The sequence below is a fragment of the Colius striatus genome, chromosome 7 (genome assembly GCF_028858725.1).
Source record: "Colius striatus isolate bColStr4 chromosome 7, bColStr4.1.hap1, whole genome shotgun sequence".
In the NCBI taxonomy this organism is placed as follows: domain Eukaryota; kingdom Metazoa; phylum Chordata; class Aves; order Coliiformes; family Coliidae; genus Colius; species Colius striatus.
The window spans coordinates 39,179,508-39,459,022 of NC_084765.1; the positions used below are offsets into that span (position 1 = coordinate 39,179,508).

Genomic DNA, 279,515 nt, shown 5'->3' on the forward strand with positions numbered 1-279,515 from the left:
CGTTGGTTGTGTAAATATTTCACTGTTGTGTAGACTTGGGCAGTGATCTATGTGAGAATCAAGGTTCCTATTTTCCTGCTTCTTGTACATGCTTACCTACCAAGCAAGCTTTTAAGCCCAGTGCCTTTTTCAGGCTCGATAAAATGAGTCTGTTTCCATCATGTAGCATTGCTTCTTTATAAATCTGAATACAAGTAAAGAAATTCATGTCTATTGCCAAATGTTCTGGCTGAATGCCATCCCTGGTGTTCTGGCTTCATCCAGATGACGAATGGTCCCTGTCAGCCTGCAGCCTAGTGAGAGGGGACAATGGTACAGAAATACTGTAATTATCTAATCAACTTTGCTTAGAATGTTAAGCAAATGCAATTCTTTAATACTCTGGGTTTACTATAGCTGTTAATTAACATGTGCAAATGCAATTTGTACAGCAAAACCAAGTAGAGGAAACATTCACTTTCAAGTTACTTTACTCCCCTCTAGTGGTCTCAGACCATATGTACTTTTATATAACACCATCACAATAGATTTAAGGATGGTGTTAATGTTCTGTAAAAAACAAGTCTACTGGTGACTTCTTCCTTCTGCTTCTATCTGTAGAGAAACCAGTTCAGTGACTGGGGTTCTTGCCAGTGTAACTAAACGAAACTGTTCTTTATATGCTGACTTCAGTTAAAGGCCAAACTGCACCCACAGCTTTAAAATCGGTCCATACAGGAAGATCTTCAAGCCGTGTGCTACGCATTTCTTTTCTGTGCCCTCAAACCTATTCACAAGGGGTGTTAGTGTTAATGTCACGCTGGCTCAAACTGCAGGCAAGGCCGCTGAGACGTGGGCAGGACCCAGGGCCATGTGCAGCGCTGCGCTGCTTGTTCTGAGGGATATGCCAGTTCTGGTGCGTGTCTGACGCTCTTCGGGCCTGTGCGAGCCGTGGGACATATGGAGACTGTTGAATGACTGGGTTCCTCCTTTAAGCTTGCCAGTTGGCCATTTTGTGTAGGATGTGGCTTCTAGCCACTAGCTGGAAAACAGACAAAACCCTACAGGATCAGAATAGAAACTCCTGCTTTTCCAGTTCTTTGCTGGAGCTACTGAGGTTGTAAGGGACGCTGTTACAGGTGTGCAGCCCAGGCTTAATGGAGCAGTAGTTAACGGGTAAGTTCTCAGCTAAACTCTTTGTTTCTTGTGGCTGTATTTTAAAGGTCTTGAAATGACTTGCTAATACACTGTCCTTGGAGAAGATAGCATGGCTCCTAAGATGCTTGTCTCCTTTCTTCTTCTTCTGCTCAGAGAGAGTATATTAAGAATAATGTAGATAGAGGATTCACTTTTCAGAAGCAAGGTGCTCTTTTCAAACTACCCCCTTGGAACTTTTCCATTTCCTTACAGAATGCCTCGGACTAACACTTGGAGGAAAACAAAGGGAACTAAGAGGGGTATAGAGTCAATAAAGAAAATGTTGAGAAATTTCCACTTGAAAATACAGTTCTCTGAAAATAACTTCACTAAATTGTGTTTGCCTTCATATTTACTTAGGGAAGAAAAATGGAAACGTTCCAAGAATCGAAACATTTTAACGCTGTTTGAATGGAACCTTTTGTTTTAAAACGAGTCTGCATTTGTAAACTTCTGTAACTCTAAAAAGTCAAAATTTAAATGAAACAGTTTAGGAGATCCAAGCTTGGCCTTTTTCATGCATGATTTTTCTTTTGTGGAAAACTTAAGTATCTCAGTTTCCTTCCAAGCTGGGAGGAACCCAGATGTGAGAAGTAAAATCCTTCATAAAACGTAACTCCTGTCTTCCTGCAGCACTCTTACAAGAGATGATTTGCCTGTGTCAGCGATGCATGTTATAATAACCAATAGCTGGGGAAACTATTTCCTACGTCTCTCAAGATTGTTCCCTGTAGGTCATTAGCAGATAGTTCTAATAAACATGAGCTGAGCCAGTAGAGGCTTTGACTTTATTTATCATTGCGGATGTCTGAGCAGTCCCTGCGGGAAGTTGTGACCAATTCGTCAGCCAGGGAGTTTAACTTGTTCTTAACTCTTCTCTTGAACAGTCAACAGTCAAATTAAATTGAAATCATTCACAGATACATATGTAGGAAGGAGGTTAAGATATGTAATGTGCTGTAAAAAGCACACAAGCAGGCAGCTGGTGCAGAAGTTTCTTGATTGAAACAAGCTGGCAGGCCCTGTCTTACAGAGTGTATGGGCTTGGGTAGGGAAGGATCCACTGCTGCTTGGGGCAACCTGGCAGTTCTGCAGGTGGTCCTGTCCCAGCTCTGCCACTGGGGTGTGGTAGTTGTAACAGATTTCCTTACTTACTTTTATTCTCTGAGCATTCAGTTTGCTAGCTCTCTGTATAAAATCTGTGCAATTTCAGGCAGCCTTACACTCCAGTACTTTGAAGCAGAGGTGAGGTTATTTAAGAGCTCTGCAACTTAAGATATGAGTCAAAGCAAGACTTCTGGGTTCTTGTGCTTAGGTGAACAGGGAACTTGGCCAATGTGGATTCAGACTCAATGATTCTAGGTCTCCAAAACAGAGAAAATCTATTGAAACTCTGTGACCCAGTAGAAGTATCTGAGAGGAAGTGATTGAGTAGACCTCAATATGAAGCTCATGATCCATGTTACCCTACTTGTCAGAGCAATCATAGAGTGTCTGAGATTCAAAAGGAGCTTTGGAGGTCATCTGGTCCAAACTCTGCTGCTTGAGGGCCACCTAGAGCCAATTGCTCAAGGTTTTGATTATCTCCAAGGACAGAGACTCCACGGTCTTTATGTCGCAATGTGTTCCAGTGCTCATCCTCTTCACAAATCTCTGATAGTTCAGTAAGGTTTCACCTGGGTTAAGAACACACGTGTCAGGTATGTGTGAAGCAAGGCAGGTTCTTTGTTCTTTGTTGGGCCTGCTTATATTTAGTGAATGATTTTGTCCAAGATTTACAGAAGAGCTTATCTCTTATAAGTCAACATACTTCCTACCCCTGAAGTGTATACGAAGCTGTTCTTAAATTTAGGTAGGAAAAGCATGGAGAATGGAGTGGAAACAAATGTAAAACAGGAGGAAGAAATATACAATCCTGTCAAGCAGTTCCTATGAACTGGAACTGTGACATGGTATCACAGAGTCATAGAATGGTAGGGGTTGGAAGGGACCTCTAAAGATCATCTAGTCCAAAGCAGGTCCACCTAGGTCAGGTCACACAGGAACACATCCAGGCAAGTTTTGAAAACCTCCAGAGGAGACTCCACACCCTCCCTGGCAGCCTGTGCCAGGCCTCCCTCACCCTCATAGGAAAGAAGCTTTTCCTTAAGTGGAACTTTCTGTGTTCCAGCTTTTGTTCACTACTCCTTGTCCTATCACTGGACACCACAGAAAAAATTGTTGTCCCATCCTCTTGACATTCACAGTTTAAATGTTTTTAAGTATTAATGAGGTCCCCCTTCAATCTTCTCCAGGCTGAACAGCCCCAGTTCCCACATAAGATCTCTCATAAGATGCTCCAGTCCCCTGATCAGCTTGGTGGCCCTGCACTCGCCTCTCTCCAGAAGTTCCCTGTCCCTCTTGAGCTGAGGAGCCCAGAATTGGATACAGTACTCCAGATGAGGCCTCACCAGGGCAGAGTAGAGGGGGAGAAGAACCTCCCTTGACCTGCTGGCCACACTCTTTTCGATGCATCCCAGGATGCCATTGGCCTTCTTGGCCACGAGGGCACATTGCTGGCTCATGTTTAGTTTGTTATCAACCAGGACTCCCAGGTCTCTCTCTGCAGAGCTGCTCTCCAGCAGGTTACCCCCAGCCTGTACTGGTGCATGGGGTTGTTCCTTCCCAGGTTCAGGACTCTGCACTTGTCCTTGTTGAACCTCATGTTCCTCTCTGCCCAAATCTCAAGCCGGTTGAGATCCTGCTGAATGGCAGCACAGCCTCTGGGGAATCAGCCAGTCCTCCCAGTTTGGTGTTATCAGCGAACTTGCTGAGGGTACCGTCAATCACCTCATCTGGAGGAGATGAATATGTTGAACAAGAATGGCCCCAGAACTGACCCTTGTGGAACCCCACTGGTCACAGGCTTCCAACTTGACTCAGGTCCATTGATAACCACTCTCTGGGCTCTGTCATTCAGCCAGCTCTCGATCCACCTCAGCATCCACTCATCCAAGCCACCCTGTCTGAGCTTTTTGATGAGGATGTTATGGGACACAATGTCAAAGGCCTTGCTGAAATCAAGATAGATAACATCCACTCCTCTCATCTAGCCAGCCAGTTATACTCTTGTAGAAGGCTATCAGGTTGGTCAAGGGGGATTTCCCCTTGGTGAATCCATGTTGAATCTCCTTGATAACCATCTTTTCCTTCATGTGCTTTGCAACGGCATCCAGGATGAGTTGTTGGGTGTTAAGCTTCCTCAACAGGTCTCTAACCTCATCCTTGTCCACCAAGAGAAGGTCTTCCATTTCCCAGACTATTCTACTGTTATCCAGGGACTGGGCTTCCCAAGGGCCAGCCCTAGCAGTGAAGACTGAGGCAAAGGTGGCATTCAGTACTTTTGCCTTCTCTGCATCCTCTGTCGCCAGAACATCCTCTGTGTTCATCAACAGGCTCACATTCTTCCTAATCTTCCTGCTGCTGATGTATTTGAAAAAAACAGGCCCTTTTTCCACCTCTTGAGTAGTTCCAGTAGTTCTTTTTTCAACCATGCAGGCCTCTTGCCTCCTTGATTTTCTACTTGTGAGGATATGCCGATCTGAGGCTTGGAGGAAGTGATGCTTGAAGACCAACCAGCTCTCTTGGGCACTCTTACCATCTAGAATCCTATCCCATGAGATTCCTCCAAGCAGGTCTTTGAAGAGGCCAAAATCAGCTCATGTGAAATCCAGGGTCACAGTCCAGCTTGGTGTCCTGCCTCTTCCACACAGGATCTTGAACTCTATCATGGTCACTGTAGCCAAGGCAGTCTCTAACCTTCACATCCCCAACCAGACCTTTATTTATCAGCACAAGGTCCAGCAGCACACCTCTCCTCATGGTTCCTCAATCACCTGTGACAGGAAGTTGTCATCAGCATTCTGTAGGAACCTCCTCCACTGCATGTGCTTGGCCGAGTGGCTTTGCCAGCAAATATCAGGGTACTTCAAGTGCCCCCTGAGGCCCAGGGATTGTGATCGCAAGGCAGCTCTCTGCTCTTTGCAGAAAGCCTCATCTACTTCTCTTCCTGATCAGGTGGCCAATACTAAACTCCCCCAATAGTATCACTCACACTACCCTGCCCCTTAATTCCCATCCATAACCACTCAACCCACCTCTCATCCCTGCCCAGCTCAATGCACTGTAATTGCTCTTTCACACAGAGAGCAATTCCACCCCCTCACCTCATTGGCCTGTCTTTCCTAAATAGCACATAGCCAGCCATGGCTATGCTTCACTCATGTCACTGTCCCACCATGTCTCAGTAACTGCAATGAGGTCACGACCCTCCATCTGCACCCACATCCCCAGTTCCTCCTGCTTATTCCCCAGGTGGTGCTTAAAAGCACTGCTAGGTGTCAGCTCTTCATTCCTATTGGCAAACTCACCGACCACCAGAAGCAATGATATGACTGATAAGAAATATGTGCTAAAGCCCCTCATAAGGGGACACTCTCCTTTATCATTATTCTCATCCCTTTTTGTATTTTCAGAAGAATGAGACTGTTGACAAGGAAAACAGATTTAAGACATTTAGGATAAGGTCTTAAAAATGACTATGCAAGGGGTCAAATCCAAAAAGGTTAGTTATGGTAAATGAAGATCTGGAGTCATCCCAGAGATGGACTACTTACTGTCTATGTGTTTGCTTTGCTGCTAGGGTGTCTTTCCACCACTGCTACAGTTTGCCCAGGCCTGGTGTCGAATGGCAACTGCTAATTGTCTGGAGCTTTCTTTCTGTGTTATTACTATAGCATAATGGGGCTCCAGTCTCACTTGGGGTTTCTGAGAGCTTCTGGAATATGAACAACCTTATAAATTAAATCACCACACTGTCTGCTGAATGCTTTCTTGCAGAAGTGCTGGCAACCGTGGAACATATTTTGCTGATCATCTGAAGAACAGCAACTTCCACACCTGGCAGCTGTCAGACAGCGTTTTCTGGAAACAAGGCTGTCTGGTGATAGCTCAGGAGTAGGGTTGAACAGTGCAGACTCAGATAGGTTTATAGCTGGGATTTGCAGATTAACACACTGTTGTACTTCCCAGCATCTCCCTGGGCTAAATCCCACCTGCATTCTGCATGAGTAGAAGAAATTCCTCAGATTTTCTTTCAACTTCTGTCCTTCAAATCACAGTCCTAGGAGAGCTCTCTTCTCCAGCATAGAATTTGATTAAGCACAGGGCTGATCTCACCCATGTGATGGGTTTAGCCAGTGGCATAAATGGTCGTATTTTCTTTAAGATATTTTTCCCCCCTTTTTTTTCCTGGCAAGTGGTATTAAACAGTGTTTCACCACAGGATGAGAAAGGACAGCTTGTGAAACAAACCTGTCAAAGCAGGATGAGTAGCTACTAGAGCTGCTTTAAGTGAAGTTACCCTTAAAATGCAGTTTATGCTACCACTGGAAGGGAGAAGTGGAAATGAAATGGAAAAAAAAACCCACAGAAAATGCAAATGGTTTCAAATGCTGAATTGCCTTAAAAAAAGTAACTTTTTCCAGGATTACATGGGGAATGGCTGTTGTCAGCACATCATATCAGTGATCCACTGAACTCATACAATAGTGCGGTTGTTTCTGTAACACATTTGGCTCTGAATTTGTCACTGTTGAGTGTGTGTATTAGAGCATGACATATATGTGAATTCTACTTTTTACAAGTTGGAGTAAATTCAAAAAGCAATACTTTCCTGTTTCAGACAACATTGCCAAGATTTCTCCTTGTATTTTCTATATTATCACTGTGCAAGACTGAATATTTAGTCAGCTAAACTGCACAGACTTACTGCTGTTTTGCTGTTTGTGACAAAGAAGTCAGGTAGGTGAAGAGCCTTGTATGTGGACCAAAGAATGCAGAAGACTGCATATTTTGGAAAGGAGGAAAGATTCTGTAGCCAATTGTATGGAAGGAATTGTTTCCAGCTCTCCATAATGCATTAGAATCCATGTAATATGCTGTTTTCAGACACTTCACTGCTCTAGCTCAGCTTAACTGATGGAATAGCATTCACCACGCTGAAGTCAGGGCACGCTCTGAAGTCCAATGAAATAAGTGGAGGGGGGGAAAAAAATTCTCTCAGGCTTTGGACTCGGCTTGTAGTGCCAAAGGAAGTTTCTCCAGACCATTACAGTGCAGAGAAACTCTGTTTTCCCAACAGTTTATCATAAAACGCGTCCAGACTGGAGCCTCGGAAAGATTTCCTTATCTTGAAAAGGCAGCATGAATCTCTTATTTACATCACCCTCTGTTTCATCCACCAAATTAGATTTCCTTCCTTTTACTGAAGAGCAGGAGTGGGAAAAGTCAGTCTTACTATATATTCATATATCCATAGATAGATAGATATAGATGTCCTTTTTCCCAAGCATCTCCTGCCCATGAGTATTTTTCCTTGGCTCTCCCTTATGGGTGTCAGATGACATTTCCTCTGCTGCCTCTGTGCCTGTTTGACCCCTGTTCTTATTCGTCTGAAGTTGTGTGGGGGGTTATTTGTTGCTATTGAAAAGAGTTCACAAAGCTAAAACCAGTTTTCAGCATTTGTATCCAAAATTTGTAAAGTGTCAAGACCTGTCCCTTTAAAAAGAGAAACGTAGCAGACCATTCTGTTCTGAACTCCACCCCATTCATCACAGTCCTAGCAATTTTGGGTGGATCTGGTGTTGGTAATTTGCAGACCATCAGGGGATGGTTTACAGTCAGGATTATATTTTTTTTAAATGAAAAAGCTTTAATGACTTGTTTCTTAACATTAGAGCTGCTTACCCCATTTCAACTGTATAATCTGGATAATTTGTACTAGAAACACTAAAAATTACTCACAGTTCAAATGTTCTAAGTTATACATTTTAAATTATCCCTTTATCTTTTTTTTTCTCCTTGTAGGAAAGAAAAAAAAAGGAGTTTAAAAAAAACACAGTAAAAAAATGTATAGAGCTTGCTTTCTGTCCTCTCTCAATCCTGCTTTGGAGGGTATTGCAGCTTGCTACTCAGCTTCCTTAACTATATTTAGTTCCTTGTAAAATGAATGCACTTTTTGAATTAACTACAATTATTATTTCCTGTTTCCTCATCAAGAAAGGCAGCTTGATTGTTTATATTATCAGTAAGCTTTATGGCTATTTGTTTTAGGAGACAATCAGCTTGATGCAAGTTGAGCCAATGCATAAATGAGAAAGGGCTAATAATGAGGCAAAATCTTAACGTGAATAGGAAGTTTCCTATCGACTTCTGCAGACTGAATATACCCAAGTAACAATACTGGAAGTGCAAGATGTATAGATTATTAAATGGATTATGTTCTATCCAGCATATTGTATGAAAGTGCATCTGACAGGAGTTTTGAGGCAATGAAGACTCGTTGCTGAAACTTATGAACCCGATCAAACCACACCCCAGTGATTCTCAGTCAGTAAATGTTCATACTTTCAACAGACAGGGCAGTGGAGGGAATCCCCAAATGATTTCACACCCAGTAAGAAATCACAGAGCCTTGATGTAATTTACTGGTATCTAGAAAACCTGAGGAAATGAAGTCAGCCTTTGGAAAGTTACTGAATGAAGGAAAGTGCAGATCAGAGCTGTACTGAACTATTGGCTGCCTGGAGACTCCTCACTGTGATCCGTGAGTCAGCACTGCGCCCTTGCAGCGAAGGTCGCCATCTGCATATCGAGCTGTTATTAGTGGGAGTGCAGCCAAGCAGTGGAGGGAACTGATTCTTCTCCTCCTTTGGTACTTGAGAAACTGCATCTGCAGTACTGTATCCATCCCTGGGCAGCCTGGTATAAAAAAACCCCCAACCTGAACCAAAGAAAATCACCCTGCCTCTAAACTCCGAGACCATTGACAGCTGACTGAGGGCCACCAGGATGGTTAGGCGCTAAAGCAACACTCTCTGAGGAGAAAGCAACGCTCTCTGAGGAGAGGGTTCATTCAAATTTAATCAGCAAAGCTAAAGGACAATGTTATTGCTGCCTGCAGCATATAGAGGAGATAGAGCCTGACTCTGCTGGGTGGTGAGTAGCAGTAGGATGAGAGGCACAGGCCTAAATTCTAACAAGGGAAATTCCTACTAAGTATTAAGAAAAATAATATTCATAATGAAGGCTGTAAAACAGTGGAGAAGGTTACTCCAGAAAAGTGGAGTGTCCATCCTTGGAGGTATTCAGAACCAAGATGAATAGGGCCTGAGCAGCCTACTCTTGTTGGTCCTGCTCTTAGCTGGGGACTGGACCAAATGACCTCCACAGGTCCCTTCCAACATCAATTCATCACTGATTCAATGCCAGCTGTATGCAGTGCTCTCATAGTGGTTTTTTTTCTCAAAGGAAGGGCCTTGCAAATGGAATGTGGTGGGTTCAAAGTCTAATCCCTGGTCTCTTATTACCTATTTTATTATTTCAACTGCATCATGGGGCAACTCCCTATCAACCGAGACATCTCATAGCTAGAGGAACACTGGGATGGAAACCAGAGGCAGAGACACCCAATCCCTTGCTGACACAATGTCTGAAGGAATGTAGGGCCTGATTCAGCTGTCTTTGTTTGAGTCAGTAGGGAGTTCTGCATAAATGAGAGCTACAAGAAGAGGCTCCTAGTTACTGATTTCCACCCACTTGGCATGTATTAGTTCTAATAAAAAGCTATATCCGTTTTGCTCAGTGTCTTAGCCTGAAAATCCGCCCACCAGCAGGCATTTGATGAATGGCAAGCCATGAAATTTGTTTCACTTTGCTTCTGAGCTTACAGGTGGGATTTAAGAGGTCATCTGGGACAAATGTAAGATTGAGGAAACTTGACTTGCAAATGTTACTCTGGCAAAGTTCCCATTAAATTTGACATGGTTAGAGCTGACAGAAAATAGAAGTATCTATATTTCCTTTTCTTGCACTAGTTTAAAATATTTCTTTTTAAATGAAAGAAACGTTTATTGTTAAACTTCAGGTTTTCTAGCTGTAAGCATAGAATGAAATATGTCAATGTATTAGACTGGGATTTTAAATGGAAAAGAAATTCTGCTTGTATTTTAGTTGTATTTCTATTCAATATTAGTCTTTACAAAACTAGGTTGTACTTCCCCTTCCTGGAGCACAGAACAGAAGTCATAGAACTTCTTCTGGTTTAGTTGTCCTTTATGTATAACTCTGTTAATGTGATCTCAGATGTCTTCAGTAAATGGAGATGTATGTTTCACTCTCAATAGGTAAGGATAGATTTTAAAATGAGACCTAGTTTTAGAAAATAAGGTAGCTATGAATGTGGTACAGAACTTACCTCCTCCTCAGTCCTATGTTTAGGAATCTGAATGAAGGCACCCCTTGAGCTTCCTCGTGCTGCCTTTGTCACTGCTACTGAGGAATCCAAGTGTTGTAGAGTCGTAAGAGCAACTATTTCATTCAGATCTTAGTAAGGACAAATCCAATTATTGTTTGACTTCTACAATTTTTAGTGGAGTGATATCAAAATTTGCCCCGTTCTTGTAAATTAAGAAACCTGATTTGCTTAAAACAACGTAAATTCTGTGCTAAAACTATTGTGAATCTGGATAGAATGTAGTAGGTTTATGGTCATCTTAGGATACAACTGAGATGAAAGAGTGGAATTTTCCCAACAGCAGAGATGCCTCATGTTGGAGCCAAGAGAGACCTTTTAATTCTTATAAGATTACGGAATGATTGCCCCAACACTTTGCACAGTATCACAAATTCTGGAGTTACATGGTAATGTAGGTTGAATTTTCTCCTCCAGCCTTATAAACTCAGCTGACAGATGAAAACTTCAACCATTTGTAAAAAAGAAGTAAAACTCTGAAGTGAAATTTGTCCCCCAAAGCTACTGTTAATGGATTTTGTAGCTAGTTATCACAGCTTGCTGACCAAACAGCATTAGAAAAATGGGTGATTTATTTTAAGTTACCTAATTCTTTCATTTCTTTTCTTTTAGATTTAAACCAGTTGATTGGTTGTCTGGATGTAATTACTGTTTGTGCTTGTAATGCATTTAAAAAATACACAGAGCAAAACTTTCCCACACTGTTTGTTTTCATTGGCATAATCAAGGCTTTATTTTAAAAGGCCTATGTAAGATGGACACACTTATTTTTGCTCACTGGGGTTACACTAAATTTATGGATTGAAAAATACAATTACTATAAAAGTTCATAGAAATGTAAGTAAATCCTCATAAATTAAATGAACTCCCAAGTCTGTCACAGGGCTTCCAGTGATAAGACTTTTTTTGTTTGCAACAGTTCAAAACAATTTGTCTAAGATATGAAGATTCTGATAAGCATCCTACAGGAAGAGAGGAACAAATGTTTGTGTATGATGAAATGAAGTGTCTTGGTAAAGGCCAGGAAGGAAGGAGAGCAGTACTGAGTATCAAACAGTAGTGAACACAAGGATCATCAAAACACTGAACTTCAGTGTTTTCATAAGAATCAAATAGCAGGACAAACAGGCATTTCTGACAATCACCTCCATTTTAACTTTTTAGCCAGTATATAAAATGATTTATATACATGATATTGATAAACATAGGGAGGTGCTCTAAGGCGTGGTTAGCTAGGAGCTTGTCTTTTACTAGAGGAATGTATGGACATCCCTGCCCATGTGTTTGTCTGTGTGTACTTTGGTAAGCATTCAGGACCATTGCTTCCCAGCTGACAACTAACTGCAAGAAGTAGTTTGTATCTTCTCTATCATTCCCTGATAGAATCCATCTACCTGTAGTTATCCACCTCTGATTTTGAGCTCTGCCACCACAATCCATGCCATCTATATCCCCCAAGATACAGCTGTAAGATCCTCCAAATCATCTGGAAGAATCAGTAGAGTGGAAAAATAGTTGCTTACATGTTGTGGCAAATTCTGCTATGCATGTAGCAGTTATGTTATATTCCTTGTTCTTGGTGTCTTTTATTTCTGGGTTTGATTTCAGGGTTTGATCAAGGAGCTAAAGTATCACTTGAGTTTCTGGACCTTGGTTAACTCAAGAGTTGTGTCAGGAGATTGGGACATCCCTCTTTTCTGTAGTAGATAGTAACAGGACAAGGGGTGATGGGATGAAGCTGGAACACGTAAAGTTCCACTTGAACATAAGAAAAAACTATTTCCCTGTTGAGGTGAGGGAGCCCTGGCACAGGCTGCCCAGAGGGGTTGTGGAGTCTCCTTCCTTGGAGGTCTTCAAGACCCACCTGGACATGTTCCTATGCGACCTGATCTAGGTGCACCTGCTTCTGCAGGGTGGTTGGACTAGATGATCTCTAAAGGTCCCTTCCAACCCCTACCATTCTATGTTTCTATGAAGAGTTCATCTTTTTGTTTGTTATGGGAAATGGTGACTAACTGGATCATCAAAATTGCTGCTTTGTTTTTTTTTTTTTTTTGAGTGAAACTTCTGAGTGGATGACAAGTGTTTTGGAGGCCACAAGGAATCTGTTTGTCTTGATGTTCTTCAGGGTCCCGATGTTTGCAAAGTCTCAAGTGGCTGTGGGGAAGTGTGCGGATGACCCTTATTAGTAGCTCTAAGAGGAGAAGTTGTTTCAAGTCTTTTGCCTGTGACAGTGGTTTGAGAACCTAGGTGGGCACTATTTTGAAGTTGTCAACAATTTAAGTACTTCTAATGTGTAAACATATTCTTTAAAATGATACACCAGAGGTTGATGATGTGCTACATATTTCACTAGATGAATTAATGGACAGCCCACATATCATGTAACATTACTTCATATAGTGTAATCCACAGTTCTGCTCCCATGCAAGATTCAAAATAATACATCATAAAATGTGCTAGAAGATACGAGAAAATCATCCCATTAACCTGTGACACAGACTAGATATTTTTCTGGTAGCTCATCTGCTTGAAACAGAAAATGTTGAAACCGAAAGAATGTTTGAGTAAATAGTGACCCAGAATTCCTTTCATAACTCACTTTACTGGTAAATTCTATCTTCACGTTGTAAACATAAATAGTAAATATCTTACAACAGGGGTTTTTTTTGCAGTGGTATGATTTAAACATATTTACCTTTTATATTCACTAAATAAATGTTTAGATTTTGCTGTACACATCGAGGAGAGTGAAGGAAGAGAACTGTATATAAGTGTCCTGCATGTCCTGGATTTCTCAATAGCAGGGACAGTTACTACCACCTTTATCCTGGTCTCTTTTCTTTTTCGAGCAATTTTAATTTGCTACTGCAAAAGAAACCCAAAATCCTTTACACAATGCTGTTTTGTCTCTTCAATTAGCACAGTCATTAAAAAAACCAATCTTACCTTAGTCTGCTTATGTGGCAGACAAACTAGCAAAGCTGAAAAATCAAATTACTGTTTATCTATCTGGATTACAGCAGGAAAATGAACAGTTTGCATTTATTGAAACCCTTCTTTTCTATTTCTGTGGTGCAAACTGCACATCAGTAAGGCTTTTCATGCAAAATTGGAGTGAATTCCCTGAATTAATTCTGTACAAGTTACAAAATAGTGCTATAAAGTTGAGGTTGCTACTCTTCTGGGCCTTGTTCAGACACATTGAAGAGCCATACTCTGAACCCCCTTACTTCTTCCTTGTGCCAATATCTGTTGGTATTTCACTGCAGATCTACAGTCTACCTGTGTATGAAGGGTCCATCTGAAACTTTTCATGCTGAACTGTTGAACGGTGATATTAGAATGGTCAAAATGAAATGACTGTTTTGTAATTTGCAGAATCCATTTTTACTCTATGATCCAAATCAGCCAAAAGAACCAGAATGCTGTTATTGTGGTGAACACCCACAAATGCAGCATTTCCTGTACTAGTTTAAATACTTCTATGTATGTTTAGAAGGATAATGCATTTTTATATACACAATATACAAACCACTAGAAACTGTTTCAGATGACGAATTTCAAAGAGCATCTGTCATATTTGGTGTCAGCATTAGAGTTCAGCTGTGAACAGAGATTGGGACTAAGCAACCTTACATGGCACTTCTTTTTTCCTAATACTATGTTAGTGGTACCCTATACACCATGCATTTATCTTTGGGCAGGGTGGTTTGGCAGCTGCTGTGGGTGAGTGGTCATCTGCTTACTTAAAAAATTACACAGCTGAGTTTTTGCAACATCAGCTCAATAAAACAGAACCATTCACCATCAGTACCTGCCTGAAGCTAACAAAAAATGAAAAGACCTTCAAAGTAGGAAATCCTACAAAATATTGGTAAGGAGGGAGCATCAGAATGTATAAATACCATTTACTTTCAGTCTAATAAGTTTGGGTTTTTTTGGTTTTGTATTTTCAGTGTATGTTGAAATGGGATAATCACGGTTCAGAGATACCTGACTGTCCCTCCACTCTGGATTATTTCAGTATTACAGCTTTCTACCTTCCAAGGGCTGGTAATCATAGAATGGTAAGGTTGGAAGGGACCTTTAGAGATCATCTAGTCCAACCCCCCTGCAGAAGCAGGTCAATCTAGATCAGGTCACAGAGGAACATGTCCAGGCGGGTCTTGAAGACCTCCAAGGAAGGAGACTCCACAACCCCTCTGGGCAGCCTGTGCCAGGGCTCCCTCACCTCACAGTGAAATAGTTTTTTCTTATGTTTAAGTGGAACTTTTTGTGTTCGAGCTTCATCCCATCACCCCTTGTCCTATTACTATCTACTATAGAAAAGAGGGATGTCCCAACCTCCTGGCAACCACCCTTTAGATATTTATAAATGTTAATAAGATCAGCCCTCAATCTCCTCCAGACTAAACAGCCCCAGTTCCCTCAGCCTTTCCTCATATGAAAGATATTCCATACCCTTGATCATCTTGGTGGCCCTGCACTGGACTCTCTCAAGGACTTCCCTGTCCCTCTTGAGCTGAGGAGCCCAGAACTGGATACAGTACTCCAGATGAGGCCTCACCAGGGCAGAGTAGAGGGGGAGAAGAACCTCCCTTGACCTGGCCACACTCTTCTTGATGCATCCCAGGATGCCATTGGCCTTCTTGGCCACGAGGGCACATTGCTGGCTCATGGTTAGTTTGTTATCAATTAGGACTCCCAGGTCTCTCTCTGCAGAGCTGCTCTCCAGCAGTTCGACCCGCAGCCTGTACTGGTGCAGGGGGTTGTTCCTTCCCATGGTAAGGGTTTGCTCATATTCAGGATTTCTAAATCGACCCAAAAACTTAAGTAAAAGCTGCTGAATTTGGTGTTTGGGTTTTTTTCTTCTCTTTCCTTGGTAAGGGCTGGACTGGGTATGCATTTGTTCTAGAGCTGGCTGTAGATGTATGAGAATGTACAGGAGAGCTGGGTTTGTAGGTGTCTGTGCCATGCTCGTTCATACTGCAGCAGCCTCTAAGGTAAAGCCATCATTAATGCTGTTTTTCCTTATAAGGGAAATAAGAGACTATTATGTTCATTTTTTTCTTAAGCCACTACATGGCTGCATAATGCTGCACCTCTAGGACATACATATACTTTCAGAGGGAGGCATAGGCGCCCGCTTCCTTCAGCTCTCCGCTCGTTCTGAGTTAGACGCTTGCTCCGCTGCTCAGCATCACGACTAGCCCAGAGGCTAACGCTTCTGCCTGTGTGTAAGCCGGGGACCCGCGGGGTAACCTGAGCTGGCAGCGCTGCCTGCCCGCGGCTTCTCCCGCAGCCGAGGGAGGCGGCAGAGCCCCGTTCTCCCGGGAAGGACCGCGGCTTCCTGCGGCTGCCGGGAGCTCCCGCGGCAGAGCATCCCCCGGCCCCGGCCCGGCGGCTTGCCGCAGGTGACCGCCGCGGGGCTCGCCAGGGCTCCCACGCCGCGACAGCCGCTCGGACGCTGCCGAACGCCCCCGGAGCCCCCCGGGGTGGCGGTTCGGGCGCGGGGGTACATTTTTATTCACCTCTCTCTCGCGAGAAAGTGCTGCGCGGGCGATACTTGAAGAGAAGAGGGGGGAGAGAGGAGGGGAAAAAGGAGGAGGAGGGAGGAGGAGGGAGGGGGCAGCTGGAGCCGCAGCTGGAGCAGCGGTGGGTGCAGCGGCCGCAGCTGGAACAGCAGCGGGAACGGCAGCCGGCGGCGGCGGCGGCTCCAGCGGGTGCGCGCCCCTCGCAGCGGCTTCTCCCGGGGCGGGCGGGCTGAGCGCGGGGCTCCTTGCCCGCGGCGCGCCGCCGTGCCCGGCTCGAGGAGCCGGGGGAGGAGGGTTCGTGCTCGGGAGACGCTTCTAGTCCCGGAGCGGCTCCGGGAGCGGCGGCGGCGGCGGCCGCGGGCTGTCCGCGGCGGGTGCGGGAGCGGGAGCCCCCGCGGATGCCGTTGGAGGGAAGGTAGAGTCCGCGCGGCTCCGGGCAGCCCCTCGCCATCCCCCGCCGCCGGGTTAGCGCCGGGCTGGCCGGGGGCCGACGGCGCCGGGGAGCGGGGGCAGGCGGCGGGATGCGCGGGGCGGCCGCGCCCGCTTTTTCCTCGGTCCCTAACCCCCTCGTTCCTCTTTCTCTCCTTTCACAGCTCGCCTCCGAGAGGCTGGTCGGAGACAGGGCGGCGGGGAGCGGCGGACTTCGGCGGCGGAGAGGAGACGGCGGCCGCTCGCAGCCCGGGGGCTCGTGGGGACGCGATGTGGCGGGGGCGGCTGCTGGGGATCGCCCTGGGAGTTGCCGTGCTGTGGGCGTCCCAGGCGGGCGCCGCCGCCGCCGGGCACGCCGAGGGGGTGAGCGCCAGGGAGAGCCGGGCCAGCCGGGCCAAGAGGAGAGGGCAGGGCGGCGGCGGGCACGACGCACTGAAAGGGTAGGTGCGGGGCTGGCCCGTGCCGCGGTGCGCGGAGCGGCCGTGGAGCTGTCTGTCTGTGTGTGCGCATCCATATCCATTGCCCCTTTGCGGTGGGAGCTGGCGGGGCTGGGAGAGGTCCCCGATTTCCCCCTCGGGGCTACCCCCCGCCGCGGGACGGGTTGGGCCGAGGGCGCCGGGCCCCGGCGGCAGCATCCCCGGGTAAGCGCCCGGCACGGCCCCGCCGTCATCCCGCCCCCCGGCTGCCCGCGGGGCAGGGCGCTGGCTCCCGGGCGTGCCGCAGCCCCGCTTCGCTTTTGGGTGCGTGATGCTTCCAGAGGATGAGCTCGGAGGCTGCTAATTTAGATTCTTGGAGGGACATAGATAAAGGCACACTGCGGGGCTTGTGCGGTCCTCCCGCGTCCCGTACTTCTGCTTTGCATGAGGCAGAATAGCGATGAGGCCCAGAGACCACAGCATGCCCTTTCCATTAGCTGTCCTCTTTCATCTCCACCTTAAACCTTTTGTAATGCACATCCTCTTTTGCGCTCGAGTGGACCGCCTTTGCTTATCTTGCGTTTCTCGGACTGGGGACAGGCAATGGAGAAGAACAGGGACCATTTTTTGGTATCCCAGCTATCTAGTGCTAGTATAAGTAAGCCCAAGCACACAAGAGTTGCAAATCCTTGTGAAACATTGTAGTACATGCTTAGAAGAGTATATTTGAGTCTGTCTGTGTTAGGCAAACTGTTTTTCTGATTTTAGTAGAACACCTTTCTAATGCAAAAATAGTTCTCAGCTGAAAGAAAGGCAACGTGTACATAAGTGTGTGTGCAGTTGAAAACTGAGTTCACTGTAAAGGTGAAAAGCTTGCAGTATTGGAAGAAGAAAACAAAGTTTCCCTTTTCAGGTATTCCAATGCACCTTTTCAGGCCACAGGCAGCTTTTTCACTCATCAGACAGAGAGCAAATGTAGCAAAAATTGCACGGAGATAGTTATGCTTTAGTAAGGGATGTGAGCTGTTTTCTTTCCCTCATTTCCTCAAAAAGAGCTATTTCACTTTACTTTTAGAGGCCTTGATGAAGATGCTTTAATTTCTTGCTGACTTCCTCACACTTGTGTAGTACTTTTCATTTATATTCAGATTTGTGGTCTTTGTTTTGGTGTTTTTTTAATGCCCACATGATTGGAAACTGTTGATGGTTTTAGTTCCCTGTGCTGCAAAAAATGGATGTAAGTTGTTGGGATTGCTTTTCAGTGATTTGTTTGGTGGGATCAGACCCTCTTATTTCGTGTCCTTATGCCTTGTCACAAGAGAGGTAGTTGGACAAAGTAGATCCTTCCTGTGTCAAAAACTACGAGGTGAGGAGGACATATGTATAGTGACATTTGTGGGACTAATTACAAGCAACGCAAGATGATAAGGAGAAATAGTTATCAGAAAGTGCCTTTATTCTGCACGATATTTTAATAAACTTTCTCCTTCTGGAACTCTGAGTTGATATCAAATGGACAAACATGACTTTTCTGATCAGTGGGATAGGGAATGCCATCTAGCACATGTGTGCTGACTTGGTGGGTTTGGTGGGAGTTAGGGGTGTACTGATGAGGATAAAATCTCTTTGGTAAATGTAGCTGTTGCACTAAAACCGTGCTATTGAGACAGTCATGCATCAAGAGATGATATTGCAAGTGTTAATTTATGTTTGGAATCTAAAATGGGTTAGGGTAGGTGTTTTGTATTAGGAGTCGATTCTTATGTTTAACTGAAGCCTTCCATTTTTAATGTACTTTGCAATGATTGTTCCTTTTATTGTGCATTACATATGAGTTACATATCTACTTAGTAATCTGTAAATCTAGAGGTAATGGCAATATCTATTTTAGATATTTTATATCTTGGCCAATTATTTGTAATATTACAAATCTGAATGAGTGCCTTTGGAAGGCAGATTCTTAAGGAGGATATGAAAATTTGCTACATGATCTGAGATACAGTAAAGGCAAAACAAATTATTAGTTTGGTTGCTTGTTAGACCTTTTCCTGTAATTCTTATTTGAGACTGAGTGTAGAGTTCCCAAAGTGCTTGGAGGAGAGTGTTAACATGCAGTCATCTTGATCATTGTTGGGTGAATCCTGCTGGATATTTCCAGTTTAGCACTTCCTTAGGTGTGGTACTGTACTGTACAATAGGAATAAATAGAATTGTCATTTTAACAGACAAGGTTGGAACTAATTCTTTGGAAAGCCAGATGGAAAACATATTTTGAATGTACAGGAACTGTATATACATTAGACAAGGAAAATTCATTGTTATTGAAGGGCTAAAACACTGAAAATATGATTTTGCAAGAAGACATACTATCTTTTTAACTTGTTCATCAGTACAATACATTTGGGAATCTGAGAGTCATAATACAAGTCATAACAGATGCTGGGAAGCTTTATTTTCATGTTATTGTAGTTGACTGAGCCTTTTTTTGGTTTTTGCTCTGATTGTAGGAGCGTGGGGATATGTTTTTACAGAAGATCCTTTACATTTAAACTTTTTGTGTGTTTGATTATAATGACTATTGAAAGTATTTTAGCATGTAAAAGCATTGAGGTTGGTCTCTGTGGGAACACTAGTGTTGTATGTTAAAGTGAAGAAGCTTAAGATCTGTTTCAGTTCTTATGATTTTTCCCACTTAACATTTTTTTATGGCAAGCTGTTGATTGCAGGAGATACTTGCTCTCATCCTCATGACCTTTGCCTCACTGTTTATGCCAGTGAGCTGTCCAAACATATAACATGATTCTACAAGTATATTTTAACTGTAATAATGATAAATTATCTGGAAATGCTTGATATGCACTCATTTTAAGACTCAAAGCTTGCTGCCCGTGTAGTTTAAATTGGTCCAGCTATGAAGGCATTGGCAATGAAGTCCATGTAATACCATCTGTATTTGTTCTAAGGTAATGTGTATTTATGCACTGGTGCCTGGTCTCTTTTAAGTGATCAGAAAGCAATCAGAATAATAGCAGTAATTATTTCAAAATGTAACTAGATTCTCCATTCATGGAAGTGTTGCTGGAATCCATTGTGATTTAGCATTCTATGATTAAGTTAAGCTGTTAAGTAAGCTGTTACTGAGACACTTTTATTCTCTGGATACCTAAAACTTAATACAAGTGCTGAAGTATTGAATTATAAGGCATCAAGCCATTATCCTGCTACACCTTAAACACATAAGAATGTGGTGTCAGCTTCTGAAGGAGTAGCACTTGCAAAACTGGCCACGAATGGGAAGTTTGTTTCCAAAGGAATGTATTCTTGGTCAAGCATTTATATGTGTTTCAAGTGTTTGAATATAAAAAAAAAGTATAATTTACTGGTTATTTCATTGGTACTTGACTAAATACTAGGAGTATTGTGCTTAAAGATCATGGAGTTAATTAGGGTTTCTCATTTTCCGATGATGCTACACATAACTCTAATGAGGATGAGTCAGTTCTTAATATTTTAAGCAATGTTTATCAGACTCTTCTCAGTATAATGGCCAAAGAAAGCAATTAGTTCCCTAACAAATATTCTAAAAGAACAAAAATTTCTTCAAGACAGCTGTATTGTGACATGACTCTATTTAAATGCATTTGTGCAAGAATGATTTGATTTCTTTGTTGTTACTAAGTTGAAATGATAGTGAATATTGTAGAACAGAACAGTTGGCTCCAAAATGATTCCTAAAACTCTTGGAGTAAAGCTATGGAACAGGGGATTGAATATTTTTGGTCAAATTTCTTTTAGTCATCACCAGGTTTACTGATATACTTACTTGAGTCAACTCAGTCGGATTTGACCCTTTTAATGCATCCCTGCTCCCTGAAAGAAGGTAAATCTTATAAATTTATAATGTAATTCCAGTGTTCAGCTATATAATTAAGGCTTCTGGTTTTCTCTGTAAACCCAGATTTGCCACTAAAAGCCTGCTGTAGAAAAGCTGACTTTCCATACTGGTAAATATTGGTTTGCTACTGAAAAACCTCAAACGCTTTTTTATGGCTTTTGGCCTGCACGCCTCTGGCCACTTGCTGGTGCCACACCTTGTCAGGGTCACTCTGACAGCAGCTGGAATATTTGGGAATAAAAACCTTAATTACAATTGTATGCAAGTTGCTCTAATACCTGATGTAGCAGATCACTCACCTGGCTTCTTGGAAGCACGGCTGACCTGCCAGTCCGCTGCGCTTTATGGACTGAAGCCTCTGTGGAGGATGAAGAACTTCTGTGCCAGTGCATCCTAAAAACCTGAAGTCCTTGGCAACTGTGCGTGGTGTTAAGACTCTGCACCTCTCTCAATGTATTTGCCAATGGTTGTGATGCTGGTTTACATGATCCTTGGAAATCTAGTTCTAGAGTGAAATGAGTCCATAGCTTGTGGCACTGTGTCTCATGTCTGTGATTCCTTTCAGTAGGATTGTAAGATGCAATTTGATGTAGGTGTGACTTTTTCTGGGGAGCAGGATCTGTGGATGAGGAGCAGGGAAAGCAGACAGAACCAAGCATGAAACCAGCACAGAATCTATTGTGTGACTAACAGTAGCTGTTCTTAGCACTTGCTAAAAGGCTAATATTTAAACAGGGAAGAACCTATTCCTTACAGTTCTGATCAGTCTTTCCCTGGCTGCCACAATAGGTTTTAATTACCCTTTGAAATATACTAGTTTAAATACTATACAGAGATTTAAAAATGCATTTGATGAGAGATGTCTGACAACAGTTTGCACTGGATTGCTTTATCCAGATCCAATAGCAATGCAGAGCTCCCATGCTAACATTCTTCTTACAGTTCCACGTTGTTGGTCAGATGGAAGAAAAACCAGTGAAAAATAAATTGTCTTCAGGTATGTCTAGTCCTTGTACTCTCCACTTAGATTTCCAAATCCTGTTGTTCAGGCACCATCTCTTTAAAAGGCATGGTCTTAATCCCAGTTCTGGTTTATGATTAACGAGGATAGACCTGAGTGCCTGTGTGTGGGATAGACTTCTCTGCTTAGTGCAGAATTAGGACTCCATTAATTTTGGGCATTGCATTGAAGTACTACCCTATGGTTAAACCTTTTGATGGATACTGTTGCAGTCTCCCTTTCACTGGTGGGTGCCTTAGGCACGTGTGACTCTATTACCAACTGCATAACCCACTCTTCCCCTCCATGACCTTTTCTCACATTGCATTGCAGCTGAATACAAATGGGTTTGAAGTGCCATGTGTTTGTTCTTTGCAGTTTTAATCAGACCAAACAGCCCACTGAAATACATTAGAGAAATGCTTTTTTTTACCATTTGATGTAGTAAGTCACAAATAGAGGAAACAGAGGAAAAAGGCTACAGTAAACAGCCTTCTTGTTTTGGAAATACTGTAGAATTGGCTCAGGGGACTGAGATGAAGCAGGTTTCCTGTCACCAAGCAGCACATCACTGAAGTGACCTGTTGAAGATCAGAGGATGGGATTGGATTAAGTTAATTTCCTTTCTTCCCCTCTGTTTATTTGGTTTATGTAATTGACTTGTTTAGGTCTGCATAGGCTGGCCTGATACGCTGACCCAGGTGCTGCAGGATGGGTCACTGCCTGCCTCTGATGGCTTTGTGCTTCGTGTACAGAGTGAGTGGAGAATTTCCCACTGGGTTTGCCACTTTGTGTCCCACCACAGGAAGGTACCTTCCTGCCCTCTGTTCTGAGGGGTCCTGTGTAAGACGATTGTGGCTATCACTTAGTTGCTTGGCAGGTTAGACATAGATTTATGCTACAGCTCTTACTCAGAAAGCAAGAGATGTCCTGGATTACACATTGTTTCTTTCCTTGTGTTCCAGGTAATGTTCTGTGGATTTGTGATGGAATTGTCTAATCTTCTGAGTGATGTTGTCTTTCTGGATACTTTCTGACCTCAGTTTGTTGGTGTTTAGTTGAACTTTTCTTGAGGGGGCAGGTGATATTCAGTCTTTAGAAACTGGAGGCATAAAGGCATTTAGGGGAGGAGCAACACCTGGAGAGAGTGCATCTGGTTGCAGCAGTGTGCAGTAATTTACAGATTGCAGTGTAGTTTCCCAGTGAGAATTGTTTGGAGGAGGCAGAAGAAGCCTCCAACACATGCCTGGGATTCTAACCACAGCTGCACTTTCCTCAGTCAAGAGCCCACTTAAGGTTTGTAAAAGTAGATTTCTCCCCCTTTTAACCAGCACAGGATACATTCAGTGGTGATTCCACAAGTTTTTCACTGTGATTCAGTTTGATCTGGATATATTTTCCTTGTTGACTGCATAAGCTCCTGCTGTATATGCAGCTTTACATTGTTGTGCCAGAACCTTTGGGGGCTATACTGGGTTTGAGGATGCAGACTTGAAGTAAGCATAGGGCTTTTCTCAAGTTTAATTGATGAGCAATGGGAAGATCAGTGGGTTAGGGTTTGGCAGGGAGAGTCCATCTGTCAGTTTCATTCACAGTGATCCTGATTGAATAAAATTGCTGCTTCTGTTTTCCTATATGCTTGTTTTCCTCTCCTGTATTGTGGTGTTCAGCAGTGCTGCTCACTGAGGACAGTCTTTTTTGTTGTCATTCATCTTCCATCCTGCAAATGTTAATGCTTTATATCTGAACTCCAGGTTTTGGTGAGGGCCACTTTAAATACACTCATGGACTCAGCAGTGTGCTTAGCCACATCCTCTTGGTAGAAGTGTAGCAGACATCGGCTAATAGGAGGTAATCTCTGCTTAAGCAAAACTTTAGGAGCTAGGGATCTTTGTATGTCTACATAAGGAAAGAGAAAGAAATTAAGAAATTCCTTTTTTCACTTTGCAACAAGATCACCTTCTGTCTTGTTCCTCTTCTTCATCTCCCTGCTGAACCCTAATGATCAAGAGGATATAGATGCATTTGTGTCACTTTGGTCTTACTCCCCAGACTCAGTAAATATTTTTGTAGAATGGAACAATTGTGGCCTGGAGTGTTTCTGATTAACCATTGCACTGTGCTGGAAAATATATTCGTAGCTCTTCAGTCTTGTATTGTGGATGTCTCCTGAAGTTGTTTTCTCATCCACTCTGACTTTCTCACTGCAGCTGTCTTTCTTTCTTTCTTTATAAAGTATTACAGACCTACTGAACAGCCTGATTCATGCAAAGGTTGTTGTGCAGATAGAGGCATGTGAAAAACCCTTTGGGGTTTTTTTCCTGACAGTTCAGTAAAGTTGTGCCTATCTTTGGATGATACACTGGAAGGTAAAGTGAGGCCTCAGGTAAAATGAAAACCCATGCCTTCTGGTTTTGCTTATAGATCTTCACTGAGGTATGAAGGGAGTTCTTGTATCTGAAAGAATATTTTGAATGTTGACTTGCTGGAGAATCTGTTGTTTTCCTTTCTACTTCTCATTTTGTGAAATGATTCATGACCATTAAAGCCTCAGAAATACCAAATGAAAGCCGCAGTTCTTTTGTCTACAGTCTTAATCATTTTCATCCTCTTTGTCAAGCTTCTCCCCTCTCTCATGTTTTGCTGGAGGACATCAGAATAACCAGTGATGTTCAACTGAGGTTTCAAACTAAAGTTTGTTTCCTTTTAGGAACATTTTTTCCTGTCTCTTTCCTCTTTTGTTTTTTCCCTCTGATATTTCAACCTTTTCTCTGTATACAGAATAAATTAACAGTGGCTGCTAGGGACAAGGTGAAACTAAAACAGTGGGATCTGTTATCTGTAGAGTTTTCCTGTTGACCTTATGGCAGATGTGCAGGTAGCTGGCCTTTTGAGAACACACTACCACTATCCCAGCAAGGAGAGAGCCAGAGGGTAGGACAGTATGTTTTGAAGGAGAAGAGGAGAAACTCTATCTTACTTAAAATAAATCTTCAGTAGCCTATGGGAGAACAGTTTAAAACACCAGTTAATGACATTGCTTGACACTTAAAGGCATTCATTGGCAAGTATTGATACAAGTGTCAGGTTTATGAGACTCTCTGAGGGCTTGCATTTGTTCCAAGGTGGGATGGTGGGTAGCACTAGCTCATATGGCAGCTTCTGGGAAAGATGTGGTAGGTGGCTGGCTAGCTTTGGGCCTTGGCTGGCCAGTGTGCCCCGCACCAGTCCTTGCTCAGCTCAGTGCTGAGGGTCTGAGCTTGCCTGTGTGCTTTCCCTTGGGAGACTGTTAGAGATCTACTTCCATCAGTAGCCATTCACAGGTACATGATGTGTGTGAGAGGTGTAAACTATAACTGTTTCCCATGGGATGCTATTTAGTGCTACTGGATAGAAAAGACTCTGATTTCTTGTCCTCTGAATGCACCTTTTTCCTTTCTTTTTTTTATCTCCTTCTCCTTCTCCTTTTCCTTTTTCCTTTTCCTTTTCCTTTTCCTTTTCCTTTTCCTTTTCCCTTTTCCCTTTTCCCTTTTCCCTTTCCCTTTCCCTTTCCCTTTCCCTTTCCCTTTCCTTAGTACCTGATGGATTCCTTCTGTTTACCAGCCCTGCCTGCTTATCTGGCCCAGCAGATAGGGTTTTTCTTTTTGTGGTGGCATGTTTGTACTTTACATGTCTTACACAGTCATGTAGTGTGTGTGTTAAACTGGACCCACTGACATTCTCAAGTGGAACAATGAGGGAACATGTGCCAGAAATGTGTCTGTCCCTGGCTATGAATGAGAACAATGCTTGGCTGTCAGGTTAGATGAGTCTGTCCCTGTATAAGACACGGTCAGATTTTCAGAGCAAGTGCGGAAGAATTCACTTAATGTCAGATGCTCTTGTTGGATTGCTGTATTTAGCTGTCACAGTGTGGTGGAAGTTAGGGTTAGAAAAGTGTTCAGTGTTGCTGCAGGAAACTTGCATGTCATTTTGAACTCTTGACTTGCACATAGGCCGGAGCCAAAGATACCAGTAGAGCTGCTCAGCATGTTATTTTTTTAGTTGAACCGAGCCAGGATTCTGGGACAGCGGTATCCTTACTGTCAGAGTGAGAAATAGTTATCATATTAGGCTCTCTGCATGGCACAAACATCCAGGCTCAATTTATTGCATAGTAAAAATGAGTACATCAGATGCAATCTTTTGCATATAAACATATATATTTTGTTTAGAAATGCATACTTACCCTTTATAGGATAATAGAAGCTGAGTTTTGTGTTTGCTCTCAGAGTCTGGCATTGTTTTCCATTTATACAATTGAAATAAACAGCTTCAAGAGTCCTCTTAATAATCTACACTGAATGGTAAAAAAAGGCACAGTGGCTAAAAACATTCTAATATTTAGCTAAACAGCAGGCTATGATTTAAAGTCTTGTTTAAAGTATTTGGAGTACCTAGAATTGCAGCTTTTACAGACCTGTGTCTGTTTTTTTTGTTCTGTCCCATCCACAGAGTTAGGTTTCCCAGTTTGTGGATATGCTCACTGGAAGTGATGAGGTCAAAGGACAATCAGAGGCTTCATCACTGGGCTTACATATGCAGAGTGGTGGGTTGCAGGTGGCTGGGGAAGGCTCTCCATCATGTGCTATGGTTGTTAGCTGCAGCCTCCTGTTGGGAACCTTCCTGCTCCATGGAGGACAATGTAGGTAGCAGTGCAGCAAAAGGAGGTGCTTGTGGTATTGACCTCTAATTTCTGCACCAAATACCTGGCTTCTGTCATTTTGATGGGGAGAGAGCTCGGAAGGCCATGTGGACCAACCCCTGCTCAGGGCAGGGTGTACTGAAATCATGTTGCTTATGGCTGTATCCACTAAGGTTTGGAGTATCTCTAAGGATGGAAATTTGTGATTCATTGTTGAAGCTGCATAAAGCTCGAGTAGAGTCAGCAGACCTGGGCCACTCTGTGTTTTTAGCATTTACTCTGAGATACTGAGAAGTTTAGGAAGGTAAATAAGGCTGTCTGTTTTACAGCAAAAGGTATCGATCTGAATACGTGTCTCTGGAAAACAACTAGTAACAGCTATTGCTCTTCACATTCTGGAGCCTTTTTTACTATTTCTTAGTACATTGGTTATATTCAGACATAGACAACCACATTTTTAAGACCAGTCTACCATTTTTTTGGGGTGCCATCTGTCATTTGTCCCAGTGCAAGCATGGAAGCACCACTCCAATTCTGTGTGGAAATGATCAGCAAATAATTATGGGTACAGTTTTAGCACATACCAGTGTTACCCATGTAAGAAGAAAAATAGGCAAAGGCTTCTCTAAAAATAACTGTTGGCTGATGATGTTACTTTTGTACCTCTTCTGCCAGAAAATTATGTCCCCACATTGTCATGTTAAACATATGCTAGCCACTGCAGCCACATAGTTAATACAAGTCCTTCATTAAACACTTTCTTCCAAGGAAGAATAGCTGTGTGTTTTCCTAGGTAGAAGTGAGTTGAGGGAGTAATTAGAATCCTTTCCAGTATCCCTGCATCTCAGATCAGCTGTAACTGATGATCAGCTGTCTGTTGCACTGTGTCAGCTGCTCTCTGCCCACTCTGTCTGGTCTCTCTGTCTAAGTTATTTGAGTCCCACGCTTTGGGTTTGATTCAGCCTGGGTTACGCCAGCATTGGCCGGTGCATGGCAGTGCTGCTGACAAAATTTCCGCCTGAAGCGTTGCTCACAGCAATGCCAGAAGCTTTTCCTCCCGTGGGAGCTGCAGATGGGCAATGCTTTCTTCAGGAGAGGGCTGTAATTTCCTCGAGGGGTCAGATGCAGGGCAGAGCTGGGATACACAGAATTAGCACACCCCCTGGGCAGGCTACAGCATGGGGCTGTGGTTGTGTCTCTGCCAGAGCCCTGGAGAGGATGCTGGAGGTGCCCCTGCTGTTCCTGGGCTGGGTGGTGTTCCCTGCTGCCAGCTTCCCTCAGGGCTTTTGAACACCTCCCTCACTTCTCTGGCTGTCACACACCCTTTCTGCCCTGATAATAAGGCACTGCCAAGCTCAGCATGATTTTCTGCTCATCCTTCCCTTTGTGTTCCTGCTCCAGAAATCCACCCCAGCTGCTGGGTGGTGGTGTGCAGTTCAGGAGAGCCAGGCAGTCACTCATCCTTGCTAAGATGGGGTATTAGGAGCAGGAGTAGTGAGGGAAGGATGGACCCAGTTGGTTCTTTCTGTGAGATGATGTCGCTGCTGGCCATTGGAGAAGGGAGACTGTTTATTTGAGAGTGCATGATGGACAGAGGCCATGTTGCAGGCACAGCCCAGTGGTGGCTCAATGCTGACCTGGGGCAGGACCATATGTGTCCAGCTGAGGGAGCTGATGCTGCAGTCCTGCCCCTGCCCCATCCCCACATGCATGGAAAGGACAGACAAAGCTTCACTTCATAACGTGGGTGGAGGTTTGCTGCGCTTGTTCCTCAAGAAGAACATCTTCTGGTTTGGTACATGCAGATGCTATCAGCAACACCCGTCACTCAAGCATTAGTTATCAGAATTTCCAGGTGGACTTCTTTTGTCTCTGCTGTTCTAAGACTTCTCTAGTCGATGACTGATGTCATTTTGCTACCAAATTTGTACTTGCATATAATTAAAGACATAATTTCTTGTTTATTTTGGACATCTTTGATGAAACTGGGTATCAGTCACACTGTCTTAGCAGCATGCCATTACAGAAATCCCTTTATGCTCTACAGGTTCATAACTGACTCTAAAGTAAAATGAGAGAGTTGTCTTTTAAACTTTGCAATGGGAACAGCTTTGTTCCTGAGATGCTCTCTTCCTCCCTTGGGCTTTGGAGTGAAAAAGGTGCTGTGTCCACCACAGGTGGTTTGGGCTGTAGAGGTGAATTTTTCCTTCTTACAATTTAGGCTTATATAACTGAACTCTCTTTGTAGTGCTACTCAGGAAAACAGATTTATAAGAATATAAAATGCTTCTTTAGTATTCATAGCCTATAATATCAGCAGGAAAATGTACTCTATTAAACACAACAGTGGGTAACTGTTTAATGTAAATACCACAATAGAGCCTTTACAGTTTGATTGATGGTTTCCATGATTTCACATGAGGTAAATTGTTATTCCCTTGAATGCTTTATTAATTTCTGGGGATTTATTGCTGTACTGTCTGATCAATTCATAAGTATTAGTGAATTTAAACTTCAAAATTCATTCTCTTGAAAGGCATTTTACAAATAGGCACTAGTAAAGAACACTCCCTCCCTCTCGAAGAAGCAGTGTTCAGACTTTAATATAGGTTTCTCTTATAAACTAGACGGCAGCTTTCTGGTGAAAAAGTTTTCCACTGGAAAATGCACTTGTCAGGCTCAAACTTCTACATGAAAGTACAGTTTGATGCTTTTCTTTTTCTTAAGCTAAGCATGCTGCATCTGAGTTGGAGCTTCTCGGGTGTATGGCTTAGCTTGCCCTGAGGACAGCTTCAGGGCTCCCAGGTTCTCTGACTCAATGGTTGCTGGAGCATCTAGGTTTTCCAGAGCCCCATTTTGGAAACAGATTTTAAAAATCAGGTTTCCCCGTGGCACAGAAGTCCTCTCCCAACACTTAACTTGGACCAGATGATCCCCAAAGCCATGTACTTGCTGAGACTGAAATTTGACAGAGTACCTAAAGATTGCTTTATGGTCAGCTCTTTATAGATTCTTACCAACCTGTATCGGAAATGGGTGGTTCATGCCTGTAGGTTGTAACAGGTAGCAACAAAGTCATTCTGTCTGTCTTAATAAGTTCCATTATTTCTTCTGACTCAAGAAGGTGAAAAGCAATCTCACTTGTCTGCTTGCCAGTCTTACTTGGCAGATGATCGTGGAGCAACATTTGGCATTGATGAAGAGGGAACTCTAGGAAAGTTACATGGTTATAGCCCTGCAGGGAAGTAGCTGACATTACTAAAACTGAATATATTGGAATTATATGAATAAGACTTTGAGTCTGTAACACCACTTGCAGGAAGGAAAAAGGGCCCTGCATCAAGTCCAATTGTGTTGCTCACATTCACCTCAGTTACCACTTAGTAATAATCCAGAAGCAGTGGAAGTGAATGGTAGTGTTTGCGTTGACTTGAGTATTTTTTAGCCGAGTGCTTAAGGAAAAGACTAGGTGTCACCGAAGCTGGTGTGATCAGAATACTTGAAATTGCATTAACAATGCAGATCCCTAAATAAACACAGTATAAAACTCTTGTTACTTAGAGAATGTGCATAAATAAATGTTTGTATATATGGACAATGTTTGTCATAAGTTGCCTCACCATATGAGGTAACTGTTGTTTACTTAGACATTGCAATACTAGAGATGAAGAACTTTCTGAAAGACCAAGGACAAAATAATAATAGAAAATCCTTCCTAAGACAATAAACACACTAAATCTGTCTCTAATCTGTACACAGTATTTTAATAAAGCGGTTCCTAGGAAGAACTAGTTTCTAGCTAGCTTTAATTGTGTTAATCTATAGAGTGATTGCTCACAATATTAATAGAGGTTGCAAACTTTTCCTTCAGTAAGATTATTAAACATACAACACAAAGAGGCACATTTCATTTTTGAAGCTATTCTTATGAGCTTTAATTGTATGAATAAACACATTAAATATGTAGGACAAGAGAAATCAAAAAATCTGTTATTATCTGTGAGGAGTATAGAACCATTTAAACTTTTATATTATAACCAATAAAGTCATGATAGGAACAATGTCATGTCCTGTCAGCTTTCATCATAAATGCTAATGGTATTTGAAAGGGTAAACACAGACGAGAGAAATTGGTTGGAGAGAATTCCTATTGATCTGGCATTTAAGAAGGGCAGCATATATTATTCATATATTCAGTATATTCATTTCACAGGACCCTATCTCTCTGTACACACCCACATCTTTGATTGTTTTTTCCTGATAGTAAAACTTTCTTGCTAATGAAGCATTATATTGGCTCATTTATTTGGCTGATGTTATATTTGGTGTGTTATACTCATACATACATAATGCACTTTTGCTCATGGACAAAACAAGGAACAGTAACAGTGCTTTAAAGAAGAGAAAGCAAAATGAAACTTAATAATTATATTTCAAAGAGCACTAGATTCCCCCTGTGTTCTAATGACTGATGATGAGGGGTGTGATCCCTCATTTTGTGTTTAAATGGAAGTTTTCCTCAAAAACCCTGTGTGTACTTTTCCAGGTATGGAGTGATATGAGAGGAGGTTTGCCCATTCTTTTCTTGTTCAGATGTTACTGAATGATTTTATGTCTGTAATGTAATCTTCAGATATTAAAAATGAATGTCACCTACAAAAAAAGCAACCAAAGGCATCCGGTTCTGCTAGAAATATACGAGACTTCTCGATTTAATTATTGAAATGTATATTGCAGTGATTTACTTTTTCCATTTTTATGCCTCTACTTTAAAAATATATTTCTGAGTAAAAATAAGAATTCATTCTTTCTTTTTTTTTCCAGACCAAATGTGTGTGGATCACGTTACAATGCTTACTGTTGCCCTGGATGGAAAACTTTACCTGGTGGAAACCAATGCATAGTCCGTAAGTTAATCCAGTTGTGTGTTATGACTGAGGTTTATCTTTGTCCCTCTATGTCAGGTTATTCTTAATTCTGTACTGGAACTGAAATGTATTTTTATATGGTTTCAATAGCAGCTGTACAGCATTTCTTTACCATTTAAAATATAATAAGCTAATGTACAGAGTTCTGTGTGCTACGACAGTGATGTGATACCAGTATTTAACAAAGGATTAATCTCATCCACATGTTCTGTTAAAGTCTGTGGTAAAGGGGTCCAAGGGGTGTGTGGACTCTAAGGAGTGAGTAGCTGTGGAATATGTTAATCTATTTAAGTAAATGGAAGGAGTCAAGAGCATTGGGCCAGCAAGTAGATTTTCTCTGCTTGTTTGGACCATATCCCTGAAATATATATGTAGGAATAGAAATATATACATGCCTATGTCATAGTGCTGTATGCATATTCATGTGTAATGGTGCAATGTACCAGAAATAACTGTTAAAGGTAATTTGCCTAAGGCAGAGATACTGAGGCGACATTCTATCAGATGGGAATTACTACAATTGTGTGTGTCTGGTGCTGAAATAAAGGGAGCATTGTAATTTCTGCCTCAGTGCCATCCTTCCTCCAAGAGTAAAACCGACCACACTTTCCCAAGGAAATCTGCCTCTGTCTGCTGTGGCCTGTGGCATGTTCCCAGACCTTTTTTGTAACAGATGGTGAAGGTCTAGGTGTCAGCTCTCCCCTAGAGAGATGCAGGTAGACAGGAGGATCCGTTTTGGAGTAATTTGTATGCAATGTAATGAATTTGTAGGTATTTATGTTGTGGTACTGAATGCATATTTTCTATTAGGTATTTTTAGTGTGTTTGGAGTTTTTGAAACATATTTAAAAGGCATTTATGTTTTCTTTATAGCAATCTGCAGACATTCCTGTGGGGATGGATTTTGCTCTAGACCAAACATGTGCACATGCCCAAATGGTCAGATAGCCCCCTCCTGTGGCTCAAAATCAAGTAAGTATTTCTTTGTCTTTGATATTGCTTTTTTGAGTCTGTGAAGCTAGTAAGATGTGTAAGATAGTTCAGTGGTCAATATTTAAGACAAGTAACCTCTGAGTCACCAGACGTACTTTTACCACAGGAAAGAAAGTGTAACCTCCTATGATGAAGCTGAGGAGTGACTCAGGGACTAGCTATTGGGGACACTCTTTTTTTTTACCAAATTAGTTTTATTGGAAGCTATACCAGTTTGCCAATTTGTAACACCAGTTTCAGTCTTCCTTGCTTTCTGGAAAATGCCTTATCTCTATTCAGTGCTGGATGTGCACACATATACAGCACAGAAGTTGTAATGATAAAGAGATGTCTGTTCACAATTGGTTGAATTTGACTTTGTAATTCTACTCTCATTTTGGGTGTTAATAGGCCACACACAGTGCTGTATTTTACATACATAAGCCTAGAAGTATTACAGCATTTTGTTGCCAGGCTCAGTGCTTCTGAATCTAATATTGCTGACCTTGTTTGGAAGATGCTTCTGTAGGTGCTAGAGGTACAGAACTGGTCAAGGTTCTTCAGTGGAACAGCTGTGGAAATGAAACTTTTCAGGGAGATTACTTTTCCTAGAAATATTTGGATTTCAGATTTTCAAGGAAGGTTCCCCAGATCCAGAAAAAACAAGTAAAATGAAATTAACTCAATGAACTGGATGGCTCAATGACTAATCATGGGTAGAGTATCTGATGTGAAGCAAGAATTCGCTTGCCATAGTATCTCAGTTCATATCTGAGATGGCAACTGTGAAGTCCAATGTATTCTCATTTGAGAGTGGTACATGTCTTGGAGTGTAGATTTTGATTTTTATATAAAATGTAAAGTTTCTGGGAAGAATTTTAGGGTAAGCTGGTTCCCACAAATGCCCATAACTATCTGGACAACATAATAACTGAAGTCAAAGGGGCATATGCTCAGCTGAGGTCCATAATATTAAGCATTATGGTCATCCTTTTAGTTCTGAATATCTTCTCAGACTCAATGTGTGGTCTGCTTTGTCCCTGTGTTTTTTACCTTGCCATTTTTTTGCTTTCGTAGTTGATAAGAGTTTTCCCACATAACTGACCACTTTAGCTTGTGGCTTTAGCATCCTTTTCATGCAATAGCAGTGGAAAAACAATAACAACTGTGGAATGTAATGGAATGCCATGTACTAAAATGGTAAATATTGTTCTTTGTAGTTCAGCCCCTTTCTCAGGCTCCTGGGATGTCTGTTAGGGAGAGACTAGCATGAGGACGATATGAAGCTATGGTGTTCCCAGAGAGTACCAAAAGGAGGAAGGGTGCAAAATGCTGCACAAATGTGTGTTGTTGCCTTCTTGCCTTGATCTGCAGCTACTGTTTTACCAGGTGCATATGCCTTAATCTTGTGAGCCAGTAAAGGAAAGTATTACCTTCTCCCAAGCCCCCTTCAGGGTACAGAAGGAGAGATATATTCCTACATCTGTTGCATGTTTTGGCACCTTTGTAAAAGGCAGGAACGAGTGGGCCTTAGTATTACCTCATTTTTTTTCTTAGGCCACACTGAAGTATTTTGTGAGTCAAGACTTAAAAGAAAAATAGAGTATGAGTAAAGTTACAGTTCTTCCTGTGCTTCTTTTTCTGAAGTATTCTACTGCTGATTTGCCCACTTTTAAATGTTGCTTTTTTGTATACGGTGTATTAACACTTCACAGATGGACTGAGTAGTTGGCTTTAAAAAAGCTACTGTTTATATCTTGTTTAATCAGTGCAATAATTTAAGATACATTTTGTGTGTGGTCACATCACAAACCAATTCTAAAAGCGAAAGTGTCTTGCCTTGTTGTAGAGAGAAAAGACTCCACTGCCTCTGTGCACTCCTCTGTAATAATGTTTATGACCCATCAGCTCATTAGGGGTTATAGAACATACACTTTCTTTAATTCATTTGCTCTGTTTGCACCATAGACAAAGATCCATGAGTATCTATTTACACAGCAGACTATAATGACTTAGATCTGCTATTAGGAAACAAAGTAAACATAAACAGGAAACATACTTCTGGACATCAAAAGGTTAATTTCAGCTCCTATTGGTAACAATTTTGTCAGAACACACATTTATGAAAACTTATTTTAATTATATGTTTTAACAAATGACAAAAAATTAAGATAATGAGAAATGAAAATAGGTGATACAAGCTTGTCACATTCAAAATACAAATGTGAGTGAAAGTGCCATGATTTATCAGGATTAAATGTGCAGCTTCTGATACAGGAAACGTGTCTAGGTCATCTTCTGGGTATTTTAAGATACATATGTCTTTGGTACTTAGGGAATCAGTAGTGGGCACAGGTTTTGTACCATGTACAACTGTCATGGTTTAGGCCCATCCAGGGACAAAAAGACCATGATTAGACTTAAGTAAAGTACCACAGACTTAAGAAGTCCCAAAGGATAAGGAGGGCTTAGTTGCCACTTATGGCCCGGACACAACAGATAAGGCTGCTCAGCTTGGGGAAGAGAAGAGAAAATAATTTAATCCACCACCAACCAAAATATAACCATAAACCCCCCAAACACAACAAACAGAAAACAACACAGCATGGTACAATGATGAAGAGCACCACCAAGCCTTTAAGACCACGTTCTCCCCAGCCCTCCCCTCTTCCCAGGCTCAGAGCCCTGATCCCACTGACTATCTCCTCCCCTCCATGAACTTCTCGGGGCAGGGAGGGAATGGGGGTTTCAATCAGTACATTCATCCCGAGGGCTACAGCTTCTCTCTGCCTCCCTGTGTGTGTCTCTGTGGCACACAGGCTCTCCAGCATGGCCTGTGCCATGGCCACCTCCTCACACAGTCTCTCGCCCCTCCGAGTGCACTCACATGGAGCTGCTGGTGGCTCTCAGTCCTGCCATGGCCCTCCATGGGTTGCAGGGGTACAGTCTGCGTTCTCACCATGGGTTGCAGAGAGGTCTCTGGTCTGGTGCTCCTCCTTCCTTCCTCCTTCTCTGACACTGAGGTCCACATGCTCACCTCCATCTTGTACCACCTTCTCTCATGCATGTCAAATTCCCATCTTTAAATAGTGATGGCAGTGGCATGAGTTTGGCCCAGCTGGGCTGGAGGTGGGTCCAAACCTCAGCTGGGAGAAAGACTGAGAACTCTTTACCAGGCCTGGACTGAAGCCCCCTCCCCCTGTTACCAAGCAAAAGCAGTTCCTTGCAAAACCATGACAACAACCATAGGCAGAAACCAAATTCACAGTGGCTCTTTTAGTCTGTATGCTGGATTAAAATAACTAATGCAGATTGGAAAGCATGTGGATTGGAAAGCAAAACAAAGCCTTCAAGTTTGATTCTTGCACAGGTCAGTTGTTGGGAATTTTCTGGTTACGAGTCAGCTTTAAATGCCTGATTCGTGGTTGAAAAGATCAACCAGTGGTTTTCTCAGCAGGGAGTTTTGTGACATCAATGAACTTGCTGGCTGATTAGTGGTTATTTCTGTGTAATTAGTGAATTTTTGAGTGTGCTTACTAATAGGCTTGGAGAGAAGATTGCCACGTGTAGAGGCATCCCCCCGACTGGGTCTGATGTGTGGTGGCTCTGATGTTGCAGGTGCACATATGGGGAGATGTCCTACACCCTGTGCTGCACTCGTTCTGTGGTGTCAGCTCCACTGCTACCTCCTGTACCATCAGCCATGGCAGCCTTGTCTGTGCTGCAGCTGTGCCCCTGTTTTTGCTGCAGACATGTCCTGTGATCCTACCATGTTATTGGAACTGCTGGGAGTGAATGAGGAGGAAGGTCTCTCCTTTGGTGTCAGGCACTCCCCGCTGCCCCTAGGATTATGGGTCAAGTGTCTCTGAGCTCAGCCACTGAGTTCACTTCTAACTTGTTTTGCTCAGGATGGCTTGGGTTGGCCTAAATAGGAAAGCATTTGCTGAGGGGTCTGTCTCTGAAGGAAGGGAGCTGTGGTAGAGGCAAAGAGAGGTGGGTTGGGTGGCAGCTCTGGTGGGGCCAAGTGTGTGTGCCCCTTTGACAGACTGGTTATGCCAGCTGACTGCAAAATGGGATCTGCTTGGTTCCACCTGCTAGCAGCCTCAGAGGCACCAGCCAAAGACTGAGGTCTTGCTCAGAGACCACTTGCTGTGTGGGATGCTGGAGCCTGGGCCCTTGGCTTTATGCCCCAGGATGCCACTCCTCAGGGTGATGAGGGAGATGTCTGTTCAGTGGCAGTAAAAGCTGGAGCCCCTTCCTTTATATACACTGCTATCAGAGGTGGTAAAAGGTCTTGAATTCTAAATGTTTCCAGAGTTTTCAAGGCTGTTGCAGGTTTTCTCAGCACCTCACGCAGGGCTTCAGGCCCGTGCCCTGTCCCGGTGCTGGCTGCCATCTCTCCTGAGTCAGTCACTCAACAGAAAAAGCATGCTGAGCATCTGGGATGCGATGAGACCGTCATTCCTTGTTTACAGCTCCTGGCAGGCAAAGCCCTGCGTCATGCACAGCCAGGATTGGGAGCGTTTCCTCAGCAGTGGCACACAGAGATGAGAGGCAGCCTCTCCTCCTGGTGCCCGCCAGCCAGCCCTGCGCTGTGTACCCTTGCCTCGAGCTGCTGGGTGGGCAGCTCCACTGTTTTTCCCATCTGAGGATTGCAGACCCTCACAACTTATGTTTTTTAGTTTGAGACTGCAGAATAGCCAGCATGCATGCCACCATCCGTCAGGCTGGTGAGCTCCTGAGTGTTTTGTGAGTGGCTGTGGTGGGATGGTGCTCTTGGTGTGCTGAGGGTTTTGCTGACAATATATATATATAAAAAGTCAGGATTGTTATGCTTAAGCGTGCAGCTTGTTGTTTCACTTTGATAAACAGTGCAAACATTGCCCACACACAAAGCATGTGTGGATGCATTTGGTCTCGTTGGCTCTTTTGCAGGTTTATAAAGCTACGTTCCTGCAGTTATTCCTGTTTTGACTTCGGAAGTTTCCAGTGCAGACTGTTTACAAATTGGACCTGAAATAGAACAATAATTGGTTCAAAGCAATGATTTATTCATGTTGTTAACATTTCCTGTGCATTCTGAGTTAAGACAAAGCTATATGAGTTGATAGTTTCTGTGCTTTTTTCTGGAATCTCGGTCAGTGTGATACCTTGGAACAGGTTATTTCATTTACTGGAATATCTCCACTGACATTAATGGAATTGTTGATATAGCTGAGAAAACAGACTCTGGACCTGCATTAATATGCTACTTTTGAAAAATGCAATCTTAAAATCATCATCTGAACTCCAGACAGCCCTCACATGTGTTTCTATAAACTTTTGGAAGGGTAATATTTCAGTGTAGTCTGTAAGGTTTTGGAAGTACTGTTTTCAACTTTCCCTCAAAAGAGGGCAGAAAATAAATAATTAGTTTACTGTCTGTACATCGCTGATTTTCTTGCATGGAGGGAGAAATCTCACTGATTTGAATAAAGATGACATATTAGTAAAGACTGTCCCAGCAGTCCCCCATAATGATTTTAGTTAAAAAGGAGGAAGAAATATTTTACCTTGGAAAAGTTCCGTTAAGAAGCAGTAAGACAAATTATGGAAACTTTGTGTGTGTGTGTTACGTGTAAAACCACTCCTTATCCCAAAATGGGGAAATATACTTTACTTTTACTTGAACAAATAATATGAAAATCATCATATAAGCTACTATTAACCTTTTTATCTTGAATGTAGTTCAAGCTATTTAAATGGCTTTGGTCTTCATGTGGGAATGGAAATTAGCTCTTGGCATAGTTTGCTCTAATTGAAATCAGTTTGTGGTTTTTAAGTTCCTTCCCTGCTTGACAGATGATATCATTTCCTATGCTTTTTGTAATCCCCTCTGTTTTTCTAAGATTGTATGAAGCTAAGCTGAAGTACACATTTTAAAGTAACTATACACCTTTTTCTGACCTACTTAGGACATTGTCCAAAAATCTTCAGCAGATAGTCACTCTGTATTTGCAGACAATTTTACATTTTGTTGAGGAATGTTAGTACATTTTTATTGCCTGAAATACTGAAGTACATCCAAAGTAGAACAAAGATGTATCATAACTACTAGACATAAGGAATGTAAGATACAGTTTTTACTTTTATAATTGAAGAACTAAGAGTACTAGTGTTTTAAATTATAGATAATGTAAAGTCCTTTCTCCAATTGCATGTTCAGCTTCTGTGGATTTATATTGCTAGAGAAGCTAATAAAGATAAAATTACTATTTCTACTTAAAAAAAAAAAATCCATTCACATGCTTTTGAACTGCAAAAAGCCAAATGATGCTAAAGGACTCTATGCAACAAAAAACCATCAGGTTGGCATAGCATCTGTTAGCAGCAGCATCTATTGGGACATGCAATTTCTGTCCTGAGCATTTCAGTCAGCACGATGTAGGTATCCAGTGCTCCATCATGATCTGTTGAAATGCTGACCTGACCTTAATTGTATCTGGGGAGGAGCCTTTCATGTGGTTCCTGTTAAGAGAGAAGCTTTCCCAGCTGCTTACTGCATCACCTGCCATCACAGCTATGTTGTACGGCAGGACCTGTACCTAAAGGGAGTTTTTTAGGAGGCCTGCCTGCTTTGCTGTGCCTGATGAAGAGCCTGAAATACTTTTAAGTTGTTCCCAAGGTCTAGTTAAAAACATATTTGTCCTTATTATTAGAAAAAGGCAGCACAGAGTTTTAGGCTTTACTGGTGTGGGACTTAATCTGCCTGTTAATCGTTATGAATGGTGGGGCTGCAGCTGAGAGTGTCTCTGCTGCTCTGCTGTCTCTGCTCCTTGCAGGGCAAGGTTGTTGGCTCTGGGGAAGTGCTGTCTTTGAGCTCTGCAGCATTCAAGCACAGCAGCCAGCAGCAGCAGGGTAGTGAGCCCATACAGAAGGAAATTGGTCTGTTATTTTTCCTTTTCATGCAAGAGGTCCTACCTGGGCAGACTAGCTTCTAGTATTGTGTGTGTTGGCAGAACTGGGCTGTCTTCAGGAGTGTCCTTATATGCTTCCATTTAATACTTCCCCATTCCTCAGATTATAAGGCTCTCTTGTTGGTGGTATCTGACAGTTTAGTACTTTTTTCTTCTTGACAGCCTTTTCTCATCATTGCAAATTAAGAGAAAAATTCTGTGGATTTATGCTCATGTGAAATGCCTTTGACTTCAGTGAATAAGGGTAGTATTACATTCATGCACCATGCCCTATATTCCTTAGGAACTGTACATCAGTATTGTTTTCTGTACTGTCATCTTAAGTATCTGCCCTAAAGTATGCATCCTTGCTTTCTGATCCTGGCTTCTAGTTCATAGAATCAATCACTAAAAGGAATAAAATCCCTTAGCAGACAGTTAAGTGTTTCTGACTGGTTTGATTTAACTAAGGAAAATCTGTTTTCCTTTCAAGTACAACACTGTAACATTCGGTGCATGAATGGAGGTAGCTGCAGTGATGACCATTGCCTCTGTCAGAAGGGATATACAGGAACCCACTGTGGACAGCGTAAGTACATTTTTGTTAACCTACATACTGTATATAGTGAAGTAATTCTGGAAGTGTGGATTGGGCACCTTTAAGCACTAAATTTCAACTCATGTTGGGCTTGGTTTTGATCAGGTACAGTGGAATTTTACAGGAAAACACGTGACTTTGTAATGAATGCCGAGTGAATTCTTTCTGATCAGGACTGTTAAAATAAACATTGTGTGAGTTCACAATAATTGGATATAACTTGATCCTCTAGTTCTCACACTACCATAATTCCCATTGACCTCCAGGGCTTTCTATTCACCAGAGCAATAGGCCATGCATTTAGAATTTACATGGGATTCAGTTTTCTTATTGTAGACAAAATTAAGCTTTTTAATACAAAGCTGTGTTTTAATTGCAGGGGTTTGATTCAGACTTAGCTGCTATGCTTCATGCATTTTGCTCATTTGGATGTTGTCTTATTAGAGTTGATTGACATATTTTTGATTTCCTCAGTCAATCCTGAGCCAACAGCATTCCTGCATCTGCCACTTGAAATCTCTCCCAAACTGACTCTGGTGGTCTCTTTGCTCTTTCTGGCTGGAATGCTGTGAAGAAACTTGAATAAGGATGTAGACACTGCTTTAAACTGAGGCTGTCATGTTGCTGTCTAGTGAACTATTGGTCTGACAATGTGTTTATCTCATTTAATGTGTTTAGCTCATTTAATGAAAACCTTTTGTGCTCTGTCAAAATCAATAGCACACTTTACGTGAACTTCAGTGGGAATTTGCCCTAATAATCTGGAAGAATTGCATTTCTGTCTTCTCTCTGAAATATCAAGTGGATAAAAGGGAATAAATAAGATCTACTGAAGTGAATGTGAAATGGAACAAAACAACATTACTCAAAGAGCATCAAATTGCATTTTTCATGTGAATGTTATGTTTTCTGATGATTTTTGAGAGCAACTGCTTTTGGAGTTTATTATGAGGAAAACTGGCTTGTGAATCGAGTGACAGCATCATACAGGGGAACAGTGTCTTGGATTAATTCAGTGAAAAGAGATATTGATTACATTTTGCTCTCTTAGTTGATAGCACAAATTATGTAACATCAGCAAACATCCTTTTAATTGCTTTTCTGTTATGATAGAGGAATAAATCCATTTTAAAATTTGCTTCTGAATAGGGAAAAATGAGGATTAAGAGGTGAACTTTTCTTCTGCACCTTGTATCTGCAATCTCTACTGTTTCAGAATTTCTTTGTTGGAAGTTTAAAAAAAAAAGAGTAATTTTGACATTAAAGAATTGTCTAACCATTCCAAAGAGAAAGCCTCTTAGAGATCAGAAAAGCTACGATTGTTACTGTGTTTAAATTGTGCCCCCTTGCAAATGATGAATTCATGATGCTAATGAGGCCAGGAAATAGGAAGAGATCATAGGTAGATTCTGTAAAATTAAGTATCCTATCCTGTTATGTTTACCATTTTTACCAGTTTACCTAAGCTGGTCAAGTACATACCTTCATGTCTTTTTGAAACTAGCTCAATAATACTTTTGCTTTCCCTCTGATACAGCTGTCTGTGAAAATGGATGCCTAAATGGAGGGAGATGTGTGGCTCCAAACCGATGTGCTTGCACATATGGCTTTACTGGACCCCAGTGTGAAAGAGGTATGGGCTCTAAAGTTGTGGAAGTAATGTGATGTTCCAGCTTCCCTAGTAGTAACTTAAAAAATACTTAAATAGTAGTATGAAATAAAGTATTTCGTAGTGATCTTTTATTGTTGTCTACGAATAAGGTAATATAGAATTAAGGCTTTTGTAGAATGCAAAGTAAGGAAGCTTTACTGAAAACTACAGTCTAAGAAAATTGTGGAGATAATAATTATGGAATATCACAAATGGAAACGGTGATAAATGGCATTTTCAATGAGAAGGAAACTTTAGCATGGCTTTAAAAACAAACATTTAATCCCTTTTGTAATTTTTATGTCTCACATGCATTGATTGGTATGATTTTAGTGGTGAGTTCTTCAGTTTACAGTAGATTTACCGAGTAGGTTTACCATTTTTCTTTTCCTGCGGCAAAAAAATCTCCATTTAATTACTTTTAACAATAGAGTTGTTGACATATTATGAACTCAACTATTCTAATCTATAGTTGAGTTGATTTGATTTAGTTTTCACAGAACATTAAGGGAGTTGGAAGGGACCTCGAAAGATCATCTAGTCCAACCCCCCTGCCAGAGCAGGACCACCTAGAGTAGGCAACACAGGAACTCATCCAGGTGGGTTTTGAACATCTCCAGAGAAGGAGACTCCACAACCAAGCTGGGAAGCCCGTTCAGTGCCCCATCACCCTCACTGTGAAGAAGTTCTTCCTTATGTTTCTTTCAAATCTCTTATGTTCCAGTTTGTGTCTGTTGCATCTTGTCCTATCATTGGACATTATTGAGAAGAGCCTGACTCCATCCCCCGACACCCTTTACATATTTATGAGACTGAAAATAACTTTTAAGTAGCATTTTTAGCAATATATGAGCTTCATAAGGGTAGAGGCTGGAACGAAACACACATGTAACCGATTCAGGCCTTTGCAGTTTGCTATGATAACACTTCAATGGAAAAGGTGGCAAATACAAAATACTCATAAGTGTTTTCACTGAAACTTCAGTGTCTAGGTCATCAGAAAAGCTCCTTTCAGGTAGCTCTGATACATTGGCTTACCAATGATAAGCAGCATCTTACTGTTGTTTTTGGAATGTTATACTTTGGCAGAGTTTATTCAATTCTTATCTGCACTTTGTGTGGATTTATTGTTATCAATTTTAGCTTTTATTTCCATATCCATGGTGATAATCATAGCTATTTCCAGATGAAAACATGCTATACCAGCTGTCTTATCTGGTATATGTGGGGTTTTTTTTCAGGGTTATGAAACCAATTTAATGGTTCATTTGAGAGAGAGAGATAGTGAGCTACATTTAGGTATAAGCCTTCTGTCGAATTTTGTAATATTAAAAAGAACAAAAAAATCATTTGTTAGAGCTGTCAATTGACCTGTTGAGTTAGAAATTCATCCATACTATTCATACAGTAGGTTGTATGACATATCTGTGAACTTGGGATATAATAGACATTAACCTGATTCTGGGCTTGTGTGGAGGCGATGTGCTTAGCACATGAAAGTTCTGTCAGTGAGTGTATCAGATGATCAGCACTGTTGGTGGTCAACTGGAGTAATGCTTGGCCTTTTTTACTTGAGCAGCATAGGTGAGTGATGCAGAATAACAAATCTTATTGGGGCAAAGCTTTTAATTCTGTGCTAAAGCAGATGGTAGGATGAAGCAGGTGTTTCCTGTACTCCCTACAGCAGATAAACTCGCTGTGTTGGCACTGTGTGAAGTCTTGCTGTTTGTCTGCTCAGATGTTTTAAAAGCACTTCAAACTAATGGTGGAGTTTTTTCTGAAGATTGAAAAGTGGCTCTGTTCTGAATCTTGGGATCTCACTGTTGGACTGGAATAAGAGGAATGGAAAATTAGGTTAAAAGTCCTAAATTTGAAGAGAGTAAAGGTTTTACAGCTAAAGAATGTCCTGAATATTCCTGCAGAGACTTTGAGTTTCAAGCAATGACTGCTGCTTCTCCATAGGTGAAGGTTTTGAGACTTCAGTCTGGTGAGGTGGTGTAAAGTGCAAGTTCAGAAGACTGTTCAATGCTGCTTTTATGTTGCCTGATCTGGGACTAGTTTAACTCCATCTCATTAGGGCAAGTTTCAAGGCTGTAGCCTGCTAACAGCTTCAGTCCTGTCCTTTGGGGCTCCTGCCTCGTGTTGGATGGAGTGAGAAACCAGTGACACAGAGCCTTTTGAGCCAAATCATGCCGTCATGAAATCCCATGCATCTTACTGAGCACAATTGAGATGGAAATCTGTAGCTGCTGTGCCTTGTCCATAGGCAGTTTTTACTTAGAACATGTATTTGATTCTACAGTCATCAATTTAAGAGAAAATAGACATTAATGAGCTGTAGTATTTCTGGCTAATGCCCATTGCAGTAATGAGGCCAAATGATAGTCAAATCTTTCAAGAAAACCTCTGCAATTTGGCTTCTTTCATAGAGATTTCCTGCAGCCTCTCTACCTAGCTGAGCTAATATGTTCCCCTCCTCTAAAAAGGGTGTGGTGGTTTTTGGTCTCAGAATCACATTGTGCTATCAAAAAAACTTTTAATGAAGATAACTTTTCAAGTATAAGCTAGTGTTGATCTTCCTCAGAATAACTTGCATTGTTCAGCACATGCACCTGTGTGGTCACGAGGGAGTTGTCTGGCTGCGGATGATTTTACACATCTGTCAGCTAAGTAAGAGGTCCATATTTTGAATCTAGCTTTGGCAAGTTATGTGGATTTGTGACACTCCCTGGTGGGCTTCTGATGTATATGTGGATGGATGTTATCCAGTACATTGACAAGATTCATGCCTTGTAGAGTAAAATTCTGTCTTTATTAGGAAAAAGGAGTCAGGGGATGGGGTGAAGAACAAAACAGAACCAAAGCATCTCTATGTGTGAAGGGGGGAACAAAGAGGATGTTGCTCAGGAGAAATAGTCTCTTAAACTATCCCTTTTCTGGGGAAGCAGGAGAATGTTTTGAAAACACCGTTTCTGGACATAAATGTAATGTGAAATGATACATTTTTGTGGCATGCACATTCTCCATCTGTTTGGCTGTGGTTTGACTTCTGGGTTATACCATGCCACAAGCTAACAGTGATGTAAGTAATTTACTGCTTGTATCACGCAGTGCTTTTCTCTACAAGCATCAATTAATAGTAACAGTCACAGAGTGTTTGTGGCACGTATGTCACAGACCAAAGAATATTCCAGCCTTTGCTGCATATGTCATAGCTTATAACTGTCTCGAATGTTGAGGCAACCAGAGTCATGGGGATTATTCCATTAACTCAATATGAAAAACAATTAAAATGTTGCAGGTGGTTGTGTCAAAGTTACCAGCTTCTTACATCCAGAGGCAAGTTGTTTAGTTCTGTGTCTACCATTTTTAAGTATTTTTTCCGTGCATTTGGTCCATATTTATAATATGGATTAGCCTGATTGTTATTAACCTCAGTAAATGGTGGCCATATGATTGTTAATGAAGATCTTTAAGAGTTCTATGTAGGTCAATAGCTTCAAACAAATGCACACTGAAAGGGCTATATCTGGTGAAAGACCCACAGTTCAGCAAAGTCCATCAAATTTGTGGTCTACTTGTATGTATTTATTGAGTCGTTCTTTCAGAGGGTAGCAACTGGCCTTGGATGGTTTTAGCACACAAATTTTGTGTGTCTCAGAAGTGTTAATGATGGTATAAACCGTCAACAATAGGAATTTTTAGATTCATTATTATCAATGGAGTTCCTCTTCATGCTGTGGGAGTGTGTACCACGTTACTGGCGAGATACCCCTTGTCAGAGTGGATTGATAACTGTAGCACGATCAAAAGCAGTACACATGTATCATTAGCTTCTAAGATCTTGTGAATGGTGTTTGGCACCTTTCCAGAGCAGAGGAAGCCTCTGGGTGTACTGTCAAGTATAGGCAGGTGTATCATAAGTACAACAGGCCTGTCTTTTTGTGGGATAATGTTCATAAAAAAGGTGAACTTGACGTAAGGTCCTGCTTTGGCAGAGGGGTTGGACTAGATGATTTTTTGAGGTCCTTTCCAACCCTTAAGATTCTCTGTGTGTGTATGTGTGTAATAAGCTAACCAGTAAAAGTGTAGTGGACTTGAAAATTCTTCCCACAGCACTTTAAGACACATTTAAAATATGTAGTCCAGAAAGGAAAATATTTCATGGATTTCATGGAAGATGCTGAGTTCTCTGGCTGTGATCCAATGATGGGCTTTGACATGCATTTAAACTTAAACCTGAGATGCCAATGTACCTGAAATTATGCAAGTGCTTAAGGATCTTGCTGGATTTTGACCTAAACCTTCAGAGTCAGTTGAGATCTGAGTGGTGCATTCAGCTTTTAGTGTTTCATTTAGTCATATTGTTAAAGAAAAGAAATCACAAGTAACAGAAAACGAACACGGAAGCAAAGCAAAATTTCTTCTACTGGTTAAAAAACTGGATGCCATCTTTATACCATTTGACTTTTAGTGCTGAATAACTTAAGTTACAGATTCTGCAGTTCTTTTTAGAGTTGCTGAATAGATTGAGAGAAGAGACTTATCTTATGTTCCCCTGAGGATGATTCAGAACATTGTCAGCTCTTTTTATTGTCTGTAAAAGAGCCTAGGGGATTTAGCTTGCTATGGAGATGTTCACATTTGGGTCATGTGAAAACATCCCTATGTCGTGCACTTTGTCAAAGTCCAGAGGAAGAAATGGTTAGAAGCTCTGAGAGATCAAATATCCCCTATTGGATTTGTTAGAACTATGTCTTCCAATCTTGTGCATAAAAGCTTGCTTGACTTTTTGAATGTTTCCTTTTGGACATTTGGATGATTATACTTTGAGTGAATTCTGTATGATATAAAATTGTATGCTGTTGTTACCCTTGTATGGCAAATATGCAATGAAAAGTGCTTTTCTCTTTCTGTCTGGATCCATTTAGAGGAATACAGTGGAAGCTTAGAATGTGTTACAGCCCTGTTTGTTTATTTGAATGCTTGTGACAACATCAGGGGCTCAATCCTGCTGCATTTTGGAGTTTTGCCACTCGCTTCTCATAGGAGCAGAATTGGGCCTGATGTAGTACAAATATTAAAACCGTACCACGTGTGTTTTGTTTTTTTCTGGACTCAGAATATGTGCAAATGATTGCTTTTTCTTCAAACAGAGTCGTTTCTGTGCTGCTCTCTTCATGGCAGGATTTTTTGCATAATTTTTAATTATATTTGGCCATTATTAAAAGTTCCCAGAATTAATGCCATATGTAAAAATATCTTTCCCAAAGCCTCTCTATGAAAGGGCAGCTGCTGAAAGTGGTCGATAGCAGTGTAGTGCTGTGTGTATTTTTTTCCTTTCTGAATATTACAACGGGTAGAATGTTTTCACAAAGAGGACACTGCACCCCTTAGTGTGCCCCGTCTCTGGTATTTAGTCTAAATGGAAAGTAAATAACAAAGTGTAGATAGCAGTAAAAGTATGTTCCCAAAGCCTTATGTTGCATTTAAAGTAGTATTGCAGCATATGGTAGCTGGCAAACATTAGAATAAACTTGATTTCTGTAGCTGTCTTCCAAGAAACACATCTGTTGACATAGACATGTAGTTTCTGCAGCCCTGTAACATGAATGCATGTACAGTATTATAGCAGCAAACTAAAGGATGGCTAAGATTGAAGGCCTGGACTAAATATTCTTGCACACCATTTCCATCCTGAAAAATTATGAAAGATGTCTTGAGACTGGAGATAAAATATATTTGGTCACAGAGGGATGTCTTCCTGTCTTTAATTTTAATACATGTTGTCACACTTGATGTCTTTCAGTTTGAAAACAAAAATTCAGTATCAATGTCTGGGTTATCCAGTCCAAAAGACTGAGATAAATGGATGAGGAGTTTTTTAGTCTGTAAAACTGAAGCTGCAGCTTAATGGTGAAGTCAGCCTCTGCAGAATAACAATGTGTGATTTAAGATGGTTTATAATACTTAGAAATATAATCAATAGATCTCTGGATCAGAACTATCTGAGTGCTATTGTCAGTCTGGTATCTAACACAAAAAAAGCATTGTTAGGATCTTGTGTATGTGAAGGTTTTTATCCATTGTTCTGCTCCTTGAAAATCAAGGGTCCTGTGTCGCTTGCTCCATGTTTTGTGCATCTCAAAATATTACATAGCAGGTTTTAAAATACTTCTTCAGACATATGCTTAAAGCTTAGTCAAGATCCATAAATGATTCAATGCATATGGGCTTAGGTCTCTTGTGGGATGCAAAGGCTCCAACTTTTGTACATGAAGCTGAACATTTACATTTTGTTCCAAATTGAGTTTTGATTTCAGTCAAACAAATCCAAATCCAAAGTTTGAATTCAGCTATTTGGCAGCCCTTTGTGTATTTCCATGCCTTTTTCATTGGCTGCTAAGAGCACTAACCTTGAGATGAACAGCAAGGTGGTATATGCACTTTGTTTTGCTTTGATTTTAGTTGTAGCAGTGGAGAGGCATAAAAAATTAGTCACAAACTGAGGACTCCATATGATATATTCATGTTCAAAATTAATATTTTGGCATAAAATATACTGCAAGCATTTTAATAACTGTGTTGTTCTGATCTGTAAGATTTGATTCTAGCACGTGGGACATTGAAGAGACTTGTGAGAATCACTGAGATCATTCTGGTACTGCATACAGCTTTGCTGTTGAACTTGATGCCTACCCCAAGGTGTGCTGGCAGCCTGTGGCACGTGTTTGCCATACAAGAAATTCAGTTCTGCTTTCATTGCAGACAGGGGCTGAACTGAAGCGCTGGCTTTGTTTGTGCCTGGCACGTGTGATCTGCCTTGTAGTGTCCGAAGAAATGAAAAGTGGAGGCCTGTGCTTTCATCAAGAGATTTTGCTGAAGTTATATACACAAGGAGATGTCTGTTTGTTTGGTTGTGGGATGTTATACTAATACAGATATGACTTTTATATACACAGTGCAGGCAAGTGAAAGATATAACTGCCCTGAATAGTCTGCACTGCCAGATCTGTGCTCCAGGGAGAATGGGGAAGAATGTGGCTCGTGTTGTATCATGAGAGTCAGATTTTTTTTGTGTGTGAAAAGGTTGAGTCAGCATTTATTGAGTCAGAGTTTGGTTGTCACTGCAGCATGGTGTTGCATTTGAGGCCTTCAGAATGAGGGTCTTCAAGATGTTCTCTCTCTCTTAGAACCATCATAACGTGCCTATTTTTCTAATTTCAGTCAACTCTCAATTCCTGGTTCAGTATAACATTTGTAGAACACAAAATAGCTGAGCACAGTTAATTGCTCCTGGAGCCCTTCATAGAACAGGTACTTTCAAAATGATGACTCCTGGCTTTGAACGTGATACAGAGAATGAGTAAATGCAGCTGAGAACTTACCTAACAGTGCCTATTTAGCCATTTATGGAGAAAATAGTTCCTCCTTCTCTGGGCTGCAATATGTTTTGATATAAGAAAGCACAACTACCTGAAATCCTTTCATTTGTTACAGTGAAAACAAATGTTTTCCTTGTGAATCACCCTGAAATTTTATCTGAATGTTTTCCATTCATATGTTTTTTTCTTATTGAGCTGGTAAGCTGAAATTTTTTGTTACAGTTGCAACAGAAAGGATCAAATGTCAGTATGGATGTTGCCACAGACAAGTTTGTATTATGGACTTCATTTTCTCATTGTTTTTTAAAGTGATCTACAACTCTCACGGTGATCAGTTCTAACAAAGGAAAAAGAGCCTCTTTTAAAACATCATAGAGTGTACTTAATTCAAGGATAAACTGAGAAGGGCATTTCCAAGTAAAACAATTCTTTTATGTAGGTCAGCTGTAAAATGCAAATGAAAACGCTTCTTAAGCAGAGGTGCTCAAAATAGTCAGTGCAACTGTTTTGTCACATATAAGTTTCCTTGCAACATATTGGTAACAGAGTTGGTGAGATCTCTGTAAAAATGAAAAAATTTCTAAAATAAACTGTGAGATTTACAAAGATACCTGATACCCTGTCTCAGCATAGAAGTTGCAAAAAGTTGTAGGAAACAATTACCTAAGAGCAGCTGTGGAAGGACAGTCACATCCACACTTCCAGTGGCCCTTCAGAATTCACAATGATTGAGTGGTTTCATGTTTTTCTTTTTTGGTGACAGCTTGCACTGTTTGGCACTCTAGAGAAATGCTGCAGGAAAAGAAAAGAGGCCTAAATAAGGTCTGAAAAGAAAGGAGCTCTAAGAAACATCACTCTCCAGATTCTGCTCTGCTGTAAAACAGAGCCTAGCTTTACACTCCTTATCCAGAAGAAGTTCCTTTTGGAAAAAAAGTGGAATTTCTGTGCATAAAGAAACCAAGATTTGAGATTTCTCTTTGTGGGAAGATGTGCAAAGGCTAGGGATAATTTTAAAAAAGAATGAAAGTTAAGAAAGTGCAGGTATATGTGTACACTCATACATACACATATGGTTTTGTATTTTATGAAAAGAAATACAAAACCTTGTAAACACACCATTTTTGATTGTGGTCTTCTCTGTCAACAGACACACATCTACTATTGCAGGTATTATCCAGGCTAAACTAGCACAGGTAGGTTAACTTAACTGCAGTCTGCTGTGCCATAATCTTAATTTCTTTTCATGGTGATGTGATTCAGGTTACAGGTTCCATTCTGAAGAGGTGGCCTCCACACTGTTTTCCTTGGTCCTGAATGTTTAACTTAGTGTGTCACTGGGTTTAAAAAACATTTCATTCAGGTAAACCTGGCTTACCAAATGACCTTAGTCATGTTTTCTAGTGGCCCTGTCCTCCTCATTTATATTTTTTTTGCAAGGTTTATCTAATGCTTGCTGAGAGCTTCAGTGCTCTCCCCATTTCCACCTTACCCCTCGGGATAAATGGTCAGCTGTGACCTTCTGATGCTTTTCGTTCCAATACAGAGGTGCTGACAGTCATAGGGAAACACAAACTCGGCAGAAACCTGTATGCTTGCAGTTCTTGCCTCCTCAGGGAAGTGGTGGCTGGTGGCTGATGCTTTTATCCTGCACTACTATGCTCAGCATGGAACAAAGCCCCCACTCCACTGTGCTGAAGCAGGGGAAGGATTATTGCTGGCATTGCAGCAATGGTAATAAATTCAATGGTATTTTTAGATCTACCATTTTTTGTCCTTGTTTCTGAATAAACAGCACTTTCTTAGTGCTCCTTGGTCTCCAACTTAAGCCATCAGTTTTTGCTGTAAGTCCTTTTACATTGGTCTCACTGCTTACAATGGCTCTGTTCAATCTCTTGATAGATGAGTTTTCAGCAGGGCTGGGGAAATCTGTTTATCTCCATCCAAACCAGACAGCATACTAAAATGCACCTCTGCTATAGGAGGTGACTCCTACCCATCAAGGAATGTCTTTACATTATTTAAAAAATAGAGCCTAAGAATTACAGGGGAGGGAGGATAGTTTCTAACAGTAGTTCAGCTTAGAAAATTGCTTAGGGTGGAAGGGACTTCTTGAGATCATCTAGTCCAATTCCCTTGCCCGAGCAGGCTCAGCTAGAGCAGGTTTCCCGGGGCTATGTCCAGTTACCTTCTGGAAAATGTGTTAAAACATACGTTAGTCTTTGCTTTGTAATCCCTCCAACTGTATCATTCAGACCTGCTAGCCATGTAAAGAAGATCCAGTGCTACCATTGTCAAAGTATTCATAATCCTGGATGTTTTGAGGTTTTTTCTTATTTGTATGTTCTGCTAGCCAGAGAATGTTTGTCCTGTGGCAGCAATTGATTGAGTGCTGTGAAATGAAAGCATATGTTATGCTAATAATTTTTAGTTTACTTGCCTAATAAAATTCTAAAAATGAGTTAGTTTAAAAATATAAAACAAGCTGACAAAATTGCAGTGGTTCATGGGGTGTGGGATAGGGAATGGTTATAACTCCTAGTAACACTGGTAGCTACACTGTGAGGGGAATTCTCACTTGTTTGCACTTGACACTGGCTGTACTTATCTGCTTATCACTTTCACCACAAAGATGGGGAGACCTAATAGGTACTCAACTGATAATTTCACCTGATTTAGGAGAAAATTGAGTCCCTCATTGATGGGAATTTTTGGATCTCTGATGCTCCTGTGTCTGCTCAAGTTTCTGAGAACTACAGTAAGAAATGAAGAAGTAAACATACAGTGGAAAGAACATGCTGTATGCTTTCTTCAAAGTGCAATTAAGACAGATCTTTAACTGAGACACCTTGAACTGCTTCTTCAAGGGCCATTGGACTAGTCTCAGTGCTGGAATAATGTCTCCAAATGTCTTAGTTCAGTTGAGCAGTACAGTGACATACTACTACTTGAGCTTGAAATGTTTATAAGAGGTAATAGTAAAACCAGCAAGCAATGAATTATAATTGTCCTGCTGGGATATGATGAAAGCCTTTATGAGAATCTCTGTGTCCCGATGGGACAGTATGGGTGGTAACTTGGAGAGATTTGTAAAATGGTAGTATGACAGCTTTACAGTTGGATTAATACAGGCTTCAAAAGAAACCACAGGGTCAAAAAATGACTTCCACACTTCAAGTTTTAAAGGCAAAAATGAAATGAGCAGTTAAAAACAAGATAAGTAATACCTAGCTGTGAAAGGAGAATCAATTTTAGATGACGTGGACTCCAATAACCTTTAAGATAAGACATAATTTAATGATGCAGATAACTATGTCTGGAATTTAGTTGCACCACAGGTGTGAATTATTTCAGTTACTTGATTCCTGAAGTGATCAGTAAAGGAGTAAGAGGACAATTTGTGAGCTTTTTGAGGGATTGAGATATGGAAAGGATAATATTTTAATATGCCAGATTGGGTAGAATTATAGGGCTCATGAAGAAAAAGCAAGAGAAGCAGGTGAGGGGGAAAGACAGGTGAGAAGAAGATGGTAGAGGGTGTCTAGCCAAGTAGTTTTCCTACATCTCAGGCAGAGAGCATTGAAGGCAGGTTGAGAAACTTAGACTGCTGCTTGGGCAGGGGAAACCCAGCAGAGATGTACATTCCATTCATCTGAATGGCTCTTGTAGTAAAAACATTGCTAGACACAAGCACAGTCCAGGAATGGCAAATGATGAATGACTTAGCAAGCTATCTTGCTGGGTATTTAATCTGTGTGGTTGTCTAAATAATTTGAAATGCTTCTCTTGGCCTGAGCCAAGCTGGGCAAAGTTAAGTGCCATGCATTAAACCTTGTGCTATTTCAACTCTCAGGACCCAGCAGGAACTCAACAAGATATGGTTCCATGAAAGGTGATACTATATTAAACTAACAGAACAAGTTGTATCAAACTCAGTTCCAAATTCAATAAAAAAACTCATGGTTTTAGAAGGTATTTTAAGTCTAGCACTAGCACTCAGACACTTGCTGATGTCAGTACAAAAAAAATGCTTTGTACAGCTGCTGACTGCAAGGAAGATGAGAGGTTAAATTGGGTAAGTGGAAATGAAAGTTGTATAATAAAAGAAGCATTGGTGTCAAAATGTTCATGGAATTTGACAGTAAATAACAAAAATGTTTAAATTGGAGGGCCAATTTAAAGCATTCCTTTTTATGATTTTTTTTCCCCCTCATTTGTGTGAAACTTAAATTATTTACAGAGACATACAAGGAAACTTTGGTTTCTTCCCTTCTTTAAAAAAAAATAAAGGTAAAGGCAAATCCATCTTAGTCTCTTACTATTTAAGTCTTCTTGAGCTAGGGCCTGAGCCACCAATGTGTATGAGAATAATTCTGCTGTTCTTACTACAGTTGATTACAGTGCTCTGTTATAAAGGGTGGAGGCACTTGGTTATTCTCCAAAGAAAGTGAGTAATAATTGACCTAATGTACAGAGCACATGAATAACATATTCTTTTGGTAAGAAATTTATGTTTTACAGGGTGTGCTAGAGTTCACATCCCTTTTTCACATCTTCCAAAAGGTTTTAAAATGCTCAGCTGCTCTATTAAATTTCTAATTCAACAAATACTCAAATGCAAAGTATGCATTAGATAAAGCTCTTGAGTTGAATCCAAACATTGAAAAATCTTTTAATCTGCCTTGAAAACAGCTGTTTAGAATTTTGAATAGAAATAACAACTTCCTTCAGCCTATGTTGTTGATGTCCAGTTCAGTCTCAAGCTGGGTGGAATTTCTCTTTGTTTCTCTTACGCAAAGTCTTGTTGCTGTTGCAATGATTCGACTCCCCCCAAAACACACCAGGACCAATATCCTGGTCCTGTTTGAAATAAATGGCAGTGCCTCCTTTGAATGCAATATAGTGGGAGGAGAAACTTACTATTGCCAAAACCCTGCAAGGAATGGCTTACATTTATTCTACAAATCTTCATTTTGCTGTGTCCAGAGGGTAGATATACATGTGTTTCGTGTGCACATGCATATTGGTTGTATATTCAAACATTTGTACAGTATTTTAAGCTCAGAGGTAGCGGTCTTATATTGTTCAGAGAAGTGAAATCTGGATGAACCTTCTCAGTAACTATGGAAGTGATCCAAAACCCACTCGTGTCAAAGAAAGGGTTACAAAAAGACTTGGATAGGCTTTGAATCGGAAGTCAGAGTTGACATGATGAGATCTTGTCACACATGTTTCAAGAAGGTGTGTAAAGTTATTGAGAGAGCAATTAGCTTTGTGCTGTGTTACCACACAATACCATCAATCAGTAGTTGTGGATAAAACTAAGAAGTGCTCAAAGGCATAAGCCACAAATATGAAGGTGTTTTAGGAAAGAAGACCGTTATCTGTGGCTATAGAGTATAGAAAATACCATTATATGGAATGATATTTAACAGCTATTTGGGATTTCAAGATGAGGAATAAGAGATATTCTAGTGGAACAAACAGCAAACAAAGTAATACTTCTTTCAGTTTTATAATATAGTGTGATTTTTCTTTCAAGCTGAGGTGCTGCATGTGCAATTTGTCATGTGATATTCTCACTTCTAAGTGTTTCTTGAATGCAGATATTGTAATGTACATTGGTTAATACATAGAAAAGTTTGTATATGTGTCCTTCAATAGCTTCTGATGAAGTCCAAGTAGCCAAATCCAGAGGAGAACTTTGCATTAATTTTAGTTGGATTTATGTTATGCTCAAATTTGAGCAGAGGTATAAGGGTTTTGAGCCTTCCTTTTTTTCCATGAGATTATGTCTTTGTGGCAGTTTTTGGTTGGGTTTTTGTTGTTTGAAGCAGTTTAATATTGATGCTGAGGTGTAGCTGGAGCACCCAGGATGCTAGTAACTCTCTACACCTTTTTCAAAGCAGAGTGAGATTGCAGTCAGGCAGCAGGCTTGCTGCCCTGCAGAGGTGTAGCCTGATGCTCACATGAAAAATAAGCAAGGTCACTTTTGTGAACAGGCCTTTTAGGTGTTTAAAAGTTGCTGATCCAATTTCAAGTTTCTAATGAAGTGAAATGGGGGAAAGAAAGAGATCAGCATGCTGCCAGGAAAAAGTTCCAATGCTGTGGTTATCTCATTTCCAATGTGTGGGCTAAATTACATTATCTTTTTAATTTAGGCTTATAGTATATTCACACACTAATAAAAAGTCTATATGTAAGGGCAGTTTAACCACCACCAGCTTATTTTATTTTATAATACTAAACTATTTGAAGCTTTAAAAGCATTTTTTTCTAATGTGAATGTTATTTATCACAAGTGGAGTTGAAACCTGAAGCTTAGTTATTAAAATAGATATACAGGCACTGACAACAATAGTGTGGATAAAAGACATTATTTTATGGAATCATAGAATACTGCAAGAGACTTTTAGAGATCGTCTGGTCCAGCTCCCCTGCAGAAGCAGGTCCAGCTAGATCAGGTAGCACAGGAATATATCCAGATGGGTCTTGAAGACCTCCAAGGAAGGAGACTCCACCGCCTCCCTGGGCAGCCTGTGCCAGGGCTCCCTCACCTTCACAATAAAATAGTTTTTTCTAATGTTTAAAGGGAACTTTTTGTGTTCCAGCTTCATCCCATTACCCCTTGTCCTGCTGCTAGACACCACTGAAAAAAGGGATGCCCCAGCCTCCTGACACCCACCATTCAGATGTTTGTAAATATTAATAAGATCCCCCCTCAGTCTCCTCTTTTATGGAGAAATCTTACTTATCTTTTGGGTATAGAGCAAAATAATCAGGAGGAAGTTTTCTCTTCCACTGAAATGTCTTAAATTATGAGCTTTCTATTATTTTATGGTTTTCGGTTTTGTTTTTTTTAAAAGCCATCTTCAAGCTTTCCTACAGTGCTGCTTTACAAGTAGCTGAAACTTCAGGCACCGCTCAGAACATTCTGTTGTTCCGCTAACATTGCTGCGACTGATGCACGTGTGTATTTGTGACCACCTAGATTCCTAAATGTACCCATTCTATTGAAAATATTTCCTATATTTTTAAGTACAAGTTTAAATTGCCACTGTAATTGCTAAATTTTGCAGCTTGAACAGATACCAGAGCTCCTACAGAGGTAAACTGCCTTATGCTGTATATGCTTATGCCTTTTAACTCTTCACTGCCCCCCAGCAGTAGATGGAAGCTCCCATCTGCTTCCCTTCCTCACTCCTCTTACCAGTTGTAGGAACCCCAAGGTGCTGCCTATCATTTACTATTCTCTTACTCTCAGTCCCAAGCAGAAGTCGACTTTTAATACCTAAAATATCCTCTGTCTCAGCTGTGAATTTACTTTTGGCTTCAGGGAGCTAGGGGGATTTAATTCAGTTACTAGCTTCCTAACAGCTTAGTACTTCATTCAAAGCCCAGTGCCTTTGAAAGGAAAAATATACCCAAGGTTTTCACTGGTATGGACCAGATCCTATATCCAGAAGGGTAAGATAAGGAAATCAGGACTCTTTCTGAGAGTCCTGATTTCTTGACAGGATCACCTCTTAACTGCAGTACCTGCTTTATGATGCTGAGTTACAGGAGGAAGACTTGCTGTGGAGGTAAAAATGAATTGTTGGGGAGATAACAAGGAACAGGATGCACTTAACAGTCTTGTGACAATGAAATGAAGCTTGTTCCTCTCAGAAATAATTGAATTCTACATCTTTTACTGCTCCTGGATTTTCTTTAATTGAAAGATGACTTTTGAATGTAAAGGTGGGAACACAATTAGGCCTTGCCTTTTTTTGTCTCATATCCTTATTTATCACTGGACTGGTGTTTGTTTTTCCTGATTTAGGATTATGGCATTGAACTATACAAATAATATCAGAGTACATAACTTGTACCTTATCAGCTTGAAAATAAAGTAGAAATAGAATATGAAAATGAATTCTACACGTGGGAGTAAAATACCTTTTGGGCAAGTGGTTGGTTGGTATCTGTGGTTTGTGTAGTCATTGGTTATTCATATTGGGTCACCTGGTGTTAATAGTGGATAATATTTCAGAGTGCATAGCCAGGTGGGATACTGTGGTCTACTGTGTTAGTGGAATGCTCATCACGCTGTTGGACATTCTTGTGCATCTTTTTACTTCTTGGAGAGTGAAGGTGAGCGCTTCTCGTTCCCATTCCCTCTGCAAAGTGCAGTGCTTGCTGCAGTCACCTCGCTCCTGAGTGGAGCTGGGATGGCTTCTGCCCCATTCAACACACGGATTCCTCTCCTGAACAGCTTTGTCTGGCTTGTTTCTCTCTACTAACTGGCTCTCTGGGCCTCCTATTTAACTAGTTAGTTGGCCAGCCTGTCCTGGCAAACCTCCCTCCCCTGGTTGTCTGGCGAAGCTCTCAGGCTGGCCGGCCTTTTCCTTCCCTTCCCCTTCCTTTTCTCCCCTTCTCACACATGGTGTCTGCTGTCTCCCACTGTTTATCTCTCCATGTCTCTCTGCCTCCCACTCATTTGTTAGATTTGCTTTGATCCATCCTGTCTTTGCTGCTTTCCTGTTTTTCTTCTCTCTACTCTTTTGCCGTTTTGCTTCTTTGTATGCTTGTTTCCTTCACACTTGTTCCCTAAAGGCTTTCTGCCCTGGCTTTCCCCTGCCTACAGGCAGTGTGCATCTTTTCCAGAGCTTGCTGTCTCAGTCTTGGCTGTTCATCTGATCTAGCAACCACGTTATTTGAAATACTTATTAACTGTACACCCATTAGTGTTATAGGTTGCAGAAATGGTTATGTTTATCACTTTTTATTTCCAATAAGTGATTTCGTGCATTCCTTTATAAATGTAGCCTGTGCTTATGTAGAAATGCCTGTGATAAAATCCCAGCTGAAGTGCTGTGTTGTGCTTCTGTGTCATCATTCTAATAATTGTGGATTATCAAGTACCTGTGTATTCTCTGCAATTTACTGTCATCTCCCTTAGGACTCTTAGAAATGTCACAACTCACTGCTTTAATCCAGACGTTGCAGTTATTGTAGTCATTATGTTGGTGTGGAATAAGTACTTTTGGGTGATCACAATGATGAGAAAGGAAGTGCAGAGAAAATTCATGGCAGTTGAAAATTTGCTGCTGAAGGCCCTGTGAGAGAAGGCTTAAAATTCTGTGACCATTCTCCTGCTTGTTTCAGTCTTTGTTCCAAAGTCCTTGTTCAGACATGGTTCCTGCTGATGCTAATTGAAGTTTTGTCTGAGTTAGGACTAGAGGAACAGATCTCTGTTGTTAAATGTTACGGTGTACCTCGTGCCATCAGTGGTTAAAAACCCTGTAAATATCTATGCATTTGTCACTGTTTTGTCCAAACCTGTTTTCTAGGCAATTCTTTTGTTTTCTCTCCACATGGCCACTGTTTTCATTGTCCATAATTATGGACTACCTCATGTCATAAATCACTCTAAATGCTGATTAACAAGTCAGTCCCTAATGGCAACTACATGACCATGTCAACTGGAAAATACTCTCATCCACCTGTGTGTGTTTTCTCCTTTAATGACAGAAGTATAAATCCCACCTGAGAGGGCATTATTCCATGTAGCAGCCTGTTCCTTTCAAGTGAATATTATCTATCCTTCTCCTCTAAGATTTTAAAAGTTTTTGGATTACTTTTGCACATGTGTATCCAGTATAGATATATTTCTGCAAAAAAAAAATAGTTAATAGCATCTATTGAGTTGGAAAATTAATTAGACGACCTAATTGATTGTGCATGAGTTCCTCTGTGGAATGTGTTCTGCTGCTGTTGCACTCACCCAACACAGAAGATCTTAGGAGCTAATTCCTCTGGTCTTTCACCAGAAACTGACAATTAATTTGACATAAAAAAATCCCAAACCTAAAAAAACCAAACCAAACATAAAAACCTTGAAGAATCTTAACACAAAAAACATTACATGAAAGATCTTTTCTTGTTTTGTTACAGTAGTGCCAAGAGGCCTGAACTCAGCTTAGGCTCCCTTTATCATTCACAAAACACACAAGTCTGTGTCCCAAAGGCTGTGTAGTCTGAAGAGGAAAAAAACCCAGCAGCATCCAGAAGTGTTGGCAGCCCCATGTTACATGTTATATACAGGGAGATTAAGTCACTTGTGTAAGGACATACGGGGAGTCTGTAGCAAAGTCTGAAACTTAACCCAGGTCATCTCAGTCCCAGCCAAGTGTCTCAACCACAAGACTATCCCTCCTCTTCAGTATGTCAGCATAGAAAGTAGGCCAAAAAGCAGTTTCCATCCTTTCATACACAGCATTTTGTAAGGCTGTGAAGTATTATGTATTAGACAGGCATCTGGATCAACAGCAGTTTCTGCGGATACTTTTATCTGTAAACAGAAGCAAAGCCTGTAAAGGCTTACAAAATTTTACATGAATTATTATTTTATCTATAAATAGCAGAGTTAAATCTATAAATACTAAATTTCAAGACATTTAAATGACTTTTAAGAATGGAAAATGCATTTAAAGGACTTCTGTGTTCTGTGGTGCTCTAATTTTCATGTATTTTAGGTGATAGTACTACTCATATATAATGATGCAGTAGTAGAGGTGTGTAGCTACGCCAGGCTGTGTGGTGTGTTATACCATGGGTGTAAACTGAGAAGGTGGGGCTCAGGTTCCATGACAGCCTACTGCTCCTACATTACTCAAAGGTTAAGTAGTGCTGTGTTGGGAGCTAGTGAGGCTTGCAGTTTGCTGACCTAAACCTGAGTGATTCTCATGTTGGGCATTTATTTATTTTTTGGAGACTATCTGTATAGCCAGAGTGTAACAGAGTTTCTGCTTTAAATCCTTTTACTCCATATGGAAGAGAGAGAAAAAAAAGTGAAAATATGTGTGGATATGTATGCATGTATATTCATCTTCCCACTTCAGCTGGGATCTCCCATTTATGTATAAAATCAGCATTACTCAGTTGAAGTATACGAAGAGCAGAGCTGTTTGTTCCCCTCAGTGCTGCAGTGAGCTATACATAGACACCCGGTTCATTTGCTGAACCTCTGGTTGCTTTCGCCCACATCCTCCAAATAAAAGTTTTGTATCTGTTTCTTACTTACATATGTTCTGGAGCACCACTTTTATGAACTCCATTGATTGAAACCATTAATTCCAGATGTTATGTGCATTTGCACAAATTTTAGTGATTGGCACGGTAAAAAAATTTAAAAATCAGCTTTGAAGGAGCACTGGGATTTATATGGCAAGAAGGTGAGAGAAACCTTGTTTTTCAACCCAGAATCTCTAAAATAAGTAGTGTGAAATATTCCAAAGCTATACAGCAATCAGTGTAATGGACCGTTCTGTAAAAACTATGGTTTCCAAGATTCTGATGCTATTCCCAATGAGCACACAATTAGTAAAATACAATTGGAGTGTGTCATTTTTGGTTGAGTTAGTATGGACCAGTTTTTGGAAGGAGGCCTCTGAAGCTGTCTTCCCCTCACACCTCCAGCACTGACCGTTTTCTATGTGTGAGTGTGTGCAAGCACTGCCACAGCTGATAGGAATCACAGAATGGTAGGAGTTGGAAGAGACCTCTATAGACCATCTAATTCAATCCCTCTGCCAAAGCAGATCCACCTAGATCAGGTCACACAGGAATGTGTCCAGGCGGGTTGTGTAGACCTCCAGAGAAGGAGACTCCACAGCCTCCCTGGGCAGCCTGTGCCAGGGCTCACTCACCTCAACAGTAACATAGATTTTTTTTAATGTTTAAATGGAACTTTTTGTGCTCCAGCTTCATCCCATTATCCCTTGTCCTGTCACTAGATACAATAGTAAAAAGGGATGTCCCAACCTCCTGACACTCACCATTCAGATATTGTAAATATTAATGAGATCCTCCCTCAGTCTCCTCCAGACTAAACAGCCCCAGTTCCTGCAGCCTTTCCTCATAAGGAAGTTGCTCCAGTCCCCTGATCATCTTGATGGCCCTGCACAGGACTCTCTCCAGAAGTTCCTTGTCCTTTTTGTTCTGAGGAGCCCAGAACTGGACACAGGACTCCAGATGAGGCCTCAGCTGGGCAGAGTAGAAGGGGAGGAGAACCTCCCTTGCCCTGCTGGTCACACTCTTCTTGATGCATCCCAGGATGCCATTGGCCATGGGGGCACATTGTTGGCTCATGTTTAGTTTGTTATCAACCAGCACTCCCAGGTCTCTCTCTGCAGAGCTGCTCTCCAGCCTGTACTGGTGCATGGAATTGTTCCTCCCCAGGTTCAGGAGTCTGCACTTGTCCATGTTGAACCTCATGAGGTTCATCCCCACTGAACTGTTATTCTGTCATCAAAGTCAGTGAGTCTAACCTTTCATTTGTAATTGAGACCTGGATTTCATGACAGATGTCCATATCTGGGCACCTACAAAACAAACAAGTCCTATAATAAGGAAGAAATGGAAATCTGTTAAGATTTAATAAGCTTTAATATTCATGTTCAAGAGAATCAAGCTGGTGACTGTTTCCTGGGTTTTAATGATTTGCCCCGTGTGTGGAGGCAGATGATATCTTAGGACCCAACATTCTCATCAACAGAAGAGATACTGGTTTCCAATGCTAAGGTAAAAAGAGATGTCCAACAGCAAGCATGCTGAATAAGAAAAGCCCAAGAGCATCAGCACAGATGCTGTTAAAAAGTTAGGAAATGTTAAACAGTATGCTAAGAATGTGAGACTGCTTGCATTTTGAGTAAAGACACAGAAAGTTTCCCATGTTTGCCAAAAGTAGTCATGGTAATTTGAAGACATTTTTTAAAAGATTTGCAATTGTTCTCAACTAATATCTTAAGTTAAAAAAGACAATAAAATGTGCTCTTCCTTACATCACTAACAAGAGAGTCAGCAAAGACCTTTCGCTCTTCTTGCCTGCAGCATGCAAGAAGAGAACCTGACCTCAAGTTTCATAATTGTCTATGGAGGATTCATCTCTTCTTTATTTTTTCTGTTTCAAGATACTTAATTATAATAGTTCTGCACTCCCTCACTGCTTGGGAAAATCAGACTTTTTGATGTAGTTTTAACAAAGAGTGATTCATTGCCAATTGTCATAAATAGTTTCTGTAATCATTAGATTAAAGATGCGATGGGTGCAGAAAGTCCTCGGTCTCTTGAGGCCAGTGATTCATTGACTGGGGGACAGTACCCATTAGTGCTAAGCAAAGAGAAGACACCTTCCCCCAAGAGGTCAATGAAGACAAGAATGACACTAGACTTTAAAGAAATAATGAGTTTACTTTCTTAAATACTAATATATCAGATGATTGGCACCTTGTTTCAGTAAATGTGGAGTTCTAGAATCTCTGTGTGTATCTTAGATTCTGATCATTCCCAATTAGCAATAGAGCAATTTAATGCTTTAGTAAATACTACAAGAAACTGTTGAAGAGAAAACTGTAGACTTACTGAAAACCTGTAAAATCCAAAGAAGACTAGAAGAGCTGAGAGACAGGGTCCATAGTAATATCTCTAAAATTGTATCTAAAAAATGAAGTAATGAAACACATGAGTGTTGGCATCTCATGTACTTCATATTGGTACATATAATATATATATTTGATAGAATTATACTTGCTTAGTTGAAAACACTTGTGAGTCAAGGTTCAATCATTTGCCTTCTTGGAAAGAGATGTTTTGGATGTCTAACAATAGGTATTGAGATAATTCCAGAATTATGGCATGTATTCTGTAACATTTCAACAGAGATACCATCAGACTTGTTCAGAGTTAAGGAGTGCATGTTATTACTGTGTTTATTTTTGGACCACAGTCTTAATGCAAATACCATATATGTAGTTCTGCAAAATGAGCCAGATTCTGGTCATGATTACTATGTACTACTGGTGTACACATAAGAGCGATGCCACAGTTTTGTTGAGGAAGGAATCTGATCCTGTAACACAGAGGGTTGCATGGTATTTCAATTAAAGTAGTTGATATGTTTTACCCTAGAGTTAGAAGTGAGGTACTAGCATTATTGTGCAATCATGAAATTAAATAATTGTTAAAATATTTCTGTGAAAATCAAAATACTCTCTGCTGTCATTGTTTTTCAGATATTTTTGTGTCCTTTTAGCCAGCTATTTACACCAGAAAACTCTGTGTCACAGCTTTACTCAAAAAGATCAGTGTTAGTTATTCCAAAGTGTTCAGGCTATTAAAAAAAAACCCCAAACATTATTTACATCCTATCTGTCATCGTTAATTGTTTCACTGAAAAAAACATGTCTATGTGAAGTATTCAGAATACAAAAACCTGGGCAAGTGCCTGTCTAAAGAAATTTGGCCAGGGAGCTGTCTGCCGTGTGGATAAGATCTTTATGGGAATGCAATCTGTGTGCCCTGTGCTTTTTTTCAGTGGAGGGTTTCTACCACCATAATTTTGCAGGAGTGCTCGTCGTTTTGGGTTATGGCAAAGAGGTAGTTTGCTGAGGACAAGCCAGATGATTCCTGGCAGTTGTTATAAAGGAGCAAGAAGAAATTGTTGATTGTTTTAATTACCTTGTTAAAGAGCCATCAGGACTTTGGAAATTCTGCTTTCTGTTAGGACCACAAAAGTTATTTGTCCAGGTGTCACTATGATATACTTACCAACACCCAGAATATTGTTATTGCACTTATTACCTTCCCTTTAAGTAATCCACATTGAAAGCAAGTTGAATTGTCTTCTCATCATTCCTGCTGTGTGTTTACTCATTGCATTTCACTTAGCTTGAGCAGTGAAATTGCCTCCCTTCCTTCCCCCTCACCTCCCCCTTTTTATTTATAACCCATTTTCAGTTCTGGACTGAGTTTCATTCTATTGCTCTGCAATTGTATCGTGTTTCATGACACTGCAGAGGAACATTTATATTTTAGGGAAAAAACACACGTTATTTCTAATGTATTGTACCACTCCTTCTCCTTTTAAGATGTGAGCAGTATCTCTTTAAATCCTGTGCGCTGCATTGGCTGAAAGCATTTTCCTTTTCTTTGTATGTTGTTCTATTTAATATACTGTAGGTCATTAGGATTTATTTTTTTTACAGAGTTTGCACTACTTTTGGGTAGTCTCAGTTATTTTACAGTCGGTGTCTTCTGGAGCCAAAGAGAAAAAAGTGTAGAGCTCATCTACTAGCTTTGTCTTTACCTTGCTATTTAGTAGTTAATACGTTGTGGTACGTCAAGAGAGTTTCTATAACGTGGCACTTCTTAAGAACTCTTTTTAAATAGTAGTAAGCCAACTTGTTCTTTTCAAGTGAAGCTTACAGAGTTCTTCGATTGAATCCGTTCTCCTTTATATCATCTGGTCTTGACAATAAAAATGTCACCAAAGTTTGTTACTTTTTTTTTTTTAACAAAAGTAGAGATGGAAATCAACTCAGAATTCGATTCACTGTTGCTAGCCTGTGAAAGAAATTGGAAAAATTACAATCTGCAAGGAAATGTTCCCTTTGTACCTTAAACAGCAAAGCAGGGTAGGTTAGAGTTTGTCAGGTAACTGATTATTCAGAAATGAGAAGTTATTCTGCATTTAGCCACATTGCTTACTGTTTTCTTCATCATGGAAAAGAATAAAATGTGGTAACAATTTTCTGTATTTGGACTGCTGCCTCACATAATTGGGAACAACAGAGCTAAAGCCTTGATTTTGGTGAAATGCTTAGTCTGCGTGTTGGATTAAAATGTGTGCAACAAATCACTCCAATTCTGTAATAATTTTTTGAACATTGTTTTATTTTATTACTGTTATGTTATTACTTTTCAGTTACAGACTTTGAGAACTGGGTCAGTTGTGAGAACAAAATTGGCATGAAAATGGTTGTATATTTGTTCTGGAAAATGGATTGCCAAGTTACTTTAGAAAATAACCAGCTGAATTGTTCTGTGCATCAAATGCAACTGATAATGTTAGTCTCACGCGGTTAGTAAGCTGTTACTTACAAGTCCTGTTCTTTAACTGGTATCCTAGGAAGGTTAGATAATATTTGCTAGATAGACATGTTAAACAGATCATCTGTGCAGAAATGGATTTGTGAAGCAGCTTACGGAATGGAAAATAAATTTAGGCTGAAGTGTGCCAGCAAGTCAATATATGAGAACAATTTGCAGCGAGGAAGAGTAAGGAAGACATGCAGAAATGGGGTCATCAGAATCGTGAACTAGAGGATAGTATTCCTGGGGCTGGATTATATGAGGCAATAACTAACTTTTGTGACCAACTAATACAGAATAAAGAGTTATGATACTAGTGGAAGTTATTTATTGCAAGTGTTAGATATGCTTCCATGGATGTTTTTTACTCTTGTTAAAATAATGAAAGGCAACTTGGAGCCGTGATCTCTTTGCAGCACAGCTGTGGTATTTTGAGACATTGCTGCTGCCAGATTTATACCCCTGCCAGAAACAGTGCCTGAACAGTTGCACTCTGAGCCTCTAGTTCCAGTGACATCTTAGCACTAGCCAGTGTTAAAGCTCAGCAGTTTGAGCTCTGTGCTGCACTGTGTGCTGAAACATTTTGGAAGGGGTCTTGTCAATATGTGAAGCCATCTCTGGCACTGGAAGGGAGCAGACAGAAGTGGTGTGGTGATAATTGCTTCACATACCACAGCTAAACCTACCAGACCTCATTGGTAAGAAGCATTAGACATTGTAGGAAATAAGTTTTAAAATGTTTTTGTTTTCTTTCCTTCTGAACACTCTCTGATATCTTTGCCATGTACTTTCCAGTGATGACACATTGGGATCTGACTGGAGTGAGTAATGGTGTCTGGCTTGGGGGAGGAGAAGACAGGCAGGCTTAACAGTGAGGAATTATTTAAGGAAATGGCCCATGAGGAAAAAAAGAATGTTGTGATTGGATGCATTTATCAACTGGCATTTCAGTGTCACCTGTGGATGGAGAATTATTGTGTCTGAGTTTTTGAATGGTTGGAAGTCAGTACATTGAGCTAACATGGGAATGTTGTGTGTCTGGTCTTGATTCAGTCCATGAGGTGCAACATGTCCCTGTTAGGAAAGACAGAGGTAAATAATAGTTATCCTGTTGGTTCCCGAGCATGGTCATTCATTTTTCTGACCATTAGTTAAAAGGCGCAAAGACTTCTATGCAAAACACGATTTCATGGTAGCCAAAAAGCAACTGAAAGGGCCATTTTGCAAGTGGAAATGGAGCCATAAGTGCATTGCTCTTCCTAATTTCTCTTGTACAATGGCACACAGCTTTGCAGTACTCTTTCAGGAGGGGTATATGTAATAAAGCGTTCTGTTCTCTGTCCTTATCAGGAGATTCTGGTATGCCTGAAAATACCTGTAATCACTTTGAGGACATTTGGATATTGAGCCTGAAATACTAAATCTTTGTGGTCTATAACTCTCTGTATTATGGTGATGGTTACTGCTACAGTTAGTTTGTTTATGCTGTGCTCTTGTGTAAGTTCTAAGACTCTATAATTCTTGGAATTTTACTGCAAAACTTCTCATTTCAGACGCAGCTCATCCTACCTCCTGAAATGAGGCACGTGGTGCTTTCTCTGTCATCTTTAAATGTATTGGTACCCTCTCTGAGGGGAGTGAAATGATTGCATTACAGTGATGTTTTTCCATTAACAGTATAGTTGTTTGTCTAGTGGGAGGCGTCGTATGGTTTCCAGTCATGTCAAGAAACATGCCTGTCTCAAAGAACTAAAATTTTAAGACTTGGAGTTTCTTACCATATCCATGCTGCCATTGTGTCACCATTCTGTGATTCTGGGATTTATTTCAGATTTTAGGTTGGGCTATCTGGTACACAGTTCTTCCATCCCTGGTTTTTAAACTCAGGAAAAGTTCTGTTTGTGCAAGCACACCTGAATCAACTTACGTAAATATGATTATATGTGTGTATTTTTATGATTCATTTAAGATTTTTCATTCATGGCTCAGTGAAAGCTAATTTTTAAACCAACTGTCTTTATCCCCGTTCCAAAAATGTAATTTGCTCTGTGTCATTCTCATATCATTCTTATTTGTGATACTTGAGTTGATACATTCCGAGTTCCCTTCTCCCCCATTAATTTTTCCCATATATAAGTATCCAGCCAGTGGACATTTCTGGAAACTCCTTTGGAAATCCCATCATCTGTTTTTCTAATCCTAATCCTACTTTTTCTAAAAAGTTATACTTAATCCAAATTTCCCCCCTCTATAAGAGGGATGTAATGTCTTTTTGTACATATAGCATCTCCCATTCCAGACCAGGGAAAGATGGAAGCTAGATTTCTTATACTGTACTGCACAGTGCTGCATTTTAATTACCCAGGATTATTTTTTCTGCTTGTATCTGCTTAATTACTAGTTCTCTCACCATGTGAAATTCCTCTTTGTATTTTAAGAGTGACATTGAAAACCAAAATTGCTGTGCATTTTTTTTCCCCCATTAAAAATACACATTTTGGATGCTTGAGAAAAAGTAATTACAATTTGCCTGAAGTGGTGTACTGTGTTTAAAAGAATCTGCTACTTGAAACTCAGGCCACCAGTCTTTTAGCTAGCATTATTATTTGACTGTGTGAGATCAGTTTCCAAAAGAGCATTCTCAGGTCCAACTGCTTGTGATTCTCTTTTCTGATGGCTGGCCAAGCAGTGGCATGGAATATCAAGTGCAGTGGATCACACATGAGCAGCACTGAGTAGGCTTCACAGAGACAAGCCTGAGTTTCTGCTCCTACAGTCTCAATTCCCATACTCCTCTTTTATCCCCAGTGGGTGAAAAATACAAACAACCAACACACCAAACTGCAGAAACAAAATTGCTGCTAGGCAGAAAACAAGTTGTAATAAAGATCAGCTTTAAGGTACTTCACTTGCCTTAGAGCCCTTTCTGACCTTTCATTCATTATTTGTATGAGAGTAGAATATTCCTTTCTTTCCCTTCTCCCCTGTACTAAAGAAAGGGAAAGCTGCCAGTTCGCATTGCTGGGAGGAGTTTCAGTTGCATGGCAGCCTCAGCTGCATTTAGGGATTCATGCAGAATGTACCCATGTGAAGTGCTAACAGCTAGGAGGAAGGCTTTCTCCCTCCAAGCATTGCTTGGTGTTTGCTGCTCAGCTGGCGAGCTGTGTGCTGTGTGCTGAGAGCTGGAAAAACACCTGTTTTACCATTGTCCACTTATTTATGATGTCAGGAGATGGCATGTTGCTGTTTCCAGTAGTGAGATCTTGATCATGATAAATGTTGGCTTGCTAAGGTCCCATTCTTTGACCTTTGCAGCCGTTTCATTCTGTCAACATCTGTAACAGGTGATTATCAATTTGCAAAATCAGGCTATTAATTTGAAACGTTAATAACTCTTTATAGGAAATGTATATGGAATGAATTTTGGAGGAAAGAATGACTGGAATTGCATCCAGTACCCTCGTACTAGCAAAATTGTTTAATCTATTTGAACTGCATTTTTAGATTACAAACTAAATTGTGTTTGAAAATAGACAGAGGTTAACATGAACTGAGGGCTTCAGATATGTATGTGGTGTCAAAAGTCTCGCATTATCCTAATGCTTGAAGTGTCTTTGGTGCTGTCCAGCATGACTTGAAACAATTATCATTATTTATTGCTGTGCATGGTTTTGATCAAAGCCTGCCAATACTGCATTTTTCAGCAGCCTCTCCGGTGCGTTTGGGAACATAAAGGATCTTCTTAGAGATAATGAAAATTATTTGATGATTGTGGCTGGAACAGAAATGAGCTCTAGATCAAAATGCAGCTTGATTCTTTCATGCAGAATTAGTAAGCTGGATTCTTGCATGGTATAAACCTCATCCTATTGCCCTCTTGCTCTTTTTGATGGTGTATGAATTCAGTGGAGTTTTACAGTTTCTGTCATCTTCGCAGTCGTGGAATTATTCCTTATCAAAATAGCTGAGTAGTATGTAAAGAAGCAGATAACACTGTCAGATAAGCGTGACTAATGACTTACTAAAGGCTGCTTGTACATGCTGAAATTTGCCTTGTAAGTGACTTAAACATTTGAATTATCAGTTGCACATCTTTAAAAAACATTTCAATAAAATAATTTGAAGTCTCAAAATTCTTAAGTTAAAATGGAATTACTTTTGGATAAAAAACAAAACAACTTTTGTGGCTCTATTTTGCCCCTTTTTCTCTTTTCAACTCCTGATTGGTCATTTGGAATCTTGTGTTTGAGCTTTACTCAATTAAGTAGTTTGAGTAATCTCAAATGACACAAGCATACAGGGAAACTTTTTTTCATTAGAAAATAAAGATTGAGGTTTTAAGCTTATAACCCAAGTGAATGCCTTGTGACATAAACTCTAGGTTTCCTGCATCTTCCAAAATCAGCATAATTCATAAAAACAAAGACCTTCAAAGAAGGTGACGTAACTCAAGGAAATCACTTTCCTTATGGTATTACTCTCTGTTTGTTTTGTTGTCATGTTAGTGGAATCCTATTTCCTTCTCATAGGTCGTGAAATGTGTCACAAAATGTTAAACTCACTTAAAAATGCTTTAATTTTAGAGCTCTTTTTATTAAACCTGTGTACAAAAAAAGGACTTAAAATGTGAATTTGTCTGTGGCCATAGGTCAGTGTGTACATCTAAATGAACTTTTTCTTATGCACTTTCTGAACGTTGGAATTTTTCATTCAGAATGGAAAAGAAAATCATACTAATGAAAAGATGAAAGACTGTACTTGAGAAAATAGAAGGAAAACTGTAATCAGCAGAAAGCTGAGGGTCGAGAATAAAATTTATCAAGACAAAAGATTAGGTGAAAGTAAAGTCTGCAATTCTTCATGATAAAGTGCTATGAACTTGGATGATAACAAATAGGAGCTGTATTTGCTTGGTTTTGAGTGCATATTTGATCTACTTGTTGTTACTGAAAGCCCGTGGAAAGATTTGCATGATTACAAAGTTGACTTCATTGGGTTGACCAGATTTTTAAGTCATATTAGCCATTGCTAAGTCATTTATAGCTCGAAAGCAAACAATCGTAAATGCTGATCCATTCATATCCTACCATAAAATACAAGATGGGTTATTCACTACTGTCTGGTGCATGCTTCCCACTGCAACAGAGAACAAAATGACTCCTTTTTAAACTGTCGATATATAAATGGCATAATCTACAATGAGGGATTTCATTCTGAGGAGGTACACTGGAGACTTCCTGTTGCTGACACAAAACTGTGGTGTTTCCAAAGAAATTGATGTCTATTATCTTAACATGAGGAGTTTTAATATTGGGAGTTTTGCATACAGTAAAGTGTGCGTTTGGTTTTTGCTCAAGAATGAAGAATTGATCTAGGAATGAAATTTTTTTCATTGATAAGTATAATGGACTTATTTGTCTTCATTTGTGTGTTGAAGGAATAAGGCAAACGTAGTAATGTTTGGTTTTGTACTACATATTTCCAAAACAGCGTTTCTACAATGAGAAATGAGAAAGAAAGCAATGTAAGCTTTGACAAAAGCAAAACAAGCCTGTCTAACTAGGAAAATGAAAGCAGTTAAATGCTTAAAAATGAGAAAAGTCAATAAAAGCTGTAGTGGAGAGAGTTCAGTGCAGGGCCACAAAGATGATAAAGGGAGTGGAGCATCTTCCTTATGATGAAAGGCTGAGGGACCTGGGACTCTTCAGTTTGGAGAAGGCTGATCTCATGTTTACAAACACATAAAGGGTGGGTATTGGGAGGATGGAGCCAGTCTCTTCTCAGTGATGGCCAATGACAGGACAAGGGGCAATGGTTACAAGCTGGAACATAAGAGGTTCCAAAGAAACATAATGAAGAACTTCTTTACTGTGAGGATGATGGAGCACTGGAACAGGCTACCCAGATGGGTTGTGTAGTCTCCTCTAGAGACATTCAAAACCCACCTGGATGAGTTCCTGTGTTGCCTACTCTAGGTGTTTCTGCTCTGGCAGGGGGGTTGGACTAGATGATCTTTTGAGGTCCCTTCCAACACTTAATGTTCCATGATTTTGTGAATGAGGAATGTGAAGGAACACAATGACAAAAACCAAGACAAAAAAGTTAAAGTGATGAAAAGATGTTAAATAACCAAGGTTAAGAGAGATGTTATCAGATATTCCAACCCTTTTCTTCAGACTAACAGAATTGCTGGGTAAGAGGAGGGGGAAGTGTTCAGTATATATAGCTGTACTATTGGGTGGGGATAGGACAGGAATTACATTTTTGCAATGTGATAGCATTTCAGAATGATGTTAAATAATATCTGCATTTACATATGTTTATACAGCTAATCAGCTCCAAGGAAACTAGAGCTAGCTAAAGGGTTCTTAGAGCATGCAGGTTAATTCTCCATAAATCTGGAAATATAGGACAAATTAATGTTGTTATAAATATTTTGAAAGGAAAACAGATGATCTTGGTGATTATAGATCTGTTAAAGAGACACAAGATAGGATAGCAATTATAGCATGCAATACACAGCTAATGACAATTAAATGGTATTTAGTGTCATTCAGTATAAAGTCTTTGAAATTAACTTGATATCCTTTCTGAGAAGATCACGTTTAATGGATGAAGATAACAGTAACAATATAGCACCATCCTATAGCTTACAGGACTTCTGTAAGCAATCTTATTTGTTGTATCAAAGAGTGGCTTGATTAATCATCAGAATTACAGCACACGGACATGGCATCCCTGCATTGGAATGAAAATATGGTAGATTTCAAGGTGCATCTGGTGTGGGGAGATGGGGCAGACAGGAAAGGCCCCATTCTTACTTCTGCCTTATTTAACACTTTTTATCGGTGGTTTACTGGAAACATACTATTGTAAATAAAATTCAGAAGTGGCATGAATGACAGAATTGCTGATTAGAGGAATTTATAACGTCATGACCGTAATGCAGTGTGGATTACTTAGTGACCTTAGCTGAGGCACGTGGTAACTATTGCAGTACAGACAAACATCAAGTTCATAATTTGCTGGCGATGCTTACAGGATGCTGGACTCCATCCTGGTGCACTGTGACAAAAAACCATTTCAGGGTCACTTGTGAAGAATTAGCTGGAGTGTGCACCCTGGATGTACAGCAGACAGCAGGAGTTGGCAGTACCACTGTTTGGTTTTTGCCCATGGAGAATGAAACAAAATAAAGCCTACTAGTATTTTATTAAGATCTTAGTTTAATTCTCTCTGTTTGCTAAGTGACCTGTCCTACCATAAACAAATCAAAGCAGATGTATTCCACATGCCCTGTGTTCAGCTGTAGGCAAAGCTTACCCACATATCTGGTACAGCATATGCCTGAATTACAGGGAAAACTGTCCTCAAGAAACTTCCTGCAGTATGTGGTCTTGGGAGTCTTTTGAAAACACCACTTGTGGAAGTAAACATATCCTAACACTTCTATCAGTAATATTATAATTAACATGCTGAGTATTTAAAACAAACTGTTGAAGTGACTCCCCAGAGAGTGTTACTTAGGGAATAAAACAAGCAGCAAAAGGGACCCACAGAATCTTAACTATGTTATACTCATGGTAAAATAGAGTTGCTTATTTTCAACAGAGTTGAATTAGAAGAAAACTTGAAAAGTTGTTGGGCTGGTGGGCAATTTGTGTGGAGAAGACTTGCCTACATGTGCTGTTGTTTTGCTTTACTGTGAGTTTTGTTGTGCATTTTTATTGTGATGCTGATGAGGTTTTCTGTCTTTGGTGCAGATTACAGGACTGGCCCTTGCTTCACTTTGGTAACCAACCAGATGTGCCAGGGACAGCTCAGTGGAATAGTCTGCACAAAAACTCTTTGCTGTGCAACAGTTGGGAGAGCGTGGGGCCACCCATGTGAAATGTGTCCTGCCCAGCCTCATCCCTGCCGCCGAGGCTTCATTCCAAACATTCGAACTGGGGCCTGTCAAGGTAAGTTAGCAGCAAAGCTTCTCCAAAAGCTGCTGAAATTGTTAGTGTTAATCTTAATTGAGTTACACTGCTGTGAGTAACCTATCCTAAGCCATTCTCGGCTATATGTGTGAAGAATGGAAAAACATTGTCAGATGCATTACTTCACCACGCAGTGAGTGCCCGATGTTCAAGTGAGTACATTAGTAACTTAGGTCATGTGAGAGCAGCCAGCATCCTAATGAATTTCTCCCTGCCAACAGCCCTTTCCCTTGGTTCTGTAATCGTGTTTTTCTGCTTGTACCACTTGATCATCCTGCAGAGAAACGAATTCCGTTTCACTCAAAGCATGCAAAAATCAATCTGTGGCAACACTGCTCCATTTATCTGGTGTGGGGTTTTTTTAGCTAAAATCTGTTGATTTTGGAGTCATCTTGGGTGTCTTATCTCTCAAGCTGCACTGCTTCAACCTGGAGAAAAGGGCCTGTCGTGCCATTTGAAATGCTCTGTTATATATTTTATACAATTTTGGAAATGCATTTGTTTCAAATCGTAAAATCCACCCAGATGTTGCTTACTTCTTTCAGAGCATGCCTTACCATAGAAAGTCCTTACACTGCTTTTGGCTTTTATTCTAATACTTCCAGCTGTATAAATTCTTTTATTGTCTGGATGTCTGGCAGGAAACAGGAGAAAGTTAACAGGGGCAGCTATGTATTAAACTGATGTGGATTATACATTCCCAGGACCATATCTTTGGGGCTAGTTTATTTCAATCTGTCTAACATTTTCTAGTAAGTTACAATATTTTTGAAAATAGGGGAGATAAAGATTATAAATCTGAGAGTAATTTTAATTAATCATGAAATTCCTATGAAAGACTTCAAGGCATTCCATTGCATTAAAACTGTAGATATCTTCTGTCACAGGCCAAGTCCTAGTTGGTGTCTGCAGACAGGCACAATGAACTTTAAGATGGGCATGTTTGTTTATGTCGCATAATGTTCACATATTTTGACCTCAGCCAATTCTGTTCTCCCTCTCACTGTAAGGGTCAGAACTAAATTGTGCAGAAGTCTGTGAATCTAGGTTCTGGACGCTTCTGAAATCTTATGTGCATAAAGATGTAGCTCACATCCCTGAACTTGTGCCACAGCTAGTTATATCCCTCTCGTTGGTGTCATGGAAAAGCTGCAGCGACCTCTCCAATGGGTTTGTGCAGTTTGGAGAAAGGCTACTTCTGCTGCCACTGCACATTGCTTAGCATGCAGCTTACACTTAGGCTAATCTGTATGTGGTGCCAACACAGTTTTGGCCCTGTATGTTTGGCTTGTCCTTTCCAGTTTTCCCTTCTCTTGTAATGTGTTCATAATTTCAACAGATCTGCTATGGAACCACATATAAGCTTTATTTTTCATGCAGTTGTACTAAATCCAGTCCTTTTGAAATCAGATAACATCCATTCAGATTGAAGACATTTCAGGGATTTCACATCCATATTCAATCTAAATAAAGAAAAGCAGGTTAAATAAAATCCAGGTTCTCTGGAGAGAAAAAGGAACGGTTATTGTGTGGAGGAGTCAGAAAAAATGAAACAAGAGGAGAGGGCAAGTTTATTTAAAAACAGTTAAATTAGTGTCACAGCTGAGATTTTTAAAGGTACAAATGAGGAAAATGAAAGCCAAAAGGTGGGATTTTGAAGTGGACATCGTGACTCGGGAGCATGACTTTAAATTTTTTAATCTTTTTTTTTTTAAAGTCGGTACAGTGCCATGAACTCTGTCTGATTGCTGTTGCTAAAGCACAGCACATTGCTGTAGCTTGAGGCCCAGCGGCAGTGTGACTGTGTGGAGGGTGCTGAGGCTGTGCTAGCTCTCTGTGCCTCCCAGCACAGCAGTTAGCCCAGGCACAGCACTGCTTTCGCTGTGTTGCAGTGCACTCCCTGACGCTGTTCAGGCGGCCAGGAGAATCTTTACGTAACACTCTGTGATGTGGTACAGATATGCCCCTTGGCCTTCCTCAAACTTCCTACTTGTGGCTCCCAGGGAAATTGCCTCTTGGCCTTTTGTACAGACATAGTACTTTGCTTTTCAGACTACAAGACACATCACAGCTGGCTCTCTGGAATTTATAAAGGGAGATTTGGAGGTGTCATCTCCTTCAGCTTGTGTCCCTGCGTTGAAACCAATCCTAGTGTCAAGTCCAATAATTCAAGAAACTGGGTTGTACCAGCAGCAGCTGGTACTCCTGGGGGGGATGGGGAAGCACAGGCATTTGAGTCAGAGAGTGGCTATTTACTCCCAAACACAGGGTGCAGTGTGGACACAGCAGCCCCTGGGGACTGTGAGCCAGACCTCCACTGTCTCCTGTTGCAATGCTGCTCCTCCTCTCATCTCTTTTCTCTAGCTGTTGCTAAGCCATAGGAACACTAAGCCGTAGCTGAGTGACAACACACGTTGTTGTGCTAAAAGAGCTGTGAGGCCAGAAAATGGGGCCTCTTGAAAATGTTTGCCATGAGCTTCCTCCCTAGCCTATGATACCATCTTTGGTGTTTAATTTTCTTGAGTGAAAAAATTAAAATCAGAGAGATTTTAATCTCTCTCCCTCCAAAACTATGGATACCTAAGCAAGTCATTAATAGTTCCTCCCAAGTCATTAATTATGGCTAAGAAACTTCTTGAGTCAAATACTAACCACAGCCTAAGGTCACTGGTGCTGATCTTAATGGACTGACGAGTTGATTTCCATCAATAATAACTCTGCAGTTCCCAATTGCCCCTCCATGCATGTTGCACGCTGCTGCTCCATGGCTCCTGCATGTATGTGCTGGTGGGCTATGCAGTGTATGCAGTTGCCAAGATTTTCAGGGACACAAGTGATTTTGGGTGCTCAGCTTCAGACACTTTAAAGGAACATAGGTTTTGGCAGGCTGTGTTCACTGCACACCATTCCCCAGATGTTTTGGAAAAACAAAGCAATAGCAGTTAGATGTTTAAAGTCTGTAACAATAATAACCATGTGATTTCTTGCAGAAAATATTTAGAGTACTGTACTTAATCATACTTTGCATAGAGTAATTACAAAATTAGTGTCTGTCTTTGCAAGCAAGTATCAAAATATTATGATGGGTAAAGAATGGATTTAGGCATATTTACTTTAATATCTATGTAGATAAATGATTATGGCTGTTCTTGAGAAATGAATTAAAAGTGGATGTTTTTTCCTTTTTTATATGATAGATGTGGATGAATGCCAAGCCATCCCTGGGATCTGTCAAGGGGGAAATTGCATTAATACTGTTGGATCTTTTGAGTGCAAATGCCCAGCTGGACACAAGTTTAATGAAGTGACACAAAAATGTGACGGTAAGAACTTTTAGAACTTTCTGCTGAAATAAAGGGGTAGAAGTCTTCTTTTTGGGACCAACTTTGTTTAGAACCTTTCAGTAAACTTTCCAGTCTCTTTGCCTTGAATATGCAAATAGCATTCTTCACAACAAATACAAATAATGGTCCTTTCTCCTTCTAAACCAGAGAATCTTAAATATTAGCCCTGCAGCTTTTTCCAGCTTTTGATTCACATAACATTTTACAGACTTAAAGGTACATCTGAAACAAATTATATGTTAAAACTAAAAATACTTTTTAACCAATATGTTGCTTTAGAAATGCTTGAGGCACATGTCTCTTTGTGGATCTTTTAACCAAAAAGTGTAAATGGCTGAAAGGTTCAACACATTCCCGTCTACTCAGGTAAACTGCATTTAACATTAGTAGGAGTTTGACACTGCTGAGTGAAGACTGCAGGGCTATGCTGTAAATTCATCCTTACAGTTGCACGTGTTAAAGAAGGAGAAACGTGTTACCTTTCCTTATTGGTCATCTTATTTTGTGAGTACAACAGTTGCTGGTTATTAGGGTGGAAATTTGCAGTGTGTGGTTATGATTTCTTGGTAATTTTTAACTGAAATTTGCTAGTATTTTTTTTTCTCTTTAATAAAATAATCAGGCATAGATGTCTCCTTTGCTTTAAGAGAATTTTGGCTACATAAGGAACATAATACTAAAATGTGTCAGTTGCACAGCTTTCATTATTCTTCTTTACAAATAATATTTAAACTCTTCCAACTGATTCTTCCTTCAGTCATTAGACAAAAATAAAATGAATTTGAGCAGACACATTTCACAAGTGGTTAGTGATTTTGGAGTGCCAGTTTTCAATACCGCAAAGGTGTGTAATTCTTGAGTAAGGTGTACATCCACCAACCTTTCTTGCATCAAGTGCCTTTTAAGTAAGCACTTGAAAACTTTTAGTCATTTTGGGAGAATTATGACTTATTCTTTCAAAAGATTAATCGTTATTTCAAGCAAAAGTTTATAATTTAATTACAGGTTAGGGACAGCAGTTTCAGAAGGGTTTGTACACAGCATGGTTTTTGTATTGACTGCCAATGGCTTTGGCAGAAAGTAACCCACATTTAGCGTAGAACAACATTGCAAGTGTTTCCTTCTGTAGACAAAATACCAAGAACATGGTCCATAGGAAATACTGAACATGTGCCTTGTTGAGTATTAGCACTTCAAAAACTGAGAACTGTAGACTTGCATAGGCTGCATGGTATAAACATTCATATGGTATTTTTCAATTGCTGAGTCATGTAAACAAAGAAACCCCAAACAAGGAACAAAAAACCCTAAGCAACCACCACCTTCAGAGCCTGCATTTGGTAATAGTTGAAGGACTGGTCCCAAGAACCTGGGATAGCTTGGTTCATTCCCAAATCTTGCCACAAATTTCCTTCCCCATCTTGTGAAATCCTATTGGAGTGATAGCTTGGCTGGAAATTTAGGATGAAGTTTTCTTTCCTCAGTTCCATAGCTATAGATTTTGTAATCTCAGACAACAGAGACTTACTTCCAGTACGTCTTCATATTGCATGTACCAAACAATTTTAGTCAAAGCTGTGTTTGTAACAGTACGATTCAAAGAAATAAAAGTAGCACCCTTACATCTGCAGCATGAAATGGGACAGTGATTCAACAGTTGAGAATGTAATCATGTAACAACATAAAGTCTATTCTGCTTTTTGAAATTTTCCTTTGAAGTTGAAACCTCCAATGTAAGACAAGCTATTTGCCTTATAGGAATTAATTGTAACTAATTCTGATGTGTAATAATCAACATCTGATCGTGTACTTGATTTAACTTCTTATCCAACAAATAAAACTTCTGGAAGCTGTAATGCGTCCTTAGTCACTGATTAGGAGAACTGGGTGCTACTTGCTGAATTACCTGTACTGTTTTTTCAGTATATCCTCATTAAAATAAGGTCATGATAGAAAGCATCAGGTACAGTGAGACAACGCAATAGGATGGGAAATGAGGTGTGATGGCCAAAGTTCTTTTTATTAGTGTAGCTACTGGAAAACTGTATTTTAAATATTTTGTTATTTTGCTGCTTCATGGAACCATTCCTCTCCTAGTTGCATTAATGCTGAGGTAAATACTTTTTTTTGTAATGACTGGAGAGAGTAGCTTTCCCTGGAGTGACACATCTGCAAGTATGTCAAGTATACTTACCTTTATAAAACTTGCATACTTAGCAACGACAATGTTGCTTATGTGAATGTCAACACTAATATAAATAGTGAAATACTGTTTGGGTTAGGCTCAACCCTAAAATAAAGAGTGATGCTTTTGCTTTTAAAAAGGTCAGACTCTGTGTAAACAGTGGCAACGCTGACTTTAAGATAAACATTGGTGAATTTGAGTCAGAAAATGCTTGAATCTGATCCATTTACGACTGCATTTTTCTCTGTTAATTAAGGGCTTTATTCAGACCAAAATGCAATTTCCACATTTTTTGTCACTGAGAGTTTTGGGACTCCTGTGGAGTATAATCCTGGAACAGGAGCCAGAAGTCTCTTAGCAGTGCTCCCAGGGCACTCGGACTTGAGGCTTTGGCAAAACCCTCCAAGTAGCACAGCATAAAACGTCACACCCCTCTCACACACCCAAGCAAGGAATGTGACCTACATCATGACAGCTAGCAAGATGCTGAGGAAGAATGCGTGCACAGGGGGCCCAAGGCCCCACATCACTTAGGATAGGTCGGTCTGCAAGGTCTGGTCATCTGGATGCCGTCCCATCCCTCTGCTCATTTCCCACAAAGGCAAGAGGCCACATAGGTGTTAGAGCATCCAGTGCTTTAACTATGGGAAAAGAAATTGGTAATTTTTATATGACTGAATTTTTGTAATACTGTCTTCACAGGAGAAGTAGAACAGAGATCTTTTCTACTTGGTAAAATGGTCATTAACTGTCCTGTGGGACTTTGGGTGTTCCCTCATCTGTTCAGGCCAAATTCCAATTTAGGCGTTACATTTAAGGACTATGATATTATTCACTCCTTTCCTTGGCGTGTTGGGTGGTGTTGCAAGTATTTCATCTCAGAAATGTTTGTGGTTGGTGAAATCATTCTAACAGCCATGTGTCTATCTGTAGATCTCTGGAGGAGAGGTTGTACAGGGTCCTGTGATGCCATTATTTCTGGCCGAATTCTCCCTGTTGGGAGAGCAACTGGGTGATTGTAGATGGCTGTGACAGGCAGCTGTTATTGTTTTGATGGTTCTTCTTGTGGGCACCTTGGAAAAAAGCAAGCTGATTTTTAAGCTCAGCTGGACTCCAGGTTCCTAGAAGATGAGAGCACTGCTAAGCAGATACATCTGCACTGTTAAGACAGTCACTGGAAACCAAGGGGAAAGTAACTACACCTCACAGACAGGCTGCTGATGGTAATTAAGGAGCAAGTGGGGCTTGAATAGGTTGTTATTTACATGGCTGTAGCTAACATAAACTCCCAGCTGTGGAAGAAACCCTTTCATGTTCCTTCTGTTCATGTGTGCAGCTATGATCAGGCACAGGAAGGTATTTATTAAGTTTTTTTTTCTGCAGACTTTAATTTTTTTTCTGCATTGAACCAGTACTGATGGTGTAATGTATTAACTGAGATTTGCTAGTGAAGATAGTCATTCTATGGACTTATAAATCTAGGGGGAATTATAGACATTGCCTGACTTCTACAATAGATGGTTCATTTACTGTCTAGAAATCTGCTGAAACTTCACAACACTCATTCTGAAAAGGTAATTTTTATTGCCTAAAGTCATCTTTTGATCTATAATCCTGCTAGACTGCATTAGTTAAACAGTATCTAGCTACTCAGTACTTTTAAATGGGAAATTTCCAAGAAAAACCTAAGTGCAGTAAAAAGCATGGATAGTTCAGTAGGTAGTATACTCCCCTTTGAGTTAACCATTGTTATCAGTGTGGTGCCAGGAGATACTGTAGTGCTGGAGTTGATCTTGTGACATAATGGTTAAGCTCCTGATCACTATGGTCATTACAGAACCCACCACAGACTTCTTGTGTGAAGCACTCAGACTGATGAGGTCATGGTTTACTCACAATTAGTAAATCCCCTCTGCAGTTTAAGATTTTCATCCATTGTTATTAAGCAGTAAAACAAACTGGCTTTTTGCAACTTACAGATACGTTATTTCCTTGGGTGTTTTTTCAGTTTTGTTTATGGGATGCCTAACAAAAGATCCTGATTCAAATCTGCTGGTTATGCCCCTAGTACCTAAGTATGGAGGAGTCTCAGACCACACTGAATTTGATCGTTGATTCTAATTATAAAATACCTATTCTTGTGCCAGAACTAATTTAGCTAACCTACCCCTGCTTCTCTTTTTGCCTTGAAGATATTGATGAATGCAGCACAATTCCTGGAATCTGTGATGGAGGAGAGTGTTCAAACACAGTTAGCAGTTACTTCTGCAAGTGTCCCCCAGGGTTTTATACAGCTCCTGATGGCTTAAAGTGCATAGGTGAGTGGAATTCTATTAATAACAAGCCAATAGGTGTTGTGAACATTGATGAATAACATTCATGCATATCTTTAATGTCAAAGAAGATGTTGTCATTTTGTATTTCACTTGATATAATTAGCAGGATTTTTATTTTTCCCATTTAGAAATTATTTGTGCTTTAAGGATGTTTTTCTAGTCCTCTTAGTTTTTGACTTCTCTAAGGAACATTTTTTATTTGTATTGTTTTGAATTTTTAAAAAAGGTTCCCAATATCTATTGCATTTTTAGTAGTCATCATTTTGGATATACATTTTGGCTTTTCAAGAAATACTTTTAATTCATTTTTATCTCAGCTTGTCTACATTTTCCCTTTGAAAAGTTAAAAATGTATTGCTGTCCCATTTATCTCCTTTGTAAGCTGAGTTGGAGTAATATGAGGCAGCATATGGCATAGTAGTGAACTGTATTCAGAAAAACATGCACAAAATCATAGAATCATAGAATGATAGGGGCTGGAAGGGACCTTTAAAGATCATCTAGTCCAACCCCCCTGCAGAAGCAGGTGCACCTAGATCAGGTCGCAAATAATAAGTAACAGTGTACCAGAAACATATTTCAACTTGTAATCTTGCTGTCTTTTTTTAAAATGGAAATAAATCATGTATCTATAGGTATTCTGAAATGAGTTTTGCATTTGCAGGTTGTGTTTCTTCTTTCCCTCTTTGTTGTGACCTTCCTTTCGATTTTCTTACTGTGGTTTTTCTATTATGCCGTATTTGATGCCTTGAAATAGATAGAACTTCTTTAACACATCTCCTTGATCTTATGTTTGTCTTTGTATTATTCCATGTTACTTTCACTCATTTAGAAAGCAAATATGTTTGAGAAAGAAGGTAATTAACCAAACTGCTTTTTTTCCTTTAAGTGTTACGACCTTAACGCAGATAATTTTCACTAAAGGGAGCAGTGTGATAAGATGGGTGTAGGACATTTGTATCTGCCTTCATTATGTTGATGATTTGGCAGTGCTGTCCTTTCAGGGTTTAACTGTGGCAGAGGAGAACCTGTCTTCTAAAGGCCACATGAGGAGCAAAAGGACTGTGTGAATTAAATGACTGCCAGTGCAGCAGTGCCAAAGCTGTCAAAGAGTAGCATTAGCACTTGCTGCTTCTGAGAAGCATATGGCCTGCTCTGAGGCAGATCAAGTATTCAATTATTTGTGATTAATTTTGAGCAACTATTGTCATTTGAGAATCAAAAATAAAGAGGTTTGTTGCCTCAGTTTTGGCTTGTTAATTTAAAGACTCATACACAGTGCCAGCAATAGGCTCAGGAGAGCTCACCATCTTGCATTTTACTTTTTATAGTTGTTGCTCAGTCTGAACTGCCCACCACCCATGTTATATTTCTGCAGTTTTCCAGCCTTTTTTACCCACTGTATTTGCAGGTTGAAATAGTTCAGCTAAAGAACTGAGTATTTAAATGATGACAGACTGTGTTAAGTAATATGCCAGACTATGAGCCATCATTAACATTTTGGCTTTGTGTCCAAGGCAAAACGTACTTAGTGGGAGGCACTATTCAGATATTTTGGATTCACGTCTAATATGCAGACTGCACACTTGCCATATTAACAAGGACAGAGCCCAAATCTGTATTTGAGATAGGCAAAACGTGTAACCTTGATTTAATAACAACATGCCTGTCTTAAGTGGAAAGTGTCAGCTGAATGTGTCTGTTCTGTTAGAGATGAGGAAGTGCTTCTGAGAAATGTACCCGTTTTGGGACTCAAGCTGAGCAGCCTTGGAGTCAAACATCCAAAGGAAGAACCATTACTACAAACCTTATAAATCAGAACAGATAAAGCAAAAATACTATCTCTTACAGCTGAAGAGCAGAAACAAGAGTAGAACATCTCAACCTAAGCACAAGAAGAGTGCTATGAAGAAAGCTGCTAGCCCATACTTCCAGCTGACATAAATTCATTTACTCATTGTTACCTCTCAATGCTTTTTTTTGCTTTGTTTTTTTTGAAGAGACACGTTTTTCTTGAAAGTTATGTTCACTGTGATTTTTTTCCTTTTCAAAATAAAGTGTTTTTTTAGTGAAAATCTTAAAATACGAGCAACTAAAACAGTAAAAAAGTTGTTTCCTGCTGTTCTTGCCCTTATTTGTGCATTTTACCATTTGGAACAGAAAATGAAACAGCAAAAAAGAAAAAGAAAGGAATTCCTTGTGATTAGGAATATGGAAATAGTTGGCATTTTTCTCACACACTTATTACCTTTTTCTGAAAAGGGGTTTTTTATAAGCTCTTGCACCTGTAGGTGAACCAAGGTGTTTGCTATATATTTACCTTTTCATGGCACACTCTATGCTTGCACAGATTGTGTGTAAATATCGTTTCCAGTTTTACCTATTATTGCTTTAGAATGGTTCAGAACTCGATACTGACAAAAACTAAGAAGGATGAATTACAGAGGATGATGATAGGCTCTGTTAGAGCTTTCCTTACCATCCACCCCACCATCACACCAGGCATCTGAATATCTCTCCATGGATACTGGAGAACAGTTTCCTCTCTGGGTAACTGCATCAGAACTTTATTTGATTTTTAAAGTAGTAGATTAAAGAGTGTATGTGTTTGGCAGTTTAGTTGAGTAGCAGGAGAAAATGGAGGACCAGTAACAGAACTGAGTAGATTATTTCTTTTCTTCATTTCAAATTTCACTTATATGATTATATGAATGAACTAACTAAGGATTGAAAGCAAAGGCCAACTGACTCTTTTAGCTGTATTTCCAGTAATATCCATGTTCAGGGTTCCAGCTAATAAAAGGCAGAACCAACACAGGCTCTCCCAACATATCACTTCATATCAATTTCCTCAAAACAGTAAGAAAATTTTATCCATTAGAATAGATATTAAACTTTGGAAAGCACTGTTATTAGACAGATGAATCAACCATGCCCTGGATAACGAAGATATTGTTTCTTTGGGGAATGGTGTCTCCCGTTGTAAAGTTGTATCAGCAAGTTTCCCTCTACATTTTGACAGTAAAGTTTCTGACAGCAAGTTTTTTAGAAACAGACTTGATCTGGTTTATTGTGCAGCATCAAATCATACCACAGCTTATATTGAGTTTGACATAATGTGACATAGTGCGAAACAATTGCTCAGAGCTTCAGATTGTATCAAAGGATTTTTTATTTTGCTCCCATCCACATTTTCTCTAAACTGGGGGATTTCTTTGCAGTGTTGTTAGAGCTGAGCATATGAAATTTGGGTACAGGCCGTTCTTTGTACAGCACGTGCTTATTTCAGACAGGAAGCCAGCACATCTCCATAAACAATGTGATGGCACTGGTTAAAGCTGTGTTGCTCTTTCTTGCCTGCAAGCCCATATCTTGTCCAATCACTACATACTTCAGCTGGGGAAGCCGTGACTAATGAAAAATGAATTAATGCTTTGAGAGCTGTAATGCTGTGAGTTTATCGCTGTACATCTGTGGTTTTCAAATGAAGGCTTAAACGAAATTGATCTGGTACCATCGTTAATAGAGATGACACTGCAGTTTTTCTTCAGAGGTGCAGAAGCACATTTTATTCTACACTGAATATACGTTTCTATTCTACTTTTGCTTCCATTCATTCCCTGCTGTTCCATATTTCGCTTCAGCTTCCTCACATGTTACACCAGAATACGAGCAGCCCAAATAGTATCTAGATTTTTCTGTTCTTCTGCCTTTTGTTTTCCGATTGTTGTAATGTTGCAAGTGCCATGTCACAATAATGTAATCAACCAAGTAAAACTAGGCCTTTCCATTTGGTGAAAGTTCCATTCTGCATTGGTCTGATGGTTACACATCCGTTTCTTTCTCTCGGTAGATGTGCGTCCTGGATACTGCTTCTCTACTCTGACGAACGGGCGCTGTGGCAGTCAGCTCCCCCAGCCTTTGTCCAAAATGCAGTGTTGCTGTGACAGCGGCCGATGTTGGTCTCCCGGTGCAGCCACCGCTCCTGAGATGTGCCCCATCAGATCCACCGGTAGGAATTCACCTGTATTCTTATCAGGGTGGTCGAACACACAATTAAACAGCAATTTTCTTTTGTCAGTAATTTTTTCAGACAAGAACTGCATGGAATAGTTAAGTCTGGAGGATACCTTGGGAGATGGTTTAGTCCAACCTTCCTGCTCAAAGCAAAGCCTCCTGTGGCAGGTTGCTTAGGACACCCAGGAGGCAAGGGCAAGCAGACATAAGCAAAGGATTTTATCTTCTGCTAATGAATGTTTTGTAACCTGCTTATTCCAACCCTTACCTGATTCAGATTTTGTTTTCAACCTCCTCTTCAGGCTCAATTTGTTCTCTCCAGAGACTTCTAATAGATCTCTATCCCCTCTGCAGTTACATTCTCATTGGAAAATTGAGTTTCATTCCTTTTATGTCTGGCTTTTTGAGGTGCCATTTTTTTTCTTGAAGTTTGACACAGAACATCATTTCTGTCTGCTGCCAAAATTTACTGTACTTTATCACCTCCCTGTGTGTTGAGATCCCCAGATAATGTGAGATTTGAATTTAGAGAAGATGGTGACCAGATTGTGAAACTAAGTGTGAGGGAGTGGAGGAAAGATGTTTTTGTGATTGTTTAGGACCAGGGACTCAGTGAAATGCTTTAGAAAAAAAAGAAGACAGGAAACTTAAGGATTGATGGGAGGAGTGCAAGAGAGGTGCGGAGTATAGGGAAGAATGGGAGTTTGTAACACTATAGCAGTGTAACTGTCAAGAAATTGTCAGAGGTCACGTACAGGAGCATTTAGTATTCTTGATTTGTATTCCTTTGAGTGAAACTGTAATACTGAAGCAGAGATCTGTGATCAAAACTCTTGGAAGACTCTTCCTGGTTCTCTCGCCATCTATGCAGTAATATTTAAACATGGTAAATGTCCAAGACTGGCTAAAATAATGTTAACAAAACAATGTACTCTACTGAAAGAGGAAGACAAGGGGAAAGCTTTCAATCTTAACACGGTCCTTATTTTCTTTACATACTTTCTAATTATTCATATCTAACTGGTGAATAAGCTGGGTGGGAAAGCGAAATCATTTGGCCAAGTCTGCCAAGACATGATGGAGGAGCTAGAACCCAAGACTTCCTGACTTACAAATCCATGCAAGATCTTCCAGATCGTGGTTACATACCACTTTTTTTTTTCTTCTTTTTTTTTTTTCTTTAATTTTTCTTTTCCCCCTCTCTTGGGGTATAAATTTGGGCTATAAATTACTCTCTCCAGAAGGACTTTAAAATTCTTTGAAAGGCCTTACATGCCTGTTAGGTATTGCTATCATTAGTTGATCAAATTCAGTTATTTCTCAATGTGTCCTGAGAAAGCAAGATGAGGAATTTAGAGCTGTCAATGGCCCAAAGTTTCTCGCACTCTGAAATGGAAATGGACTGCAATATAAAGTGGAGCGTTAGCCGCATAATGTAACCAAACAGTTGCATTTTCAACGTGGACAGCAGACCCAGATGTTACTATAAAACAGGCTGTTTATTGCTAGAAATTATGCACGGAGATTAAAGTTGCAATAAAAAAGGCTTTCACTCTATGTCTTTGCATGACGTGGCAGTAATTGTTCATGTGGAAAGACAGGGTTTACCATTGACACTATAAATACTTTAAACGTGATATCTCAGGCATCCAGCTATGTGTATGTTCAGTTCTCACTTCAGCAGTCCCTTCATGGGTGCTAAATCCATTCAACCAGTGGGCAGCCCCAAGGCTGTGACTTGCTTTTGCATGGAAGGCCTGGGCTCCTGGTGGATTGGCTGTGGATAATTTGCTGTTACCAATCTAGAGTGAAAAAGATGTAGAGTATTACTGCTTCTTCAAAGACTGATCAGTGGGGTGTGGAGAACGATTGGAGAGTTGACTGTTAAAACCACCATCATTAGCAAATATTTCCATATTGGAATTTATTTGCAACAGACACTGTCTTCTGAACATCTCTGTTTTATCACTGATAGGCCACTGTGAAGAGGCAAAGTAGAAAGTCAGGAAAAAAATCCTAAATGAACAAATACAATAAAATCTTTTTGGGAATGATTCAAAACTTAAAATCACTCTAAGAAAAAATAAAGGGAAATGCAGTTATGTGTGAGACAAAGTGGTCACCTAAGACCATTAAAATAAATGCAAGGATCATTATCAGGAAAGCAGAACTTCGGGCTACCATGTTTATTTAATAAATCTGTGATTTGGGTGGAGCTTCCAGTATGTTTTACAGGTGGAAATGTAAGTGAGGTGAAAGTGTTGAAGGCTGAAATATCCAGCTTAGTTCTCCCTACACTGAGTTTATTTCTCAGTTCTCTTTTTGTTTTTCTTTTAAATTGTTTCAGGAATTCATGCATCTCTGTAGCATTTTGTTTTCATTATAGAATCCCCCTCCCGTGTTGTACCATAAACTTTACAATGTTGAAGTTCAAAGATACTGGCTGCACAAATAGTTTTTATTGTACACACATTGTGGACATGAATTAGGTCATCTGGAAATGTAAAGATGTTTAATTGTGATACTCTGCATGCATTCTTTGGGGCTCAAGTTCCAAACCTACATTTCACAAAGACAAAAGAGTTGGTGGGCAGGAGGAAAAGTGGGGCAGTAGGGCAGATGCCAGGAACAGAAATAAACAATAGGAGAATGCATAACATTAGCATAGAATGTACTTATAGCAAAATAGATCATTTTCCCATCATTCAGAAAAGGGTGAAGTGTGGATCTGACTCAGTTTCTTTTTGCCTATACTCCTTAGATCGCACCTCATTTGGTTTCTGCTTTTATTGGCAAACTTCGTTTTCACAGGGAAACAGTGTTAGTGTATTCCTTCTCAGTGAGGTTTTGCCTCATTGCTTATATTTATATTTCTTTGTTTTAGGAGGTTGAATTTTAAGAAATCCAGTTGAAACTGGGCTGTTTTCCCTGTTCAGTATTTTTCTAACTCTGTGGCAAGCTTTGTATTAAATTAACTTGGGACCAAATCCAAACGTCCTTCTTTAGGTAAACTTCCCACTGACTTCATCAAGGATATTGCCTAAAAGAAAACTAAATAGATGAAGATCAAGTCCCCGCCTCACTGTTCAATTTTATACCCAGAATGTCAGTTTTGTTATCTTTTTACTAGGAGTCTTCTGGCAAATATTATTGGTATGCTGCTATGGATTAATGACTCAATTCACAGAACAAATCTTGTGAATATGGAGAAAACACATAATCTCAGGTTTTCCTGATTATTTAAGGTTTGTTATTGTTAATCTGAAACACTGCAGAAAGGGTGAAAGATGGATTAAATGAAAAGGCTACAAGAGCCTGAAACAGCCTTTGTGTTTTTGTGTTTCAGATGAGTATCGCAAGTTGTGCACAGTAGCCGCAATGCTGCCAGCGAGACCTGACCTTCCTCCGGGCCGTCCTGACCTTCCTCCAGGCCGTCCTGACATCATCCCTCCACCACTCATCCCTGGTGTTTTCCCTCCTCAACAGCCAGAAATTGTCTACCCATCTCGGGTTCCACCACCTCATGGTATGAAAGAAAGAATCTTTCCCTGCACTGTTTGCATTTAGCTTCTTTAAAACGTGCATTTCTCAAGCAATGTGTTCTCTTCAGCAGTTGGTATCTCTTGCTAACTTTATGTGGATGTATAGTCTCTGGATATCCTTCTAATCGCAGCCTGATTGCCATGTATCTTGCAGCAAGTGTACCTCATTGGTAATATTTTCCCTGTAAAGAGAGGCTTCAAAAATTAAACCCTCACTATTTATTCTGAGGTCCGTATTTTGAGGCTGTTGTGAGTTTTGCTGCATGTCAACATTGAGGATCACGAATAGGTCTTTGACTAGGTTGTGATAGTTTCTTACATTAAAGAGCTTGGCTGGGAGAAAGCAGGTTCTTGCAGGTTGTTTTCCTCACTCTTGCTTGGACAGGTAGGAAAGTCTGCTGGGCACTGAGGCTGACCCAAAATGCAAAAAGAACTTTTTCCAGTGATATGCATGGATAGGTTAAGCTTCTCTAAGGCAAGGAGGAAGCCAGAGCAAAATATTGATATATTCCTGATTCTGTCCCTTGCTCAGGGAGTTTACTAAAAGCCCATGTAGTCTGCAGTATGTCCTACCTGAAGTTGTTTGGCGTAGCTACATACTGTTTTGCAGGAACACACAAGCTCATTTTGCCTATGTTCTGTGCAGATGCAAGCAGGCTCTGCTTGCACTAGCAGCAGCTGAAACTATTCAGTCTTGCTTCAGCACCAAGCTGAGCTAATAAGCCTAAGAGGCAAAGTATGTTAACTCAGGCCTGACACTGCACTGACGTAGCTGCACAGCTTCTGGTCAGCTGGGAGCATGGACAGAGCCAACCGATGTCTGCCTGCCAAAGACTGTACAAGCATGCCTTCCAGGGTTATCCCTGCCCTCCTCTCATTCTGCTGTGTATGAAAGTGGAGATAACAGAACCATCTGCCTGCTGTTTGCCTACTGTAGCCATAGAGTCCCTGCAGTGCCACATACCCACTTTACCACTAGGTAGGTATGAGCAGGCTCAGTTCTCTTTTGTCCTGCAGAATCACAGAATCTTAGAGGAAAACAGGATCAGGCTTGCCACAATGAAATAATCGGTGTTTGTTAGCTGTTTTCAAACAAATGTCTAAGAGACAAAGTGCCCTTTTCTCTCTCCCAGCGCTGACTTTACTATGCAATTCACATTATGATGGAAGGTAAATGTTGACTTTTAATGGAAAATGCTGCACAAGTTGCAGATTGGCTAAAATTGTTATGATGAACTATTAAAAGATTTCCCCAACTTTGTTTTTTCAGTGATCTTGCCGGTGAACCTCACTGACTATTGCCAACTGTTCCGACATCTCTGCCTTAATGGACGCTGTATCCCCACTCCTGGGAGCTACCGCTGCGAGTGCAACAAAGGATTCCAACTGGATGTTAGAGGGGAATGCATTGGTATGTGGTTTTCTACTGTAAATCACAGAGGGGAATTTTGTTTTAAGGAAAAAAACCCACCCACTTTTACACACTATGTATTAACTCTGAGTTCTTAAATGAAACAATTGCCCCTCCAAAAAAACTCAACCCATTAAGTAGACTTGCAAGAACTAATTGCTTTCAACTGGAAACTTATTTTTACAGCAGTTTTGCCTTTAAGACAGTATTTGACAAATCTTGTAACTTGCCACAAAATCATACACAAGTAAAGATTTCTGATTTTACTAACCTGTGATTATAATGTGTCAATTAGTGATTGAAAATGACCTCATTAAAATGCCACCAGCTCTTTGAGTGTACAAATGACCTATTGGTAAAAAGGGCAGTCATGGTCTCGAGCTTAGTAAGATTTAGAAGTCCTTTTTCAGTTCATCAGGAGTATCATGGGCTCTGGAGCCCTTTGATTTTGGAATTCAGACAGAGCTTGATGATAGAAGCAAGAATTAGCTGTCTCTTACATGCAAGATTTTGCTTCTTTCAAATCTGTGTCTCCAGTGGGGCTGTGAATATGGAGGTGTGTGATTAAAGCCTCTATCTCTCACGCATGTAACATCTTTTCTTGTTAAGTACTTCTTTTTCTCAGCTCCTGCTCATCTTGGAGCAAAGCTTCCTTTTACTGGGAATTCTGAGGTGTCTCCTTTCCTTTCAGATTGAAGCACACTATTTCTCCAACTACAAAACAATAAAATACGCCTACAGACCCAAATAACTTCCAAGCAATGTGCTAATAAAAATATATTGTCTGTGTTCTGCAGATGTTGATGAATGTGAAAAGAGTCCATGCATCAGTGGAGACTGTGTGAACACCCAGGGATCCTACATCTGCCAGTGTCGTGTAGGATATCAGAGCACGCCAACTAGAACAGAGTGTCGAGGTAAATTATGGTTTTACAGCCATATCTGTACTCTTGTATACATAGCAGGAGAGAAAATAGTTTTTAAGCAAAATGTAACAGATGTGTTAAATAAGAGGGTGGGTTTTTTTTTCAAGAAAAAATAAATCAAATATGGCAGTAAAAATGATTAACCTGCCTGAGCTGGCTGTTCATAGACTGGATTATGAACAAAGACATTTTGTCTTGTGTTGAAAGCATCTTGGCACCATTCGTGGCTTTCAAGTGGAAGAGACATTCTCTCTTTTTCTTGTTTTAAAAAAAAACTATTTAGACATTTTTCTATTGCTTCTTGAGGATCTTAAAGACAATTAAATATCCTTTCTTTAGAGAAAACCTTTATCTATAAAAGAGTTTAAGAAGACTGAGAGAGTTGAGGGGAAAGATAAGTCTTCCAGAGTGCAAATATGAGTACTGTGCCCGTGTCTTCTCTCTCCCCACTGCCAGAGAACTAACATAAATTACAGCAAAGAAAACTTAAATAAGATATGGAAAAGTGGTAAAGCACTGGGTATGGAAGCTGTAGAATCCCCATTATTGGTGTTTTGAAGACCAGGCTCAAAAGTATCCCTGATGGTCTTCGTCCTGTCTTCCTGTGTGAGGGAAGAACATGTAGCTCCTTACTAGTCAGCCCTCTTGTCAGGGCTGTGTGGCTCCCAAACCGTCCTGAGGTAGGAATTTGGCTGTAAAGATGGATGGAATCCGTTAAAGTCATAATGAGAGACTTCTGGCAGGAGAATGAATGACTACTTTGATATTCCATAAGAAGTGAAGCATCTAAATGAAACAGGATGTTTGAATGCTCAAGAGTCCCAGCTTGTCTTCGTATTTTGCTTTTGGTGCTAAGAGTGTTCTTTGAGCATGCACTCATTCTGAAGCAGAGAGTTACTAAAAAGCCAGAAGAAAGCTACCTGTATTAGTGTGCAATATCATTTCTTTTTTATTCCCTTTGTGAATCAGAAAGGTATATGTGGTACAGGAGCTTACTCCAATCCAGGAAGACATTTAGAGGCAGCACCACTGCTGCATGTTGCTAAGAATATTTGACCTAATTGCTGCCAAACAGCCATGTTGTGGAAGCATCTTCATAGTTCAGCTGACTAGTGGTGAAGGAGTGCTGAAGTGGAGCCTCAGTGATGATGAATTTGCTCATGAGTCATTTTTGTCACACGCTTTTAATTTGACTGATTCATTACACAAACACATGGCCGTCAGAAGCCCAGTAGCTTAATGGCATTAAAGTGTGGTCACTTAGCAGTTCCTTTGCAGTCTGAGAACTGTGCTGGCCTGACAAGCAGTTCAGAAAATGCTACAATGTGCAGAATCTTTGTGTTCGTGAAAAAAAATGTTAGAACTGGTATAGGGAAATTAAACAAAAGGCTAGTGGGGTGTATTTTGGCAAAACAGGCATATAGCACTGGTGCCTGCCAAAACCGGCATTTGCTCTGAAATTACTTTGTGTAATTACTCCCTATCTTGAAGTTGTATTTTTTACTTACAGAAATGGTATTTGTATGTCCAGATATGCTTTTGCAAATGTATTCCTTACATCCATTCTTGAAAAATGAAGACTCCATAATGTCCAATCTATCTATTCCTTACTCTGAGGTTTCAGGGAAGAGGATTTTCTGCATGATGAGCCTGATAGGTGACTGATTAAACATGGCAGTCTGTGTCACAAACTGCTTATTCAACTGTTATTAGGATTCCTTATAATTCCAGTAAGAGTTCAGCTGGATGAATATGCTAATTGGGGGCACGATGACTAAGGTTATGAACATTATGATTAGTGATCAATCCAAAAAATGCCTTTCAATAAGCAGACCAGGGAATGTAAAACAGTCCTCAAAGAAAAGTGAAATGTTATGATGATTAGCTATGGATGTATGGTGAGCTTTAAGAGCTATGTGTTTACTATAATCTCCCTGACATTTCTGAGAGGAGGTCAGAGCTTACATGGAGATGGAAGTAATTACAGACATTTCAGTGAGAGGGAGCTCTGATATTTTTTTGTTTTTGCAAATTTTCTCAGGGTTGGGGGAAATCCACAATGTTGTTTCATAATTTGAACATTATCAATGTAACATAAACTAGTGGTGGGTCTCCAGTCAGCTGTGATTATGTAAAAAATGAGTTCAGTTGTCTGCACAGTGATTTTGATGGCATGTGCATAAAAGTACAAATCATAATGACCTCTAAAAACTAAAAGGCCAGAAAAATCTTGAGGTGCTGTAGCATTTCTGCCTGTCCTAAGGAAGAAAGCTGGTGGAGTAGCTGAAGCCAGGCTCAGCTACAATTGAGTGCCACAGAAGTGGGAGGAAAGGGACTGAGCAGAGAGAAACCTCACTTTTATGCACTGCTGATCAATGATGCTTGTTTATCAAGTGAGGAGAAGTTTATCAAGCCCCTATGCTTTTGCTGGAAGTCAAGAGGGCTGCAAGCTGCCACTGCAGTGAGCTGACACTTGAGCAGCTCTTTCCTCTGCTGGCCTGGTTGCTTCCCTGCAAAACAGCCATTTTTTCAGGGATTTCTTAGTAACTTCCCAGAACTACCTTGCTGCTAAGAAGCCCAATATAGCTTCGCAGTTTTGAGAGGCATCAGTTCCCCTCAGATAGATGTCTGGAGAGCGGGAGCATTTGGGAGGACACTGAGCTCTGCATTTTCCTGAAGCTGACCAATGGACTTCTATGGAGAGGATCTGAGGAAGAAACCCCCCAGGATGGTTGCATGGTAGATAGGTCTGCATGAGCTGAGATCTCTGTGAGCAGAGTCCCCTGTGTGCATGAATCTCTGGGAGATGGTCCAGGCCTTGATGGAGAACACTGAGCAATCTGAAAAATGTCTAGACAGTCTGTCTCAGCATCTCCTCTCCCCTCGTTTGGAGGAGAGGGAGAGCTGCCAGCCTCGTGTGATATCACTGTTCAGGTCCTCCAAAGCACTTGCCAAGCACCTCCTGCAGGGAGAGGGAAATGAGGAGCTGATGTTTCAAACATAAAATAAGCAGAAGAAATATCTTCTGAGGTGGGAAAGTCTCAAACTTTCCTGTTATCTTACAAAGCAGCAGCAAAAGACATGTTTCCCCTGTCTTTCAGTAGTCTGCTATTCTTGTTACACTTCAGTAGCAGTACTTTCATGATGAACAAAAATGCCAAGAAAACCCCAATTGAAAGGGTCTGATTCTTGATTGTGAATGCTGCAGGATAATGTTCACTGAAATTCTTTCCCAACAACTTGAAATTTCAAGATGATGAACATTTTCTACCCCCATAGCACTTGGTTGTGGAAATGGAAAGAAATTGTTTTTCAGGTGAATATAGTTTCCATGTAGGGTTAAAAACCTAGAGGAAGGGGGAGTGGGGAAAAGTCCTCTTCAGTATAAGAAAGAAAAAAAACCAAACCAAATGTTGTTTTTATTTTTGGTTGGCTTTCAGACGTTGATGAATGTTTACAGAATGGTCGTATCTGTAATAATGGACGATGCATAAACACAGATGGCAGTTTTCACTGTGTGTGTAATGCTGGCTTTCAAGTGGCAGCTGATGGGAAAAACTGCGAAGGTAAGACTTTTCTGAAGTTATTGTGCATCAGTAATTGCAGTTGCAAGAGGTTAAAGGACCTCTGGTGGGAGTGGGAAGGGAGAGAACAAGGAAGGAGATTTCTAAATACCTTTTGCTGTGTCTGGGAGGGCAAGTGAACAGTGTTTTGCAGCCTGTTCTGGAGTCTTGGCTTGGCGATCCTCAATGGGATGTCTGTCCAGCAGGAGAAATAGCACATACCACTACCACAAAATGCAGTTTCTTTGGTGGGAATGGTGCATTTTAAAACAGAGCACGAGTCACATGCTGCCTGATTTTTACTGTGTGTTTAACAGCATGCTTTATGGGATCTTACTGGGTGACTAGCAATGTGTTTTATGTAGATGCAGTCTGGTCTGACCCATAAAAACTGTTTTAAGGAAAATTTGTAAACATAATTGATGTGTTCCTACCTCCCAGACCTTTAGTAAAGGGCGGGGGGAAAGAAGAATGTTCTTTATCATGCTTCCCAAGGTCCTTGGGAGGGTTCCCAATGATCTATTCATATGTTAAAGGAATTTCAAGCACTGTTCTTAGAAACATTTTTGGCAGAATATTATCTCAGTGATTCAGCTCAAAGACTAAATGCCAGAATTCCTGGTTGGGATAGATACACGATTTGAAAAAAAAAATCATAAATTATTTTTGTCTGACTTAGCCTGTAAGTAAAAAGAAAACACACCATGTCTAGAAGTGTAATTTCTGTCCAAGACAGCTGCAATATTAAGGAAAATAGCACGATTCTGAATATATTGTAATGTCATTATGATCCAATGATTTTATGTGCTAGTAGTGATTCTGTTAATCCTTGGTAGAGACAGACGTTTTAAGACTCTGTTTTTCCTGACTCCTTTTTAAGATACAGTTTAGAACTATAAGCTGCTTTTAAAATATCTTATTATGGAACTATATTGACTAAATATATTTGGAAATTAATATATTTTGGAAAAAAACTTGAGTTTGATTTCCTCCTTTCCCACCAAATACCGTGTGCTAATAGGAATAAGAACCAGGTCATCGTCAGTCTGGTAAATCATTTTTAATTCCATTGCATATGTTGCCAGAATGTCTGTTGCATCCACTTATGAAACAGTTTTGTTCTTAAGAATACATATGCACACACAGTAATCAGTAAAGACCAAGGCATTGTGCCATACCTTAATGTAACTATGTGAAGTCATTTAGATGAAACTGGTAAATAGTGCTGATTTTTTTTTGATGTAATGACCAAAACTGATTTTAATTTGTGCTAGCACAAAATAAAGACTAAGACAATATACAAATTTACTCAAATAAAGCACAGAATTCTCTGTCCTTGGCTTTTTTAAAAACAAACTTTTGTGTGAGTACCTTTGCAGGGTTTAGAATCTGGGACCTTGTGTCTTTTCCTATTGGAATCTTTCACGCTATGCCATTAGATCATAGGGTGAATAATGTTACTATGAAGCTAAGATTAGTAAGGACCCTCCTGTTATGCTGAATCCAGAGAAGGGATAGTTTTTATTTTAAAGTATCCACAGAATGTATGCTTGAGCACAGTGCTGGCAATTCACTTATACCATAAATCTTAGACTCATCCAACGGAGGTTCAAAAATTTTTGCTCCAGAAACAAATGCTCACTCCTTCCCTTCCAGGTGCTCTTAGTAACAGAAAATTATGTTTAGCGTTCTAAAGAGGAAGCAGCTTCTAGCCTAGCTTCTATTTACATCAAAATTGCAAACCCTCTTCAGTGACATGCTTTTCACACTTTTTTACACTTTTTACCAACTGGCAGCTCTTAAGCTGTCCAGTTTCTCATCTGTTTTTCATTCTCTTTACTCCTTTTGGATGCATACCTTTATATGTTAATGATTCATTATGAAAAAATGGAGTCATTGCTTTGACACATCCTGTAGGACAGTACAGTATGTCCCATCACATGTTTCTGATTATCATATGCAACTAAGAAAGAAATCAAGGTTTATCTTGTGGATATAACTAGAGTTCTTTTAATTAAACATTATGTCTATTATGTACATTTTCAGATATGGATGAATGCAGCATAAGGAACATGTGCCTCAATGGGATGTGCATCAATGAAGATGGCAGTTTTAAATGCATCTGTAAACCAGGGTTCCAGTTAGCATCTGATGGACGCTATTGCAGAGGTGAACACAATAAATTTATGGGTTCCCAAACCTTTTGAGTCATATCCCTTTGGTAGCTTCAAGAATCGCCTGAATTCCTTACAGTGATCCTTGGGGACAAGAAATACTGGCCAAAGTTGTCATCAGATATGCTTTTTTTAATCAGATGGAATGATTTGTCATTGTGCAAGACGGTACTCAGTCTTCTCCACAGTGTTGAGTAACCGCCCTAGCCAGACTGTGGGAAATACTCCTTGATCAAGGACTGTGTAATCTGACCTCGTTAAACTCCAGGTTTTTTTGCCTATGAGGTCTTCTGCAGTTTGGCTCTAGTATACCTTTACTTTTTATGTTTGGGCTTTTAAAGTTTCATCCTTCTGGCCACCCAAATATCCTGGGTGTTCCTAGTTGATGCAGCAACTCTGAGGAGTGCCCAGCATCCCGTGCAACTGAGTTGCAGACTAACAGCACCACAGCAAGATTGACTTTTCCCTTTACTGCATTAGTTCAGCAATACCCCCTGTGAGAGACACAGCAATGTTCTGGTTTTGTCATCAGTTTCCATTCATTCCCATCAAGAACCCGAAGTTTTGTGTGTATAAATTAATCTTCATGTTTCAACAAGTTTTATAGGCATAAAGCAGAAGTAGAAATAAGGAATAAACAAGTGCTGGGGCAAGTTACTTAAGGTTTTTCTTTTGAAAAATTTAAAATCTTTTAATTCTTGGAATGAAGGCAGAAGAAGGGCTTGCTTACACTTTGGCAAAGTTAAAAAACTGTCACACTGAGTCACACAGCAGCATCTTGTGGACCAATAACAAAAGTAAATGTTCGAATAAATGATTTGACTTGGAGAGTCAGTGACATGAAAGGTGACTTAATTTGGATCCTTTGTTTCCTGAACATTGTACCAGTGTTAGATCTGAACTGCATGGTGTCTGGGCTTAGACTTCAGATACAAGCCAGGCCAATAAATCTGGTAAAAAAATCCAGTCAAACAGCCAAAACATTCTCTTGCTTTTGTTAACGTTTGTACTGGGTATGTAGGACAGTACTACCCAGCCTTCAGGTGGAGGAATCGTGTATTTTTAATGAGAGATGACCCCATTCTTGTTTTGTAATAGGGTTGTTCTTCGGTTTCTCAAATGAGCAAAAGTGCAGATCCATACAAGTGTCTCAGCTTAACAGCTACTGGCTGTGTTGGCTGCAGCCTTCACACACTTAAAGTAACCAGCTTTATTTCTGTTCTTACCTGTTTTCCAAGTGGTGTGTTCATCTTTGTGCTTTGCTGAAGTTTATTTTCCAGATGATTTGTGTGTGTGATAGCAGCAAGACTCAGTCTCAGACCTGTCAAGGAGGAACCCGATGCACATCAGGCCTTGACACATCAGCCAGTTGGGGTGCAAAAGACCACTGGTTGCTCTGTGTTGTTAGCAGGGATGTGACTCACTGAAGCAAGCTCACCCCAAATGCTTGTCTTGATTTTTGTCCTCAGCATCTTTTGTTGGTGGATTTATTTTCTTTTCTATTTGTTTTTATATCAGTTTGTGCACTGAAATGCCATCCAAGGAGATGGCATGTAAATTGCTTCAGACTACTTAAAACCTACTGATACTCAACTTCACAGCCTCTGTTACATGCCTCCTGGCTGAACAGAAGCATTGATACAGCCAAAAAGGGGTTTCTGGCCCTAGAGAAATGTTACTTCTGTGCATCAAAGGAAGAATACTTGAAAATTATCCAAGATTGCAGGCAACTCAACTGATTCCTACTGAAAGTTGGAACAGATTTTATAGTAAGATGAAGAATTTCTCCCACTGCTTTTCAACACTTGCAGTAAGCCTTGTTCTCGATGAATGAGCATGCAAACATTCATTACGTGTTAAAATTGCTATTGGGTCAAAATCAAACCAGATTTTGAGGCTTTGACACCCAAACTGCACTTTTTCCCAACTTCATATTTGTCTCCTTTCTTCCACTTGCCCAAAGTATCATGACATAATTCCCGGGAATGTAGTGGCTAGAGAGAGCACATTTCTCTGGTAAATGTCTCCAGTCATGTTAGTAAAAGTTTAAAAGATTAATCTTTAATGATATTTTTTTCCTGTACATTTTAGTGTTTATCCTTATTGAGTCTTCTGTACATGCCATATGTGCAGAGTAATAACTTCTGTCCTATGGTATGGTTAGCCTTTGAAACACTCATTGTTCACACTGCATATCCCGAGTTTGTGAAGTGAATGTATTAAGATCTTAAGCAAGCTTAAACTCTAAGCTCATGCTTACACACACAGCTGGTATTTGGAACTTTTATATATATATACATATATATATATATATAGAGAGAATGTGTGCATGCACAAGCTGACATTTCTGAAGAAAATTGGCTACCTGCCTGAGCAATTTTGATATCGAACTCAACATATGTTTCTGCCAAACTCTTTAGCAGATGAACAAAGGAATATAAGAGTTGCAGGGTGCAACAGATTGCTCCCATAAACATCTTGTTTCATGCACACTAAACTGAATTTTGAACTATTAAGAAGGATTTCTAACCCAAAGTTGGGGATACTGTAGTTGAAACTTAGTTCCATAACGCTGGAATTTAAGTATAAGTACAGGGCATATACTTGGCAGTCTGGTAAAAAATTCCACTCAGTCTTTATGAAGTAACATGCCAAAAAAGAATGTTACACCATAGTCTTGTGTATTCCCTGCAATACAAGACATACTAAACTTATTCACTGTTAGCTTCTTTTGCTGATGATTTTTCAGAAATACTTACATCAGACAGGCAGAAGTTTAAAGCATTACTTCTATTCCATACTTTGTTTCATCTTTAGACTGAACAGGAATTCCCCAAATTGAGAGCTATTGCGAGGCAACTGCAAGTGGCAGTTTAGTATTCTGAGTAAATTTTTCCTGGTTAAAATTAGAGGACTTCATGTACACAGCTGGCACTACCAAGGAAGCTAAGCAGAAAAGGCAAAGATGCATTGGACATGGAGAAATGAGTCCATTAGTTGATTTTCTAGAACCAGGTTGAGGCATTCTGGAAAAAGTCAGGAAAAGGAGTATTTTTTAAGTTGTTCAAATGGTGAATTTACTACAGAAAAGAGTGGAGCCTTGACAAACTTAGAAATTTGGACTTTATGCTGGAGTGTGCAGTTGATTTACTGAGTGGAATCTCAGCCTTGGTAAAAGCAGAGGCTTTTTACCCCATCTTTACTGGAGCCAGATTTTAAGCTAATCTGCACGGCTCTCAGAGACCTTTACTTTTTCACCTTTCTACAAACACATTTGTAAATTGGTGTAGAAATGGATTGCACATTTCACCCCTTAGCAGCTTACAAAACCTTTTTAAAAAATGAACTGCAGGGAAAGGAAGAAAGTAACTTCTCTTTTTGTTTCTATAAGTAAGCTTAAGTTTGGTTTTTTGTTTTTCTTTTAGGAGAACTTGCCTCTGTCAAAAGTGTTCAGTGTTGTCCAACAATATAACTGTCTACACTGTTAAACAGTATGGGCACATACTATTGAAGTCACTGTTCTGTTTTTACTTACACTGAGTAAGGACTAAATTTAAAGTGGGAAAAGCATTTAAGATTTGTCTAAAACAGACCGAAAGATTGCAGGATGAAGTAGAAATGAATTGAGTGCATGTACTTAAATGTAACTTCTATTTTAAAATGCAGTTTGAAAAAGGAATCTTGGATCATACAAGCCACGTTTCATGCCAAACAACACAAACTAAGTAAAACACAGAGGTGTTTCACTCTCAATTTGCCCTTTTAAGGTCAGAAAAAAGGAAATTGTCACACATGCTGTCTCTTGTGTATATTATGGAGAGTTGTTATGAAGTGATTATTTTATAAAGGTTATACATACTTCCAAACAATATATTAAACACTCTTTTTCTTAATCACTTGTAAAATAATTGTGTGCTCTCTATGTCTAGAGAATGACCTTACTACTAACAGGACATGCAGCCTATATAATTTTTTACTGACTTAACCTCCCTTTGTGATAGCCTAATACTATAAAGCTTCATTCTTGTAATTCATTGCTGAGGGCCTTATTATTCAATGTACTATTGTTGGGTAAAGATGGCAGCTTGTCCTCCGCAATTGCTCAGGGCTCAAATCATTAACAAATTCCTTTCAAGACTGTCCATTCAAAGTTTAAAAATGGACTGTAATGAGCATCTGATGAAAACCCAATTGTCATGCAGATCACCAGAGAGATACTATGTGTAGGCAGGGTCTGACTGTGGAGATTCAGATGTTCCAAAAACTGAACCCACAGCAGGAGAATCCTTTGGTGGCCCTGTGAAGGCACTTCATAGAGGGCATGAAAGAATCAATTTGTTATCTAGACTGATAGACAGCATAAACTGTTCATACAGAAAGGGAGTGCCCTGTTGCACACTACAGAAGTCCTTTGTGTTATCAGTCAGGAAGGTTTGCTCCTTCCTTTGATTATGATTTTTGCCTGAGTGACTCTTAAATTGGAACATGTACACTTTGGAACATGTTAGGAAAATGCAGTGTTTTAGCTCTCCTAGGAGGGTGAAATTGTTTTGGTGTGTTTATTTCTCCTGAATTTTGCATCTTCTTCTTCCACCTCAGAGAATTAATCATTATTCCTAATAAAACCTTTTCTTGAGCCAGTTTCCATTTACACGTGATATTTTTCTGTAAGATACATGGAAAATAAGCTGCAGAAATGCAAGTTTCATTCAGGCATTGAACACATGTAATTTAACTTCTAATAAAGCTCATCCTGTTCTCCAACAGACATCGATGAGTGTGAGACAGCTGGAATATGCATGAATGGACGCTGTGTGAACACTGATGGCTCTTTCAGATGTGAATGCTTCCCTGGCCTTGCAGTAGGACTGGACGGTCGCGTGTGTGTTGGTAAGACAAGAGTAACTAGTGACAAGTCACAATTAACCAATGTTAAGGCATTAATGCTAGACTGATGGACAGATCAAGTTTGAATGTAGGGTTTACCATATTTTCATTAAGTGGTTGCTGGTAGTTATAGTAAATACCTATAGCTCTGGGACATTTACGGTAATAACCCATTTTGCTCCTTTTTCTTTTCCTTTGTATTTAAAAAGAAAAAGTGCATAGGCCAAGTCAAAAGGTCAGGTAGACTTTACAGTGCAATGCTGTTGGAGGTGAGGGGTGCTCTACCAATTTTGAGTAGGTTTACCCTGTTTTTGTCAATGTGAAATTTTTCATTCCTCACTAAGCTCAAAGACTTAATTACTCTCACCTGTTTTTCAAGTGTGATACATCAGTTTTTCCCCTTCTGCCTATTTCTCTACAAGCAAAAGATTTTTGAAGTATTTGATTTCAATATTCTAATGAGTCTGACACATTCTGTGGCCAGTTTTTTAAAAGTGAAAAATATCACCTCTGGACCTGAAAAGAGAAATGTCTAAAATAACTGGAAAAGCATTACTGACTTTTCCTTTCTTTTTTTTTGCAAGCAATTTCTTTTTCTTTAACAACAGCACATTTTAGGGTATTTTCTTTATGCAAGTTTTTCTTTTTGTCGCATTCTACCTTTTTTTTTTCCAGGGATAAATGGAAACAAAAGCTTTAGCCTTAGTGAGCTTAGTCCAGGGTGTGGCACCAGTGATGATTTTAGCCTTAATGAATCAGAGACAACTAACAAAGTTAGGGAGAGAATATTTCTCGTTAAAATCAAATCAGCCCTATAAATCTGAGAATAAAATAAACAGTACTGAATGCAAGATGTACTTGGTTCTAACTCTGAGATCCTGCTGCTGGGCCTGTCAAATTACAAGTGAGTAATGTCCCTGTCACATGGCAGAGACTTTGTCCCAGTTCTCTGTGGCTACTTGCTAGTTCAAGGATAAGTATTGATTATTCCCCTAGAAGTTCACCAGTGCATGTTAAGTCATTAAATGCAGTAATTAGTTTGTATGTCTGAACTCTTAGGTACAGGAGGAAGAAGAATTTCCTCTCTTGAGTTGAGTGAGGGTATAGGTGAATGAAAAACTTAGGGAAATGGTGAAAGGTGTTTTGTTTTGACAGCTATTTTACAGTGTTTGACACCACAGTGCTTGTGTTTTATGGCAGTGTAGTTGACTATGGCAAGATTAAGAGAGATTTCTTTCCTCAGATACACATATGCGAAGCACATGCTATGGTGGCTACAAGAGAGGACAATGCGTGAGACCCTTAACCGGTGCAGTTACAAAATCAGAGTGCTGTTGTGCCAGCACCGACTATGCCTTTGGGGAACCTTGTCAGCCCTGCCCAGCCCAAAATTCAGGTATGGCATATTTACAGGCACATATTCTAATCTAAGCTCCGTGTTGATAAACTATTTTTAGAGGGTAAAATACAGTTTTGTATTAATATACCACTCCAAATCAGGAAGGTTGGGTATTTTGAGCAATCTGCTATGTGTTGGAAGAGTACAATTTTTTAGGCAACAATAAATGCCAATATCTGGATCCAGAGTTCTTAGATGCGTTAAAATAGTTTTTTCAGACATCAAACTCAATTTTGATAGATGTGGATAGGAAAAAATATCATTCTGAACTCAAATTATTCATGGAAACGCCGTGAGTAATTCTTGCATTCAAATCCTCATGTACACCTGTCAGTCACACGTTTGCTGCCTGCATCCTTCAAGGGATCTGAAATCGGTTATGCAGTAGCTAGCCTTGGGATAGTCAATGCAGAAACAAACATTGAGAATACTTCAGTCTCTCACTGAAATCCTCACCAAGCAAAGTTGTCTGGAACGTGTCTGTGGCAAGAAAACGGTCCCTGTCATTCTCATGAGCAGGATCTGCTTTCAGGAAAAGGCTTCTTCCAAGAATACTTGTGTTGACACAGCCCTTGTTGTGAGGCCAGTAAATAGGGACACCCTGGTTTCATGGAGGTGACTGACTGCAGGCAGTTAGTTTAAAGCCCCACTTTGTTGAGTGTTTGTTTTCACTCAGACAATATGTTGTTGTTTGTAAACAAAATATGCTATTCTATATATGGCTCAAAAGCATCTCATACTAACACAGTATCTGCTTTGTTAGCAGAATAGGAAGGAGTCTTTCCGTCAGCCTCTGCTGATGTCACTGGCCCTTCCTACTGTGCAGTAGAATTGAAATCTTCTGTAAATGTTGGACTTTGTGAGAACATTTACATACGTGGAAGCCAATTTTCCCGTGTTAAAAAAGCGCCACGTCATGTAGAGTGAAGTGTAGCATTTCTTTGGGCTTTGAGTGGGGGAGGGAAGGAGAACATTTCTTAGAGAGGAGCTTTGTATCTAAGAGACTGAAAAACAATCCTAAAAGGAACATATTCATGTATCTATGCTTCTTAGAAGCTCTTTGCAGAAGTTCCCATCATCCTAGACTAAAAGTTTTGCTGATGCACATCCAGAACAAATCTACTTTCACATAAAGTGGCAGAGATTATGTGATTCTAGGAGGGTACATATTAATCTACTGGTTATGATAATATTGGGGGATGTGTTACATGGGTTACATGTGATTTTCTTTAAAGAGAAGACAGCTAATTCCATAAATATTATAAATATGTATCCATTTTAGCAGTGTAAGTAATTATTTGGGCTGTTATTTAAGTGCAAATATATTGGGAAATGCTGACCTATATGGCAACAATTAATGCTGGTATGGCTGTCAGTTTAGTCTGTTGTTCTGAACTCAAAAGGTTGAACTTGAACCCAGCAGCAATTGAGATATTTGAGATACTTTCATAGATATTTTAATTATTTGTTAAGAGATCCTTGATCTGCAGTGAAGTCCTGAAGAAACCCCTAAATGGATTAAATGTGGACTGGATTTATAAGAAAACATTTTTGTTTGTTTCCTGGTCACTTTGAATGTGTATCTTGAGCAAGGGATTGGTCATATGAGTTCTTGCTGTGAATATATTATGGTTCATTTGTGTAGCAGAGACAGCATGAAGTTTATGTCTTCCTAAATGCCTCAGTTCACTGTGTGAAGCTTTTACCCATCCATCTTCATGAGCAGATGCAGACCTTGATTCTGTTAAATTGTTTCACAGATTCAGAATGCTGTAAGGCTGTTAATGTTTTAAGAATAATTGAAAGGAATATAATTTCATTTGAGTAATTATTTGGCATATTGTAAATTATGATGCTGAAAGCAGTGAGCTAAGAAAGAATATTCCAGTAAGTATTTTAATATTTTCCAGCTGAATATCAGGCTCTGTGCAGCAGTGGAACTGGCATGACTGCAGGAGGGAATGGTAAGATCAACTAATGTAATTCAAACTATAGCAATTCTGACTGAAAGTGTCACCTTGATATCCTTGATTTAATAGACATACTGGTGGGAATGATGGCAGGAAAGAATGGGAGGATGTTTTCAATACGTTAGAATGTTGCAAATGGATGTTTGCAATACATTGGAATAATTTAGGATGAATTGAGTGGAGCATGCCATTTCACCAGTGCACCCTCTCTGTTTTGTGCCATGAAATGTAAGTAAACATTGTTATATAATAATGGCAAATTGTATTATTGCCTATGTGACTTAGAAATTATGTATTTAAGTCATATTTGTACATTTTGGCTGAAATAATTCTGAAGAGTAAAGCTATTTGAACATTAAGCTTCCTCACATGTTTTCATTTGTCAGAAAGATCAGGCTGACAGAGTTTGGTTAATTACAGAGAAGGATCAAACGATTACAATAAAAACTAAGTAGTCCTAGAACTGTGAAACTTCAAACTCGAAGTTAGTCAATGCTTACTAGTAGATTTTCTGGCAGCAGACAGGGAAAAGCATTTGTAAAAGAGGGATGTTCATATTTTGGAGAGTGTTGACATCTGGAAATGGTACTAATTGGGAGATGCAGGGGGATATTAATACCTGTATCTCTGATTGTAAAAGCTTAGTTTAATATCCCAGTTCTTATCTACAGTTTTAAGTCTCTTAAACAACTGTGGTCTAGAGATGATCTTAAATTGATGTGAAAGGGATACATATTTCTCTTGAGTTTGAATATTTAGATGTGAATTCCAAAATCAGGTCTACATGATTATAAATCTGGAGCAGCCAGTGTTAGTGATATTGAAAATACATCTTTTTCTAATTTGGGGAATTAACCCCCACAACCTCTCAACAACTGACTCTGGCTTTTTGGTTTTGATTTTTTTTTCCATTCATGTAGATATAAATGAGTGCTTACTGGATACTGATCTCTGTCCAAATGGAAGGTGTGAGAATCTGCATGGAACATACAAATGTATTTGTGACCCTGGATATGAAGTGGATTCAACTGGGAAAAACTGCATTGGTATGAAATGTCCTATTTTTCATTTTGAAGTTGGATGCTTGTTTTTATCCTCTTCCACCTTATTTTCTCAGTGTTTCATCAGATTCACTAGCTGCTCTTCTGACATTTCTGGATGTTTGTGCTGAATTCTTGTTTTAATTTCAGTCCTTTTCAATGCTCGTAAAATCCTCAACTGTGGGGCTGTAAGGGACCGTTGCCATCAGCGATTCAAATCACTGGCAACCAGGCAATAAACATCCAGTTCAGCTAAGTCCACTCAATATGCATCCTCCAGTACCAGTGTTTCTCAAAATCAAAAGAAGCCAGATCCTGCAATTACAGTGAACCACGGGAGGCATGTGGGATCACTAGTGTGTCAAGTGCCTCCAAGAGCAGGGGATTTAAGTAAAAGTCACAAATGACCATAAGAAGATAAACATCCCATACACTACAGAAGGCTTATGTGGATTCTCCTAGCTCTGACTTTGGGGAAAATTCCCTTTCAACTTTCAGACAGGGCTGTTGGTTTAGCTGTATTAAGCATGCTGGCCAGACACAGGAAAATTTATTGTAATTGGAAGCACCATCAGAATCTAGTGCTAGGGCTGATTTCCTGTGCTGAACAAGTGAAAAAAACTAAATCTGAGTTTTTCATCACAGAAAAGTGAAGCAAGTTGTTCTTGCCTCTTAAGAGGCAACCAGTGGAAGCACTGTGGCTTGTGATTAAAAGAATTCAAATAAGTAGCAGTCCAGTCTCTTACACTATCTGGGATGTGAAAAAGCCCATCAGATGTTTGCAGAACTCCTGTTACAAATTTTCATTCTGGCAATTTTCTTATTTCATTGAAAGCACATAACTTAAAACCCTTTAGATTCCTTTCTTCCACTGATGCCTTGTTTCAGATCTTCTTTGCACAACTGATTAGGAAGTTTTTGTGCTTTCCTGTTGAAATTTATTTGTGACCACTGTATTATCACTGATGTTGTACTAATGTTATCCTTTGACTTAGCACCTTGTCAGCACTTACTCCCAAAGTATCTAGAAAGAATACTGTGAAGAACTGTTGGCTACACTATCCAAATCCACACTTTCAGTCTTTTCATAAAAACAGATGCTGCAGCCCTCTCATGAACATGACTGATCTGACCACTGTTCTGATGAGATTGAACCAGTGTCTTGTACAGTGATGCCAGCAATCTCCATTGCCCCTAGCAATATCCTGCCTAAAATGATTCTAGACTGTATTAGTCTTTTCTCAAATATGTGTTATGCTTTGGGATCAAAGTCAGCCTCTAACTAGGAGTAACATCCAGAGTTTTCTCAATAGCCTTCGACTGATGAGTTCTGGCTTACAGCATGGTATTGTCATTGGTCCCTAATTGCAAGGTTTTGAACGTTGGTGATTATATTTCATCTTCTATCTCATTCACATTGTCAAGATTCATTTAGTGATTCTCTATATTGGTAATAACTTCCAGCTTAGTGTTGACCACAGTTTTTGATCCCATTCTGCATTGCAATGAGTATTGTATAGGACCAGGCCCAAGACTGATCCCTAAAAGGCATTGCTAATATCCTCTCACCATTGTGATTGCTCCCTTTTTTAATATATCCTACTGTAATCTCTCCTCCAGCCAGCTCTGGAACCACCTTAAAACTCTTCCTGTGATCTCCAGCTTACATAATAATTTTGTTTGGGTTATGTATTTTTATTTAACCCTAAATAGCTTAAGTCATGTATATTATCCCAGTCTAAACTATTCACTAATTTTAAAAAAAGACCATAAGAGTTGATCTGTCTTTTATAAAGTCATGCTGTAATTCATCCCATTTTCTCATTTGTTTCTTTGGCTTTAATTATCTATGTCCCATTTCAGTGTTTGCCCATAGCCTATGGTATCCCTTCTCTTCTCCTCATCCATCTGTGACTGTTCCAGCTGCTCCCCAGCCCACCCTGTTGCAGCCCACATCCATGCTCCATCACAGCTGTTTCCCATTCTTCCATAATGTTCCACCTGGCCCTCTCTCAAATTTTCTGAACTCCTGTGAAGCTTCCCACACGGTCTGTTTTATTCTGCAAATCTCCTTGCTTTTTCTAGCACTTTTGCTGTTCCCAGCTGCTGCACTGACCCTCTGAGCCTTCCCAGCTTCTCTCAACACTTTTCTGAGGCCTCTCTGACATAGCCAATTGTTCCTGTCTGCTCTCAGGTCTCTCCTGGTCTTCACTTGCCGTTCATGGCCCATTGCCACCTTCTTGCAACTTCTCTGTAATGGCCCAATCTCTTCCAAAGATTTCCTAAGGCTCTTGAAATTTAGCACCAGCATTTCTATCTAAATTTTTCACCTCTGAAGCAAGTGTAGACTTCCATTGGCCTCGTTAACCATAACAGTTCAGAGCCAGCTTGGAAAAAGAAAAAATGGTGATTTAAAGACTAAGGTGACCTGCAAACCTTTCCAAACCATTCCTCTTCACGTTTCTGTCATGACTATGGGGCCTGCTGTGCAGGAAATCAGAGGCTGCGTAGACCTGCTCCACAATATAGGCAAGATAAAAAGTGTCCTTTTTTGAACCATTGTGTCCTAGCACATTATGAATATGTATAGAAAGAAAGTACAAGCTCTTATAAGCAAAGCAGCTTGTAAAGAGAAAAGCTCAGAAAAAAAGTCAAGACACGTATGTAGAGAAATGTGAGGGTTTTAACAAAAATCCCTATTTATAAACCAAAATGAAAGTGCTCGTTTTTCTCTAGGCAATATTTGTGTGGTTTGAATTCATATACATATTATTGTTTTCATTATTTTAATGATAGTTTTCATGAAGAAAAAAGGAGCAGCAAGTGGGATCTTTAGTGGTAATTTTGTATGGAATGGTCATTTCCATTTGAAATAATTCCAGACCTGTTGTCTACTAAAAAGATCTAGAAATCTTTTTAGTGCCTTTGAGGAAAATAGTGCAAGTCAGGTATGTGAGTATTTCCTCTCTCTCTCCGTTTTGCCTCCTTTCCTCCACATACACAAAATCTACAGAAATGTGGCAGTTGGGAGGGAAGTTCTATCCTGGCTTCTATTCCAGAAATGTTTTCTTTCTTAAAAAGTTCTCGATTTTCATTGTAGACATTGATGAATGTGCACTGAACATGCTGCTTTGTGACAATGGGCAATGCAGAAATACCCCTGGAAGTTTCACCTGCACCTGTCCAAAAGGATTTGTATACGCTCCTGACCTAAAGACATGTGAAGGTAATTGGCAACACTCCATTTCATCCTCATTTGGATTGTATTCATTTCATTTGGATTGTTCTCAGGTGGTGCCAGAAATATTTTGAACTGCAATGAGAATATAATGTGTAGAACTAAAAAAAAAAACCATCAAGAGATTATATGGGGAAGTAGGGGAATGAGAAGAGACAACACCAATATGAAAGCATTATATAACCTCATGGAATAGCCTATACAGGTCTCTACTAGCATTCACTACTACTGGTAGGCCCACACTGTACCAAGGGTGAGAAAATCCTGAGAAGAACCAAGTTTTACAGATCTGTTATCTTGTCTAGAGAACAGAGCCAGACAACTCCTAGTTTGAACCCTTTTTTGAGCTACGTACGGCATGTGTATCAGATCATTTAAACAACACAGTGTATCACTACAAAGAAGGACAATAACTGGGTATCACTGAAAAACGAGATACCACTTCCACATTCAATGTTTTAGTGTTCTAATGTGTTAATGTGTTTTTAGAACACAGGCATTGTTAGTCAATTGTGAAGAGTTTCCTAATAAAAACCAGAATATCATGAAAACTGGTCATGAGGAAAGTTTCTTCTGTTTTTCCCTAAGCTGAAAAAGATCATATGTATTTTTGTTGATGCTTCCTGGCACTAATGCCAATGTGTTTCTCTTCTAGATATTGATGAATGTGAATCTAACCCTTGCGTTAATGGAGTGTGCAAAAACACACCAGGCTCTTTTGCTTGTGAATGCTCTCCTGAAAGCACTTTGGATACAACCAGAACCATTTGCATAGGTACTTATTCTTCTAAAGCTTTATGTTTGCTGTTTGCAGTGGCATGCAACCATTATACACCAAGTCTGGAAAATATTTTTAAATAACTTGTGGGGATAGCTATAGTGAAAAACGTTGTAGGAACAATGTCAAGAAAGTGTTTGTTTTCACCATTACTGTGGGTACAGAAAGTGTGACTAGCACTTTGGAACATGGTGTGCTTCCATGTCAGATTTGAAAGAGAGATGAATTCTTTTTTAACAAATATAAAAATGTTAAGGATTACTTCTTGAGGACTGTTCCCTCCTGCAAGAGGAAGTGGACGTGTTGTCATTTAAGATCTGCTCTCTGGAAAGGCCAGTTTTCTGTTTGAGATGGAGCATGAGTAGGTTGTACACAGACCAGACAAACCCAAGAGCAGACATGGGCAGTGCTGTAACTTAGATACTCTTAGGACTCATAATTTCTTCCTTTACCTGTTCTGGAGGGGACAGTAACTTATAGCTCTTGCCTAGTCAGTGAGGAAAACTGGAGTAAAGTTCTGTCTGGTCCTTGGGTATCTCCTGCCACTTCCTACAGGGGAAAATCAGATATCCAGAAATGGAGATCAAATCTATTAATCAGAGATCTAGAAGGGGTTCATCTCAACTTCATTCTTCTGCATATGCCTCTAATCTGAGACTTCATAAATACAATGACTCGGATCTTGAATAGTGTTGTGATATTCCCTGTCAAGGTCAATAAGCATAAACTCAGATTTGCAAATACTCTCCGCTGGAGTGGTTTCAGGCTATAATCTAGCATGGAGAAGGATAAACTAAGGGCTTTTAAAATAAATTCAGATCTGATGTATTTATAATGGAAGAGCTATTCTTTTTCATGGTTAAAATCAAATGTGCTTGGAAATAGATTACTGTACGCTGCTAAACAAACTGCATGACAATACACTGGGATTTTTTGCACACAGAAACTGTTAAGGGTACCTGTTGGCAGAACATAGTGGATGGAAGATGTGAAATAAATATCAATGGAGCAACTCTGAAGTCCCAGTGCTGTTCCTCACTAGGTGCTGCTTGGGGAAGCCCGTGTACACCGTGTGAACGAGGTAACGCTGTTCATTTTCCCCAGGAACGTAGGATTTTTCCTGTTCTGAGATATGCTCCAGATTATTGTCAAAGAGATGTGAGCACAGGCTAGGCAAATAGCTTTACTTGTTCTGTTATCAAGCATCATTCCTTATTCAGTCTGAAGAAGTAGTGTTAATATTTGAAAGGTAGCCTATAGCTATAGAAGGTTCTAACTGGGTATTATAGAAAATATTTTAGAAGTTTAAACTGTGAAGGGAAGGGACCACACCTACAGTCTGTAACTTACAGCATTACTTTAGCATGATTTGTCATAATTAATGATCTAGAGTTCCTAATGATGTAGCAGTAGATGTATGTTCCCCAGAGCTCCCAAGGAAATTTTTGCAACAAACGAATCTTTGGTGTGGTAATGGGGGGAGGAGAGGGAGTAGCCCTTGTTGTTGTACTCTGTAGATTAACTGATCACTTAGAGAATCATACAGTTGATCAAGAAATGGGTTGAGGTCTGCATATTTTGATAATTAGACTGAACTGTGGGATGAGCTGATGAATGCAGAAATGTGTGCGGGTGGTTGTTTCATAGGCTGGAAGCTGCTAGTTTACCCAAATCTTCAGTTAAATTTATCTAGTATATCTTAACAGAATTCATCCTCATCCATCCATGGTAAAAAGGGCTGTAATGTGCTGTGATCAAGTTAAATTAATTGATTTGAATGAATCAAGAATCATATAACCACTTAGATTAGCTAGTTAAAACACATGGGGAGCAAAAGAGGATAATGTCTGATGCTATGCAGTTGCCTTCTCTCTTTATGATATCAGAAAATACTGTGATACTGTCTAGGCACTCAGACTTCTCATAGCAATAAACTCTAGCTAATAATTCACATGATTAGTTTTGCACAATAACTGAATGGTGAGTTTTGGACTGTAGCATTCTAAAAGTTCACTTTTGTTTGTTTTACAGACCCAATATGTCAAAAAGGATATTCAAGAATAAGAGGAACATTGTGTGAAGGTATTTATTGTTGCCTTAACATTAATCAGAGCTTGAATGAAAAAATGCCAGTGTTTTGATTTAAGTAGTTAATTTAGCATGGAGGAACACTATGCCAAATTCTTACCTCGTGTAGTTTCATTGACTTCATTAGAGTTATGTCAGGGATGAATTTGGTTTCAGTTTGTTTAACATTCCTACATATTCACAGTTTATCTCAAACAGTTACAAATATAGTGTCTACCAGTATACAAAGTTGGTTCTTTCTCTTCAAATACTGTTAACTGGGTATCTTATTTGGGCAAAGTATGCATCTTATGTATGTTATAAAACATGGTATTATTGATACAGTGGTATGACAAGCCATTACTGTGCTTTAGAAAAAGAATGTTTAAGGACTGTATTTCATATGAAAGGGGGTTTTTTGTTTGAGGTTTTTTTTCTTTAACCTCAACTTTCCTCCTATTATATTTCCTATAATGCAATATTATAGGAAAACAGGAACATTCCAAAGCATTGTTTTGTTTGTTTGTTTTAAAGAGTATCAGGACATGGTTAAACTTTGGTTAAAGAAAAGGTTAAAGATTTTTTTTTTTAAATATGTAGCTTTTTGCTTGGTATGAGATGACTCTATACTATTCTGTGAGAATTGAAGGTCCCACCCTATTTCTTCTTCATTTAAATTTATTTGAACCCCTGGAAAAATACTGCATATTTCCATAATGTGCAGAAGCTCAGAGAGTCTCAAACTGCTGTGGGTCATCGTGACTGACAACAACTGACATGACATTGCAGTTAAAATATTTTTCAAAAATTGCTCCCATCTGTAGCTTCCATAAAGAAACATTGTTTTTTCTCTTAACAAAAAAAAAAAACAAACCAAAATTAAAAGTAAAAGAGGAACACCCTCACACATATTCTTTGCTTTCCAAATGATGACTGAATACCTTGGCAAGTCTGTGCTGCAAACCCACTGTACATAACTTATCTGACCTCAGCAACACTTTCTGGAGTGTGTAAGTGAAAGAAAAGTTTTTTAAAAAAAGAGAAAAAAGTGACCCCACCTATCTCTGTTCACAAGGAAAGTCTTAGAACATTTTCAACACTGCTGGGATGGAAAGTTTATCCTTCCAAGATGTAGACATAACTGTTTTCGGCATTTCCTTTACCAGCACTTTGGATTACATCTATTACATGCTTTAATCTTTCTCATTTCAGTGGGACCTGGATAGCCCCAGATTTTTTAGAATAGTTTCCCTTGCTTCTAACATACTGAAGCTGTATTTGGGTTTCAACCAATGTAAGCATTTTTCAAGACAGCGGAAGATCTCTAGGAAATTTACTGGCAAGTGAGAGACAGGACAAGGGAGTAAGTTTAGTTCCCAAAAGGTGATACTCAGTTCTACCATACATAGCCCATGCAAAATGAGTAATGGACCTCGTGGAAGGAAATAAGCAAAGTAAATTGATTGTGTTCCTCTAGATTACGGGTGAGCCATGGAGTTGTTAGCTGGAATATTGCTCACAGGCCATGACCAGTGTTTCAGTGGTTTCTAATAGTCCACTGGCTTTACTTCAATATGGGCCTTTCATTTATAATATATGTTCAAGGGAAAAAGCCACTGATGTCCACCCCATGTTTATCCTCTGCCCTGTTCCATGTGGCTTGAGAGCTTCAGAGTCTGTTTGCACCAGGAGTTTTGTCTAGAGACTGATGGAGTCCAGCCTACTCACTTCTTGGTTACTCTGTACATGAATGTTCAGCTATAGATTATCAGACTGACTCTTTTCTCATTTCTTGTTCTTATCCTCCTGTCTTAAAAATTGTCATGCTTCATCTTCAACCATATTTAACACTGGAGGCTTTTTCCTAAAGGCAGTTATGAAGCATATGCTTTTCACAGAGGCTGCTAGTGGGAGGACTCCACACTTAGATTACTAAACATTTATTTATGCTCAGATCAAGCTGACCCAGTTAATCAAATCATCCTTACCCCAAAGTGCTACTTTTGCCACTTAAATGTAGAAATATTATTTTGAAGACTTAATTTTAATCTAAAGTTACTAATTGCTGACAAAGTCATAGGGCCAGATTTCAAATGGTGTTGTAGTTTCCAGACATGCAGTGGTGTGCCTGATAAGCCATAAACAGTAAAAATACACTTAAAAAAACCAAAATAAAACCATACAGCATGTCTTAACCTCATTGCAATAATGCACGTTCTCATTATACAATTACCTTTGTCTTTCTTTGCCCATTTGCTTCAGAATCTGGCTCACAGTGAGTATGAAAATTTATATGATTTTTAAATGCCCCTTCTTTTTTTGTTACTTTGGAGTTCTGTTTCAATATATGTAGGAATGGCAAAAAGCAGCATGTATTATTTTTAATCATTAGCACTTTTCTATAAGAAGTTGGTTCTGTCTGACTTGCATAGGAAATCCTAAGTATTTGGAATTTTGTCAGGCCATGTGACCTGCAGTGGTTTTGTATTTTGTCCTAAAAACCAAACACTTAAATTTTCATATATTTTGCTGATTTGTTCATGTTTAGCTAGTAATTACTCACATTTTGTTTGGAAACAGATGTAAATGAATGTGAGGTGTTTCCTGGAGTCTGTACAAATGGACAGTGTGTCAATACTTTGGGATCATTTGTTTGCCAGTGCCCCAATGGAATGACTTTAGATGCTTCTGGACGGACATGTCTTGGTAGGTATTAATTCCATTTACAGATCTACTAGAGGGTAGCAAATATCTGTGATGAGTAACATTTCTGCTGCGTGTTTTCTTACCAGTAAGGAAGATGATTTTTTTCCACGTAAGTAATTTTCAAATGGAATCAATCAAGAATATGAACTTAATTCAGCTGGAACAAGAGCAGATTCCAGTGGTAGTAGCCAAAGCTTATCACTGTCTACTAGCTGGAGTTAAAAAATGCAAAAGCATTAATTTAACTCCAGATAATTCATCTGACAAATCTCTCCAGGTCCTCGGTGCTCTTAGCACTCCTCAGAGGCAGCCACCCTGAAATCACTGATGTTGGAAGAAAGTGTGCGTGTCTAGGGGGACACATGTCTGTTGTGGACTGGGACTCAAGCATTTGAGGAGGGATATGGTATTCCTATCCCCACTGTACACCTTCATAGGGAATGCAACAGAATATGCTATCCATCCAAAGCACTTTTGTTCCTTTATGATAGTAAATGCCTAAGATTTGTGTCAGAACATATGTAGCTTGTGGTAATTAAAAGGCTTTATATAGGTATGGTAAGCTTCAATGTTTAAAGTCCTCTTCTGATCCAAAATTTACTTTATGTTGAGCACCATTTTTCAGAATGACACTTTAAACTTACTTCAACTCTTAAGTTTAGTGTTAATACATTGCTGTTGGGAATTACGCAGCATGCTTGGTACACTCTGTGTCCACAAAAACATAGAGCAAGCTGTCCTCTGAAGGGATTCTGGAAAAGGATTCCTCTGCAGTGAACTAAATTTTCTCTTTCTGTCTCAACATATTGTTCAATTACCCAACAGACATTCGCTTGGAGAGTTGCTACCTGAAGCATGAAGATGAGCAGTGCACGTCACAAATACCAGGCCGACACCGAATGGATGCGTGCTGCTGTTCCGTGGGGGCAGCATGGGGCTTTGAGTGTGAGGAGTGCCCTCTGAAGGGATCACCTGAATTTGAAGCTCTTTGTCCTAGAGGACCTGGGTTCTCTACAAAGATAGAGATAACCGGGAAACCTTTCTCTAAAGGTGTGTGATCTGTTTGTGGTTCATTGCCAGCAAATCATACTGGCTTTTCATTTCACCCTTCCCTTGAACTTTTTCACAGAATCATGGAATGGTAGGGATTGGAAGGGACCTTTAGAGATCATCCAGTCCAACTCCCCTGCAGAAACAGGTTCACCTAGATCAGGTCACACAGGAATGTGTCCAGGTGGGTCTTGAAGACCTCCAAGGAAGGAGACTCCACAACCCCCCTGGGCAGCCTGTGCCAGGGTTCCCTCACCCTCACAGCGAAATAGTTTTTTCTGATGTTTAAGTGAAACTTTTGGTGATCTAGCTTCATCCCATCACCCCTAGTCCTGTAGCTACAATAGAAAAAAGGGATGCCCCAACCTCCTGACCTCTTTTTTCATTTCACTCTCCCCTGTGAGTTGGAAGATTTTGGTTGGTAGTTGGGCTCTTCACTCAGCTTAAGGCACAATTGAAAATCCAGTTAGATTCCATGAAGACTGAGACCAGAATGAAACATAAGATAATTTAGTCTATGTCACAGACCATTAAATACCATATTATACTGCAACCTCAAACCACTAAATTTGTGTGTCAGCTGGAGAGGCTGAATTGTACCTGACTTTGCCTGCTGTGTGGCATGTAATAGCACCTCTGGTTGGGGGAATAGCTTTGAAAATGTGGCACCTCATAGTAGAGAAACAAACTGAGCAGTCAGTTTTGAATGTGTTGAAAGAACAATCCTTCTTACTTGTGCAAGGGGCAGGCAGTAACTTTTAATTTTACTGTGGAGCAAGCAAGAGAGGGTCAATAATTCGGGGAATTTCTTGGGAAGCTACTTGGAGAAGTAGAGAGAAGTGTTTCCAGGATGATAGATCAAATCAGCAGAATTTCATTTACTGTAAAACAAGTCTTGTTATGACTGTTGTTGGTAAACTTCCAGTATTAAATGGAAATCACAACGTGACATTCTAGCATCATGTGCTGAAAGATGCCTTTTCAGGGTAACCAGTGGGGTTAAGCTGGGGAAGGTCAGAAGCACGAGTGGATGTGAATATGTTATAAAGCTGGTTACTCCAAAACTAAGCATTCTGAAGTCTAAAAGGAGGAGAACATACATACATATATGAATGACAATTGCTGTTGTTAGTTTTAGCTTTAGTTTTATAAACAGTTACTAAGCCATTAATTATCCATAAAGAAAAGTAACATGTGTTTTTATTTATGCTTGTTGTGTTTTCTGTGACTCATGAAAGTCACATTTTCTTCTCAGAAACCAGAAGACAGTGTAGTTCTTTTGGAAGCTCTCTTTGCCCTTGTACATTTGATCCTCTGTTCACTGAAATCTTAACTGTTCACTTCAGCTGATCAGATCCTGGAGGAGAAAGGAGAGACTAATACAATTTTATGGCAGAAAGTGCTCTCGACACTTCCAGTGCAGTGTTAGTCAAGTGGAAGTCAGTATCAGTTTATGTAGTGTGGTTTACAACTTTCCCAAGAGGAAAGGTCATTATGATGAGAAAGGATGAGTTCTGAAGTTGTCATTGTTATTTTGTGCATTGTTTTTGTATGAAGTGATAACATCATATATCCTTGCTGTTTCATTTTTAGATATCAATGAATGTAAAATGGTCCCCAGTCTGTGTACCCATGGAAAATGCAGAAATACCATTGGCAGTTTTAAGTGTAGATGTGACAGTGGATTTGCCCTTGATTCTGAAGAGAGGAATTGCACAGGTAAACTCCATGGACATAGCTCTCATAATTTTGATTTGAAAAGGAAAAACTGAACTCGTTTGAAAATACTGGGCATGTGGTTTGTGTTACAGATATTGATGAATGCCGCATCTCTCCTGATCTTTGTGGCCAAGGCGTCTGTGTCAATACTCCTGGAGACTTTGAATGTGAATGTTTTGAAGGCTACGAAAGTGGATTTATGATGATGAAAAACTGCATGGGTAAGCTTTTTGTAGCCCATAGAAATGCAATAGTCTGCTATGTGTTGATATGCTAGGCATGGTTTCTTTTTGGTTTGTTTTGGATTTTTTGAAGGTTTCGTTGTGCTTGGATTTTAGGTCCCTCTCATTTTGTGAGTCATTAAAGCTCACTTTAACTTGATTTCCAAGCCAAATATGAATTCATTGCTTCTGCAAGATGGCAAAGCATAAATGAGCACGTATTTATCCCTAGAGCCTCTGTTTTGTGACATGGGTCACCATCCTGAACTTTGAAGACAGAGCAGGTTAAAATCTTAGAAGAAGCTTCTTTTGAATTTATTTTATGTTTTTAACTTCCTTGTTGTGTAAAGGGTAACCCTTAAGGAAGGGTAAGGCTCCAGAGCCAATCTGGGCAGGCAGTGCTGGGATGAGTAGCAGGCTGTGGGGAGGGATGGGCTGCTGCTCTGCCCCTGCAGTGATGTGCCTTCCCTTCTCCCCGCAGACATCGACGAGTGCCAGCGCAACCCCCTCCTCTGCCGAGGTGGCACCTGCATCAACACAGAGGGAAGTTTTCGGTGTGATTGTCCTCCAGGCCATCAGATATCACCAAATGTCTCTGCGTGCATAGGTGAGACGTGCAGGCAAAACCAACATTGTGCACGGCTTTTGACACCGCTGGTGTGCTGCACGGGCATTTGAAATGTTTGCTGTAAGTGTCATTTTCATTCACACTAAAACACATTCCACTCTGTCTTTTTCAACAGACATTAATGAATGTGAGCTAAGCACAAGCCTGTGCCGAAATGGGCGTTGTGTCAACCTGATTGGAAAGTATCAGTGTGCTTGCAACCCTGGGTATCAGTCCACACCTGACAAGTTATACTGTGTTGGTAAGTATGAAGTCTATGTGAGATCTCTAGCGGGTAGGGAAGATAAAACACAAATAATTGTTGCATTTTTAGTAGTTGTATGAAGGCATTTTTAATTGTGATTCAAGATCTAGTACAGTCCATCAAAATAGCATGCAAAAAACCCAAATGTGTGCATCCACTGTTGTAAGGAATGGATGAAACCATGGCAGCACTGCAGTTAACTATGTAATAGCTTATTTCTTCTAGTAAATCAATCATGATGCATAAAATAGCACACTATTTTAAATGACCTGAGACTTCACATTTGATCATTAAGAGGGAATACCTTGGCAAATTCCAAGTTCTATAATCAGTGTTTCTGACAGACCACAGAGTAGAATCATGTGGTTCAATTGAATTTTTCCTGATTTGATGTACAATTGTTTCAAATACAGGGCTTTCCAGTAACCGTTTGGCTTAAATCATGTGTTGTGCACTCTTCTATATGCACACATTTTATTGTGCCATGGAAATAACATGAAAAATCCACTGGCTTTAATTCTGCTTAGTAGATAATTTTTTCCCTTGATCCTTACAAAAACTTTGTTCCCTTCATAACACTGCAGTAACCCGAAAGGAGCATTTTTATATGCATAAAGAGAACTGCAGAGATATTTGTATATGCACTCAGAAAATACCATCTTTTCCTCCCTGGTTTGCCTGACATCCATCACAATGCCTATATGTGGAAACACTTGAGTGTTCAAAGAGTCCAAATATCAAGTGTAGATTCTGGGTTGATGCTGTTCTGGAAAGCTTGTGTCCTTGTGTCAAAGTGAGTCCTTGAAGTGTACTTCAAAGTAAAAAGTATTATGTATTTTAACTGTAAATTCTCTTTTTTAGATATTGATGAGTGCAGTATAATGAATGGTGGCTGTGAGAACTTCTGTACAAACTCGGAAGGCAGCTATGAATGTAGCTGTAAACAAGGCTTTGCACTCATGCCAGACCACAGGACATGCACTGGTAAGGGATATTTTTGGCACTTTTTTGCTGGAAGGGTTTAATTCAATAGTTTTAAAAAGGACCTGCTGTTTAAGATTAAAGCCATTGTAGCAAATATACTGTAAAAAAAAAAGTGTTAATGCATGGAAAGTGGTGTTCTTTTTCTAAAGTAAACACCTCTAAAGTATCAGAATTGGATAGCTGCAGACTGAATTGCTTTGGAGGGAATTGATTCTTCATAATTTCAGAAAGTTTGCAAATTGGTTCTGAGTTTCATAACAACAAGCTGTAATTTCTTTAGTAGGAGACAAGTTTTCTTCTTTAGGGTGTTATATTAGATCCAAATCCAAAATGTGTTGAAGTCAATGGAAAGAACTGGCATAAACAGAAGCCAAAGTGCTCTGCATGTGCACTGTATGGTTACACTGGAGGAAGAACAGGCAGAGATGCTAGAAGAGTTGGTTGCCCTGTTCTGTTGTTATGTGGCATCTACTGCTAAGCAAGCAAGAAAATTCCTATTTTTAATTCTCTGTTTACTGAAATGCAAGTATGCCACATTGCTTCAAAACAGAATGACTTTCAGACAAACTGAAATCTGAATAGTATGAATCTTTCTGAAGAAACAGCTCACTTGCACTCTAAACAGGGTTTGTGAGAACTCTTTCAGATCTCTGCAACAGCAGGGTGTGTTCTCCTTTGGGAGTCTGGGAGTCATAATCCTGGTAAATGATTTGAACTTGATGATTTCCACATAGGTTTCTGGAAAGATAATTCTATCCTACTCTTCTCTTACTTCTTGCTGCACAACCACTGGCCCACTAAGGCATGTGAATATTTGTCATCTGTTTGCCAGGTCCAGCCTAGAGCTCCTTGGAGAGCATGAGAAGTATGACAGGGTTAGTGTCTTGGAATAGAATTGTCTGGAATTAGTTGAACAAATGGAGTTTTCTGCATGGAATTAATAGAGAGAGCTCACGTACAGACCTCTGACTGGGGTCTGAGTGACCCCGAAGCTGCCTACTACTATTCCACAGGATGAAATAGCCTTAAAGCATAGTTAAAGGTAGTTTGTCCCTGCACTGCAGTCTACACTGTCAGAAAGATGTAAAGTGGCCAGTCTTCAGCAAGCATCAGATGGTTGTTCAAAGAAGAAAATCAATTGGAAAAAGTGAAAACTTAACTGGCCCTGATTCTGTGATTTCAAACCTGAAAATATTTAGATTAGAAATAGGTTGCTTCAGGTCAGGTTTCTAGAAAAGGCAAGTTCACTTACATAAACATTGGTATTTGGAGAATAAAACCAGTTGATTCAAATTGTTCCTCAGACAGAATTAGAGGGATGTGAGAGGGAAATGAGGAGGAGGGGAGCCAGGAGTTTCTCAGACGTTTTTCTGTTTTCATCTTTTTGGCTTGACTGGGGATCAAATGACCCAAGTGTATACTTGGACAGCCTTAGGCATCTCAAGTCTACTGGCTGGAAAGAGTTCTGTACACCTGCTTGCTCTTAGTCACCCAAACCATCTCTAAACCCAAAACCAGAGTGGGTCATTAAGTGCACCTTTCTGCATATTAAACTAAAAACTTTGGAATAGAGAACTATCGTCTTTCGTGGATTCTCGGTGCTTTTGTCCACAAATTAACTTGACTATAATTATGTCCATACAAGTCTGTAGTCAGATCTTACCTGGATGAGAAAAAAAAAAAGCACATATGATCTTAGTTGTGAATTTTTGTGTATTTTTGTACAGCCTTGACTCTGACAAATAGAATGTCATTCATAGTCTAGCCAGTAATAGCTATTAGCATTCATTTTCATACTCTTCTTTAATAAATACTTGAATGCACTAGGAATCATGTAAACAGATTTAAATAGCAGAAACAGCAGAGAGCTTTGGATGTCAAGCCAAGCTCTACCTGAGGAAATATCCAGAGATGTGAAGGGTTGACTCTAAAAACCTGGATTTAAAAAGGCTGCTGCCTTCTCTTGAAGAGATGTTAATTGCATATTTAAACATATGCTGCACATTTGAATTTTTCTCTGCCCAAGCTGAGTGAAAAATAAGAAAAAACATGTATTTCATAACATTTTCTACTCATTGCACTGAGTATCTGGTATTACTGCATTAGGTGTTTGTACATGGTACAGGATACAGTAGCACTGTGGCCTGAGTATATTAAACACCTATTTTACATTTTCAGTTTGCTCTCTGTGTGAACATGTCTTTTGTCTTTAACATCAGACAAAGCTGGAAGCCATTACAGAATATGTTTCTTGATAATTGAGCTGGTAAGAATGCTGAGCAGTTCAGTAGTAGGTCAGGTTTGAATTGGTGAGGTTATGCATAAATAATCAGCTCAATTAGGAGAAACAACAAGTTCTTTGTCAGCTGGTTTTCCCCCAACTGTTAAATTAGTACAGTGACAGGTTAGTAAATAAAGTTCTTTATTTCTGTCATTGTTATCATCATTTCTAGAGCTTAATTTTGCATGTTAATTCAAGTTCCATTCCAGATTTGCAGGCTAATGTCCATGCCAGCATTATTTGCTTGTCATGATGAACAGGGACTGGTCAGCCTTCTTCCTTGCAGAAGTTGTGTGTCTATACAAGCACTAGCTGCTAGAAATACAGAATAATGAACGGGATATTTTAAGTTAAAGTGAGTTCATTTTCTGCAGCTGCATAGTTACTGCAATCCACAATAGATGGGTCTGATAATGAGTTACACCCTTTCTCTTGGAGGGGGTTCTTGAATCTTGTCCTTTTTTGTGCTGATTTTTTTCCCATGGAATCACTAGGCAGTTTCAGATTTTTGCTCTTTGCTGGTCTATGTTGGTGCTGACACAGGGAGATTCTAGGGATTTTTACAAGAAATCCTAATATAACCCCAGAGGCTCTGAAAAATTCCAGACCTTAGTATGGCTGCATTAATACAATAAAATGTCTGCTTCTGCAGCTTGGCCCCAATCAGTGAGGGCCAATTTCATGAATTGAGAAAACAACTTACATACAAGAGAATGGAACTATATGGCTGGCCTGGCCAGTCATCTGAAATGCTAAAAAACCCCATAAAATCTCTTAGTGAAATGAATGTGGGTACTCTAATTATTCCCATCACAAGTTTGACTCTTTGTTTCCACTTTGTCACTGCCCTTGAGACCTGTAGAGGTATTCTGCCTGAACGATGGCTTTTTAAAAAAAGCTCTGTGAAGTCCAATATTTTTGTCACTGAATTTGGCTTCAGAGCTTCCATTGACTTCAACAATGATGGGTTGTAGCCAAGAATCTCCAAGTGTATGTGGCCACGTGGTGTGAGAAAGGGTCTGTGTTTTTCTGTCAGTGACTTTTTTGTTACCTACAGAGTCAGTTCTTGTTCCCATTGGAGTCAGAGGGGAACGTTTGCCACTGACTTTAGCTATAGATGAGCAGCTTACTCATCAGAACAATTCTGCAATGTACCATTCAGTTATTTTCAGGGATTCAATCTTCATCATGTTACCAGAGCATTAAAATGTTTGCTTGTTGTGATTATGGTTAGCTGCATTCCATACAGGGAGCTCTTAACCTGATTTTTCCTTGTAGATATTGATGAGTGTGAAGACAACCCTAACATCTGTGATGGAGGCCAGTGTACAAACATCCCAGGAGAGTACAGATGTCTTTGCTATGATGGATTCATGGCATCTGAAGACATGAAGACTTGCATAGGTATGTGAAAGTACATATATTGCGATCTGCAGTAACTAGGGAAAAGTTATTTATTAAGGCACTATTTCCAAGTAGGCAGACAATGATATTTAATAGTATTGCTCTTATGCCCTTATTTTGGCCACCTGACCATAAGAGCAGCCCCATTGTACAGGCTGTATTTATCAAATGCAGATATAATCTCTGTATATAGACTGGGTTGTAAACATATACAGCATTGGACCTTTGGGTCCTCTTCCAGTGAGGTTTTTAAGCAGCTAAGATGAAAGAGTTCTTGCAGAAATGAAGTGCTGGTGGATGACACTATGGAACATCTCTAGCGAGGTGAATCACTGGTGCTGATTGAAACTTATCTCTAAGACAAAATTATGTGCAAATGCTGTGCCTTGGTAGAGCAAAGTCATGGGTGGTGTATCTCCAAAACCAAATTTTCACATTTAAATTAAGAATCTGGAGTGTATTTGAGGAGAAATATTCATGCAAAACTAGACAATGCATGCATGCATATATAAATGTATACACACACATACATGCACGTAGGAAGCATCAATAAATTGTCATAGTGATTCTTTGGATAATATGATGACTCTTAGTCTCTGTTTTTAAGGAAAGTTGGGATTAAAGGTATGTTAATACAAGTATGGTAATACAGCAGTGTTAAACCAGATCTCAAAATGTACTCTAGGTAAGGAATAACTAACCTAAGCAGTTTTCTCATTGCATACGTAGACCTATTTTTGTACCAAAACATCATCTCTCAAGTGATTTTGCCAGTAACTGTTGATGGATTTTATTTAATAATTTATATTTTTTTAGATGTTAATGAGTGTGATCTGCATCCAAACATCTGTCTGAGTGGAACCTGTGAGAACACAAAAGGCTCGTTCATCTGTCACTGTGATATGGGATATTCAGGCAAGAAAGGCACAACTGGATGCACAGGTATGTTTTAAAGTTTAATTATTAACATTTAGTTAAACTCATAAGTCCACATACCCTTTTTTCAGTATTCAAAACTCCTTCTGACTGTACTGCTTTTCCCTTACTTGTGCTGAATGTGTTATCTCTTACCCAAATTTGCTGAGCTTGTGTTCTGCTGAGCTTGAGTGGCAAAGTATTCAGCCTGATGCTGCAAGTGCTGAAATGAGTGACAAAATGTCCACTGGGAGCAAAGTTGGGCTTGTTATTGCATTGCTGTTGGGCTAAGAGAACAGAAATGCCATCACCTGTAACTTGGTAGACTCCTGAAGACCTCAGTGCATTTGGATTAGGTAGTTGTATATTATGCATGCAAATAACAGTTATGTGTTCCAAGCAGTATTTTGGCACACAACAAATGGCTTGAAATATGTGCTAAAATACATTTCTGGTTTTGCAAAGTGACAACAGTATAGCTACTCAACTACATTGTATCAGCAAATCCAGAAATTGCATTATTTCATGTATTGCCAGCAAACAGAAATGAGATTCAAATGTAAAGGCTCAGAGGGCATGGTATGAATAATCCTAGTGCTGATGCCTCAAGCCAAGGTGTTGAGAGTCTTAGGTTTTGCCCAGATACGAATGCAAACATATGTTTAGCATAATTTTTAATGTAGACTTAAGATAAACATGTTTTTGGCAATGTCTTCAAGACAAGCTTTATTCTTAGTCTGCCCTTATTGTGGTGAGTTAATAATATATGTCTCCAAGTGCCCCAAATCTATGAAGCTGGCTTTTTACAGCTCTCAGAACAATCTGAGAGCTGGAGTTATACTTTGCATATTGGACCGTGGTTGAATAATTGTGCATTAGTAACAGCTGCCTTTGACTTACATGTGAACTGATCTAAATCCAAGAAATCCCTAATTGTACCCTGTAGACCAACATTTCAACGTTCTTTGTTTCTGTGCTAAATTGTATGAAGATCTTCAGTGCTCTAGACCTGAAAGCCCTTGTGCTGATCAGTTACACATGGCGCAACTATCACTCCCAGTGTAAGAAGCAGTCAGGGAGTGTGAAGCAACTAGTAGAAGGCAAAAGACAGGAAAAGGTCATGGAGTCGGGGGAGGAATCTGAAGCTTCTGGGGAAGTGCCTAGAAATAGCCACCATTTTGGTATTATGTGACGTACACTCGTGGCAAATGTCCCAAGCAATATTTTTTGTGAAGAGAGACAGGGAAATCCCTCCCTCATGGTCCCAGCCAAGCTCAGCCTTCTGGATGGACAATAACTGCCATGTGGGCCCTTCCCAACACCTCATACATCTTCATCTTTCTCTCAGCCCACCCTCTGCTGCTTTTGTCTGTATGCTGGTGTCCCAGGGAGGGTGGCACTCACTAAGACACCTTAATTAAAACAGACACTGTAGAGGGGCTCAATAAATTGAAAAGGACCAATGGTGTAAGACAGAAAGTTTACATATCAGTTATGGTGGTGCAGCTGAGGTGGGAGCATACTCAGAATAAATCCCCAAAATCTTCTGGTTTTAAATAGGAAAATGGAGGAAGCAGAGCAGGAACTTTCTAGGTTGGTTTTGTGTTGATGAAACTGTGTGGACACAGGTCCCATTGTGACTACAGTGTGTAAATTCTCACGTTTTGGTTTTTAAAAAGTCTGATTTACTGGTGGAGACCTTTGAATCCTCCACCTCATGTTTGCACAGTATAAAAGTGGAGCTGAAGTTGGGTACTGCAGACCATGAGAGCATCCCTCGAGACTTTGTCTGAGGGGACGTTGCCAACAGCACCTTGACCCCAGGATTTAATCCTTGTCTTACAGACTGATCAAAAGCATCTACAGTTTGTAGGAACTCCCAAGGGGAAGAAAAACACAAAAATGTGTACAAGAATGAATGGGAGGTTCTCTGTTTCATGAGAACAACTAAATGTTCTCTCGAGTTCCATTACAGTTTTGTCTAAATATTTCAGCTCCCTTGTCATTACTGATTGTTTCCATTTTAACAAATAAACATGTTTTTTTTCCCCCCAATCATTTAACAGTGTTAAGAATCCACCCACTGACTTACATTCCCATCCCACACAGATGTTAGTTCTCCCCTCCTTGATTCTCAGTAAGAATGTGGGCAGAATTTAGTAACATGAATGTATTTTTTTTAAAAAAAATATGCAAAAATACATTGTAGATGCAGATTTTCTCAGCCAAGTGCTATGAGTGGTTTAATTTCCATTCACAAGCCAAACTAGGACAAGAATGACTTAAAGCCTTTAGATTTTTCTGGGTGGGCAATGGTACATAGCCACTATAGAGATGATTGCAAAGTTTCCCATTATCCTGGTTCCAGAATGCCCATCATTATGGTGAATATCTTGTCTCTGCTTTTTCTGTCAATACAGTACACATCTGCTTGTTCAGAGATTAAATCCTGTATTGGCACTTGCATTTGTATTTTGTGATTCATCACTGCTCTCGAGTATTGCCTGTAAATTTGCAATATTTCATTGTTGATGTAGAGCTTTAGATTTACTTGCTCTGATGTTTTCACAGATGAACAAATTCACCTCTGACTCTCTCCATCCATCTTTGCCAGTTACAGCTCTGTGTGCAGGCCTCCTGTTTGCTCTGGTAGAGCTGTGCTTGCACAGGCTTAGGGCACCCTTCACAAAGTCAAACTGAACAAGGTGAAATTGGGAGCAGATGTTGCCTGAGATTGTCATCAGATCAAAACCAAGAGTGCTTTAAAAATCAGTTGCATTTATCCACAATGAGCTCAGGGAGTTGGAGGGCTTTGACTCTGCAAGTGCTGTGCTGGTGCCATTTAAAGACTGATGTAAGATGTTCAGCTGCAGCCTGGAGAGTGAGGTTAGAGAGTTTAGTTGTGGTTTGCTGTCCAGTAATGATCATGATAAAGGATAAAGGAGGAGTGAGTGCATGTTGCATGCTTGCATGGCTGACAAGGACATAGTTATAAAGAGGACACCTGGCTTGGTGAAAGGAAGTGGTAAGTGCTGTCATTTGCCCTCAGGAAGAGGTCCATAATGTTTTGTGATTTGTATAATGTGCTCACCTCTCTCCTGCCTTCGGCTTCTGGCCATTAATAACACATTGTGTTTCAGTCTTGATGGCACAAGAGAGTTCTGGTATCAGTGAAACAAATACATTTCCCCTTATGAATCTGGGAGCTGGCTGTGTCAGGCCAAATACCAGAACATAACAGTATTAAGATGCTGCCCGCCAACTGAGGGTATTACAGAAGGAGCATATTGTGAGTAGGCGTCTGTCCAGCAATAACAGGCTGCGCCCCCGGCTGATGACGTAAGGGTGGATAGCAGGCAAGAACTGAACTGCCCCATGTGAAACTCCAGAGGTGCTTACAGTGCAGTATGCTGAGTAAAATCCAACAGTGATTCCCAAAGACAAAACAATTTTACAAGTATAGGGATCAGAACAGGGGATTTTTTTCCCCATATATTTTTCTACTTGTTTGAGCACGGAGTGGAAATTCACAGTCGTCTCCCTCTGAAAAGCCTTCCCATTTACCTACCTGATTTACATGGGCAGCAGCCCAGGAGGAGAAAGTGCCTTGTGACTTCTACCAGACGACTGGCCCTACGGGAATCAGGCCCAGGCTTGGAATACCAGTGAAAGCCAGTGCGATAAAATGCACAGATCTGCAGAAAGCGCCAAAGAAATTAAAGAGTCAGAAAATGCTTAAGGGATTTGCATAATTCCTGACAAACAGCACTGATTTATAGGTGGAGTCTGAATTAAATTCATGCTTTGCTAAGAATCTTATAGCCTACTGAAGCTCCAGTGAAACCTAACAGAAAACAGAAACGGTACACTACCTTGAGGATTTCGTGCCCCATGATGAGCGTGTCACTTGTTGTGGGTTAATGTTCCTTTTCATTCTGCTTGAATGCAGAGGAATGACTTGGGTTTTTCAGCGTATAGGTGAGAATACAGTGACTTATCCCCATACTCCTCTCTGGACAAGTTTAATGATCCACTTCCAGACTACAAAGTGGGTGTGCTGTGCAGATATTAGCTAGCCATTTGTTTTCCTTTGGTTGCCACGTTTGCAGGCATGGTGCCAATGTGAGAGATATATATGATCCGTGTTTTTGCTACACATTCACTGCCATAAAAATTCTGTGATTAATGTGAGAGATGCTTTATTAATTTCCAAAGGCTTGAGAAAAAAAATATTTGTCCAGAGGAGAGAACTGAAAGAGCCAATAAAATAGGGTGACTGACAGTTTTTTTCCCCCCAGAGTGCTTGGGATTGTTATGATGTCAGATCTGCATATTATTTATCATGCGTATTCTCATCTGTTGTAGGCAGACAACTCCCTTAGTATTAATGGGAGTTGTGCAATTACAAAGCTGAGAACATGTGTGCAGCAGGACTGGTGCACAATGGGACTGGCTGAGCCTGCAGTGTCAGTTCTGGATTGGAATGTCTTTATTTTCCTTGGCTTGTCACGGCCTCATACTGGAGGCAGAAGAAGGTTGATATAAATCAGTGACTCACTCCTTTACTCGTTAGTGAAAATCCCCCTGAAGTCAATGGGAATAGGCCATCATTGTGTGAAACCTGACTTTAGTGTCCTCCTGTGAGCTTTTGGGGTCTCGATAACTTTAGTCAGACTGAATAATAGCTTTTTATTCAGACAATTATTTGAAAGTGATTGGAGTATTCAAAGAGTGAACTGTTTGTACTGCCATGCAAACAGCCCAATCTGGACCCTTGCTCTTGTTAAAGATGTTTGTATATCTTTAATATCTTCTCCTTTTTGTTTCACTCTGTGAAACTGTAATTCAATACTTACAGCAACATAAATCCATATTAAGCCCCAGCACAAGCAGGCATAAGTTCCATTGATTTCACTGCCCCATTTACATAGGACCATGTTTGGTCTGAGATCCCTTTTGCCTTGGAAATAATAGCAATGCAATAAATTTAGGCTTATAACTCAGCTGTGCAGTGAAAGGAGAGAATAGAAATTATAGCAAAACAACATGAGTTATATGCAGGTAGCTTTAAAAAGAAGTAAAACCTGGGATGAAACCAGTGATGGTATTTTATTTGCCTCAACCAGCTTTCATTTAAGGATCTGAAAACCTTTCAGTACATCAATGAAATAAGCCCTGTAATGTCCCTTTAAAGGTAGATGGTATTAGAATGTATGTTTTCCATCCCTATTTGATCTTTACTCAGGCAAAAGGCATTGAAATATGTTGATTTTTTTTTTTTCTGGGAAAGAAAGCTGAAAGGATTTCAGGATTTTGTTCAAAGCAAGTGGAATGGCATTTCAATGGATGATGTCTGTGAAAGTTGATCCCATTTTAAATACCCATGTTTGGATATAGATTTGTGCTTGCAACTTGCATCCTTCAGAAAATTCCAAGCCTTTTAATGTATGTGTCAAACAGCTGATGGGGGGAACAATTGTTCAGTGCAAGGGCACCAGTGTCACAGTGCTGTTGTTCCACTGAGAGATAGATGTTAATGGGGGCTCTCAGGTGCAAAGTGTTGGTGGTTGAGCACGAGATGGGATGGGATGGAGTCCACAGTCATATGTGGAGCTGAAGATTTTGTTTTTAGACTGCTTTAAATTTGAGCCTGGGCATGACTTCATTGTGGTGTAGCTGTTGCATGCAAGTTTCTCTTTGTGTTTGCTGGTAGTTTGAAAACTTCTTGGCAGAAATCTCTGCACTGATGATGCTTTCTGTGGTGTTTTGTTGTGCTCTGCAGGGTATAAGGAAGCATGTGATTGTATGTTTCAAAGCATCAAATAATTAAATACAGTGCGATCTTAATGGGAGCAATAGTTCAACAGATTGGGGTTTAAAATCATGTAAAGGTTGAAATACAGTGTGTTTGCCGCAGCTTTTTTATGTCAATACATACTGTAGCTGACCTCTCGAAATTCCTTCTAGTCTCTTCCTTCAGTCCAAGCCAAAATGAGTGGTTTTTATTCTGACCACCCCTAAGATTTTTGACAGCCACTAGTTTCCTGTTTAGTGTGATGTTATCTTCATATGAGTTTCTGCACATGCTAAAGGAAGACATGCCCTGAGACTATCTGCTTCTGACCTTTTGTTTTCATGTTTTGAAAAGTAAATGTCACTTTGTGTGTTTTCAGGCTTATTGATGCAGTCAGTATTTGCTAATAGTAGATTCCAGCTGCAAGATCTAGATCTGTATCTAGACATCAGCATTCAGACTGTGGGAATACTCATGTCTGGGGCTTTGATTCAGAGCAATGTCTCATTTAGGAAGAAACCCAGAAAAGTAAGATTGGATGCAATTCCACTGTGAAGACTCAAAAAAAACCTAAGAAAAAATCACAAAACCAACTAAACCACAAACCCCAAACCAGCAGTGGTTTGGGGTAATTCCTGCCTTGAGTATTTAGTTGTAGGATGACAGTCATCTGTTGTGTGCTTCTCAGAATTTCATGTGGTCTTTATGAAAAGACAGAATGTACGACAGGGCATAGAGAAAGGACACAGAGCCCTTTGTCTAAAGAAAAAGGCAGGAAAGGGTTATGAAGGAAATGGTTAAGATGGTACCTGGACACTGTCCTCAACGGCACCACTCACTTGCCTTCTTTAAAGAGAGAGAATTGTGTTTAGGTGCAGTGGTAGAGAAGCTAAAGTCTGTGGTTCTGAGACTAGGAACCCAAAAGGTTCTTAACGTGTGTGATGCCTGATGCCTTTTCTTAGTCATCATCTTGACAGGCATCGGAGCTGGGTTTTTGTGTGTGGAATCGTGGAGTTTGTGAGCTTGTTTCCCCTTCCTATCAGCTGTTGTACATAATGAGATGATTTGGCTTACTGCAACAGCAAAGGCACCTCAGAGGGCTGAAAAAATGTGATTTCTGTATTGTGTGGCTTGATATTTTGCATCCTGTATGGAAGTAAAGCACAGTTAGAGAGAGCTCAGTTACAGAAAACACTGTAAAATCCATAGCTCAGATGTGTAAGAAAATTCCTACCAGTTTTGTTTTAGTTACCAGTAGTAATTTCCAAAAACTTTGCCTTTGAGTTTATATATTCTCCAGGTATTTATATGAGGCATTAGTATTGTTTTGTGACAAGGAAGAAACGAGCTAGCTGTTTGATTCTATTTTTCTTCAGTCTATGCAGTTTGACATTGCCAGAGAATGCCCAAGAATGAAAATAAGGTGAAAATAACAAGTACTGAAATAGAATGTGCTGGCTGAATGCATATGTTGAAGATTGGATGACTTGCTGCCTGGTGTCTCCAGACTTTTCTTCCACTCTGTTATGTTTTCTGAGTTCTTAATAAACTACATATATGATGAGCTTAGTATGCATCAGTTACAGTGACACAGCCTGTCCCTCCACCTTCTACACAGTCTCTGGCAAAACAGAACCTGGCTTTGTTAACTGTGAAGGGATGATCCTAAGAGGAGTTTTCAGGTGATGCCTAGCTGGTGGTCATCTACATTCTTGCAGATATGATGAGGGCTGTGGGAGTGCTGCATTCCAGGGGTCCCTGGGCAGCAGAGTTGCTTCTGAGACTTTTTAGCAAACCATGCAATGTGAAGCCACCTGAATCCTTCTCTGCAGCCTCCAGGATGAGCAGATGGAAAAGCTGTCTTCTTTCCCTCAATCATGTATGGTATGGTAAAGATGCAAGCCAGTACACAGTATGGGTGTCTCTCCATTGACAGGGGAATGCAGGTCTTCACACTAGAATTTAAGTCATGAAATCTGACCCACAACTTGTTGCAAACGTACATCTCAGTATGAACATCTGCAGAGGTAATCTTTATACATGCTAATCATCTTCTTTCCAAAGGCAGTGGCTTCACATTCTTTCTGAATGCACCTGTTTGAAAAACAAGGAGAATCTGAGTTACTGTTTTGCTCTTGCAATAGAAAAGTTACCAGACTTTAGAGTGAACTGCAGAAGTACTGCTTTATATGACTGTGTTAGAAAAATGGATAGTATGGCTGCACATTTCAAATATGCTACATGCTTCTTTGCTTTCCTTTGTTGTGACTTCGTTTCTCTTCCACTTAATTTTTAAATGTCATATTATAAAGAAATGCAGGTTTGTTTTCATGTTCACATTATCTTTCTGTCGGTGACCTGGATATGAGAAAGTTTGATCCAATCGTCTCTGTGTTTTTACAGATATCAATGAGTGTGAAATTGGAGCCCATAACTGCGATAGACATGCCATATGTACAAACACAGCTGGAAGTTTCAAATGTAGCTGCAGCCCTGGCTGGGTTGGAAATGGTATCAAGTGCACAGGTAAGGGTCATAGGATCATAGAATGGTGGGGTTGGAAGGGACCTTTAGAGATCATCTAGTCCAACCCCCTGCAGAAGCAGCTTCACCTAGATCAGGTCGCATAGGAACATGTCCAGGCGGGTCTTGAAGACCTCCAAGGAAGGAGACTCCACAACCCCTCTGGGCAGCCTGTGCCAGGGCTCCCTCACCTCAACAGGGAAATAGTTTTTTCTTAAGTGTAACTTTTTTGTCTTGCAGCCTCATCCCATTACCCCTTGTCCTGTTGCTAGCTACTATAGAGAAAAGGGATACCCCAACCTCCTGACACCCACCCTTTAGATATTTATAAATGTTAATAAGATCTCCCCTCAATCTCCTCTTCTCCAGACTAAACAGCCCCAGTTCCCGCAGCCTTTCCTCATATGAAAGATATTCCATACCCTTGATCATCTTGGTCTCCCTGTGCTGGACTCTTTCCAGCAGTTCCCTGTCCCTCTTGAGCTGAGGAGCCCGGAACTGGACACAGGACTCCAGATGAGGCCTCACCAGGGCAGAGTAGAGGGGGAGAAGAACCTCCCTTGACCTGCTGGCCACACTCTTCTTGATGCATCCCAGGCTGCCATTGGCCTTCTTGGCCACGAGGGCACATTGCTGGTTCATATTTAGCTTACTATCAATCAGGACTCCCAGGTCTCTCTCTGCAGAGCTGCTCTTCAGCAGTTCCACCCCCAGCCTGTACTGCTGCATGAGATTGGGTCATACACATTTGAATTCATTTGCAAGTTCAGAATAAAACTGAATGCTAGCAATTCTGGAAAATGTGTAGTTCCAACACCTACAAATTGAGATGACAAATGGTTATCAAGCTTGTTAGGTTGATTTGGCATGATCTGTTGGAAGACAAATTCTCTGCCATAGTAACTGTGAAATCAGCTTTATCTCACATTTGGCTTGTGAGATAGTGAAAAGAGACTGGACTGTGGAGAGAGATGCTGTGTCCTTGAGGGCAGCTGATGGGAGGCAGTGATAGGTCTCCTATGCTCCCTGTGAAAACAAGATACAGGTCTCAGTTTAGAGAGTGCCCTGCAGCTTCCTCATCTGCAGTTACCTTGTCAGATTTCTTTGTTGCACTGCAAAGAAGCTGTGCCTGCTTTTACAGTCAGATGACCTCTCATATTTCATTATGGAAGATTTAAAGTAGAGCTTCCATGTGTTATATGCTATTTGAAGTTTCTACTCATGGGGTGTTTTTTTTTTAACTAATACTCCTTTTTAATTTTTTTTGTTTGTTTTACAGATCTGGATGAGTGCTCCAATGGAACCCATATGTGCAGCCCACATGCTGACTGCAAGAATACAATGGGCTCTTACCGCTGCCTGTGTAAAGAAGGTTATACTGGGGATGGCTTCACTTGTACAGGTGAGCTTTCTTAGGAATGCATTGCATGACCTCCAGTGGTCTGTGATTCAATACACAAAAATAGGTTTTAAACATTTGAAATGATTCTCTAATGTGTCATGTTCCACAGGTAAAGTCTTCTACTTTACCTGAGTTGCCACAACTTGAAAGAAATACCATATATGATACCTCGTCCAAAGGAGTCACTTTTTTCCCTTGATAAAATGCAAGTTTTCACTGAGCTTTCCATGTCATTTGGAGTGGGTGCCAAAATTATTAAAACAATGCTTGCTTGTATAATTTGGCTGGTTATTAAACCAGTCCATTGGTTACTCAATATAATATTTAAATAATAGGGCACATGCATTGAAATTACTTCATAAAATTGTTTTAAGATGTTTTTTCTTTCCACAAGTGAGTACGTGCTGTCTGCCCTCTTTACTGCATCATCCTGAGAGAGATGGTGTCAGGATGCAGTGCAGGCATATAAATTGATGGAAGTATCTATTTCTGCAACCTCAACAACTGTAAATGTGATCATAAAACCCACACTTCAGTTTTCTGCTTTGAAGAACAGATTAGCTCAATGTAAGCTTAGTCAGTAGAAGCAGGATATCAGTGTTGCTGTTGATGCTACATGGAGGGTGACCCTCTTTGGAATAAAGCCATACAATAGACAGCTGGTGAGCCACATTTTCAGCTAGTAAATACAGCAGGTTGTTATGACATCTGAGAATCTGAGTCAGCAGGTTTGAGGCTGACAAAGTTATCATAAAATCATAGAATCATATTGTCTGGAAGAGACCTTTGAGTTCATTGAGTCCAGCCTTTACAAATAGACCCTGGCATTCTGTTTAATTCTCTCCATATAATTTACTCTTGAATCTGATTGAGCTTCCTTAGTGGCCTTCATAACCCAATGCCCTTTGTTAATTTCTCATATGATGATTTCCAGGGGTCTATAAACTACATCCTCCAAATGGAGAGCTTATGAGTTTCTGCATTTAGTAGAACTTTACTTTCTTTTTTTAAAAATTTGTGTTATTGTTCATGGATTCAAGAGGTGGCTGGAACTCAAACTAGGGCACACAAGTTTTCTGTGAGCCTTCTGCCAAAACATGCAGCATTCACCCTGGTAGGTACTACCTTTAACTTGCCAGACATGGACTTTTACAAGCTCACAGTGCCAGCCAGAAGTAGGATGTTTTTGTGATATATAAAGTATCAGCTAGACACTGAGGGCTACAATCTGTCTGAAGGGCAGTGTAGTCCAGCAGCAAGGCTGTTTTTCTTGTCAGCTCTTAACCTGCAGTTTGATTTTGATGAAGTTTTTTGTCACTTCAGTGCCACTTTTTGTGAGTGTTTTGTATGTTTGCCTTGGAGGCTGCCTGTTACCATATGTTTGCTCATTGCCCAGTAAACCTCTTTTCAATTGCTGCCTCCAGGCTTTGATGTAACAATAACTATTCACTATATTCACGTGCTTATTCTGAGTCTATATTTGACCCTGTGTACTGCTTCAAGGTGTTGTTAACTGTAGCTACTTTAGGAATCTGTGCCTCCTAAAGTATCTTCCTTTTGATCAGAAGCTGTATTTTCAACATGTGGGGAATATACCAAGGTATTGCTTGTATAACCTCTCCACGTAACTAGATTGCAGTTTGTTACACAAGTGTTCAGAGCTAATAGAATAATTAAAATCCTTGGGACACTGAATTCAGCTGAAACAAATGTTGGAGAGAAAGCCATGTTTACTGTAAACTTGCAATTTCTTTAACAGACCTTGATGAATGTTCAGAAAACTTGAATCTCTGCGAAAATGGGCAGTGCCTCAATGCTCCCGGAGGATATCGCTGTGAATGTGACATGGGATTTTTGCCAAGTCCAGATGGGAAAGCATGTGAAGGTAATTCTCTGTAAGCTTTAAACAACACTCCACAAATTCTGCTTTAACAGTGCTTTATGTTTGAAAATTTTTACAGTTGGTTGTGGTTGTATTGAGAACTGCATGAAAATTGTCAATAGTAGTTGGTTTTTCTTAGTTTATACATCTATTATAGGCCTCTAGGTGTTCAACTAGCTATTAGAATCATAGAATCACAGAACAGTAGGGGTTGGAAGAGACCTCTACAGATATCTAAAGTCTAACCTCCCTGCTAAAGCAGGTCTGCCTAGATCAGGTCACACAGGAACACGTCCAGGCGGGTTCTGAAAACCTCCAGAGCAGGAGACTCTACACCCTCCCTGGGCAGCCTGTGCCAGGGCTCCCTCACCTGAACAGTAAAGAGGTTTTTCCTTAAGTGGAACTTTTTGTGTCCAGCCTTTGTCCATTATCCTAAGTCCTATTGTTTATGTAGAGAACAGCTTTTTGGAGCCTATCTCATGACATATTACTTGTGGATCTAATGATCCAAATGGCATTGTCAGTTGCCATTTCATCTTGGCCATTTGTACCCAATTCTCCATTTTATTCATAACAGTTAAACAGAAAAGTTATTTGTCTTTATATGAAGCAGAAAAACACAGATTTGGTGCCTAATGCAGTGAACATGCTTTGAGGGCCTCTGTGAGGTGCTCAATCAGAGTTTGAAGTTTATATGACCACCAAAAAAATAGTAAATCTCATGAGCTGAGTATTTGTTCAGTTTTGGAAATGAGTTGTCAGTTAACTGTTTACAACTCTCTCATAAGAGCTTTGCATATGCAAAGATTCACAAAGATCAAACAATAAACATGTTAACAACATGATTAAGGTCATTTATTTGATTGTAAGGTTTGAACTCCTCAGTTGATATCATGCTAATCAGTTAAGTCAGTCAAGAAGACGCAGCCATATCATCTGACATAGTAACAACTCATAGCAACTGGTATTTGGTGGAGTTCATGAGTACATCACTATAAATAGGATTTTTTCCTCCTGAAAAGTATTCTGTGTATTGTTTTTAGTAATCTACCAAGAGAAATAATTTATCAGAGTGAATTTTTGTGTAAACTAAAACCAATATTAGGTTTCATAATGTTTAAGGAAACAATTTACTTTCAAACCTTTTAGCTAACTTTAAATAGCTTGTATAGAGCCTAGCTCCTGTTGCTAAAACAGACTTTCCTTGATATGTCAACTAAATGCAGTATTTTAAGGTCCTTTGTAAATACACACTTCTTAATTGTATCAAATGGGTTTTTCTTTGTGCTGTGCATACAGCATTCAGTAAATGCTGAATCAGATGTGGTGATTTGGATGAAAAGCACAAAAGTGAGACTCACTTGCCAAACTTGAGATCTGTCTAATGCAGAAACCTGAATATGAGCCAAGTTCACCTTTGGGCACAAGTTTTTCCTTTGCTGTTGTCCAGATTTCTGTATTTTTTTAAAGCATATCTCCTGCCATGTTTAATTTTGCTACTTGTCAGGTTCACTCACTAATAAGCTCAAATCGTTTCTGATGTGGCCTCTAGAGACAATGGAAAAAGCCTTTTGGTTCTGCAGAAAGGTTATGGATTAGATTCCTTAGGCTCCAAACATAAATCTTGCATGCTATTTTTTGCAGATCTAATGCAGTGTGCAGAAGCAGTTGGCTTCCAGACCCACATTTTCTGAACCTTTTGGCATTTTTCTGTCTATATCTTAAAATGATAAGGAAACTCATATCTTTCCTCTCCTTCCTCTATCAGATATTGATGAGTGCTCACTTCCCAACATCTGTGTCTACGGTACTTGTCGGAACCTCCCTGGACTATTCCGATGCGACTGTGAGGTGGGCTATGAGTTGGACAGAAGTGGTGGTAACTGCACAGGTAAAGATAATTTTGAACAAAGTGCTTTTTAATTTTCTGTTCATGTCATGGTCAGCTCCTTAGGAAATTCTTTTAAAAAGGCAGTACAAATCAGGCTTGAAATAGGAAAATATAGACTTCCCTACTGTATAACATAGGATTGTCCTTCTTGCTGTTTCTACATTCCTCTTTCCCCTTTATGAGTCTCTGGTATCCTATAGGTTTAAGAGAAATAGGGGAAAAAATGTAGGAGAGAACCTCTCTGTCTGTCCACACCTCCCAGGCAGTGATGTGTTCTGCCTTCTAGTTTCCATTCACAGTACTGGATGGTAAGCTATGACCCTGTTGTGTATTTTTCCTGTAGGTGTTTTTTTAGTACTTTATTTGAGTTTTAGTTCATAGGAAAAACACTTTTTTTACTCCCATGAGATGGTTAATTCATTGCAGACTACTGTTCTTCTAAAATGTGTATTTTTCAGAATATCTCTTAACTAGTGGATTTGTGGTGGTCAGCATATGATACCTCATATATATCAATGGTTTGCACTGTCCTCAAGTGTTTTCTTAATACGAGCTGTTTTTTTCTTGCAGATGTTAACGAATGTGCAGATCCTACAACCTGCATTAGTGGCACGTGTGTAAATACTGCTGGTAGTTACACCTGTGAGTGCCCTCCTGATTTTGAACTGAATCCCACACGAGTTGGATGCGTCGGTAAGGGACCACTCCTTGTGTTATTTACAAGTGAAGTTGCACAGACTGCTTAGGAATAAAATCCCAGGTCATGGAAAAGGGCTGGAACAGGCTCACCATGTCCCAACCCACTGCCCCTGGCTTAGATGTTGCAGTAGTGCAGCAGGAGCCTGGCCAGAGTGACGTAGCATGCCAACAGTACCCAGCTGCCAGAACCAGCCCCTTGGGGCTTGTTACAGCTGTCCACAATTTACAGCAAGCATGAGACAATTTTAAATTTCAACAAGCTTAAACCAACATCCAGCTGGCCCCAAGATGGCACGAGAATGGAATTGCTGCAGAAAGCCACCAGTGCTCCTGGAGCACTGAGTGCAGCTTGGCTAGGTGTAGCTTCAAGACTGATGGAAATGCTCTTGTATTTCCATCTCTTATTTGAACTCTTTAGCAATCCCCTGATATTTTTGACTTGCTTGTTTTAAGAGGGCATGCTGATGCTCCTCAAATTCAAGTGTATTTGAAATTCCTAACATTTGGTAGGTGCTTTCATGCTTGTTAACCTCGAGGAGAGGAGAAAACAGTGGGTTTCTGGAACTGGAAGGATGTACAAATGCAGGTAAAAATGTGACTTGAAATGAGAAAAGGCCTGGCTGAACTGCCATTGATCATGCTGAATGAATTCCCTACCTTGTGACAAGTCCAGCAAAGCCAAGGAATGGGGCACCAGCGTCCTGTCTAAGTGAGAAAAGCTGGACCCTCCTGGAATACGCATGTTAATTTCCTTGGTTGTTCTACAAGAATTGAGAGCCATCAGAAGATACCTCTGAGATGATGTGTTGTGTTTTCCTCTCTCATAAGATGTGTTTGTCATTTTGTGCTTTATAGATACACGATCTGGCAACTGTTACCTGGACATCAAAACTCGTGGAGATAACGGTGGCACCTTCTGCAGCAATGAGATTGGAGTGGGTGTTTCCAAGGCCTCCTGTTGCTGCTCTCTGGGCAAAGCTTGGGGAGTTCCGTGTGAACATTGTCCACTTGTGAACACAAGTAAGTTGGCTTTCTTGGGTTAAACACAATACAATGTGTTTGTTAGATTTTGTTTTTAGCCATGTGACTCAAATACAGATGTAGTCATTTGTTGTATATAAGCAGGGGACAAGTTTCCACCAAACTTCACCAGAAACTTTACTAGTCTTTCAAGAAGACTTAGTCAAAATATTATTAACACTTCTGTGCAGGTTTACTGTCACACAAAAAAACCTCATTATGGAATGGAATAGCAGTTCATGTTACAGAGTCAAAACTGTGGTTACTTTTTTACTTTACATTACCTGTACTAATCTGATTAATTCTCAAAAATAATTGTGCTCAAAATGTTTCTACTATTTTAGGTTCATAAATTTATTTTGTTTTCAGCTGAATATAAGGTTCTCTGCCCTGGAGGAGAAGGATTCCGACCAAACCCTATTACAGTTATATTAGAAGGTAATGTTTACATTTTCCCATGTTTACACATATAAAATCATTAAACTCTTCAGTCAGTGTCGTTTTTCGTGGAAAACTGTGAATAAAATGCTTGTGGTTTGTTTGTTTTCAACAGATATTGATGAATGTCAAGAACTGCCTGGACTCTGCCAAGGAGGAAAATGTATCAATACATTTGGTAGCTTCCAGTGTCAGTGTCCATCAGGGTACTATTTGAATGAAGAGACTCGAGTGTGTGATGGTATGTAGCCCTCACTCAACTAGCCTTCTTCTGTTATTCTTAGAAAATGATGACAGATCAATATGCAGAAGAATTAATGTGCCCTTGAAAAGGAACGTGACCAGACCAAGGAGCATAAACCTTAAGGGTGGGAAAATTGGAACAAGTTGAAATCTTTCATTAGGAGAGAACAGAATTACTTCTTGACCATATTGAAATATATACAAATTTTTGTTTAAAATGATCAGATTTTGATCAATATCAGAAAACCCATCAGTTTCTAAGAGTAAACTGCCTTATGAGTCTGCTGGGCTGGTTACAGTGTGTCAGTGCCTTTATTCTACTGCCTATTTTCTCTCCTGCTTATATCAATGTCCAATTGAAAACACTGGTTGTACTGCAAAACACTGTCCTTCCTGTAGCACTAGTACATGGTCATTGCATCACACGCAACTGTCAAGTTGTGCTGAATATAAAACCTCAAGAAACACACTAAGTCCTTGGATTTCCCATTACTCCAGCTGTCTTCAGCTTTCCAGACTACTGAGAATGTTAATATGATGCCTATGATGTGCCAAACACTGAAGTACAAAAGATTCAGGTCTTAAATTAAGGTTGAACTGAAGTGCTTCATCCATATTGGGCTTACATAGTTCAACAAATGTTAAAGAAGAAGTATACCTCTATATTTTTCTTTAGTGATGTGTCAAAGATACTTTAAAATGATAAGGCTAGTTAAATACTTTTTAGGAACTGAAGTGTTTTTGGGGCAGTGATGTGTTTGAGTTTGGTTGGATTTTTTGAACAGTGGTTGAAGTCTCTCGATGAAATAAACGTGACATCTTGTGTTGGGACCTTGCTCTGTCAAACACATCTGAACCATCCAGTCAGTCTGGTTCAGCATCACTACTTATTGACATGGGCACTCCACAGGGTTCTTGTCCAGAAAGGATGAGATCCTCAAATGCTATTTTTATCCAACAGGTGCAAAAACCAAATGGCTTTCTCTGAGAGGCCTAGACATATCAGAGTTGCTACTTTCACATTGCATCCAGGCTTTCCATGGGCACCTGTCTCACTGCTTCCTTCACTGTGTGGACTTTGCTCCACCAGGACCTCACTCAGAGCCTCTTCAAGCTCTCCTCCACCAGTACCTTCCCACTTCAGGAATTACTGAGGCATTTTCATTCTTGGAAGCACAATGAGAAAGCTTCTGTGACCACTCACTGCCTTTTTGTTCTCTTCTAGACGTGAATGAGTGTGACACACCTGGAATTTGTGGACCTGGTACATGCTATAATACTGTTGGGAACTACACCTGCATCTGTCCCCCTGATTACATGCAAGTCAATGGTGGAAACAACTGCATGGGTATGAGCATGGCTTTTCATAAAGCTTTTTCTTAGTGCTTTGGGCCAGGGTGTTACTTGGCAAAAATCAGAACTATTTATCTGAATTTAGTCCTACAGGAATTAACTAAATGAAAGATCAAGCTTCTTTCATTAATTTTATTAAATAAAGCAAGGCAGATCACTTTTAACACAGATTTTTCAGTACCTCATCAGAATTTCTCCTTTAATTCGAAATATGTCTATGTTCATCCTTTCTGAGTTTCACTTTGGCTTTAAAAGCTTCTACATGTGAAACACTGCTAAAATTACTCTGACTTCACAGAATGAAGTCCCAAGTTGTATACAGTTCATAGGGGGATTGATAAATTAGTTTGTGTTTTCAGTGTTGGGCAGAAGGCCAATATTGAATCCTTTCAAGAATCTGAACAGTGTTACAGCTGTGTTGGTTCCTCTTGAATATTTGTACTGCAAACATTTTTTCATACATGTAGAGTAATCTTCTAGGGACAGAAAAGGGTAGATTATCTTCCATAACAGTTGCTGATGCATTGTCCTGAGTTTTTCTTCGTTTTCACAGATATGAGAAGAAGTCTGTGTTACAGAAATTACTATGCTGACAACCAAACCTGTGATGGTGAGCTGCTCTTTAATATGACCAAGAAAATGTGCTGCTGTTCCTACAACATTGGACGTGCATGGAATAAGCCTTGTGAACAGTGTCCTATCCCAAGCACTGGTATGTTTTTTTTGCATTGCAAAACTATTTGAAAGCCTTGGAATGTTGTAATTACTACTCATGGGTGTAAAGTTGTTAGAGAGCCTATGTCTTTGGTTGCTCTTCTGTGTCTAAAATGAAGGGATTAATTACATTTTTGTTCTAGAGATGACCAGCCCTAGTCACAGTGAAGGCATACATAGAGTGATTTTTGGTCATGGTGCTGGGCCATGCCTCCTTTGTGCCAGTTTCCCAGTCTGGGAGACAAATGCTTGTTGATCCAGTGTTGAGGAACTGACCAAGGTTTTACTGGCATTGCTACAACAAATATGGTGTCTGATGTGCCTCAACTTCTGATATGCCTTTGTTGTAGCCATGGGTTTACAGAGGTACCTTGGTCTCCTCTGAGCATGATCTGTGTCAAGCAGCTAAATGTAAGATGTAGGACTTTCTGAGTAAATTGTATGGGTATACAGGACTTTTCCACACTGGATAAGGCTCTGCAGAGTTGAGTCCAGGACATCCCACACTGGTTCAAGGCGATGTGCTTCAAGAGCAAGCTTTGTAGATCCTTATTTAAATAACTTCCAACTTACAGTTCAGGTTATTGAAAGTCAGATCTGGACTTGTATGCAAAAAATGTAATGAACAGATGTAAGCATATGAATAGCAAAATCAGCATGTGATCTCATACTCTCTGTATCTTTTTATTTGCTAATTTCAATGACCCAAGTGAGAAGCCAAGTGCATCAAATGATGAGCCTCCAGGAAAGGTCTGAGTACCTCTGTGTGCCCTGCAGGTGCTGAAAGAATAGAAGAATGATTTTCTTGGGCAAAGGATATAATGAATTTTTTTACTTTTGATTCATTCCAAATACTTCATTTACTGCTTTGTTTTCCTCATAGATGAATTCTCCACACTCTGTGGAAGTCAAAGACCTGGCTTCTTCATTGACATTTATACAGGATTACCAGTTGGTGAGTTGGAATTTCCACTTTTAAACTAAATCCCATGCTATCTCTGCCCAGAGAAGAGGGGAGGTTTGTTTTCCCAGTTATTTTTTTCATGGGAGGAATAGTAACTAAACAGTGCAATAGAGTTCAACACTCTCTTAGTCTGAGCCGGCAACCTTTCTGCTTAGCTCCTCCTAGCTGGCAACAAGGATAATTGCTGACTGTAATTAAGGCAAAATAAAGCCCCAGAGAAACTATAATCAGGCCTACATGAGCAGGGCAGAGATACTGAGAATAAGAGGTCTGGGAGTAAGGCCAACCAGCATTTAGTCTGAAAGGAATTAGGAGTCTTTCCTTCAAACTAAAGCAGAGATTTAATCTGACATTTCACATCAGTTCCCTTGTGTATTAATTTGACACAGAAATCCCTTTTTTCTGCTCAGCTGAAATATTTCTCACATATGTTACTGTGTGTAACATTTGAATCGTGAGTAACAAGTTGCAAAACAAAAAGAGGGAGAGAATGAGGAATTCTAAGACAAGGAGTTGAGTAAACCCCTAATGGGACTCCTTTTTGTTTTTATTCACACAAAAATGCAAATGAGAAGCAGATAATGTGCCCTGTAGCAAACAGAGGCAGCATATAGCCTGTAATCAGGTACTTTAGCATTAAGCTGTTGCTGTGTTAGTTAGTTTGAGGCAAATATTTCAAGTAAAGTGGAAAATGTAATCTTTAAAGAGGTTGGCTATGTTTAGTGTTTATCAGCTCATTTCTTAGAATTAAAGGCTCTCCCCACTGCTTTGGGATTTTGGCAGGTCTCACCAGATTGTATCACTCAACCTGCTGCTTTTGCACAGGAGTTGCTCATGTCTTACACCTGTAGGCACATGGGTCAGGAACAAGGTAGTGCCTACTCTGCAGAGACAGTGCTGTGTGTACACTAACACTTGATTACAGTCCTTACTTGATGCTGCTCTTCCATTTCAATTAAAGTTCTATATATTTGCTCCAGTTGGTTGTTTCAGAGACAGAAGCAGTTGTAGTTTTACTCATTCCTTCTCTATAAATCAGAGGACTCAGAATTACAGAATTTCATGTAGGAAATGAACGGTTTGATCCAGCAGCAACATTTTAAAAGAGACATTATCTGATGGAAACTCATATTAGCTGACAGTTTCCCACCACATGCTTTGTCTTCTGTACACCAGTCTACGTGCACATTTAACCAAAGGATGAGGCTTTGGAGGAGTCTCTGAACTCTTTCATGTTGTCAGAATATTAAAGATGTGTGAATTAAGGATCCAATAGGCGAGACATATAACTGTCATAGCAAAGTCAGTTACTTAACCCAGGTATATATAGATCAATGGCAAACCCTGTCTATCTGGCTTAATCTAGTTAAGAGCACGTTGGCAGCACTTCTGATGTTACCTGGCACTAGCACTTTCAAACTGTTATATAAAAACATGAGTCTCTTCAGATTAACAAGTGTAAAACAGTGCACAACTAATTCTGATGAGTGTTTGGATTCAGTCATGCTCTCCTGCATTAAACCAAAGACAGTTACATTGTCCTTGTTTGGCTCTTCACAATAATTCCACGCAGGAAGATGTGGAGGTGTGTCAGGGCTGTGAGTGGGAGATGTGAAGAAGGACATGTGCATTCCTGTGTGGCAGAATATGTCTTCATTACAGTGAAGAGTCAGAACCTGAGGAAATAGGACATAGCTACATTTCCACAGTTGGGAATGATTCACTGTCACAGCTGGGAACATTCTGATGCTTGCATTACACATTTGATAATTCTCTTAAGGATAAATGCATAAAAACAGATCCTGTAGCAGAAAGATTTCATGAAGTGCTGTTTACAACTAGTTAAAAAATATTTTGTCTTCTTACAGATATTGATGAATGCCGAGAGATTCCTGGGGTGTGTGAAAATGGGATCTGTATAAACATGGTTGGCAGCTTCCGATGCGAGTGTCCTGTGGGTTTCTTCTACAATGACAAGCTACTGATCTGTGAAGGTACAGTGCTGATCTCATTCAGAGAAGCAGGATTTCACCCCCTAGTGATTCAGACACTGGCAAATCTGATCTACTTGCAAGTCATCCTTAATGAGGGGGAAATGCTGGTATCAGTGTAATAAGTCTCTGTTAATTCAGACATTTTGAATTCTTTTGCATAGAAAATAACAGATTTTTCATCAGACATCTAAAACCTTGAAGGAGCCTGAGTCAGCAGTCATGGGAAGAGACTGTTTTTCACATTTGAGAGAAAAGCTGAGAGGAGTAGTGGTCTTGAGTCACACCATGACTACATTTAGTTTTTTAACACCAAGATATTTCTTTCTAATGGAACAAAGATTTCTGTAAAGAGTACAAACACATGATATTTTTTTTTCCAATATAAATATTTTGTAACAGTGTATTAATCAGTTTAATGGAGAAACTGAAGACAGCAGTCATTCTCTGGTGTGGGTTATGCCTGCTGACAGCCTGGGTGCTGCAAGCAAGACATAGAGAGCATTGAGAAAAAGCATTCTATGTATGCTGCTTCCAGCTGAAACACAGTTACATATTTAGGGAAATAAAATTATCTTTTTGCAAGTTTAAGTAAGGAAAAATGATGAAATTGTTTTGCCTGAAATTTGGTGGTGTTGTTACATTGAAAGCTACTAATATGCTCAAGGGAGATCCTCATAGTTTTCAGTGCAGATCTATGCAGACATAGGCATAGCAGCTTTCTCATTCTGATCACAGTCTTAAAACTGAAATGCACCCAAGTGCAGTGTTGCAACAGGCTTTTCATAGGCCCTCCAACACCTTCAGAAACCATTATATGAATTGTCTAAATAGGAATTAATTTTACAAATGGAGCTTGAGGGTTTGGGGTCATTTCAGGGAGATACCTAAATATGACCAAATATTGTAAGGGGTATATTTCTTTTTTTCAGAATTGGAAAGACATTCCTATATTTATGTATGGTAATACTCTTTACACTTAAAAGCAAAGTAGTTTTGACAGCTTTCCTAGTGCCAGTTTACTGTAATAATCAAATTCCCTTTGTATCTTTGTTGACAATCCCCAATCACAAACAACTTCTCTACACAGGAATGCAGATAAGCAGGCACTTCTTCATTATGCAGCGCTGGGAAAACACGGGGGATAGCTCCTCCTTGTTAGTTACCATTTTCAGGGTTTTTATACAGCTCAAACAAAAGAATCACATTTGCCAACCCAAGCACGCATAAAATGTCCATCTATCAATTTAGCCCTTCACCTTGATTGGTTCCCAACAAACACAACATCTCCAAAATCACAGTGATTGGTCAAAAAAAGATATCAGTCCCTTTGTTTTAGTAACAACTAAGGTAACCTAACAAATACATTTACCAGGGTCTCATAGCTAAGGTGACAGGTCCCTATCAGGTGTGGTATGTAACTCTTGCAGTTTGATCCTTATGTGATTCAAATGAATACTGACTTAATCAATAGGTGTTTGAGTTATTTGCAAGTGCTTAGCTAATTGATTGAACTATTACTGGGTGATTAACAAGTGCTCAACAAGTGCTTGACTACTTATTGTGATGATAAGTTGTTAACTAAAATAATTGTGTATCTGCAACATCTTGACAGATATTGATGAATGCCAAAATGGACCAGTGTGTCAGCAAAACGCAGAATGTGTCAACACAGCTGGGAGCTACCGCTGTGACTGTAAACCTGGCTACAGGTTCACATCAACTGGCCGCTGTGATGGTGAGTGCTTCTGGCTCCTTTGTGTGAAGACCTGAAAAAGTAGGAGATGTTAAGCTTAAAAAAAGCATATCTCCTCTTCAGAAATATGGCATACAGGAGATGATCTGGACACCAAGAACTCTCTTCTTAAAGCCTTTTATGGCATCCCATAAACATTCTGGTAATTTCCAGAACACTAACAGAAACGTCATGACTGGAGAGGGAAGACCAATTGACTCACTACCTTCTGACTGTTTTCTAACACTAAAAATTCAGTTGTAGTCTTGATGGGGACCTTCCTCTGCATAACTTTTTTGGAATTTCCATTATAATTTGCTATATGTGTTTCACCAATTTACTTGCCACTTGTATTTTTACTCACTGCTTTCTGGGGTCTTTGCTAATAAGGTGGACACTTATCTGCTTAGCCATATGCAATAACTAACTTTAAAGGTATATTGTTAAGCTTCCTAACTTTTATGTGGATTTGAACAGGCCCCTGAACAGTGAGTATTTGAGTGAGACTGCAGCTCTCTAATCTATTTGCTTTTTCTTCCAATATCTTAGTCCAGAGGCATTCATTCATGTTATCTTGATTACTTGAAGAATTGCAGAGGTTTTAAAGATTGGTGTGGGCCAAGCAGCTGTAAATATTCTGTACATTTCTGCACAAAATAATAATTACAACGGAAACTGGTAACATTTTCCTTGGGTTCTTGCTTCTGAGTACTTTAGTTTTAGGAAGTGTACTTTTCCCTGCAGTGCAGTTTTTCATTGTTTTGTGTGGCCTTTGAGAGAAAAGGGTGTAGGGACAACCAGAACTCTACTATGAGAACTAAAACTTTGTTTTGTTAATCTATGCAGTGGCCCATGTAAATATTCAATATGTTCCTAATGTAATTATTGTTATGGGTTTGTTAACAGCAGCACAGGAAGAGCCAGGGAAGGTTCTGATATGGGTTACAATACCAAACATGAATGGGCACAAACAGTAATGCTTCCCTGTATTTTGCTCTTATTTTATATTTATAGGGAAAATAAAGTTACACAATTAATGTAAAAATAAAAGTGGTTGATAAAGTACTTGACCCAGCAAAGGAAGGAAATTCCCAACCGCTCTGCTGAGAGCAGGGTGCCAAGCACCTTGCAGTATTGGATCAGTCATGCTACTGCATGGAAAATGATCACACCCCAGTAATTTAAATGCTATTGAATCAAAACTGATGCATCACAGCTGCTGGAACTATTTGAGTACTGCATTTATCTTACTGTCACTGTCTATTGGTGACTATCTATTGTGATATAACTAACAATATGGTATAACAAATAATTCATAAAAAACTTGTGTAATAAACTCAACTGGACTCCCAGCTTTGCAATGAACCAGGGATGGTTTGATAAGGAACTTCATATGCTATCCTTAGATTGCATGTAAAGAAACTTAACAAACACTAAAATCTAATGGCTTCTAATACAAGCCTATGGCAACACCTCAATTCTGTTTTTCAAAGCTGTAGTAATATGATTTCCTTTCAGCAAGAATTTGTGTTTGTGCTTCTACACTAAACTATTTTCAGCTCCAAAAATGTTGGAAAAGGTAATTTAAAGGCAAACAGCCTCTTTTCTGAGATTTCCTTGGAAATGCTTTTGTCATTGATAGATTAAAAACACCATTTTAAATTAGGGCTGTGCACTGAATCCTAACTCTTCCAGTTACTGATAATACATGTTTTCCAGCGCTGTACTTTAGAGGCTGTAACTTCCACTGTGCCTCTGTTTTCAGATCGTAATGAATGTCAAGAAATTCCCAATATCTGCAGCCATGGGCAGTGTATTGACACTGTTGGAAGTTTCTACTGCGTTTGTCACAATGGATTCAAGACCAATGATGACAGAACAATGTGTATAGGCAAGTATATTAACTTAGGCTATACTTAGGCTTCCATTAAGATAGTTGTTAAGACTATCCTCTCTGTCATAAGGAGCTGTGTTACAAGAACTAAGATTGTGAGCTATTTACCATGAAGCAAAGGTGCAAATCTACTGTAGCTGGCAAGTAGAGATGATAGGAAGCTGATAATTGTCAAAGAACATCTTGTTTCAGTAGAGTGAACCTTTAAAATTGTATCCTGCCTAACGAACTGCTAATGCTTTCATTTTTCAGGAAAAAGTTCCTGTCTTGGAATTTTCTTGTCTCTTTTATTCCTTTGGGCAAGAAATTTAATAAATGAATATTGTAATGCAGCAATTGTATATAGCCTGCTTGTTAACAGAGTAAGTGAAGGGTGGATTTCTTGCCAGAAAAATGCCCTTTTCAGAAACAGAATCATCTTGTTAAAGAAGCAAATTCTGTATTTAACCGGTTCACAGATGTTAGCGAAGTATCTGTTGGCTGAGCAAGATGAGGAGATTTCAGAATTCTTATGATTAAAGACAGCTTAGACTTCCTTTGGGAAGGATGAGATAGGAGCCACAGTAAGATAAATGATCTTTGGACCCTTGATTAGTTTTGTCGATGTTAACATCAAGTGTATAAACTTATGTAAAACCTTCTTTTTGAGAGATGTGACAATATTTTTCCCTTTTATTCACTCTGTTGACAGTGGATCGTTTCTCCTGCCTGTTGGATAGCTCCAGGCTTTCCTTTTCCCATCAGTGATTAAGATTGTTGCTGCTTGGTTTTGCTTCTTTGTAGATATTAACGAGTGTGAGAGAGATGCCTGCGGCAATGGAACATGCAGAAACACCATTGGCTCTTTCAACTGCCGCTGCAATTTGGGATTCATCCTGTCACACAATAATGACTGCATAGGTAAGGAGTGCTGAGACCAATTATATGATTCTAAGACTTTCTTCGTCTAATGAAAGGACCATTGGTACCACTTTCTTCATTGAGTTAGGATCACACTTTGCATGGTCTCCACAATTAGAGACAAAATCTAATTGCCTCAGTCTGCAAAGACCTCTTTGATTATGCACTCCTCACTTTTCTGTAGCCACTTAAATGTTTGCTTGTGATGTGTGCTGTTACTTTTTTTACTCTTGGTTTGACAATGATAGATTGTAGACCAATAGCAGTATGTGGTGGTTTAGCCCTGGCTGGATGCCAGATGCCCACCAGGTCATAATATCATTCCCCCTCCTAAACTGGACAGGGGAGAGAAAAATACAGTGAGAGGTTTGTGTGTTAAGAACAGGGAGATCACTCAGCAATTAGTGTCTTGGGCAAAACAGACTCAACTTGGGGAGAAAAGGATTTGATTTATTAATGAGTCATCAGAACAGGGAGATGAGAAATAAAGCTGAATCTTAAAACACTTCTCCCCACCCTCCCCTCTTCCCAGGACTCTCCTTCCCTCCCTGCCAGCGGTGCAGGGGATGGGGGTTGCGGTCAGTTCACTACAGATGGACTTTGCCGCTGCTGCTTCTCAGGGGGAGGCTTCCTCACACTTCCCACTGCTACAGTGTGGGGTCCCTCCCACAGGAGACAGTCCCTCACTAACTTCTCCAACGAGTCCTTCCTGTGGGCTACAGTTCATTACGAACTGCTCCAGCATGGGGCCTCCCACAGGGGCAGCTCCTCACACGCTGCCCCACCGTGGGTCACCCACTGGGAGAACAGTCCTTCAAGGCACCGACTGCTCCAGCCTGAGTCCCTCACAGGATCACAAGTCCTTACAGCAAACCTGCTCTGGTGTGGGCTCCTCTCCACAGGCTCGTAGGTCCTGCCAGGAACTTACTCCAATGTGGTCTTCCCATAGAGTCACAGCCTCCTTCAGGCATCCACCTGCTCTGGAGTAGGGTCCTCCATGGGCTGTGAGTGGATCTCTGCTCCACTGTGGACCTCCATGGACTGCAGGGGCACAGATGCCTCACCATGGTCTTTACCACAGGTCACAGGGGAGTCTTTCTTTCAGGGTCTAAGCACCTCCTCCCCTTTCATTTCCCCTGACCTCGGTGTCTGTGGAGATGTTTTCACACTCTCAGTCCCTGTTGCTGCTGCGGTTGAGCAACTGCACAACAACTTCTTCCCCTTCTCAAATACATTAATCACAGAGGCATTACCTCAGTCACTAATTGCCAGGCCTTGGCAGCAGAGGGTCCATCTCTAGAATTGTCTGGCCCCAGCCCTATCAGCTAAAGGGGAAGCTTCTGGCAGATCTTTGTTTAAAGAAGCCACCCCTGTAGCTCCCCCACTACCAAAAACCTGGCTCAGGCAAAACCACTACACAGTATTTTCCCCTCACTTGCTTTTGTGAAACAGGACATGTATTATCAGTTGTGATGTAGTGGAAACAGAAATCTCACCTACCCAATTTCACTTATTGTAGGTGTTTCTTACATATCTTTCAATGTTATTTTTCTTAGATGTGGATGAGTGTGCCAGTGGAAATGGAATGCTCTGCAGGAACGGTCAGTGTGTGAACACAATTGGGTCCTTCCAGTGTCTTTGCAATGATGGCTATGAGGTGGCTCTGGATGGAAGAACTTGTGTTGGTGAGTGCTTTCTTTTAAGGTAGAGAAAAACTATAGCAAACCTTCAGGAGATACTCTTAGTAAAACAGTAGAGGAGTTCAGAGAGAACTGCCACTCTGTCATCATTGTACTTAGCAGAACAAAACAATGACAAGAGCGCAGGAAGAGAACTCTTCTGGTGGTGAGAAGTTTGACCATCAGTTTGATGGAATAAAAATTAAAGCAACCTCACCTACAGATTTATATAACACCAGTAGTTGGTTTAGTTGAGATAACACCAATTATCTCAACTAAATTGTCTTTCTTTTCTTTTAGATGTCAATGAGTGTGCATTGGACCCTGGAAAATGCTCACCGGGCACATGTCAGAACTTGGATGGGTCATTCAGATGTATCTGTCCTCCTGGGTATGTTCTGCAGAATGACAGATGTGAAGGTATGTACAGAACAATCTTCCTTTTGTCCCTTTCCTAGGTACTTGTGGTTGTTACCACTTTCCTCTGTATCTACATATGAGTAAGATTTAGTCTTTTTCTGGCAATGTACAGTTTTGAAGCGTAGCCACTACCAAGTCACTCACTTCCTGGAAAAAATTCTCACCAACTTTTGTTTGAACCAGAACTACCTGATCTGATCCCAAGAAAAATCTAATCCCAGACTGTTTGGTTCATGGTGCATTGCTGAGGTTTACCAACTGCATGAGGATTTGAAAAGTAACCCTAGAATCTGCACCTGGATTTTTTGTTCCTCTCTCTGTCTGTTGCTTTTTGTTTGACCTTTTATTTTTTCAGATCTGTTAGATATCAGTGATGATGTAAGGTTACATTTTATGAAGTATATCTGCCAGTGTAAACATTTTTGTTTCTCATCTCTTTAACTACTCCTTTTACAGACATTGATGAGTGTGTGGAACAGCCAGAAATTTGTGCCCTGGGCACATGCAGCAACACTCCAGGCAGTTTCAAATGCCTCTGTCCAGAAGGCTTTGTGTTGTCTTCCACAGGAAGACGATGCCAAGGTAAGTGCATTCCTATTTTCTGGCATTTCAAAATTAGTTTTCTGTTTTATAAAAGCCTCATTAGCTGCCTGTTTCTAATATAACAAGGAGACTCTGGACTTAAACAGTGTTTTTTCACAAGGAAAACATGATAACTCTGTAGCTGGGGCCAGGTTCTGTCTTGCTCTAACATCTGTTTGTTATTAAGGAGAACATTGCAATAAATGAGGCAAAGATAATATCAAATACACCAGGTTAAGTGAGGAAATTTTGTTGCCCTACAGCCCTTTCTTGCACCCCTGGAAGAAATGTTGAGGCTGCCTTGACTCTGTGACATGTCCGACATGGAGATGGAGCATGATCAGAGGCAGGAGACTACTGCAGTGCACTGCTAGAGGCAGCATTTCTAGGAATAAAGCTGTTCTTATCACTTATCAAATTCACCATAACAGTTGTTACATGCTATTCCTCTCCACAAATGTGTGGGTGGAAAAAAGATTGATGGAAAAAATGTGCAAGCAGTGTTATGTGGGCAGTAAGCACCTATTAGAAAAGTCCAAAGCATCTTTTGGTTTCTAGATTACCGCATACACTGTTCAGAGCCTAAACATGGGCACTGAGACAGAGGTCAGATGCTATAGGCTGAACTTTTAGCAATGAAAAGCCACAGGTTAGTTTATTTTGTGGATAAAGAACAAGCACAGCAAATTAGGGAGGGTGTTATTTTAAAGACTTGGAAATTATTAAGTAGATACATCATTAAATGTCCTACACACAGTGTGCACAGTGGGAACCACTGATGAGTAAGACCTTTATAAGGACCTCTGTAGTTATGCTTGGCACAGAACAGTGATGCTTGTTGACACCAGGGTGAGTTCTTCACTTCACAGTGGGCTAAATGAAACTGTGGCTTTGGTAAAAATGAATCCAACCTGCAGTAAACGTTCATCCAAGTCTCCAAACCACCATGCAGTTTGGCACAGTTACTTCACTCAACAGCAGCATGGCTGTTTTAGCTGTCCTTCTGGAGCTTGTATAAATGAGATTTCTTCAGTCTAAAGTCAGTATTCTCTTCAGGTAAGGAAAAAAACCAGAATGCAGCCTAATCTTCTCCTTTAGGAGAACAGACCAGACCACTGTTTCACATGTCAGATGAAAATGCACACTTGTGCATAGAACTTCAAACAGGCTTCTCCCCATTCCCTGAAGAAGACTGGATTTTTTTCAAGTATCTCAGGCCAAACAAAGTTTTGTTTAAAACTTCCCATTGCCTAGAACTTCTGTAGAATCTGGACATTGCCCAGCATTGATGCTGCAGCCGGAAAACTGGACGAGCAGCTGCTTCCACAACTACCCTGTTACTGTCCTCCTGCCAATGCAGGCAACTGCCAGCTCTCTGCCTGCTGGATGCCTGTGGTCTGTGATCTCAGCTATACTCCAGCATCCTGCTTACCCAGCTTAAGGGAGTAAAATGTAGTGCCACTGGGCCAGTTTTCTTTGTTTGTGTATACCTCAGGGAAGAATGAGGAAGGAAAGCACCTCTCATTTTACCACTACACAGTGTTATCTTTGCAAGTTGGTTATAATCTCATTACTCAAATGATTCTTACTAATAATGGCATATAAATAAATTAAGCCAATATTCAGGTTTGACAGAGGAGTGGGAATAAGAGGGGAGTACAGCTTCCCATCCCTGCTGGACAAAAGAGAAAAACTACTCCTCTTCCATGGCTGAAGCAGGACACTCTATCATATACTATTTCTTTACTGGGGTAGAGAGCTCCCCTCTCTCATCAGAGCTTCCTCAGTCAGAGATGGTAATGATCCTTCTTGAGAGACTCAGGTGGAAGTTGAATGCTTGAGGCCAGGAGAGAGCTGCAGCTCCTGTAATATTGCAATTAACACCTCTCAGTGAAAACTATGCTAAAGTCACCCTAACTGCTCTTAACAATGTTTTCTCTCTGCAGATCTGAGAGTAAGTTACTGCTTTACCAAATTTGAAGATGGAAAATGCTCTGTGCCGAAATCCAGAAACCATTCCAAACAAGAGTGTTGCTGTGCCTTAAAGGGACAGGGATGGGGAGATCCCTGTGAACTCTGCCCTGAGGAAGCAGATGGTGAGTTATCCGCTAGGTTACCTTACTGTCATGGTAGCCTCTCAGAATCACAGAATCATAGAATGGTAGGGGTTGGAAGGGACCTTTAGAGATCATCTAGTCCAACCCCCCTGCAGAAGCAGGGTCACCTAGATCAGGTCACATAGGAACATGTCCAGGCGGGTCTTGAAGACCTCCAAGGAAGGAGACTCCACAACCCCTCTGGGCAGCCTGTGCCAGGGCTCCCTCACCTCAACAGGGAAATATTTTCTTCTTATGTTTAAATGGAACTTTTTGTGTTCCAGCTTCATCCCATTACCCCTTGCCCTGTTGCTGGCTACTATAGAAAAAAGGGATGTCCCAACCTCCTGACACCCACCCTTTAGATATTTATACATGTTAATAAGATCTCCCCTCAATCTCTTCTCCAGAATAAACAGTCCCAGTTCCCACAGCCTTTCCTCATATGAAAGATGTTCTATACCCTTGATCATCTTGGTGGCCCTGCGCTGGCCTCTTTCCAGCAGTTCTCTGTCCCTCTTGAGCTGAGGAGCCCAGAACTGGACACAGGACTCCAGATGAGGCCTCACCAGGGCAGAGTAAAGGAGGAGGAGAATCTCCCTCGTCCTGCTGGCCACACTCTTCTTGATGCATCCCAGGATGCCATTGGCCTTCTTGGCCACGAGGGCACATTGCTGGCTCGTGTTAGTTCATTATCAACCAGGACTCCCAGGTCTCTCTCTGCAGAGCTGCTCTTCAGCAAGTCACCCCCAGCCTGTACTGGTGCAGGGGGTTGTTCCTTCCCAGATGCAGGACTCTGCACTTGTCGTTGTTGAACCTCATGAGGTTCCTCTCTGCCCAACTGGTCGAGATCCCGCTGAATGGCAGCACAGCCTTCTGAGGAATCAGCCAGTCCTCCCAGTTTGGTGTCATCAGCCAACTTGCTTTGGGTACACTCTGTCCCCTCATCCAGGTCCTTGATGAAGATGTTGAACAAGACTGGCCCCAGAATCGATCCCTGTGCAACCCCACTGGCCACAGGCTTCCAACTCGATTCTGTGCCATTGATCAGCACACTGTTATGGGAGACAGTGTGAAAAGCCTTGCTGAAGTCAAGGTAGATGACATCTGCTGCTCTCCCCTCATTTAGCCACCTGGTTATGCACTCATAGAAGGCATCAGGTTGGTCAGACAAGATGGAATTCTTGTAAGAAGGAAGTAGGAAAAATAGTTTTGCAGAGGTGTTTAACCTTAACAATTGTCATTGCTCTCTGAATAGCAGATGTTATTGCAGTCTCAAAAAACATATTCCTTGCATAGTTCAGTCTTTTGCATATGCCTTGTTTGCTCATAGGTTTTTTAGTGTGATTAGGTGCTGAGTGTTTTGCTCTGGATGTGTCACATGCTGAAAATAGTAAGCCAGTCCCTGATAGACTAAGTTAGATTTTGTGACTAAATTTTATTACAAAAAACCCCTAAATTTGCAGTGATTTGTGAAAATAGGAGTGACTTTTGAAAATAGCAGGGAAAGACAAAACACAGGCGTGTATGAAGGAAAGCGTCCCTGGACTGTCACTGAAGAAACACTTTCCTTTGTTAGAATCTTTTGTAGACTGAGTAACTATGCATCAAGTAAAGCAACAGGCCTTTGTACCATCATGGTACAATTTGCTGAATGGACTTTAATTCATGCTGACAAATGTGGCTAACAGCATTACTGGTTTCAGCAATACATTCATACAGTTCATTTCATTAATAAGTCCCGTAGATGTTTTGCAAACACTCCTCTCAAAAGCCAGGGGAGGGAAAGAGAATCAGATGTGCCAGTTGCAATATTCCTCCTAGGCTTCTTGCCCATGCATGTTTCATTCCATTGGCCTGGAGCACTTGAACCAAAGTCCGTTGGAAAGCATGGTATACATCCCAGCATTTCCTTGAAGTGTCACCACATCTATTTTTCACTGTCCCAAACTGTTCTCAAAGGATGGTATCAAGGCAATTTCTTCTCATCTTTTGAAAAAGAAATAGCTTTAAGATATCCAAATCTGGGAAATTCATATCTTGGCATGTCCTGGACAGTGAGATTGTTTATTATTTATGTCTTAGTTATGTCATGCATATTCTCCATCATCTATATCTGGATGCAGGCCAACACACTTAAGCACATCCCACCCGAGTCTCTTCCTGAAGGCCTGAGCAGCAGGCAGGTTTTATGCTGCCTAGCTGCACGATGCTGTTTCCCACTCTGAGCCCAGCAGTGTGCCAGACGCTTTGTTGCTTTAAGTGCAGATCTGCACCTACATTTAGTTCTATTCTATTCAATCTCAGCAAAGATCAGCTAATATATTTCAACTAAGAAAAGCATAATATTTGTTATATCTGTGACTGTGTTGTACTGCTGCACTGTAGTCTCTTTGCAGCCTACTGAATTTGCAAAGAAACTCCCTTCAATCTTGCCAAGTGATGTTCTGTGGTGTTCTGAGCATGATTAGTAGCATCTTGAGATGATTCTAGTCCTGTGTCCATCCATCTGACCAAGATACAGTTTAGGGGGGATAAGTGCAAGGTTAATTTTAGTTGCAAGACTTGTATTCTTTTGTGTGTGTGTCAGACCACAAACTAGAGGGGTTTCTGAAGCTGAAGGGCTTTTATGATTCCATGCATCCTTATTGCCTTTTGGTCCACCAGAGCAGAAATTTATTTGTTTTAATGCCAAGAATATACTGGGCAATCTGAACAGCTAAGGAAGTACATGCTTTCTGCAACAAAGAATAGAGAATATCTTGTTCTCAGAAGATTTACATAATCTTTAAATTGTCAAAAATCACACAGAAAACCTTGTGAAAAATGAATGGTGACTTCACTATAAGCTGAACCAAGAAATTCTACTTTCAGTCTACATATAGTAAAATCCTTGCTGCAGAAATAGTTTGATGTGCTTTAATGGGCTGCTAACTGGTGACTACCAATTAAATTGCCTTTTCTTCAGAAAATATAGGAAAACTTTTATTTACAGCAGAAAAGAATGTGGTCACTAGTACTGATACTTTTAATATGGTAATGCTGCTTCTTAAAGGAAGTTAATGCTAATTTTTCATATGATTTTACATATATAAATACAGGAGATCAGATGAAATGTAAAGCAAACATGGAGTTTTTACATGAATGTGAGATTAAATTGTAAATGTGTACCTTTATGTACTATATTTCTAGATCTGAATGTGAGGAGGATGAATTAGTGTCAGTGGTTACATGAGTACTGCTGATTGCCAAGGCAGAATTTAACATATGGTTGGATTTTTATTTTCTTCTTACAGAGGCATTCAGACAAATTTGTCCATTTGGAATTGGCATTCTTGTTGGACCTGGTGATGCAAGACTGGGTAAGTGCCTGATCTACACAGTGACCTTGCTGCACCAATATGCCATTTTCTACCTATAAGTCATTCTCCTTTCCAGTTGCAGAAAACACCTCTGCAGCTATTTCCAAAAGCCATGGATTAGGAAACTTCTGTACATGTTTTCCAATTATTCATACCAATTTTAAAGTCAAGCTTGACTGTCTCATATATCAGAAACTAAACTTCTTTTGGAGTAGTATATTTGGCTTTCAAGTTTATGCTGAGCAGACTTCCTAGGAAACTTATGTAGGCTCTAGAGAATGGATCACATAGCATACCTGTCTTTTCTAATACAATATGCATTGCTTGTTTACAGTAAATGGTTTTAATCCTCCAGAAGTGCAAACCACACTTTCCCAGATTCCTTCAGTACATTCTGTTCTCTCCCAAGACAAACAGCACTTCAGCCTTACTGGCAAAAGCTTTCATTTAAGGAGTGCTGGATGACTACTGCTTTTCCTATGTTCTCCTCTCTCTCTAGCCCCAGTCTAGAAAACCCTAGTTTTTTGTTTGACATTTAGAATCAAATTCTTCGCCCTCATCTTAGTAGATCAAAATTCAAATATTAGTATTTTTTTTGTGATTTCAAGAATGTTTCTCACCAGAACATCTCTTCTTTTAGAGGAGTCTAAAAGCACATGAAGTCAATTGCACTTACCGTGTTGTTTGTGTTTCTGGTTAAGATGTGGATGAGTGCCTTGATCCAGATAACTGTAAATTTGGACAGTGTATCAACACAGATGGGTCTTTCCGCTGTGAATGTCCTTATGGTTACATCCTACAAGGAGCTCAATGTGTGGGTAAGTATAGCTGTTTCATCTTCCATATTAAAGAATCTCCTTTATCTCCAAGTATGGCATTAAGGATTAGTAGGGTTATATTATTCTGATATTGTGGAGTCTTCATCCCCACTGGCATTTAAAACCTGCCTGTAGCAACCTCAAATTATGCTAAGAGTCTGTGACTCTAACTGAGAAACTTACAGTGAGTTCTTGAACTTTATATTTTTGGGGTTTTCTTGGTTGTATATCAGCCACATAAATTTTATACCTTTTTAGTTGAGTATAACCACGATTCTCTCCTTGATTTAACTGCTTGCAGATACTGATGAATGTGCTGTTGGAAACCCATGTGGAAATGGAACTTGCAGGAATGTGGTGGGAGGTTTTGAATGCACCTGCGTTGAGGGATTTGAGCCTGGACCGATGATGACCTGTGAAGGTGAGACTACCATCTGTTAATGACTGTTCTTGTAGTTGTGTGCTGAAACAGTTCCCTGATTTTGGAAGCAATTGAGGAATGCATCTTTATCTGAAACAGAAAGATACATTTCTCCTTCCTGTATCCACCTTAAACTGTGCTACCTCTTTCTAAGTGGAAGTGAACAGGCTTTCGGACAGTATCTGCTAAGGGACTGCCTGGAGAGGAGCATGCTGGGGTACAGTCTCTCCAGAGCAGTCCCCAGAAACGCTGCTTATTGTGTGTATGGTTTTTGCTTACCTCCTAGACAAGCCTTGAGTGAAAACAGTCACTGTAGATGAAAATAGAAAATGAGCTGCTTGGGTTTGCTCAGGAAGAAACAGGGAACAAAACAGAAAATATAAATACAGTACTAGACAATTACCATGGTATCCCTAGGTTGAATGTTTTTCATGCTTTGGTCTGTCATCTCAAAATGCACAACGAAGGGAGGAGTAAGGAAGATCAGAGTTACAGCAGGGACATGCAGAAAATTAATTAGACCAGAATTTTTCAGTGTGGAAAATGTGGTTGAAGAGATATATGATTTAAATTTATAAAGCCACAAGTGGTAAAGGTACCAAAAATAGAGGGAACATGGACAAACCAAAGCAAACATTTATATGTGCAGAGTACTTACTTAAGTTGTGGAACTCTCTGCTGCAAAATATTAGTGAGGCCACAAGTATAAATTGACCCAAAAAGAGATTGTACAAATTTGTGTGGGAATCCAAGAGTAGAAATTAAACTTGATAGTTTGGTTGTGGCTTTTGGCTGTGGAAGTCCTTAAACTGAGAGGCTGTATCAGGGGAAAGATCTCTGCATACATAGTATGAGCCTTATTTTAATACTCGTCTCCTCCTGTTACAACCAGGAAGAGGAGAATGTCCTAGGACATTCTGACACTCTCTTCTGACCTGACACAGCTGTTCTTAAATTATCTGCCACAACCTATTTGTTTGCAAACCCATACAAAAGAATGCTTCTATTTCTGCATCAGCTTGCATTAGTTTTATGTACAGTTAGAGCTTCATTCACTTCCCTGTGGGATTTTGGTGGAAGCTCAAATTGCAGAGGAGGAGTTAGCGGAATGCATAAACATCATTATATAGCAGTAATTACTCAAGTAGCCCAGGGTGTATGGAAATGCACTTCAGAATGATGTTTCTGGTCAGGATATTGTTTTATGGATTCCAGTTTACAAAGAAGCTGAATTAGTGCATCTAGAATTTAAAAATAACCAGTCATAAAAGCTGAGCCTAGATGTGGAAAAGATACAGTTCTGAGACAGTATTTTGGCAGCATGGATCTGGAAGTTATTTCCATTGGCTGCTTGCCGTTGAAGATACTGAAACTTCAGGTAGCTGTGCAAACATCCCAGCATGGCTGATGCCTGCTTCTAGACAGAAATCCATAATGAGCAGAACCATGAGTCCCCGACTACTAAAATTTAGCCCTCAGTAATCTGGAATTTGTGGTATTGCCTGTATCCAAAACCCGTGCACTCAAGTCTGCTGAGTTTTGCAAAAGAATGCTTCACGTCCCCCATGGTCTTTGTCACCCCAAATCCAGATGTCAACGAGTGCATTCAGAACCCTCTGCTCTGTGCTTTCCGCTGTGTGAACACTTTTGGATCCTACGAATGCAAGTGCCCCGCGGGGTACGTTCTGCGAGAGGACCGGAGGATGTGCAGAGGTAAAGCTCTTACCAGACTCTCACAGTTATGAAATAATGATTTCAAATTTCTGCAGGGGTAGGGCTCTGACTCACTGCACTGTTGGGCCAGAGTTTTAATCCCAGGAAGTAACTGAGTCAGAAAGAATTTGGGATGAAATTCTATGGTTTGCGTTACGCAGTTGATTGTATTAGTTCTCTCCTGCCCGTAAACCTACACGTCTGCAGAAGGCAAAGTCATATCAGATGCTACAGTTTTGTCTAGCCCTGAAAACGAGCATTTGGGAGAAATCCGTTTGCTCTAGGCTAATATATCTTGTGGTTAGTTTAGCACAGTAAATGTATAGAATTTGATTATGACTGAAATTCCAAAGTCAGAATTTACTGTTGTTGAATTTCCAAGATTATCTCTGCATGTAATGAAATCTAAACTTTGTGTTTTAGATCAGAATGAGTGTGAAGAAGGAATTCACGACTGTGACTCCAAACAGATGGAGTGCAAAAACCTAATTGGCACCTACATGTGTATCTGTGGACCAGGTTATCAGCGCAGACCAGATGGGGAAGGCTGCATAGGTAAGTGACACTGAAGCGTTGAAGGTCTTGAAACACACAGTTCCTCAGCAGAGTGGAAAATTTGGGATTTAACAAAGCATTAAATAACTCAGGGAACAATTACACAAGTAGCTATGTAATGAATCTACTGTGCTGTACACACTTTGCTGTTCAGGTGTGCACACATAAGTAGAAAATCTGCATGTGACTGTCTTTGCAATCGGTTTGTACTGCTGCTGAGTTGCTCTGAGTGGAGAAAGCAGAGAACTGGGCCCATTGCAGTAAGCTTGTTTATCTCTGTTAGCGTGAATGAAGTTAAATCTGAATTGGTTTTAAACTTTGGATGGCACTCAGAAGTGCAGCTGTAGCTGTGAAAAATTTTGAACACCAATGAGGAATATATTGCAGAGAAAATGCAATTACAGTATGTATAATACTGTGAGTTCAGAAGGTCATCTTTGCTCTGAAAATTGAATAAAGGACTTTTTGTTTTTTAATAAAAGCCCCAAAACAAAATGCCAGATGAACCAGGTAGAGTGTGAATCTTAAGAACTCCTTGCAAACTTCTGCAATGTGCATTAATGGCCTCGATTTTTGTCATATCATTTCAAAAACACAGATGAGAATGAATGTCAGACCAAACCTGGGATCTGTGAGAACGGCCGTTGTGTAAACACGGTGGGGAGTTACAGGTGTGAATGCAACGAGGGATTCACTGCCAGTGACACCCAGAATGAATGCCTGGGTAAGTGACGTAGCAACATCCTAAGGAACTGTCGCTTTCACAGCAGAAATTGTGGTTGGAATTAAACTTAGAGATGTGTAGTGAGTGGACACGCTTTTGAATTTACGTGCCTTTGTAAGTGGTTTCCCTCCTGCAAGTTCCTTCTTGCCACGCTAACCACAGGCCTGCTTTAGCTGGTCTGATTGGGTTGATTTGCTGTGAAAGCTGACTGTTGGGTGGTTTCAGTCAGCCAGGGACTGTGCTGCCTTTTCTTTGGTTCTAATTTTCAGCCTGTCCCTTTTCTCTGCGTTTCAAACAGAAACATATATTTCGTTATAGACGTAGTGTAACTTGTCTTGCCCCTCTTGCTAAATTCCCTGTCATCTTTGTTTCCCTTAGACACTGTGCTCTCTTTCTTACTGCTGGTAGTCTTTCACTCTCAGTCCCACAGTCCCAGGGTGAAGTATGCCCTTTCTTTTATATTTCTGACTAAATTCCTAATATCCCATGACCCTCTGGAGGTCATTACCATTAGGATTCTCTGTGATGCATAATTTGTCTTCCAGACAACAGGGAGGGCTACTGCTTCACTGAAGTCTTACAAAGTATGTGTCAAATCGGATCAAGTAACAGGAACTCTGTCACCAAGTCTGAATGCTGCTGTGATGGTGGCCGAGGCTGGGGGCAAAACTGCGAGGTCTGCCCCTTCCCAGGCACTGTGGCCTTCAAGAAGCTTTGCCCTCATGGCCGAGGATACATGTCTAATGGAGCAGGTACTGACTTTTCTATTGAAGGCTCTCTTACACAATGCCGAATTAAGCGATAGATTATAAACTCCCTTTTTGCATATTTGAACACTGTGAGGTCCTAGACAGTTTGGATATCAGCTGAAATTTTCTCAGAGTTTTCATGTTGAGAGAGTATGGCCCTTTGGGAGGAGGGTGCATAATGAAAGGCCCTGGATGATGAGGCATCCGTCCCAGCTTTGACAGATATTAATTTTGCATGCTGGTTGATTGACATGCACTCAAATGGGATTTTGCACTCTCACATTTGAGTGTGTTGTAGGTACAGATTAAGCTATTTGTGTCCATGAAAGCAAAGTGATTTTTGGAGGCAAAAATATATGATCAGCTCCAGTTGCCTTTCTCTTGAGATTTCTTCATTGAATTGCAAAGTTTGACTAATGCTCCGTTCCATAGTTGTTCACTTAATATTTCTACTTAATCTAGTTTATGTAATTCTTTAATTTTATGTAAAGTGTGGTTTCATGTGGGGTCACAAGAATCTGTTGAAGCTGTCTAAGGTCTAAGATTCTTGTTGCATTGTGAACTAACCCTCATTTAATTGCAGATATTGATGAGTGCAAGGTTATTCATGATGTCTGCCGTAACGGGGAGTGCATCAATGAGAGGGGATCTTATCGCTGTCATTGCAACCTTGGCTATACTACAGACATAACTGGCACTCTTTGCATAGGTAGGTTTTGAATTATGGTGTATGTATAAAACATTTATTACTAAGAGATAACTTGAAGAAGGTTTTGAACGAGACAAGAAAGTATCATTCATTAGAATTCCTTGGGGATTTTGATTTCCTTCTAATATCTCCTGAGCATTTTGAAAAACATTGCCACAAGTCTTGGTTATCATCACCAAGGTGTGTCTGGTTTTGCTTCTTCTAGACCTGAATGAATGTAATGAGTCCCCAAAACCATGCAACTTCATCTGCAAAAACACAGAGGGAAGCTTCCAGTGTTCCTGCCCGAAAGGGTACATCCTGCAAGAAGATGGGAGAAGCTGCAAAGGTAAAAATCAGGAAAAAATTTACTGCAGAAACATTGTGTTTCACTGGCAATGTTTCACTGGCAAATGCCAATCCAAGGACATTTAAATGGTGTAAATCTGTCCCCTTGACATACGTGTTTTCACTAACGGCAGCGGGAGTGGCCTGCACAGGAGCTGGTGTTCCAGTCCATTCTTTGTTAATCGGCGTGAAAAGGAGATCCACAGGAATTTTTGCAGGCTGATGGCAGCTGATCTTAAAAGACTTTGTATCCAATAGTATATATGATTGGTCTTATTTTGATAAGCATGTTAGTTTCACTGAAAAACGTGGCTTATAAATATATCTTAATGGATACAAGGATGAGCATGTTTTCTAGTGCATTGTACCACATAGACTGGGTTTTAACTTGTCACCATCAAGTATGCTGGATAAGGGACAGCAGTGCAGGAGAGATTTTTAAATGTTCATTATAATTCCATTTATTTGTGTATCTTAGTAGCAAAGATGTGACTGAAACTGCACATTAGAGCAGCAATTCTAAGATTGGTGTGGGAAGTGACAGTGTACTTAGTCATTAACATTTAAATATTTCTTTGGGAGTAATAGCATGCTTCAGTGCAATGCCATTTTGCAGACATTTATTATGTAACAGTATCTTTCAGACAGATGAGAGTGGTATCTGTAGTCCAGCTTCAGCATGGACACTTGTGTAGCTCCAGTGTCCCATTCACTACAAGTGGAACTTCATGGGAGTGGGACTGGAGGCCAGCATGGAAAATGAGATGTAGTTTCAGAGGGCTTTATTTGACATGTTATTTATTTGGAATCATGTCTCTAAGTCCAGCTAAACTGTCAGATCCTCCACAAGAAATGTAAATAAAGGATATTTTCTTGGTTTCTTTAGATCTTGATGAATGTGCAACAAAGCAGCACAACTGCCAGTTCCTTTGTGTCAATACTATTGGGGGCTTCACTTGTAAATGTCCTCCTGGATTCACTCAGCACCATACAGCCTGCATTGGTAAGTGATGTGGGAATGCTGGGGATTTATTACTGACTCTTATTCCAGAAGCAAGGTAGCAAGGAGCTGAAATCCACTTGCTGAGAGACAAATGGAGACCTAGACCATGTTCTGATTACAGTCCCACCAGAGCAGAAGATGCAAAGGGATCCTCCTTCCTACCTTCCCTTGTTTTCATAATCTATATCTTTGAATTTTGCACTTGCAAGAATCAGACTGTAAACACACCAATTTTTAATTCTTGCCTCACGCTTTCTTACCCATTGAGCAAAACCACCATTTGTATTTCAGTTTCTTGGAGTGAACTACAAGGACCTACATTAGTGATCATGTCAAGGCTTCTTGAAACAATAAGCATGAGACATATTTCTGCAGTTGTCCTTTAAACACATACCCATGATGTCTGTTAAACAAAACTACTTCCTGCAAAACACTCTTCTGCTCTGCAAGTCAGATCCTGCTTGTGGCAGTGTGATGATCCTGTGATATTGCTGTGAAATTGGGGGTATTTGAAGACTAGGGCATCAAACTCCATATTCTTGGTGATGAAAATGAGTGTTTCCCTTCCTATAGCTGTTGCTAGTGTTTTCAAATTAAAAAGAAGGTAATGTAAGCTCTTCTGTAGTGCAAAGTGAAAAATGAAGAGAGCAGTAAGACAGGTACATTACTGACATTTACCCCTTGTCACAAACTGTTGTTAGGATTGCTAAATGATCATCTTCACAACAAGAAATCAAAAGTAACACTCAGATTTTGTTTTCTTTCAGATAATAATGAGTGTGCTACTGAGATCAATTTATGTGGGGCAAAGGGCATTTGCCAGAATACACCAGGAAGTTTTGTTTGTGAGTGTCAACGTGGCTTTTCACTCGATCAAACTGGGCTTAGCTGCGAAGGTACGTACAACACACAGTGCATTTAGCTTGACCTTCTCTTGCTTTCCATCATCTTCTTCCAGCCATACTGTCATCCAAGGAGGGATGTGCAGTAAGCACCAAAATCTATGGAGTAAGTGTGTGTAGATTGAAAGGGAGTGGCATATTCCCAGTCTCTGGAGGTTTCCAAACCAGCCTGGACACCTTCCTGTGTGACCTGATTGAGGTGAACCTGCTTTAGCAAGGGATTGGACTAGATGATCTCTAGGGATCCCTTCCAACCCCAACCGTTCTGCAATTCTGTGAATGTTTTAGTTTAAGGATCATAAATTCAGCAAACTTCTGTTGAATTTTTGGGTGGATTTCTGAAGGACCTGCCAAGGACAGAAAGTCTGGCATCTCCAAGGCAGCCTGCTAAAGAGAGACTTTAGGGGCTGCAGACTTTTTTTCTTCTGAGTCTCTAGAGCCTTCTCCTGGGATAGAGTTTGGTTTGCTTTGAAAAGAGATATCCTGGGTGGGATGCTTGGGTAAAAGCTAAGGACTGTCTGCTGTGGAGCCAGGAGCCTTACGAAAGCCATGGGACTCCTATATACAAATGGCTTTCTGCTGTCTGATCCATAGCAGAATGCAAGAACTCTGACAATTGTGGATGAATTTGAGCTTTTAGTGATCTTCACCCAAAGTTACTTTCTGTGGAGCCAGAAACCTAAACCAGAAGGCCCGAAGTGGTCTCCCAGCACTGGTTTTTGGAAGATCCTAAAATATACCTCCAAATATATAACATAATAATATATCTGATTATTTGTAACATACTTTTCAAATACAGTGTAATTTGAGCTTCTCCCAAAACTCAAGAGTGTATCTCACCTTTTTAGATGTTGATGAATGTGATGGAAACCACCGGTGTCAGCACGGCTGCCAAAATATAATTGGAGGATACAGGTGTAGCTGCCCACAAGGATACCTCCAGCATTACCAATGGAACCAGTGTGTCGGCAAGTCACTTTTTAAAATCCATACATTTAAATGCATGTTACCATTGTTAGCATCATGAAGTGAAGGGCAGTGGTTCTGTTTGCCATATTTTGTTTTTCTGATAATAAGTTCAGTGGAGTTTCATTACAAATGTGGAAGGCAGAGTTGATACGAAGCACCCAGTAGCCTGTGTCCTGATTTGATGAGTGTTTAAGCACAAAATTATCCTTGAGGGTGCTAGAAGTGATGTTGACTTTGAGAGAACTTGTGTTGGTTGTGTGTTTCGTGATCTGAACAAAGAAAGCTTTACTCAGCCGTGCAACAGTCTCTGCTCAGACACACAGGTCCTGTCTGAGAGCTCGTGGTGGGTTGAACCTGGCTGATGGCAGAATGACGGATTGTTAAATTGTAAAATGAAGCTTTTGTCCCAAAGTATCTGAAAGTCTGTTAATATCCTACTTGATCTGTGCTTTTATCACTCTTAAAACACCTACAGGAAGCCTCTTCTACAGAATTAACTGTTTGTCACATTTGAGAACAGCTGCTTCTGCCTGTCCAAAGGTGCTTCTTTATGGCTTTGGGATACAAGCTTACAACAAGTGCTTACAGGACAATTCTGGTTATCAATAACAAATGCTAGTACTCTTTATTTCTGTTAAAATGTAAATACCTTGGTGAATTAAAGTGCATATCTCTTCCCTACCTAAGCTTTGATTCTACCCCAAGTCTCTGAGTCCTTGTAAATGAGGCTGCACGTGCAGAGCATTGATGCTGGGTACAACTTGAACAGGCAGAACTGGGTCCTCTGCAGAAACCATGGGAAAAGTCAGCAGTGTAGCATATTCAAACAGGAAAATCATGAATCATTGTTCCTCTAGTGGCTGTTATGAGCATTTTTAGTCACATTTAATGGGCCTCATACAAGCTAGTCATGTGTGGATACCTAGAGGTGTGTTTGATGACCTCTTTGAGAACAAAAGGCTTCATAACTCTTTGTTGGGTTTTTTTGCCTTGAGAAACATAAAAATGCCTTTGCTTGTTATCACTGTGGTGCTCTAGGGAGGTCTCTGCTTTCAATTAGGTTTACTAAAGCTCCTGACATTTTATGCAGTCTTTGCTGTGACGTTTGCTCGCTCATGCTCCTGTCCTCTGTGTTTGTAACAAACAAGAAGGGAAGGCAAACACATAGTGATTTTGAATATTAATTAAAATAGCAGAGTTTAGGGTTAAATTAGAATTTAAGCTGCAGGAAAAACCAACAAACCAGCACTGCCATGTCTGGCTGCTGGAGGACATTGTGGAATCTGACAAATTGCAGCTCTCAGTTTTGCAAAACATCTTGACTGTTTCCAAGTCTTCCTGGGTGAGAACATTTAACTAAGTATATTTGCAAGCCAGGTGTGTACTATTGTTCCAGCCTTTGAGCCCATGGACTGCTGTTTAGATTTTATACAGGGCATATCAGTTCCAAGAAGCACAAGCATTGACGTTTCCTCACTGAAGAAAAACCCTTCAAGCTTGGCATCACAAATACTGACAGCATAGCTGGCACAGAGTCCGAGGCTCCTGTAACTGTTTCTTTCACCATTCTTTGTATTTTTTCTTCCAACAATCTCCCAAAATATGGAAACAAACCTCACTGGTGTCCACACTTGCCACTGTGGAGCGAGGTGAAGTGAGTGTATCTCCTTTTGGTGCAGTAACTTTCTGTGGCCCAAACGTGATTGATGATGTTGACATAACTGCGGCGTTAACCATGACAAATATTGAAATGTCTCTCTAAGTTAATGGCAAAATTCCTGCAGGCTTTGGTAACACGGAATTCAGCCCCAGGCTTTAATACCTTGTGGTCTCCACATGTTCACTTTGTAAACATATATGCTTAAGATACTTCTCTAGATCTGGATGTACCACAGGGGAAGAATCCATGTAACTGTTTTTTCTGTGACAATTCCTTCATATTCCTTGGCAGTGACAACTCTGCAAACAGTTTGTGTCTTTGTTAGCTTATTTAATGAAGTGTTCAGAGACTTTTGATGTTGCTGCAACACATATTTAGAGAATCACTGAAGAATGCTTTGATTCCTCATATGCCTTGTGCTATGTGTGACTGCATCCCCTGCCCAGGCAATTCGGTAGCTCGCCATGCTGTAAATTAGGCTGCAAGGAGCAAAGATATCAGACATGAAAATTCAGAGTAGCTACAATAAAAAAAACCTAGCCATTTACAGTAAATAATCCTGAACTGACCTTGGACTCCTTTAGTGCCACACTTGGGAAGTTTGGAAAAGGGCTGGCTCAGAATGTGTCGGTCTTTTCTATCTACAGATGCTTTGAATTCTACTTTGCTACCTGTTCTCCTCACATTTAAGTGTCAGTGTGTAGGGACAGACTTTCAGGGCCTGGCAAAGGTGTCAGAGCTTGTTTCCTTACTCTTTTTCCTTTAATGTTGAATAGCATTGTGAATATGGGATTACTGGACCAGATTGTTGGCTGTACAAAGTTTTATTCTCCTCAGTGTTTTGCTCTTCTGGAACAAAAGAGAAAAAGAGTTGCCTCCTCTGCTGCTCTGCTCTACAGAGGATGGGCTGATGTGGCATAAAACATCTGTAGTCTCCTAAATGTTGCTGTGTTGTATGGTTGCAGCCACCTTTGGCAAGAGGGCCAAGGGTGAGACCAGGCCCTGTTGTCTGTGTCTGTCTGACAGGACATCACGTTGAGTTAACAATCCAGTGTGACCTTTCTGAAGAGGCAGGTTGGTCTACACCTGAGAGTAGAAGTTAATGTGGTATCTTCTGCTTCTTTTCCAGATGAAAACGAATGTCTCAGTGCACACATTTGTGGAGGAGCATCTTGCCACAATACTTTGGGAAGCTATAAATGTATGTGCCCTACCGGATTTCAGTATGAGCAGTTTAGTGGAGGTTGCCAAGATATCAATGAATGCGGTTCTGCACAAGCCCCATGCAGTTATGGTTGTTCAAATACTGAAGGTGGCTATGTCTGTGGATGTCCACCTGGTTACTTCAGAATAGGACAAGGGTAAGGGATTCTCGTTTTAAACTAACAGACATAAAGGGGGCATAATCCGTTCCTGTCTTTGTAGTGTGGAGCAGCAGAACCGGGGTGATTGTCACCAACGAAAGAGGGATAGGACTGTGGAGGTGCTCAAGAGCTGGATGCACCTGCTGATTTTGGAGATGAGGGAGGGGAGAGGTAACCAAGGGAAGGGAGCAGTGTGGGTTGAATGCTGAATGAAGTTTAGTCAGTGCTATCAGGTTCAATCATCTCCTTTAAGCTGGGGTTTCCACCTCTCTCCTGCACACCCCGTCAGCTGAGGAAGGGCTCTGAGCTTGCCACTGGGGAGCTCACACCCCTCCCTGTGATTTATGGTGTGTCACTTGTCTCCTTTGAAAAACAGAAATAATAACACCACCCCTGACAGCTCCAAAGACAAATGATATTATAGAAGTGGCTTCACCCACTGTTTGGAATAACAGTTCTGTATGCTCTTATGTTCTCATATGTTCCATATTCTTCTGTGTTCCAAATGAATCTTTATTGTAATAAACGTCTGCTTTATCAAGAAAACCAATTTTCACTTGCCCCAGTGGGAGTATCAGAGCTGTGCATCACGTAGGACCAGGCAACTCAAATGGAAAGCAGAAAAACTGTGGCTTAAATTTCAGAACTAAAAGCTTTGGGATGTGTTATGAAAGACCTCCCTTTCTGAGTTTTCATCAGTTTCTGAAAATCAGCCTCTTTTAATGCGTTCCAGGTTGGATAACAGAAATTACTAACAACTTCTCAGAGCTTAAGCCTGTGTGTTTAACACTGTTAAATATTGGCAGGTCTCTCGTAGGCAAAGCCTCATGGAACCAGGCTCTTGAAATCAGAGGTAGCTGCATTGTGATTCAGTGAGAATTCTGCCTGTTGACTTCAGCAGAAATTTTTCCTAGGAAATGAGTGGGACCTAATTGCTTTATTGTTTGTATTCACGGTCCCCCAGTTTCAGCTTTTGATAAGATCTGCGTCTCAATGGAATTAATTTTGAATGTCTTCCTTTCTCAGACACTGTGTTTCTGGAGTGGGGCTAGGCAAAGGTCAAGGACAAGAGCTTTCACTCGGTGGAGAAGTAGATGACAACTCCCTCTCTCCAGAAGCTTGCTATGAGTGCAAAATCAATGGCTATCCCAAGAGAGGAAGGAAGCGCAGAAGCACGAATGAAACTGCAAATGAGGAAGAGGTAATGGATTCTTTTGGGGGGAAAGAGTTTGTGGTTGTCTTGTGAAAGCCAGTCTCAGGTGTGCCAAGAGACAAGCCCACAGGTGAAAGGTACACCTCCAAAAAAGTAGACCAGAGAGCTGGGTTTGAATGTCAAGCAGTCTGTGTTTGGGCTTTCTGAAGCTGTTCTCCATCTTTAGGCAAGGCTCACCCTCTGATGTCTGTAAAATAACATACCAAAAAGCTATACCACATCCTAGAGTAAACAGTTCTTTGTCTAGAGAGCTGCCGAGCAGAGAGGCCATGCTGCAGAGGACAGTTATATGCAGCTGTTTGTGGGAGTGACCTTGTGGCCAGAAAGGCAGGACACGTTGGCCAGGGAGGATGTGGACCCTGCCATGCAGTACCATGTTATGTGTCTGCAGCTGGAGTCCTCTCCAGAGCACACACAGAGCTCCGGGCACAGATGCCTCCCCCGCAGGGAGTCCAGGGCTGCAGCCTGTCCTGGGCCTTGCCCCAGCACTTGCAATCAGTCACCCAGTCCTGGGGCCAGGGCTGCCAGTAGCCAGGCTGTGCACCGTGCTCACCACTGGCCCAGACAGCAGAACAAGAGGCAGAGCTGCTTTTGGCATGGTTGATGGGGACATATTCAGGTCTCCATTTGCCTGTGAGTGGGGTAACTGTCAGTGAAATACTTACCATCTATTGCCACACTCACGCTGTTGTCACTGGCTTGTTTTAATCAAATATTAATAAGTGGTTTCAACACTTACATTTCACATGAAAACTGCTCTGCTGTGTGACCAGTTTTTATGCAGAAAACAGGCATCCCTCTTCTCTCATTCTTGGGTGTTAGCAAATGCTTCTCAAAAAAGCATTAAAGGAAATGCTTCACTAAACTCCCCAGCTGAAGGTTGTTCTGAATTGATAGACACACACAATGAGATAGAGGTGGCTGTAATTCAACTGGGCTTCCAGCACCACACCTCCCAGTGTGAGTGCAGAGGTGCTGATGGAAGCATGATCTTGTAATGTGTCACGTTACTGCGATCCCTTTTGCACTGAATTTGAACCCCGTGTGTTGCATTGCACCTTCTTGTAATACAAAGTCAGGATTGTCCGGTCCCATGTCCAGCACAAGTCACTGGATTTAAACCTCTTGTTCACACTGCTTATATGCAGACTTCAGCAAACTGTAAATTGTATGTGGGCTCTGCTAATATGGGAAGACAGGACAGTACTTTTACCTGGAAGAGTGTGTGGATGTTTGATTTTGGGCAGGGTTGGGTCATAACTCTGTTTCCTTCAGTATGTTTCAGTACTGACTGTGAGTAGTGCTGGATTTGTCTAAGAGGTGACACAGAGCTTCCCTTGCTTTCCAAATGAAAGTGTTAAAGCTGATGTGCTGTCTGAAATGTTCCTGTTCTGCCACTGCAGTGTGACTTGTGCACAGGGGCCTCAGGGGGAGCCCAGTTACCACAGTCAGAGGCGAGGGGCAACGCTGCTTTTCCAGCACCCCGCTGCACCCGTGGGCAGCCCCAGCTCCACACCCAAACAAAGCTGATCTTGCAAAGCCCAGAACTCCCCCTGAGTGATTTGCTTCACCTCCAGACCCTGCTCTGTTCTGCATGTGGTGATCCCTTGGGCAGAATGGAGAAGCATGTCTTTGCTGCTCTCTGGAGGAGAATCCAAGCAGGGAGAGGCTTTGTTGGTCAGGCAGCGGGACCCATAGGCGGGAGCTTCCAGTGCATGTCTCAGGCTCCCGTTACCCACGCGGGGCTGGTGACAAAGGCTGCTCCTTATCTTGACGAGTTCTGACAATCCACAATAGTGGATTAGACAGATGATATTATGGAACTTCTTTTTTAAAAAAATGACTCTGTTAGTACTGAATGAGTTTGTTAAGAAACACCTGCACACAGATGCGTGCAGAGCTAACATCACCTGTTCTGCTGCAGGGTCAGCTGGAGCCACCCATCAGTCTCGCCAGCTGGGACAGTGAGAAAGCAGCAGTCTTCTCCATCAATATCTCAGATCTCAGCAGCAAAGATCGCATCCTGGAACTGCTTCCTGCCCTCACAACACTGACAAACCACAACCGATATTTAATTGACTCTGGAAATGAAGATGGTTTCTTTAGAATCAATAGGAAGGACGGGATAAGTTACCTTCATTTCACAAAGAAGAAGCCAGTGCCTGGAAACTATTCATTACAAATCAGTAGTATTCCACTCTATAAAAAGAAGGAACTGAATCAGCTTGAAGAGAAACATGACAAAGACTACCTCAGTGGTGAGCTGGGAGATAACCTGAAAATGAAAATTCAGATATTACTTCATTAATTCATCAACCAAAGACCAAATAATTAAACCAAAGATAGATAGATAGGACTGAATGCTCCTCCCAATCAGATTCTCCATATCATAGGTACAGTCTTTCGTGAGTATATTTCTGTGAACGAGCACTATTGTGAAATCACTTTAACAAGGTACAGGATGAATACCCTAGCTCAAAACAACCACTCTCTCAGGCTTTTAAGTGTAGCTGAACTACCTTGATATGTTGAATCTTGAAAACTGGGACTTTTATCATTGGAAGTTGGCCACTGATGCTGAGACTCGTCATCCTTTCGGCAGAGGTACAAGAATGTGCTTTCAACTGATGGACAGCTCTATTTTTGTAATTCTTAAACTTCGCTTCTCCAACTACAACTTACTAGGTCAGCCATTTATGATATCCATTTGGTGCTAGTAAATTTTCAACCTAGATTTATAAATGCACTGTAATATTTACACAACTTAGAAGCCAAAATTGCCATTATTCAGTCTAAATACTTCAATCAACCAAAGTTAGCTCAGTAGTTTATCTCAGTTATGCCTATAATACATTACATGTAAATTAAGTGTGTGTATACTGTAATCATGCTATTTTTATCAATGAAGCATTTGTAAACTAGATTAATAATACCCTGAATGTGAGGGTTTGTAATGGTGCTTATAAGACCAACTACTCGTTAACTGTATACACAAACCTGATGATAAAGTTTCTGTGACTTGCCAAAATGCACTGAGGTCAGTAGGGACCATTAAACATTCTCCAAAGTCAGACGACAATCAGTGCCATCCTACACCATGACATTTTGTAACATGTCACGAGTACCCATAGTCATTCATATCAACAAGGGTTCAATGTCATAAATGTCACAATAAAACAGTTTCTTTTTTAGTTTATTCTGTGGCCTTGTGTTCTTGCTAAAGGTGAGAGGAGGTGCACTCTCACGTTTCAGGCACTAGTGGCAGAGTTGGTTTTGTATCTGGTGTGCGCAGGTGCTTTCTCCTCGGAGGTGGGCTGCTGCCATTTGGTCATTCTTCATGCAAAGGAAGAAAGGAAGAAATATGGAAACCACCACAAACCCAAACAGCAGTGGACCTCTGGCAAATTACTCTGTGGCTCCAGAAAGCAAGTTAGGACATTGCCAATGACTTCACCCAAATAATCCCGTCAATAAGTAACTTTGGTAGCCAAAACAGGCATAAGTGGATGTGAAACCGTAATACAGAAAACACATTTCAATAATTTGAAAAGTCTCCTTTGCTAAAACTTCTTTGATGTAAAGGTATTCTCTTCTTTCATCCCCACTTCAACAGCTGTTGTCAAATAATCTCTGACTGGTAACAAGGGGATGGTCCAATACCAAAAGGCTGTAGCTGGGTTTAAATATCAAATGAATTATTCGATGCTGCGGGCATTCCTGTATACACAAGTGGCACGGTGTGTCTTTTGGCAGCAGCAGAACATCATGCTCTGAGGTGTGATGCTATAAAATCTGGAAGAAAAAACTGAAGCCAGTGGTGTCACTGAAACTGTAGGTTGAACAGCGCTGCAGTTGACAGAAGGATCATAGGTTGAGCTGTAATAGCTTTGGAAGGGAAATGTACTGTAATAATTTACCCCAAATTGTATTATTTTCTGTAATTACATTTCAAGTCTCTTTGATTTCTTCTGCATAACAAACACAACTATATAAAAAGGAGCTTGTGCACAGGGTTACTTTGATATTTTTAATAGACCATGTCTGGGTTTTATTTATTAGTGTGCCAAAATGTCGAACAGTGTGTTTTTTTCCATGTGTTGTGTAACTATGGCGAAATATAATCAGACCTTTACAGTTGTAAATGACACTCTTATTTCAGCAGGTTGGCAGTGATTTTTAGTGCCAGTGGCAGTGTGCAAGATCGCATGGTTTATAGTTAACTGTATGGTTTGAGTATTTTCTCTCTTAAATGCTGAGAGGAACTAAGAAGAATGATTTCAGAAAGACTTGTCAAGACTATGTCCAGTAGAGTTGATTTAGCATTTAAGCTGCTGTGTAACACCTTATTGTGCCAAAGGTTCATTGATTGTTTTCCAGCAGCCTCGGGGTTGCCTGCACAATTCTGCAAATTGCCTTGGATATGCTGCAGAAACAAGAAATGTTGACAGCATCTCTTTTAGTGATTTAAAAAATGAAAAGCCCAGTCTTGCTGTACTGATCTCACTGATCTGCACATAGAAATCCATTTTCTCTTGCAATTATTCATCTGTGTCTCTGCAGCAGTGGCCTTTAACTGGTGTGTCATTTCTGCCTGTCAGTTTTAGTTGCTGTTATGTGTAGAGTTATTTACATTAGTTTGAAGTTCTGCAGTTTCCTTAGAACCCCAGTGAAGTACAAAGGTTGCATAACAATATTGAGTGAGATCTGCAATTAAGAAGTGGCTTATAACTTACAGTGGGATTTAAAATAATTTTCTGTATTCAGTTTGATGATGGGATCCCCAAATGGCTCTGTGCACTAGACAGTTTGAAGTAGAGCTCTTTGTGAACGTGTATCCTTTGGCAATTAAAGGATATTTTTCAAATTGAAGGAAATGGCAAAATCTTAATTTATTTGAAGTAACAGAGTGTCTTCCCTCCGTTGTGATTGTTCATATGACTCAGCATCCATGGCTGCCTGGGTAATAAATATTGCTTTTGGTTAACAGAGTTTAACAAAGATGGCTTGTTACTCTATATATTGAATCGTTCTCTTGTTGTGTGTTGTAACAGGATCTTGTAAACTTGACAGATGACGTGTATCTTGGCAGAGCATAACTGTTTCTACAGTCTCCCTTTTAAGCTGACTTTCAAAGGGCCCGAAGTGTTTGCCTTCTTGTGGCAGGTCCCAAAGGGTCACCCTCAGGTTTTCTCTAAGATAAATTGTCTACTCTCTGGTTCAAGTTCAGCTTTGTGCTTTGGAAAAGCTAATCTGGTCAAGACTTCTCAGTACCAAGAGGCCTGAGCTGTTTGGAGAGCAAGAGGCTGTGTCCCAACAGCTGCCCAAGCCTTCCTGGGCACAACGCAGAGCCCCGTAGCAGGGAGGTGCAATGCAGGACAGCCTGTGGCCAGCCCACGGCTCTGGGCTGAGCTGAACGTGCTGCTGCTGCCATCACCAAAGCTTTCTTACTGCTTTTTAAAAACTGATGTTTGCTGTGAAGGAGTTTTCAGAATTCCCCCTTTAATTTGGTGGTTTGCAGCATTCATGAGGATCTGATGGCTTCCACCAAATGGAGCAAGGGTGACAGCTTGTGTTGCACTACTGTGCTGCTGCTTTCTGAGTAGGCACCAGAGGAGAAGGAGACAGCTTCCTTTCTTTCAACCTCACTGCTACGGCAAGAGAATCTTGCATATTTGGTTGTGGAGGAGAAGCCAGTGTTCAGCAGCTGCTGAGGCCAGGGCTACCCATAGAGCTGAAGGAGCTGTGAACCCTGCTCTTGTGCACCTCAGCAGTCCCACACCAAGACAGGACAGGACCTGACCGGACACACTAACTTCTCAAACATGGGCTGTCTGGACCCAGGATCTTGCTTACTTCACCCTCTCCCTGGAGCAAGTGTTTAAGGTTTTCTGCTTTGGTTGGCCTTGTGGTTGCAGGAGTGGCCAGCAACTAGGACCAAGATCACTTCAGTAAACCCAGATTGGCAGTGTTTTGCCAGAGTCTTTGCCATGACTAAGCTCTCTGATTATCACAGTCTTGACAGAATAACACTCAGCTAAAGCTTTTGTGTTCAGGAAACACCAGAATTTGTAGTTGCCTGTGGCCTGGGTGTGTTGGATGCCTGCAGAAACCATCTTCTACATGTTACATGTCTGCATGGAGGGGCTCTCTGCACACCCTAGAGCAGCACCACAGATCCGGAGCCTCGTAACCTGCAGCATCATGCTGGCTCTGAATGCTAGGAAATATGTCAGGGTAAACAGCTGTCACTTAGGACAAAATATGCCATTGTTTACACTAATAAAAATGCTCGTGGTTGCAGAGGTTATGGTAATAGCAAGAGGGAAAGCAAAGGGGAAGGGCGAGAATGATGCAGCTATTTGGTGGCCCAAAATGCCTCAACGCATGTGGCTTCTGTTTCCCTTGCAGGTGCTGGTCCTGCAGCAGCCCAGGTGCCTTGTGCTGCTCTGGAGCTGTGGCAGCAGGTCCCTGTGCAGGCTGCAGCAGCCACCCCTGCACTCTGCTGCTTTCTGAGGGGGGCAGAGGCAGCACCGTGCTGCAGGTGGATGTGTCAGCTCTGTGGGGCTGCCGCGTTCAGCAGGCGCTTCACCAGGGTCCTTGGTGCCCCTGGAGAGACCCCGAGCTCAAGGCCTAGTCCCTCTGGAGTGTGCCACGTGCTTTGGTTTGCCTGAAGATGAGACCCTCTTCTTGTGCAGTGAAAACCTTGAGGATGCCAATGACTTCAGCTCTGACAAATTCCAGCTATCTACTTCTGCTGTCCTTAAAACTTGCCAAGTATTTCACACCCTTCCTAACAAGTGCTTTTGAGGAACATCGCACCCCGCCCAAGCCAGCTCTTCAGTTACGAGCCTCCCATTGAGGCCAGTGGAGGAACCTCCAGGCCAAAGAGGTCACTGAAGTGTTTGTTTTTATATTTCAGACTCTTTTTGGTTTCTCTTCTGTTTGTTGCACCCCACAGCGGTGGCAGGAGCACCTGTGGAGGCTGGGGCTGCAGCTGGGCAGGAGCATGCTGGCAGAGCTGGGCTGCAGCCCTGCCTAGGTACCAGCCAGCCCAACGTGTGCCATTGCTGCTGTTGGCATGCAGCTGAGTCCTCAACTTGCTTAGACACCGGCTCATATGTGTATGTTGAAATGTGTAGTTTTTTCTGAAGAGCCTAGACAGATGACTACATCTCAGCACTTCCAGACTGAAGTCACATTGTGCTAAACCTTACTTGAGGACCCAGGAAGGACCTTTTCTCCTCATCTCTCTTGGAATGAACCCTTCCTTCACTCACGGTGGCAATGCAGGCCCAGCCCTCATCCTGGCTCAGCTCTCACATCTGCAGGTTTGTTTGTTTATGAGCTTCTCTATGGCTCCCAGGGCTGTAAGGATGTGAGCACCTCGTAGACATGTGCTTGCTACACCCTTGTGAGGTTGGGATGTGTTTGTCATCTTTGTTTTACAGAGCAGAAACTGAGAACCAGATGTTTTGGCTTGGGAGAGCCCAGAAGCAGCCCAGAAGTACTGAGGTGTGCCTGGAGAGGAGGACAAAGAAGCCACATGGTCTCATCAGCTGTGACAGCCCTGGCAGGCATAAAGCCATGAGAACTATCCCTTTGCACTAAAACATGTCCCAGACAGAGCCTCGTGGAGTCCTGGCCATTGCCCGCACTCTTCAGAAAGCCAGAGCGTGGCCCTGTACTCCAGCACACATCCTCTGGAGTGGATGTCCCCGTACAGGATGCTGCCACTGCAGATGCAGCAGCACCAGTTAAAAAAGAGTAGATTAGAGTGACAGTGCCCAGTAGTTTTCTGCTGGGGAAAGAAAAGGTTTTGGGTAAACATCCAGCTCAGCAGACTGCATGAAGACAATCAAAAGCAACACCGCTGGTGAGCAAGACCAGGGCTCTGCCAGCTCCACTGGCTCGTCTCTGAGGCTGCTGGGGGAACCAGCCAGGAAAACAGGGCTACTGCTTAGTTTACTTTGGAGGTTGAATCTTTATTCCTATCATTCCTGTGTGAGGTGCTTCAGGGTGATTTTTTTTTTCTTTTTTGTCTGTGACAACCCAGGAGAAATTCTGTTTTTTTAGCAGCCCATGTGGGACCATGTTTGACTGTGGCTGTAGTGGAGGACATTATCAGCCAGTGAGCTCGGACAGCTAGGAAAGCTCTCTGGACTTTTTGACTTTGCAATGTGGTGTGTATCTTTGCAGGTCTGTATTGTTATTGTAATCATAATAAATACTAGAGCCATGAGAAATGTCTATAACCAAACCCAAACCAGGTGAAACTCCCCTGGTTTTGGGTTTCATTACAAACTCAAGGCTCAGGCCAGGTTTGCTGAGGTTCATGAACCTCTAAAGCTGGGCTCAATTTTGACAATCCTGGGCCAAGTTGCAGACAAATATGGGCCAAGTTTTCAGTAAATCTGGAACAACATTTAGGTGAATAAGAGATGACTTGTGATTTTAGGTTGAAACCATACAAACCGTGTACTCTTTGCTTGGTTTTGACCTGTAACCAGGAAATCTTGGCACTTTGGCCGAGTTTCACTTTGATTTTGAACATAAGAACCAAACAGCTAGAGGAAAGAGGTGGGTCCCAAGAACAAACAGGGCAGAAGCTGGTTGGCAGAGTGGGAGCCCAAAGCCCTGCACCACTCTGAGCACATGCCCATGCTGCTGTACCAGCAGCAGGCTGTGCTCCCCTCGCCACCAGTGAGGCTGTCCATGTCCAGCCAGTGGTCTAACAAGGCTTGTGCTGCCCCAGTCAATCCTCCAAACAATTAAACCTTCTCCAAACTCTTAATTTGAAGTTACAAGTGCAAATTCCAAGCCTGGAGTGCATCAACTCCAGTTTTGGCGTATACAACAAAGATCCAGTCCATACTGTGTGTTTGCATTTAGAGGAGTAACTTCAGCTAAGGAATCTACAAGAGGAACAAGACCCCCGGTCCTTGTCCCCATCTTGCATTTAAGGATGGCTCACATCCAAGCACATGGTGGGGAGATGGACTTTCCACCTGAATTGCTGAGATTCAGAGCAATGTGCTGCCACTTGTCCGGCCCAGAGGCAACCAGCAGGGTTATGGCACTCGGGTTGCCAGTGCTGCCAGCTCTGCCACGGCGCAGATACCTGAGAGATGGAAAAGAGATGAAAACTCTTCTCATGCAGATTTCTTTAGATTCATTCAGGCACTTTAAAGGGATCTCCAGACACAAACTTGTCTTTTTAAATAAAAAATATATATCATCATTAAACCACTTGATCATAAGATTCTTTTTGTGCCAAACATAAACTGTAGATGGAAAATATTTGAGCAGGAGCTGGCTTCAACTATCAGGCAAAATATGAACAGCTGAACTGGAAATGTAAGTGCTGAGTCCAGAGAAGAAGGTGATAGCACAAGTTGCTGCTGCTCTGAGAAACATGTGATGGGAGAGATGGGCAAGAAGAGAGGAGGAAGGTGCCAGCAGACGAGGAATATGAAGGGAACCGCACTGTCAGTCTGTATTCACATCAGTGCAAAGCTGAAACAACAGGAAACTGGGAGAGAGGAGAAAGGGAATGAGCAACTGCAGCACTGGCTCTGTAGGGCAACTGGTCAAAAGGCTTTTTGATGTGAATGAGCAGCCCTCTGCCCTTGCAGTAGCCAGCTCCACAAGGCTACCAGCCTTAATGCAACTCCTTCCCCATCCACTGACCCTCCTGAGCCATCCAGCACCTCAAGAATAACTGTAAAGCTTTCCACAGGACTCTTTGGCTGATAAGAAGTTACCAAATGAACCAGATAGGAAAAAAATAAAAGGCCTGTCAGAATGAGATCATTGTGAGACTTTAGCAACTCTGGAGTGTGGATTAGTAAGTCCTTAAAGACAATGCCTTGTTTACTGAAATCAAAAAACAAGGTAACCAATCAAGAAAGAATATAACAGATCTCCCATTCAGCATGTTCAAATTGTACTTGCCAAAACCATAAACCTCCTTCACTGAAAGCTTTTCACTATCAGTTCTTTGCCTCCAATTTTCAAATCTATTTCTGTAAAAGATGTCCCAGTACTTTTTCAGGATCTCAGTGTCATAGAATCATAGAATGGTAGGGGCTGGAAGGGACCTTTAGAGATTATCCAGTCCAACTCCCCTGCAGAAGCAGATCCACCTAGATCAGGTTGCACAGTAATGTGTCCAGGTGTGTCTTGAAGACCTCCAAGGAAGAAGACTCCACAACCTCCCTGGGCAGCCTGTGCCAGTGCTTCAACATCCTCACAGCTGTGACAAAGGATGTAAAGCTCAGAGATTTTCTATCTGTTAGTAGGGCTCTTACATCAAAGCAGCACAGAGGCAAGATGCTGCCATATGTTAAACTGCAGAAGTTTCTACTCTTCAGGTCAACTGTGGTGATACACCAGGAGAGCAGAGCTGGAGGATGCCAAGTGGAGGTGGTCAGGCCATGAGAATTGCTGTATGGCATGGCAAGGCTTGGGTAAGGGATGGGTGGAGGTCCTGCAGAGACCTGGTCTTTATTAAAAATAGATCACGTATCATGTCTGTGTTTCAGGGGTTAACACTGAACACCCAGCAGTGAAAGCAAAGGGAGAAAAGAGCTGAAAAGTATGTTACACGTATTCTCAGAGAAAAGACAAGATGTTGTGAACCAGGAAGCAGAACTGTGTTTCAAAAGTTCACTCTTCAATAAAGCCTGCTCTGTGTGAATTTGCCCGTTAAGCATTTGCCCTGTAGTTTGATTATGTCATTTAGGAGACTGAATTTATTAAAGATCATATTGTCACCCATACATATGTCTACTATGCACTCTTATATCTCGAAATATACTGGGAACAAGAATGTTTTCTGCTCCACAGTGACAGCACAGGCAAAACCATGGGAGGAAATTGTGGGTCCCAATGTGACCGCTGGGGCCAGATTGAAGGCCAAGTCTGGCAGGACTTGCACAACCCTCTGGTGAAGAAAACCCATTATTTGTGTTTGGCTCATTTGTGCAAACAAACAACCCAGTCTTGAGTTCCCCACAGACTGGCCTGGAATTCATTTAAAATATAGAGAATTGGTAAAGGATTTACCCAGAGCACCTCTCCACCAGCCCCCAGAGTATTAAATACCTCATGTCCTGCACAGTGTCTAACCAGGAGCAGTCCTGCAAGAGAAGTTGGGCATTGTGCTTTGAGTATTGGAGAGGAAGATAGGGCAAAAGAGAAAGAAATGATGGCTTTGATGTCAGTTGAACCTCCTCTGCAAAATCTGCCCATAACCAGACTCTGGGTGCTGTGAGCCTCAGCAGTGCTGCCAGCCTGGCCCAGCCAGGCTCTTCGAGAGCACACCTTTTGAATCTGCTGCAACAACAAAGTCCTGCAACAATGAGTTATTCTGCTCTGTCCAAGCTGCCCTGATCTGTGCTGAAGGTGCCGCTTTGCTGCACAGGCTGGTTCAGCACAGTCACATCTGAGTGGTACCTGTCTGTAACATGCAGAAGAGGCAGGGTACCACAAGGTTTCTGTGCATCTGCTCCAGAGACAGAGCTCACATGCAGAGAGATCAGCTATGAGCCTGCAGCCACCCATCTCATTAACACAGAAATGGCATTTTAAAGGCAACCATAGTGGAAATGCAAGTGAAGTACCTTCAACTGCCAGCAAGAAAATGCACAGAATTATGTTGTGTGTGAGCATGGATCCTGATACTAGTTGTTGCCCCTTTTTCTTTCCTTGGAAATGAGAACAGAAGTGAAAGCCAAGAGTTATGTTGTGTCTTATTAGTCTAGATTTGTTCAGATTTGCCCTTCTTGGGTAGATACCTTTGTCGGCAAATAGGTTTGGTGGAGGGTCACCCTACATTACAGCTTCACTGCTCCAAAAATATGTCAGCAGCTGATCTCTCGTGACCTAGGGTCCTGCTCAGAATAATTGGAGTATGTTTATGAAGTGAAATAAGAAAGATGATGGTTGATCAGAGCAATATAAACTACAGCATGGAAAATGAATTTTGAATGAACTTCACAGATAAATCATTTATCCTCACCAATACCCTCTCTGTGTTTCTTATCCTGGTAATTGAGACCATGTGTTGTGCTGCAAACAATAACTATGGGAGATTACTCATGATTCTTCCTTCATAAACTTGGGAAATGAAAGTGATGGGAAGTATGATCATCTTAATTTTTTTTATGTTAACAGCTCTAAATTATTAGGGTGGGAAGAAAATGTCAATAGAACATAAAAGTGCTTTGTATAGTGTTCGCATTTGCTCATACTTTCAAATCCACTGTGGCTTATTAGTTCATGGGAAAAATGACAAAAAGGAATAAAACCCAGAAAATGAATCCAGTATCAACATCTTGCCTCTATAGTAACAGAGAAATTGTAACTTGTGGGCAAAAAGTGACAATATCAGGAAATGTTTGTTGGGTAACTGTCGTGATTTAACTCCCTCCTTTCCCCAGTACCTCCAGCTTCCTGCCATCCTGACATTCCTATGGCTTAAAGAGTGCCCACTGCTCTCTACTGTTCCTTGTATTAGAAGTTTGGAGCTAGTGAGGCCCATAACCTCTGTTTCAAGAATTTATTGCTCAGCTGTAAAAATCCTCTCAGGGCTCAAACTTGACAGAAAAATGTCTCTGCCTGGGAGGAGTTTCTGTTCTGAGGAGTTTGGTTTGAATTAGTTCGACCCTTTTCGTCTTGCAGCAGGACAATGGAGCAGGATTCCCTTTCTCTCCTCCTTTTTCAGTTTTTAAATAAAGTGAGCATCCTGGCAGGGCAGTGCCCATGGCAGGGGCGCAGCCCCCAGCCCCTTCAGGTGTGTGCAGGGTGTGTGCTGCCTGCTGCAGCAGTTTCCCTGCCCTGTAACAGGTCGGGCTTCAGCCCTTGCCCTGCAGGGATGCTGCCTCAGTGGAAGCCTTGTGCCGTCTCTGTGCTGAGGCTGCTGGGGGCAGTTTGGCCATGGCACATGGCAGGAAAGTCCACCCTGCTGCATAGCTCAAGGGGCCAGCTCTCTGCCATGCAGAACCACCCAGGCCACACCTCCATGGGGCTTTGGACTCTTCCCAGAGCTGGCCAGCACGCGTGGCCACCTCCTGGGGCTGAGGCACAAGTCAGCCCCGCTTGGCCCTGGGCTCGCAGTGGAGTACCGGGTGGTAGGTTTCCCGGATAAAGGGCTTGGCCCAGGGAAGCTGCTCTCTGCAGACCTCAGCCTGAGCCAGGGGATTCATTTCTAGAAGCAAGAGTGCTGGATCTATTACACTTCTGCATGGACTGCCTGCGGGGCTGGTAAATCTATTATAACAGTCAGCACTTTATGAATGAAGTCCGGCCCCACCAAAGGCAATGGCAAAACTCCCGTTGAGTTCACTGGGATGGGATTTTACCCTGAATCCTCAAAGTGCCCTTGGGATCTCACCCATGCTCAGCACAGCCATCCACAGCTCTGGCAGGAGAAAGGAGAGCAGAGCACAGAGGGTGCTCCCTCAGCTCGGCCTGGGTCCTGCTCACACGGATGTACTGGCAATATCCCTTGGGCAATTCTGACAGGCCTGGGTGTGAGATAGGTGTCGTGCAGCTGAAGTGGCTGACAGAGATAGTTTGGCAGAGACCCAGAACTTTATAGGTCAGTGGAGTTTTTGCCCTGGGCTCTCAGAGGGCCAGAGCAGAAGTAACAAACAAATAAAAATTTCTAAGGCTGGTGTCCCACACGCCCAGGAGTGCCTTGACCCTGTGCCAACAATCCAGCCTCTATAGTCATTTCTCTGTGTGCATTTAATTGACTGAACAGCTACTTGATATCATCCAGGACTGCTTATAAAATTAAATGTTGTTAAACACAAGGGCAGACCCACAATGCTTGCCAATGCTTATTTCAATAATGAAGCTCTACTTGCCACTCCACAGATCTGACCCCTCACCTGAGAACTCAAATGACCCGTAACTTAATATGTTTTTATCCACTCACAAATTCATGCAGGTTCGTTAGCTGGACCTGGCACACTGTGTTATGTTCTGTCCAATTCTTTTCCAACCATTTAATTGCTTCCTGGTCATACACTTTCCCAGCACCCCAACACACATGACCCCTGGTGACAATATTTTCCCACCTACCTGAGTAAATGACTAAGTAAGATCAGCATCTTACTCTGGAAAACAAGGCTAAGGAAGTTAATTGTTGTTATTCAACAGCTCTTTCACTAGTGTTCTCTTCATTTGCCATCTCTGTGGGAGAGTTCTGAAGCCTGCCATTTGCTTAGGCTGACCAAAAAGGTTATCTCCATTTTGGATTCAAACACCTGGGGGTTTTTTTTTGAGCTCATCTCTAAACTGCACTGTGGAATTTCTGATATATGGATCTCTTTCAACACTGATATTGGGGTCAAAGTTCAAATCTGAAATGAGGGCAGTCTGGCACCCTAAAGGCATGACTCCTACATGGATTGTTTTAGCATCAGTAGCAGCTCCTTCCCATTTGCTGCAGTGTTAATACAGGTGATGCTCATCCCTTCATTTGGGTGTCAGCTAATCCAGTCTCTCCTTTGCTGCCTGCTTTCCTAAAAGGCATCCATGAGCTCAGCAGCTGTTAGATATTTACTGCTTGGTTCAGTTTGGCTGAAGCTGACCAGTGGTTTTGCACTTTTACTAGAAGAGTCTGGGCACACATACAGAGAAAGCAACTGTGAGTATTGAAGTTACCTCATGGCTTACAGTCACTGTGAAAAAGTTCAACTGCACAGCACTTGACATGATTTCAATCAATGCTGTGTGAGGGGCTCCTTTCAACTCCTCCCTTTTGTTATAGAAGCTAATGAAGAAAGTGTTTCTTTTTTTTTTTTACCTAAAGTGCTACAAATGTCTATTTAAAAAGAAAAAGAAACAGTCCTTTGGCCACTTTGCTCTGTGATACTCAAGAGAGTTTTACTTGGAGCCAAATATGTATCAGGTTGGATTCTGAAAATCAATCCGTTACTTTTATTCCCCCTTTTGCTCCTTTTGAATGAAAGATTTCTTTCTGCTTTTTACAGTTATTTCACAGATTGCTTCCTGATGTTACATGGTATCCAAACTCTCAGTCTGAGAAACGAAATATTGCCCAAAAATACATAGCCCACCATGTGAACTCCTTCATATTTTTCCACGGTATCTGTTTGCTTCAAGTCAGAAGAAGCAGGTGGCATAAAGCCAAATGTATTTTCAGGAAGGGTAGAAATATAAGCTGATCTATTAATTCTCAGTACTGCATGGTCTAACATCAGCAAAAACATAACAAAAGGCTGCTTCTCCTTTGCAGAGCTGGCAAGAAGAGATCCTGTGTCTGCAATTTGCCCTGAGACCTGATTTGACTTCTTAGTCTCACCTGATCTTCCAGATATTAAGACAGCAGTTAACACCTATGGATGCCACACAAATGAGTGAGTAAGGGTGATCTATGCTTATGGCACTTGGGGCTTGAGGAGTTCAAAAAACTAAATGTTTTATTTTGAGAACCTGTATAAAATAGATCTGGCTGGTCTTGCAAAGTGAGAGAGAATAAGGGGTTGAATAGAAAGAAACATATTCTATGAAGTCCATAGCAATTACCTGCAACCCTGGTGGTCACCTCTGCTTGATCTGGGAAGCCAAATGTGTTTATTTGCTCATCTTGAGTAATAAGAATCTCTTTGTCTCACAGAGTCACAGTTCAGTGGTGTTAAAAAATTACCTCTTCCAAAATTAATTGGTTTTTTTACAGATGCCACTGAGAGGAGTTGCAGTTGTACACTGAATCATGTCATTCTAGATGGCCATAATGTCTAGGCACATCACTGCAAGATAAAGGTTGCAGGTTCCCTTTTCTCTCTGTAGTGTGCGTGGTGGCCAGATGGAGGTTTAGTGCTTATTTGTGTGTTGATAGTTAAAAGTGTTTGTGATGCTAATGGGGAAATCACCCTCCCCTGGAAATTAAACACTCATGCTACAGCCTCCTGATCCTCAGTGAGTATTGCATTAGTCAATTTGTGGCTAGCCCAGTAACTCAATAGCAGTGAATTATGTAGTTGTGGGAACTCTGGTTTTTGGAAGAGGCTGATGTTCCCAAGCTCAGGCTCAGCCCTGCTAGGGTGTGTCATCTATGTGAGGCACTTAGCAGAAAGGAAAAGCTGTGAAACCATGGCCTCTAGTGCTTTCTGGAGGACAAAATATAGCAGCAGTATTACAATTAAGACAAGATTGGGAAGAAACAGTACTGTTTCTCCCCCATGACCTTTTCTTTGTAGTGAGAGACAGACTGGTTAAACGGGCTTTCAGCTGAAACTATGTTCAATTACCTGCTTCACTAATGACTATTTTAGGTTTAGACATGGTAATCCTGATGGTGGATTTGTGCTCACTCATTACCCTATCTGCACCTTCAACTCCATGTACAGAAGTTTTACAAGATGCAGTATAGGTTACTGGAAAAGATTATTTTGTTTTTTGCGGGATAATGAGTATAAGAAACTAATCCTGACTTGTGGCAGAAGTAAGTCTCAGTCCTGGTGTCTATTTACACTTGCTTTGGATTTAAGTCTACCACTGGATTAAGGGTAACTACCCTAATTTCAGCCCACCACCTCTCTGTCAGTCCAGACTGAAGGGAGAGAAGTGACATCTGAGGGCCTAAGACTCAAAATATTTCTCACTTTTCATTCATTCTAAGAATAGTTTTGTTGTTAAATCCTAGTCTGGATGCCTGGGATTTAATCAGATGCCTCTGATTTCCACAGTCAGTTTCTCCATTGTGTTTTTGAAAATTGCAGCTAACTTGAGTACTTACATAACAGTCTGGTGCTTCTTCCTGCTTTCTAATGCAGTCAGATTTCACATTTGCTTTGGAAATTAGAAGGATGGATTGTGATAGAGCCAAATTATAACCTTCTGAAGTCATTAGAAACATTACAAAAATATAACAACATGGCTTCTAAAAATGGAAACTTATTTGTGGCAACTAAGTGCCAGATTCTGCTCTGCCTGGCACACCTGTGCAATTTGATTCACTAAATAGGAGGGATGCTGACCTGTGTGGTCCCTTTGCAGTCAGCTTTCAGCTCTGGAGAAGGCTTCTCCACCCAGCTGTTCTGCAGCAGATGGAAAGGTCTGGAATCTAAGATACCTTCCTAAGACACATAGGGGGGTGCAGCTTTTAGGAGATAGAATGGTCTTGTTTGTGTTGTTTTTTTTAATTTGATAGCAAGAGAGATGCCTTTAATTTCGTGCATATTGATGTAAGTCAACACATACACTTAGTAAGAAGTGTTTGATTTATTTTATGCCTGCATCCAAGGATACCATATCAAACATGATTTTTCAGAGCCAAGATTGTTGTCCAAGAATCCACCCAAAACTTTACTGTATGAGGTATGAAGCAATAATGGGACCCACTGATTCATCATTGGATGAAGCTAAGAGTGCCCAGTATTGCCCAACAGAAGGTTACATGGGGCCCTAATGAAGTGTTTCTCTCGCATAAAAGGGAACAGATGTAGCCAACCTCATGAGAAACAGAGCTGTGACCTGCTGTGAGTTCCCACTGGGCAACATTTCTTTCAGATCTGAGAAACTGTTCCAGCTGAGTCAGAATATTCCTCTGGTACCACCATGGCTCCACAGGCCATCTAGTTGCTGTATTTGCAAAATGTCTTTAGACTTTCCAAAACTGTTGGAAACTTGACTGATAGTTGAGGAGGTCTGCTCTGTAGACCAACACAAACTGTTCATAAACTGATTCTGCCTGGTATGTCTCGCATGGAGAATCAAGTCTGGTCACTTTGCCCAAGGTTTGGATGACAATAGAGATTGCAAATCTTCCTACTGTACTTTGAAGTAGAATTGCAACTGTGTTTGCCCCAGAAGTACCTCCAGTGGCAACAGGGTAGAGTAGAAAGTCTGGTCTCTTGAGTGAAGAACAAACGTGACCAAGTGGTTCTTGTGAGCTTTTACCAGTGTTAAAATAAGGATGGGCTGCAGCAGAGAGGAAGTAGGCTTCTGATAGTAGCAGACTAGGTGGAGAACAGAGAAGGAATACTGACATATTTGTTGCTGACTAGATAAATTCCTGCATTTCTCTATGAACTAAAGTCTTCAGGCCAGACATTGGATCTTATAAATCCAAACAATATCTTAGGTAAAGAGTACAAGTGATTATGCACTGTACTTCTTCCATGTTGAAATCAGCAGCATGCTGACACCCATTGCAGTTACTGTATATTGATGCAAATGTTTCAGGGAATCCTGGTCCCAAGGGCCAGAATAAACTCAACTGGAACGATGTAGCATGTTCCCACTGGCACTCTTGTCGCCTGTCACCCCATACTAATTTTCTCAGTGGTGTTAGTCATTCTGAGTTCCAAACCAGATCTTTATTGAAGCTTCCAGGAAAGCAATGGCACTGTGGATGTCAACAGGGCCTTCAGCATCAAAGCCACAGAATAAAATTATAGATGGAAAAGTCCCATTAGATCATCTACTCAACCCATCAGCCGATGCAAGGCTGTTCTCTGTGGTGTGCTTTTTCCCTTCTTTGTCTGCATCAAGCCAAAGGGGTTTCCACAGCTTCCCTAGAGAGACTGACATAGACGAGTTCTTGCCCTTAGGGGTAACTTTAGGTCTGTGAAATAACAGAAGCATTCTGTGTTGCATTTTGTTGGAGGAAAGGAACTCTGAGAAGAGGACCTTGAGTCTTAGGACTATACCGTATCTTAGCTGTAATTCCGTATTAATCACCTCTAGTATACAGATCATATGAGGCTAATGGCGTGTCCCACCCCACAGCTGTCTCATTCAGTAATTATTCCTTAGACAGATTTTCTCATCTTTCAGTAGTAAGTAGTGCACAAACCCTTAATGATTGCGTTGCACTCGGCAGATGTTCAGAACTTGCCCTAACTAGTGTTTGACATGTTCTGTCTGACAGTCCTTTTCATTGTGCCAAAGTTCTTTGGTGATTTGGGATGTTATGTCCCAGAAACCCATAAAAATGAATTCCAACATATTTTCTTTAGGTGAATTAAAAGCACTCAACAGATGTTTACTAAAACCAACTGCATTTATAGACAGAGTACCCTTGACAGCTATTGATTTAAGATTTCCAAATGTTTTCATTCAAATCCCTTGGACGCACACTGTTGATCAATCGTAACTTTCTGGCATCTTGATCTCTTGCAAGGAAATGCTTCTGGCCAAATATGAACGTGCTTTTTGACCCTGGATATTGGGCATTAACAACCAATCTGATTATTTTTTTTTCTTGCTTGTTAAAATCTGCAATACAGTGACTTTTGGTGAAGATCTATGTGCATATAAACTGTTGAAGATGACTATGGAGATAGTTCTTTAAGCAAACCCAGTACCCTTAGCATTCTGATGAGGGCTGTATTGTTTCCAGAGTTCTCTGCCACTGAAAATTGCACTTAGCATACAGGGTAACTTTAAAGATACTGGTTGTAGAGCTCACATGAGGTGCTGAGGGATACGGTTTAGTTTAGTGATGGGCTTGGCAGTGTGAGGTTAGTGGTTGGACTCAATGATCTTAAAGATCTCTTCCAACCATAAGGATTCTATGATAATAAAGCTTTGCCTGCAACTGCACCAGACTTTAGGAACATACACAGGCCAGTGATACTATGTAAGGTACTTTATGATAAGACAAGTAGCAGAAGAGGCAACTTAAGAGATCTGTGATGGAGTTTAACAAAAAGGTTTTCTCTGGGCTGTTGACACAAGCTTTATAGTACTAAATCAGGAATTTCCTCTCTGATCTCACTCTGATTCTAACACCTAACTTGTAAGCACCTTTCCTTTGCACCAGTTAAACAGAGCTGAAATTATTTCTTTGCCGTTCATTACAAGTGAGCAAGTTTCACATGACTCTTACAGCTCTGTGTTTAAACAATCCTACCATTGCCTTCTAGTTGATGCTGTGCCTGAAAAATGGACGTTTGGCAAACCAGAAAGAAGAGATCAACAAGCAAAGGCATGGAGAGTCTAAGGGATCGTGAGTTTAGCCCTAGCTTTCTCCACATCTCTATTTTCACAGCCACAATATTTGTACCAAACCTGCGTATCGTTCCTAATCTGAATTAATACCAGCAGTGTGCTGCCACGGTTAACAATCCTACCACAGCCAGATAGCCCTGGTTTCAGCGTTGTGTTGGTTTTGCTGATCTGTAGCTCTAGAGGCACATGATATTTTCCAACAGCTCAAATATAACGGAAGCTGAACTAATAACCTGTTACTGGGCAGCTGTTACAAGCACATTGCTCTGTCGGTGTGTGTTGCGCATGAGCCCAACGCTGGGATACAGCTAACTCTTCCAGACAACCATGGCTGTGGCTTTGCATGAATTTCTTTAGCCTGAGTGCCAGCTTAAACAGACCCTATCCCTTTCCTCATCCAGCTGTTCTATTATTTTGGCAGCTACTCAAAATTTCTTGGAATAATTGCAGACGAGTAATAATTTTTTCATTTAGCATGTATGCAGTCCTGGCACCAGTGACCGTTTGCATGCTGTAATATATACATAGCCATGCCTTCAACACATGTTCTGAACATTTGAATAGCAAACTTCAGGAGCAGGGGGACAGAAGTGGAATTCAATTTGTTATTGTTATGAATGTAGGTTCTCATAGTTTTAAAACCAACTTTATTAGTAGAAAGTAACGATGTAATAATAAACAGGCAGGTCCTGTTGGCAAGCAGATGCCCAGGAGCAGACAGGACTGAAAAATCCAGAATCCTGTTGTGGGAATCAAATTACCCAGAAGTGCCTGGGCTGTGTTTTTCTGCCCAGTCTAGGCTGTTCCATAAATGCTAAGCATCTTGACCGTCATCCAGATAAAAAGTAAATGCAAGCAGGCTACTTCTCCCACACAGCAGACTTCCAGCCTGCTCAAGATATGATGGTGAAAGCTTGCCTGTTTTGACTATTAGTCAGTCTTACTCAGCTGGCATTTGGGAAACTTATGAACAGCAGTCTGGAGGATCTGTGCAGGTGACCTGGGGTGGGACATAACACATGTCATGCTTCCAGAGACATAGACCTCTCTTTAAGGCTGCTCTTAAAGCCTCCCTTAGATGGACACTGACTGATAACAAGATGTAGGGTGCTGCCCTTGGTCAAGGAATGATGTTCTGACGTTTTTATACCATTACCTTGCTGCCTGCCTGCACAGTCACAGTTTGGCTTTTCATCTGGTAGCAGTCTTCCAGGCAATGAAGTTTATCCAGTTTTTCCTGAAGAACTTTTAATAATTTACTTTATATGATTAATATTAAAAAAAAACCCAACCAACAAAACCCAACCAAACAAAAAACCCTGCCCCAAAACTGAGAAATCTCACTGAGATGATGAAGTGTGAGTGCTCAGTCTCCTCTTCACATTCAGGGTGGGCAATAAGTTCTCTGTCGCTGGATCCATGGTTTCCTGGTATTGTCACAGTTGCTTTTTCAGTTTTCTCACATTGCTAATGCCTTAATGCAAGGGGAGAAGAAAGGTAAGACTGAATTGTCATACTTTCTCCCCTAACAAAAGTCCTCCTCCTTTTGTGTGGCTGCTGCCAGCCTATGTATTGCTACGATGCAGTGCCATAGGATAGGATGGGCAAAACTAGACTTGAGGAATGTAAATGTCTTGAAGTACCTGTGATGCTGACAGTTTGATCTGCTGCCAGCAGTAACTTCTAGTTGGAAGCCTAGGAAAGTGAGACTGGTGTCTTGTGCTTGCTTTTGTCAAAACCCAGCATCTGGGATTCCTTGATGGTGTCCTGAGGCCTAAGGAAGGGTACCTATAACTTGGCAATGACCAGAGTGCAAGCTGCTGCCAGCAGGAAGGTTGTGGTCAGGACTGAGGTGTGTTAGCAAGGCAGCACTGGATACTACCTGCTGCTGTGCTTGCTAGACAGGGCATAATTAGCTCAGCTGCAAAGGAAAAGGGAAGTTTTCTTCCAACTAGGACACAAAGTTATTTTGTCTTGGACACTTGGATTTTTGGTCCGAAAGGTTGTCTCCATAAACCACAAAATACTCATGTTAAAAGAATCTGGCCAAAGATACTACATTCAAGACTGTTTGGATTTTTTTTCTCTTTCCTTTTCAAAACAAAAGCAAACAAATTCCTTTGGTGTAATCAATAGTAGTCAGAAGATAGCTTCCTTCAGTTCAAGGGTATCAGCTTTAAACATGAAGGCTACAAGCAATGATATTTGATACAAAACTCTTTGTTACAAAATTTACAATACAAAAGTTTTCTAAAAAGCCAATGGTTAATATTACATTTTTGTGACATAATGAGAAACACATCAAAGTCTAAGGGGAAACAAGTAAGCATGCATATCCAGCTCACATATGTTTATTTAAGCATATTTTACATATTTAAATACAGTAGTTACTTTCTGGATGAGGGCTCTGAGATTATAAAATGAATCTGTCAGGTTTTCAGACTTGGCAGCGTAAAAGATTTCCTTGCTGCGTTTTCACAGGGCAGGGGAAAGCGTCACTTCAGTGGCAAAGAGCTCAATAACCTCACAATTAATGGAGGGAAAGTTTAGGAACATAATTACATGAATTCACTTCCGACCTCATCCTGCAACCTTTAACCATGCAATGACATTTGTTGCCCAGCAGCAGACCCGAATTTACCCTTTGCAGAACCACATCCTTACTGAGGTGGAGATTGCCAAATAGCTGTTAGTGAGGGAAGTGCCATGTGTACCGATTCTAGAGACCAGTAAGGCAATACTGGCCTATATGTTCTGACTTCTGATTCCTTACATAAACTAGGTGCAAAAATACTTATTTTTATTTCTGGTTCTTTTCTTTTCAAGTGCAGTCATGTGCAATCAGGTGGAATAAGTGTGCTGATAATTTTCCTTCAGAAATTGTAATGGTTAGTGATGTGGACACTTTTCTTTTTAGGCAGAAACCATGAGGCACTGAAGCAAGCATTCACTTTTCTTGCACTTGAGGTCACAAATTTATGCAAGTCAAAAATGTTGGGCCTGCCAAAAACATCATGCTACACTCCACCAAATAAAAGGACACTGTTATTCTTACAAGGAAAGGTTTGACAGGACAGGAAATAGGCAGAGTCATAGAAGTTTACTTAATACTGAAACTTATTTAACCATCTTTAAGCCAAAATACAATGATGGTTGTTTAAAAAATACTAAGAGGGGTGGTGGAGGTGGAGACAAATACAAGAGAATCAAACTGTGCTCTTACAGGAGTAGCACTCAATACACAAACAAGGGCACTTTAACAAAAAGTCACCTATTTCAGGTTACTGTATGTCACCAGCCTTTACTGGGTTAACGTATTAATTTGTGTCCTGAACTTGCAGCCTGAGGTATTTGATTCGGAGAATCCAATGCAGAGTTGGCCAAGCTATACACTACTTTCATTACAATGCAATCCTTAAGTAGACTGCATTCCACTTAAAGGAATGGAGGAAGGGGGAGTAAAAAGAGAATGAATATGAAAGATAGGAAAAATGTTGCTGTTCATTACAATTTTCCATTTTTGTTGAAACACAGCAGGAGAGCAAAGCCACAGGCTTCTCTACTGCTCTAGCATGCCAGGAAGGATTATGCAAACACTGCAACCACCCAAATCTTATTTAAATTACAGTCATTGTTCCCCCTTTAATGGTTATACTTTTGCCTGCTTTCACTCAAATGTTGCTGCATCTTGCTTTCCGCCAAGACAGTCCCAATGGGAGTCATCAACTCTTAATTACAGATGAACGGATCTCTGAAAAATACCTCTGGAAAAAAAGTGGCAAAGAAAGCAAAGTTTAAGTGCCATCTAGTGGCGCAGCGACTAAAAAACATTCTTAACATGCCGCAGAGTAATATAGCTGCAGCTGAACGGAGGAAGGAGTGCTTAAATTCAGCCACTGAAGACCAGGTTAATACTTTGGCGAAGTAAGAAAAGGGCTAAAGATAGACGGTATCATTATAATTTTTCTTAAGATTTTTGTCCATAAGTGGAGAGTTCAAATGGTAAGAATTGTACAGAGATCACCTGTTCCTTTAAGACTCTCATCAGCTTATCACCTTTTGCCTTGCTAAGGAAAAACAAGTTACTGTATGTATTTCAGTCCAAATCAGAAAACAGAGCCCGTTTGGATCCCAAGATAGAACCCAAACCTTGAGGGTTGGCATTCGTCTCCAAATTCACCTGGGGAAAGCAGGTTGTTAGTTAAGGTCTTTATCCTGCCCCTGCAGGAAAAACCCATTTCCTGCTCTAGATGAAAATTCACTCAAATTATTTTTCCCTTATAAAAGCTCCTCATCCCGTTTACATGGAGAACATTCCACAAGATCATTCACCAAGGTTTAGGTAACTCTTCTTGGAGATAAAGTGTTCCTTTAACAGTAGCTGACAGTGGAAACTTCAGCCTGAATCTGCTCAGTGACAATAGAGAACAGCAACATATAATTTTTATTCAATGTAATGTTCACTTCTTTTTGTTTGGTTAGTTTTTGCAAATAGCACTTACTTTGGACTTACTTTGGAGCTCTCCATCTCTTCAGTTTCATACCTCTGGTGAGGCATGGGGATGATACCTCAGTGACAGGTTCTGGAGACATGAATCTATCCAGGTAGAAGACAGACCTATGCATGTTAGTGCTTGGCTTCTCATGAAGTTACTTTCTCAAGCAGTTTTTATGCAGTTACAAAAATAATTAGCAACTAGTTAATTTAAGCAGTAATGAATGATATCAATGTATTTCCCAGTCCTCTCTTCCTTTTTCCAGCATAAAAAAACCATTCTGATTTTCATTTCAGATAGCATAATATATGCTGATTAAAAGAGAGAGATTTAAGCCTTGCTGAGGAAGTGCTGGTCTGTCTTCTTCCCCTTGCTTAAAGAAGGTGAGTTTTATGAGCAGGAGCCAGGGAAAAAGGAAAAAAAAACCTTCTGCAACGAGATACTGTTCTGTGTCTCTTCTGTATGTTTGCCATATACCAAGATGAAATACTTTTGCAGCAGTTCTAGTTTTAATTACCTCAGGAGCTATTTTTAGTAATGCAAGGGTAGGCTAATAGACATCTTTGTCCCTCCAGGTGCCAACTCCCAGCACCCACTTCCACTCAAAAGATGATGAGCCTACAAGAAAGCTGGAGGGACTTCTGACAAGGGCATGTAGTGACAGGACACAGGGTAATGGTTTAAAACTCAGATAGTTTTATGTAAGACATTAGGAAGAAATTCTATCCTGTGAGGGTATTGGCACAGGTTGCCCAGAGAGGCTGTGGGTGCCCCGTCCCTGTTGGTGCTCAAGAGCAGGTTGGATTTGTCTGTGAGCAACCCAATCAAGTGGAAGGTGGGACTTAGAACTAATGATCTTTAAAGGTCCTTTCCAATCTAAACCATTTTATGATTCTATACTAATTTTCAAAGTAAGTGAGCCCCTTTTTAGTGATGACACTGGGATGAAATGGTCTCTATGCTGACATGGATCTGTCCATTTGAGTTTCTTCCTCCTGCACCTGAGAGCTGCTGAGATACTGCTTTTTCTAGCCAATGCCATCCATTATCATATCAGAATCTAAAGTATTAGTATTACTTTCAAAAATGGACATTAGATCATTTTCCAACGGGTACAACAAATGACAGGTATCAATAAAACTTAAAACCTTTCTCCTTGTGGGCTGCTGTTGAGAATAAGATGTTTTAAACCAACTTGCAGCAATGTATCCTCTGCTAGATTTTTGGTTTGGGAGGTGGGGAGGGTAAAAAAGACAGGCAGCAAAACTTGCTCTCAATATTCCAGCAGGAATAAACAGCTTTACACAAAAGCACCATAGTTACTTTAAGACCTTTACATTGCCTTTGGTGATTGAAGATCTTTTTTGTCAGGCTTCAGAATGGAAGAAACTTACGTGTCAAAATGAGCTTTTCCAATTCATTTATAACTTCCCTGTTACTATGATGTGCTTCTTGCTTGCAATAGGCTTTTGCATGGTAACCCTGCTTGTGAAGGTCTGGGTACAGTGTACAGAAGTACAGTTTGGGATAAGGGCAAGGGGGGAAAAAAAGCCCCAAGCCACTGTTAAGCATATAATGCACATTGAGAGAGCCTTCTACCCCAGTGGAAGATTGATATACTTACTGTTTTGGCACTGCCAAGTCAAGGTAATGACTGTCCTGTGGTGGAAGGAATTTGAATGCTGTCATGTTACAGCTCCTCGAAGGTGTGAGGGGGTAAAATGTACTAAAGTATTCAATATCCTTTCCTTTTTGTTGCTTCTCTTGTGTTTGTGTTCTTTCACCTGAAAGCTTTTTTGAGTTAAAGAGATTCCCATACTTAAAGAAACAATCAGGTTTGGCACAGATTCCAAGAGTTCTGTGTTAACTGGTCAAAAGAGAACTGAAAAAAACCATATTTGTGCACTGCTTCAATAATTCATAATCTTTCCTCCACGTAACTTGCTAATGAATTTGTCAACAAATAGTTCAACAATACATTTCATAGCGTTTATTTACTACACAGAAGTTATTTCCAGATGTGTTAATTAGCTCAAACACTGCATTGCCTGCTCTTTGAATAGAGTGTGAAAAAAGTGTTTTGAGGATCAGCTAAGGATCAAAGACAGAACTTTTAGCTTTGAACTCCAGTGTTTTGACAGGTTGTGGATGATGCAACACTGAAATACCTCTGCCTTATTCTGATTTAGGGGGGGGTCAGAGTGGGAAGCCATAGATGCCTGCATTGTCACCATGCTGTATGAAATAGGCTCTCAGCACGGAATACTGAATACATGGGAGACAGCTTTGAGAAGATCAACACACACAGTCAAGGTAACAATCAGCTTTTTTAGTTTAGGTGAGTAAAATAAAATCAAAGCATTAAGTTATATTTTAATTTATTAGAGTATAATCAGCATACAAGGTGTTCTTATTACTGAGGACCAAACATCTAAATAGAAAAAATACCCATGAACTAACAAAAAAGGTCAGTCATGCACTTTTCCCCATAATGAATTCAGGGCCTATAAAAACAGACAGCAGGACACATACACAGAAGTCTGAATAAAACTTGAAAACGTTTTTTATATACTCCAAAATGACACTTATAATTCAAACCCAAAACCAGCATAACAAAATAGAAAGCGTATTCAAATCCTTTTCAGTTCTTTCCAGTAGAACCAAAGCCATCTTCACCACGTTCTGTTTCATCTAGAGTCTGAAAGACATTAGTTGTAAGTTGGTTTAGTGTCCTAACTGGCCTCTTTTTCTGTACAACAAATATAGTTACTGTCATGAGTAAATGTACTTTCCTCCATGCTAGATAATAATTGTAAAACCAAACCAAAATAATCGGGACATTTTAGAATGCCTTTTGTACAAGTTTAAACAAATCCCACATTGTGAGACAATTGTTTCTAGTATATACTGAAGAGTTTCTGAATTATCTGTTCACTCTGAAAACTACAAACCCCTGCCCCCCAAAAACCCCACATAAATCCATCAAGGTTCTAATGCAGGTAGCAATGCTACTACATACTTTTAACACTGAAAGTAGCTTTCAAGCAAAGTGTTCATCTGTACCATAAATTTCCTACTGATTATTGAAACTAGCAGAAATATTTTCTTTTGGCAACTTACTTGAACTTCTTCTAGCTCAGGATAGCAAATGCGTTCACAAATGAGCTGGGCAATCCTATCCCCTTTTTTAACTGCAACCAAAACATTGTTAGTTGCTTCAAAAAAAAAACACAAACAATGAATGCAAAGTTTAGACAATCTCCTTTGGAGCATATCACAACACAGTGAAATGTAAACACTTATTTGAAACTTGGTTAAGCAGATGTTAATAGTGCTAGAAAGATACATGCTAAGGTAAACTTGTGCCTAGTCTTTTGAGGGTGAAGTTTCAACAGTAGTACCAGCTCAAGGCATCTCTCCTCACACCTGCTACCACACTGTGGCACTGTAAATGGTATTACACATAAATACTGCAGAGATGGAGACAGCTGTGTCTATAAAGTGGCTCCTTTTGTGAACTAGACCCAGGAACTGATTTATCTGGGGGAAAAAAAAAATTAACTGATAAAAGGAAGCAATATTTCCAATTAGTCCCCAACCTGGTTCACAGAACCTCTGCAAGCAGCTTGTGCTGTGAAGTACAGAAAAGGCCACAGAAAAAAACCCCTGGCAATATTGTAATTGGGCCCCGAGGCTTAAAATTGACTGTGTGCAGAGAGACAGGATGATTAAGGGAGAATTGTATCTTTATGATTCATATTTCCCAAGTTCCTAGAGAAATTTTTGTATTACATACAGCTCAGCTACATTTTTTTTTGAGGACCAAGAAAGAAAATTAACACCAATTTGTGCTTCAATACAGCTCATAAATATAAGGTTAGCTAAGCAGAGCTTTTTTTGTTTGGTTTGGTTTTGTGGTGGTGCATTTTGGGGTTGTTGAGGCTTATTTTTTTTGCAGGCTGCCTAATTTGCTAGGAGCAGAATCTTTTCGTGTTTCCTTGACAGGACATTGTTAAGCTTCCATGTTTTTGCTGGAGTCCTTTGTCCAGTTTTGGGCTCGTCAGCTCAAGAGACAGGAACTTCTGGAGAGAGTCCAGCACAGGGCCACCAAGATAATCCGGGGACTGGAACATCTTTCATAAGAGGAAAGGCTGCGGGAACTGGGGCTGTTTAGTCTGGAGGATACTGGGGAAATCTCATTAATATTTAAAGATACCTAAATGGTGGATGTCAGGAGGCTGGGGCAACACTTATTTCTGTTGTATCTATCAACAGGACAAAGGGTAATGAAAAGATGCTGGAACACAAAGTTCCATTTAAATGTAAGGAAAAACTATTTTACTGTGAGGGTGAGAGAGCCCTGGCCCAGGCTGCCCAGGGAGGGTGTGAAGTCTCCCTCTCTGGAGGTCTTCAAAACCCACCTGGCTGCTTTCCTGTGTGACCTGATATAGATGCATCTGGTTCTGCAGAGGGGTTGGACTAAATGATCTCTAAAGGTCCCTTCCAACCCCTACCATTCTATGATTCTATAAGCTGTAAGAAGAAAAATGTGCTCAGCTAATTCTAAGTCTTTATAGATATTTAAAGAAAAGTTACTCATTTACAGTCAGATGGCTTGAAAACAGGCTCTGCCAAGCTTACCACTTACCTTCAAAGGTCTCCTTGCCAAAGTTGAAGAGTACCACACCAACATTTCCCCTGTAATCCTCATCAATAACACCAGCTGTAATAAGCAACAATTAAGAGAGATATCCATTAATAAATGTTGCCAGTAGATCAGATAAATTTAAGTAGTAGATATTTGTAGTATCTCACATTGACATCCTTTATACTACCCATGCACAACAGTATCTATGAAAATACTGAAATATCTAAAAATGCTAATCAGTCTTGCAAAAAGAACTGAAATACAGCATCACATATCAAGAAGTGTTTTACCACTGTATCACTAATTTTAGCTGTAATATCCTATCTAAAATCGAGACAGCTGGACCAAATTCAGGCTCCATTTGTTCTGCTAACTTCAGCTCTTTGAGTGTCAAGCAGAAATCTGTTCTTAACTCTAACATTTAATTTGAGAGCTATGGAATTGCAGAGATCCAAATCCCATATCTCAGCCAGGGTAACAGAAGTAAAGCTTTAAGTAACTGATTGTCATTCAGCTACAGTAAAGAGCAAATACCGTAAAACAAGCTTGCACTTACATTTTATATAACTGTATTAACTACACAGCTCAGGAGATTATCTACCAATACACATTAAAATAATCATAGAATGGTAGGGGTTGGAAGGGACCTGTGGGAATAATCTAGTCCAATCCCCCCTGCAGAAGCAGGTCAACCTAGACCAGGTCACACAGGAACATGGCCAGGTGGGTCTTGAAGACCTCCAAGGAAGGAGCCTCCACACTCTCCCTGGGCAGCCTGGGCCAGGGTTCCCTCACCTGAACAGTGAAATAGTTTTTTTGCATGTTTAAATGGACCTTCTTGTGTTCCATCATATTCTTCTTCTTTGAGGTTTATTCTCTCAGATACAGGAAGCATGTCAAGAAAAGCTTGGGCTTCCTTGGGGACCAAAACATCCATTTTGAAGCCTACTTATAGAAATAGTTAAAATACTAAAATTACATCTAATTCCAAGACATCCTCAGACTCACACACACAAAGTACTACCTTTAGAGATTCTAAGCACCAGAGGAAACTGCAGAATGACTGCACCTTGAAGTTTCAGTGTTGAACCACAACATATGCACTTAAGAAGGGAGACAAATCAGGGGTTTTTTTTCCCTCGGTTTCTTCATCTGTGTGAAAATATTGCAGTCCACGTGGTCTATAGTTACTGTACCATTTGTGCATTAGTTCTAGTGTGAAAAAGGTATTTATACAGCTCTCTTTTCCATGTAATGTTGTGGGTTAATTGATCACAATTCTGAACAGCTTCCTAATTAAGGTGCTAGTAACACTAGGAGTATCCTCTGAGTTCTGAAAATTCAGACATGAATTTGAAAACATGCAATTCTCAAGTTAATTCACTGGTATTTAACTACATGCAATTGCTCAAAAGGACCCTAATTACAGAGCACTGTCAATAACAGTGAGCTAAACACAGGGTTGCTGTGCACGAACATCTTCCAGGATAAAAAGAAAATAAATTACAAATTCTTGAATGTAGCATTCAGTTTACTTTATTTATAGTTTGATGTATTGAGGCTACATGCACAGGCCTTGTACTGTTTCCTTGGTTTAGGTTAGAGCAGCTTTCAGCAAGTCAACTATGTATCAGTCTAATTGAGAATCACAGTATATCACTTATATTGGTGATCATAGAGCTTTCTTGCACAATTCAGCGTTGCAAGTATGCTCATGTGTCATGTGTATAAGGAAATAAGGCAGCACTATAAAACAAGAAAATGAAAGTATCATAGAATGGTAGGGGTTGGAAGGGACCTTTAGAGATCATCTAGTCCAACCCCCCTGCAGAAGCAGGGTCATCTAGATCAGGTTGCATAGGAACATGTCCAGGCGGGTCTTGAAGACCTCCAAGGAAGGAGACTCCACAACCCCTCTGGGCAGCCTGTGCCAGGGCTCCCTCACCTCAACAGTGAAATAGTTTTTTCTTATGTTTAAGTGAAACTTTTTGTGTTCCAGCTTCATCCCATTACCCCTTGTCCTGTTACTATCTACTATAGAAAAGAGGGATGTCCCAACCTCCTGACACCCACCCTTTAGATATTTATAAATGTTAATAAGATCTCCCCTCAATCTCCTCCAGACTAAACAGCCCCAGTTCCCACAGTCTTTCCTCGTATGAAAGATGTTCTATACCCTTGATCATCTTGGTGGCCCTGCACTGGACTCTCTCCAGCAGTTCTCTGTCCCTCTTGAGCTGAGGAGCCCAGAAATGGTCACAGGACTCCAGATGAGGCCTCACCAGGGCAGAGTAGAGGGGGAGAAGAACCTCCCTCGACCTGCTGGCCACACTCTTCTTGATGCATCCCAGGATGCCATTGGCCTTCTTGTCCACGAGGGCACATTGCTGGCTCATGTTTAGTTTATTATCAATCAGGACTCCCAGGTCTCTCTCTGCAGAGCTGCTCTCCAACAGTTCTGAAAGTATGGCCTTCTTACTCCTAGCAAAGTACTATTCCTTCTTTTTAAAATATCAGCTAACCTAGAGCCTTCACATAATTGCTAAAGCAGGGGTGACTCAAAGCAGTAGCTAAGGAGTGCTACACAAAGAATTGTTTTAATACTATAGTGGACACTGAGTCCACACTATATAGGTGCATGACAGAGATTCAACAAACTTGCAATGGCAGCACAAATAATTTGAAGCATCACTCAAGTTCTGCAGTCAGTTGCACATTGATTTAGTGTATTTGTTCACGAGTGAATCAGCCAGAGAGCTGAAAGCCAGAACTCACATTTGGCACGTAAGATTACGTGCATATGCTCGTAAATGCATATAAAAAGATCATTAGCTCTTTCGTTTGTCAGATTCAGAATTTATTCGTTCTCAAGTGTCTCTGTACAGCTAAGAAAACAGTTTTCTAGGCCATATGCTGGGATAGATATTGCTGTGCATTAGAGATTGATAATGGAATTTGCTAATTTAACCTAACAAGGGTTAGTTTTATTTCTGTTATAATGTAGGACTCTGCTCTAACACAATACTCAAAACTAATTACTACAGAATACTAATTCTATTTAAATGGTGATTATGTTTTCATATGGATAAAAGATACCAATTAAAAGTAGTATGGTTAGATTCAGACATGCAAAAAACTCTTGCATGTCACATTTCTGCTAGAATGATCTGAAGACAATTTATAGAACAGAACATCTGGGGCTACTTAAAGTCATTCTAAATTAACTCTTCTGCCTTCATGTCTCTGACAGAAAGCAAGTTTACGTCTACACAATGGCAAAATTTGTACTTGATGTATTGGTTAGTGCTTAACTGCTAATGAAGCTTTTTGATCTACCAGACCTTGCTGTTATTTTCTGGGAGAGGAGAAAAAAACCACCAAAGGCTTGTATTGGAGTAACTGGAGCTTAAAGACACATTAGTACTTCTACCCCTTTTTAAACACTAAACTTTTTTTAACTGAAAAGGAGGGTTATAATGGATTTATACTGATTTACAATCATAGAATGGTAGGGTTGGAAGGGATCTTTAGAGATCACCTGGTCCAACTCCCTTGCAGAAGCAGGTTCACCTAGATCTGGTCACACAGGAACGTGTGCAGGCGGGTCTTGAAGACCTCCAAGGAACCTAGACAGACAGCTTCCCTGACCTTTAAACAATGGCACTAGAGCTATCTCAACTCTAGGTATGGACACTAAAATGTATTTTACAAGTATTTGTTGAAAAGGCTGTCATCTAAGCAGATACTTCTATGAACAGGTACCAAATTCTTTTGACCACCTATTTGTCACCTAGAGACTGGCTTTCCAGGATTTGAAAACTGTTTGATAACTAAAGACGGAAAAGAGTGATGAATATTTCTGAAGCTGAATTGATGTCAGCAACACTGAAAACTTAAGTCCCTTGTATTATTCACTAGAGAGGAACAAAACCCTCTCACTAAAACACTCTGATTTCCTGAGCTTAGCTATAAAGACCTTGTAATGGTTCTATAGATTGTACTAGTTGTATTTTCTAGAAGGCAAAAACTGCACTTCCTGCACATTTCTGAGGAAGAAAGCTTTCCAGAGGATGAAGAGAGGAAATGCAAGTGGCCTCTTCCTTAAAAGCATACCCAAAATAAACAGAACTTGCAATTAGAGTTGGAGTTATGTATTTGAAAATAACATTTTAAAATGTTTTGTGGCCAAAACAATTAGTCTAATGCTGGGCTGATCGACTGAGATCACTGTCAGATCCACGACAATTTAAATTCCACTGAAGGCAAGGCTGGGTAAAGCTTTTGTGAATTAATTTCCTACCAATCATTTTCTCTTTAAATGTATTATACCTCCACAGACACAATCTTACTGAGTTTAACCAATATGTGGATTTTGAGTTCAAAATACACTATTTGTACCAAAGAATATATGATCCTTGTAAGATGGAGGAAAATAAGACCCAGGTAGACCTGATCACTTTTTCTTTTGTATAGGGTCACAAACTCACTCTATGTAACTGGGCATACTCGGAAAAGAAGTTAACATCCTTGGCATTCTGTTATTATGCAACAGTAAGTGGCAATAATTAGATACACTCCTGAGGACTAAGACCCTTTTCTAAGTTATGTGTGTTGGGTAGAAATCATCTAAGCCATTTTTTGACAAATCCTGCACTGGAATTGGCAGTCTGACATTCTGTCTTGCTCTGTCAGAAGTTTGGCATGTCACTCGTTGAAAAAGCACCCACGCAGCAGATATGAACTTTGAACATACTCTTGCACGATCCCAATTTTTCTCCCTGACCCTTAAGACTTCTGGCAATGTATTTTTATTTAAATGGATAATTTGTGACAAAAGTACTCCTGCAGGACAAGTTAAAATTATATAACAATTTTTTCCATTTTGTTTAGTGTTTTTTTTTCTATTTTCTTTACTAAGAAATCCTCTATTAACTGTCAGTTCTAGTTTTTACTTACAGTTTGTCAAGTGTCAGCTCTTAAAATCAGAATATAGTTCATCCTGCTAAGCACTTCTGGTTGCCTTCTGGTATTTTGTAGTTGAACTTTCAGATTGAAAAGACTATTACAGAGCATATGTATTTTTTTAATCTAAACAAAAAAAATGGTTTAGAAATGTCACTTTACAGAACCACACTGTAGTAGATGGTGTATACTACAGAGTGATAGGGGTGTTGAGAAACTTTGACTCCCATCTTAGTGCTCTTTTGAATGTTATCCAGCAACACTTTAAAAACTTCAGTGTAACAGACATGTAAGAGTCAGTTCTTAGTTAAGAATGACACAAACTGGCACAGATGCTCCTCTTCAACCTCCAATTTCTACACTCTGTCAAAGGCACAGCCAGACTTGCTTTGCAGACTGGCGATTGCTTTGTTTTTTTATTGGCTTGGCATCAGAAAGAGAGGGATCGTTAGTCACCCTTTCTCACCTCTACAGCCAAGCCTATTAATAACTAAAGGCTGAGTACCACTAGTCTAAGTAATCTCCCTTGTTTAACACTGAGGAAAAATGCAACAATCAAACCAAACCCAAACAGCAACAAATACAAATCCAAAATCTATGAAAACAGAAAAGACTTCTACTTTTCAACACACTTTCCTTGTCAACTTCCATTGTGACTTAAATTATAATATGCTTGCAAAAAATATGCTCTCTCAGCCACTCAGCACTTTTGAAGATACTTGTCACACTCACCTTCTTTATGTTATGGCATCAGAAATGCAGGTTTTGTTACTACAGTCCAGAAAAAAACAATTGCTTAGGGCTTTAGGAAGCAAAAACTAGCTAACTTCTAACTCTACTCTTGTACAATTAGAACAATGTGACATATATCTAGTGTTAGTTAAATTGATGTGATTATAGTTGTGCTCTGAGTAACTTCACAATAATATCAGCAGTGAGAATTTCTGTGCAATGTAGATGCCATTTTATAGTACAATACTTAAGAGAATCTGCCCTTGCTCTCATCAGGCCTGCTGCAAAACTAGAATTGAACTTTCAACGTTATTTACTTCACGTTGCAGTTATAGGAATATGGCAAATGAACAATGAGGCTTTCATGAAGACTTCTGATAATAAATATGCCTGTAAGAACTGGTTTTTAAGAGAGATCTGTGAGTTTTTAATCAAGATTACAGAAAAGCTCAAAAAACTTTGAAAAAAACACCCAGTTCTTCAAAACAAATCTGTTGCTAGTACTGAATAAAAATAATCCAGTAAAGACTTGTAGAAACTGATATTTTAGTTTTATTTCTGTCTCAAAATGCTTTCAATTTTCAAGTCTATTAATGTACAAAGTCACAAGCTTTAACTTCACTTGTTTTACACAACTTCTTATCTTTTCATTAGTAACAGTAACCAATCCTACCTGCAGTAATTGTATATTCCATTGCTTTCCCTCATTCCTTTTAAATATCATTACTACATATTTTCTGATTAAAAGATTATCTGAGTGTTACTGATTTTAAGATACTTCTGCAATCAAGGTTTACAAAGTCTTAGTAAAAATAAGGAAAAACTTACCACCAACATCTATGAAGTGCTTCGCAGCTAAACCAGAACGCGGTGCTAGAAAACAAGTTTTGGTTTCTTGTAAGTAGAATAATTTCTTTCTTTAAAAATTTTTACACAGTATTTATAGGTTACACAGTGTGTGTACACAGAGTTGTGGCAGCAAGAACTGTTTCCACAGTCTTTCTAAAATAAACATGATTTTACAGGAACTACTGTAAGTGTTAATGTATATATTAAACAAAACAACAGCTGCTACAGGCTACAATAAAATTGCAACCTTTAAGTGATATAAGCACATCTTTGTTTAGACCACCAATTACACAGTAGGTTTCTCCAAGGAAAGTGGCCGGAGCAGACCATGACTATCTAATCCTGGTTTATTTTTGTAGCTACCATTGGTTTGGAATAATCTCAAAAGACTCTTAGGTCAATCCATTGAAGCTGTGATGAAAGAGTATTTGGCAAGCAATTTACTAAGAAACATTACACACAGATATATTAATTGATGTGCAGTATTGGGGTTTTGTTTCATGTTAGACCACCTTGAGGTGCTAGAATTTTCTTTTTCTGGGATAGGAGAAATGCACACACACTCCCCTTTCAGCTGAAAGGACATGGCAAACCATCACACTCTCCCACTGGAGTGGCTATTGTTTTCCTACTTTAAGAATGGTATACACAGTTCAGAATGCACAAAACATTATGAAATCTCTTGTATAGGTTCTCTCAAGTATTCTGACACAAAAAAATGTCAAATTATACTGCACTAGTACGGCTACTACAGGATTCCCTTCTAAACACCCAGCGGTGTACTTTCTGTACATCCATTACCTATTGGTCTTTGTGATTTGAATTCTAAAACTGCAGAGAAATAACCAACTGTTGCAGAGTCTCTAAAGCTGCATGAAGATTAGGAAAGTCTTTGCTAGTCATCATTTTGTGATTGCATACACTAGACCTCAAATGTATATGACAAGAAATGTCTATTACAAAGCGTAACAAATCACACTGCCACAGGATGCCTTGTTTATTCATGTAGACTAATTCTGAAAGCTTTAAGTAGAATCGAAACACAAAGATGGTGTCAAACCTGTTCTACAGTCACTCTTCAGCCTTTTTATGGCCTGTTTACTTACCTACTCGGCCATAGCACCCAGAAGGAAGTGCAATTTGAATGTCTGTTTTCACTACAGCCTTTTCCATGGGTGGTATCACACAGTCATAGGCACTACATAAAAAAAATCAAACCACAAGAAACACTAGTTTATATAGAATAATTTGAATTTTTTCTGCTCTGTAACTTGAAGTACAAGCTTACCTAGAATTCTTTTGCTGGGAACTTATACAAGAAATATTTGTAGATTTGCAAAATCTAAGGCAGATCCTAAACCACAGCATATTCTCACTTTGAGAGTGCTAGCTCAAGATTTCAGTAGTGTCATTTGAACTCTGTGTCTTAAGATTGATAGCTTTAGACAGTTTAATTGGTAAAACAGATAAAAACCACAAGTTTAACTTTGCATTCCTCTGTTCACCTAATAGTTAACTTAATTTTTGTGCAAAAGCAGAAGCTTTAACAATAATACACTCTTCTGATTCAGCTTCCTACAGCAGATGAACCAGTTGTAATAAAAGATAATAATCTATTAAGTTAAATTTTAGACAATAGTTGCTTGGGTTTTTTTTTCCCCTGAGCAGGTCAGAAGTTTACAATTCACATATTTCTGCTGGGAACTGCAAACTGGAGAAATCTTTAAGAACTTTCTGAAGCTACCCAACTGGAAGCATAATGAAAGGCGGTGGGCACAATACCACAGTAAGACTGTTCTACTTGTTTAAAGCAAGCCTATCTTAGCCTTGACAAAGAACTGATTTTTAAACATTGGGAAGTACTGAAAGGTTTTTTATGATATAAACTTTTTTCCAGGTATACAGTGCACCACAGGAACAAGAACAAAAACCTGGTAAAACAAAAGAGATACAACAGAAAAGTGTCATGTGTGGTGAAGGAAAGCTTCAGGAACGAAGTCAGATAGGAGAAGGAAGAAAAAGAAAGGCTGACTATTCTAATACTAAAAAGGGAAGGTTGAGGAAGTCATGGTGTTCAGATATAATTAGTTCCCGTATTTGATCACAGAAGCACTATGCAAACAAACTCAAGCCTAGCTGCAGATATTTCTGAACAATCATTATTATTAGTTCAAGTAAACCAAACCCAAAGGCTGTATAACAACCCATGTGGCTTCCAGCCAGGAGCACTATCAACCTGCCACAACCTTCTTTGGCAGGCAGCACTCAACAGCCAAGAGCAATGCAGAAACGGATATGTGCTGGCAGGGAGGGCCCTACTATTTTTTTCCTCAATAAGAAAGACCTCATCAATGCTGGCACCAACAGCAACTCAGCTTGATGTGTCAAGTCTGACCTTTAGCCAACGACTGTATCACTACCTGATGAAATCGGTGCTGCTGTGTGACTGGACCACGGCTCTCCAGAAATGAAGGGGCAACGACAGAGGTAGGGAGCCAACAAACAGGTTAGCTCTGGCCTCCCGGCCTGCAGGGCAGGATTGGTGCTCCGGGGCCCTCTCAGCCGCCGGAGCCTCTAACCAAAGCGCTCACCCAGCGGGGCGGCAGCGGTGTGGGGCCGGGTGTGGGGCAGGAGCCTCTAACCAAAGCGCTCACCCAGCGGGGCGGCAGCGGTGTCGGGCCGGGTGTGGGGCAGGGCCGCGGGCTCCTGCCCTGGGTGGGGTACCCTCACCTGTAGAGATCGTAGCCCGCAGCCCGAGCAGAGCCCTTGGACGGGGCATAGGCGTTCTCGGACAGCTTAGTGAAGCGGAGCAGTGCGGCGGGCTCCCCAGGCACCGAGCCCTTCTGCCTCTTGCTGGGGGATGGCTGCAGGACGGGCTCGGAGGCAGGCATCGCTGAGCGGCGCCGGCAAGGAGAGAGAGAGAAGGGCTGTGCGAAGAGATGGAAAGCCCGCGCAAATCGGCGCGGCCCACTGAGGGCGGGAACAGAGGGGGGAATTGCTCCATCCCCGGCCGCTCTCTGTGCCGTGCACACCCACCAACCCCTCGCCGGTGGGAATGGCCTCGCCCGGCTCCTCCTCAGCGCCCACCTCCCCGGGGCCCCTCGCGGCGTGGGTTCCCGCTCCGCGCGCTCGGCGGGACGCGTCGTTTCGGGACGTCCCGGAGCTCCCCCTGGTCGCGGCCGGGCGGGCCCGCTGGGGAATGGCCGGGGTCAGAGCGGTCTGCGGCGCGGCTGAGCAGCGTGTGCTCCCTCGGGCCCCCCGCCGACCCCCTTACTGCGCTCGCGGCTGTACAGGAGCCGCCAGAGGTGCCGGGCCTGCATAACGCCGCCGTGACCGTGTGTGCAGCGTGCCGGCCGTCCGACGCTGCACACAGCTGTCGGGTGCTAACAGGCTCATGGCGCTGAGGGTAGGGGCCGCCCCTCCTCTCCGACCCGAGGTCTACCTGCCATGCAGCGCGGCGCAGCCCCTCCGCCAGCGGCCCGGCGCCGGGGCTTCCGCAGGACACGGCGGCGGCTGTACCGCTGAGCGGCTGCCGGACCCCGCGAAGCGCTCAGCGTTGCTGGGGGATGCGATTGCGGCTGCACGGCGGCGACGGGCGGAGCCACGGCCTGTCACGGCGCCGCGGCGGAGGGACCTCGTGGTGGAGACGTGCGTGTTACAGCTCCCTCAGAGGGGCCGCCCGCGCTCCCGGTAGCTCCGCAGGCATGGCTGGTAATGCGGGAAGCGTGGCGGCAGCCTTGCCTGGCCGCAGCTGCGAGTGACCTGTGTCCTTCAGAAGTTGTCAGGCCGTGACAGAAGCGTTTGCTGTATAGAAGGAAAACAACTGCTTCCCCTCCTTGAGGCTGCCTGTCAAACCGTGTCAGCGCTGTGCCTGTCTTCTGTCGCAGAGCAGAATTCTGGCATGATTTCACCGTCTTTGATTTTGATATTTGCCATCCTGTCTGTGAAACACATCCCTACATTCTCCCGTAGTTCTGTGTTCTGTGGGCTGACGAGTACTTACCCATTGGATTCATGGTTGCAAAGTTTGTCCTTGACCATTCTGCTGAATGTATTTTTCTCTGTGTAAAATAGCTACAGGTTCTTGGAGTTCTGTTTGGTGGTCTAAATTTTGTCAAACAGCCGTTCTTTGTGACTTCATCTTTAAGATAAAAGTGTATGTGATTATCTCTTTGCCATGTTACACTTTTTAAGTGCAGCCAGATGGCAGTGAAACCATTGTTAAACATTGCAGTCCAATTGTAAAAAAATGCTTGGAAGAATAACCCCATTTGGGATTTCTTTTATTGCTGTTCAGCACTTTCAGTCTTAACAGTATGCACTGTTTGAATGAGAATGTGTATGGATGGTAGGTCTATGTGAAAAAGCTTCTGAGAATATTTGATAACTTGTGATGTAAGCCACTCACAAATTGCAGTTTATAAGAATTAAAGTTCTATCAAATGAATATCTACTGATAAATGGTTATTTATACAAACAGTACTGTATAGCGGTTACAACTGTAATCCCGTGTTACAGTGTAGCAAATGACTAATTTTATGAGTGGCCTGGCTGGATGAGGGAAGCTGGGCTCTAAACTGCATCTAAAGTCCATGAATAACAGATAGAAATCATCCAAACATATTATCAAGAAGAAAGGTCTCAGCCAAGTGACACTTCCCCTGCCTGCCCCAGATTTTTACAAGGAAAAAAATCCCTATGCTTCTAGTCTGGGCAAGTTTGCCTTGGTCTTGGGAATGTACTGTTTGCTCTGTAGATAAATAGTCAGCTGGTCAATGTTCTTGCATTTTTGATTGCTGATTAGTGCTGCTCTCCATTGGGCATTTCCTCCTCACTTTGAAAAAAAAAAAAAGTGGGATAAACTGAAATTATCTGCCTTTTGCCTAGATTGAGTGTGGGAGTGGAAGCTGCTTTGTTGTACAGATAAAGAAACATAGAACTGCTTTCAGAGATAATAATCTACCAAATTCTCCCTTCTGAAGTTTTTTTGTGTTAGAATGAGCATTTTTATTAGAAGAAAAATAGGGCTTTGAAAGATTTCTACCCCAGTCTCTCTTAGAACAGCTGTCTCTCTCACACTGATTAAGGCTTGTAATATAAAAGGCTGCTGTGAGGGTGTTTATTTATAATGAAGCTCTATTTTTGATGGCATGTTTTGCTGTACAATGTGGGGGCTGTGGAATTTTGCCATTGCTTTTTACTCTGTTCCAGAACAACCTTGGTGCTTTATTTTGTTTGAAACCAAATTTCCTCTGATGAAATTCCAGTAATGTCATGACTGTGGGTTATTGCTCTTGTTACTTGTGGGCTAAAATTTGCTATTTTTTTTTTTTGTTGTTGTTGCACTGGCACAGCTACATTTTCTATTTTTCCTAGCAGACTCAAGGCCAGTGTGAGATGTTCTCTCAGCAGCATTGGCCACATAGCCTCAGTGGGCTACTTAGCTGCTGAGGGACCATGCCAACCAGGCACCAGAATGAATTGGTGTTTAAACAGTGGTTTTGATGTAAGCTAAACCACCTAGATTTTTCTCACCTGTAACTTGAGGACTGAGTCACACTTTTGGCAAAAAGCTGCAGCACTTTAAGGGTTTATTGCCCTTCTGACAAGTAATAATTGGATTGAGGAGGAGAGAGAGCAGGATTTTGAGGTAATCCTCAGTCACTTTACTGTAGTCAAAATGCAGTCAAACTACTTGAGGCTTGAGGGAAACCATTGAACTTCAGGCTGAAGAGGCTGAGAGTTACTCAAGGTCTGTTTTCCCAGTTGTACAGAAAAGTCAGAAACCTCTGCTGTGGAGGGTGGGGGTGTTAAATGAGTCTAATATCCAAAACTCTAGCTGTTTGCCACATACTTACAACTTCTGAGCTAATTCATGTTATCTGTTACCATGTCTATTACTTGTAAACAATCAGTTGCTGAAATTGCATTAGCATTAAAGAAGGTCTTAAAATACCACATGGAATTACAGAAAAAGAAAGAAATAATGAGGAACATACAGATTATCAGAGAATGAAGGTCAGCTTGTCATTTTGCCTGGTCGGGAGGGGGGCGGGGGGGCTTTTTGTAGGACTTTTCAAAGATGGAATGAAAATTGCAGAGGCTTAAAACTGGTGAAATTTACTATGCAAGTGGCTGGAACTTTGTTGTTATGATGATTAAGTGGAGAACTGCTTTGGGGTGAGGTATGATAGCAACATACTCTCCACAATGTGGCTGGAGCAGTTGCAACTTTTTGGCTTCAAAATGTGATGCCTTTTTGGTTAGGTAGTTTTTCTCCTTGCACCGTTTGGTTGCTGATTTAAAAATAAAATTAACAAACAGACAAGCAAGGAATTTTACAGAGGTGTTTTTGTTAGTAATTAGTTCTTGAGAGCTGTTCATTTAGAAATGTACCTCTTGGGATTTACTCTTGAAATGCCCACAGCGATATGTGAGAGAAAAGTGTGAATAGTATTGAAAGTGCCATTGCTGGTTGAGATGATGCTCCTTCTCATTTTGAATCTGCCTAAGTCCCCCAAATCAGTTTGGGTTGATGTTCTCTTTAAATTGAGAATTACACTACTTGGGAATTTTTAGGAAACAATCCCTTCTCATATACATAATTTAAGGGCTTAATGCAGGTGTGTAATTTCCCCCCCCCCATCCCAGCCCTTCGACAGATTGTGATAAGAAACACACTTACAGAAGGCCTAAGTAGAGCCACCCTCAACATTCTTTTTCTCTGCATGGGCAGTCTTGATTGTCACATGCAGATTCTACCTATCTGATGTCTGAAGTGAGGTGGAAAGGATGGTGGCCACTGCAATTCTACAAAGACAGAAGGACCTGACATCATCATGTAACAAGCTCCTGTGTCGTTGCTAACATCACTGCAAAGGATGAGAATAATCTCCCTGTTTTGTAGGTACAGAATGTGAGGTTTGATATGCTCAGAGCTCTGCAGGAAGCCTGGTACATCTAGGAACCTCATATATCTGTGTCATGCAGTTTAACTGCAAAATGATCCTTCAGTGTGATTGTAAATGTGCAAGAAGGAAGTGAAGGAAGAACATTATGAGAAAATATCAGTATTTCATATCCTGCCTTTAATAGCTGGAGAAAGAAAAACATGGGATATTGTGCTACATTACCATCTTCTGTTGAATTGATGCCATTGAACTTGGAAAAATATGGATATAAGATATTTGTCATATTGAGAAATGAGTGCTAGATCCTCCACAAGTTCTAACAGTTCAAGCGAAGATGAAAGCTGAAGCCTGCTTTAAAATAAACATTTAGTGAAATTTGAGATCCCTTGGCTTTCCTGAAACTTAGGCTTCAGTTGTTCTCTGCAAAGCAGTTGCAGAATTACAGTAATTAAATTAGCTGTGTTCCTTAATGGTCTTTATATTAAATAATGCTTACACATAGGGTATAGTTTCCCCATTTAAAAGAGAAGCTGCTTTTCTTGACAGCTGAAATGATAAAGTACGATAATGTTGCAGAATAGAAAATGAAAAATGACACAACTTAATAGATTTTCTTTATTTTAAGTTAATGTACAATGAGATTTATTTAGAGAGTCTAAAAATAAGAGATATATTTTATATAAATCAAACAATAAGGCATTCAGCTCAGCTAATGGAATTTTTGTTGGTTTCTAATCACATAAATCACTTTACAGGTTATCCCAAGGTATAATATGAGATTATATTAACTCTAACATTCATAGCAAAAGTTGTCAGAATATTTAGTATTTCACTAATTTCTCTGTGAATTTGACTATTTAATTATTGCAATCAGACATTCCATTCTGTGTCAGGGCTTGAAAATTCATTAGCAATGTCTAGAGTCCATATTTTTATATATGTAACTTTTCTGTTTGTTGATTAATTAGAAGCACTCAAATTAACATAAATTGGCAAAACAATTTAAGTAAAAGCCTCTTCTGTAGGCATAGGTCTTAATTTGGCAATATTGTAATTAGAGACAATCACAAGTATTCTATTTGTATTCTTATCAGTTTATGTCTTTGACCTGATGGATACCATACAGGCTTTTTTATCTCTCCTAAGTTGGTGCATCTGATTGTAATCCTCCTGTGAGTCCATTAACAACTGTGACAGTGCAATTTTAAAAGAAGTATTTAATTGGTGATTTGATGTTTTTTAAACTGTAGTGGGTAGTCTTGGCTTTCTAGGTTAACTATCAAAAGCATTTTCAATACTTTATAGAATAAATTGAACTTCTTCTTTGTGTGTCCAAAATATTGGCTGTCTCATGTGAGATTATATATAGAGGTAGATTTTCCTTCTTTTACATGTACTGGAGTGTAACACCAGCTGGGACCATTTAACTTTGTTTTGTCTAATTCTTCACTGTGTTGCTTTGGATTGTTGAAAAAATCCCGTCAAATATTAAAGTTTTCAATCCGTATTAGTGTGTCTAATAAATCACTGACGTTAAATATGTAGATGTTGAAATCAAGCAAGGAATAATCTAGGTGCTGATTATATTCTTTTTAAGAATAGAAGGTCAGTACGTTTTTGTGGTTGCCTCTGACCATTAAGATTGGAGGAAGGTTCTTGGAGAGAATTTCTAGCCAAGCCATATACAGGTAGTCAGACACTGCTCCTTTTCTTGCCACTGGGAGGCTTCTGTTTAGGCAGAGAGGAAAAGAAAATCACCATTATGAAGAGAGGGGTAGCCCTGATACCATGCATCTCACTAAATATTAAGTAGAAGACCTCAACTGTTCATGTACAGATCTGAATGTTCATAATTAGCCTACGTGATTGTTTTAATCTTAGGATTAAGACAATGCTTGTGATTGTAACCTTAAACTGGTAAAGAAGCATTTTTGAGGTCAGAAACCCCACAAATATATGATATTTTTAAAAGGGATAAAAATAGAGTACAGGCACAGTTTTGCAATCCATCAGCTTATTTTCTGGTCTGTAATTACTGTGCAATATTTTAGAGTATGGGTCAACAATTGATGGTAAACATGAATACCCCTTTCTTTGAGACATAATTAAAATAGAGCTGAAGAGATTTAGCTGTGCATCACAAGTGCTAACTAATTTATTGTTAGGCTATATATAAAAAATGTGGCTCTAAGAATTGGTTCTGAAAATGGTGCTTTTTTGGGTAATTTTATTGGTGGCCTTTTTTTTCCTTATGCAGCTGTATCATCCTTATTCGGTTTTACATAGTTCCGAGTGGATCTTGGCTAACAACTCCAGTTATTATATGCAGATCAAAAGAATATATTCTCTAACTTTGAGCTGCTAATAGTTAGGGGAAAGGATAATGTGTATTTTCTGCGGGTGAGTAAGCAGGTGTACTGCTTAACACTTGGATGTGAAGGTCACATTTTTGATGCATTTTCATGAGCAGAGCTTTGTTTTAAGCTACGAAGAGCTACTTGGGAAGTTTCATATTCAGTATAGTCTTGGAGAACCGTTAGTCCAGATGCAAATCCTTTAAAAGGTACTTTAAAGACTATTTTTGCCCTCCATGAATTAACACAAGTGTTTCTGCTGCTCTAGCCCAGAATCCCTTTACACTTTAGATTATCTGCTAAGTTAGAACAAAAATCTTACAACTCACAGGACAATGATGTTGGCTGCCCTCGAATGCTCTTGTAAGAGTTCATTCAGACGGACTTGGCGGTAGCTCTGGTTAAAACAAAAGGTAGGAAGGAAAAAAAATCAGTTAGATCAGTGATCCTCAGTTCTGGTGCCTTATGAACTTCCATCCTACACGTTGCCCACAAGATTTTCTTCGGCAGCATTGAAAGCCAGGTCTGCTCTGTGGCCCAGAGTGATAGAGGTGGCAAAATATGAGGCTAAGCTGTGCTTGTTGATTGGTGTAGTTAAAGGGGAGGGGGCAGAGTTGTTCAGATGTCCAGAGGATATTCTTGTACTGATGCAGTATTACAGCTGGCTCAGACATATTTTTTTAAGTGTTTCTTTGGCTAGGGAGTATAGGAACTGTTCAGAGCTTCTCTTGGGCGATTGTTTGATGGTAGTTAATGTATTAATTCGTCTGTTTGTAAATGTCCAGCTGCCATGTTGATGGGGTTGAATGCCGATGTGTAAGTCAGTGCCCTGCTAGAAATGCACCTCTTAAACAAAAGACTGAAGTAAGTCTTAGCTGCTTTCTGTATTGCGTATTTTTGTAGACTTTTACAAATTGCATAAATGCTTGTTTCTTTGAGATTGGGCCAAGATTACTTTGTGGTCAGGCTCAGACCCTCAACGTTTTTATAACTTAATACAAGTCATAACAAGAGACCAGGGCAGGTTTGTGTACAGGGAGATTGCAGCACGAGAGATAGATGTATCTTAACTGGCCTTGTAAATTATTCTCTCTCCCCAGAGAAGATAAAAAGCTGGTTTTTATCCATTCAGACCTTAAATTTTCCTTCTCTACAAAAAATTCACTGTTCTTTTACACATGTTCTATAGGTAAGAATCCTCATAATTTAGCCAGTTGTTATCTCAGGAGGGTCTTCCTATAACATCACCGTTTATCTATGCTGCCAGGTTTTTCTGTCTTGAATTTTAAATGTGTTCTAATGTCCTCCGTAACATTCCCAGAACTGCCTTACTTCTGAAGATAAGGGGCATGTTTTTCCGGATGTGTAAGCTAAACTTTTTGCCGCTGTTCTTATTTTATAGAGAGTTTTGGCATTTTCATATTGCTGACTGCTGGGATTTTTTTCCTGCTTCCTTAGTCAGTAACCTAGATGAGACCAAGCTTAATCATGGTGGTTTTTTCCCCTGTTGTATCTTCACTGGCCCTGCACACTAATGTGTTTATCTGGGATGGTATTCCCATTGTCTTTTATGCCAAGATGTTCTAGAGGCTCTGACTTCCAAGTTTTGATGATTTATGCTGAGAATACTTCAATTTTTTCTGCCATAACTTTATGCTGTTTATCAAATCTATGGAAAGGGTAATAAGGTGAGCAATCACACTGCTTCCCAGCTGCTGCAGTTGGTAGTATAGTTATCTTAAATCACCATTGATTTCAGCTTATGTTGATATGTCAGGCTGTGACCTCTAGCGTCTCTGAGCTCAGACTATCTTTGCTCTGCTGAGGAAGTTACCAGCACCATAAAGGGAAGATAACTAAACTATCAATGCACTCAGGTTAATCCAACAGGAGCCCTAAATGAAGTCATTATATTAGTTCTCTGAGTTACAGGAGAACTGGTCTCTTAAGAAGGAAAGAGTTTGCCATATCCTTTCTGCACTGGCCTGATGAAGCCTGGCAATTCATTGCTACAAAAGTATGTTCCAACAAAATTAGAGAGCAGCCTGGGCTCTAATTTGCCCAGTGAATCAGCCAATATCAGTCTTAGAGTGCCTCTGAACTGTGGGAGAGCCCCTGTGTTGTAGACAGGTTTAGTGTTCAGTCTGCCACTGAGGTAAGAACCTGTGTGAAATTGTTCCTTTGGAAAAATTCCTAGGGCCAGTTGTAGGGTCTGGCTTCAGCTCTAAGTTTCCTAAAGTGGTGAATGTTTAGAACTGCACTCTTTAAGAGGTTCAAGCTCTAAAACAGTAGAGCCGTTTAATAAACCTCTCAGCAGATCTTCTTAGCTCAGACTCTGCCCTGTTCTGTGTGGCTTCTGGTTCAGAGGTGGTTTTCATCTCACTGGCTCTGATGTGGGCAGAGCTTCTCATCAGCCCGGAAAGTACTATGTAAACATGCCAAGGGCTTACAGACTGCTGAATAATGCAATCATAGCACACCTCTGCAGTGTTTACAACATAAATCCAATTTGTAAATATCAAATACAGGTTTGTACATGTCGTGTTTATAATTCTGTATCTGATATTTCACATTTTCTTACCTTTTACTTCAAACATCTGGAGTGTAAGAAAAGGAACATATGTAAAAAGGCAAGGCTTTACCTTCTCCTTGAATGCTTCCAGTTCAGCATCTGTAATTTTCCATGGAGTCTCTCGCTTTAATTTCTCAGCAGTTGTTACGTCTTTGCAGCTTTCATGGAGGCGATATGGTTCAATCATCTCTTCAAAGAATTTCCAACTAAATCAAGAATGACAAAGGAGGCCTTGCTGCAGGCTATCAACTCACCAACTTATTTCATAGCCACTGCGTATGCCAAGCCCCGCTGACTATAATTGTGGCTGAAAAACATGCAAAATCCTTATTCTTTGCTACCTTGTGCCCCAAGTTATATCTGCACCACTTCAATATGTTAAGGTTGTTTGGGGATGATTAAAGGTTATTTGAGGGCAATTAAACACTGCATGTGGCCTCTAGTTGCAGAGAAGTTTCTGCATTTTCCTCCTTGTAGCAAAAATACCAAAATGAGTACATTAGTTACTGACATTAACAATGAGTTTCCTCATAAATACCGAGCTTACATTATTGTTTTAGCATTTATCTGGAGTGATCACCAGGCTGATACAGTTTTAATGAAATGGACAAACAGGTGTTAATTAATCTCCTGGGACATAAATCTGAAGGAAATGCTGTAGGTTTTTGGCTGTATGGGGGCTCAGATTTATGTTATTTCCCCAACTTTTTCACAGATTTTTTCGCTCTAAATTTCAATTTGTTTCTTGAAGCTTTTGACTGTCATCATCTGAAGAAGCTAATCATCATTCTGTACTTCTGTGATTGCCCTTTTGTTGAAAGTTCCTATCATCCCACAAGAGACCTTGGGGAATTCCTTTTATGTTGAAGTAGGTGTATTTCTATGAACACTTTATACTGATAGACCTTGCTGTGAAAGGAAATAGGAGACTGGGCACAGGCTGGACTTTGCCATATAGCCAGAAAGTCAAGAGTTGAGTTAAAGGCTGTGATGTGCAACATTTAATGTTCATGTTGCTAAGTTGCCAGCGAACTTGTCAACGTTCTTAGTGTCTGTTTCAGTATGTAAAATAGCGATAATCCTCTTATTGTTAGAGAACTAAATGAGATGCCAGCCAGGAGAGAGATACAGTGGTCTAGCAAGTGTCTGGCACAATATTCACTTACTCTGTTCAGATAGTGCTGATGCAGCGAATGTGTTTGATTTTTATGCTAATGCAAAATATGAATTATTTTTGACAGCTTTTATTTATGTAAAACCACTGCATAATACTGGGAAAAACGAGAAGTGTTCTGAACAGTTCTTTATATAACTAAAAAAATGAGAGATTGAGAGGGCAGTAATAAAATATTTTGGGTATTTAGTAACAAAATCTTTCTTGTGTTTAATTGCATTTCTAAGTCAAGTATTTTCATGTTTCTTACCTCTCTTTGTTGGGCTTTGTATTGATATCACAAATGATATTAATATCAGCAAATTTTATTCTGAATTTGCTTAGAAGTGAAGCCATCCTGAAAACAAAAGAGAGAATGTTTTATCACTGTATTTCTGAGTGCCTTGCATCAAAGAGCACTCATAAATGAGTTAAGATACCAAATGCAGTTGTCTCATTATCTTTAACTATATGACAAATTACTTCAAATGCTTGAGCGTTTCACTTTGCAATTACAGAACTGGATTGATGTGATTTCTGTAGTATAATTCATTTAACTGATGGTCAATGAAGATTGCAAAAAAATGGAAATGAATAGCAGACAGAGAGAAGGATGTTTACATTTGAGGAAAAAAAAACGCAGTACTTTAAGTATTTGCAAGAACTTGAACCATAAAGGAAAATTATTCAAAATGTGATAGGACAGAATTATCCAATACTTAGAGAACACTTCTGTTATTCTATTATCTGTGCATGTACAACACTGATAGTGTATGTGTTAGTGAAAATTTTGTCCCAAAGGTTAATGAACAATACTTAAAGACCCTTTTTCACATGTGAGTTTATATTGTTGATCTATTGGCATGTTGTCTTTAGATATTTTCATTAAAGAAAATACTTTGCTTTTCTGCCTCAATTGGCAGCAGGAATAGTTTATACCTTTGTGTGTGTTTGTGCTGAGGTTAGAGAGGTTTAGTTATTTTTTGTCTTTCGTTCAGGCATGATTGGAAACTTGTATCTTTGCCCTGCTCCTCTAGCATGTAAGCTCTGGAATCTGAAAATGCCTGAAACTATGATAGAAATACAAAGAAGTACAAAGTCTCAAATTCTGAGGAAAGGTTCTGATATTGGGGGAATTACATATTAGCAAAAGCTAATTGGAAATTAACAGTGGTTGAAAATATACTTGGATGTTGTTATATTAGATCTACCTATGGAATGGAATAACCATCCAGCCTCCAGATTTGTGTCTTCAAAGGCTTCTGTGTTTGGTACATAGAATATGCTGTTGAGGAAAGCTAGCGTTTAGGCAGCAACACACATACATACTGTTCTCTTGGAGACAAGCCAGGTCATTATCAACTGTACTGGCCATGCTGTTCACTTTGGCTTTTGCAGGACAAGCAGAGTATACAGGTACCAGAACTGTCTCTGTGAAGATCTGTCATGTTTTGAGAAATTCCATTTGGTGTCAAAACCTCCTGCTTCCTCTCTATGAAATTTGATGACTTGAGTACCTGCTTGGGCAGGCTCTGGACAGGGAGCAGCGAGTGCTTCCATGTAGGTCCTTCAACAGCTATAAGGCTTGCTTTTTAACCAGTGATAAGAATAGGTTGTGTGAACACTTGTGAATCTCTTCTGCAGAAGTATGTTAACTTTAGGGCAATCATTACAACTGACAGAACCACAGGGAGTAAAGTTTGCTTTACGTGAAAGCAAACGCTTAAGGGAGCATCTCCGTGGCAGCTGTATTTCCAAGGTATTGTGTCATAATCCTAGTGATGCTGGCTAAATACTGACTCCTGTCCTTTCATCCATCTCACTTGCTTTCCACTGGAGTTTTGGTTGTATGTGTTGTTTTTAGCTTTCTACATGGTGCTGTTGCACCTGAAGCAGTTACTGACTTCCACCGAAATTCACCTGTGGTGAAACGGCTTTGCCTATTGTCTGTAAAGTGCTGTGGAAGAAAAGGTCCTATATACAGTGATGATGAAAATAAGTTTATAGTGGTACCTTTAATTTGCTTGAAGGGGAATGATGATTGTGAAATCTTTTTTTTCTTTTTTAAGTGAGGTCAAACTTGGTCTCAGAAGTGATTAACTTGCTCTGTAACTTCTTTACACTTTACCACGGTTAACCACATTTATGTGAGCTATCTTTCTATAGTATTTGCATACAATAAGCTTCATGTGCAATTTCACTTATGGTTAACTGGTCAGTCTCACATAAATCCCATAAAACTAATTATATTCTCATTACAGAGTGCAGACCGCTCTTAGAGAAGGGGATACGAGCTATTAATGGGGAAAATTGCTGCATGCGGGTTTCCTTTGGTAAGCACCATTTACACTGAGCCTTGATGGCTATGCCATAAGCTCAACACCCTTCCATCAAGTACATCATTCTTTTTGACATGTTGCCCACAGTAAAATAAATCAGTTATCTGGAGAGATCCTTAAATTCCTGTTGTATATGCATTCAACATCAATTCAAACTCTTTAAACAGTGAGACAAATATAGTTATATTTACACTAGTTTTTCTTCTTCAATCCTATTGACTTTTCCTCCAGTGAAAATCCTTAATTTGCAGTTTTTCCACTTCTTCCTTATAGTTAGAATATAAGGAATTAGAATTGTTAGACCTGAAAGAACATATAAAATCACAAGAAGATCAAGTTAGTTCCTTGTGTGGTAAGAATTCCGCCTTTCACTTCAGCAGCATTGGATGTAAGTTCATCTGAAGTTAAACATATAAGCCAGACAGAAGATTGACTACATAATCTTAAAAGAAAACAGACTTGTGCAAGTTCCCAAGTCTATTTTTATATTTGGTAGCAAAGAAATCACTCTCCCTGCAGTGTTTACTCGAATTCCTTACCTCCATCATCGAACAGCCACCAAATGTCTATTGAACCTTTTCCTTGTTTCTTTTTAAATTGAGTGCTGGCTTCTAGCAGCTTCTGATTGAATTCACCCACATGCATTGACTGCATTGTGTTAATGGTGCTGTCTGTAATGAGAACGAAAAAATGTGGAAGGATTTCTGACATGCAAGGCAACGAGTAGCTTTAGGGAACCAAGTGGAGAGAAAGCTCCTGGAAAATGAACTGTTTATGACACAATTTCTGTACATCAAATCTGAAAAACTTTCCAGTGCTGTTGCTATGGGCTATACTCAGAGACACCAAAACTTGTGTAATGCTTTGTCACTAGATTATAACATCTTGGGAAAGGTTATCTGATTATTTGTTCTCCGGATCTTTCTAGTTAATGTAAAATTCACTGGGGCCTTAAAAAGCAATTGGGAAGTAACTGATAGATTTGAGGAGTAAATTACATCATTTTGCATCATTTACAAGCTCAGCTGTCTGTTGTAAAATACAGAGCTTGCTGAGAGGCACAGTAATGGTGGACAAAGAGAATTAGCAGAGTACAGCAAGAGCCCAGATAAGCTTGGACTGGAAGGCAGGAAACATAAGCATATATGGCAGCTTCCCTTCCCTGTGCTTGAGAGGGTTGTTGCTAATTGAAAATAAACTTTGATTCTTGCTATTTGCTTGGCTGTCTTTAAAAGGTACAGTCTAGCCTACCTACTAACAATATCTTCTGTCGTTCCATCTTTTGAAGCCTGTGGCTTTATTACTGCTTCTCTTTCAATGATTTCAAAGAGACAGTGTAGAGCAGTATTTTAAATGGAGCAGACAGACTTCTTTAGAGGTTTTACTCTGATCAGCTATGTTCTGAAAACGCTTTGTTTGGTTTTCATGTATTTCTAGTGTGTGGACAGGTTAGCTCTAAAGCAGTTACTGGCTTTCCTCTACGGTTCTCGCATATATGCTGGAAAATGCAACAGCTCTGGGGAGGATGAACATATAAGCAAAAGAGAGGCGGGGTTTTTTATTAACGTCATCTATCTCATATAGAGAGGCAAAGTGGGTAACATGTATTTCCTTTATGTCTATCTGAACTAAATTGAAAAGGGTAGTTGAGACAGGAGTGCACATTCTGGTGGTTTTTGTTGTAAAAATATATTCTACTGAAGCCTGCAAAATGAACTGAAGTCTGCCAGGTAAAGAATAATGACATTTTATGTTTTCAGTCTGTAGATGTTCTTGATACCCGTGGGAGTTGCATGCACAGCCAGATGTAATAGTCTCTGCAGGTGAAAATTCTGAAAATACTTGTCTGCGTACAAGCATGGCTTCAGGTGGGTCATTATCATTGCAGCCTAGCAATTGTGAAATGAGACCTTTAATTCTGTCTGTGTTTCTGTTTCATTTTGCTATATCTGAAATGTTATTTTGATTTCATCACCTATACATTTAAGTTGAGTTAATTAGTTGTTTGACAGCATGTTGTATTTGTACTTTCAGTACTTTTACCACTTTCTTTTGCGCTTTCTTATGAAATTATGCTTAGAATATAGAACAGTAGTGCTATTTTTACCTGTGTTTCAGCTGGGTACTAGGCTCGTGTGTGTATATTGAATAAAGTGAGATTGTTTTTTCCTTGAATATTGTGCATATGTTCATGTTTTCTTTAAAGAGGAGGAGAAAAAAAAAGAATTCTGTTTCAAATCTGAGAACATACTATTAAAAAACCCCAATGGAACAGAAACTGACTTGTTCACTATTCCTCAAACTTTAATAACCACATCCAGGAGCTGAGCTGAGTAGCTCATCTAGCAAATGGTGGGGGGCGGAGGGTTGGGAGGCATATTAGTTGGGTTGTAGGAGATAGCAGCAGAGGATGCTCACTCTACTCTGCATTACAGGGTTGTGGCCACCAGGTTGGGTTTGCACAGGGTAGATCCTGTTCCAGGGACTTCTGTGTGGCTCAGGAGTTTTTGCCTTGGAATCAAAGTCCAGTTTGCATAGTGGTGCAAATGATTGATTGAAGGGTCAAGGAGAAGCTGTCATTTTGGAACTTACCCTTTTTTGTTTCATGTTTGGAGATATTGAGGGTTCTGGCTTTTTTGAAGAATCCACAGATGCCACTTGTTCCTTCTTCAAAATCATTTTCTTTAATGGTAGCTTCCAGTGCCAATCTCTCCTGCTCCAACTTCTCTAATTCCTCTGTATATTGAGAAAAGTAAAGGGAGCTGGTAACATCTCTTTTTATTTAAAATTAAATCACTTACTGAAGTAATGGCAGTGATGTAATTGCTGTTGTGGTACTTTGTATAAAACATAAAGATACTGGAAGGAAATACTCTTTCAAAATGCCTTTTCCTTGCAAGCCAATAGAGAGGAGGAAGCTGAACTAATTTCTAGAAGCCTTAACTTAGGGTGCCCATGCCTATGACAGTGATGTCTACTAAAGTCTACTCAGCTGCTCTCAGATTTCCTCTTCCAGATCAAGTTGAGTACTACTGTATTTTATAGTTACATGAGATACTATTTATTGAGATATGTTTGGATTTGTTCAGTTGGTTTCTTTCCCCAAGAATTGGAAAACACATTAGGAAAGCTGTTTCCCTAAAGTGAAAAAACTGAGGTATTGAGTTCTAGCCCTTGGGTCTTAGTATTCTAAGAACAGTCACATGGCTTTAGACTGAGATTCTCTAAGGTTCCTGAGTACACAACCAGTTTCTATGCCAAAATAATTTTAATGGGTGGTTTTTTTTCAGCATTTACTGCAAAAATACAAGATTTAGCTTACCAATTCTGTAAATTGAGTAACAGAAAAGTACAATTTTGTCTTTGCTATGTTAGACTTTTGTTGAGGAAAAAAAGGTATCACTTGTTATTGTGGAATATACAATGATGAGGCCCCGATCAATACGATCCAGGTATTTGCCTGCAGAAAGCTTATTTTTTTCATAAAGAAACTTTCTATCTGAGTAGAACATGAACTAAGGTAAATTCATTTAAGACATTGTGTTTAAAAAACCTTCAGACCTTCAGTAGATCGACATTATTAGCTCTGCAGGCATTCTCGATTGCCGACAGAAAAGAACAGAATTTCTTCCACTTTAGCATACGTGACAGCCATGTGCTTCTGCTTATTAGACATGATGATAGTCACTAACTTAATGGCTACTCAGAAGTAAAATTTCAGTTTCTCTACTAAGCAGAATGCTGTAGCCAATACAATAGGATACAATGGGGTTTTTTTTTCAGCTATGGGAGAGTTTGTATCTGCTTCAAAACATTTCTGCATATTTGAGGGTTTTCTTCCATCCCCCTGCCATGTTACTAATTCTTTGATTCTTTGTGTCTTAACACTTGGAGATTCTATGATTTGGTAGTTTGTACAAATGCAAAGTTAGTATTTACTGTAATTTCACTGGTGTCCTACTGACTGTATCTTGTGAGCAGTCAGTTTCTGATCTCCGTCAAGCAGAAAGACAGGCAAATCTCTTTCAGGCAGCAATACAGGAGGGGGAAAAAAGCATGATATAGTTTGGACCATTTTCTTCAGGTCCCCGTCGTTTTGCCCCGTGGCTCTCAGTGCACATCATGCTGCCAGTCTGCTGGGTAAATATTCATCTACTCTTGTTTCTTAAAGGAGTGTCTGGCACCTTTTAATTCTGAGAGGTGATTTGCTTTAGAGAGTTACCTTGTCCTAGAATCCGTCTCCTTTAATAGGCAGTTCATTTTAGTTGTAATTAGCTAAGATGTTTATGTCCTTTCTGGCTGTTCTTCCTAGAAGTATCTGTGAAACTGGGGGGAAGCTGGAGGTGGATTTACAGCAGGCGGCAGCAAAGAGTCGCTATTCTTTTTATACCTGCCAGCGTTCCTTGTTTATAGATTTTATCTAATTCATTTCTAATACAAAATACTTATGTGGTGGGGAGGACAAAGGACGTGGGGAGTAACGTCCAGGTTTAGGCTCTATCTGCCTGCTCAAGTGAACAAACTTCTGAGAAGTGGGGAAATGATTGTACTGAAAACCCAGAGACTTGTTCTGATGGAACAGAACAAGGTTTTATATGGAGTCATTCCCTTCTCAGGATATCTAAGGAACCAATAAGACCTATAGAGAGAAAGGAAAAATGAAGGCCACCACTGTAAGTGGCTCTTGGAAGCCCTTTGTTTAGGTGCAGCTGTCTGCATGCTCTGCCTCCCTCTACCTTTTCCCCCCAGATGGCATGTCTCCCTGGATGGCTGTGGTATGATGGAAAGTTTCCACTTTCCCCCTGAGATATGCACTGCTAACCTAAGGAGGAATGAAGGAAAAGGTCAAAAGAGAGAACTGATGTTTCCTGACTGTTCCAGATTTTTGTATGGGTGGGAACTGGCTGGTCCCCACAGAAGTGGAACTGAAAGTAGATCTCAGATAGGCAGAGGGAAGAAGATGTGCCAAGAGCAGGAAGGGAAACAGGCTGCAGAGTGATGGCTGCTGTGGCACAGAGTGATTTTACTGCTTTAGTCTATGCTGGAAGTGCGTCAGGAGTTGAGTTCTCTGGTGTGCAGAGCCCCATAAATGTGTGAGGCTTGGCCTCCTTCTGTCACTGCCGGTGCTTCAGCAAGGATTTTGGGCAGGATTGAAACTGCAGAAGCAAGGAGGAACTATATAAGTTATGGGTGTAAGAATTAATCTGGAAACCAGATGGTGACTCTAAGAGCATTGGTCAGACTCCCTCTCATGCTGAGCTTGTAACCGGCTATTGAGTCGCCACATACCTTGAACCTGGAGGACCTGAGATATATCAAATCCTTGGCTAATTCTGACAATAACCATGCCAAGCTCAAAATCAAAGGCATCACTGAAAATGAAGAGAAAGAAGAATAAATATCTTTTCTCATCATGCATATCAATGCAGAATGCTACTTTCATCAGATCAGTAAAAGTGTTGGTGCTCACAGGGAGGTGTCACTGCCATGTACTAAGCTGCTGTAGGTAAAACTGCAGTAGGAGTTGCCCAAGATTAAGTATAGCACTGTCAACTTTCTTGTCTCATTTAGAAATGAGTATTACTGGGCATCAGAACAGATAGACTATTTCTGAAATGGATCTTTTTGACATCACTTTTTAGGAATTATGTTGCTGTTGGGTAATTTTTTTTCTCCCTCCTCTGAGGAAATAACAAAGCTGGGGTAGGTTTTGTTGTTTTTAAACTTGTTTTGGCTTTACAGGTGAAATTTTAGCAAAAATCTATGAGAAGCCTGTTTCTAAATGACTGTTTCCTAGCTAAATCCCAACCCACAGAGCTGCTGAGCCTTAGACACACATGAGATTTAAAGCAAGGTTCTTCTTCTGTCTCCTAGGCTTAAAAGTATTCCATGATGTTCTCTTATTCCCTAAGTATGTACATTAGGGTTGTGTTGCTCTGAACTTCTCACTAAAAATGGGAAAATACTTTTCTGCAAAAGCACTGCTCACAGCACTGCAGCTTCTTTATGTAGGACTGTCCACCCACATCAGCTCTGACAGTGCCAGATGTTTACTAAGCAGAGCTTGCTAGGTATGTGAAGCCAAGGGGCCTTTTTTAATGGGCAGAACCTAGATTTCTAGGTATTTTTTTACATTGTTTCTACACTTCAAATTCTGTATGGAAAAGTTATATTAATCTAATCTAAGAGACGTAAAAAAAGGAGATACTGAAGTGTTACTTACTGTATAACACCCACATAGTTTTCAACTTGTGTGGCAGTGGCATTTCTCCAGTCCTTCTTAAATCCGATTACCAAGGTATTTGGTTTCATTCTACCCAAGCCTGAGGCCTAACAATATTAAAACACTGCTTGAGAAGGTACACACACATGCTTTTACTGTAAATGAAAAGTAATGGCGAAAGATAACTGGTGTAATGTTCTGGAGACACTTAAAACTAGATTGCATTTCATGAATGCCCTTCATGCTCGTACCCATGTAGAAAGCAGAAAGATTAGCTCTAAATCATTCCAACTATAAATGAATTTAGATGACAAAAATGTAGTTTTGCAGAATTAACGTTCATTTGCATTTCTTCTGACATGCTCTCATTAAAATGGTTCAATAGCTTGGAATCAAGAGAGAGTTCAAGCACCGTTTGTATGCTCATTCTAACATAATAACATAAAGCTTTTATCATATTTGGAATACTCAATAGGTGAACTGAGTCTGAAGTCTCTTAAAACACCTCAGATAAGCAGAGAAGGTATACCTCTTAAGAATAATCTTCTTTGCCTTGAACTTGGAAACTATTGCTGTTCTATTTACTGCATTATTTCCAAAAGATGATTCAAAATTAACTGAGCATGCTTGGTAGATAAAATTACAGCTTAGAAACAGGAAGAACAAATGATTTATCAAGATATTAGATTGCCTCCAAAGCTGGGCCTGGATGCTAAACCTGAGTAGGTGGGAATTGTCAGATCTGGATTCAGCTAACCTAATTTTTATAGAAATCTATAAATACTCAATGTACTGGGAACCTTCAGGATGAGACCCACAGATACATCAGCTCGTCACATTGTTACACTTACCAGTTTTTACTACTAGTAAAAAGAAAATAGCTAAAACCTTGGTGGGTCTTTTTGAGCAACACTGATACATCTGGACTATTTACGCTGATATGAATAATTGCTTGGCAAAGCAATGCAGATGTCCTTAGGTTACAACATGATTATCCTGTTTGCTGGAAGGGAATTAGTTGTGATTGTGGCCAAGTAGCTGACTTTAACAATAGTGTTTAAGTAGTAATAGAAAGGAAGAAATTATCAAACTATAATAGTTCTCAAAAACATTAGAAAGCTCTCCTCCTGAGACAATGTGTAAATCCAAGATGATGTGTCCTTGTGAGGCTTTGATAATCTTTTGATCTTTATTAATAATATTTCATATTGCTCAATAGTACTGTCCATTCAGCAAGTGTACAAAGAGCCCTGGTAGGCTACCAGTGGGCAACACTTACAGAGTATTTTACTTGGTTCCCTACCGTCTCAGTTTGCACTGATGTCTTTTCAGCAGTGTATTTTGTGCAAAGGATGTGAATTTTCTCTACATTTTGCCTCAGTACCTGTATGTTTAAATATTCATACATGTGAGTGAGAGAAGGAGATGAGAAATATGAAAACAGTGCCTCTGAGCCTTCATTAAGGCCATTTTAAATGGACAGTTGGAAATTACCTGCTGTATTCTTAGAGTAATAGAAAAATATTGCAGGCTCTTTTATTTAGATGGCCTCCTTTCTGTTTGCAGAAAATGTATATTACTTATTTTCAGTGTTCCATTAATGCAAAAATATTCTCAGATATTGAATATGCTGCATAGTACCAAACAATAGAATTGATTTTAAAGTGTATCGTTAGCTGCATAGGCTTTCATCTGTTGCCCTGCAGATGCCTCTCTTTTTTTATAATAGTGTCTTGTTCATTTAGGAGCGAATCGTTCTGCCTTGTCTCGTAATTCCATAGCCCAGAACTAGATCTCTTTATGAAAAAAACCTGTCATATAATATACATGTGTACCCAGAATGCCCTTTCTGTTTATGACATTATCCATATACACACAGGACCTCTTAACAAGTAAACAGTAATGCTTTACATAAAGGGATGCTTTGATATAACACTCTTCTATGTGTTCTGTAAACAAAAAGCTTACTTGAAGTAGACTTTTGACTCCGTCTCTGAAGCTGTCAGCTGCCACTGCTGCATAAAAAGCTTTTCTTTTGTTCTTTGTGAGCCAAGCCTGCTTTTTTGCCATGCCACTGTTCATCTCCTTAACACACAGCTTGCGTGGTCCCTGCATGACACAATAAAACATTATTAAGAAGGCTTTGTATTATACATCACACAGTGATTTTGAAGGAGTTGCCTAGTCTGCCATAGGAGTGAGTGGAGAGAGTCAGAAAAATACATTTCCAAAAAGGGTCCACAGAGATTCAGCCCTTTGAAAAGAATTGTGCTGCTAGTGTAATTCACGTTCTGTTTGAGAGGACTGAGACTGTTAATGCTACTTAAATATAGTGATTCTGACAGAAAGAAGGACTACTATTGATTGTAACATCTTAGAAAAATATCTAAGGTATGATGAATAAAGTTCCTTCCTGACTTGACTACGTAAACAATTCTTAACAGATCTAAATAGACATGGTTAAGCTCCTATCTACTCAAGAGAAGAGGGTTATTGCTATACAATTAAAGATTCAAACACCTTTGTCACCAGGTTCTTCCAGTGGTCATCTGATAATTGAATGGGACAAAATCCATGTGCATATCCAAGTCACAAGACACGATGCGCTGATTTGACAGCAGAGAATGGGCTGGCAGTGGGTCTCCAAAAGATTAAGCCAAGGGACCACATCGAGTTGGTATGCATGGCCTTTAAAATGACTGAGATAAGTTTGGGAAACATATATTTTGAAATTTAGTTGATTTTAAGAAATATTTGCTCTTAAGTCAGAGTTTAAGGTTTGCCAGGCTTCACTTCCCTTTCGTGTTGTCTTCAGGAAGATGAATCTGTAGCCCAGATCATCTACAGTGAAGATGAAACTCTGAGAGGGACACTCAAGAGGCTCAAATACTGGTTTTAGTGTTATTGGGTTGGACAGATAGTCTTAGCTTTCCAAGGCAGAATTGAAGACCAGAATTGTAAAGTCTGGGAATCCAACCAGCAACATCAGACACAGAAGCAGTAATTAGACCTGCCAGGACAGAACCAGCTTCAAAGCATTTGGAATCCAGTGAACACTGTGCTGAATTTGGGAGGCTGTACCAGTTGAATTTGTTATAAACAGATAGTTTTGAGCTTCAGGTTGCAGAGTTTCCTTCTGTGCAGAAGTCATCTTCTTTTCTTTTGTAGTTTTTAAAGATTTCTAATGTTTTTCAATTCTGGGTTCCAGTGGGATATGCATAACTAGAGAAATGCGTAGAAGCTGCCTATAATATGAAACTAGGAGAGCTTGCCTAGTGCTCAGGAGATTGTATTTTAAATTCATCTTTAAATCTTTCACATTTAAAATAAGTTAATAGACGGTAGTTCTTCTCTTGAGCTTGGAAACTGGTTAAAATAGAGCTCAAGGAGATTTAGAATATTTTTTTTCTCCAAAGCAAATACTGTAAGCTCCAAATTTATTTCCCATTCAAGAGCGATGTAAAGTCCAAACTGAAAGAAGTTCTCTCCAAAGTGGAATGTGTGGGATCACTTAATTCAAAATGAGTTTCTAAAAGGTAATTTTGAATGTTAAACCCAAAATGTCCTTCTCTTCAAACTTTTCAGCTTCACTAATACTTTTTTTTGCCTTCCTGCAAGAAAATGGTATATCCCATGCTTCAGTAGAAATGTAGAAATAACTGCAAAACATTTATTCTCAGTGAATGGCATTGGCTGCTAGAAAGAGGCAAGACCTTCAAAATAAACTTTCCAGCTTGTTCCATCTAAAAATCAGAAAATAGCATTAAGAAGCCATGTAAAAACCTGTTATGTTTTTATCTGTGCCTTTTTCATTGGTCTTATATATATTAAAAAACTGAGATTTGACCTGATCAAAAGTAGGCTGAGTAGTGTCCCTCATGTATGTTTCTAAGCTCGTTATGGCTGTTTGGGAAGTACAAAGAGAAGAATGGGAGAGTCTGTGTGACCTTTTTTTAATGACATAAGGCTACATCCTTGGGTGATAGAAAATGTACTGGAGTTTCTTTGGATTTAGTGGGTGGAACGTAAGAGGAGTTTGATCCTGGTTGTCAGAAGTGTAGTGTAAAGAGCTGGAAATAATAAATTGAACAATACAGTTGAAGTTCCCCTGTGGGTAAATGTCTCACCCTCCTCTCCAGTCTCTAAGGAGAGTATGTGAAGATAGTTTTGCAACTGGCTTGCACAATATGTTTCTGCTGGCCAAGAGGACAGTCCCACCCTTCTATCAAATGATAGCCTATCTGTGTCCTTCCCTACTCCTCCCTTGTATCAATGTTGGTGTTTGTGCAATTGTACAATGTGTCCAGTGAATGTGCAGACTCAAGACTAACCTTGCAAAAACGTTTTACGTGAAGGCAGGGGGAGTAAAAGCAGCATAGCCCTTTTTACTAGACACTCAGACTGCTTAAGCCAACACACAGCCACAACTTCAGAGTCAAATGACTTCTAAATCATCTTTGTGTTCAGTTGCCATATTTATTTTACCTGTCTCTGATCTATCATTATATTCCTGGAAAGTTTCTTGCTGTCCTTCAGGAAAAAGGAATGGAAGATATTCTGTCTGGCACAGCATCTCAAACTTTATTCATAGCTGGCAGCATGTCAGCTTTTGAGGCAAAATATGCTGGACATTACATTTATGGCTAAATAGTCTTGCTATTTTGTTGGCTACTCTTCAACATGGTTCCTAGGAATTTTATCATCCATTTTTTACCCTAATTTTGCAGATCACAAAGGCTCATTGTGTCACACTTTTATTACCAATCAAATTAAATTTAACTGAAGTTGCTGAAGAAACAGTACTTAAAAAACCAGTGAAAATACTTACACTAACAAAATAGAATTAATTTTTTATATAGACAGGAATGAAATCTCATCTCTCCATATAAAGTAGTAATATTAGAGGAACATGCCCAAGAATTTAGAAAACTTTCTGCAAGTCACCTTTTGGAAGATACATAGTCTTGGGATCTTGTTGGGACTGATCCTACACCTACTTCATGCAGTGGGAAAGCTAACAATAATTACAGTACAGAAGAATTAGGACCATTCAGTCTTTAGAAATTAATTTGATTTGGGAAGAATCACACAGATATCTTCTGTACTCCCTTTCTGCAGCGTGGCAGCATCAAATGAATTATTCCTACAGTCCTGGAGAGGAATACATTGTCTTGGTTGGACTGACTCTGTTTGTTAGATTGTGCAGCACCATTTAGTGCCATGAGCTGGGAGTTTTTTCCTCTCAAAATTAAAAGATCATTGTAATATTTAAAATACATTTTCTCATCTATACTGCAAACACATCTATTTTTGTTCTGTCCTAACAAGAAACTCAATCTTTGTCCTTTAAGATACATAATTTGTTGTGTATTTATAACTAGCAATAGACTTTGCTCCTCTCTTTAGACCTCAGGTGAGCATGTTTATCCTCAAAATTAGGATTGTTGCAGTTTTGGAGAAACCACTGCAAAAAGAGCTGAATTACTTGCCAAACCCCAACACTACAAATCAGTGACAAAACTGAAAATAGAGCCTATATTATTTGACTCTTGCACTATAATTCTTGAAGTTTCGTTGTGGGGAGTGGTGGTGTTGGGTTTTTTTAAGCCTTGCTGTATCTGTTTCAAAAAAAGAGTAATCTTTCCTTGTAGTGCTTTATTTTTTTCAAACCATTTTTTGGTCCATCTCACCATGAACTCTGAAATGCATCTCAATGAGGCATTTACAAGCAGGCTCTACATCAGCTGATAGCTTTCTTGTCAAGACTTATGACAAAATTCATTCTCAGCCCAAATCTCTTTCATGGTCTGCATGAACGCAGACCGTGTGTGCTGTGTGAGAGAGGAATGTGTAATGGAGAGCTGCAGCACCCACTGGTGCTGAATTTCCAGATTTCTATGAGTTGACCTTACCATGTACACTTCACAACAGATGCACAGCCCGTTGTTCTTTGTGAAAGTATGTGTGATGTCTAGCAGAGCAGGCCTGACCATAGGAGCTCCCGTTAACGCTAGGCACTGCGGTCTGTTAGGAGGAAAAAAAGACGTTGTATTTAATTAAGTGATGTAATTACTCAGAATAAGCCATTCTACTGTTCACTGAAAGTCTTACCTGAAATTTTTCACATGGTCTTCCACTGTAGTTAATGCCAGAGCACTGTCTAAGGCATTAACGTAGTAAAGAGCCTGTGTAGAAGAGCCCCAATTTACTTCTGCATATAATAAAGATAAACAATGCATATTAAACCATAGGCTTTCCTTTATGTTCTATTGCAAAGGTCAGCAAACATGTCATCTATGAGCCAAAGCAGAGTATATTGTCTCATGTTTCATACACACAGAGCTATTGTTTGTGTTTTAGAATAGAATAGGTTTTGTTTGTGTGATGCAAAAACAAACATGCAAACAAATAGTTTCATTCTTTATATAAAAATGGTAGGGAATGTTCTTCCTCTGCTTAAAAGCTGTTTTATTCTCTGCTCCATTAACATTGTACCCTTCTTCTATGTATTAAAATGGACAGACTTGAGTCACATATTTGGTATGGGCTTTCAGGAAGTTCAAATGAAACCAGTAGGAAGGAATATTGCTGTCTCCAGTTAGCTCTGTTCTACTACAGAGGTAAAAAATTGTTCTCCAAAACCAGTTTTGGCATATACATATTTTTTTTGTTATTGTGCAGCTCTTTGGTGGATGGAGACAGATAAGAAATGGCTTTCCACACTTTGATATCCACATGAACACAGATTGAGTCCTGTTATTAGATATAAAACTAATACTTGGCACGACTAAGTACAGACCGTCTTTCCTAAAGAATATTAGTCTTTTCTGAAGACTTTCAGTGTTGGTAAATTAGTGATGAATGAAAGTCACAGACCAGATGTTGCACTCCCAAGCTACCTGCAATGAAAGCACATCTTCTGCTGAGAAACTTGCCTCTTATTTGTATTACTTTTTCTACCGCAAAAGTAACGTGAATGGTTGGCACTGAAATCTGGATCTGGGTTAGTTTTATTCTGGATATGAATAACCACACTATCTTATCTCATACTGGTACTGTATTGTATTAGTGTGTAGATTTCTGAGGTCAGCTCCTGTGATTTACTGAGCTACTGAACATTTTTTTTCCCAGCAGTAAACTGTGCCCATCTTTCACGATTTACTGAGAAATTGTAGGAAGGTGCTAGAGGATGATCTGTTCACGAGTCAGTGTGTTTTTGTTGTATAATGGGGAGCAGGTTTACATTTTGAGGGATTAGACAAGTTAGGCTAAGAGCACAGCAGTATTCAGATAAGGTTTTGTGTGTGGATGGAAAACAATTATGAGTGATACTGAAGTAAAAGCCTAAATGTAGTAAAGACGTGGTGGGAATAAACTGGTGTGCTACAATGTTTACACAAAGCCCTGAACTGTAATTTAAGTGTTTGTTAAACAGGCAAAAATGCACCAAACTATCCTCTTAATCTATATTATCTAAAGTGGAATTTAAAGGGATACTCCAGACTTCCTCCTAAAGAAAGGTACTGGAGAAAAAGTAATGGCTAGTTCTATAAGAAGAATTAATTCCTGTAAAATCCAGTCTGACTGCATAACATATTCACAAAATCAGTGTTTTGTGATCTTACCTGGTTTCTTATATGTTACATAGATATACAGAAAGAACTCAATGGCATAAGTGATGAGAGCTGCCCACCAGTTGATGACAAACATAACACCACAGCACAACACGGCTCCAAACAGTGACACCCACATATTATAGTATCTGAATGCAGGTCTCCAACCTGTGTAAAGAGAATGGAGGAAATTGAAAAAGCATAAAATATGTTGATCAAATGGTGATCCACTGATTTTGTGCATACAAACCCATGTACAACTTGTTTTGGGCTCTGTCAGGAATGGGAGTGGTGTGTGCAAAGTCTCAGGCATCTTGAGTATCAATAGATGCTTTCGGGTGTTAGTTGATGTAGATTGTCATATGTATAGACGACAAGCCTTTTACTACAAACCCTTTCTTATCACTTTGTCCAGCCTGGCTTTGAGTAGTCATTCTGTTTGTATGTGTTTTTGTCAGATTAAAGCTCACTGGTTCAGAAGAGAAAACAGATTTTATGTAACTTCAGGTAATTGTCTACTGTGACCTTTTGATCCATATACATAGAACTTAGTAATGGGAGCTAAACACTTGCTGAGAGGAGAGTTTATCCCAATACTGTAAGTGCACCTGTCTCAAACTTGGAAATTGTCTGGCCTTGCTGCAGAAAAGTAAAATCATTTGCAACTGACTTTAAAAAGATATTATTCCTGCTGCTTTTCAGCTGCAGTACTGAATCCATCCCCTGCTATCAATTAAAGTGATGAGGCAAGCAGCGAGCCTCTATGGTTTGCAGGTCTCTGCCAGGTGTTCTACTGAACAGACTCTTTGGAGAGGGGACAAACAGGAGGTACAAGAGACTTAGCAACCTTTTCCTGGATCATCTTTGTAATGAGGGAGTGGGAAGATCCTGCTGTGAAGAAATTTTCTGTCCTGCAGCCTTGCAATTATTATAATCTATCACTGTGAATTGGCAGAAGTGAACTGGAGGAAATGAGAAATGAAGAATGGCTGCGGGTTTTGTCTGAAAAGTAGTGGCAGAATAAAGTCTGGTGCATGCACGTGAGGTCTAGAGAGGTAATTTTTACTCGGCTCCAAGGCCGTGTAGAGCAGATCTGCATTTGTTCAGCTGTGCAGGTAATTAGCAGAAGTGCTCATCTTTTCTGCCCTCTGAACAAATGGCACCATGCAGATCTATAGGAAGGAAGTTGATGTAGGCATTTATGTCACTACTACAGTTTCTTCACACTGGAAATCCAAAATTTATTCCTTGCTCCTTGAATTGAATAATTGATTCACAGCAGCAGGAAATTGTCTTTCCTGTGTGCCAAAAACAATGTTGCTCAGCTGATTGACTTTAGTCCTTAAGGTGTCACCCCTTCATTCATGAAGATGATGAGAGTCATTCTGCTGTGGTGATGCACAGCCTGAAAAGCCAGTATGCTCCTTTATTGCACAAATATAGAGAGGAGCTCTCAAGTTACCCCTGATGCTGTTTGGTGGACCTGTTCTTGTCCAATATGTTCTCTTCCAGGCAGTATCACTTCTAGCACAGTTACTGTGCTTACAAACTTTTCTGTAAATGTCACTGTAGATTTGGAGGAGGAGGGTTTATTTCCTGTAGTTAGAGTTGGCACAGGTTTTTCCTCAGCCATGTTGCATGTTAGTAAGGGGAAAAAACACACCCTGAGTAGGAGCTTATCTGCTCCAGTGGGATCACCAAAGTATTTTTCATCCTGTGCAACTGCAGAGAATTGTAAGGACTAGAGCCATTATTTTTATCTTTTGGAGATAAATAAAATGTCACCGTAATCAATGAGAGCAGTAAAATCTCAGATCCCATAGCTTAGATATTTTATGGGTACTGCAGCTTTTTCTGACATACAGTCAAAAACTTGCAGAGATCAGATTCTGAAGCCCACATTTAAATCACTAGTGAATGCAGACTCACCTGGAGATTTTGCGTATGAGGCATGAAAGCAGGAGAAATTAATCAAAGCGTATGAAGCCAGGAAGAAATTGGAGATGATGGGAGCAATGGTATTCAGTTCAGCTGCAAGACACATGTACACAAGTCAGACATAGGCACCAGTTTCCTAGATTGTTGGATAGCTTTTTCCTGATAATGTGTTAAACCTGGACACTGAGTCTATGATCCACAAGAAGCCTGGGTATTTTCCTCTGCTACTACTTTAAGACCACCTTGACAATACCTTCATTTTAAGTCATATCTGCTGATGCTGATTTTAATAACACCATGTACAGTGCAAAGTTATATTTGATATTCTACAGACTGGCTCTTAATGATGTAGATCTGGTATAAATTTCAGAAGTACAGAATTGAGAAGACAAATGCATTTTGCAAAAGACCTATAATTAAAACTTATTGTTCTGCTTTTTAAATGGTCACCTGAATTCTCTCTACTAAATGTCCTATTTATTTAGTGCCACACAGTTTGAATTTCAAATCTTGGAGAGCTAATCTGAAGATCTCCACATTCCTAAATGTGGTAGCTGACATTCCCTACCACCAATGCTGGCAAACTGGGATTTACTTTAGAGCTGGCTGTGGGGAAGGCTTGGCAGAATGTTGGTCTTAGTTATCTCAGAATTATCTCAGAACTATGAGCAATATAAACTGGAAAACCATTTTTCAAGTTGATGACTTTATCAAATAGAAGTCTAAGTGCTGCCCTCTTCCAGTGGAGTGAACAAGAAATGCACCTAATCGGCACCTTTTAAAGTGAGATGTTGCTGGTCTGGAGATGTTACTTTAGTCCCTGTTGTTTCTTTTTGACTTTTTTATGCACAATGGGATTGCTTTCAGAGCTTAGAGTGTGCTTGGGCTTCTGTTGAAGCTAACGTGACTGGAAATTTTTCTAACCATAGCTAATCGTTGTATTAAAATATCTATTTATATCATGAGAATATAGAAGATGAGAATATAAGAGTTGTAATGATATACAAACCAATCAAAATGAATGCCATAGCAATCACAAAAGTGAGAACATATCCCCTGATAGGCTCATTGTTTTTTCCATATCCTTTGGCAAAGAACTCAAGTCCTTTGTAGACGTTGTCCTTGCAAAGAGCCTGGTAGGCAAATCAGAACATAATTCTGTTAAGCATTGCTTTCTTGCATGAGAAGCTATCTGTGAGTGACAGCTTGCTAGACTTTTGCTAAACAAAACGTAGTAGTACTTCAAGTATATCTACTGCTGTGGCACATAAGTTGATAAAGCACGTTCCCACTATAGTATATAGAGTGAAAACAGAAACATAAGCATTTAATACTTATTCTGTGCTTTTATAAAATTAACTGAATAGCTAAATAGAGTCTAAGTTGAAGGAAACTGAAGCATGAATCTGTGGCTTGGTCTAAGTTACACATTATCTTTTTGTCCCATGCTCACTATTCCTATTCTGTCCACATTGGGCTGCCCAGACAGCTGCTGGACAGCCTGTGTGAGCACACCTGCCAGGACCTGAATCTTCTGGTCCTGTGGGCTCCTGCATATCCCTGGCACTCCTGTGCTTACAGGGTGTTTTTCTATAGGAAGATAGAAGCAGTCCTGAAAGTATTCTTGAAGCTATCTATAACAAGTACAAATATATCCCCTCCTCCCACAGCATAGCTGAGCTCTGACCAAAGGAACGTATTCATTCTTGTATGAGGGTGATAAAGACCTGCCTCTTTCTGTTGAAAAGCATTCAATGTACTGTTTTTCCTGCCTCTTCCTCCCCAGTGTGTCTTGTTTAAGTACGGATCACATTTGGTGCACAGAGTCAACTTGGTTTTACGTCTGAAGTAAAACATGGTTTAAGGAAACAGATAGTTTCATTTTACCTGGAAAACTTTGGGTGCACTGACAAGAGATGCCAGAGCAGATGACAGGGTAGCAGAAAAGATGCCAGCTGTGATGAGAGGACCAAAGCCAGACACCATGCTCATCACCTTTGGGAGAAAAGAATAGTCAGGCTTGCATTTGGGTATACTTTTTGATCACAGACCCATGCAAGCACTCTGTTTCCACACATCTCTACTTTTATGGTTCTAAATATAATATACTACAAACCAACTGTGAAATAGGGATATACTATTACTCCTGTTTTAGTAAAAATCAACAGACATAGACAAAATGTTATATAAACATGCAGCTATCTGCTGAGGGCGACAAGTACTCCTTGAGATTTTCTCACCTCCTTTACTGACTGTTTCTGATAAGTAACAGCCTCTGCTTTATGGATAAATAGTCAGCTTGTAGCAAAAAGGGAAGAGAGAAACAGCAGGGAAAAGCACCTAAGAATGAATGGTTGGAGGCACTCTCTTTGGTTTGGTTTGGGATTTTTTCCTTCATTATTTAATACAGAGAAAGTGTCTGATTGTGCTGGTATACCAGCAGTGCTGCAAACAGTAATAATGGGGACTGTCAGCCCTTCCTGAGACCTCCCAGAGGGACTGCATTGGCCTCTGTGACTACTGAAGCAAAAGAGTTGTTGAGAAGCACCAGACAAGGGAGTTGAAGTGGACAGATGATTTTTGGCAAGTAGGAAGTACTCCAAGAAAGAAACCAGTTAATCCTGAAGATTTGTCAGATGAAGGCATACTTTGTACTGACTTTTCTTGCATTTGTCTTTGCTGGAGTAGTAAAACTGTTTATGGCTGCAGGGAGGTCACTGATCTTAAGGGTTGCCATGTGTCTGGGCGGTTGAACTGAGGTAGGAGTGAGGATGACAAATGATCAAGAAAGGAAGGAAAAGTATTCTGTGACAGGGACAGTATATCCTTTTTAAGGTAGCTACCCAGCCCTGTCATTTAGCAGAGCCAGCTGGGAAAAAAGCAAGTGACTTTAAAAGCTACAAATGACTAGTTGAAAAGCAAGTGCAGGTGGGTGGTGAGCTCCTCTCGTGGGCTGTGAAGCACAGGGGCTGATCTGGGAGCTGTAGTTATCAGGCTGCAGAAGAACTGCTTCACTTTGATGCTTTGCCCGAGCTTTATTCTAAAAAACAAAAATGGCAGACACACTCTCTGGCCTAGGAGAAAGACCACATTGCTTCTCACTTGATTTTGCACTCCTCTTTTTTGGGATACCTTTTCTTTTAAGAAGTCAGAACTCCATTTTTTGTACTGTGACACAACCCTTTCACATATTGTGTAAAGAGCAGTGAGAAGAGTTGCTCATGTGACAAGAGTCCCTGAGGTCTCTGTAAAGTCTGAAATTTGAGTTTGAAGATGTTACAACATGCTGCTGTACAGTACTTGTTGAAAGAGGAGGTGAAGACCTTACCAGAGTGCTGGGAAGGCTAGTGATAGGCAGTATGAGGGTAACAACCCCATGCACCAGTACAGGCTGGGGGTCGAACTGCTGGAGAGCAGCTCTGCAGAGAGAGACCTGGGAGTCCTGATTGATAACAAACTAATCATGAGCCAGCAATGTGCCCTCGTGGCCAAGAAGGCCAATGGCATCCTGGGGTGCATCAAGAAGAGTGTGGCCAGCAGGTCAAGGGAGGTTCTTCTCCCCTTCTACTCTGCCCTGGTGAGGCCTCATCTGGAGTCCTGTGTCCAGTTCTGGGCTCCTCAGCTCAAGAGGGACAGGGAAGTGCTGGAGAGTGTCCAGTGCAGGGCCACCAAGATGATCAAGGGTATGGAACATCTTTCATATGAGGAAAGACTGTGGGACCTGGGGCTGTTTAGTCTGGAGAAGAGGAGATTGAGGGGAGATCTTATTAACATTTATAAATATCTAAAGAGTGAGTGTCAGGAGGTTGGGACATCCCTGTTTTCTATAGTAGATAGTAACAGGACAAGGGGTAATGGGATGAAGCTGGAACACAAAAAGTTCCACTTAAATATAAGAAAAAACTCTTTCCCTGTTGAGGTGAGGGAGCCCTGGCACAGGCTGCCCAGAGGGGGTGTGGAGTCTCCTTCCTTGGAGGTCTTCAAGACCCACCTGGACGTGTTCCTATGTGACCTGATCTAGGTGAACCTGCTTCTGCAGGGGAGTAGGACTAGATGATCTCCAAAGGTCCCTTCCAACCCCTACCATTCTATGATTCTATGAATATGGAATGCAGGAGACTTTTCCCTTTGATTATTCCTTTTCTTTTTTTTCTTCTTCACTTTTTCAGATAAAAAACAGATGCCCTGTTGCAGCTAGTTGTCAGCAAATAATGGGTTTGCACGTTTGTACTTATGTATTCACAGGTTGCGTATGATTATATGTATTATCTGATTAAAACCTGAAAATTATTCATCAGCCCATAATCACATGGCTGACTTGCACATCTGGAAAAATCATAGCCGAGGCCGCAGGCAGATGATCCGTTGCAGCTCATTCCAGGTACAATTGTATCATTGACGTTCCCAGTAGCATCTCGTACAACACAGGAGGCTGTGGAAACAGCAACGTACAATTATTTTCCTTCCTTGTGACATCAGGATTCTTGTCACACTTTGACTCTTAGTCTGCACACATTTTGTACAACTGCTGCCTCAGCCTCATCCCAGGCAGCAAGGCTCCAAGTCGGGCAGAAGTTAATTCCCTGTAGTTTCTCACGTTGTCTGTAAACAAATCTTTACTTCTGTTACTTTTTAAATAATCAGCCAGTTGATTAATGAGGACTAGCCAGTTTCTGGGAGTAGAGAGCAAGACAGGCTTTCAAACTTTTTAAACTATATAGATTAAGACATGAAGCAGAGGTTCTGTACTTACCTGCACATATTGCAACGGCAATGTAAGCAATTGTGGTGATCCCAATGGCCAGCATCGTTCCCTTGGGTATCGCACTTTGTGGATCCTTAAAACAAAAAAATGACCCGAGTTTGTGTTCTACTAGGAAGTCCTCACACATTATGATGTAAAGATATCTCTCGAGAGTGGATTTTCATCACTTAGACCTTCACCAACCGTTCCTGTTTCAGCATGTAGGTAGTGAAGCAATGCTGTGGTGCAGTGTTCCTATCCTGGACATAGTGAAGGATATTCTGCAGGAGTTCAGGGCATGTTTATAGCAGCAGAGAGACCTGACCTTTGTGTTTCTGGGACATCCAAACTCTCTTTACATTGCGGTGGGGTTTATTTTAATGTTTAATAATATAATAGGTAAATACTTAGTGAACTAACTCATCAAGCTTCTGTGAACAGCAGGACGTGGCCATTTTTAGTTAATTGGTAAGACAGATGCAGGCAGTCACTCTGTATGGAACGCTATACTTTTGTGATTAGCAACTAGTAATTGTTAGATGTGTCTTGACATTCCTTTCACTGTTTTGTCTTTGAATTTAGATAATTTGATCAGGCTCTATTATAATCCTTATGGACTGGTTTGTGACATCAGCTTCTATCTTGCAAGAGTCCGAAGATGTGCATTATAAATTACAGTGTTAAAAGGGATTTTAATATTAGCCAGCCTTAAAGCCTTGTGTGTTTGTTTATGTCAGGGAGCATTTTTTTAAATGAATTGTTTGTTAAGTTTCTTTAGTGGGTTTTTTTTAAGTCAAAGATGTGTGGAATGCATTTTAAACCACCGACTTGTACTTTTATAACTGTAGTCATTGCATGGGAAAACCCCCCAGATTTGGAGTGTTGTGTGAAACGTAGGTGAATGACTGAACTGTGTTAATAATTAATATCATTTTGAAACGAGGTAAGGGTTTATTGAGCTGAAAAATGCAAAGTCACTTCAGCAGCATAAGGCTTTTTGCCCTCAGATCATGGTAACTTTGATTTATATTATTCTCATGTGCATGTCCTAGGTCACTGTTTTTTGGAGGGGGGTCTCATACTGCAATGTTAAGCACTGTAATGTTGAATCTTAGGGTTAAAGCTTCTTAGAGCTGTACAACTTTTAAATTTTGTCAAAATTAAACACATATTTAATATGCTGTTAGCACTTTAGGTCTTGCTCCACTGTAGTCTCTAGGAAAACTAGCTGCTTCTGTAGGCAGGCTGTGGATTAGGCCACGACTTGAGTGTGTAGTGGCTACAGAAGCATGTATGTAGGCATTTGCAACAAATACTAACAAAAGTTTGGTTGGTTACACTTTTAAAATACTTCTTGGCTTGTCTTTTTAGATTTCTGGAGGGGCTGGTTAATTTAATTAAACCCGTCTAATGCACCTAAACATGCTCAGTGGGGAATCTGCAGCCTGGAGGACATGGTTATAGAAATCCAGTTATTGCCAGGCTGAAACAACTACAAAGAGCCGACAGGAGAAGCGCTTCCCTTGGTCTGCTCAGACTCATTGAAATAGCTTATGAAAGAAGTGCTGCTGCTTTGGGAGCTTGCCATGTGTAGAGAGCACCATAAATGGCAAATGAATTATTTTTGTTTGATAAAAGGATGGAGATTGTGTGAGGCTGATTCAGTCTCACTGGACAGAAGTACAATGGTTTTTGGTTTTTTAATTAAAACTCGAATCTCATAGACACTGTTAGTGGCTCAGTTTCTATGTATTTCTCTCTGTGCTTGGCTTTGAAAGCAGTCCTCTGAAAACAAAGGAGAGAAGGCACTCAACACTGTGTGAGGAAGGGAAACAGAACTGGCTGTCAGGGTTGGTAGCATCTGTTGAACTTGTGTCTACTGTGCCCGTACACAAATAACAGTTCTTTGATTGAATCCCTAAGTTATACAAGACAAAGAGTCGATACGATATAGCCAAATAGTTTCATTTGACATGCTGGGGTTATCAGTGTGAGCCACAACTTTTTGATCATTTTTTACAAACTTTTCTGGGGGACTGGGTTTGGGGGATGGATATTTGCTTTTGTTTGGTGGTGGTGGTTGTTGTTTTTTAGTGTTAGATTGCAAGACTTGGGTTATGGATACCCCAGGTGCATTTCTGATTTTCTTGGTAAAATTATTAAGTATGGCATTGCTCCATGTTTGCTATGGATGTTTTACCAAAATCTTTGCTGAGCTTTTAATTACTTCAGCTTTGCTTATAGCTTTAAACACTATTTGCATTAAATACACCGTCCGTCCAAAGTTGTGAAAAGTAGAGGGCACTCAATGTTAAAACTAGATTCCTGTCTCTAAGTTACCAGTATGTTTAACACAAGACAAATCAACTTGTACAACTGCTATACTGCAAGAGGAGAGTGGGGACCTGACAGAATGGCCCCAGCAAGACAGTTGGGCATCCTTGGATCTCCTTTCCCTGTCTCTTTCAGACTCTCTTCTTTCGTCACAGCAGCAAACCTGCAGCTTTTCCTTTCAGCTGCAGTAGTGACATAGGATTGGGACATACTTGCTTTCATTAAATGCTCTGTTTGCTCTGCCCTTGCTATGACCCTGAAGAGAAAAAGCTAGTCTCTACTGATTCTTGTGAGTACAAACATGAGCTTTACAGGTATATTTTTGGGGATGTTGTTTTAGGAGATTTTGCGAGAAAAGAGCGCCAAGAGATACACAAGTAATTTCTCTTCTGTCTTGTGTTGCTAATGGACCACTAATGTTATATTATTATTACAGGTTATTGACACATGCTTTTAAATGATAAAGCAAGCCAAGTCTAAATGCAGTAATTTCTGTAAATAGCCAGAATGCATTATAAGAGAAAACGGGAACTGACATTTTTAAATAACAAAGCAGGTATGTAAAAGTGAGAATTTATCTTCCCAAAATAAGACATTATTTAAAACTGAATACAGTGTTGATTCATAGTTTGTTTTCTTGTTCTTTTTTCAGCCTACAGTTATTATTATGAAGTGAATGAAATACTTACTTCCAGATCTCCAGAGATATTGGCTCCAGCAAGAATGCCAGTGGCAGCTGGGAAAAAAATGGCAAACACGGAGAAAAATCCTTCTCCACTTCTGAAATCTGGTCCAAAATTTTCTGCAAATATTGATGCTGCAAATACAGGTGAAAATGAAGCATACCACTAGGATTTGATTCCAGAGTTACGTTAATGAAGGAGGTGAGTAAACTAGTCTTTCACATCTGGACAACTGGGTTTGAATCTGTCTCATGTCATAAGCAAAGTGAATTTGATTTCCATGGTCTGGTCTCCAGTAGGATGTGCTTGTCTGAATTTCAGAGCTACAGATCCATATTGAAGTGACAGGAGTGTCACTGCAGCACTTGCACTTAGCTCTGTGTAAAAGTTTGTCTGTGCTCTGTTGATATATAAATGACTCAAGCTGTGGCTAACTGTGCTGTCAGCTTCAGCAGCAGAGAGACAGGCTCAAAATTAAAGATGAAAGAAATTCCCTTGGTTTGCAAGCTTACTAAAACTCAGGCAGAAGATCCTGATCTTGTGATCTTTTATCTTTTTCAGTGGGATCCTTAGCTCAGTATGAAGCCAAAAAGAATGCAAACTTTTTTTGTCATGATAGATACCGCGTTTACTTGCCTTGGTAATTAAAAAAGCCTCTTGCTTTCTTTTCGGTGTTGGTAGGAATGACTGTCCCAATAAAGAAGTTTGCAATGGCAATAAGGAGAACAATTAGAAGAATAACTTGAGCCTATTAACAGAGACACACAAAAAAATTATGATGATTTTAATTTGCATTGACCATGGAGATGGCTATACAGCAAGTTATCTTTATGTGTCCCCTGTGACAGATTACTGATTTCTGTAGCTTTTGAATATAACAAGAATCAAGACAGCTGAATCAGCTCATGGCAACTGCAGGTACTTTTTACTAAGGGGGTTCTGAAATATACAGTTATAATTTAATGTTGGTTTCTTTACAAGAAAAGGCAAAATGAAGCAGCTAATGCATTAATATCAAGTATAAGACAGTTTTATATTGTTATAAAATTTGTTTAGTTGCAGTGGGTTGTCACTTCAAGGGTTATAATATCTAATTGTTTTTCTGATCTGTTTTACAAGTAGTTCTAGTCTCTGTCATAGCAAAATGTAAAAATAAGGGTGCTGTTCTGGACTTGATTTTGATAGCTGTATTCCATCATCTGAAGTATTTTCATTTGAATTTCCATTCCGAACTTTTTTTTAGAGGTGAAGGAATAGCAGAACTCATCAGAGATTAAGGAATGGATGGCAAATAGAGCTGAGTAGAGCTTGAGAGGCTACAGTGATAAAACCATATAGTGTTTTTACTACTGTTTATTCTGTCAAGCTGCATCAAAAATAAGGGCAAGAGGGCCACTTACTCAAGGCTCTGAATGATGCCATGAATTATAAAAATCAATATAATCAAGCTGTCTGCAGACTTGATTCCTCTTCCCTTTTAAATGTATGTTCAAGGAAGAGTGTGTAGTAATTTTGCTCTCGTTGACTGCAATGATTAAACTGCTATTGCTTTTACAAAAGTTGTTAGCTGAAACTGAGTGCTTTCAAAAATTCCACCTGTTGTATAGCATACCTCACACATAAATGCTGTACAGTAGTCGAATATACTGGGCTTTTTTATGGTCTTTTAAAGATTTACCTTTGCTTCCCATTCCATGCCAGCAACAGAGATGCCAAGAAGACATACAACAGTTATGGTACCTATTATTCTGATATCGTTGGACTCGTCTACCATCAGTGTATCACTCTCCTGAAAGCAGTAAGAAATGTTATTAGAACCACTCTTTCTCTAACCAGCTGGTGGGATCTGGTAAGCAGGTGAATTATAAAGCAGAGAGCTGTCAAATTCCAGAGATTTATGAGACCGAGTGCTTGTTTTTTTTGCTCCAACTGGCTCTTTGGGGTTGGGGTTATTTGGCTGTCAAATTAGATGTCTGTTCCTTTTCTGATTTTTAGATTCTTGTTAAGAAATGTGTTCATCTATTTGTATATTCATAAGTTAGAACTAACAAAGAAGCACTGGATGGCATGTTTAGACAGACCAGCTTATTTCCCTGCTAAAGATGTTGCTCAAGCCTCAGCTAAACAGTATCGACATTTAAACAAATATGTGATATAAAACAACCCAAAACCCCAAACCTGCCAACCAAACAAAAAAAGCCACAGGAAACAAAACAATTTAATCCTATAATTTAATCCTATATATATATATTTAATCCAGCTACACTTACCTTAAGAAGTTCTACAACTGTTTCAGCAAATCCAACAACATACATAGCAACTGCCACCGCATTTGCAAAAGCAAAGATAAGTCCTATAGATCCACCAAACTCTGGGCCGAGGCTTCTTGAGATAAGGTAGTATGCTCCACCTGCAGATAGAAATGATTGTTATTTCAGCACAACTAAATGCTCAGGTTTTCTGATTTTTCCCTCATAAATAACACTGCAGGAATCCCTGCTTTTAGCCTAACAAACATAATCAATATTTGCCCTGTATTATTAGAGGACAGTCATAAAAAAAGCAATGTGCTTCGTACTGGTTCTGCCTTCAGCCTTTTCTGAATTGCTTTCTATTGCAGAAATCTTTTCAGTGGCTATTAGCATGCATAACTGAACTTGCAACTAATTTTTCATGATGCATAATATAGTGAAACAGAGAAGAGAGAGAACCTCACTTCCAGACGGGTTCTAACTTAGTTGGATCTATCCCAATGTTTGCACGAAAGATCATATTCTGTGGTACCTTGTTAAAGCTCCTGCACAGTGATGCAGTGAATCTTTAATCTTTTTTGCACGTGATCATAAATGGAGCATAAAACTTTGCCAGAAAATCATTTCATTTCATCTCACTGACACTTAATATTTATTGTTAGGAAATGGTGAAGATTATATACATTTTAATTAACTGATGATTCATTGTGAGACATTACTCCTAATATATTAGTTATTATTGCTTTGCTTAGAGCACAGTTATCTCGATTGTTTATTTTTAATATGAATTTGCAGATTTTTGTATTTTTTATGAGATCATATTCACTTACCTCCTCTTACTACTCCATTAGTGCAAATGGCAGACATGGAGACACCTGTTAATGTTGTTACTACTACACTCAGAGCAATAACTATGATTCCAAGACCTGAAAGATCCGAAAAAGAAAGTATATTCAAGTGTATTCAAATACCTGTTCTGCTTAAATAGCAGTAAGTAAGTAGTAAGAACTTGCCATTTTCCACAGAGGTTAGAGTAGACCATTTTAACTTCAAGGCTCTGAAATGCACTAAGACTTTATTTCATAAAATACCTGACGTGCACTTGTCCAGCAAAATTGTTTACTCGTCTTCCAAGGAGTGGCTGAAAGGTAAGTAGTTTTATAAATAAGGTATTAAATTGACAATATCCATGGATCTGCATCAATCTTTACAATGAGAGAAAGCGATGCCTCATGTTCAGTTTGACCATGGGTGTCCAACCTGGAATGCTCTGAATAAGAAAGACCTGCTGAAAGGTAACAGAACTCCATGAAAAGCCAGAAGCCATCGCTCGCTCAGCAGTAGGCAGGAACATCTGAAACGTACTTCACAGACTGAACTGAAATATGGGATGTATTAGGAGTGACAACTCAAACATGCCATAAATTGTGATTAGATGTGGCTGGAATTATTACCTTCCTGTTCCTTTAGATGTACCATTTGGGTTATCATCTGTCTGGTTTGCCTCTTATGAAAATAATACAAAAAGGCCTTTTTTGAGCTTGAAAGCATTAGTAACCCTAAGATTTTTACCTCCACGGACAAACCCATTAGTTGCTATTGCAGAAGTTGACAACCCAGTAATTGAGGTTACCATCGTGGCGAGAAGAATTATGATTACTCCAAGACCTGTCAGTAATAAGAAGATAAAATATTTTACTCATGTTCCATGATTCCTACAAATCATTCTCTCTTTAAATTGAATTTTCAGGCCAGAATCACAGCAATAAACTGAAAAGACAGTTTGTTGACCACTTGCAGAACATTTCCAAGGAGTCCATGTCATGATAGTAAATTATTCCCATCAGTTTCCAAGCAGTGATTCTTTCTGATAGGAGTACTCTAGCCATAAATTCTCATGATTTTCAAAGGCTAGAGGAAACGAGCAAACAAGTGTCTCTTGGCATGAATGCCTATGTCTAACTTCAATATACATCCTGGCTTTTAAAGTGAAGCAGTCAATACATTAACCAGCGCTCTTGTAAGAATGCTGCTGTCTTTCATCAGTTAATTACTGAATCAGAGAAAGGCTGACTGTATAGTTTCATAGTGCACAGGGAAAACAGCTTTTATTGGGCAGAGAAAGACAAGACCTGAGTGCATGCCTTCTGTATCTTTACTTCACAAGCTTGCTGTGCATCCCCACTCTCCCCTCATCTCCCTCTTTCCCTGAACAAAGTTTTACTCTAACACAGGACAAATGTTTGAAAATGGGAATACTGCTTTTTGGATGCCATTTATTTAACAGGTGACCTGTAATGTATAATCTTAGAAAATCTTAAAAAAAATCTGATACCACAAAATTGTATAATTAAACAGAAATAATCCAACTTCCCAACACCAGTGGTAGGTGGTTAGTTATATGTGAACTGGGGTTTAGTTTGAGTAAGGCTCTGAACTCTGAGTATGTTTCCAGTCTTTGGCTTTATGGCCAGGTTTCTGTGAAACTGTGATAGAAACTAGAAATAATATGAGTAGGAGATGCCTAATATGATTTAGAATCAGGGAAACATCAGCTGGAAGTGACTTCTGAAAGGCTATAGCTCAGCCTCTCAGCCACAGCAGAATGATCACTAACACAGGTTTAAATCAGTGATGGCTTTGGCTAGCTGGATGTTGATATGAATATAAGATATAGAAGAGTTTTGAAAATCTCCATGGACAAAGATCCCACAGCCTCTTTAGATTACATATCCCAGGGCTAGACTATCTGCCCAGTGAAAAATTTTTTCTTTATGGACAAACTGGACCTCCCAAGCTACTTGGGACTTGGTTATATTTTCTGGCACTAACAAGAAGACTTTGAATTTGTAGTTCCAGAATACTTTCTTGTTTCAAGTCAGGTAAAGAAGTAATACTACAATTTTCTCTGTATTTGATTACTTCTATTCCCACTTCTGTCTATGAAAGTAGAGGAAAAAAACTGAAAAAAATGGAAACAATTTCAGTTTGTCAGACATGACATCAGTTCTTAGTTTTTTCTGAACTTGCTACCACTTACACAGTAGCTCTCTTATTTCCATAAGATACCTAGCTCTTCAGTGTGCAACTTAAGAGTATGCATTGCTTGTAGCAATATTTATTGACCAGGTCTCGTCCATATTGAAACTTGAATCTTACAACTGACATCCAGCTAGAAGTACTAAAAATATATTGTTTTATCTGGTATGTTTCTGGCTTCCAGATCAGATTCCTGACTCAGTTCATGCTGGATGGTTATAGACATCCAATCCCTGAATGAATGTACTTTACTCCTTAAATTACAGGCATGTTATCACAATCCTTTAAGGTAATGTGTAGGAGATGAATACTGTATAATATAGTGTAGGATACTTAAAGTAATTTGAGCCTGTAATGAATCATATTTATCCTATTGATTTCTGAGCTCTTACTGTAAGTAGTCATTCACCTATACTGTACACAAGTCTGTATAAAACAAATCAAAATAGTGGTTCTCTTTGGTCAGCTACCATTAGAGAAAAAGATATTGGCAAACCATGCAAATTTTGTGCCTGAGAAGTGGCTGAAATACTTCTAATTGGCTGTTAACTCTTAAGTTGAAGAAGTTAGACACATTATTCTTAAAGTAGTTTTAGAATTATTTGCTAGGCACATGTGCATCCTAAGGAGTATTTGCCTGGGTTTTTCTATTGCATTTCACAATTCATGTTATTAACATGTATGTGATAGTCAGATATTTTGCTGACTCAATGAGCAATATCTACTTGACAAGGCTTTATTGTTAATTTAAAAAAAATAACTTTTAAGAAGAAATGTGGATAAAATACAGTGACTCAACCAAAACATCATGCTATTATAATGCAACGTAACATTATGTCAGTATTTGGGGCCAAGTTTTCAGTTAAGGTAAACTCAGTGGTTTTCCCTGCCTTTGGCTAACCATTCCATGCATAGGTACAAGTGTGGACTTTAATAGAGTCCCTAGATGTTAGGTGGAAATGTCAGAGTACTTTTGGACTGGAGCTTTTTCAGGACCATACTGTCTCTTTTCTCCCAACTGATTATAAACAGAGAACCTTGTTGGAACTTAATTTTTTTCCCCTGTAAAAACTTTTGCCCAAGACAGCCTATCAGGATACAGAAATAATTGGATTTTCTCTCTTTGGCCCTCTAATGATGGGGATATAAATGATGCCCAGATGGTGGTTTAACTGACTCATTTAATTTCCATGTTAGTAGCAGTACCCAGTGAAATCCCCAAGCCTTGGTGATGATGAGCTTCCATCACTGTTCTCCTTAAGCAGCTTGGCGAGAGACTTAACGCTCATTGCTTATAAGACATTCAGAAAATGCATTCAGAAATTATTCAAATGGAATTTGATGTCTCACTTTCAGAAGTAAAACTAACCTCCTTACATAAGGTGTGCAATTTTAAAGAGCAACAGCAGAGCAATAAACCGTAAGAAAGCAGAATCTGCTTATCAATGAATTAAAATGGTAAAATTAAATGTGAAAGCAGAAAGGCTGTAACCGATGTTGGTGCAAATTAATGTTAAAATCTGATTAAAGTTTAGATTGAGAATCAGGCATATGGCTGCTAAATAAGTTGTTCTAAAATGAATTACTCTTGCCTACGGCTATTCTCACACCTCAAAACAAAGTAATACTTCTTGATGATCTCAATAAGTTACTAAACTGCCCTTAAAAACTAATTTTGCATGAAACCCCAGAGCAAAGTCTTGGCAATATTAAGATGCAGAATTTTCATGGCAAGGCATATACTTATGAGTGCCCTGGGCTGTGAGCTCTCATTTGGTATGCATCATAAAATCAGCAAGCACCCCTTTGTCAGGCACAGAGCTAGAGCCACATGGAGCACTGCAAAAGTAGCAAAGTTCTTCCGCTTAGTTCTGCTCTTTTTATTGTTGGTTTTGTTTTTTAATTAATCTGACTTTCGTTTCTGTAAATTTGTGTCTGAATTTTTTCTTGATAAGCATTTAATTCGTTTCTCTCTTTTTTGAAAGCTTGGTCTTGCTCAAGTGAAGCTTCTGTGAAGTTACTGTATTTTATTGGAAATGAGACTTCAGCAAAATTTTGAAGATACTTTGATTCAATGTTTCATTTCACTTCCATTAATAGGGAAGTGAGTTATAGTTATATTAAATCTGAATTTGAGCACTAAGTTTTATCCGTGACCAGGAGAGCTGACATCCCGAGGCTAGAGCTGTGTCTGCTCAATACTTCCAGTCTGTGAGAATCCAAACTGGAATGCTTGCCATCCCCATTTTGGATTCCTGTTTTTGATGACATTTGGGTGCCAGGGCCCCATTATTCTAGACTGTATGATCATGTAATAGAGAGTGACGCTGCCATCACAGTTCATATTTCTGTGCTCCCCCAGAGCACCAGCTCTAAAAAGTAAGTTATACCGCACAACTACTGATACGTTCCCCCTACTGAGCTGCTCTTCTCGTTGCTCGAGATTCTGCAGTGTTGTGAGCACTTTCCTCTCTCATTAGTTTTATTGAGCACTCAACAATATTCTGGATGGAGACCTCGGGACCCAGTCTCCCAGGGACTGGGATTTAGAATTTGAATTAATTAAATTGCACAATGGGGAAGCAAAGACACAGCACACAATGAAGTGTACTTAGTTAATTTATGTTAAAGCTGTAGCAAAGCTTTTAAAACTTACTGTTTCATAGTGCAGTAGTATCTAGTGCTGTGCTGTAGTTAAAAATAACAAAATCCTGATGAGATGAGACCTCCTTCCAGCTCTGTTTTCATCTTCACGGAGAAGTGTGAAGAAACGTTGTTTTTAATATGTAGATGACAAGGTTTGGGATTCACAGATAAGCAATGTGTGAACTCTTAAAGGTTAACTCTGTACGCACATATTAGAAGTTGGCCCCAGTCATGAAGTTTACATCTGTTACAGGATCTAAATACAAATTTCACTAAAGCTTAGAAATATTCAAATGTGATGATCATATGCATAGTTAACAGATCTATGCCTCTAAGCAGTAATTTGGCCGTGAGTCTGGAAAATTCCAATAGTTTGAGGATTAACATCTTTTACCCTGGCAAGCATTTCAAAACATTATTTAGTTCAACATGCAAATGCACATCTCAGATTATATATTAATCATGATCATGTATAGTTTATCCTTTTATATCCCTTTCACCATTGGAAATGATATTAAGTAAGATACATACCAATTCCTGCTTGACCTACAATCCAGGAAAGTCGAATAAAAAGCATCACACCCCAAATATTAAGCATGCATCTTACCTAGGTTTTAAACAAAAAAATATTGCATTAGTGCACCATTGAAAATAGTATCTATATCCAGAAAGGTGATGGTGTGGATTACAGGCTTTTGAAAAGCACCTCAAACATCCCTCGGGTCTGCCTCCCTCCCTCACTTATTAAAAACATCCTACTGTTGCAGAACTCATCTTAAAAGTTTGGGTTTGTAATTATTTTTTAGAAGCACAGATAAATTTCTCACCAGCACACCCTTCACCCATCCAAACTTGACAAATCCTGTTTTGTTTTCTTCCTCCTTGCTGACTGCTGTCTCATCTCCAGCGGTGCTTTCTCCATTAGCCACCCTCTCAACTGAGCCGGTGGTCACAGCTATGTTCTGAAGGATCACATAGAAAACAAAGATATTTTTGTGCTAAGCAGAGGACACTTGGCTACATAAGACATGGAATAAAGGAATTCCAAAGAAGATCAAGTTTTACTGCCTCTGGAGTAGATTGCATCATTCTGCTCCCACCAGGCATCTGCAGGTGGACTTGATAATAGTGAGAAAAGAAGAAAGACTCTACCATAATGAGGGTCTTGTGCTTGGCCTCTACATGCTGCTGCAATAATTTGTGTGTAATGCTAAGTGTGGAAACAGAGATAATTGCTCGCTGGTGAAGAGCGACCTGGCTGAGTGCTGCATGGCAAAGTTATGTGACGAGCTCTGGAGTTTTCTGTTGGATAAAGTACAAACATAATTGCAGCAGCAAATGGGTAACATTATTGAAAACAGAGAAATGCTGGTGAAATTTAGTAAATAATTTAGTAAATGAATAATCATTTCTGTGGTTTAGCCACCTCAAGTATAACCATCGTAGATGGGATTAGGAAATGCCATATTTGTGGCCACGTCAGAAAACCTAATTCAGAACTTTGGATCGTTCATATACAGTTACAGACATAAATCTGTATTTTATCTCTTCAGATCTTTCACCCCAGAGGCTTTGAGACAGCTTAGCAGCGTGATAAATTTCATGTGGCTTGAGTAGGATTTCATCATAGTATTGAGCTTCATACTCATAGTCACTGCTGTTTTGTTCCTTTTATTTGGTTTTTTTAATACAAAGTTCTGAGTGGCTTTGTGAGGAGTTGGTATTAATTTAACTATCACCAGGTATTGTCGGGGTCCTCTGCCAAAACCTTTAGGAAGGACCATGTACCTTGCTGTAATCTGGCAGAGTCAGCAATGCGCGTGACTTCTGGAGAGGAATCAAAATGCTTTTAGGATTTGAAGGTGGATGAAGATATTTCCAGATTAACTACAGAGCTCAAGGAGGTGAAATATCTGTGATTCTATGAAACCTCTGAGTTGTTTTCATCTTACTTAAGTTTCAAGGCTGGTTCTGTATTTTGTCCAAGATCTTAAAAAACCCCAACAAACAAAGCTAAAACAGACATAAAGACCAACTGTACATGATGCTTATGCTAATATTTGGATTCCCTCCTCATGGATAGGGGCTCTAGCGACTGTGATGCAAGGTTGTAGAATGCCTTTGATACAGTAAATCTAAGATTGTGCTCACAAATGAGAAATAAGTGACTGGATAATACATTTTGACATGGATTAAACTAGGTGCCTATGGCTCTTTTGGCCCTTAATGAAATTACAATACAGATCTATTGAAAACCTGTGACTTTGAACTCCTGAGTTGCTCAGATAATTTTGACAGTTCTTACTCTAAAATAATAATGGCTATGTTTGCTCAAAATACAGTAAATTATTCAAGTGAAGATTAACAGGATAATATGAGGGAGTTTTACTACGGTGGTTAGAATTTCAAAGACACAAAAATAAAAGATTTGGTCTTTGTACTTGAAACAAGTTGTTTCCTATGTACTTTGAATTAATTTGTGCTCTCTATGCCATTATCATAAATTATAGCCTTAAACCTTCCATAAATGCATTTTAAATTGGTGTGCTTTAGTGAATAATTGGTTATTTACCAAGCAGCTGTACCTGTGCTACTCATGCAGTAAAGGATATGGAATAAAAGTGACAGAACATTTTGAAAAGCTACCAAAATAAAATGTGAACTGTTTTTTTTCTTAAAAAACCAAACACCCAAACCATTATCCTTTCCTTGTTTCAGAACAGCTTAGTCCTAATCTCTCCTGGGGCTAAAGATGACGAGCTCATCGAGTCTCCGTAACAAGTGTGGAGAACAGTCAAAATGAAGAAAGGTTAGATGATTTCTTATGTAGGGTAAATATTAAGCCCAAGTAATTATCACCAGCCATCAGCTGTGAAATAGCACTTAGACTATTTTTTAGGGATTTAATTGGCGATTTGTGGCTTAATGTGTGCAAAAACTGACGTCTTACTAAAAGATGAGATGCATTTGACTCCAGCAGTGTGGGAACTAGGTATCTGAAGTTCCTTTCAGCTTGCCTTACATTCTGACATTTGAAAATTGCATATAAAGTGCATTAAATATGAATATTTGTCTTCTGGTGTTAAGCCCAGCATCAAAGCACAATGGGAATGCTTATGTGATGTTTAGCAATCTAAAGTCAAATATATGTCACTTCTTATTGGAATCTGGAAATGGGCTTTGACAGGACAGTTGTCTTCAACAATTTGAGTTTCAAAAAAGCCAGGAGTAAGGGGGATGGGATTGCCTTGGGGTGTGGTGTGGTAAACCCAGATTTTAGTGTTAAATTTAAAAGGAATAAAGTACCTTCTCCAGAACTACGTCTTGGCTGTTAGTCTAATCCCCTTACACACTCAATGTAGTATTTCATCCCTTCCTTAGTGGTGGCCAGAGGGCTTGCTGCATGCTGGGGCTGGTGAATTGATGCTCTTTTCATACCATCTTAATCCCCTTCCCTACTAATCTACTATATGGTGACCTCGTGTTTGTTTATTCTTCAGAATAAACTCTGTATACCAAAGTGATTTGTCCAAGGTCACAAAGTGAGTCCATGGGACAGCCAGGAATAGACTCCAGCCATGCTAATTGTGGGTCATTTGTTCCAGTGCTGTGGTTAGTGGCTCCCAGACCAGGACCACAACTTGCATAAAGGCACAGGAGGTTGTCAGTGTAACAAAAAATCCCATTACCTCTGACATTCACCTTCCTGTTTTGAGAGGCATGATTATCCTTCTGTAAGATGAATACCAGAAAAAGTCAGGGAATGGCCAAGCTAGATGATGCTCTTTTCCCTATAGTCTCAACCTGTGAAGCAATTTTCCCTTCATTTTATTTTGGGATGGAATCTGACTCCTCTCTAAGTGAAAGCCTTAAAAAAAACCCTATATCAATTTATCTAATTTTGATTAACATAAAAAAACCATTGATAGAGGCAACAGCAAAAAACCTGACTATTCTGGAAATGGTCAAAGAAAAAATCCAATATGCTAATATTCAGTATTTGTTCATTCAGCATTATGTCCAAAGCTAATAAACTATTTTTCTCCTCTCTGGCAACTACCAAAGTAAATTATTTCTGTGAGAGGAAGTTTCTTCTGGGCACGGAAATGTGTTTAGTCCCTTGGGCATCGGCTTACACATCTGCAAAAGACTGGGGATACCAAATTCATATTCTTCCCTTTGCACATCTACTTTGCATTCATTTTTGGAAATCAGTGATGACCCAGGTAACCTATTTCTCCTTTCTATGTAAGCCATTTTATACAGTTTTGTGGGAAACTTAATTTAAATGTCAGGCCAAAAGTAGGAAGCTGTCCTAATAAGATCCTAAAGAATCAGGTCCTAATTTCCTAATGGCTATATTTTTGCTTGATTTCATTTCTTTATACTAACCCTCAGGACATGTGAATCTCCAGAGAACTGGAGTTTGCACAACATTTGGACCAGCATCTAAAAATCAGATGCTTGTAGTAGATATATATATATATCTACTCACAGTACTCACAAATATGTAAAACTGAGTAGAATGCTGATGAGACCATGTTTTGTCTGGGGATTTCTCATTTCACTATTGCCAAACACATAAAAAGAATAGGGAATTTTGCTGCATATAGAACACTTAGTCTGAGTTTGACTGTAGAAGTAATCTCTCACTTTCCAGCTCTACCCTGACAAGCACACAATTAAGAACCTCAATAAAGGTTTGACTATTAATTCTGTAAGCAGATGTAGCCTATGTCTCTCCACTGCTTTTTATGGACAACTTGGTATTATGGCTTAAAGGGGAAATGTCTGCTTTTACCAAAGTTAGTAGAGTATTATTCCACTGTTTTGTGGTAGGTTTTTTTAATAGTTTAATAGTTTCAAAGGGCTTAATCTACTTGTTACCCCAGAAGTTCTCATTACGGCTTTTGACGATATTTATTTTACATGGAGGTGATTCTTCCATGTAAGGATATCAAGCCTTAAAGGTCTAGATAGGTGAATAGACAAGAGAATTTATCTGTTTGCCTACCTGAGGTCATAAACCAGAAGTGAATGAAAATCTGGTGGTTGAGACTTATCACCAACTTTTCGAATTCTTTCCTGTGGAAGTTTAGAATGTACAAACTCCAAAGGATTATACCTATCCACTATATATTTTTTCTGGCAAGTAGCCATAAAGGGTGACATGAGTGAAGATGATCATGATAAAGAGTATGTTTTTTTACTTTGTTATTTATTTACTGTAGTGAGTATGTGGGAAAAGAATGGAGCAAATGATAACAGTCTGCTAAAGGGAAGTCTTTTCCATAAAATCCATTGGTGATATGTATCAATAGTAAACCTCTACATTGTGTTAACCAAAAGTAGGTCCACTCAGAAGGGGAGAGGAGAAACAGCCCTAGAAAATCTTTCAAAGGCAGGTTAGCCAGTTGTATTCTGTTCGGTAGTTCTCTCTGCAGAAGTATTTTACATGAATATAGTCCCATCTACTACATGAGCAAAGTCTAATGAGTTCTTCTGTGTGACAGATAAGGAGGAATTTAGCCAAATTATTCCTCCATAAATACTTTCTGTGTAGTCCTTCAATAGGCTTTTCAGATTCATTCCAAATTCACTGGTGTAATGAGCATGAGAGCCTGAATTCATTCACTGAATCAGTACCTGAAAACTGTTGTCTGCTATCCCTCTTCTGAGAAAACACCAGCACCCTTATTCTGGGTTCTTTCTTGCTGTTTGAATGATTTGTTCCAGCAATAAACAGGTCGTGCTTTAGATTTCGCATTAGTTGAAATTGCATTTATTGCAAATAATTTTTTAATGGTAAATATGTATATGAGTTGTGTAGGTCGGTTAAATTATGAATTCATAGTCATCACCTGCTGTCTTAACTCTTAAGTGAAAGAGAAGAGATTCAGTGGTTCTGTACTTTGATGCAAGATCAAGCTATATTTTTCTGCTAATCAAATACATTAGTATCACCTTTTAATAAAAATCTTTGCTTCAAGCAGGGCAGAAAACATATGGCAGCTACCAAAGGAAATATAGTAAGTGATTACTTGCACTTTTTCTCTTTGGTAAGGTCTATGAATTTAAAGACTTTCTCATATTAATAAACAGAATTAACAGCCTGGAAATGGAATAGAGAAAATTCGTATCTTTCCTTTCCACTTACCTTTGCCAGTTGTTCATGAATTTCTAATAAGCTTGGTCTGCTGAGCTTATTCCCACTGACACTGCCAGTGTTTCTATAATAATCAATTTTGGGAACTGGGTCCACTGTGTTGTGGCCAAAAGTTTGTAGATAATACATTTTAGTGTGAGTATCATAGGGATGTAAACTAGCTTCTGTCTTTTCTGCGTTTTGAAGGAAATTGTCATATAGTTCTTTTTTTCCTGGTCTGTAACTCATTCTCAGTCTGTTATGTGCTTCATCAGTAAAAGAAGTTTCTTCATAATGTGGTGGGTCAGAGCCTGCATCCTCTTGAGATGCTTCATTGTTGTCATGGCTTTCATTAATTATGTTAACTTGAAATCGATTTGCATTTGGATCCATGAATACATTTGGCGAATTATTCATTGACATCTTCAGGGATGCTATAGACTCAGGTCACTGATCCGTTTACGCTTCTGTGGCTTCAGATAGTTAGTTGCAGCTACAGCAAAGGGTTTAGTGCTGTTGCATATGAAATCTTTGCTCTTCAAGTAATGAAGTTCAGAGAATTCGTCTCGAAATCTCTGAGCGGTCGGCCTAATGTTGTCTGCTGTGTTTCTGCCCTAAAAATGATAAATAAAACATTTCTATTAACCTGCACAGTTAGATAAATCTTTTACCATGAGCTCTCCCCTGCCTCACCAAATATCCGTGAGACTGTCATTCGGTGACTTGTTGAGTAGAAAAATAGTTGAGTCAAAGACTGAGTTTTTGGGGATGTTTCTGTGATGGGTGCACTCCATCACTTAACTGAGGTAATGGTAGTTTGGTACAGGCTCCAGAGGAGGTGAAGGCCTAAGCCATAAAAAGGCCAAGAACTCTAGTTTCAACTTGTCCTCTGAAAACCCACAAAGGAGCAGAATGACACAGTGAGCATCGATGCGTATGAGCTTGGAACATTGATCATGCGATTAACACATGAATAGCAGGTGGCTTTTCCAAGACTCCTTTACCAAGGAAGAAAGTCATGAGTACAAGGAGGCTTGTGCATGCTGTTTGTTGCATGCAATTTGATTACAGCCCAACCACTTTATTCCATAACAGGCTAAGTGAGCCTTCTCTGAGCTCTCCTGGCTGCATGGTGGTGACCTCCCCTTGAGCTGGGATGCCTCTCAAGTTTACTCCTCAAGGCAGAGAGACCATCTCACAACAGCAGACATTTGGTAAGTGATCAGCATCATGCACAACCTTGTAGTATGGTAACTTTGATTTGTGCCTTGGTAATCCTGAATCATTGTGCAAATAATCATGCCATACAGTAATGAACAGAACCTTGCCATCAAGCTTTGTTAAGTCACACTTCCACAACATAACACTCTTGCTAATACCTTTGGCAGTGGTTTGGCAATGGAGTGAGCGGTTCACTCATTCACAACGAGTTGGTGTGGTTGGCAGGAACCTAAATGTGGATTTTTGACATATATGAAATGGGCTTCAGATCAGATTCTAAGTACCTAAAATTGATTGTCAAATACAGTATTTGTTTTAATAATGCAATGTTTAATTGAAGCCAGCAAAAGTGTCAGCAGTATGAGTGATGGGACACCAGATTCCATGAAGTCCATTTGCTGTTTATGTTCCATTTAAGTGTTATGATACCATGTATATTTTTCTCATAGTCTAGAATTAAATTTGCATGAAAAGCTCAAATAAAATACATTTTTAAAAAATTAACTACAAAAGCTAGGCTTTAAGTTTGCAGTAGTTCCAGGATGGTGACAATTTCTGAGCAGGCAATTAAGATATAGCAAATCATTCATTTTATATGTGAATTAAATTAATGTCATAAGAAGGAATAAACAGACAACTGAAACAGATCCAAAAATAGCATTTGGTTTCCTAAATTAAAATGGAGAAAATAAATTACTGTGGTAAAGTAGTAATTATTGAGAAATATTAACACTGGAAGCTTCAGAGACTTTTATATTTGTATACCCAGAACACTCTTTAAAAGGATTTGAAAGAAATTCTAGCAAGTCATAGAATCACACAGGTTGGAAAGGACCTTGGGAGCTTACCTAGTCCAACCTCCCACTCAAAGCAGAGGGAACATTGAATGTAAATCTGGTTACTTAGGGCAGTCCTGACATCTTCCAATGGCAGATTCCACAACCTGCCTTGTCAGCCTATTCTAATTCTTAATTGTCCTCAAAGTGTTTTTTTTTAACCTGTGTATCCAGTTGAAACATTCTGCATGTCACTCTATGTCCGTCATCTCTCACTCTTCTGCTCGGTAAAGAGCATGGCTTTGCCTTGTCAGTAACATCCTCAGAAGTAGTGATGTGGGGTGCTGCTTAGGTTCAGCTGGTGTTTTTTTCTTATGGTTAAACAACCCTCATTTCCTTATAGAGCAAACACTCCTACCCCAACTGTCTTGGTGGCCCTACATCAGACACACACAAGTTTATCAGTGTCTTTCTTACACGGGCAAGTGGACAGGTAGACAAACCTAAACACTGGATTCCAGGTGCAGTCTAATGAGTGCTAAATGAAAGGGGGTGATCACTTTGTTTGATCTATTGCCTATATCCCTGTTAACACAGCCCAGGACACTGCTCACTGTCATTGCTTTCAGGGTGTGGTGTTTACTAGCTCCCTTCCAGGAGAGTTATTCCCTGCCAGTCAGCCCCCAATCAGCCTGTATGGTGCAGGGGTTTAGTCTGTCTGAAGTACAGGCTTTGCATTTTTCCTTGCTGAATGTCATGACATTCCTGTTAGCCCATTCCTCTGGCCTTTATAGGTTGCTCTGAGAGGCAGCCCGTGGAGAGGTGAACATAAGATAGCTACATAATCTGCTTCTCACCTCCACTTTCCCATACAAACTCCCTCAAAAAACCAAACAAGCAAGCAAAAACCCCAAGAGCAAAAGAGATACATATATTTAAGGCTTTTAGTGAGTTAAGTACTTTTGCAGCAACTTACAGGATGGCCTAGATGGCCATGAAATGAATTTGTGGAACAACGGCAATCCTTGTATCCTGAAACATACTTCTAAAGACGATAAGGGAGTGTGATTGCATAGACCTGTAGAATTCACTAGAAGCCCAGCTCTGTTCACACTTAAACAGCATGCTTAGACACTGAAACACTGCAAGTGTGTGTAAAAGCAGACAGTTTTAGAAGCAAAATATATCTATAGAAAGGAATATCTTCACTGAAAATCTGAGTTAGTCAGTCTATTAGAGGCATTTATTTAAAGTTTTGTGCTTTCACAAGAGATTGGACTAGATGATCTCCAGAGATTTGTTTTCCAATTTACATTTCTCAATGATTTTGTGAAACACATTTGGCCCTTTGGCACTGGAAGATAAAAGACTGCATCAATATTTATACCTCAGCAGTGTAAATTTTCTCTAGAATCATATATCAAAATTATAATTTCAAGAGCTGATAATCAAATGTCTTCCATCTTCAGGATGAGATATAGCCAAAGCATATTTTCTCACTTTTTCCATCAGCTATAGATAATATTCTGCTGTCGCCTCTCTGCTATGATATCACTTCATAACCCGCTTGTGTTGGTTTTCCTGCTTAATGCTTTGTAAGCCTCATTGCAACATGTTACATTTATTTAGTTTATTATACTTCTGCTGGGTTTTGATTATTAACAGTATAGTTACTACTACTACTACTACTACCATTCATTTCTGATCATAGACAGTATTTGGCTTCCTTCAGCCTTTTTAAGGTGTAAGCAAGTGTTTCATCTTCAGGCAAGAAGGAGAAAAACCAAATCTTTTGTCATTAAGGTTAGCAAAACTAGGTTTGTTTCCATCTCCATGGCTGAATGAGGTCCTGATTCCTTGATGATAACGAGACTTTGCTACCAAGTAAAATAGTTCTGTAATTTCACTGTCTTATTTCCATAATATTACTATAATGCTAGGAAAGAAAAGTGTCTTACCTTTCTGCTGCTCTTGAAAATAGTACTTTGATTTTTACAGTGTATTTCCAGAAGTCTCCCAACTGTTATTTGCCATTAATTGTGTGTTTAATATTCTCACATTATGCATAAATAATCAAGATTACCTTATTCAGAATAATTGAACTTACCATTCAAGCTTGTGTTTTTTGGGAAGGACAAACTGCCTCTTTGATTCACGTATATAGTGTGTCCTTCTCTTTGAGGCATTACAGACCCTGCCTTATTGGCTAGATTCTTGTCCTGTTTAATGCACTGAATAGGCCATCCAATCCCTCTCTTTCAAAACATTTCTAGATAGTGATTTAGAAAGGCATTCTAGCTTGTCAACTATTAACCAGCAAATGCACCTATCCATTACAATTACTAGGTTTATGGTATTGCAAAATTTCTAAGGGGGGCTGAAAATACTTTTGTTATCTCCATTTCCCACCCAGCTCTGCCTCATTCTGTGCACAGATCATGATCTCTCCCTTTTTCAGTGCTGCTGTAATGGAGATAACAAGGGTTCAGGCTTCTGCTCAGTGCATTTTATGCAGACAAAATTCCAGTGAAGTCAGCGGGATCAGTGAGTCCCCCTGTCCTACATGTGTTTTTGAACCATTTGCTCCTAACCTTGTTCAAACCTGTATATTGAAGGAAGACCTTTGAAAAATTACCTTCTGTGTATGCTTTCTGGGAAGGACGACTCTTCTCTTTTGAGGGTGCAGGGAGAAGGAACAGGCAAGAAATGGTGACGCTTTGTAATCACAAGGGAATTTGATAATTGCTTCTAGCAATAGATTGGGTCAAAAAGAAAAGCAGTAAGAGAGTATTAGGGTTCTTTGGGTACGTTTGCTGTGTTTGCTATGTAGTTTGGAGATAACTATATTTAACCCAGATAACTGAAGTACCTTCAGCACTCTAACCTGACATTACAGAGCTCAGCTGTGCTGATTAAGTATATGCAAAAAGAATGGCAGCGTCATGTCTCTGCAGTGGGAGCTTCTATCCAGCAATAACAGATCACATGAATCAGTGTTCTGATACCTGCCTTTGATTTTATTGTTAAATTAACTAAGATAAATGCAATATACTGAATCTCTTGAGGATCTGACATTATTTCTTATACAGAATCTGAAGCAGTTTTAAGAGCTCTTGCATTCACAAAATTGTTTATGTTTTAGAATGTAAATGGACTAGTGTAGATTAGTGTTGGCTGTTCCTTTCTTACAGTCTTCAGACATGAGATTCATGTCCTTCCCTGTACAATCAAGAATTTCATGTTCCAAATGGCAGTTGAGGTCTGCTGTTCCAACTGGCTGCCTCTGCCTAGTATATAGGGCAAAAGGGAAGATATGTATTTTTCAGAATACATGCAAAATAAACCAGCTGCTGTAACTGATCTTGTCTTTGCTCCTTGTTGCAGAGCTGTTGAGCAAACGTGACAGAGCTTAAAATTCTAATGCCAACCTTCTAAAAGACTGAATTAAATGTCTGTCAAGTACTGTCACACTTGCTAAGCAGCTGTGTATATGAGGGTGACCTTGAATACCCAGATTTGAATCTCTGCTCTCACTGTTAGCTCTTCTTCCTTCATAGGGTCTCCCATAACCAATTCTTCAGTTTGACAGTCCGGATCATACACTATACACAGTTTAGAAGCCTAAACAGAAGAATTAGCTGTGGAAATTACAGGGATCTCCACTGAGCTCTGGACCCCTGTCCCTTTCACGAGTTGGGTACAAATGGCTGTGTGGCGTGACTATCTCTGCCCTGGCCTTGCCCAGCTGGTGTAATTACTGCTGGGAGCTGTTAACCAGACAGTTTATGTTCCCTTTTAAATCTTCTGTAACCAAGTTGGAGTACAAAATTGGCATGTCTTGGCCAATTCAGACTGTTAGATTGATTACTTGACATTCAGTTTTTCTCTTTCACCTAACATTTTTAATGATATATGAGACACTGGTGGATGGAACTGTAGTGATGCTGGTTCAGACTGGAGTTCTGAGCAGGTTTTGTATTGATGAATATTTGTAGAATCAAAAATTTGCTTAATGATATTTATTTCCCTTTCACTATTTCTGTTTGACTTTCTGTTGCTGTAGAGAACAAGAGAGCCTATCAAAAAATACTCTCATGTGAGCTACACACTGCAGACCACACCATCAGAAGGAAGATACACTTCTCTTACAGTCTGTACAGCACCTGCTCTTCTTGGAAGATGTGAGGTGAGTTAGCAATTGATGTCATCTTTAGTTTTCCCATTAGTTCCTTATTATTGGTAGTGTGTGGACCAACTCTTGCTTTCATCTCAGCAACATGAGCACACACCTCTTGCAGGCACCTCCTCTGAGACACAACTATTTGTTGTCCTCCACTTTTGTATGTACAAGTACAGTCTCGGAGGTGTCAGATGAGGAGGGGAGTTACCACTTAAGTATTCACCGTTCATGAGTCTGTCTTTTGTCCTTCACCATCCTTTCCAAATTATCACGAGACACAATAAAAAAATGAGATCCTCCTCTGAAGAGGCAGACCCAATTCTTAAAATACCTTTTGGCCATAACTTTGTTCATTGTAGTATTTCTTTTCTGTTAACAATTTCTTATCTAATCTACTGTTCTACTGATCCTCAAATAAAATCAACATGAAGTGCCTTTTGAGTTTGCAACAAATATTTATTTGACAAAATGGATGCCACCAACATATCTCCAAAATGCAGGTATGTGTAACAAATGTAACAACAGTTGGTTTCCAAAATGATATCAACATCAAATTTAAGGCAGGATATTTTGTGAGTTTTCATGCAAGAGCATATTCAAATGTTCCTTTATCCAGACCCTCAACTTCATCTTCCCACGTAGAAGAAGGCATACTACTGTAGGGGTCTAGCAAGATTTTGAAGCATCTGATAATTAGAAGTCCCAGGAAAACACACAAAATCCCCACAAAGGCAAAGCCAGTTTTTTGCTCTAAAGTCAGAGGGAAGGCAGACATTTCGTTGACACTCATGCTGGTTGAAGTGTTGCTGCAGTAATTACTGATCATCATTGGGCATCACATCCTGGTGACTCTTAGGGATTTTCACCTCTATTGCTTCTTTGCCTGCATAGAAAAGTAGAGTCAGTTTGGTTAAGTCTAAAAGGGGTGTATATGTCAGAGCTGTAGCGTGTGAACACTTGAAAATGACAACCAGTTTGGATTTTAGTAGTGTCCTGTTGTTTTTTCACATTTAAATGAACATGATAAAATCGCACCTTTTAGCCTGCACACACCATCCACTTCCTGGCTTCTGTTATGGGGCAGCAAACTCACAGTCTTCTGGCTTTCAACACATGGCTGCTCCAAATAATGTTTTGTCAGACTGTATACAAGCCTACAGATTCCAATTGGCAATACTCCACCTGGAGAAACCAGGATGTTTTCTGAAGTGGCTTTACACTTCAATCCTTAAACTAGTTAAAGTCCCATTGAGGTCAAAGGGAATATCAACTCAATAATGTGGATTTTGCTCATGTAATTTGTCTTATAAATCTAAACAAATAGAACCAACTTATAAAATAAACACTGTGTGTGCAATTTTAGTGAATTCTTGGGCACCATTTTGAGAAAAATGTTGTGTGCCTTTTGAGCTTGTAAGAAAGTGAGCATATTGGCAAAATCGCCCCTTCACCTTCCTCAATACAGATTCACTCCTGTGTATGAGGCAAGATTGGTGGGAGAAGAGATAACAGAAATACATTCCCTTCCCCTAAATCTTGCTCTGATTTGTTTCTTCTCCTCGGTCTTCCACATTAAATATATACACATCCTTCCATTTTTACAGCAACAGTAAACGTGAGGTCTGAATAGCCTCCTCGTGGAGCTCAGGGGACTGACCTTGATGTGTGTCCTGTGCAGGCAGGATGCTTGAGCAGCTTCATGATGCAATTGCCACCAGAGCTCTGTGTGTTTCCAGCCAGGAGAGACTCTTTTTTTTTTGTCTTTTTAAGGAGATCTTATATAGAGATTTTAGTTTGGGGTGGGAATTATTTTGCTTCATTTTAGGTCTTCCATCAGATATTGAAATCACAACTCTCTTTTGTCTCTGTAGACAGCAGGAGAGCTGGAAGGACTGGGACATCAGAAGTACCAAAGGCATTTTTATTCTAAGGTTAGAGCTTGAGGATTTTTGGCACTTGTTAACACCTATTTAACTAACTTGCCTCAGGGGAAAACCCCTTCTGTTAACAATTGAACCGTCCTTCCCGCCAGGGAATTCCCAGTATCCATTTATTTCTTGGCAGAGTAATTAGGCCAGTCAGAGCTCTGTGCTGCCATGGCTACATTGCCTCAGGTACCTGCCTGGCTAGCCAGTTTAAAGAGAGCTCCAGTATCTCTACTCTGTACTGCAGTCATGACTGAAAGGAGCCATATCCCCAGTCAGCCTACAGTTAGTAACAACAGAAAAAGTAAAAATAAGATTTGGTGTTCCTGAGAAGAGAGAAATGAACAGAACTTTCATCTCTTTGGTCTCCTTTCCCACTTCAGAATTTGTGGGACTTTTCAATATTATCTGAAACAACTACAATTGAAAAACAATGATTAAAAGGGCAAGGCACATATCTTTTTTGCAATAACCCTCAATATAGTAGTTATTAAATAATATGGTTTCCTATTACAGTCTTCACACATTTGACAGAGCATAACAACTTCTATAGAGCTGTGTACGAGATCCTTCCTTGTTTTGTGCTTTGGTTCATGCTGTTTTAATTCCTATTAAGTTGGAGAAGAGATCCAGATACAGCCTATGGGAATTAGAAGTAATATCAATGACAATGAGTATTTCATTTCTGAAAACATATCACAGATAAAGCCCACCTGCTGTATGGATTTTCATTGGGCATACTTCCAATTTTTCTGTTAAGTTTGACCTTATGAAGGAAAAGAACACAATCACAGAAAGTTCAGTATCACAAATTTATGTCACAAATTGGTTGATTTGAACAAGAGCCGGTCAAGGAAAAAAAATACTTTCCAAAAGTCCTAGGCCACTGAGTTATAAACATGAAATTAAAGGCTTATATGGGAAAATTCTATATATAGACACTACCTGGGAAAGCTAGACCCAAACCCCTTAAGTGCTATCTTGAAAGATGTGGACAGAAGTCTAAGGGATAAGCTGGACACGGAGAACCCTATCATTGAGCTGAGTCCAGAGAAACATGGATGTGTCTGAGGTAACATTTCTTCACCATAGAGAGTCATATGCCAGTCTTACTAATTTTACAGGTTACACACTGGAATTAGTAGGATTTGTTTGTACATTATGTGCTTGTCAGAAGATGAAGTGGGATAGATTTCTGTGCAAAGCTTGAATGCTGAAACATGGAATGTTAAGGAATTGATATCTTAGTGTTGTTTGGCCAAAACAACTGCATGAGAAAAAAAGCGAGCATTTTGCTTGGGGAGGAACTAGTTTTGGGAAACTCTCTTTGTCCTGAATTTCAGAAACTGTATTCGAAGCCTTAAAGTTCACAGACATTTTGCTGTAATTATATGTCACCAAAACTGTGGTCCCAAGACTGACCTTGAGTGCTTTTTTTACTGTTTTCACATCTGAGTGATGCATACAGGTTAGGTCTTCTCCCAGTTAGTCAGATACCCCTTTCACAGAAATACAGAATCTTAAGGGTTGGAAGGGCCCTCGAAAGATCATCCAGTCCAATCCCCCTGCCAGAGCAGGACCATCTAGAGTAGGTCACACAGGATCTCATCCAGGTGGGTCTTGAATGTCTCCAGAGAAGGAGATTCAACAGTCCATCTGGGCAGCCCCTTCCAGTGCTCCATCACACACAGAGGAAAAAAATTCTTCCTTGTGTTTCTTTGGAACCTCTTTTGTTCCAGTTTATACCCATTGCCCCTTATCCTATCATTGGCCATCATTGAGAAGAGCCTGGCTCCATCCTCCTGACACCCACTCTTTACATATTTGTAAATATCAATGAGGTACCCATCAGTCTCCTCCAAGCTAAAGAGTGCCAGCTCCCTCAGCCTTTCATCAGAAGGAAGATGCCCCACTCCATCATCTTTGTGGCCCTGCGTTGAACTCTTTCCAGCAGCTTCCTGTCCTTCTTAAAGTGAGGGGCCCAGAACTGGACAAATTATTCCAGATGTGGTCTGGATGAGGGTGGAGTAGAGGAGGAGGAGAACCTCTCTTGACCTACTGCCCACACCCCTTCTAATACACCCCAGGATGCCACTGGCCTTCTTGGCCATGAGGGCACATTGCTGGCTCATGGACATCCTGCTATCCACCAGGACCCCCAGGTCCCTTTCCCCTACACTACTCTCTAACAATTCATTCACCAACCTGTACTGGTACATAGGGTTATTCTTTCCCAGATGTAACACTGTACACTTGCCCTTGCTGAGTTTCATTTGCTGCAGTGTATGTGTCAAGTCATGAGTCAGAAGACTGAATACTAACTAACATGGCGTGGATCCAAAAATCCTTGAAGATAACCTTTAGGGGAATATGATGGAGACAGACATTATATCAGTTGGAATCTACAGAGTCATTTTGTAGGGCCTGGCCTCTGACCGATCTCTCTTGAATTCTTTAATAGGTGAAGACTCAACTCATCCTTTGAGTCATTGCCACTGTAAAAACACTGGCATAAAGAAAAGCTCCTTAACATCCTGCTGTGAAATAAGGGCCTTTGGAGGCCCTTGTGAGGCAGAAGAAACAATCTGAGACCTAGAGAAAATAGGAATGACAAAAACGATTTAGCACGTAGAGCACTGAGGCAAGGAGAATGAGCTGAGGGTGCTGCCTGCAGCTGCGGAGGGAGAAGGGGAACACCATGGGCACTAAGTATTGTAAGGCAGCTGGAGGAAAGATGTTGAAATTCTAGCAGCATCACCAGCCCAACTCTGCCAATGTTTGCTGTGAAGATCCCAGCCTCAGATCTTTGGTGGTTTGGGTGTCACTTTTTCCACACCTCGTCTTTACCCTAATGCTTTCAGAGATACTGAGATTGAGCAAGTAGTCAGTTAGTGTTAAATAAAGACTTCCTCAATAACCTTCCTTGTATTTTGGGCTTCAATCCTTCCCTCACAGAACCCCCTATGGTTGTAAGGGTTTTTTTTAATGGCCCAGTACTGTAAATGAGTATCTCTAACGTCTGCTCAAGCTGGGAGAGTTCATCCTCTTGGCATGATTAAGTCTCAGGTGCCTGAAAGCTCACTTCATAAACGATAGTGTGTACAAAATGGACAAAATCAGTTGCCATCTGTTCTCCCCTTGGATGTCTGCAGACCAGCTGCTGGTTCATGGGTCTGGTTGTTCTGAAGGTATTTCAAATAGGTTCAGTCCCAGGCTTGTGTTTGAGTGACAGTAAACCTGACTTGAAAAGGTGTTAGTGTGGTTAGGGACATAAATGGTTATCCTCTAGGAGTTTCAGAAGCACCTCATTTGCACTTAACTATCTGGTCAAGGAAACTGAACTGTATTCCTGGAAGGGTATTACAGGAATTGGACATAGGAAGGGGTGGAGTGAGAGGATTAGCAATGGAGATTTTATGAAATAAAATCAGGATGAATTTGGAGTTCTCCAAAGGGTCTCAGCTATCTGAGTTAAAAACACACAGCCAGAAATGCTGCAAAAACAGCTCTGTGACCACACAGCTCACCTGTCATGCTCATGTGCACATTGTATGCCTGTATTCTCTAAACTGACAGAGAGAAGACTGTTTCTTCAGGGTAAGGTTTCAAAGACAACACGCAGGCAGGTATAAGATAGGAAGGCCAGAGCAGGAATGGCCAGCAGATGAAGGCATGGCTAACTGTTCTGTAAGGAAGTTCTGTAAGTCCCACAAAAACGGGCAGTGTTTTTGCAGCATAGTAACTCTGGGTGCAGGCAACACTTTTTCACATAAACAGCATTCCCCTGCAAAGGAGCAGGCAGGCAGTAGCACTTCCAGCTCTCAGACAGGTAACCAACCGTCAAAATGGGATTTTTCTCCTCAGTAAATACACAAGCTCGCAGTCTCCATTGGACAAGAGCTCCTATGCTGTGAATTCATATATGTGGTCCAGATCTGGATTATATAGAGAAGCGAAGAATAAACCGTTCATCCCTAACTTGTTAACGTGGAAAATTGTTGCCCGTTTCCCCGGGGATGGAGGCTGCAAGACACCGAGCCCCTGCAAAGCAATTGTTGCTGTAGGGGTTGCAGGCGCAGCCATCGCTTTCCCCGGCGGCGCTTCCCTAGGAGAGCAGATTCAAGCCTTCAACCCCTTCTGTCCCTCGGCCGACCCCCAACCCCGCGCCGGGCGGTGCCGCAAGGTCACTCCCGCCGCGCCCCCCGCCCGCCCGCCCGGCTCAGCCCGCCGCGCCTCCCGCGCTACCAACCCTTCTCCTCCGCGCCCGCGCTGCCCATGGTGGCGGAGCGCTGGGCTTTCCGCGGCCGCGGGCCCGCTTCGCCAGCTGTCGAAAGCCCAGGCTGGAGCTCCGACGGCTCGCACGGCTCGGGGGATGGGGGGGTGGTCCAGGGCGCCTCGCCCAGGCTCCCCTCGCCGCCCGGTGATGCGACCCCGCCGGGAGATGCTCAAACCGCCCTAATTAAAAAATTAAACACGGCCGCTGCTGCTACTGCCTCCTCCTCCTCCCTGCCCGCCCTCTTTCATCGCTATTCAGCCGCGCTCCTCGCTAGCCCCCCTTTGCACGGCTTAAACCGAGGAGCGTGGAAACTTCCTGCAAAACACTACGTGCGGTGCATCGGTAAAAGCCGGGCTCGGGCCGCTGCGGAGCGGTCCGGGAGCGGCCCTTCCTCTCCCCGCTCTCCCGCCGCTCGGGCCGGGGACGGCGCCTCCAGGGCGGGGTGGACCCTGCGGTAGCGGAGGATTGGGCTGCGGTACCCGTGCGGGGCACGACCTGTAGAGCCGCGCTGGCGGCAGCAGGGCCATTCAGCTCTCCGTGAAACGGCCACCGTGCAACCGGCGGGCAGGGCTTTACACGCTGATGCTGAGTCGCTTTGCGCGGTGAGAAGCCGCTTAGGCTGCACCCACAGAGTGGCCTCGGGTCTTCCCAGTAGCTCTAATAGAAATAACGATGAAAGCATAGGACGTGTGGCAATGCAGAGCTGGGAGCCGCTGCTGGGTGGAAGGCTAGACCTAGCTTCATATCCTCTCATTAGTTATATTTAGCTGATGCTGGTTGTGTATTACAGAGGGTTCCATTTGCCACAACAGCAGGTGTTTAAGGTGGATAAGGAAAGAGGATCTATATGTTGAGCTAATAAAAAGCAAATCTGTTTTAAATGATAGTAATGCCAGATTTGCATACTACCCTGGTGAATACACCCCTGCAGCCATGCACATGGGGTCAGTAGAACAGGACTGTATCGTAGGGCCGTGCATCATGAGCTTTTTGTGGCTACTGGAGAGTTACTAGCAAAATTTATTCTGTAGAAAACAATTTTAACATTCCAGACGTTTCTTGATATACGCAGTAACACTGGGACAGGTCAAAACTTTTTCTTCCTAATACAAGCTGGGAAAAGGGTTTTGCGTTGCCTACCATTTTAATGTCTGATTCTTCTGCTGTGTCTGCAGTGGACTTCATAGTCTCAAGAAAATGCTTTCTTCTGCTAGTAGAGCAAATGGTTAAACTGATGGTTAACTGTGTGGTCCCTGATGGTTATTAGTTTGATCATCTAATATTGCAGCATCAGTCATGTGGTAAACAATGTCTGTTGCTGAAATCGTTAAGTCAAGCCAATTTTTGAAGTGCCTCTCAAAGATCCATGAAGACTTTATAAATAGATTGTTTTAAATAGTATAAGATTGTACTTTCAAAATGTGCCTATACGAAGTCTCTTGTGTTCCTAAGGAGTTCTGGTTTTATTTTTGAACCCTGGATTTACTTGGAGCCTCATGAAGGCCTCTTGCTAGAGGCAAACAGCTACAATTTGGGATCAGCAAGCATGAAAGGGCTCAGGATTTCATGGTGCCCCCACCTAGCACAAATGTTTTGGGACAACAACATAAATCTAGACTTTTTCAATAATTGTTGAGCATCGCTATACTTGGATAACCTTGTTGTAAGTAGGTCTTGGGAGTAGCCAGGAGCACTGTCTGCTCTGGTTGGGAATGAGGGGCAATATTTACAGTAGAAATACATAATTTGTGAGTGGATGCATCTTGCCTCTTTTGTTAGATTTTAGGCATCGACACAGGGCCCTTCACTACCATTTTGCTTGGAAAAGGCTCACTTGTGAGATCTTCTTCCCTATAGATAGGATATTATCCATTCCTCCTGTTATTCTGGTAGGAGTGGGTGATAGATTTTTCTAAAACCATGAAATAATTGGCCCTCTTGTACTATGGCGTGGCAGTGGTTGCAGAAGTCATGTGATTATTTCTAGGAATCTGACACTCATGTTCTATTTGAAATAAAAATCTAGTTCTCATGTGTTGAAGAGCCACTTTTCATGGAAATTGAACTGGAAAAGAAACTGGCAGCCAGCAACAGAGAATGAGTCTCCTTCAGCTACATGTTGGAGCAGACAAGTAGCACTGTTTCTGTTCAAGTTGTTGTATTTTAAAACAGGAAAGCGACAGAATGACTTAATCTTTTCCTGTGTTTTATTGTTTTCCTCACTTGAAAGTCACTAGTTTTGCTCTTGCACAGAAGCAGTGATTCTTTTCTTTCTTTTTTTGGTAAGGCAAATAGGATAGCAGTGTATGTGTGATCATTCTGGATATAGGGACAAATGAAGCATTCACTACTTCTCACTTTCCATTCCTTTATCAGGCTCCGTTCTCTCTATATTCAACAGAACAATAACTATTACTGCCATCTGACTTCAATCGTGTTTGCTGTCGATTCAATCTTTATTTTAGGGTGTCCTCAAAGGAGAGCCCTTGAACAGAAATAGAGATTTTTTTTTTCATCACTGAGTAATTTGGTACATTGACCTTGCAAGTTCAAGTGGCCTAATTTAAGATTGGGCAAGACACTTGAAGCCAAGTGGGTACCAACAAGTGAAGGGCAACAGGAAAATTTTAGAACTATTAGCTCGTTAATACTTTTTGACATTTAAAGATCCTTTAAGTGGTGCAAATGTCAAGAAAATGTAACTTTTGAGAGATAACTAACTACATTGTAACTTGCTTTCCAGTTTAGTTTTAAAGAGCTTTTTGGGTGTTCCTTCACAAGTGAACAAACTCCCTTTCAAGTCGTTAGAAATTTAAAATGGGCTAATGAGGGTAGAGTCAGTGAAGAATATGTGCACAGAAGAAATAGATCAAGCTGGAACTCCCCTCCTTAACCAAATTTATGCAAGTCTAAGCAAGTTGATGAGAACATCACCAAAGACAATTGTATATGGGGGAGATAAAAGCAGTATCAAAGAGTCACAATGAAGAAGGAGGATTGTATATTAATTTATGTATTGATCAGAGATGCAAGTGGGAATTATTTGATATCATTTAATTCAGAGTATCTAATGTTTTGAGGATGGTAAACACTTCTGTTCCACCATCAGTTTTTCTGTGGTCTTAAACTATCTGGATCTTTTTGTGCTTGTCCAAAGGCTTTACTAATTCCTGCCTTCAATAGCAGCAGAAATATGTGGTCTACAGTCCTAGAAGCACATCCTCTGGTACTCCTCTGGTGACTGCCAGGAGTGAGGCAGAAAAAAAACCCTACAAAGCAATTTCTCCATGTTAAATACTGTATTTTTCAAACAGGAAAAGCTTAGGGATTCAGAAGCTGAAGAAGGTTGGAAATTACAGCTTTTAAGTCCAGCACACGTCAATGTTGGTGTCGCAGAAGGTGGAAGAGTGCAAGCAAACAGTGAAAATCAACAGTGCCACCTGGTGTGAGTGGGACAGGAGAGGTGGTCCATAAAGAAGGCAAATGTCCCTAGATGTGTCCTCAGCTCCCCCACCTCGAGGTTGGAGGAAGCCCCTCACCAACAGAGAGAGGGGTAAAGGGCTTCTAAGGCCTTAGGATGGGATAAGTTCTCTTTAGAGCTGCAGAAGGTAGGTGTTTACTGCCTCAGTGTGAAAAAGGGAGGTGGTGGCTCTGTTAGAGGCACTTAGCCTGTTGTTCGGGACCATATGTATCGTGGAAGAAAAGACCAAAACCTGAACAGGTTGCACAGTTTGCTTTTGTAACTTCAGCTAGTGTAACGATTTAGGGAAATAAAGGGTAATGGGAATTGCTTCAATATAGGACTAGTACAAGTACTGCCAAAAGTCTGGTGTTCTGCAGCCTTTTAGAGGTAAAAACCAAGTGATTAAGTTTTAGGTTCTTAAGAATAATGCCTTTTTTGTTTATTTGTTTTGAATGAGAATTAGGGAGATCTGATCCCGTGGCAGGGAAAAAAAAAGTTAGATCCCTGCAGATCAAGTAGTGCAGGTCTCCTGAGTGACTGATCCCACATCATGGGTACTGGATGCTGCACAGTTTTTCTGATTATGAATATACAACAGCAGAATACGAGCCTCAACTCTCAGTTTCATTGCTGTAGCGGGCACCTGTACAACCTTTTATCTGGGGAGGGGAGCTCTGAGCCAGTTAGTGCTGTTGAAGACCCATTCAGGATGGTGGAGGGAGAACAAGAAAAAACAGAAGGCAAGTTGGAAAGGCATGGAAAGGACATGGAAGAGTGTGGAAGAAGCAATAGACCTCAAGTGCAGGTGTGACTAGGTGGGCTCTGGTTGTGAAGTGGCTGTCCTTTGCTGCAGGAAGCCAGGACCATGCTTGCTGGCAGACTGATGGTTGCATCTGTTAATAGAAGTGTAAAATGTTTTGTTTTTCCAAAGTTAGAAAAAACAATCCCACTTCTCAGGCTGGAAAGAGAATGTTTAATTGCAAAGAGAGCATTTGGGGAAGGTAATATTTTCTTTACTTCACATCCATTGCAGCTGTGCAAAAGAGTGTTAGTTGTAGGGCAGGGTTAATTTTACTTAGCATAAAGTAAAGCAGTGTGGGTTGGTTGCAGCCTCAGGCAGTGCAGACTGGTTTGGAAATACTTGTGCCTGTGCAAAAAGGAATCTTTAAATGAGCTGCAAAAGTCAAATGATTTACGAAGTAAATCTGTCATTAAAGCCACCCTTTTCCAGTTGTACTCTGAGCTTTCTGGGGAAGGGTCAAGGTCTAGAAAATGCTAAGTATGTTTAGATGCCATAGCAAATCAAACAAGAAAATACATGTGCAACACATTTACCATGCAGACATCATATATATGAGAACATTGTCTAACTGCAAACAGTCATTTACAATAAAAAAGTCAATGCATTTAAAGTGTATGAGCCTCAAAATCCCCATACCCTCAAGTTCCACAGAAACGGACTTTTCGGAAGCTGAAACATTTCCACAAGTCCTACCTGACAAAAGTCTGGATGAACCACTTTAGATCATGATTTAACTGGAAACAAAATTAAAAACAACATTAAGATAGACTAAGGACCAATTAATATTTTCTAAGAGGATGGTGATACACATTTGGTTATTAGCAAGTTGAGAGCAATGACTTGTCGGTCAGTGGGGACAATTCAACAAGCTGAATGTACAGGAGAGTGCTGTGTTGAAAAGAATGCTGATACTTAGAACACATGTAAATATTTTAGCTCCATAACTACTCCATGTACATGAGACTTCCAAGAACAGCTCCTTTACAGTTGCTTATACATATATAAGTGCAAGAATACTAATGCCATTATCCTAAACTCTCAGTGTAAATTAGTGCTATCGACTCTACTTGCAAAGACTATATACAGCCATAATGCCATACACCCTACCCAGAACAGAAGAACACTATTTGCATTGTGAGACGAGAGGAATTTGTTAGGACAGCAAATGAGGAACACTTTTTTTGGTTTTGTACTAACTGAGGGATCCCCTTGTAACAGGAACATTCCTCAGAGACCATGTCTCTCTCCTGTAAGGACATGAAGAGAGGTGACTGAGCTGTTGGAATCCTGTATATCAAAAGAGAATTTAAAAATATTCTCAGGAGTGATAGGTAGTGTGTAACAAAGGAGACTTTCTCTGCACAAATGCAAACACAGAAAGATACTGGATTTCCCTTTTTTTTTCACTTGCTATTCCAAGCAGTTTTTAAAAATTGATATTTAAATTGTTTTATACACAAACATCTTCCTACGGAAACATTTGAATTTTTTTTAAACACAGTTTTGTAGACCTAAGAAACCACTCTTTTTAATCCCAGTTAACCCCTGTCAGGTCCCTACCAACTCTTTATGACATTGTTGTCAATTTTTTTTAATTATTCTTTGAAGGCAGAACTACTGAGTGAATATATGTGAGACTTCTAGAACAGAATGCAAGACTGGATAAAAATCCTGAAACAGGCAATTGAGATGAACAGTGATATAAATAGGAGTTGTGTTGTGACATAGCAAAGCCAGTAGCACTTCTCCAGGCTTTAAGCTAAACTATGCTCCCAAGCCATTGTAATAAAATACATCTCTACATTTATAGACAGACATCACAGTAGGAATTGTACAGTTATCAGTATTTACTACAAAACATATTGGGTAACAACTAATTTTACTGTGTGGATGCTGGGCCAAAAAGGCAAACAAATCTGAGAGGTAGCAGTTGAAATAGCCAGTAGATTATTAGGGATCAGTAAGCAGGTTGTGTGTAAGGAAGTCAATAATTCTTCCAGTTACTACCACCCACAGCCCCACAGGCATATGAATTCAGCATCATCTGTTTGGTGCCAGAATACTGGACTAGGGAGTATTCGATTCCAACACTTGAGATGCTCTGTGCAAAGCACAATCAAACAGAGGTCCAGTAACAGGGTTTAGTAACCTGAACATGTGAATTACTTCCTTTCATCCTGTAGAAGTGAGAGCTGTGAAAGGTAATGATAGCAATTTCAAGTAAACATTAACTATTTCAGTGAGGATTATTATTGCAAATACCAAGCTATTTATCTAATTTTTGTTAATGTGTGAACAGAATTACACCTCTTATCAGGCCTCTAGACATGCCTTTCTAGATCCCATCTGGGATGCAGGTTATTAGGGTGTTTGATGGTATTTCTCCAAAATCTCAGGTGTTACCAACACTCGATGCAACAGTCATGAGAACAGACAGATAAAAGAAAGTCCCAGCAGCTCATAAAACGTTTACTTCCAAAACCCACATTTGTCCAGGTTAGTGATTCTTAACTGCCTCTTGACAGAAACTCACTCCAGTAGAGATGTAGAGCCTCTGTACTGCTCAGCTTTTCTTAACCTTCATTTATGGTTTTCTTAAGAGAAGTGCATGGATTCCTGTGGGTCAGCAACCAAAAGTCACTGATTCACTGCAGAGGGCTGAATGGTTTTCCTTATGTAATAGATGTCTGTAGACTATTTTGTGTTCCCTTTAGAAATACTTTGGTACTTGTGGTTAGTGAAATGGTGAAATGTTGTCCTTGATTTTTTTTTAGCATTACTTAAAACCCATTTTTCCTCCAAGTGATAGGAATTAGGATTGGAGAAGCCAAGGGAAGCTGAGAGGAATATGTTGCCAGTCCTGCCTTTGTAAGTAAATGAACATCTTCCAGGACGAGTGACAGAGAAGGCAAAATGTTTAGTAGTGTGTGTGGCATAGACCTATATAGTTTTGAAATTTTATAGCCCAATTACAACTATTACTATTGAATTAATATCCAAGAATAAAACAAAGGTCCATCTAGAAGCTTCCAGTGCTCTAACTGAACTTGCAGTTTAACCTGCACAATAGCTCTGTGTGTTTATAAATAATCAGATATCTGCAGTTTGAGAGAATTTAGTTGTAAACCAACAGCTTTTTATCCAATACTAGAGGAGCACCCCACAGCAGGCTAGCTATAAGGGCTCTCCCAGGATTTGGTCTGTGAGCTGTCTCAGTGCAAGCTAAAGGGTGATTTGGTGTATGGAATTCAGGAGCCATGATCTCCCCATGAATAAGGGGATCTTCTTAAATGCTGGAGATATTGGAACGTTTGGAAAAAGACCATGTACCATCTTATAGGCAGAAAGAGCATTTTACTTGAGACTATATTGATTTTTGAAGGAACAAGGAGGCTATAAATGTAGGAAGAAAGCAAGGCAAATTTTGGTTTAAGAGATCATGACTCCAATTCATTGAGTATCCCTAGCATTAAATTTGAATAATCAGTTACAGTCTGTTTTCTGAAGTAGAGAGAAAGCAGTGACTTGCTTTGGAATGCAAATGGTCCCCAAACAACTGGTGTGATGTTCCTCAATTAAACTGAGGGTCAAGCAGCCATTTGCTGGGGTGGATGGTGTTAGAAATGTAAGAATGAAGAACTCCAAATGTGCTTACTGTTATCA

General features: G+C 40.3%; 4 protein-coding genes across 9 annotated transcripts; 1 reads left to right on the top strand and 3 right to left on the bottom strand.

Annotated features, from left to right (window-relative positions):
• The first annotated feature begins 16,761 nt into the window (after positions 1–16,761).
• FBN1 (fibrillin 1) lies at positions 16,762–173,759 on the top strand. Of its 2 annotated transcripts, XM_061999182.1 has the most exons (65): positions 16,762–16,934; positions 31,314–31,396; positions 32,291–32,389; positions 39,818–39,913; positions 41,460–41,555; positions 72,631–72,828; positions 76,047–76,172; positions 80,571–80,696; positions 84,568–84,726; positions 88,078–88,257; positions 89,544–89,684; positions 90,482–90,601; positions 94,051–94,176; positions 96,220–96,342; positions 101,115–101,237; positions 102,478–102,630; positions 104,544–104,597; positions 105,524–105,649; positions 108,744–108,869; positions 109,537–109,656; positions 110,603–110,740; positions 111,691–111,741; positions 114,307–114,432; positions 115,258–115,482; positions 117,076–117,201; positions 117,294–117,422; positions 117,904–118,029; positions 118,166–118,291; positions 119,156–119,278; positions 122,838–122,963; positions 123,780–123,905; positions 132,076–132,198; positions 133,475–133,597; positions 135,357–135,482; positions 137,248–137,370; positions 137,941–138,063; positions 138,925–139,089; positions 139,459–139,527; positions 139,643–139,768; positions 140,996–141,118; positions 141,677–141,835; positions 142,721–142,792; positions 144,670–144,795; positions 146,408–146,530; positions 148,293–148,418; positions 149,205–149,321; positions 150,878–151,006; positions 151,301–151,420; positions 151,877–152,002; positions 153,949–154,098; positions 157,395–157,460; positions 158,162–158,278; positions 158,580–158,699; positions 160,290–160,412; positions 160,836–160,967; positions 161,566–161,691; positions 162,237–162,443; positions 163,024–163,149; positions 163,355–163,477; positions 164,363–164,479; positions 165,247–165,375; positions 166,230–166,349; positions 169,140–169,371; positions 170,401–170,575; positions 172,512–173,759. In XM_061999182.1, exons 1-65 carry the CDS (start codon positions 16,765–16,767, stop codon positions 172,893–172,895), a joined length of 8,613 nt encoding a protein of 2,870 aa, XP_061855166.1. In that variant the 5' UTR covers positions 16,762–16,764; the 3' UTR covers positions 172,896–173,759. The 2 variants fall into 2 exon arrangements, with proteins under 2 accessions (XP_061855166.1, XP_061855167.1); XM_061999183.1 differs by lacking the exons at positions 139,643–139,768; positions 140,996–141,118; positions 141,677–141,835; ... (22 more) ...; positions 170,401–170,575; positions 172,512–173,759 and having other exon boundaries at positions 139,434–139,523.
• Positions 173,760–197,433: 23,674 nt separating this feature from the next.
• DUT (deoxyuridine triphosphatase) lies at positions 197,434–209,845 on the bottom strand. 4 transcript variants are annotated; one of them, XM_062000369.1, is made up of 7 exons: positions 209,706–209,845; positions 208,994–209,156; positions 207,370–207,461; positions 206,243–206,287; positions 199,721–199,795; positions 198,193–198,263; positions 197,434–197,770 (listed from the first exon to the last, which is right to left on the bottom strand). In XM_062000369.1, exons 1-7 carry the CDS (start codon positions 209,710–209,712, stop codon positions 197,714–197,716), a joined length of 510 nt encoding a protein of 169 aa, XP_061856353.1. In that variant the 5' UTR covers positions 209,713–209,845; the 3' UTR covers positions 197,434–197,713. The 4 variants fall into 4 exon arrangements, with proteins under 4 accessions (XP_061856353.1, XP_061856352.1, XP_061856354.1 ...); XM_062000368.1 differs by lacking the exon at positions 209,706–209,845 and adding an exon at positions 209,538–209,598; XM_062000370.1 differs by lacking the exon at positions 209,706–209,845 and adding an exon at positions 209,538–209,583 and having other exon boundaries at positions 208,994–209,190.
• Positions 209,846–214,766: 4,921 nt separating this feature from the next.
• On the bottom strand, positions 214,767–259,632 carry SLC12A1 (solute carrier family 12 member 1). 2 transcript variants are annotated; one of them, XM_062000367.1, is made up of 26 exons: positions 259,222–259,632; positions 253,892–254,026; positions 253,596–253,671; positions 248,210–248,305; positions 247,398–247,537; positions 246,806–246,916; positions 245,764–245,875; positions 245,134–245,261; positions 242,120–242,204; positions 241,647–241,798; positions 239,254–239,361; positions 238,376–238,499; positions 237,358–237,459; positions 235,441–235,596; positions 233,927–234,026; positions 233,728–233,839; positions 229,784–229,924; positions 227,816–227,922; positions 226,882–226,964; positions 224,185–224,328; positions 222,132–222,263; positions 221,784–221,895; positions 219,525–219,611; positions 218,171–218,306; positions 215,858–215,925; positions 214,767–214,902 (listed from the first exon to the last, which is right to left on the bottom strand). In XM_062000367.1, the coding sequence occupies exons 1-26, from the start codon at positions 259,630–259,632 to the stop codon at positions 214,767–214,769; spliced, it is 3,294 nt and encodes a 1,097-aa protein (XP_061856351.1). The 2 variants fall into 2 exon arrangements, with proteins under 2 accessions (XP_061856351.1, XP_061856350.1); XM_062000366.1 differs by lacking the exon at positions 248,210–248,305 and adding an exon at positions 248,952–249,047.
• A 6,334-nt stretch (positions 259,633–265,966) lies between these two features.
• Positions 265,967–266,215, bottom strand: CTXN2 (cortexin 2). The gene has a single exon (XM_010200377.1). It carries the CDS (start codon positions 266,213–266,215, stop codon positions 265,967–265,969), a length of 249 nt encoding a protein of 82 aa, XP_010198679.1.
• Between the last annotated feature and the right edge of the window lie 13,300 nt (positions 266,216–279,515).

Coding starts and splice junctions, on each gene's coding strand:
- FBN1 (XM_061999182.1), top strand. CDS start 16,765: ATGTGGCGGGGGCGGCTGCTGGGGATCGCCCTGGGAGTTGCCGTGCTG. Junction 141,836..142,720: donor GTGTCCTATCCCAAGCACTG/GTATGTTTTTTT, acceptor TTTTCCTCATAG/ATGAATTCTCCACACTCTGT. Junction 154,099..157,394: donor CTGCCCTGAGGAAGCAGATG/GTGAGTTATCCG, acceptor TTCTTCTTACAG/AGGCATTCAGACAAATTTGT.
- DUT (XM_062000368.1), bottom strand. CDS start 209,583: ATGCAGGCCCGGCACCTCTGGCGGCTCCTGTACAGCCGCGAGCGCA. Junction 209,157..209,537: donor CCTGTACAGCCGCGAGCGCA/GTAAGGGGGTCG, acceptor GGCGCCGCTCAG/CGATGCCTGCCTCCGAGCCC. Junction 207,462..208,993: donor GCGGGCTACGATCTCTACAG/GTGAGGGTACCC, acceptor TTTTTTATGTAG/TGCCTATGACTGTGTGATAC.
- SLC12A1 (XM_062000367.1), bottom strand. CDS start 259,632: ATGTCAATGAATAATTCGCCAAATGTATTCATGGATCCAAATGCAAAT. Junction 222,264..224,184: donor CAAACATGAAACAAAAAAGG/GTAAGTTCCAAA, acceptor TTCTCATTACAG/ACAGCACCATTAACACAATG. Junction 219,612..221,783: donor ATTGAAGAAGAAAAACTAGT/GTAAATATAACT, acceptor TTTTGTTTTCAG/GATGGCTTCACTTCTAAGCA.
- CTXN2 (XM_010200377.1), bottom strand. CDS start 266,215: ATGATGATCAGTAATTACTGCAGCAACACTTCAACCAGCATGAGTGTC.